This window comes from Tetrao urogallus (assembly GCF_951394365.1).
Source record: "Tetrao urogallus genome assembly, chromosome: 13".
Lineage (NCBI taxonomy): Eukaryota > Metazoa > Chordata > Aves > Galliformes > Phasianidae > Tetrao > Tetrao urogallus.
Window position 1 is genome coordinate 7,226,790 of NC_136826.1, and position 288,358 is coordinate 7,515,147.

The 288,358-nt window shown below is 44.4% G+C and overlaps 2 protein-coding genes across 4 annotated transcripts in view; both read right to left on the reverse strand.

Moving 5' to 3' along the window:
- Positions 1 to 42,126: 42,126 nt before the first annotated feature.
- On the reverse strand, positions 42,127 to 156,660 carry LOC306951489 (vascular endothelial growth factor receptor kdr-like; the record flags this gene model as incomplete). Its single annotated transcript, XM_079541992.1, has 30 exons — positions 42,127 to 42,337; positions 50,134 to 50,228; positions 52,443 to 52,521; positions 52,764 to 52,888; positions 54,562 to 54,667; positions 55,239 to 55,338; positions 60,074 to 60,185; positions 60,293 to 60,415; positions 61,262 to 61,359; positions 61,937 to 62,102; positions 62,999 to 63,087; positions 65,346 to 65,462; positions 67,828 to 67,932; positions 69,226 to 69,361; positions 70,628 to 70,734; positions 70,871 to 70,996; positions 72,557 to 72,703; positions 74,510 to 74,803; positions 80,963 to 81,071; positions 89,403 to 89,508; positions 91,573 to 91,723; positions 102,619 to 102,794; positions 104,532 to 104,649; positions 105,250 to 105,409; positions 106,835 to 106,971; positions 108,372 to 108,531; positions 111,600 to 111,727; positions 122,908 to 123,119; positions 127,141 to 127,237; positions 156,597 to 156,660. 30 exons carry the CDS (start codon positions 156,658 to 156,660, stop codon positions 42,127 to 42,129), a joined length of 3,954 nt encoding a protein of 1,317 aa, XP_079398118.1.
- A 55,199-nt stretch (positions 156,661 to 211,859) lies between these two features.
- Positions 211,860 to 288,358, reverse strand: part of ARHGEF9 (Cdc42 guanine nucleotide exchange factor 9) — a gene marked incomplete at both ends in the record, with an annotated part of 111,682 nt that continues 35,183 nt past the window's right edge. The window contains 9 exons of one of the 3 annotated variants that reach the window (XM_079542094.1): positions 211,860 to 212,041; positions 222,782 to 222,850; positions 223,568 to 223,811; positions 237,061 to 237,192; positions 244,822 to 244,951; positions 248,720 to 248,952; positions 250,715 to 250,894; positions 257,520 to 257,711; positions 268,630 to 268,809. In XM_079542094.1, the coding sequence (XP_079398220.1) occupies positions 211,860 to 212,041; positions 222,782 to 222,850; positions 223,568 to 223,811; positions 237,061 to 237,192; positions 244,822 to 244,951; positions 248,720 to 248,952; positions 250,715 to 250,894; positions 257,520 to 257,711; positions 268,630 to 268,809 (1,542 nt within the window). The remainder of the gene's footprint in view (positions 212,042 to 222,781; positions 222,851 to 223,567; positions 223,812 to 237,060; positions 237,193 to 244,821; positions 244,952 to 248,719; positions 248,953 to 250,714; positions 250,895 to 257,519; positions 257,712 to 268,629; positions 268,810 to 288,358) is intronic. The other 2 variants (XM_079542096.1, XM_079542095.1) reach the window with 2 other exon arrangements.

Here is a 288,358-nt window from a genome sequence, read left to right on the forward strand (position 1 = left end):
AAAACCCTGTAATCTTGAGGTGAACACCTTTATGAACTGAGTGGTCAGTTAAGCAAAGTAACATGCCTTATAGTATTCTGGTTTTTGCGTGTTTGAGTACTTGTGTTTAGCAAGAACTCTCTTGTTGGATGAGTGTTATTTTTTCCATGTATGACAAAATCCAGTTTGGTGAGGTTCTTTTATCTCAAATAATTATTTTGAGAACTCTATGGACAGAGTTTTGTAGGTGCTAATTCTGTTCTTTGTACTGTAGGTTAGCTGCTGGGCATGGACTCTGTACGTAGATTATTTTAGCCTAATTCTGAATTAGTATCAAGGATTATTTTTTGCGGTTGCAGGAAATAGTGCTCTTTTTTTCCCCGCTTTATTTCTTGAAAATATTTCTGAACGTGACAATGTCTCAGTGTGACTCAGTGATCTATGGCTACGTTTCATCCAGCTACATCATCATTCATGAAATGAAAATGGAAATAACCATATCTTTCACTAGGTGGCACTTGTAATACGTAGCACAGACAAAGGTCTACATGACTGATTAAGTATCCCTATTAGATGCTATTCAAATTTGTAGTTAGTAATAGAGCATGCTAAAAAAAGGATCAATGTAGTGCTGCCTGCAGCAGTTGTCATAGTTTCTTTTAATACTAACATTAATTAAATCCCCACCCCCCTCTCAGTGTAAAAGAGAATTAGCTCAGAAATGATCCCCTCTCCAAATCTTTGGATCTATTCTTCTTTACTGCCCAAATATTTTATCTATCTGAAAATTAACTACAGTAGTGGTACTTAAAGAGAAGGTTTTGTTTTATGTTGCCAGAAAGAACCAAAACAAAGTGCCAATACCTTCCCTACCATTGACAAACATGATTGAGCATCAAACATCTTTGCTTTGCTCCATGCTTCTTCCTAGCTGGCTCACCAAGCTCCCTTCCCAATGCTGTTGGAGGCTGTTAAGTGTGCGACAGGAAGCTGTGGTATGCACAAATAAAATTGGCCAAAATGCAAGGACAGGTGATACTAGGAGTAAAGAGCAAAGAAAGAAGCGACACAGAAAAAACATTGGAGCTGCAAAGGGGAGTCTGCATAGAGACCTGTCTAGTATTTCTGTAACTGAAGCTCAGTTGTTTTAATTTATCTAATGTTTAATTTCTGTTTTGGAGTATTTTACTAAAGAGATCTCCATAATGCCCTTTCTATTCATGACACAGATTACTCAAAATAGCACTGTGTAGAATAAAGTTACACCAAAACTGCTTCAGTTCCTGTACTTTCCAGTGCTTCTGGAGCTTCAAGACTAAAACTGAAGGCATGCAGAATTCTTGCTGTTTCTTTTGATATTAGTTATAGTCTGTTCAGGATAGAACACAGACAAAATCTATGAATGAAATGATCCTCGGTTCACTGATCAAACTTAAACCCACTGGGGAGTGGAAAGAGAAAGGATTTAATTGTACATGGCTGTAACAGAGTTGCATTGACTGATGTGGATGGACTCTGTTGCCATTGCACATCAGTGTAACACCAGTAAGTAATATTATGTCACTACTCATGCTGTTGAATATGTTTATTATTCTAAATTGTGAGCATACACCTGTATGTTAAGAACAAAAAGGATAAAGATCCTGAACCACAACTGAGGAAGTCTAGGTTCAAGTTTTAGCTCAGATCACCAAGTTTAATTTTGCTGTTAGCAAATTATTTTCTCTATTTATGGCATACAATGTATCTTGAATTGTTCAGGAATGCAATGATGAAATCCTGATCTTTACCATGAGTTGTAAAGAGATGAACTCTCTGGAAAGGCTGAGCAGAATGCAACTCTTCCAATGGCTTTTGTTATGGAAACAAGTACAATTTCAACAGCTGAGCGATTGAAGTGTTTTCTAGTATTAGACTTGCACATCATCTTCTGACTGAGCATTTCTTAGGGTTCATATTTATTCAGTAAAAACAAAAAGAGCTTTGAGCTATTTATGTTGACTGTGCCCTTTTGAGGGAAGCTACTCTAAGTAGTAGGCTTGCTGTTAGCATCATTAAACATTCATTATAAACCAGATGAGGTTATTAAAAATAAATATTTTGGTTCACTTGTTCTGATTTGCTGAGTGTATATCTGCCATTCTAAGTATGAGTGAGAAACATTTGAGTCTGGTGTTAAAAACAAAACTTGCAGTGTCACAGTAAAAGAAGCTCTGATGTGGGAGGTGTAAGGGTACAGCGTGTGTGCGTGCACAGCATCTGCAATGGTGAAGCAAAAATGGGGCTTAGAAAAAGAAGTGTGTGGGCACTAACTTTGCTGTTTGGGAAGGTGTCTCTCATTGCCCTTTTTGGTCGTAGCCTTGATGTGCTAAAGATCCTGTGGCTGGGAGGCTATTACTCAGTGACATTGATCCATTCTTCACAACTGGAGAGGAGGAGTTGCTCAAGAAAACAGATGTACTGGCAAACACTTTCCAAAAGGAAAAATGTGTGGAAGATCATCTCTGCTTTCCTTCCAGAGCTGCTATGTGGGAGTGGCTTTAAGTTTTAATTCATGGATGAATAGCATGTGCAATTTACTGCAAGACCTTATTCAGGATAAAGAGCTTAGAAGGGTTTGGATAAAGGTGCAATAATTATATTAATCATAGATCATGCAGTATTTGGAGAATCTCTGTCCTTATAACATGTACCTTGAAGAATAAGGGGCAGTTTTTTCAGTTGTCTGGTGGGTGATTGACTGAAGTTTTCTCTGAAGTATGTGTTCAAGTTCTGATTATTTGAAAGGCAGTATACTTAAATAAATGCATCATTGCATTTGTTTTGCATAATGATCCTTGCCTCCACTATTACAACTGCACAATAGTGTTTCACACATTTTATAGTGCCTTACAATTCAAGATCAAAGTATTTTGCAGATAATTTCTATCTTTATGCTTATAACAGCTAGATAAATATTTTTGCTCAAATCTAATCTGTCATGCTGCCATTTAAGTGACTGCTAAACTCAACATGGAAGCATCTTTGCAGATAATCATCTGCCCCTAAACTGTGAACTATCTGCAAAGTCACTTGGCATAATTATTTTGAGTAGGGGACATCTTGAACGATATTCATGCTTTACAGATTGAGAACTGAAACAGAGAGGGTTCACCTGGCAAGAAGTCAGCACTTGAAGCACAACCCTTATCTCCTGTGCCATTTTTTCTCCCCTGTACCTGTTTGAATTCTCATTGAGCACAGGACCTGATGATTATGATGTGTTGAACCAGTGAAACTCTGATTATAAAGAAGGCAGTGAGAGAGCTGAGGAGGCATGTCAGAATTCTTCCATTGTATTTTGATTTTGTTTTGCTTATAATCCTTTTGAAGAGAGAAAAGTCAGTCCTAGTGTGTGGATTCTGGGAAACCAACTAAAGAATACTCGTTTGATACAAAGCCTTTTTTTGTTGTTGTTTTATTTTCTCCCTGGTTTGTATGAGTAACGAGTCTCCAAAAGGTACAGTCAGTAAATTTACAAACAAATCTAAATTGGAATAAATCTCCTTCAGGTCCTTAAGGACATGATTGCAGAGATGTGGAGAAGGTGGCAATGTTCCATTTGGCTCACTGAACTGAACTTGGAAGTTGATAAGAAAGTCTGAGCTGGCATAATTTACATGTGGAAATGCTTAATGAGGGTGAACATCGCATCAGTTTTTTTCTTGTTTCAATTTCTGTAGCTCTTGACTGATACCTGTGTTTAGCTTTTGGAAGACGTCGCTTGAATATTAACAAGGCAGCCTAAATTAGCATTATAGTATTACAGCATATTTATTCTTTTCTGTGAGTCTAAAGTAATTCTTCCCTGTCTCAAAGGGCTTTAAAATGAAACACCGCAAGTCCAACCAGGCAGGGCCCTGTGCCAGGGGAGGCAGAGATACCTTGCAGGGCTGCAATAGAGCTCTTGCTCTATTTTGCAGTAGGAGATCAGGCAACACAGCCCTTAATGTCGCTGGGGTGCAGAGGCTTCTCAGTAGCCATCACACAGAAAATCCCAAAGATACAAACTAAACAGACTTGTCCCACCATCAGATCTATGGGGGCTTCAGTACTGAAAAGGTTGGTGCAAATGCCTGTCGGTCACAGTGCTCTAGTCGTCCTTAACTGAGTCTTCTGCACTGTGACCTGCATGTGGGGACCACAGAGTAGAGGAATGAAAAATCTCACAGGAGGAGAGAGTGGATGCAGCAAGGTTTAAAACAGGAGATGTTTTAGAGTTGGTTATCAGTACACTAGCAAAGTGTTTCCAAAAATAAGCTTGGAAGCCACAGTATCCTGCTGTCTTCTTCTTAGCGCTTAGGTGCTTTTTGTTCTTATCTTTTGGTGACAATGACAGAAAGAGGAAAATGCATGCGAATAATTGCTTAATGGATGGTACTTAAATAGTTCTCTAAGTCCCAGAATATAAAAACTCTTTATAAATACAGAGAAGATGATATTTGCAGTCTCCAAAGTGTTAAATATACAGTAGTCCTGGATGTCAGAGTGTCCAAGGAAAGAGCTTTTCAAGTAATATGCACCATATGTCGCATATGACATAAGTGTTAGCTTATTTTTCATATGGGAAAATGCGATGTGCAGATTTGCCTAGGGTCACACTTCTTCTGGAACAGAACCACGACATTTCCACGGGAGTTTTTACTCTGCTATGGATGGTATATGACTATCTTTTCACTTCTAACTTCTACTTTCTACAATTTTTCACATGTATGCAGCTGTCACATATTCACCCATCTTCCTCTGAGTCACATCCTACTTGTTCTTCTCTTCAAATTTCTCAGGATCCAGCTGTGAATATCACTCAGTGGCTTTATTATTTTGTATTTCTTAGAAGACTAGTGTATTGTAGCTGGAATGGTTTTAGTTGTATATGTCAAAATGTCATTCTCATTTTTGTAGCAGCACTCAGAATCTTCACAGATAGATTGGACTAGGAAGCTACTTAATGCATGTTTGTGGCTTAAATAGCCTGGACAGGTTGACCCAGTGGCGTGGGTTGTGCCTGTAGGACTCTTGTTCCTTTCACACTGCAAATAACCACAGGGTTTTTCTTTTTTTTTTTTTAATTTATATCTCAGGGTAGTTGATAATAAAGAATTACAGTATACTGTTCTTGTCCCTAATCCCTTGCTAGCAATCTGTGTTCTCAGTTTCAGTGAAGATTTCTGAGCTGAGGGCAGATCCCAGTTACTGGAAGGGGGGCTGGTGTTTTCTGTGGGGGTAAGAGTTTGTTCTAGTCACATTCACACGACCCTTGCACAAAGTGATTGTTAAAAGAATATGATCTTTAAAGGTTCCTTCCAACTCAGGCAATTCTACAATTATCCATCCTTGTTTTGAGCTAAAATTCAGTTGCCTTCAATAATCTGCTTTTTTTTTTAAACTTGAATGTCCTTTTTTGTTGTTTAAGTTGGAAAGTTAAAAAAGGCAACCCTCTTCCATTACCATCAAGGTTGCTATCTTAGTTTCATTTCCTTTATTCTAGTATACTGGACATTCTTGAAGCTACAAACCTAATATGACCCCACAACTTTTAAAACAGTGAGATATTATGGTGTATTCTTAGCAAGTGTAATGCTTTGATTTTTCAAATACAGTATTAAAAGCTCCAGTTCATAGAATTTTATAACAATGGAGTTGATTGTTTCAATTGCAATAACTATTTTCTTCTGTTTCTTTCTTTGCTTTCTGAATGTCCCTTGCCAGCTCTGTTTTCATGTCCTCTTTCTGACATTCAGCTTTGGGAGCAAACTGCCTCCTATTTTATATGTGTGTATTTACAGAACCCATACCCCATGTCACAAGAGACTCACTCAGCCCTCAGCATGTGTGCACTCCACACTTTAACCAGGAACTTGTCAAACTGCTGTCTTGTAATTCTTGTTCTGACAAATGGAGATAAGTGCTGGTAGTTCTGATGAGTCCAGCTGTGGCAGGTGAGAGGTGAGATACAGCTGCAGCTCCCTTCTGACTGCCTGCTGTATCTCACTGAGAGACATTTCCACTTTCCTGGCAGAGTTAGCTGAATGGAGCTGTGGGGATACTGAAAAGGATGGAAACAAAAACCCATCCCGCTAAAATGGCTGCAGGAGCAGTGAATTTATTTTCTTCTATTTTCTGTTCAAAGTGCATGAAACAATGTATGGAGTGTGTTGTGTCTGTGGCAGTAGGATGTTCCGGTATCTAAAGGTGCAACACGTGTCGGGGTGGCCGTGGCAGGGTGTGCAGTGGGGAGGCAGTTGGACCTGGCCTGGCCTTGGCCAGAAGAAAGAAGGCACCAGAGTACACTGTCTGTAAGAGATGCATTTTGTCAGACTGGTCGTTGTTTCATTCACTTTCTTACTGCATACACAGTAAGCTGAGCCACAAGTTGCATTGGCTGTTAAAAGCGTGCAAAAATACAAAATAAAAGTTAAGGATCCTGTGTAGAAGACTATACAGATGAGTACCTGGAACAAACCCACTTATATTGAATTATTTTTTTTCTAACTAATTTAAAGAACCCTCTGTTCTGCTTCTGAAGAGCAATAAAACAGATTTCAGCCTGTGAATGAAGCTTGTAAACATTAATTTCAAAGTGTTACACTCCAAACTTATTAACAATGTTAGTAAGGGATTTTATACGAACTGTATAGGAAGTGTCCTGAGAAAAGAACCGTTTATATAATTAGTTCCCTACTACTTTAAGTAGTAGTTCTGTAAGTATTGCTCTGACTGCAATTCCCAGGTATTTTTTCCTGCAGTATTTCCTTTTCTGACTACAACTATTTCTTAATTTCTTTTAGGGAACAGGAAGGAGTACTTGAGGTCTCCGGCTCAGTGTGTTCTTTATTTTTATTTTTTTCTCAAAGCCTTCCAGCAGGATATCCCATTTCCAAACTAAATACAGTATTTTGTTTGTGGAAAACAGGAAGGGCAGGCCATGGAATGGATGGCAATAAAGATTGTTGCTCGGATTTCCAACCTTGGATCTCAAATTTTAACAGAAAGTGTGCAGAACAGAAACGTGAACCTTCTGAGGACTTTAAGGAACAGAAATCCTAGCTGATAAAAGATTCCACTGCACATTTTCTGCCTTTTGTCTGGAGATTTCTCTTATCCACAAACTTGACCACTTTAAATATAGGCTGGGTTGTAAACATGTGGAGAATTCCTTTGTAGGCTAGCTTTAGATATTAAGTCTGCTGATAAATGCATGAATAAAAACTGAACAAAGGTTTTATTACACAATAAGCAGCCGATGCATCTTATTCCTTCATTTGTGTGTTGTTTTCTCTCCTACTGAAATTGTTCTGGAAAAACGTAGTAAGCCATCTGCTGAAATATAGTTTTGCTCTGTAAATCATCAGGAAAAAAATAGCAGCAGATTCCTCAGAAGAAAAGCTTTCCCTTAAACTTGTTCACAGTGCTATCTTCAAATCTCAGCAAGAAACCTTTTCTTTTGTGGTGCATTTTTAAAATTTTTAATTCCCATTAAATTCATAGAGTCGGAGAATCTGCACTGGAACAGTTTGCATTGTTTACAAATGAAGGGATTAAACATCTTTGTTACACAGACAAGTTTTGTCTTCAGTCATACCTGTGATAAACCCTGTTAGATATTTTGTATGGGAACCACCCAGATGAATGATCCTATTTCGTTCTGCAGGTTTACCAGGGGAATACTGTGTTAGTGGAGGTGCTCAAACATTGCTGTTGATTGTGTTGTTTTAATAGCATCGGTTTTCGTAATGAAGCCAGCATTTTAACATTCAGAGAAATTGAAAACATCAGCTGTAGGTTAAGCCTGTTGATCACATATGAGGTTGGAGTTTTTCTGTGAGAGAATACAAGGTTTTGTACGCAGAGGAACATATTTTCAAAGTCTTCTACGAGATTTTAGGAATTCCTTCATTGCCAAATGCTGCCATTTACATCAAATCAGAGGCAGTGATGGCACGCGCTTACTTTTTCCTTAGCATGGATAGATTATACCTATGCCACATGTGCTGACTAAGCCAGGAGCATCCTTTCTCCTGATCTGCACAGAAAGGCATGTCAGTGTCACTGCATAGATCCTGGCACAACATCAGTTGCACACATTTAGGTGTTTTCTAGTCATGCAGTAATGTTAGTCTTTTTTTATCAGCTCTCTTATTTATCAGGGATATGCGATATTGTAACTTACCAGAGTGTCTAAATTTGGTTATCATATGAACAAATCTTGCAGGTAAAAAATTCTATGTGTGCAAAGAGTTACTTCTGCGGCCTCTTATCTCATGCAGAACATCTCATTTTATAAAATTATGATGTTGCATCTCCTCATTGAGTTGCTTTGAGGTCAGGTCCTCATGTATAGCAACATTTTATAGGAGGGGGCATGCTTATTCATTATAGTTGCTTTGCAGTAACAACACTGGTAGTAAAAACTGTCCAACCAAGGAGATGTGGTGTCTTTTGAGGACAGAGGATGCTTGTATTCAGTCTGAATCATAGCATCTTCCAAACCAACTCTAAGGGCAAGACTGAAGTGGTTGGGAAGGCTCAGCTTTGAGGGGAGCAATCGGCACTACCTTAGAAGCGGGGCTGAAGGCTGGTGCCATCGGTAGCAAACACCTGCCAGTACTTGTCTCTCTGATTGTGTTACACATCATAGAATGGTCCTTTACAAAATATAATCATGCTGCTGTAAGCTCAATATGATTTTCACTTCAGCTGAGTTGCTTGCTCTTCTCAGTGAAGCCATCTCACACCCACCCTTCTTTTCACTGCAATTAGAGGGCAGGTAGTTGTTGCTGGAATTAGCCAGGCACTATACCATCTGCTGCAATTTTCTGTGTGTTCATTATCTTTGCAGCCATCTTTTGGTAAATGTTGGGGAGGGAGGGCTAGGGATGTTAGTTTCTACTGCTCTGTACTGCATCATATCTCAGAGGAGCAGAGTTCCCTCCCCTAGGCTCAGCAGGTCCCGGGCTTCACCCACTGATCAGTGCAGCAGGAAGCAGTTTTACTGTATGGCCCTGGATCTTTTGTAACACCATACTGGAACAGAATAGAACTGCACAGCAGCACCAGTTCAGGGGAAAATAAGGGGGCTCCAGATCACTGGGCACTGCTGTGGCTTGAGACCCCTTGAGTGCCCCCTCTGTGACCACTAAGGAGGGCTGATGGCTGCATGCAGTTCTGCGGGACTGTGCCTCCCCCGAGGTGGGAAAAGCTGCCTTGCACCTTGTCACTGGGTGTTGGAAGCAGCCAGCAGAGAGCTGCTGGTCACACAAAGCAGCATAGGGAAATTTTGTGCTTGATAATGCTAGGCCATTCTAATCCTCACCTTACTGTATCCTCCCCTGCAAGGAAATACAGATACTGAAAGTTATCCTGACGAGTAAATGAACGCAGCACTTGTTCCTGGTAGATTCAGGACTGGATCACTCTTGTTTTGTTCATGTTGTTCATGTTTATCAACCACAGCTCCATAACCAAGTGCAATAGGAATGTGGGTTTTTTTTTTAATGTTAGGACTTGTGGCTGTGGTGTGATCATTGGACTTGAAGGAACGTTCTTACTGAGCAGCTGTATTAAGCCTTCCCCATTTTGATGCACTAAGTAGTTGTTTGCCACTCTTTGCCCTCTTTGTAATGAGTCGTCATTTCTGACCTTCACATGCTTATCATCCAGTAGGTTTTATTCTTGTTTTTTGAGTAGTACAAATTTAGGCACAGAAGAGCTTAATTGTCTCTTTCAGCACCTAGGAAGTCTGCTTTAAGCCCACAAGCAGGCTTTGTCTCAGTCCACACGGCTTCATTGCTTGGCTGCATAGCTAGGCTGAAAAGTTATAGTTACAGCTGGAGTTTCTTTGTAAGGAAGACACTGATGTTGCAGTTTCTTTCTCATTTTGTCTACGTGCACAGTATACATCTCAGATGAAGAGGACTGCTACCTTAACCAAAATGTAGAGATTTATGTTTGATCAACTGCTGTTGTTTTACTGAAAATGTATTTGACTTTTCAGCTGCAGATTGTGAAGAAATAACATACAAACCATATGAACTGAGCTAAAAAAAAAAAGCAGTTGAACTATGTTATTATCATCTTCCGTTCCAGTGACTTTGTAATTGGTGATATGAAAATTGTGTCGCCTACTACAAAATTGAGAGTGATTGCCAACCATCTGAACCTCTGTGGCAATCTCTGCCTAGTAAAATGTCTTACTCTGTGTTTATTAATGCCTCTACACTGGCAGACTATGGAAGACACAACGTGTTACATTACAGCCTTGCATATTTTGTCCAGGGCTTTTTTGTGACTGCAACTTTTACATTTGTAATTTGCGGTTTTGGACTTTTTGAAATTATATGGCTGAAATGTGCTTGAAATTGCTAACAAGTGTTTGTAGCTTTTGTTGTATGGAGCAGAGGTCTGCTAAATGCTAACTGTGTAATTATTGAGGTGATTGGCTGCAATGATTCAAGTGGTATTTCTCAATTCTACTTTTCTGTTTGTCTCCTACAGCTCTGTCCACAGGGCAACGTTCTCTGAGAGTTCTTATCACTGATGGTGAACGAGTTTGCAGCTGCAGCTCAGTTAGCACTTTCAAGTGGAGTCTCCAGCAATTCAGCTGGTGGTTTATTTATTTATTTTTTATTTAATATTATTTGTCTAATAAAATTCAAAGCTGGAATGAGTTTGGGAATCCCTAATGTCAATGTTTTCTGCCTTACCAGTAGCCAGTCTTTCATCTTTGATGTAACTAGGATGAGCATTTCTTTTTTGTATCTCAGAGTGCTACTATTGCTTCTCGCTGTACAGGCAGATGGCAACTTTCATTCCTTGTGACAAAATGCCTATAGTCTAAAAGGTAATAACAATGAAAACGTGGCAGAAGAAAACAGGGAGTATTATTTACTGAGTATCACTGAATCAGGAGTGTTGCTTTGGAGCCAGGTAGAAAGGACATCACAGGTTGGGAGGATGCAGAGAATGTGCCAGCTCTGGGTAGGACTCTGTGCCTCTGACTTCCAGCACGTTACTTCAGGCTGTAAGTTCACTAGAAGCTGTTTTGCTGCCCATCTCCTTCTACATCAGGAATGTAGAGAATACAGTAGTGCTGGCTACCACCAGATCACAGCAGTGTTGGTTTATACTTGCATTGTTTTGGCAGAAATGATGCTGTGATATGCAACGTGGGAATCTCAGGTGTGCTGATTTACCACCATATCACAGCTGTTCCACTACTTTGGCTGGGGAGTAGGGTGGGGAAAAGTTTTCTCAAACCTTTCAACTTTTAAATCTCTTTCCTTCAAAGAATAACAATCATTTATTTAAAGTTGGATATTCAGCCGTAGTAATAGGAAAAAAAAAATCTAATCTGCCTCCCTTTGCGATGTGATGGACTGCTGAGTTTCTGACCTCTTACCGACAATTATGACACTGTGGTATCTATATGAGCAGACCTTGACCTCTTACTTACATCTGAAGTCCTGGCCTAAATTCAATGGTAACAAACTTAGGCTTTGATTTGCCTGTATTCAATCTCAAAATGGAAAAATATTACTAAATAGTTAAGTGTTGTGAGCTGTTTTGTATAGCTGTCTTCCTCTGCCCCCTACCTGTGCCAGAAGCCTTGTAAAATGCTCAGTACTAAAACGCTCTTGCCCCAAAGGAAGGTTAGATATGAGCATTAACATTTTATTTCCACCAGTAATAGAGATGCTAGTCATGCTGAGTCCTCTCAGTTTGCATGTAATAAGTTGGATGTTCATCTAAATGGGGAATATTATGTTTTATTTCCAGGTGGTACTGGAGCATAGTGATAGTCATCTTCATAACATAATAGAAGTGGTCAGGAAATATTTTCAGATTTTTCTGCAAATAATTCTGGCATTGCTATAAGAGTCTTCTGTTCTGCATGATCTACCATGATCTTCATGTGGCCTGAATGTGGTGGCCATGAATTAGTTAAGATGATCTGTAACATAAAAAGCGCTTTAGCAAAGTCCTCTACTTAATTTTGATAAATATCTTGTTTTTCTCGGGCCCAAGAGGCTCTCTTGTAGACTGAGACACCTTCCCACTTCACATCTGTTGCATACCCATTTGAAGCAGTACTGTTGGCATAAGCAGTAATGTAAAAATAATAAGATTCAAAAAGAAGCTTATAATATTCAGACTTAAGGTCGTTTGCAATTCACATTTTTAATCTTTAAATATGTATTTGATTGCACTGTTACAAACTGATGAAGAACATTCATGGAAAACAATTTTTCATGCAAAACTGTTCTGATCAATACTGAGTCCTCAGGGCAAAAAGAAACGGTGTGACGTAAATGCTTAATGTTTGTTACCTTGCTGTACCATTACCACCAAAGGCCTGATGTTCTTGCCCTGTATCATCTTTTCTTGTCATACTTATCTCTGCTTAGAAGGCCTGCAGGTCTCTGCCCAGAGAGCAGCAACAGATGGTGTGGTGCAGCCATGTGGCGTCTGCTCAGCATGCAGATCCACTCTCACTGCTCAGGGCAGAGATCTGCTCAGCAGGAGTGACAGGAAAGATGTATGGGGACAGAGATAAAGAAGATCAGGAAACAAGAGCTGCACTTTTTTCCATTCAGGCAAGTGTTTTCTTAGGAGACAACACAGCTTCCCTGCATTGCTCACGTTGCTTCCTACACAGAACAGCTGCAAGATTCTTCTGTTCACGGAGGAGAGCAATACAGAACCTTACGTTGAACTCAGGTGCAAGGTTCCAGAACACACATTCTGTAGCAGCAGCAGAAGAAAATAATGTACCTAGTTTTAAATTAAAACATAACTTCTTAACATAATTATATACAGGGGACTAAACTCAGTGAGCCAATTATAGAATGCAGTCATAGACTCACCAAGTTTGGAACAGTGATGTCCTTCTCAATCCTGTGTCCCCAAATCTAGAAGCATGTATGTCACTAGAAGTTGCCAAGTGCTTGCAGAGAGCACAAAGATGCTTGTGAAAATCAACCTGTGGTGGCATGCAGATTATATAATGACAATTTCTATGTCAGGGGTTGTAAGGACCCGTGTCACTCATGGCTCTGCTACTTCCCAGTCAGATGTCACAGCAGCTAACAGCATTTAGAGAGGCTCCGGGAGAGAGGAAGCAAGAAGCACCAAGAGCATTGTGCTTGAAAAATTCCTGTTTTGTGTCTCTGCACATTCTGACAAGGCCCAGACTCCTCCTGAGATTCCCCAGTAGGTTACCTTTTTTTTCCTTTGTGTAATATGGAGAGCTAGGACTTGACCTCTTACAGCCATCTGCCAATTCACATGGCATTTCACTACCAAGGAAGATGTTTTGAGAGGAGTGAATAGGGAAATTCTGCCTCTGTTGCAGGTACTGTCTGCAGTGGAGCTGACCTACTATGGCTGCAAAACTGCTGGAAGGCTCCGAAGAGAAATTCTGTGGCTTGAGGAACATCCTAGTGGGTGTGTGTTGGATTAATGTCCTCAGTCTCCAGGAGGAGAATTGTGTCAGTGAGTTGTCGTATGCAGAAGAAAACATTAGAAATTTTCATGCCTCATTTGTTCCTTAGTACCATAATGGTACATAAGCAAGCTAGGAGTCTTGGGAGCATCTCTGAGCACATCTGGGACTTTCAGTAGATGTCATCTGCCAGATGGGAGTGTACCTGCAGGATAGAGGCAGAAGCCACAAACACAGTGCTTGTCACAGAATTGTAGGGGTTGGAAGGAACCTCTGGAGATCACTGAGTCCAACCCCCTGCTAAAGCAGGTTCCTTAGCCAGGGTTGCAGAGAAAGGTATCCAGGCAGGTATTGCATATCTTCAGGGGAGACTCCACAACTTTGCTGAGCCTGTCCTAGTGTTTTGTCACCCTCAAAGTCGATACATTTTTCCTCATGTTTGTATCAAACTTCATACGCTCCAGTTTGTGCTCACTGCCTTTTGAGCTGTCGCACACCTCTGAAAAGAGCTTCACCACATCCACTTACCTCCTACCCATCAGATATTTATAAGCATTGACAGGATCCCCCCTTTCATTCTTTTTTTTCTCCAGGGTGAACAGCCCCAGGTCTCTCAGCCTTTCTTCATAAGGGAGATGCTCCAAGCCCCTCATCATCCTTGTGGCCCCTCCCCCCCCGGACCCTCTCTAGAAGTTCTGTCTGAAACTTAGGAGCCCAGAACTGGACACAGTGATCCAGATGTGGCCTCACCAGGGCAGAATAGAGGGGGAGACTCACTGCTGTTGACCTGCTGGCCACTCTCTTTTTAATGCGCTCCAGGACACCACTGGCCTTCTGGCCTCAAATCCACACTGCTGTCTAACCCAGTAGACTTTTTAAAGGAAAAGCTTGGCTCAGACAGTGAGATTTAGTTAATTTTAATACCAGTGAGAGGAAGTGAAGGTAAAGTCCTCCAGCAAGAGCTGACCCCTTGCCAAGTGCATGTACTTTATGGTGCTAAAGAAGTGGCAGAAGCTTTCTGAAGATGGCATACAGCACTGGTTCATACTTCTTCGAACAAAATGCAAATGCTAAAACTTTAAAAATCAAGGTCACCTTTCTTTCTTTACTTGACATTTTAATTTTAAGGTCAAGATTAGGAGAAGCAAATCAGAATGCCTGTATTTAAAATCATGTGATGCTCTACTGAAAAATGGCTGGGCAACGTTGGCTGAGTAGCGAAGTTTGACCAGCAGAGTCTATTTTCAAGAGTGGTACCTTCATTAAGCTTTTACTTATATTTGTGTTCACAAACACAAACCCATGGGAATCCATGTGACATTACTTTCGGTTACAAATGTTCGGTGTTATGAGGGGCCTGTTGCAAAGCACGGCCACTGTCTTTCCTCAATTTCATCAGCTGCTTCATGGTTGAGACTGATCAGGCAATGCAGAAGCCACAGGCTGCTCTGGTTGAGAGAGATGCCAGGAAAACCAGGAATCCAAGGCTGTGGGAAACAAGTGATTATCCAGAGCTGTCTCTGAAGGAAGGCACGAACCTCACAGGGCAGGTTAGAAGAAAAGGCTGTTTGTAATGAAGATAATTCGATTACCTTTTTCTCTTTAAAAATGAAGCTCTGATGTCAAAGAACTCATTTAAAGTCAGCCTTTCCTGGGAGAGAAGTTCCAGCAGCAGCATTGCTGTGGTGAAAAGTTCAACTTCCATACCACTATCTTATTTCACACTCCATCCTTACTGATGATTTGGTCACTGCTGAGCTGAGGCTGCAGTGCTCAAGTGAAAAAAGCTGCTGCCCAAACAGTAGCTCAAGTTTGGAGCTTTTGTACAGTGCAGGAAGATGGCAGGCTGCAGGCATTTCTAAAAGCCCAGTTTCGCTTTTCATCTTGGAATCCTCTAACATTCCTTTAAGGAGGAATGGATCAGAACGAAGAGAACTATTTACAAATATAAAATGAAGAGTATGGAGCCAAAGCTTATCTGACTTTCTCGAGCATGCCATATAGGTAAAAGGCATCCATGCAAGTAAGCAAATGTGAACTTGAAATAAATGCTGTGCTTCAAGATCTGACCTGCTGTGCTAGTGATGCTGAAGAATCAAAGGAAAGAACTTAGGTAGCGCTATCTGAACTGCTGTGTCTAGTTTCGGCCTCCCTTGGTTTCCGGAGGTTGCTGCTAACAGAAAGCAGCCACAGGGGCTGGGTGGAGCAGTTCCCTTCCTGGCAGGTCAACCAGAGAAGCGTGCAGATGTACATGTCATCTCCTACCTCTGGGGCTGCTGTCCAGGTGAGCAGGTGGGCCAGAGGGATGCTGGTCAAGAGGAAATTCCTGCAGCACTTGTTAGAGAAAACCTTTAAATAACTTTCTTTTTTCCTGTTATGCCTTCAGCGTTTAGATGATGCAGGGACAAGGTACACTAATCCTAAGGTGTCTTCTGGTAACGTTTTATTATTTTTAGCCCAAATTAACTTAACCTTGCATAGCATTGTGCAGCCCCTGAGAGTGGGAGCAGAGAAAGAAAGCCTCAGTTGTTCTAAATGCAGCCGTGCAAAGGGAATGCAGAACACAGATGAATTTCTTATGGCTTCCATAAGCAGCCTCAATGTCCTCCCATTTTTCTCTCTCCCAGTATTTGGAGTGGAGGGGAAACGGGTGTATATGGAGAACAGCAGATTCGATAGAGCTGAACAGAAAAGGGGGAAGTTCCTGAAGGGGACAGGTGTGTGCTAATGTTCTTTGAACTGGTTTGGCACTTCAAATGTTTCTTACTTCCATAAGTTTAATCATCTGGGGAAATCAATTCTCATCTGTTCTTGGTTCTCACCAGCTGTTTTTCCGCCTGTGGAGGGTGAATGCCAGCTCTAGCTGCTGATTGAATGTAACAGAATACACAGTCCTATGCATCGAGTTTAATTTGTCCGGTGGAATCTATCCCTGTTGCATTCAGATTGATTCCGAAATGTAGGTTGAGTTTGAGAATTCAGCAGTTAGTATATTGGAGTGAATGTGAGCTGAAAATACTGGGGCATTTGTATTTGCCTCTATAAAGTATGACCTTAAATCTTACTGTATTACAGATCTTTAAAAGTTTGTGTTAATGGCTATTCCAACTCCGTAGTGAAAACCATCTGACAATCCTATTTAGCTAGGTGAAGCTTATGCACTAAGCCATACACGTACATTTCTTAACCAATACATAGAAAACCATATATTGATTACTTGCTGAACAGTAGATGTCAAGCATACAATGAATGTTGGTATGCAGAAATAACATATTCTGTGCTGAAGTATTCATCTAGAATAGATGTAGAATTCCAGCTTGTCATTGCCAGTAGTCAAACAAATCTGACAGGATTACTTGTTCCAGCTTAGCAAGCAGAAGTGTACAGAAAAGTTTAAATAAAGAGGAGAAGGCCCTAGCTTCAAGGCGAGGAGTTTAATTTCAACACATGAGATATAAGCTGGTGTTTTCTCGGAGGATGCAGTACCAAGCCATGTTCTTTTCTCAAGCAGTCTCTGTGGTGGCTGCAGTAGCATTACTTCAAGTTAACACTTGCATTTGAAAGTATGGCTTGTTTCCTTGCCTTTGAGATTGAGCAGTGACAATAGTTTTGTGTTACAAGAAACATTTTTCTAGTTATGAAGAACATTATCATCTTGGACTGGAAAAGTCATCTTGCATTGAATCAGTTGGTCCCACCTCAGCTTACAGTTAGGAATAAAAAGCTCCTGAGTATCTCAGTCTATGGGGTAATAACATAGTATACATTAAAAATATATATTTTTTTTAATTAAAAAATGCAGCTTTTGCTGAAATAGATCCAATTCCTGGCTTGGCACTGGACTACCTAAAAATCAACTTCTGTGTCTGAGAGCATTCAAACATTTCTTGAGCTTGGTGCTGTGATCACTGCCCTGGGAAGCTTCTCTGTCCAGGGCCCTCCTCTGCTAGCTGCCTGCACTTGAGAAGATTGCTTTTGTCTTTCTATCTCTCTTTATGAGACCTGAATCCTAAACTCATAGAGTGCAATTCAGAGACTTGATAAACAGTCCTTGCTTATCAGCTTGGCTACATGAGACTCAAATAGAACACCCCAAAGATATTTTCATAGCCCAGCGTGACTCAGCGCATTGAAATCTCTACTGTGTCAGAATCTCAAAGCTAACTGATGGAAAATAAACTGTATCTCTGAAGGAGAGTCATTTCAGAAGCTGCTAGGGTCTGGGAACATTCCAGAATTGGTTTAGTTTGCCTCTGGGAAGGCTTTAGTACCAGTGGCTAGGGAACCCACCAGTGGCAGCAACAGCTTGTTTCTCTAGGATTTAACTCTGTCGTGCTTGGAAGGATAAATAAATAGCTCCTCCTGCTCACTTTGCATAAATGTTTCATGAACACAAATAGCTAATATGAAAGGAATTTAAATGTGTCACCCAGAAGCAATTCACTTTTACCAGTCTGAAATCGTAAGCAGAAAGGCAGCAGAGCCACCTTGTAGTACACTGCAAGCACAGAGGCTGCTGTGTGGCTGCACATATATATGGCAATATCCATACATTGCCTTTCCTGCCACACAAGAGCTCACAAGCTGGTACTGGCAAAACAAAGTCAAGTTACCTTTTAAAATTATACCTTTAGCATTACATTTCTCATTTATACTTATTCAGATTCTTCACCCTCAGATAAACAGTAAGTCTTTGAATTACAGAATCACAGAATCACAGAATCACAGAATTGTAGGGGTTGGAAGGGACCTCCAGAGATCATCGAGTCCAACCCCCCTGCCAAAGCAGGTTCCATTAGGTCACTATCTCTCCAAAATTCAAGTACCAGACCTGCTCAGCCCGGCAACACAGAGAGAACAAACCTCAAATAAATACACTGATATCTGCCAGCACGTGGAGGTTGGGATTTTTTGAGAACCACTTAGGATTTAACCTAGTAGTTGTGTAAGCCGGTGAAATACCATTGGTGCCCAGTCCAAGAAACAATCAAATCTGCTGTGTGGGACTGTCTTCTCATGGGGGCCTTAAGCACGTTTAGTGAAGAAGACTACTTTTTTTGATTCTAACTAAATTTTGCCTTATTAGGCAGCATTTCATTTTGAGCTATGTAGTAAGGTCAAGACACTTTTGATCTTACAGAAGAAAGTTACTGCTCTGGTGTGCTGATGAATAAAAGAAAACATGGACAGAGGGAGACAAAATTTACAGCTAAGTGATGCTAGTGAAGCCAATTAGTTTATGTACTCTGAGCAGAAATTGATATCCCAATTTTAAGTTTTTCTCTCTGGCACCAGACCACTCTTTCTCTTTGGTCAGCAACCAGAAGAGAACAGTGCCTCTGCATAGTATATAGTAACTACTTTTGCACCTTGCTGAATCTGATGGACCAAAGGATGGACCAAAGAAAGAAGTGGTAGGAGGTTAAGTCTGTGTTTGACCTGCAGAAGGGAAGCTGTAGAATTGAGAGTGTTGTAGCACTCACAAAGACCTCACTGAACTTGGAGCCTGGAAACGCCCAGGCACTGTGTGAGGGACCTCTTTTGGCTTCACCGGTGCATGGAGCAGCTGCCCAAACAGCACCATTTGCACAAGAGCTGTTCTGGTCAACAGACACCACAATGGGAGCAGCTGCTGAACTCACTGCACATAGCAAAACAACTTCTCTGTGGCAGCATTTGCATTTGCATTAGGAGTCAGACATGTTAAAATGCAGTAGAGTAGTTCCAAAGTACAGAGCATTAATCACTGTAAAGGGAAGACAACAGTGCCACTTGTACAGCCTCATCTGGAATATTTACCTTTAAGAGAGATGCCATGTGAGACTTAGTAATCCATGGATCCTCAATTCCTGCACCACAGGCCTTGCCTTGCTATTTAAGCCACAAAATTGTAAGCTACTTTCCTGTTCCTTGTTTATAGTCAAAATTTATTTTTAGTTAGTCAATGCATAAAGATACAGTGGATGTTCTTACTTTTTCATTTTTGCTAGCAAATAAATATATTTTAAATCATGGAGTTCTCACTGCCAAGTGTCTGATAAATCCAGAACACCAAGTTACAATTATTCATAGATTAGCAAATGCTTTGTGCACTGGTCTGTATGCATGTGTAAACACATTTCTACTCTTTACCAAAATAGATTGGAATTTGTGCTTTCAAATTTTATATAGCAAAATTAACCAAAATTCTTGTTTACCTGAACTATTTGGAATAAGATCGGATCATCTGCCGGATCAATGTAGCCTTGCACTTCTAGCAGCGTAAGTGCACAGTGCTTTGCCTAATGCTGTAGGCAGTACAACCAACACAGTGGAATTTTTACCTATAAGAACTTGGCTTAGGTTCAACTCCCCATTGCACTGATGTAAAAAGTACTGTGAGGTGATCATGGCATTTTTTCTATGTGGATTATGGACACACTTGACAAATGTTTTAAACTTTATCCTCAAGAAAGCTAGATAACAAAACCAGGGATGTTTCTGTTTGGATGAAGTGTTTTTGAACTGGTCAGCAGAGGGAAAAGGAAGAGAGGGACTGAGAGTGGCCCTGTCTGTTTCCCATCCTTTGAGAGACATGTTCTTCAACAGCTTTAAAGGCACGTTTTCTAATGGCTTGTGGTACTTTAAAGTACTTTGAACAAAACAGATTCGTGAAGAGCAGCAAATCTGGGACTTACAAAGGATGTGTAATATTAGTCTCTTAATACTAAAACTGCACCTGCCATCTGGATGCTGCAGGCGTGTGCAATGTAAGCTTTAGATGGACATCACAGCATTCAGTTCTATGCCAAAGTAAAAGCTGTGCTCACCTCACAGCCAGGTGTGTCTGAAGGAACACAAGCTAAACGTTTTAGCATGTAAATCTGAACCCAAAGAAACCAGATACCATCAGCTTTCACGCAGTTCCATCAGGCTTTATGTAATTGTTCCAGAAAGGAATGGAAAAATACAATTGTTTGTAGAAGTAGTTCAACACATCTTAGAGTGCATTGGTTTCTACCCAAGCTTAAGAGAAATGTCTGCATCTTCAGTAAAGAGTCACTCTAGCAAATAACTTTAACACTCTTAAGTTAGGGATGGGTGAGGCTACGAAACACATTGTGTTTTCTAGAGGAAGGAAATGAATTTCCAGCCCCTGGGGCCCATTAGAATTGAAAATTCCAGATGGCTCTTACTTATCGCAGGTGGCTTCTTTGTGTTACTCCAAGGCTATTTTAAGTCATTCCACCTTAAGGAAAAATTTCAGAGATTAGACCTAATGAATTATTGTTAGAATAATTCTACCTGTTGCACGGGTGGGTGGATTCTCCCGGACTGTAGAGTCTTGAAACTCATTACAAGAACATTAAATACAAGAAGATATCATATACACAGTGTGTGTCTTATCTAAGCTACATGGTGATGACTGGGCACAATGTTAGAATAGCTAAAAGGCCCTTTCAGTTTAATTACATTTAATCTTAGAATCATAGAATCATAGAATCACTAAGGTTGGAAAAGACCTAGAAGATCACCCAGTCCAACCGTTCACCTATTCCCAATAGCTCCTACTAAACCATGTCCCTCAACGCAACATCCAGTCTTTCCTTGAACACCCCCAGGGTCGGTGATTCCACCACCTCCCTGGGCAGTCCATTCCAGTGCCTGACCACCCTTTCTGAAAAGTAATACTTCCTCATGTCCAGCCTGAATTTCCCCTGCCGTAGCTTGAAACCATTCCCCCTGGTCCTATCACTAATGACACGAGAGAAGAGGCCGACCCCCAGCTCACTACAACCTCCCTTCAGGAAGTTATAGAGAGCAATAAGGTCTCCCCTGAGCCTCCTCTTCTCCAGGCTGAACATTCCCAGCTCCTTCAGCCTCTCCTCATATGGCCTGTGTTCCAGACCCCTCACCAGCTTCGTTGCCCTTCTTTGAACACGCTCCAGGGCCTCAATATCTTTCTTGCAGTGAGGGGCCCAAAACTGGACACAGTACTCGAGGTGCGGCCTGACGAGTGCTGAATATAGGGGAACAATCACCTCTCTGCTCCTGCTTGCAACACTGTTTCTGATGCAAGCCAGGATGCCATTGGCCTTCTTGGCCACCTGGGCACACTGTCGGCTCATGTTCAGCCGAGCATCAATCAATACCCCCAGGTCCATTTCCTCTACGCAGTCCTCCAGCCACACTGCCCCAAGCCTGTAGCGTCGCCTGGGGTTGTTGTGGCCGAAGTGCAGGACCCGGCATTTGGCCTTGTTGAAACTCATCCCATTGGCTCCAGCCCAGCTCTCCAGCCTGTCCAGATCCCTCTGTAGGGCGTCGCTACCCCCAGGCAGATCCACGCTTCCAGCCAATTTGGTGTCATCTGCAAATTTACTGAGGGTGCACTCGATGCCCTCATCGAGGTCATCTATAAAGATATTGAAGAGGACAGGCCCCAGCACCGACCCCTGCGGAACACCACTCACGACCGGTCACCAGCTGGATTTGACTCCATTCACCACCACTCTCTGCGCCCGGCCCTCCAGCCAGCTCCTTACCCAGCCAAGAGTGTACCCATCCAAGCCTCTGACTGCCAGCTTCTGCAGGAGAATGCTGTGGGAGACAGTGTCAAAGGCTTTGCTGAAGTCTAGGTAGACCACATCAACAGCCTTTCCTTCATCCACCAGATGGCTCACTAGATCATAGAAGGAGATCAGGTTGGTCAAACAGGACCTGCCCTTCATGAACCCATGCTGGCTAGGCCTGATCCCCCGGTCACCCTGCACATGCCGCATGATCTCCCTCAAGACGATCTGCTCCATAACCTTCCCTGGCACCGAGGTCAGGCTGACAGGCCTGTAGTTCCCCGGATCCTCCTTACGACCTTTCTTATAAATGGGAGTCACATTGGCAAGCCTCCAGTCATCTGGGACCTCACCAGTCAACAAGGAGCGCTGACAGATGATGGAAAGCGGCTCGGCTATCACCTCCGCCAGTTCCCTCAGCACTCTTGGGTGGATCTCATCTGGCCCCATCGACTTGTGACAGTCCAGCTGGAGCAGTAGGTCTCTGACTGTTTCTTTCAGAATCGCAGGGGGGTTAGTGTGCTCCCCGGCCGAGATTACCAGGTCAGAGAGAGGGGTATCCTGAGGATAACTGGTCTGACTTTTAAAGACAGACGTAAAGAAGGCATTCAGAACCTCCGCCTTTTCCTTATCCTCAGTGGTCACATTCCCAGCCTCATCCAGCAAAGACTGGATATTCTCCTTTGTCCTCCTCTTACTGTTAATGTATTTATAAAAGAGTTTCTTATTCCTTTTCACACCAGCAGCTAGGTTAAATTCAAGCTGGGCTTTTGCCTTTCTGATTTCACCTCTACACATCCTAACAACTTCCCTGTATTCATTTTGAGTGGCCTGTCCCTCTTTCCACAGGCGGTAGATTCTCTTTTTCTCCCGGAGCCTCAGGAATAGCTCCCTATTCATCCACGCCGGTCTTCTTCCCCGCCGGCTCATTTTGCAGCTCAGGGGGACTGCCTGCTCCTGCGCCCTTAAGACTTCCTTTTTGAAGAGCAACCAGCTCTCTTGGACCCCTTTGCTTGCTAGGACTGAATGCCAGGGGACTCCCCCTATTAGTCCCCTGAACAATTCAAAGTCCGCCCTCCTGAAGTCCAAGGTAGCAGTATTACTATTCCCCCTCCAGGCTCCACCGTGAATCACGAAGTCTATCATTTCATGATCACTCTGTCCAAGACAGCCTCCAACCTCCACATCTCCCACCAAACCTTCCCTGTTTGTGAACAGCAGGTCTAGTGGGGCAGTTCCTCTCGTGGGCTCTCCGACCAGCTGTATCAGGAAGTTGTCCTCTACGCATTCCAGAAACCTCCTAGACTGCTTCCTCTGTGCTGTGCTGTACTCCCAGCATACGTCAGGGAAGTTAAAGTCCCCCATGAGGACAAGGGCAGGCGACTGTGCAGCTCGTGCCAGCTGCTTATAGAATACCTCGTCTGTTTCTTCATCTTGATTTGGGGGTCTATAACAGACGCCCACCAGGGTGCCTGTCTTGTCAGCCCTTCCTCTGATCTTTACCCATAGGGATTCAACATTATCGTCCCCAGTCATAATCTTAGTAGCGTAAAAGCATTCCCTAACATAGAGAGCTACACCTCCACCCCGCCTTCCTTGCCTATCTTTCCTGAAGAGTTTATAGCCATCCATTGCAGCACTCCAATCGTGGGAGCAATCCCACCACGTTTCCGTTATGGCTACTAGGTCATAGTTTGCCTGCTGCACAATGGCTTCCAACTCTTCTTGTTTGTTGCCCATGCTGCGTGCATTAGTGTAGACGCACCTCAGCTGAGCCCCTCGCCTCTCACCTAATCCCACTACCACTTCCCCAGGCTGCTCTCTAGCAGGCCTGGCTTTATCCCCCTCCCCCTTCCTATCTAGTTTAAAGCCCTCTCTACAAGTCCCGCCAGCTCCTGGGCAAGTATCCGTCTCCCTTTTGGAGACAAGCAATTCCCATCAGTAGACCTCAGGCCAGATGCCGAGTAGACCACCCCATGATCAAAGAATCCAAAATTTTTACGCTTGCACCAGCCTCTCAGCCATGCATTTATAAGATGGCTTTTCCTGGTCATCTCAGCGTTCATCCCTGTCACCAAGGGAATGCTGGCAAACACTGCTTGTATGCCCGCTCCATCAACTAACTTCCCCAGTCTCCTAAAATCATTTTTTATAATCCTCAGGCTTCTAACAGGGATCTCATCACTGCCGGCCTGAACTATCAATAGAGGATAATAATCAGAGGGGCGGATAAGGCTGGGGAGTTTTCTAGAAATATCCCTGACCCGGGCTGCAGGAAGGCAGCACACCTCCCTACGGGTAGGGTCAGGACGACATATTGGACCCTCTGTTCCTCTCAGAAGAGAGTCACCTACAACTACCACTCTCCTTTCTTTCTTGGAGGAGGCAGTCTTTAAACGCGGAGCTGACCGCCTCACCTTAGGCAAGCTTGGCGGCAGTGCTCCCACATTATCATCAGTCACCTCTCCCTCTGGCTTCAGGGTTTCATACCTATTACAGAGAGGGATCAGGGGAACCGAGGTAGGTCGAGAACTTGGGGGTTGCCTGCGACGCCGGGATGAGACCAGCTGCCATTCCTCATCTTCTCTCAAGCTGTCTCTCCCTGTTTGACTACAATGAGAGAGAGGGTCCATTGTTCTCTCCGTCTGGGTAGTGCAATCTCTGCGCCTTTCTCGCAGAGAGTCACTCCACCAGTCAATCTCTCGCTCGCACTCTCTGATGGTCCGCAGTCTACCCACCTCCTCCCTAAGCTCCACCATCTTACAGGCTAACATTTGAATGAAGTAAATTTAGAAACTTCTGTTTTCGGAAACTCCATTAATAGATTTTGTCAAGTCTTGTCAAGTTAATTTTGAAAATAAATAAAAGCAACTTAAGTTCCCCATGAGTTCCAAGTCTCAAAAATAATTTGTGTGTCATTTCATGTAGGTTTTTGCATTTAGCCCATTCTAGGCCTCAAAGTTCATAATAGTGATGCAGCTCCAACAGCTGTCTCATTATCTTACAATTTCTCTTTGGAGCTGCGTATTTCTTTTACTTTAGTAAAATTTTCTCATTTGTTAGTTGTTGAGGTACGCACTGGTAGATCCCCACATCACAGGGAACTGGTTTTCAGAAGGGATAATTGCTATTTGGAGAGTTAGACTTTTGATACTTTATGACCAAACCCAGCCCTCCCCCTCCCCCCCCCCCCCCCCCCCCCCCCCCCAAAAAAAAAACAAAAACAAAAAAGCCAACAAAACACAAAACTCTCAAAACTCAAAAAACCTGACTTTCAAACATAATGATATTCTGAGTTAAAAGGACCTTTCTCCTCAAGCCCATATCTGACATTTCCACTGCTTGCTCACGGAAGAGGGGAGTTGCGTTTTCAAAGTGATTCAACAAAGGAGATATCTCTAAACCTGTGAGCTCATTTCTAATTCTTTTCCCAAAAGTTTTAGATGGAACAGCCAACAGAACACTTGTGAAAGCACACAGCTCCTTTATCAGTGAGATATGTGGTGCCTATTTGTCTGTCCTGTGTAAAGCTGTGGGAGGAGCAGGCTATAAATCTTCTGTATTAGGGGGTGGAATTTATTTGAATGAAGGCAAAGGAAGAGAAATGACAGGGCTTGAACTCGAGCTACTTAGTATCAGGCTAATATTCTTAGTTCTTCCTTTTTTTTTTTTTAATTTATTTTTATTCAGGAATAGCCAACTTCAACAGAACTGTAGTAGTAAGGGAAGCGGAATAAGTGATCTGTTCAGTATTCTTGTCTTTCTCTCATTTCTCAACTTTTTCTTCTTTTCTTAAAACATTTCTATGTATCAAGAATGGCCATCATCGATCAGATCTTCCTTTTGAGCTGCCAGATGTTAGACTCAGGTCTGGATCACACTGACTCATGAAGGAAGATAAAATTATCACACTGGAATCACTGGGCTGAGCAGTGACCTGGTGGGATGGGGACAGAATGTCAGAAGGATGCTGATGTGGCAGCTGTTGAGGAGACCTCGTGGAGTGACCCAGACAATGTAGGTTATGTTAAATGTGCAGATGTAGCCCCAGCACTCGGATGTAGAGGTTCTGGTGGGCTTGGCAGGGTGTGGGATGTTCCTGCATATTTTTCAGGTTAAGCAAAGCACCTGGAAGCCAATTCTCAGAAATGCTTCTGTGCTTTTTATTTTTCTTCTTTTTGCTCCATGCTCTCACAAACTGTTGATACCACTTCATAATACTCTATATGCTATCTCAAAATAGCGAAGAAAGTCCTCTATCTAAAGGTCTGTGCTCTGAAACCTTAATCCTGTTGATTTGAAAGCAGGAGCTCTCCCAGAGCTGCAGCACGCTACTTTTCCCTCACAGGTTGCACCCTGAGATATCTCCGAGCAAGCACTGTGCTGCAGCAGTTCCTGCCCTGCCCTCATGGTGTGTGCAGTGTTGCCCAGCAGCACGGTGGCAGCTCTGTAGGAATTCTAGGAGTTAAGTGAGGCTTTGTAGAGAAGACCGGTGTGCAGGGGTTTGCTGGTTTCTCTTTTGACTACGTGTGTGGGAAGCAATGGGGAGATCAGGAAGGCAACAAACTTGCTTGTCAGTCCCAAACATTGTCTAAGTATTGTCCTAGGTCACCTTTTGAGTGGGAGTTTGCATATGCCTGAAATTGAACTTGCAGCATGGAGTGACCGTGCTGTGCACAGGAAGAAGAAAAACTTGCACGTAAAAAAAAGAGTCATCAGAGGGTCCTTGATAACATTTTGCAAAAGGTTCTTTTGTTATCTAGGGGAGAAAGCTAAGGCAGGACTGCTTCTTTTGTGGCTGCATGTCCCTGGGGCACAGGCTGTTGTGTCCTATGGCAGAAGGCACCCAGTTGTGCTTGTATTTGCTGGAGGTGCACCAGCTGAGGCTGCTGGGTGCCTTTTCTTGGTGACTGCGCAGACAGGATGAGATGTTTCTGTAAAGCTTCAGTCACAGGAACATTCACCATTTGTTGCTGAGACTGGGGTGTGCTAAAACTGCTTAGGCCATGACAAAGCCCTACAAGGTAAATGCTGTTATCCACTGGCAGATCTTAGTATACGTATTCCTGAATTCATTATCTTCTCACTGAAACGTATCTGTTTTAACTGTTTAAATGTTTGTTATGGATCTGTATTTTTTTCTGCACTGCTCTGTTAGTTGTGTAGCCATATATATGTGTCAGTAACAAGGTCGCAGGTCAGCATTCACTTCAGCAACAGCATCAGTTAGGGCTAACAGAATGAGTGATGGTTTTGACCAATTGCTATGCATGAAGACAACAAATTCAACATTTTAAAAATGAAAGGAAATGGGAGGAAATATCTGTTAAAAAGGATTAATAGAAATGGACATTTTGAATAAATGCTGCCCTTTGAGTGATGTTGCTGTTTGCGTGTGTAATCAGGACTATTTTTATATTGCACTTTCTTTTTAAAATTGCTGTCTTTGCTTAAACAATGAATATGACTGCATGCACTGTAAAGTTGAATGAAGTGCTAGATTTACCTTTGCAGAAGGTAAAAGATTTGCTAGAATTCATCTATTAAAATAACTTTGTAAATAGTCGTAAAGAGGGCAAAATCGTTTTATTCTTCGTGCATTGTGCCATTCACCTTGGGCAAAATAAAATAAAATCTTTGGTGATTATAAAAGCAGCAGAGCAGTAGTATTGTTGTGGTAGAACTTAAAGCACTGTAATTTGAACCTCTTCTTTTCCTTTTTTGACTATTATTTCTGCCTTCCAGTCCAAGTGGATGTAAATACTTGGAGTTATTTGTCAGTGAGGTCATTACTAGAATGGCTGCTTTATGGACTAAGTTCCTAATGAGATTATTAGGCCTGTATTTATTTTATGGGCTCTGGAAAGCTGACATAAACTTAGATGTTATTTTGCTGCCAAGACTGTGTCTGAAGCTCATTTTCTTTTCCAAGATTTAAATCTAATATATCAGAGCTCCCAGAAGGTAGCAGGGATATTTGCACTGTAGAAATCCTTATTATGCACTGGGGAAAAATGATCTTGACCAAGTTCCAACCAAGTGGATGGATGCCTTATACTGATCAGACAAATAAAATATAACCCCAAAATCAAGACGAGAAGTCGCTTGGTAGGATTTTCTTCCTTATGCAGAATTTTCCTTGGACCTTGTTCTAAATGTGCTGCTTTTACTTAAAAGAACAATTGTTTTTACCAGTGGATTTGAAGCCTTCCATCCATGAGCAAGGTTATGCTGGAGCTGTGACAGAGATGATGCAGCGGAGCATGCTGGTGCTTGAAAAAATCTCACAGTGACACACTTCAGCAGTTTGGATGGGGAAGTGATGACAGATTCTATCTCCAGTTCCTGCGGGCTTTGTGCACCAGATTGTTACATATCATAAGCAGGGTAACAAATAGAATCCAGTTCAAATTCTGTGTAGGAACTAAAAAGTTGTATTCACATTGGTAATGTGCAGGTAAAGGTCAATTTTATTTTGTTTCCTAGCTACATAAGAATTCAGCAGTATTTGTCCCATTTAACGTCTATTCTTCTAGGCACATGTCCCGTGTGACATGGTTATTGGAACAAGTGTTACTACTAAAAAGGACAATTACAGTGACATGTAGTTCTTCATTGCAAGTAAAAAATAATCATAATCAAGGTACTTCAATGAAGGTGTGGAGTTTTGAAATATTCTCCTACAGCCTTGTTGACTCTTGGATTCATTTTTGCCACATCCTTTTTGCAATGAGGAACAGTTGGCAGTAAGTGTTTACAAGTGACCAAATATGTTTGAATACTATAAAGAAAGGTAATAGATCTGAGGAAAATCTGTTCCAAGGCAGAAATGTCCAGTGATGGCATGCTCTGGATCACTAATATTATTCACAGAGCTGAGTGGATCTGCCCCTGTCTGAATGACTTCTTCAGCTCCAATTGTAAATCTGGGGAGTAATTGTTAGCATCAGTAGCAGAAGCCATGGGGAATTTGACTAACACAAGATCACAGAGTTCTTTCGTGCCTTAAAATCTTTGCATAAATATTTGAGCCCAACAGAAAAGGGATTACTTCAGTATTTCTCATAATTTACTTCTCTATTAATGTAATTTCTCAGCTTTTAAAAATGATGTGCTCCAAACTATTACATGGCAATTTTGTTCAGTGAAACTGCCTTCTCAGAAGGCAGATAGTTCTACTGAAGCCTGTGCAAAAGGACTGTATTTCCCTTTGGATGTACACTGAAGTGATTGAGATGAACTTTACATATACTAAAAATAAGTAAAAGCAAGTAAGTTTACTTCACATTTTGGATTTTGAATCCTAAGTATTCAAGATTTTAATACCTTTTCCTCAAAAAACTCAGCAGGTACGTGTGTCGTTTGCCTTCTGCAAATCTGTTTTAAAGGGCTTTTTTTCTCTTATGTCACCAAAGACAACTAGAAGCAAACTGTCCCATCAACAGACTTGTACCTAGCAAATTACACGTCTTAGCAATTTAATAAACCGATAACCAAACATTCTGGTAAAGAGGTATGGCTATTTCTCTGGCTTTGAATATGAATGCCTTGTGTACAACTAGTTTACTCTAAATGGATCAAACATTTACTTATTTTTACTTATTTTCTCAGTTTTATAATACACATGAACCAGTAAGATCAGAATGGAATGAGTTTGCAAATGTTTACGCTTTTTTATCTGCATGGCAAGTAAAAATCTGAAATCTGAAGTGTCAATAATACATTTCCAGTTATTGTGTAAGCAGATTATGTTCCCCAGTAAATGTAAATATTGAAGCTGTGTTAAAATTTCATTGAATGTCTTTGCTATCCCTTTCATCTTTCATTTAAATAGAGTTCTAACAAGCATTCCATACAGGCATGTCTGATAAACTTCTTTTAGTTGTCTGGAAAATGTTTTTCTTTCAATTTCATACTGGGATTGTTTCATTGCTTCGTGTCACTTTTTGAAACTTAGTTTTTAAAATGAAAATGCAGCACTGAGAAGTTCTTCCTGTTACTGGAGTTTTCCTTTATCTGCAAGACGTTTTATACTCATTTCAGCATAAGTATGTGACCATATTGGAAAAACAACCTTTTTCCTCTATATCCTTATCATCCTATGCCAAAAATCGTAGTTTAGAGCTTTTACTCTCTACATATAAGAAATATTTTGGCCAACCAAATTCCAATAGTCTTCTCGCAACAGATTTTTCAGAATTTCACGTTGGTAATCTAGACTTCATGGTGACATCTTGATGAGGATCCCTGATACTAAACAAATCAGTATCAATGGTGAAAAGAATTAACCAGCTGCAGAAGTATCTGAGGCTCAGCTAGACCCTGCTGGCAGCCACTTACAGCAACAGAGGCAAATGGAGGAAGATGGGGTTCTGTGTGGGCTCTGCGGCGGCTCTTGGAACAGAGGTTTGTTTTGCTTTGGAACAGCAATACAGCTGACATGTGGGCTCACCTTCTGTGTCTTCAGCTGGGATCTCTTTTTAACTCAGAGGTCTTTTGGTGGTTCAATGCTTTTATTGGAACCCTCAGGCATGTTCTTCTATGTCCTTTCATATCAGAGGTGACACTATTTTGAAGGCTTGGTTTGTACCTCTGGCCTTTGCCTGTGTAGGTATGCCTGTACCTGTGCCATGGAGGGACTGCCCATGGTCTGTGTCTTTCCTGACCTCCTAAACTTGTCTGTGCCTGATGGTGGTGGCGGTTTGTTTGTTTTTAATGTGAATATAGGTTATGCATTATACATAAATTACTTGCTTGAAACATCAGCACAGATCAGAAGAAAATATTTTTTTTGTATTAGTAATAACCAGGAGTATGTCCCATCTCTCGAGAGCAACAGCCAAGACCCAGCTCAACCCAAAGGGAATGACAGGAAATGATGAGATAATAAACATCTGAAGTGTGGGAATATAAACAACAGCAAATACAGTTCCATGAAATGCAGCTTATACAGTGGTTCCTCCCAGATTTCAGGCACTTCAGAAACAAAGGGAGGATCTTGAATCTCTGTTGGGATTTGTTCTTTGCCAGACATTTTTCATGTATTTTGTCATAACTTGTATTGTATATGATTTCCAGCCTTTCTTTTCCTTTAAAGCAGATCAAGTATGTGCCCAGCATAGTCATTTCATCCGAATTTCCTAAACCCCAAAATACATGGCAGGGCACTAGAGTAATGGAATGGTCTTCCATTATTTGAATATATGCAAGGCAGGCACAGAGAGAGATGGAGTTAAGCTTCTCTTTTGTTAAGTATTGTCCTACATGGTAGGAATAACATTTTTGTTGGAATAGTAGGGTCCTTCTCTATCAGAGCCTTATAAATCTCGCTTCAAACTATGTTTATTGTCTTATTTTAATAATGACACACTGGGGTGGTATATTGCTGTTTGTAGGAGAACAATATTGTACAGAAAAATAACAATTCTTATTTATTTATTATCAAGATGAAACTAATCAGACAAACATATTTAGTTGATGTATGTTGGAAAATAGAACAAAGTTTTTACTTCTTAAAACACTGTGTAACCTTCCCCCATACATCTCTTGTTGCTCTCCATCTGAACTGCCGTGTGCCTGAATGCTCCGTGAGGTTTTTAAGTGCCCTGAGAAAAGGAATAACAAATTCCCTTGGAAACTTGATTCAGTCTGCAGCAACTTGCCACATGTCATGATGCAGCAGGAGGTGCCCGTGGTAGGGATTTCACTGACCAGTGCTGGGCCTGTAGAGATCACATTGCAGTGCCTGGATTGAGAAGGAAACGGGATCTCTGGAGAAAGTTACAAGGCCCCTTACAAGGCAATGGACTTCTTTTCACATTTACTGGTACATAACAGATAAACATCTCATTACTGTTATCTTGATACTGAATGCCCTGTACGTTCTGGTTTTGTATAATGTCCCATAAACCTCTCTTGCATTATACATTCACATGCATACAGATCTGCTATAGAATTTTCCACAGTGGTCCCCACAAGCTAAAAAGCATTAGACACCAGCTACTTACCAATGCATTTCATGATTTTTTGTTGGTTTTTGTTGTTTACCTACCAGTCTCCTACTTTCCCACAGCCCATCAGGGACATTGCTTTGGTTCTGTTTATGTGTATTTTCTTCTGAACAGTTCTTTGGGTACTTTTCACTACCCTTGGAAGGCACTCAGAAAATTCTGTCATCAGTAAAAGTTAAAGGTCTGACTATTGGAAAAGGAGGACCAAAAGAGAAGACAGTTATCAGCTGAGTAAATAGTTGTGAGATGTTTCTGGTTTTCGCTTTACTTGGTACCAGTTCTTCTGTAGGACTGCTGAGCACTTTGCATAGACACAGACATGGAGTGGATTTTCTGAAGGGCAAGTTTTTGATTGTATCTGATAGAATCAAGTGGTCCAACTGTCCAGTAATTCACATATTAGTGCTGCTCAGTTGCTAAGTGCCAAGAGGCCTTAAATAAATCCTTTACACAAGAAAAATTCATAACTGTCACAGTACCAAGATTCTTCTGTCCTGCATAGATTTCCAAACTATGTTGTGTACTTCCCACATTTTATTTGCTCGGCCTTAGTAAAAGGGGCACTTGAATACTTCAGAATAAAAGCTGTGAGTGCTCAGTCCGTTCTTCTAACCCGATAAAGCCCCCCCTCTTTAGGTCTTTTGCATTACATCAGCTTGGAATAGGGCAGTATGAAAAGAACTGCCAGGCTCTGTTGTATTATGGTCCATTCCTCTCTTTTTACTTATGAACTACTCTTTACTTAATATTTAAGACTATTAAAAACCATAACTCTTAACTCAGAGGAGGTAAAACAGAAAAAAGAAAGACATCAGTTTTGCTTAAAGAAGAAAAATCTTTGGTACCTAAAGGCAAACTGAAGTCTTGGAAAATAGTTTTGGGATAGTGTTAGGAGGGAACTATGTGGCGTGACTTAAGGCAGTATGATGTAGTGTTTTTGCTTAATGAGCAAAATGAATAGGGCTGAACTTCGAACAGGTAAAAATTGTTCTTGAGTACATCTGTAATCTGCCTTTCTGTCTTTATCAGTGAGGAATGTTCTTTCTTCCCCCGACTCAAATGCATGTTGGCTGTTGGAGCCACAGACTGGAGTCTGCTGCCAAACCAGTGCTTCTTGGTGTTTGAAAAGCTGGACCTAGCATCAGCAAGAAGCAGATACTTTATTCACAAAATAGAGGGAAACAATGTGATATGTCCAGTTCCTGAACTGTTCTCAGCATCACTGGGAGAGCAGCCCATATTTTCTCCTCAGATCCTAGCTTTCAAAATTCCTAATTTCTTTCTGGAAGGAAACTGTGGTACAAAGGCTCTTGATCAGGAGGAGAGAAGAGATTTTGGTTATTTAGGCAATCTCTTGGCACGTCCCACTTTCTACAAAGGAAGCCTGAAGATATATGGGATCTCACAACTTCAAAGATTAACATGGAAGCAAAACAGTATTGCATCAGCACTGACACAAACACCGTACAGCAGCAGGGGATGCTGAGTCAGTAGGTGTCAGTGCAATGCTCTGATCCTCCTGTGAGTCATCGTGACAATAGCAGGAATTATTGATGTAACCTCCAGTACCTTTTTACGTTCAGAAACAATCCATCAGACAGACAAGAAATCATTTGTGATGTTCAGATTTTGATCTACCTATTTTGAAGCTTGATGAGGTAATTCTTTGACTTCAGTCCACGGTTCTAACCTCACATAGGGTTATAAAATCATATGCTTCCATCCTAACGTCATATCACGAGGGCGGTTGGTTTGTTTCAAAAGCTTTGAGGAAGTGAAGGAAAGTTGTTCTGTACATCCCAGATGTCACAGCAGATGTGACTAAGGAAATCCATTACCTTGATCCACCACGTTGGAAATCCCCACCCCCTTCCACCTGCTCTCCTTGGCTTACCCTTGCTAGTCTGTGTAGGTCTGCTCTGTGCTAAGATAGCTTGTGACATTCTAGCTTGGAGCATAAACAATGGAATGCAGAATTTGAAAAATATACATGAATAAAAGGTCAGAACTCTCCCAGGAAAGAATAAAATTCTTTTTTTTTTTTTCTTTAATGCATAACTATGAAAAGCAAGTTAACCTTTGGGTTTTTGAGGAATTCACCATGACAGTGGTCCAGCTTAAAAATAAACAACTACTCCTCCAAGTAAAGCGTCTAGAGATGCCCACATTTATTCTTTTGGCCCTGAAGATTGCAAAGTATGCAGTCCCAGCTTTAAACAGCTATGCGGATGTTGCTCATCCTTGGCAGCCTGGAAGGGCAGAAGTTGCTGGGCTGAATTGTTTTAGTTCAGTGGGAAAAGAAGAACTATTGCATTCTGCTATTTATTTCTTTAATCTGGTCTGCTGTCAGATTTGAAATTTCCTTTAGCAATGTTACTCTGAAAAGAAGAAAGAAAAGGGAAAACTATAAATGACAAATTTTTCATAGCAGTAACAAAGATCTGGAAAAAACAGAGGCACGTCTGACTCTGACAAGGAATAGGGTGTTACTGATGGATGTTCAGTGCTCTGTCCCTGTGGTGACCTGAAAGAAATGATGTTTCCGTTTTATCTGCAAAGGAGAAAACTTAGTTTAAAAAAAGCCTTTAATAAAGGTTTTAGTTATTTGATGTTTTTTCAGAGACTTGCTTTTCCAGAGGATTATGGTAAGAATGTGATCTTGAAAGAAATTCAGGGAAATGGACGGTTCACAAAGAGTACAGTGGGCATGATTAGCTAATGACTAATGCCACTCTTTGTGAGTGGCTACAGTTTGCCACAGGAAGAACGCAAGTGATGGGTTTGACCCAGCGTCATTCCCACGCACTTAGAGGGAATGCCAGTGCCTGTTAGCCCCGCTCTCCCTAGGGCAGCAGAACCAGACCTCAACAACCCTCCTCTGCCAGACAGTGCTTCCAGTTGTGCTGATCTCTATGCTGCAAGGTCCTTCATGCTTCACTGCTGAATTTTATTCTTGCCTTTCTGGTGGAACTGGCTGAGTTCCTCTGCATGTTTCTTATTTCTCTCTTCAGTGCTTTGTATTTTGAAATAACCACGTGCTTTTTTGCTTTGACTTCCCCTAAATTAAATCTTGTTAAATCAATAATAGCATCAAATTAAAGAAAATTCAGTAAAACAATCTATGAATTTTTGAATTGGACACATAAGGAAAGACGAGGAGAAGTGTCAGAACTAAGATTTCCTGCATTCTGTATCTTGAGTGCCTGTACAAGGAAGTACTTTAAACAGAACAGTTTATCCTCTCAGTTTTAATGAGTGCTCATCAGGTCATAATAAAAATTGCAACTCAAATTGCAATTGTAACTGGCTTCAGCACTGTCAAAAATATGAGCTCTATTTGTTGCCCTTGTAGGGCCTTATGCAGAGCAAATTCATGACAGTGCGATCTGCAGCAGGCACTCAGCGTGCCATTGTACACGTGCAGTAGCTAGCAATAAAGTATACTGGGATCCTAGGAAAGACTTGGGCTACTTCGTAGGTTTGAGACAAAATTATTCTGTACTGCTTATGGGCCTGGCTTTGTACTGGTCATATAAAAATAACAGGATTTTCCACATCTGGCAGAGCCTGTGTGCATTACAAACTTTCCTAAGTCTCATAGTGTTAGGGAAAGAAAAAGGACATGGCTGGAAATTGGGGAAATCTGTATTCTCTTCTTAGCTTCCTTATGTGACCATGGGAAAAATCTGTTCATCCTCTCCTAGGTCTTCCTCTTCGTAGTCCCTGTTGTTTCCCAGGATTTCTGTCCCTTCATGCCACCAAGTTTTGTTACTTTGAGATTTTCTTGTCATGCATCTCTATATGCTGCTGCTGTAGAAACAAAGATCTCTTATGTCGTATGTGCCAAAAGGGGCAGAGAAGTTATGTACCTTGGACAAGATGTAAGAGAAAAGATAATTCCTGATTTCTAGTTTTTTCCCTTTTTTACCCCAAATTATTTTCTGAGGTGTGCCAAAACAGGGTACCTTGCACAAGAGTAACTCAATCTGTATGTGAGTGATAATTCAAATTTGTGCTAAAAGGAAGTCAGATTAAATTTTGTATGCTTTCCTACTACCATTTGACACATTAGTCTCCCCTTAAAGGAGGCCTAGCATTCAGTGACTCATGTGTTATGTAAGTAACTGAAACATTTCATAGTTTACAGAGAAGAATGTTCTTGCTCATTATGTGGATGAAAGGAGATTGCTGTATTTCAAATGACGTGTATAATTTAACACTTATTTCTAGGACTGTTTGCAACAGTGAGCAAAGAGAAACTTTAAAATGTTTGAAGAGACTTGAGTGCTTCATGGTATTTAATGTGACAGTGAAACACACAGACCAATAACTGGTGAGACTGTGCTAATGGAAGATTGGCTCTGAATGCTAACGCTTCCTTACTGATAATGGTATTTATTTTAAGACATAAGTAGATGCTAGTATTTGCCAGTCCGTAAAAAGCTGCTAAGATGTCCTATTTCTTCTGCAACTCGTTGTCTGCTGTGCCACCATAATGGAAGGAGGGATGGGATGTAGTGTTTCACGAAGATCAGCCACGGTAAGGCGGTAAGGTAGCCAGCGGTAAAGAAAGTGGCATGGCATGCTTGCTGCAGTCAACTGTTTTGGGGATAATATGAGCATGGGATATTCTGTATTTTAGCAGTGCAGAGTTCACTCAAGTGAGATTTCCCTGTGCATAGGGAAATACGTAATTGTGGTAAATTAAATGAAGCATTGCTTCTAAAATTTTGAAGCTTAGCAGAGTCCAAATGCCACCATCCTCTGCAAATTATCTTCATATATTTACATGCTTCCATGTTTTAGAGAAGCTGGATCTCATTCAGAAAGCATTAACTCCGATTCTGTCTCATTAGTCCCGTTGATTTTTTTAACAAGACAGCAATGTCTGTCTTTCATGGGCTGTTTTTGGCAGCAGCTAGATCTGTAGATTCTCCAACAAATTGGGCCAGCCATTTCCCAGATCCCTGACTTTTTTAAACAAACGTAGCAGCTAGATACCTCCAGGCAATGACAGCGTGGCAGGTTTATGTCCTAACTGTTGAACCTTCTGTAGAAATTAATGAGATCTATGCCTTGTAAAAATCCCTCAAACTGTTGCATTATTTATTTATATTCTGCTTCAAGGACAACACTTTTCAAGCCAAGAGATGACACAAAGGAGCCTTGGGCTGTATAAATATAGAATCTTTTTATTTTTTGGTTAATAGATACAGTACATTTTTTGACTACATATGAAAGCGTTGTTTTCAGTGCATACATTCTGCAGACAGACAGGAACAGGGCAGACATACATTCCTTGGTGTTTTGAGTATTACATGGCACTTAGTTTACTTTCTCTGAGTCCTCAGTTACTGGGCTTCCCCAGTTTTCACTAGCTGCTGTGACAGCTCAAGATCCAAGAAGGAATGACTGGAGCAGTATGTGCTGGCTCTTGTGGCACAGCATTGCCAAGCAGGACAACAGAACACTGCTCACTGTGCACCACACAGGTCTTCCTGCAACCAATGCCCTTAGGGCACTGCATTTGCTTGGGGTCCAAGTGAACCGGTCTGTGTTAACAAAGTATGAAACCAACACATGCATCACAGGACAAAGTCAGTGCTTATGCTGAAACTTTATGTCCTATACAGTGACCAACTCTTGATAGGATCAAATCCAGAAGTCCTCCCTGAATTTTACCACCTATGTTGGTACTTAACCAAAATTCTTTCTGCCTTTTTTCTTTTATGTGTCACAGCACAAAACCAGGAAAATGGATCACAGGTCTTGGCCATTAGTATCTATAGGACGGGACAAAAGAAACATTGCTACCTTCTGTATTTTCCATTCACTTTATCAAAAGAAAAAAATAGATCCAAGGTGTGATCCTGGCCAATTCCTGCTTTCAGGAACACATGATAATGCCTCACTTTATAGTACAGCTATTTCCTATTTGCTGCTGAGTCCTGGTGGTACCAATTTGGTGCTAGTGGCAGCTAGAGACCATTGGTCCCAAACACCCTTTCAACTAGAATTGAGCCAGATGGAATTTGTGAAGCAGGATGGTGCATGGCAAGGCAGAGCCAGTGCTCAACATGAAGGGTCATTGAGAAGCAAAGTCATAAGCTGCTTACTGGCCGGTAACAAGCTAACATTGATAAGCATTTTTACAGTATACAATGCATAAATGCAAGGAAAGAAGTGCCTGGCTACTCCAGGATGCACTAGGTAGATGGCAGGCTGGATGCCTGGAGAGTTGAGCATGTTAGTGAAATGTCTAAGCAGAGCAGCTATGCCTGCAGGCAGCTGTGAATGTCTGCATCATCAGCATTCAGGGGGTTTAAGTGTCAGTGTTTTTGTTTGAGCTTGTTATTCAGAAAGACTACGTTTTTATCTGGCCTTTCTTGATATCCTGTGCAGATGGTGTGGGCCCAGCACCCTGGCATCCCTTCTAATGAGGTTAATTTGTAAGAACCAAAGAGAAATCAAATTGAGAAAGCACTAAGAGGAAGGTGAGGCTCACGTAGATAGACACCAAACTTCATCTCACTACAGATACCAAAAATTGAAAAATTAAAAGAGTGAAAAAGCTTCTCTCATTCAGAGAAGGATACAGAGATGCTTCCAGGCACATCAGAGTAAACCAGTTTCCTGTGCCTATATTGGAAACATTTTTAACGTGGGAAAAAAGCTTACTTCAGTGTGTCTAGTTCAGCCTCTGCAAGAACGGAGGATGCACAAAATACCGCAGTGAGATGGGCTCTATATCTGACTTTACTCAAAAGAGGAAAGCATAAGCTGTGATGGGTAAATACCAGCACACAGACAACAAGGAGAGCAAGGAGGAAGTAGGGGCCCAGGCTGCCAAACCCACCTGGCTGCTGACAGTGCACAGGGGAAGGCACTTTTTGGCAGACTGTATGGCTGGAGGGTGCTGGGAGGAGACAACACATTTGTTGAGAGCTCTAAGCTCCTCTGCCCCAATTCTGCAGAGTTACAAAAAGAAAAACAGGACAGTGGGCTCCTTTAAGGAAAACAAAGGTACTTCTCAATACTCCATCCCACTGAGTTCAGTAAGATTAGAAAAGGCAGGTGGCGAACGAGAGCTGAATAAGAATCCCTGAGACATCTGAAAAACTATGAAACATCACCTCACTTAGACAACTTGGCTCCTTCTGATGCTCTAACTGATACACCAGCCTGCAGTTCAAACAGAAGCAGTGGAAATCCCTCCCCTTTGCCTTGAGCTGCAAAGCGACACTTTCAGGAATGAGATAAATCTGCTGGAGTCATGGAGGTCCCTGCTTCCTTACTGAAACTGACTGATGTGGAAAGCAAGCGAGAGCTGGGACATGAGGGCCAGCAGAGCGCCGCCGTGAGCTGGCACCAGTGGGTGCTGCAACCTGCAAGTGTCAGTGAAATGCTTTGTGGAGATCCTTAACTCTGCTATGTCTGCGCATCTTTTGACTAAAATACAAATATTACCATATAAATGAATCACTACATTTGTTCCTACTGGGTAAACTATATACATCATCGTAAGAAAAGAACAATAATTAAATTAAGGGAGGAGAGAAAAAGACAAAATATTAGTAAATAAAATAGAAAACACATATGTTCAGTAATACTTTTAGGTAATATTTTTGCTTCTTACAGTTACCATAGAGGGAAAAACCTTCAACTTAAAATAAACATTTCATCCCTGCTAAGGAGGAAAGGCAGTGTGCTCGGCTCTCTTGGAAGAAGGCACTTCAAACAGCAGCATTTCCCAATCTTTTTTAAAACTGAGAGCAGAGTTGCAGTTTTTTTGTTTTTCCTACGTGTGCTTATTTCAAAGTTTATAAGCAGAGCTTTTTAAACATTGTCATTTTCTTCTGCTACACAACAAGGCACAACAACAAACCACCTCACGCTGATTGATGCCAGTAACAGCAGAGCCAGACAAACCATAGGCACCTTTCTTTTTCTTTCTGCCACCTGAATAAATTATTTTCCAAGTAAGTGATCTGTTATTTGATCAGAGCTATAGATAATTTCCTATTCATGAAAAACTGATCCGGTGAGTTTTCTGTGACCCATCAGATGAATTATTTCCCAGTATTCTGTTACTTGACCAACTTTACCTCATACATAGACACTAACATACAAAGAAGTGCAAAAATGGCCATAAAGCAACTACAGACCACAGCTATTTGCCAGGCTCACTATGAGCAACGGCCCATGGGCTCCTGCAGGTGATTTCTTAAACAGCTCAAATCTGAGGCTGAGGAGAACAAGACATGGTTCCCAAGAGCCCTTCCACCAGATGCTTTAGCATTCACAGTTAGGATGGCATGGGCTTTGGGGATTTCTCCCCTTTGATCATACCTGAGGCTTTTTCTGTTTATTTCAATGCAACCAACTGTAACCAGTCTTCCAGAATATTGTCTTCATTGCTGCAAGGGCGGTTAGGCTGTCTTCGCCAAGGTAAAATAATTGTTTGCCAAGTGTTGGATGTTTTAGAAAGAATTAATTTGTAATCATTTTAGTTTGTAGTTAATTTCTTTCTCTAAAGAAGTCTAATTAGAGTATCAATTCTAAAAAAGAAAAGGCAAGGGTTATGCAGACCTTGGAATAAACTGCACAAAGTCATATCCAGGTCTGGGTTTATAACTTAGGAAGTTATAGGCGTGGCTGTCAACATACATCTTTTTTATCTTTGCTTTTTCTACCTGAAAACTCCCTTTACCCCTTCCTAGATTTCTAATGTCAGCACTGGATCTTTCCCAGCACATTAAATGACAAAGATTAGTTGCTTGGTTCTGAGGTTGCTGTGAGGATGGTTGGGGTGTGCATGGGAGCTGGTGTGCACACCTGTAGGCCAGCAGTCCCTGCTGCACACCGCTTTTGCAAAAGGACAACACACTTTGAATTGCTCAGATGTGAGAATTTGTGACCCATTCGGACCGGCACGAGTGGATTCCAAAAATCTTTGCAGCACTCGTGGATGGTTTAGATACAGAAGGCATGGCAGATCGTAGCAGTATTTACCTTGGCAAGCAGCTGGAGACAAGTGTGTTTTACATATGCTCACAGCTGAGAATGGGCTGGTATTCCCAAGATCAAACTGTTGGGCATCTGCCATAGAATTCAAAGGAAGAGCTTTTTTCCCCCAATTTTAAATAATCTGTGGCCAGAAAGGAAACAGAGAAATGCTGCTACACTGCTGATGCCTCAAGGTTATTTATGCATTCATGTGTCACTCTCATATTGTGGATGAGTATTTCATGCACATTCACACAGATGTGCGTGTGTGCTGGGAAACACCGCCTGCATGAGCTGAAGGTTCTTACTTAATGCAGTGCTGATGCCTTGCAATCACAACAGATGCATCCCCATCATGGCTCCCTATTGCATAATGTTAAAGAAGTTGCTGTTTGAACAAGGAGGGAAAACAGGGCATCACATTTAACAACACTGTATGTATATACATATGTATATATGTATATATACATATGTATATACATAAATGGATGCTGGCTGCTTCTCTGTTGTGTCGTTTGGGGAGTGGATCCTCTTGGCAGTGGAAATTGTTAGATCACAAATTGTAATAAACATATTTTGGATTTCAAAATATTCCAGAAACATTTACTGAAGGTGAGTTCCCAAGTTAAGAGAAACGTTTTAATTTTTGGATTCTCTTCAAACACAAAACATTACAGTTTATGGCTGTAATTATCAGCTGATACCTTCCAGCCTCACACCAAGCAACCCCTAAGATGGGTGCAGGACCAGCGGGATCAGTATTGTCACAGCTATCGTGAGGGGTGACTCTTGGTGACTTACGGAGTAAAATATGGTTAATAAACAATCCCTGCTAAGGGAGGAAGGATGGGAGCAGTTCTGGGTTACAGCTCCTATTAACAATTCTTATAGACAGTGTTCTAATTTGCCACATATTTTGCAATAGGCCTTTAAAGATAGAGAAGGGATGCTCTTAAAGATTTTCTGCTCACATTAGAGATGTGCCAGATGAAACATAAGAACCAGTGTGCTGCTGGGTTCCCCCTTGGTTGGCACACAGCCTTTTTATGGAATCCATCGTGGCCAAATGAAGCACCAAAGGCCCTGCACCAGGCTGGGCTGGTTACACTGGAGGTGCAGAGCAGTGCACAACAGAGTTGTAATCCGGAGGGGGGCTGTGGCACTCCAGGCTTGGATCCATAGGAAGGAGCACAGAGTCTTCCAGTGGGAAGTCCATGGTGTCCTCTTCAACCTGCAGTGCGGGCTGGTATTTGACAGCTTCACGTTCATGGTCAGATAAGATGGACTCTTTGCTCCTGCTAACAGCTCGCCGCCTGTTGAGAATAAGCAGTATGACATATGGATCCATGGGTTTTATCTGTGTTACTCATGGTCAAAATTATTTATAAACATTTACATATAAAAAGCATTTCAATTTAACACTGCAGCACTATGTAAGTTGGTTTTTTTTTTAAGAACTAGGTGTATTGTAAGCAGATTCAGGAGTAAAGCTGGGAGTCCCAGTGCTCTCTCTGGTTAGCCTCATGTGTTTCAGTGCACTCTATATGTCTTAGTTATAAATGCACCTGTCCTATACATGCAATAATACTCTCTTTATGATATTTGACTTTTCTGAAATCAGAACTGAAGAGTATGACTATGACTTTTCTTTAACTGTAATAAAGGATGAAATGATGAATAGTCATATCAGACTCCAATTTTAAATGATACTAAAAGCACTGTAGGGCAAGATCTCTTTGATGTTCTCTAGCCCAGTAAAATTCCTGAGCTGCACACTAGCAAGTGGTAGTGATGCTCAGTGTGACAGCTGCTGGCCTGTAACCAGTTCTATCAAAAGTCTCATTTTCTGCTATTTCCTCCTATTACAGGTGATCCAGATGCTGCAAGAGAAGCAGCTTACATCACCAGAGCAACCTCAGTGTCCAAAGTGGAAGAACTCAAGGGAGAATTTGTATCACAAGGTGTTCCCTGAGGAACAGCAAGCATTGTGGAAAAAAAGGTACTTGTGTTGTAGGCTGCCTTAAAAATTATTTTGGTAAACCTGGTTTCTTCCATTTGAGGAATTCTTGGAAGAGAGTTGGATAATTTAGGAATGGCTCTGGTAAGAATCCCAACCTGAGAATGGCTTTTGAACCTCTTCACTTTGCTTACACACCATTACCATGCACCTCTCTAGGGTAAGTCACTCACAGACTGGTTGTGACGTTGCACATCTTGGCTCAGATTGATTTGTGAGTTGCCTGGGAAGACTCAGAACTAGGCAGTGCTCAAGCACTTTCAGCGTGTATTACAGATTTGTTTAAAGGAGAGTAATGCTGCTTCATAATCACACTAAATCAAACCAAAATAGTCAACAGCCATCACATGATCGTGTTACTCATTACACTTATTTTATCTGTACTGCTTCAGTGACTGCAGTCCCCAACAGGTGATCAGAGATTTGGAGTGTTGAATGTTTCTCAAAGAAAGTGAAACCATTTCCTGCTCCACGAAACATAAAGCAATAGCAAAGAGACAGATACAGAAATTGAAGACCAGGGGCAGGTACAATGAGCAGTGGAAGCAGTAGATCAGGAGCTGTTGTATTGTGCAGGTGCAACACAGAGTGCTGCAATCCTAGGAGCAGCTGGTCCTGGGCAGGACAGAATTGCAGCATGCAGCTGTGCTCAGACCTGCCAGGTGATGCCACTGTGACTCCAGGACTTGTATTACCCTGCCTCTGAATCTGGAACTTAGCAAGTGCTTTGGTTTTCCTACCAGCTGCAAATATTCTCAGTCTGAGTGACAGAATTAGAGCCAATGCCTCCATTTAAAATGTTGCTAATTCTGGAAAGGTCATGGGCGCAGTGCATTGGTAGAGTAGAATACTACTTTATGAAATATATCCACAGTCACATGTAAGAGCCTGTCCATCTGTAAATTATCCATCCCTGTAGGTCTCTCTTAGAGAACTGTGCAGCAGGTGATGCTGTGTGCATCCCAGTGCACGAGGCTAGGAATAATAGGCTTGCAGCCAGACTCAGGCAGAGCAGATTGCTGCAGTCTCAGCCGGCTGCAATGGGAGACTGGCTGCTTTGTGGCTGGCCTGATGTTAGCGTGCAGGGCTGGCTTCACACAGAATGTTCGTGTCCCTAGCTGGGTCTTGAGGAGCTGAACACAGACATCAGAGTGGTAAGAGCCAGCCCACCACCTCCTGCACATCCAGAATAAATCTGCATCCTATGACTTCTTAAGTGCAAAGACACAGTTTATAGATTAAAGCCAATGTTATTGTGCACTTGACTTACACAGGGCTCTGAAATCAAATTCTAAAATAAATAGTAACCCTGAGAGCTTCAACAGAAACATGCCATGCTCTGATTTCACAGTCTACATTTCTGGCTTCTCATTTGCCAGGTATTAAAGCTGTTGTTGGAGACAAGGCAAAGCTTGGAAGTACCTGTGTAACTTGGCCCCAGTCTGTGTAGTTCAGGGTGTTGGAGAACAGAAACGTTAGGGGTTAGTTTGGCTACACAGTGGGAAACTTAGAACCACGTAGCCTTCCAACAAGTGTTCCTGTTGGGTTTCTGCCCCTGAGGCCAAGAGATATCTCAAGGAGTGCAGAAGGCTGATGGGCGAGGTTGGAAGCGAATTTTGTCATTAGCCATGTGATTGCAGAGCAAAATGCAATTAACTTTAGAAACTATCCTTTCTTTCTAAATGCATTTTCTAAATTGAAGCTATGCAAGAGTCTTGCATTTTTCCCTTTTCTGTTCTATGCCTACTGTCACTCCAATCTGCTCTGTTCGTGCTCAGACACAGAGAAATGTACACGTGCTTGGACTGTATATTGGCAAACCAGACTGCAGCTTCCCTTTTCTGTCTCTCCTTGAAATCTCATTTTTTGCATGTGAACTGCCACAGCACATCAGTCAGTGCAGCTATGCATTGCCCCTGGCAGCGCTCAGTGCTCTGCCTCAGGGAGCAAAAACCCTCTGTGCCCTGAGCCAGATGTACTGTCCTGGATAAGGTAGCACAATTCTCCCTGAGCCCACAAATAAATATTTTCTGATAGAAGTCATTAGATTAATCACACAATAGCTACAAAAGTTAGTAGTGGATATGCAATTAAATAATTTCATTAGAAACTAGCCATTATTTGACTCAGTCCTGCTGGGTTGGTATTACGCTGCCCCAAAGGTATCTCCTTAGGCTGATTTTGCCTAACTTTGGAAAACTGCAGCACAGGCAGTGACAAAGGAGAAGTTCAGTTTGGGTAAACCTGCTCAGCACTGTGGCTGTGCCATCCAGCTCCGTGCAGCTGTCAGTGTTCTCCCCCCAGCACAGTGTGAGGATGAGGAATGTGAACACTATGATGCTCAGTGAAACATGGTGAGGATGAGATGCACCAACACTGTGACAGTCGGTGAAAAACAGTGAGGATGAGGTATGACATCAGTGAAACACATCTGCCCACTGATCCAGGCTGATCACATTTTACATGAAGACCAACTTGAAAACTTTTCTGTCCTTCCCAGAACATGTACTGTTTGTGGCAGGGCACAGGGAAAGATGAAAATCTAAAAATCTAACCTGAACGCTGCCATTTCCTATCCTTAAACTGATTTTGTAACCAAAAGGACTCTCTTTCATAATAGGCACACTTGTATGCAGTACTGGTTGGGGAAACACATTGCAGATACAGTGAGCTGGCTTCAGCCTTATTTCATTGGCAGCACTGAGACTGCAGGGCACAGCACTTGACTCCTCTCTTTCAGAAAGACACCTGCAAATTAGGGAGGTTTATGGCAGAAGTACAAACACTATGAAAGCCCTGGAGGAACCAGTAGTGAAAGATGAGAAGAATGCAAATGGGTAGCAGCAAATGACATTCATAGCAACCAGAAAATCCTGCAACACTTTGGGATGTGTTTCTACACTGAGCCTGGAGCTAGTGCTCTGTTTGTCAGATTTAAAACCAAAACTAGGATAGACTTGGTGCTAATGTGGATTCATGCTCCCAGTGCCACTAACTGGAAGCCTGCTATGTCTGTGAGTGTGTTTGTACCACGAGCCTTGGTGCCAGTTGTGCACATGAAGGGGCTGTGTGAGGCTCCAGTGCTGTCAGCAAATCCCGTGGCTGAGACACAACCTGAACAAGTGCTTTTTAGTGTGGTGTGGTGGTGCGGGTAGTGAGATCTTTTCAGTACCCATTTTAACTGTGCTATGTCAGATTTTCTGCTATCGATGAAGTTTGGAAAGTCCAGGAATGAAACTGGGTGAAGAAAAACTTAGCCTGAGTATTAAGTAACCTTCCACAATATTTTTTTAAAGTTTTCTAGAGAGGTGTCAAAGTTGTTTGGAAAATACCACAGAGGGTAATGCTGTAATAATGAGAAGGTCAGAGAGAATGATGAAAATTTTTCACCTTTCTGTAAGAACCAGGCTTCTTGGTCAGAGTTAGAAACGTACTGCAGTTGCCAAGAAGCTGGCAAATCATCAGTGGGGCTGTTTGTGTCTGTATCAGAGGACAGCAGTTTCTAACAGCTCAAATCTCAGGGTCAGTGACTTGAAGAGGAGCATGGAGGGAGGTGCTGTGAGAAAATCATGTGTCCCTGAGGTCTACAGCACAAGGACAGCACTTATCCCCAGCTGCTCTTATTGCTTTGCAAGTGCCCAAGTATCTTGCCCTCCGTAGGAGAAACTAATAGACTCTTGCATCATGTGGAAATCCTGGGCTTGTTTGGACGCTGTGCTTTGGGAAAGCTGAGAGGTAGCGCTGAGCACTGCCAAGCAGAGCAATTTGTCTCCTGGCTGCATCTCATAATGAGATGTGGGAGCTTCATGGTCCTATAACAGCTTTCATAGGTGTCTGATGAGGCACAGGGTACTAGAGATTAATTTGCTTTATTTTTTCTGTGTGGAAAGAAATGAAAGGGTTATTTCTTCCTCTAATAGCTGTTTGCTGTCTGTTTGCTGTTCGCTTTAAGACACCCTCAACAGAATTTACTCCTGGGATTCCTCTGGCTGTATCACTGCAATCAGTAGCTGCTGGCAAGGAAAGCTCAAGGGATTAAAATCAAGAATTCATTGTTTTGAAGCATTTCTAACCACAAAGCACAGCTAGAATAAAGTTCTAACAGGAAAAATCACCCACTCTCTGAGTGTATGCCACCTCACAAGGCTGGTCACCTCTCTGAAATTCAAACCACCCAGCCTTTGACTTTAGCTCCAGCACTCAGAAGGTGGTGAGATGAAAAGCACTGCAGTTAGAACCAAACTGAAGTCCCTGCCACTACAAGCATATAGTGTGATACTACATCTGCTGTTTCAGCGTGCTCATCACAGGTGAAAAATCTGCTGAAACTAAGTTCTGCTGTGGAGTAGAAGTATTTCCATGCCTCATTTTTCTGTTACATCAGAAAATATCAGCTCGGCTGCATTGCTGTTGAACACCTTGCATCTGGACATAAATGCCTGATGCACTTGCACAGCAACATTTTGTTCCTATCTTGGTGACCTGCCTTAGGTCCACTTGTGCTCTGACAAAGGCAGAGCCCTCAGCAATGGGCCCTGAGTGCAACATCAGTGCTCAGTGTCAGCTGAGCCTCGTGGAGCCTGGCCAGTGCCAGACATGGCATTATGATTGTTTGAAAAGGATCCAGGGTAACTGTTTTTGAGAGGGAGACACACAATTAACAAGGATGACTTTATCTCCCTTGTTAAACCAGAATCCCTTTCTGACCTTTCTCAGATATTTGAAGACTTCCACATGTTTTTGAGGCTTTTTTTTCCAAGTTAGCAGTGGAGGGGGACAAGGAGTGTCATGTCTCAAATGAGAGGATGTTGAGATGCTCTGCAACTATGTAAAAAAGTTCTTTGTGCCAATGGCAGTCTGCAAGGTTAAAAAAAAAAAAAAAAAGCTGGCAAAATAGCTGGACCTCAAACACTCAGTGAAAGGACTGGCCAAGGAAAAACATCTTCCCATTCACCTGACAGCAGCTCAGAGGGATTTCCTGAAAATCTTGAGAAAACAGACTGCTAGGGGATTTCTGTGTTTCTGCATCTGGCTGGATGTTGAGCTCTCAGCAGAAAGCTTAGAAGGAGAAGAGAGAACCTTGCTTTTCCCCAGTTCCCTCATATCCAAGGGTGGAAAAGCAGTAGGGGAAGTGCAGTCAGAGGTGGCTGACATCTCCCAGTCAGATTTTACCGGGGAGGCTGTGTGTGTTGTGTGCGTCAGCATGACATCATACAGCAGAGAGGTGAATCACAGCAGGTAAAGTAGTGTGGCAATACAGTTCCTGACATTTGAGCAGCTTCTTTTTTAGAGCTGGTGCCCTTTGGTTTCCATAGCAATGCACTGCACTGTGCAGAAATCCCCTCAGCGTGTGCGTAGGACAGATACGTGAACCCTAATCCCAACCTCTGCTAGTCCTGTGCCAGCTGTGTGAGTGCTGCACAGTGCTGCTGAGCAGCAGGCTCCTAAGGGCACAGTCATGTTCTGCAGCATCTGAATGCTCCCTGCTAATGCTGCACGGCTCTTTACCTTTAGTTAGGCAACCTTCCCCCTTTTCTACTTTCTGCTTGTTTCTTGCCATCAAGCATTCATATAGGAATATATAGTTTTAAGGTCTGAAAAGACAAGGCAAGCTTCTTCAGAGTTATACCTCCTTTGAAATACTTTTATATTCTCATTGTGCACTTTCATGTCAACTCCCCCATACTATACAGGAATTGTGATAGCCTTTTTTACATCTGTTGTCTCTCTTTAATGTGACAAACTGTGACTCAATGCAAAACAAGAAATTGCTCTGATGGGAAAAATCTTTGAATTTAATGCAGAGGAAACCAACAAAAATCTAATCAACGGATTGCAGAGGAAACTCTGGGCCGTTCAATTAAACTGCAATTAGCTTAATTAACTGAGCAGTATGGAATACTTTGCTCTGGAATTGTTTTTTAACAATATTTTGAGTTACTTGTCTCTGAAATTCTACATGTTGGCATCTGAATCAGTACATGGGTTATTATTGCTATTATTCATTTTAACAGAGGTAAAAATGCAGACCAGTTTCACTGCTAGGTTTGCTTCCTGCCTCTGCATGACTCTTACAGAAACAGAAAGAACTGCTAGCTAAGAAATCATCTGCTTTTGTTCTTCTCTGATGGACTGTACCATGAATGGATAACATACAGCAAATACTGGCACAGCTTCTACTTGTAAACTAAACAACAAAAATGCAATTCATAGGATTATGTAGATGGTAGGATTAAAGTCTTCTCTGGAGGACTGTCATGACAGCTGTGAAACAGCAAATGAAGAACTCCCAGCACTGGTAAGTGCACCTTACAAAAATCTGTAGTGCTTAAACTATCCTTCACTAAACATTCCTTCTTCGTGTTTCCCACATCCCACCAATTGCAAAGGTGCCAGCCCCGTGCATCTAAAATTAGATAGAGCTTTGTTACCGGAATAATAATAAACATTATTCTCTGGATTAATCATTCACATTTTCCAAACTTCGTTCTACCAGTAAAGGGGAACACTACGAAGGAGTCAGGAAAAAAGCCAAAGTAGAGGTGTATGTCTTAAGCTATTTTGCTCTTATCATCTGTCATGAGCAGAATATTCTGTCCTAGCAGACTTAGAGCATGAACAAGAGAAACCAGCTTCACTAGAGAGTGCTCTTCTGTTTTTTGAATGTGACTCGGAATTGCAAAGCAACTTGGCTTACTTTGGCAAAAGGAGTTTGGTTGGTTGATGAGACATCATGTGTTCAAAGCTGATGAAATGGGTTTTAATTTTTATCACAAGAATCAACTTTTTTCACATTAATTAACCTTCCTGTAGTAACAATACAACAATGCTGCATCCCTTCCAGAGACCCAGAAGTGCCTTTTATGTTCAACTTCTTTCTGGAAACAGTTTATATCATAGTTTTCTTGATCTTGAAATACATTAACCATGACCTTTCTGTTACAGTACTGAAATCCAGAGTTGCTTCTCCTTCTAGCTTGTTTATGAAGTGTAAAAATTTTCCTTTTGAAACCAGAAACAAAACTGTAAATTTTGGAAGCATTTTTCTGAATGGAACACTGGCTTCAAAAGAAATGCATCAAAAGTACTCACGCGAGTGCCATGATCCCGTAAGGCCAGGAGCGGATTTCCAGCCTCTTTGGACTTTTTATCTCATCTGATGTCAACACCATCCCGCTGTCTGACTCCTGGAGAGCAAAAGGAGGAGAACATCAGCAGAGTGTCAACATGGAGGACTCTGAAATTAGAAGTGGTATACCCAGGGGAGAGTGTGGGGAAATCAAGCTAAACCAGCACTGAAGTCAGTGGAGAAGGAAAGACAAGGAGTAGAAACAGCAAATTCTAGCTCTTTCATTTTGTGACGATACAGCTTTTGGCCCAGAACTTCACCTCATAAAATTGTCTCCAGTTACAAAGCAGACAAAACAAGGGCAGGAGAATCCAATTTCTCCTTCATTGTGGCCTGCAGAGGTTGGAGCTTCCTGTCCACATGGTTATCAGGGAGGTACTAACAGGAAGGTGACCACCTGTAGATGTGATACTGCAGTGTTATATGTTGATTTTTGTGTGCTGGAACTATTGTAGGAGCTACCAGCTTCTCTGCATATTTGTAAGATCACAGGCATTGTCAGGGAGAGCTGGACAGCAGCCATCAACCTGCAAGGCACATGTTTGCATCAAAACTTTCAGTTGCGTGCTATCTAGTGGCATGCTTAACACAGAGATATGTCCAGTTGGTATAGGAAATTAAGTCCATTCTTCTGAATTTTCTCTTATCAGGGCCACTATTATCAGTTTTCAGCCAGCTGGTCCTGATTATGCAGCTATTTAGCCTGGATTTCTCTCTGTCTTTTATCTTTATTATTTCCCCTTAAAATAACATGCTCTAGAAATAATTTCTCTCAGTGTTCCTTTTCAATTTTCTTGCAGAGAAATTGTAAAAAAAAATAATCTTAACAAGATACTACATAAAATCAACAGAATGGCAGGAAGGTGTGGTAGAGTTTAGAGTTCCTGGGCAACTTTTTCAAATAATGACCTAATCAGCATTAATGCCTTGGTATTTAAGATAATTGTAGTAATCCAAGTGCATTTACTTAGTCCAAAAGTAGATCATACCATAATTTTCTTCAAAAGATTCGCAATGATATCTCACATTCACATCCAATCTGTTAGTGTATTACCCTCTTTTTTAAAAAAAAAAACTTTTCTCCCTCCATGTAAGGAGTTGCTTTAAAATGCCACGAAGAAAGAACATTTAGGAAAGTAACACTTGTGCTGGCAGCAAAAATCTCTTACTGACACCAGCTCTATCTACTAAATGTCTCCACATGATTCTGAGGAACAAATCTTTATCCGTCAGAAGGAGGTGCAGGAACCAGAGGAAATTCTAAGCCCCTAATCCCTGAAGAGGCACTGATAAAGGCACAGAAATTACATTCAGCAGAATGCTAGGGAATAATGAGCATCAATTCTGTGCTCCCAAGGGAGCACTAACTGGGGGTGCTGGGCTGTCCCCAGCAGCAGGTAGCTGCTCACATTCTTCTTTTCTCTTCCTGCTCCTGAAGGTGCATGCCTTCTTCCATTTCTACCCAATTTCTTTTTCTTTCTACCTGCTTCAAACATGCATTACAAACGTCTCTCTTTAGTGCGCAGGATCTGTCACTGAGGCAAGCGGGATGCGCTGCAGCTGATTATTACCTGAGTAAATTTATGAGTTTTGTTTTGTTTTCTTTGTTTAAATAAGAAAGTAAAAAAATAGAAAAAACCTCCATCCCAGAACCTTAATTTCAGGGGAAGCCAACAAGCCAAGCAACAAATTCTGCAACAAAACAAGCCTTTGTTTTCCACTGGAGTGAAAATGAAACCTTTCAACACCCTCCCACATGCAGAACCATTAAGCTATCAACAAAAATGCCCACCTAGATCGGGGAACTTGCAAGGTAAAGCCCTTTGAATCCAGGAAAGCCAGTATTTGAATCTTGGTCAGGTTCCTCCTGAACTGACCCCCTCACCATCCAGCTGTTGCCTGGTTCAGCCAGCCAGAATCCCCTGGGGACATTTTCTTCAAAGGCTCAGTTTCAGTAAGCTGCCATTTTCTTACAGGGAAAAAACCAAACCAATACTGAGATGTGCTCCTGTCTGGCTGTAACATAAAGCTCTGCAGCCTGACCAACATCATTCTACTCACACAGGAGCTTCTCTTCAAATTATTTGTCAAAGTAAGTGCAGGTTCCTCTGCTGTCACACAGCCCTGTGTGTGAGATGCTTGGGCAAAATATTCCCCTCAATTTAAAACCTTTTTTCTGACCACAGAGATTTCAAACACTCTGATGAGTGTTCAGTGTTGGTGCCAAGCAGTCAGTGTTGCTAGTGGAGAAGGACACAGTCACCCCACTCACCTCATGCATCACCTTCTCCTTTCCCACTGAAACTTCATCAAACGTCTTCACACTCAGAGGGCGCCTTTTGCTGCCGCTGCTGAAAGATAGGAAGTTGAAGGGCGACATGAGGCCCAGGCAGGTGCTGGTAGCTCAGCTAGTAGCCCTGACACAGCTCCATTCCCATCCCAGTCTTTCTTTGTCATCTCCTGTAACTAACAAACAACGCTCTGACAAATATTTTTGTCCAACTCACTTAGAACTGCCACACTGTGAGAACAACCCAGCTACATCAGATCTCCCTCTCCTTCACACCCGTGCTCAGACATGTATTTTTCTTACCCAGTTTCCACTGCACTCCAGCGATTAACACAGTTGTTCAAATTTTCCTCCACTGGGCAAGTTTTGGAGTTAGGCTCTCCATCAGGACACAAGGTAATGTTCAGTGGGATATAGTCTTTACCATCCTATAAAATAATTAGCATAAGAGAACACAAAGCTGGTAAATGCTGTTTTACACTCCATCTCAGATGTTAAAAGTTACCATATTATACAGGGCTTCACAATGGGAAAGGACTACTTTTTATTTTAGTTGTATATTTCTGTAGAGCAATCTTTAATGTTCTTCATAACACATAGAAGTTAGAATGTGCAGCTTTATACAACACTTACTGTGTGGAGGGCTTTGTATGAGGAAAATTATTCACTGCATAATCTATGACATAAAAAGATTGAAAACTCTCTAACTTCCCAGTGGTCATCTGCAGTTGGTCTGTTTTCTCTTCCAGGCACCTGTCCGAGCTATTGCCCCACCAGTTCTCACAGCACTCACAGCTCTTGTAGACATCCCTCACACATGGCATGGCAGAGCCAGGCGCACAGAGGGGTCAGTGGGTGTGCAGCCAGCAGCTGGCTGTGCTGCCTTTCACAGCAGTGCCCTTGGTGAGTTTGCTGCAATTTCCTTGTGATCACTGCTGCATTCCAGATGCTTGTCTGTTCTGCCCTGGTGAAAGGCAATGGAATTTCACTGATTTACCCTTCCTCAAAGCAATACCCTGCACTGTCATTGTGCTGGGAATTTCAAGGGGCCAGTATTAGGGACACCAAAATCCGAAGTTAAGAATTTTAGAGGAGGAAGGAAGCAGCAGGAAGTCACAAAGTCCTTATGGCTGATACAATTTTAACAGAATTTGGAATTGGTTAAATAATATGGTTAAGTAATATTGCCTACTTGGAGACTTTTTGCATATTATCAGCTTAAGGAGTTGCAGCTTAGGAAGAGGCAGTCCTTCGAAAAGCCTGGAAGGATTTTATTCCTCGTTCTTACAAGAAATTGGTGCCACAAGTTTAATGGAATTCAGTTCACATATTAATAAGGTCCGCATTGTCATTTACATCACTGCAGAAATCATCAGAAATTGCCAAGCCCTAAAACTATTTGTCCAAATTTTCCTTTGCTTCTGAACCATTTTAGTGCCCTATTCCCTTATCATGATTTTGTATCTCCTTAATTTACTTCACTTTCAGCACAAAGCTCACAAGCTCTTCATATTGCAAACTGGACCCTCTTCAACTTGGCTTCACTAAAGTTATTTACAAACAGGAAAGAGCTGGAGGAGAGTTGTAAATTGACAATTACGTAGTGGATCAGGTTGATTTCACTGAGGAAGGAAAGTGGTTAACTATTATGAAACTAATAATTATGTAATTGACTTTCTGAGATTCACACTGTATCCTTTTAAAGCTCCTAAGAGCGCTGATGAACATAAGCTCAGAATTTGAGAGAGACAGTTCAGCCCAACTAGCAGTTTACTATATTGAAATCTAATTAAAATTGTTTGTGAGGTAAAGCACCAGTGTTCCTCTAAGGGGCAAATGAGCCAATATTTAAATTAATGTACTGCAAGTTTCTCTTATTAGATATGGATAAACTCCTAGTTTTGAAATATAATCCCTTTTGAATCATAAACATTTTCTTTACCCATTTCAGCAGCCATTTTCCTTGTGAGCTTTGTTATGAAATCAAATCTAATATTGCTGCTTAGCACAGTCTTTACTTGTGTACAGGCACATCCACATCCACACACACACACATCTGTATAGGTCCATGTTCACTGCAGAAATATTTGTGTTGCTGTACCTGCTGTACATTGGCCTGAAGAAGGTCTCCTAAGCGCTCTACAAGCTCAGTGAAGGTGGGTCTCTCTGTGGGCACTCCATGCCAGCAGTCCAGCATTGTTTGGTAGCTAGATAAAAACCACAGGTATTGAAAAAATAGAATGACACAATCTTTGTATCCAAACTGGTTTTTTTTTCTGCTACTGAATGTTTTGGTCCTCACTCGGGTAGTTTGGGATTAAGATGTGTTCAAATCTCCATGTGCTGAAATTCTACTCTAGTTCCACATGGAACATTTTTTAATCTATCTGTTGTTTCAAACAAGCCTGTAGGCTTTTCATTCTCACCTAGCTTTAGACTGATTTGACTGACAGGCCTACTGATGTTGCTGAAATAAGTCATAGCTATGGATGCCAGCACACAACAGTTTTCTGAGTTTACATTCACGAACTACAACAAACTTAGGGAGATCTGTTCGTCTTCTTGTTGGCAGAGGTTGAGCTAACTTGGCCTTTCACTAGCATTCATCTGTTATCAGGAGATCCAACATATGCTCAACTACGATGTTTACTGAAAACAAAATGCAAAATACAGCCATCATCTGAGAAGGTCTCCTTCCTCCTCTAGACTTATTATAATCTCCTTTGTGATACTTAAATGACGTGCAGCATTTCTCAATACAGAGCCAGGAGCTCTTACACTTCTGGAGTAGAATATTCTGGTGACCTCATCCGGGTTCCTTCCTTGAGCCGTCGGCAGAAGTCCTCGTCTATCTGCACTCCAGGGTATGGAGAGGCACCTGGTGGGAAATGTAAGGGGGTGCTCAGTGAATGAAACACGAGTTGGTGACATCCACTGAGAAATGAGATCGTCTGGAGTCTTGTAGTGAAAGAGGCTGGAGCAAAGAAGGGGTTGTAACCACTGTCTAAACGTTTCAGTTGGTGACCCATTACAGACTCACTCTTTCTTTTTAGAGGTTTCAGTCACACAGTCTGCTCTGAATCTGTAATATAGGGTGGATCACTCCAAGGTAAAACATGGCAGAAGAGAAATAAACGTTTTTAGTTTGAGATTTCAGATGACCTCTTGGTAAGGGATTTCTAGTTCATGCAGTTATGTATGGTTTTCCAGGGAGACTGATTTCATTTATCTTCAGAGGAATATGCTTTAATTGAATGTACTGTTCTCTGCAACCAATTAGAGAAAAAGGGCTTATCAGAACTTGTGATCATTGTTTTATAGCACCTACACTTTACAATGCACCATAAAAAGGAGAAGCAGACATATAATTTGTGGAAGTACCCTGGCATCTGAGTAATCTGAACCTCATAGGTTAAGATTCAAGAGATGTCTGTACTGAAGTTTGAAAAATTACTTAACCTATGGGAGACAAACCTGAAAGATCTGTAATGTTTTCTTCCCTTTCTTCTCAGCAAAAGCTCTACCTGTAGTTCAGCCCTTGTCTTTCTCATTTTGGCATCTTACAGGCAGGATGGTGAATTTGGAAGAAACTTTAATCAACTCTTAGCAAAGAGGATTGAATACAATCTGGATCTGCATCCAGCCCTCAAGGAATCTGTATATCATTTACTGTCTACAGCATTCCTATGTATTTATTTCCTGTAATTTCTCCCCTAGTTTGGAAACATCACCAAGTGCTTTGCTCTTGGAGGTACCACAAGCAGAGCAGAAATCTTTTGGAGGAAAGCAGAGAAGAGCATGCCAGAATGTGACTATTCCTAGAATTATTCTATTCTGTGAACCCGATCACTCAATCTGCCACTATGCAGGGATCGAAGTCCAGTGCACTCCATAAGAGGGCAGCTCAACACAGCAAATAGGCTCTGATGGCATTCAAAGTTTGGAGGCACAGAACATTCCTTGATGTGCAAGTATCAGATCACAGTGTCAAGAGTGTTCCCTAAAGCTATTTCTGCTTTGCATCTTGATTTTCCTTCCTAATTTTGTCTTTGTTCTGTCATTATGATCATAATAACTTGCTAATGTAATGTTCAGCTTACATGGCATCACTCATTGGTCAAAGATCTCTAAACAAGCTTCCATCAGCTCTCATAATCTCTCCAATTAAGCAGACAGATAGGCACTATGGCACAGTTTATCCACAGTTAAACTAAGAAAATGGCATGGATAGGTATAGGGTCTGGAAGCACTGACGGTTGTCCAACCTACTAAACTGCCACTTGTACATCTCCTGACCTATCCATAGCTTGTCTTTGTATAAGTCGACTGGGACTGAGACCTTGAAGACAAGGCAGTGGAACTGAGTGAGGAAGGATGGAGAATTCCATCTGATCTGTCATAGAATCATAGAGTAGCTCACATTGGGAAAGATCTTAAAGATCATCAAGTTCAACTGCAACCAAACCATACTACCCTAACAACCCTCCGCTAAATGATGTCCCTGAGCACCACATCCAAATGGATTTTAGACACATTCAGGGATGGTGACTCAGCCACCTCCCTGGGCAGCCTATTCCAGTGCTTAACAACCCTTTCTGTAAAGAAGTGTTTCCTGATATCCAACCTAAACTTACCCTGGCGCAACTTGAGGCCATTTCTCCTCATCCTGTCACCAGTGAGAAGAGACCAACCTCACTCTCGCTACAATCACCTTTCAGTTATTGGAAGAGAGCAATAAGGTCTCCCCTCAGCCTCCTCTTCCCCAGCCTGAACAGCCCCAGTTCCTTCAGTAAATCAAGTAAGTCAGTCAATTTGAGTTACCTATTCATGATTACATCACTGATCAAAGCAACTGCAATATTTTGGTGAGACCAAGCACAGGGAATGCAATGGTAAACTGCCTTGAATTATGACTGCAAAATGTTTTGTTAGTTTATATTTTGACCACTGCTGGACTCCTACTAGCTGAAGGCAGTCCAGATCTCAAAAGTAGGGAAATCTCCCTTTCCACTACCATTATACTTCATCTAGACTACCACAGAACTTGGATGTGGGATGCTGAGACAGCTTAGGAGAAATGTAGGCTGAGGCATATGGTGTAAGGTCTAAACATTACGTTTTCCTTGGGGGAAATCTGTTTCAAAATGCTCAAAGAAGTGGCATGCATTTGATATAGTAGCATTCTTTTGATCTTGGTTTTATTTTAGTAGGATAATAAGATGCTGATGTTATACAACCAGGCACTACTTGTTTACATAATTACATTTGATTACCTTCTGAACAGCGCACATTTAAATTCCAAGGGACATTGCCATTCTGTAAATGCCTTCAGGATCTATTAGGAATCGCTGGCTCAACCTGACATGAGGTGTGCTGACTCCATTTACATAATGCAGAGCTCAATGCAAACCCAGCCCCAGATTAAAATACACGGTCTTTCCAGTTCTGATTTCCCTGCATGCCACCAAAACAGACCCAGTCTTCCAGCCTGTCAAGAGGAAGCCTATCATGCGTCATTCAGCTGCTGACCCTGGCAGGACCCATGTCCAAACCAACTCTGCATTCTGCTAGTCAGAAGCTGTATTTTTTTCAAGGGTGCTAACTCTGTGGGACCCTGTAAAAAGCAGCAGTTGTAAGTGGGAGCTAAAGCATGCCCTGTAGCAATGACAAATAACTTTCCTTTCCCTGGCTCTCAAATATCTGTAAAACTTTTATGTAAGAGAGTTCAATCAGTGACACAAATCCTTAATTAAATATTTATCGTGTGAGCTGCAGATGTGAGTGGTGCCAAACCACAGGCATGCTTGGATGATCTGAATGAAAACCCTCTTAAGAGAAAATGACTTGGTTTTGAGTCTGTGCCATGGACTGAGGAAAGCAGTTTGGATCCACGTCACAGGGAGGGCAGCAGCTCTACGAATGGCAGCCCTTGGAAGAAGCTGGTAGATTTCCCTACATTCAGAACAGGACACTCTGTTGTCCCAACTAAGCACCTTTATTAAGCAAACAGGCTACCTAAGATGAAAAGAAAGCAGATATATGTGCTTTTTTTTTTCTTTTTTTTTTTTTTCCCCCCAAGTAGTTAAATGAATTTCAGTGAAAAAACTGTGATTTCTATTAGTCTGATATTGAAGGCCAAATGACCCAAAGTTGACACCTGCAAAATGCTGTCTTTGCCATTCAGCAGTGTGCAGTCCACTTGGTTCCTTGGAGATGCACAATGGAGACACCACCCCCCTGTGCGTGCCTCTGTGTGCTGATGCTGATGCATCTCCTGCAACCCTCGGTTAAAACTGGGGCATTGCCAGCGCTTCTGGAGTTTCACCTTTCTGTGGTGTTTCACACACAGCATCATCCTGTTACAGAGCCCTGGGAGAGTTACACCAAAGTAACAAAGCTGTAAATAAAAAGAGCTAGGCTGGGGGAAAGCAACACCTGCCACTTGCTTTAACCACCTGAGTGTGAACTTCCTTTTGCAAGGTGATATAAAATAGAGAAAAGTCCAAATCAAAGATTTTGACTGAAATCAGGTTGTGTTCTTTGCAAACAACCCTGAATAAATTTTGAGTTACAAACACCGCCGGACTTTGCATCCAGATCTGGACTTGGCATCTTGAGCCTAATCACTAATTGCAACTGATCCGTGGACCAAAGATAGTAGAATATTACAGTTTGCTTTCAAATTCAGAAGCTTAAGTTGACAATTCTGCTGGTTTTCTTTTGTCTGCAAATGCTGATTAAGAAAGCACAGCTGACATTCCTAAATTCCCTCAGGAAAACAAGACTTGCTACTCTGTAAAGAGAATTTGAGAGCAGCAAAATCCAACTCCCTGTAAGACCGCTTGTCTACATTTCTGGGTTTTATCTGCTGGACAGTAACCAGGTCTCAGCGAAGCTGAGACTTCTAACAGCATCAGAAGATTAAATCTATATAAAGAACAGTATTGCCATCCCTTCAAAAATTTTGTGGCTTGCAAATGACATGGGCAGAAATGTATGCATTCTACCTGCTTGCTGCCAAAATGATTTAAGCAGAGCCTAGCACTGGTTCTCACGTCAACCTGATGACAGCTGTTGCCAATTCATTTTTCTTACTTAAAATCTTACTTAGTTTTTGTGGGAAAGATAATAGTCTGAGATAAAATGCAATGTGGGCAAACTCCTCCTGGTTTCCTGGTCTGCCACAAGCAACATCAGACCACTGTGTCAGCAGCAGTGCAATCCTCTGCAACCTCTGGGCTGCGTGGTTTCCTAACGCAGAGAGCTTAAGGGAAAATACAGTTTGATGGGGAAAGTTCTTCATTGCTCTCAAAGAAATATTTCATTCTTGAGTATTTGAGGCTTGTGTTATCTCTGTGCTCTGTTGGTTACAGTTATTACAGATGTCAAGTCCAGGATTTTAGATTTTGTTTGGTTCCTGCCCCTGCTCCCCTGTATGTGCTGCTTTCATGCACTTTGCCAGATGGAGTTCTTGTTGACTTTATTTTACACCAGATACACTGTGCAATTGTACTAACTGAAATAGAAACATGACATCACATTATTATCTTTTGTCAGAAGTTCCTCATAGTAACCACAGAGTCATCAGCTGGGAGGAAAAAAAACATTCTTACCTAGAGAAAATATTTCCCATAGCAGAACTCCAAAAGACCATACATCACTCTGTGTTGTGTAAATCTTATCAAAAATTGCTTCTGGAGCCATCCATTTGAGTGGAAGTCTTGCCTACAAAGGCAAAAGACACAACACATTGCCAGAACTGCTGTTAACAATCTGCTAAGTCCTAGGAGAATAAAGGTCTGAGATTAGCATTCTAGGTTTTTTCCACTTACATCTCCTTTCCGAACATAGTCAGGGTCTTTGTAAATGTCCCTGGCTAGCCCAAAGTCACAGATCTTCACCACATTGTTCTCAGAAAGAAGGATGTTCCTTGCTGCCAAGTCCCGATGGATGCACTGGGAGGGAATGAAGAGAGGCAACATCAGGGGGTCTGCCTGGACAGCGGGTCACGGCTAGGGCTGAAAGCACGAGACCTCCTTTGGAGATGGACAGATAAAGGTGTTTTTGTTGTGAGAAGGTTAAAGAGAGGGAGAAAATAACTTGAGGAACAAACTAAGTATTGCAGTTCATCTTCAGGTTTTTTTCTGTATGAAAAGATGTTCATAGTAATGATGAGACTAAGGGAGTGCAATTTTCCAGTTAATTATTGTTTGGCAAATTTGGGAGAGATCAAAAAGCAGCAGGAGCTGCACTTGCAAATGCAGTCCTATGAGCATGTGAGAGAACAGGGTCATTTCACATAGGCAATTGCTGCTCATGTAATTTCTGTGTCTGTACCCATGTAGCTTTGTGCTAAGTCCAAGCTCTCAATTTTGTTCATACTTTGGTATGTGTACTACATTTCATTTATAAAAAAGAAGTCTTTCCACAGTTACAAATGTACTTTCTTTTCCTATCAAAAGATGTGCTAGCTTTGCTGATAGTCTCCACCATAACAAACAGCTGTGTAGTCCCTCCCCCTTATTCAGCAGCACTTTTCTGGCCACACCAGAACCCTTCCACATAAACTTTCTGCATCTGCTTGAGTCAGTTCTGTGAATGGCCTTACAGTCTGTAGTCACACCTTCCTAGCCCGGGACAGGACAGATGTTCCTTCAGAGCTCCTTCAGTGCTACTGACTGCTTAACCACTAGAGCTAAGGTGATCTCCAACACTACTACAAAATCAAATAACAGATTACACAGGCTCAAGCTATTTGGGTTTCTTCATGTCAGATACCCATGATGTTTGAATGAACTCACTTTTCTGGAGGCAAGAAATTCCATCCCTTTTGCTACTTGGAAGCTGTAACAAATCAGGTCCTCCAAAGTCAGTGGCCGCTTGTACAGATCTTCAGCATCTAGGAGAGATCACAGACAGAGCAGAACACTAGAGCAGCAGTCCCAGAGCTTTTGGGCACTGGTGTTGCTGCCACACTGATGATCCCAGTCCTGCATCTGAGGATGTTAGGTTCACAAGCTGTCTAAAATGCTATTACTTCACCAAAGTCACAGTTCTAGCTTGAGAATCACTGACCTAGAGCTAGACCAGAGGGCTAAAAGAGTTCAATCCAACATTTATTCACATCATTTAGTTATGGGGAAAACAATATCTGGGGATAAAAGAGAGGGGAACTATTTATAGTGTGTGAAGAGACTGAGGACAGATTGGCCCTAACAAATCTTCTGGTAACGCTGCTGTTACTCCTACACAGCAGGAGCAGCTTTTGTATACATATGCTATTGCAGATCTCTTTTTGTGAGAAAGTTGGAGTGGGGCATAGGCAGGAGAAAGAATCTGCGGTCAATGAAGCACATCATGCAGTGTAAGGGCTTGTAAAGCGTGCAGCGGTGTGTGGGGCACTGACCAAGCAACACAAAAATAGCTAACAGAAATCTTCACAATGAAAGATGTGGGATTAGGTGGGTTTCTTTTACCTTCTTCATCCTCTTCAGAGTCACTGTAACTCTTATCTTCAATAAATCCTGAGCTGGCAGAGCTCCCAGTGCTGGCTACACTCTCAAGGCGTCTCTTGATCAGCTCTGTCAAATCGCTGCTGGACTCATCCAGGCTTTTCTCTGCTTGGCCAGAGTTCTCCTGGGACTAGAAATGGTATAAAACTGATTTTAGCATTTGAAGATGTCATAACTCGGTATTGACAGTTGTGCAAAGGAATGACATACAGAGAGGAGAAAAGGTCCCCTGGAGATACACTCAAACCATGTTTGAAAGGATGTTCCCTGCTTCCTATTTATTAATACACCTTACTCCCATTTATCAATATTGTACCATGAAAGTTAGGTAGAAGCAAGCTAGATGAGACTAAGGGATGAGCAGAGAGACTGTAACTCTGAAGAGGCTCCAGTTCTTGCAGGGCTTGGTGTAGGGAGCCCCGAGGCACTATGTTTTCATGACAGGAAAGTAGCCCCATCCTCTCCTCATTGCTGATTTCTGACTTTCTGTGTCTTCCCTTGTATCACAGCCCAATCTATGCTAGCACAAATGTTTGTGTGGATGGACACAACCCTTTGGAAACACAACCATCGTTTGCTTTACTGCAGACCGTGTTTGCATGCTGCACAGGCTCTCGGATTGGCACAGAAGGGAGAGTGCAGGAGATGGGAACGAGCACATGGCGGAGAAGGTGGCCTAGTTTTGATAACTGGGGGCTACCAAACACAAATCCCTAAATTAGGCTTATGTTGTTCACACCAGTTTTTGTGACCTCCTTGTGCTGGGAAGTGTATCACAAGAAGTTCCCTTTCTGTCTCAAATGCACTAGTATTTGGGTATTTCCAGCTATTTCTTTAGTAGTTATTCAGAGGAAGAGGATGGGAGTGAGGTCTAAGGAAGACCATGTCTTTTTGTTGCTCATATGAATTGAAGCGTGGTGTGAAAGCAGCCTACATAAATATCAAACCCCCTGTGTTAATGCAGAAAAAACTGAACTTGAGGTCAGTGGTTTTTAATTCTTTGGCTTATGACTGTAATTCCTTTACCTTGTATGCAATGAAATCTCCTCGTTTTCCTCGTAGATAATTGGACAGATTTCCATATTTACAATATTCTACTATGACCATTAAAGGACCTAAAGAGACAATGAAAGTCAAATGAGTTCTGAAGCACTGCATAGCAATTAATGTTACCTTATCCTCACAAATCCTCTTCAAAATAGGTAAATACTATCATTCCTGTTAAATAGGTGAGGAATTCAGGAAACAGAGAAGTGACACTCCAGAACACGTAATCAACAGTAGATACAGAAAGGAGGAAATACAGAACTGATTCTTCTCTCCATTTGATGATAAACATTGGTATTTATGAACACTGGCAAAGTGAAATTCAGAATTATAAAGAAGAATATGCACTCCTCTATGTTGTTATGATTGTTTATTCTATTCACAGAATCATAGCATCCTCTGTCTTTGCAATTGCTTGTTTTGGGTGGAGCTGATGCCTGTGGAGGCAATGAAAGTGTGTTGGATCCCTGTCAGATCCTATTGACCAGAGCTGTAACCTTCTCAGCACAGCGTCTTCACGAGCACAGCCAGCCTCAGCTCAGGGTGGTTCTGCTGCCGAGCACACAGCTTGCCCCAGTTGGAGTGCTGGGGGCTGGCAGAGCAAGGAGATCTTAGGGGGATGTTTCTCTGAAGAACCCAGGGTCAAATGCTCTCATGGATGCCCCAAGCAAATGCAGATTCAAGCACAGCTTTGTAGCTCCTGTTACTGATTTATGCACGGCTCTGATAGGTTTCCTAGCCGTGACTTCTCTGTATTTTATTTCTTCACTGTAAAGCATACACTGTGCATTAATTCTAAGCGCTCAGCATCAGACGCTCAGCCAAAGTGTTAAAATTTGTTAGCTGTTATATCGCTGAAATAATGTATGTGCATACTTAATATCAGTCTTCATTAGAAGTATCATTGTATGGTTATATAAAACCTAACAAGGAAGGAAAAAACACCATATTCTGCAATGGCATTTTAATAGTAACTCCTATCTCAGCGTCAGTCTTGAGAGCTCACAGCTATTTTTCTTCAGTCTGCAGTTGCACTGGGAAACTGAGGGGCTCCTAGGAGAAAAAGCTCTTCAGAGGATGGACAATCACAGTGCAGGACCAGTTACTGCAGTGTATTTTTCTAGGCAGCTGGAACTCTGTGGCTGAAGCAGTTAACAACTACTGACCTTCTAGCAAGGCTGCCATGTTGTAGGCACCTGTTTGTTAGGCCACAACTTCTCCACTCACAATCCCAGCTACCTAGCCAAGCTTCTTATGTGTCTGAATACAAACTTTTGGGGTTTGCATGCTCCAATAATCCCTGTGAGCTCCCCATTCCTGGCTCCCAGATTGCAGCAGGCTGCTACTTACTGATTGCTCCCTTCAAGCTGGGAGGATCTTGCTGGGTGGGAGATTTCTCTTATCCTAACAAATCCACCTGGCTGAAATCTTATTTTCCCCATTTAAATGGACAACTCCACGTTCTTTGAGAAAATGATAGTTTCAGAGTCCCAGATAACAACAGATGTGCACCCCATCTCTCACTCTTTCCCCTTCATTTGTTTTACTCTGGTTTCTTTGTCCTTAGCTGTCTTAAATATCCCCTGGGGACTGTTCTGAAGGTTCATTGTAAGCCATTAAAAGGCATCTTTTAGAGTTGGCACACTGAAGTTAAAGCACAGTGTAGTAAGAGATACAGATGCTTTGTAGGGCAGCATGGGAAGGGAAGGGATGCTTTAGTGACAAAGGTCTAAGATTTATGGAATCTTTTCTTTAAGTCTGCACTTCCCAGTAGATTTTTGCATGATGTACAGCAAGTCATGTCAGCTCAGCCCCTTGGAAGTCCATACTGCTGCTCCATTCAGCTTTGGACTGCCTAAGGCTTCCTGCATGCTATGCAAGGAATGAAACTCCTAGCAGGACTGAATCACTTGGGAAGAGGAAGCCTCCAGTACCTTTTAGCCTGGCACATTATCCCGAGAAGACAGGGAAGAAGAGGGAGAAGAAGGGGACAAGCACCTTTGAAATGATATATGGTGTTCATATGGAAGACTAAGGAACTGAACTGCAATGAAGGATCCCATCTCTCTGCAGTTCATATTCTCTTTTGTAAATGAGCTTACAAAGGAGAAAGAAAGAAAAGATAGAGAAGTGACACCTGTGGCTGGGGAAAAGTTTCAGAAGCCATTTATGTGATGTGGCCATATCTGCAGCAGTACAAGCACTCCTTGTGCTTCAATTAACAGTGTGTGCATGAGACTTGGGCACTGCACCACAGATACGTTGAAGTACCATCGTAACTGAGAATGGCTTCTTCTTTGCTTCGTATTTAATGAGCACTTCTTACCTCCAGCTTTGGTGCAAGCTCCCAGCAGGTTGACTACATTCAGATGGTGTCCTATGTGGATGAGGATCTTCAGTTCAGACATTAAAGCCTTGCATTCATTAGTAGTTGCACATTCTGCTTAAGATAAACAGGAAAAAATCATCTTTACACAGCAGGATATTTTCAACAGGACACAGCAAGATCCTGTTTATACTTGGAAACAAAAGCCACCCAGGTTACTTGCAGTATCTTTGCCTTTCAGACTCTCAAATAGATAATAATTCAGCTGCTTCATTGTTTCCTGATGACCTTTATGAAGTGGAATAACACTATCTTTTGAGTGACCCTTTCTTTCTCTAAAATGAGTTACAGAGGTTACTGTCCTGTAGGGGAACTTACCTAAATCAGATCCCAGAGAACCTTTGCAAGAACTGAATTTTGCAAGTTTAGTAAAGGAACAATCATTCTAAGCAGCAATAACAAGCAGAATAACGTACTTCTCTTTTGGTAGCAGTGATGTGCAGTTTAGCAGCACTTCTTTACAATACTTCTGAATATATTTCTCTGCAGTACTAAACATCACTCCAATGCATGTGTTGGAGAAACCCCCCACATCTGCAAGATGAGTCCCAAAAGCTATTGAGAATGTACAGCATTAATAAATCTCAGTCCTGTGGGATATCGTCGACCTTAGAAATACATATTTGAGCCAAGCTGAGGGTATGAACCATGACCTCCACACTTCACGAGCACTGGTTAGCCTGCTATACTGTACTTCATTCTCTTTCGCTGCCAAAGTTAAGACGGACATTCTCAATCCTGAATGCTCTTCAGATGCTGACCTGTTTCCTCTGCCTTCTTTCCAAAACTGTCATGGTCAAAATACACTGTAAGAAAAAGGGGCTGCATCCTGTTTCCTCTGTTTTTGCCTTAGCAAAATCACGTAAGATTTAAAAATGAAAAAATAGTTACATAACAGATCACTTGGTGTAACAAATAGAACTTCTTTATCTGTTGGTAGAATTCCCATAAACAAGTTTTCACCAAACTGTGCATCATAAAGAAGGAGTTATTCCAAGCCCCAGGTTTCTTCAGTCACTGGTGTCATGGATGTGTGGGGGGTGGCACCTCTCCTGATTTACACTAGCATGCCAGAACACACGCCTGGTGAAAGCTAAAGCAGCCTCTGAAATGCTTCAGATAATCTAGCACATGAACACGTAACCTTCAAACCAGAACAGACACTAGTCAGCTTCAAGGAAATGACAGATACACGAGAATTACAGTAATGCAAACTTCTCTAAAGCCTTTTTTTTTCTTTTTTTCTTTTTTTCTTTTTTTTTTTTTTCTTTTTTCCCTGAATGGATTGATTTCAGCTAGAGAATCTGGTTTATTCAGGAACATGATGAATTATGGGCATGTTAGTTTGGGAATACCAGGTTAGAGCTGGCTGACCCCCCTAGGGGAGAAAAAGGTAAAATTAGATAGGGAAACTGTCAGTTTTTGCTGAATATGTGTGGGCAGGGTGGAGTTGACATGAGGATCAGCTGGGAAGCACAGCATGGAAGTGAATGAAAGCCCAGAGCTATCTAGGGCAGTATGGATGGAGTGTGGCTAGATCAGTGGTTTCTAGGATACATAAGGAATGGGTGTGGAACAGAGGAAATGAGAACAAAAAATGATGATCTGAAGATCTAGAAAGTAATGCAGAGAAGAGAGAGCTGATGAGTCTGGCACTTGAGAGAGATGGGAAGTAGCACAGCATCAGAAGCAGCTAGAAACAGAAGCCAAATGCTGTGATGAAAGAGAACTTCCCAGTTCATGGCATTGCAGGAGTTAATACAGCAGTAATACAGCCGTGCAGCAGCAATGCTGAGCAATGTGGGCTGTGCAGATATCCAATGAGCGCTGACTGCACCTTTGAAAAAATCCTACATGAGCAGCCATAAAGCTGAAGCTCAAGAAGCCAATGTGCTGGCAGATGCTTTTATTCATAAGCTGTCTGCAGAGGCTTTATATGTAAATGTAATTTGAAAGAATAGTCTCCAAGTTCATCCATTCCTCATTGCTGAATGATAACAGCTTTCCTTAATTTCTATAATTGCAAGCAAGTTGTCTCTAATTTACTCTCTTGGCACTGCTTTTTCTCAGCCCCTTGAAATGTTGTGCATCTGAAAGGCCTGTGATCGAAGGCTTAGATCCAATTCTAGACTATCTAGTGTAATTACATTCTGTAATCTGTTTCCCTTCTAACCTCACAGACCTGTAAGCTGCTGTTTTCCTCCTCTAGGGATACCAGACTCTAACAGCAGCACAGCATGGAGCCCACTTGTCATTTCCCACACGTTAACATCCACTCTGTAAGGACTAATTGCTCCCATATGGCAAAACGACTCCCTTCTGAACACAATGAACTTGAGACTTGTTTGGAGCTGAGAACTGGAAACCTTACTGCCCACATGTTCCCTGAGGAGCCTCCTGAGTATCTCAGAGGGATATGTACCTTTGAGCATTTTTACGGCAACTGTTTTGCAGGTTGAAGATTTATCAATGCCAAAAGCAGACGCTTCCACCACCTTCCCAAAAGCACCGTGACCCAGTGTTTTACCTAGAGAAGCAAGAGTCAAGAATGAGCCAAAGGGGGCTTAAAACAGTCTGCATCGGGTAAGAGGGAATCATGCATTCTCAGCTGTGCAAGAAATACAAGGCTCCAGCACCCAGGCACAACGTAGACTGACAGCTGACAGAAGCCTGTATCACATATTTGCAGTATATGGATATAAACAGAATGATTTATATCCATATGACTTTAATGCAATACAGAATGTGATAGAACAGAGTAGAATAAATAAATCTGGATTCAGCTGAAGGCAAGTCTGAATATATATATATATGGCTTAAGGGTAAAAGCAATACATACAGTCATCCTCAAGCCCTGGAAAATCAGGTTAAATGTGGAATTGTGGAACCCTGATCTCTCATGAATCACAGTCATAACGATGGCCTGCTAAGGCACTCAGACAGCCAGAACCCTTTGAACCTTTAGTTATCGACTTTTATTTGAAGTAAAATTTATATTAAATGGAATTTCAGGTGATGATCTTTCATAATTTCACATCCATTTGAATTTTCAGGCCCATACCACCTAGTGCTCTGAGGGCTCTGACCCGTAGTGCAGTAGGGTACACTGGGCATCGTGGTATGGCTCTTCCATTCTGCCAGTTTGAGCCCATGTCCCACCACCTTCTCTTTTTTTTTTTTTTTGGTCTGTCTTCCTCTTTCTTCTCCATTCTCCAGCTTGATCACCATGAACACACACATACACACATATATTCCCTGCACTCACTGTTGCACACAGATGTTACTGTTTCTCTAAGCAAACACAGTCCACTTTTTACATTTCTTTGCTCTATCATCCATTGAGTTGAGTTCAGTTAAATTTGGTTTGTTTTTCTTGATAGTTCTTTACAGCTCAAAGCCAACTTTGAATAGTTGACAAAAAATTGATTATTCTTCAAAAGAAAAATTCACTGTTAGACCGTAACCTTCCAGATTCACCCCTCTTTCCCTAGTCCTCTGTAGGAGGGAAGCCATGTTTTTGACAGGCACAGTACCTGCAGGTACCTTCCCTTCCCTGTTAAGAGTTTGGTTTCACTTTTCCAAGGAACAGTAAGAGATGAAAACTGTTTTGAGAGACAACATCTTTGCTTTCCTTACCGAACTCCTTGTCCCACCTTGTTTAAGGGTGACAATGAATTCTGTGACTTGGTGCCAATTCTCAGCAAAGGATGGGAGTATGCCAGCCCTAAATAGTAGGCTGATTCTTGGATTGTACAATAGGTCCACTGAAATTGAGAAGCATTAGAAACCATCAATATAATAATGATCAAGAACCACTCACCCAACCGCAGCCTGTCTCTTGGGAACTCCCATTTACTGCTGTCATAGGGAAGACGGTCACACTGCTCATCAAGAGGCATTTCCTCTGGATCCATTATAATTGACAGGTATCCTGTTTTAATATCTGTGGCATCAGGCTAAAAAATTGGAAAAAATTATTCAAAGTGTTTACTTTGCAACTCTAATGGGGGAGAACTGTCATTTGTAAGATGGAAAACAAGCTGGGGAGTTCCCTGTATTGCAGTCTTAGCTCTGAAATTTATTCCGAACCATAAATGCATCCCTTCAGTTTTTTGCCTCTCCTTTCCCCTCATCTGGGAAATAAATGTTTATGCATGTCTGTCACTCATCAGTGTTGGGCAGACTCTTGGATTAATGTTGATAAACACTCTGAGGACACAAAATCTATTACTTTCTTCTGGCTGTATCTATTAAAATAAAGAAGCGCTTTTCTCTGTGATCTCCACGAGCTGCACTTGCTGGTGGCCTGCAGAGTGTTCTGCATGTTCTGCTCCATTTTCAGTTCAGCAACATTTTGTTTTGCAGACTTGATTCTGCACAGCTATCTGTTTCACAGCGATTGCTTTAGTCAGAATTTTAATTGCACATTTGATTAAATTAATTAATTTTTAATTTAAAGTTAGTTGAGATCTGGTGAACATAGTTACTCTTAATGCCGTTCGGTGAGAAATCGTGATTTGGTAGAACCTGTGAGCAGATTCACGTGGGTGTGAAATATAACAGCAAATTCCACAGCATTTGCGACAAGGAGCAAAAACATGAATTTAATCACTGTATTTGTGGTAGAGATTTTATTCAAGTATCAGGTATCAGCACTAGGACTGTATTTGGGTGAGCTTCAGAGCACAGATCTGTGGTTGCCCTTCTGTTTACGATTTGTTGTAGGAGAAAAGGAGTAACATTCCTCAGAACTTTACTGAAACTCTAGTTTTCTGAGTCACAAAGGGAGGTAAAAGAATACCAACGCATGGAGATAAAATAAGCTCTGCGGTTGGGGCTCATGCTAGAATTTTTCTTTGAACAGTGCTCCCTTCAGTATTTGTGTTTCAGAGAAATCTTACTGGACAGCTGTTGAAATCGAGTCCTCATTTTAGGGGATTTAATGTTTTCTCTTCAAGTCTTGCAAGGCAGTTTGGCACATAAAAGAAGAGTAGCCTGATTTTATGTGGAAGTGGGTAGAAATCTCACAAGTACAAGTGATCTTTCGGGAAGGTAGGGGACTGTCATCAGAAATCTTGGACTTAAATTTTATAGGAACATTTGTCACAGTTTTTCTAATATTTGTCCCAAACATTCACAGTGACTTGCAGCCCTAAACGCTGATGCTATGCATAAAAGGCGTCCAACCTCAGCACCTTCGTGCAGTATGGAAGCTCTCTTACTTTTCTCAGTTTCCGAATGAAAAGGGTCAGAAGGAGCCAGAAGAGGGTAGCAGCAAGACCAGTGCAGACCAAAATGATAACTTCGACGTTGGATTTCTCCTCAGAACCTGTAGGTTAAACATACATATTTTACAGATTACATACATTACATACAGATTTTAAATATAGCCAAAGCCCATGATTGATCAATAATTCACATCAGTCCAGCACAATGTATGGCTTTTACCTTAGCTTAGATCTCACCTTGTATTTTAATGAAGGCTGATGTACTGTCTTGGCCCATGTCATTGGTCGCCTTGCATTCATAGAGCCCTTCATCATCCTTCTTCACTCTCTCAATGACCAGGGTATTATTTTCCATGGAAATTCCTGCAGTGAGGGATCTAGGTGAATTTTATTACAATAATCTACCTTCCCCCAAATGCTTTCACGAGGCAGAGCACTGAAGATGAGCTCCCATTCATTCCTATGCTGCTGTCGGGAATCATTTTAAGGCCATGTTCCTTATTGTGGTTTGGCAACAACCTGACACCAGTTTAGACTGCTGGGCATCGCTTATCCTACAGTGAATGCAGCTGTTAACTTATTGCAAAGAGACAGAGCCTGACAGAACTTTCATGGAATTTAGTGAAGTGGTGAAAAGGTAAGTTTTCTGAGAGCAACATTGTACCTGAAAGAAAAGGGAACTCAAAGAAACTACTGGAGAAAGGCAGCATCTCAGAGGCTGTGGGAAGTGGTGGGAGTTCTACCGTGTGAATGTGGTCAGGTTGTATGCTTCCCTGGAAAAATCCTGGCTTCACAGAAGGCCAGGAGCAAATGGTGGGCTGCCAAGAGAGACATGACCTAGGGATGACCTATGAAAGGCTTCTCCACATTTAATTTACCTGCTTTTGTGGTACAAAACTGAGATCTTATCTGTTTCATTAGGGATGTGTTTGGGGCAAAAACAGGGAAGCATGTTGATCTCTGAATCCAATCGGGAAGGGCATTTTGCACTGCAAGGTGTTCTGCCCATGAATTCTGTCACTGTTAACAAGAGTACCACATAATTTACCACATGCCCTGCTGAAATATTTACCCTGAGGTGTTTTTTCCAAATATTTTATTTATGTTTCCATTGGTTGGATGTTACATGCTTGTCCCTCTAGAATTATTTATAAAATTTCAGTAGCTATAAAGAATTTCTGCTCAGAACACTCTGATCTGAATTATGTATGATCCTAGATTTCCTACCTAGATGCAAAATTAAAGTTACAGGACTAGCTACTGACATGGGTTCCTTTATGACTTGGAGGACATCTCAGGACAGAGAGACGAGGAGTTCCAGGTGCAGGTGAAGGAGCCCTGCCCCGTGCTCACAACAGCTGCTGCACCATTCTCCTTTCTGTGTTGTGAGAGATAAAGAACAGATGAGTGATACCACGGCAAGCCTTGGCCTGGCCGTTGGGTAGAATTGCTACAGTTCATGGCAGTGCACCGTGACCAGCACCAGGGATGTGTGGCAGTTCAGGCCTGTGCTCTCAGAGCCTCCCAGCAAGTAGGGAGTTAGAGTTTCATGCACAAACTGTTGCCTAGCACAAGCAGACTGAGCAGCAGCACACTGTACTCCTCAGTACTGTACTCTCACTAAAGCTATGCTAATGTCCTCAGATCGAGGACTGCAGACACTGCTGTGTGTAGGAGGAAAGCTGCATGACCAGGCGGGGAGCGGCAGCCAGTTGGCAGCTCAGACCTTGAAGTCCAAGTCTGAGACTGCTGCAGGGGTCCGACGTACTTGGATTTGAGCTCACGTTTCCCTTCGTGCCATGTCTGGTATCCCCACACAGCCACGCTGGCAGTAGCTGTGGGGCTGCATGTCCTTGCTTGTGGCAATCCCATAGTGCCATTTGTCACCATGAGTTAAAGCAATGCTGTAGCAAGCGTGCTCACCTGATGCTGCTGAGATGGGGTAGCCATCCTTGCTCCATGTAATCTGTGGCTCTGGTGTTCCACTGACTCTGCACTCCAGAATGATCTTGCCACTGATATTAACCTCCAGATCTGTCAGATTCTGTAGGACATACGGGGCTGCCTTTGCTGCAGTCACAGAGGAAAACAATACACAGTAAGATTCCAGGAGTCATCTACACCTTGTCTCCTTGGGCCAGCTGCAGAGATTGGGTAGCAAAATTGCACCAAACGATCATGGAAAGAGCTCATCTGGCTTATTTTCAAGCTGCTTATGCAAAGATTCATCTCAACCTGGAACCTCCTCAAGTTTCTCATCCTCTGAAGGAAGCAGAGCACAGAGAGTGGGCAGAGCAAGGGCAGAGTGGGTGCAAAACAAGAAGGGAGGAAGCAAAGAAGGATCAGTTCTAAGGATTTTGCCTCCATGATGACAGGAGTTATCTGCTTACTGCAAAGTATGTCAACCTCCACACAACAGAATACATTATGTTCACTTAAAAAAGATACGGGAAAGTAATTGAATAAAATCTCTAGCATAAAAAATGCATATTTTTTGTCAGTAAGGAGAGTAGCTGATGGGCATTGATACATTAAAAAAACACATCTGAAAGCTGGTTTCTGTAGGAGAAGGAGGGCTGGTTTGCAGAGGTGTTTCCATGTACATTTTTGAGAAAAACTGCATCTCTGACATGTGCCAGACAAACAACAGACCCCAGTAGTTCTCACAAGGCTGTGATTAAGATTGCAGTTCTCCCATGGCTGTATTCCCAGTTTAACTGTGTTTTTCTCATAGCCATCGTGTGTAGGTGTCTGCGTAGGTGGAAATTTGACTAAATGAATAAAATATCTGCCAGAGGAGAGAGCAGTGCATTGCCTGAATGCAAAGGGATCCTGGTGCACCGTGGCAGGTGATGCTGGCAGGTGGCTCTGGACAAGGCAGATGCCAGAGTGCTGCCATACGGCGTGGGATCTTTGCTCTGCTCTGTGCTGTGGGATGGAGCAGCACTCACGCCTCGTTGTAGGCAGGAGTGCAGCCAGTGCTGCACAGCCTGATTCGTGCCTGGTGACAAGGCCTCTTTGGTGCCTCATCACTCATTAATGTGAGTGGAGAAGCCAGTTTAGAAATCACTAACTTAGTTCTAAAGCACCCTGCTTGCTATGCCTTTGCTTGCTGCCATTTATTTCAGTTCTGCTCTATTTCAATGCTTTGGGCTTTTCTTCACCTTTCTTCACTAGAAGCATGAGGCACTTCCTCAGCAGCACTTCTGTAAGAAGGTTTGGAGTTGATCCCTCTCATTTTCTTTATTATGAAGCTGAAGAAACTTCACTCATTTTGGTGAGTTTGTATGTGGTGCTGGAGGAAGTGTTTGGTCCTTTACAGCCAGAGCAATGAAACACGGCTCTGGGATCTGCAGTACTACTATTTTCATGGAAATAAAAGAGACGGGGATTTGAGTGCATGTAAGAAAATGCTATAATGCTATAATGAAGTGCATCCCGTGTACCCACACCAAGTGGTACACATCCCTAGTTTGTACACCTGACCTGATACATCTGTGGTCACACCAGGTGTCTGTACCATCCCGGCAGCTCTCCCAAACCCCCCAGACCTGGAGTGGCAGTTCCAACAGATACGGCTGTGCTGCTGCTAACGTGGTGGGAGTGTCTTTATTCCTCAGTCAGCACTAAACCTGTATCCAGCAGGGAGACAGGGAGATAAAGGCTGCTGAAATCACCTTTCTGAGTAAGGAGAACATTTACTACAAAACCAGTAACGGCTAGATGAATCACATTCACGGCTAGGAGTCAAATCACACAAAAATGTGAAAAATCACAAAGTGCGTACGAGGGCTGTCCCTAGGAAATGCTGCCCGCCTTGTGCTTTGAGAGAGCCCAGTGTTTCTGCTTCCCCAGCTGCAGGACAGTGCCACCCACCTCTGATAAGGAGCCGTGTGTGCTGCTCCAGCGTGCCGCTGCCGTTGTGCTGGTGCTGGGCACGGCACTTGTAGAGGCCGCTGTGCTCTTCTGTGACGTTTGCAATGATCAGGGTCAGGGAAATGGAGTAGGCGTCAGCGCTCCGGGTTAGAGAGCTGCCGTGAGCTGCGGCCCGGGACGGGTAGGACCAGGCCAGGTTGCTGTAGATGTACCTGGAGGCCCTGCAGGTCAGCTGGGCAGTGCTCCCTGCAATGGCTGTGACCTGTGGGGCCGTCTGCAACCCCGATGGCACATCTGCAGGAAAAGAAAACGTCTGCCATCAAGTTGCAATTGAGAATGGCTTTGGGTGCCCATTTGCAACTTGATGATTGGATTTCAGTGAGCAGCCCCAATGGAACGAGCCACTCTAATGAGATCCGCATTTGCTCGTGCAAAGAGGCATTACATTTTCAAGTAATTAATTGAAAGTTTATATATAGAAGCAGTTAATGAACTAAGAGAGTTTAATCAAGAGACTGCTATGCAGGTAGATAAATGCGTTCATGACATCCTCTCTTTCTATCTGCTATCAGTGCTTGAAAGTGTAATTGCATTAGAGTAAAGAAACCTCTTCCCATTTCTCACAAGTAACGCTCCCTTTCTTCACCACTGAACAATCTTCCCAATTCTCTCCTCTTTCACATGGATATTTATTTGATCTGTGGATGGATGACAAACTGGTCTAATGATGTACAAGTCCTTGAAGCTTTAATAGTTAGCACAGTAATACTTTGATGCAGATTCCAACCTATACACAAATGAATAAGTAGTTTCTTGCTATATTTTTAGTTACTTTTCATTTCAGAAAAAAAATCAATTTTCCTGAATTGCCTAACTGAATCCATTTGAAGACAAGAAAAAATGTTTCTGAGTAGAATGCCAAAATCTGGCCTACAAATAATTCCTATTACTGTCTTAGCTGCCAGGGACCTGCAGTTAAATTGTGTCTGCAAAATATTCTTTGCTCATTTTATTCTGTTACTTCCACGATCTGCGCACCCCAAATACATGAATGAAATTGCATTGATAATCACAGGCCTGGGATTGTTCTTCTGTCTGTTAGGTCAGGATTCAGAAGCAGCTGACATGGAGAGTTGGGAAGAATCCTTTTAAAGTGTCACCTGCACAGTACTGGGGTGGGACACCTTGGGAACACTAGTTCTGGTTTACCTTCTGAACACTTGCTTGCAACAAATCTGATGATAGACTGTTGCTTTACTATTGAGCTGTTAATAAGATGCTTTCTCCAATGGATGGCACTCAGAGGGGACATCAGTTAAAGAGGAGCAACGATGCACCATGTTTGCAGTCTGACAAATTCCCCATGGGAGCTGGCATTTGGCCAGGGGCTCACACTGTAAGCCCTTGCAAAAAGCTCTGTTGAAGCTATAGTTGAGCATAAATAGCAAGGATGTTATAATAACCAATCTGCCTTATAAAACACTATATGTTCTATGAAATACAGAGCCCTGAAGGAGATTTTAGATAGAATTAAAAATCTTCTTCACAAGTCATCTGGAATATAACCAATAAGCTTAATGATTTTTAAAGGCTGTCTCCAGAAATATTTTACGAAAATTCCAAAAAAGAGAAGAGACCCCTCAGGCCACAGCTGTGGAAATTGTTTTCCCTTTCTTTTAATGAAATTTCAGCCTACTTTATGCAGTTTTTTGTTAGTGATAGCTGCACACTCAAGCTAACTTGTGTAACACATCCATCCTCCATCTGATGCCCTGTGGCTCCTACATATCAACATGACGCTTATCAACAAGGGGGAAGTCTGAGGTGAGCAGTAATTCTCAAAATAGGAAGAATTAAGGTTCAGTGAAAACAGTGGGGTGTGGCATGAGCTGCATCCCTCGCAGTCATCAAACCAAAATAGAGAAAAAGTGCCCCCTTTAGCTGACTTTTTCTTGCTTTCTTTTCTCAATGTTTTTTAGTATCTCCTGTGAGAGTTATAGAACTGAACCAGATGGGTCTTTGGTTAGACTTGGTCCCTAGGTAAGCTCAGTGGTCTGGGATCCTCTCCAGCCTGAATTATCTTTAGAGTTGGATCCCAGAGAAAGCATGCATGGATTCTAGGTAAAATGGTGAACTTGGAGCTTGGACATGCTTCCCAGAGCAAAACACTGTGAAGCCCTGCAAGCCTGCAAGGCAGACTAAATCCTGCCCCAAAGTGGTTTGGATTGCAGCCCTTTTTGCCTTTTCCTCAGGCAGGATCTTCTTCTAATTCTCTAATTAAAATTTCTCTAACTAATTCTCACAACTCGCAGCCCCATTTGTTTTGCAGGGCGTTACCACGAGTGGCTGTAGGAAAAGTCCACCAGGAGCACTGCATTTCTTGTGCAGGCACTGCCTGGGCACGGTGCTCAACAGTGTCACCTTCCTGCTGAACCTCACTAGTGCAGGATTTTTTTTCTGCCAACATTCTGGGAGCAGTAGAAGCACTTGTTTTTCTTGTCATTTCTCTTACGGACATTTTTTATTTAGCATTTTGACTATTTTGAGCTGGAAGTTGTGCTAGTCTCTTCCATCTTGTTAGCCTTTCAAGCTCTTTCAGCTCCAATAGAATATTCATTGATTTTCGTTACAGTGCAAGGAAGAAGGGAATAAAAGTTTCTCTTGCCCTCCTCTCTCTGTTCTTCCCTTACCTGCATTGTCTGGGAGTGGCTGCTGTGCTGGGAGCTGTAAGGCAGTTCCCCCTTGCACTGCTTGGCTTACACGATCTTGAACCTGAGAATGGTTGAATTCCTCTCCCTGAACAGACACAGTGTTTTGTAAGACTCCCAATAAAACAGCTAGAAGAATGCTCTGTGGGGTCTTTTCTCTTTTATCAGCAGTCACCACACATTTGTCTCTCATACTGTGTTACAGCGTAGCCGTGAATTTCACTCTCAACTGTGTGGGATTCCATGACAAAATAGGGAAATGAGCCATTGGGAGAAGGTAAAAAGTCAGCATAAATCAAAAGAAAGTCTGGCTCCAATTCTATTTACAAGGAATTAACTGGTTTTAATTTCCTGCGCTTTGCACAATAATCAGTGTAATTCAGAACTCTGCTCCTTTCCAGATTCCATCCCTGTGCCCCTCAGAGCAGAGGGGGCTCTGCCAGGCCCATTCATGTAGGGAGAGTGAGAAACAGGGAGAGCCCTGCCATCTGAAGCAGCACAGAGCTTTTCCTAAATCCTGTAAGCATGTTGGGAGTAAACAAAGTGAGAGTGGCAGCTGCAGAAAGGCCCAGTTCATTCATTAGTCCAATATCTGATAGCAGATTTTTATCTCGTGTTTGTAATACGCTATTTTCTTTCTGGTAGAAATTTCTCATTCAATTTTTCTGAGTTATTTCTGCAATCAGATATGGGTTGAAAAAGGACTTTCGTTATTATTTGTTATTCTTAGCATAATTCATTTATATTCTAAGAACATTTGGAGGTTTAGTATGGGTGGGATCCTGTTTTGTTGTATTTAGCACAATCGCTCAAGAGACAGAATCTGATTTACTGTGGAGCTATGGTAATACACAGCTGCTCTTCCCAAGGTGCAGAGCAGACAATTGGAAGCTGGTCACTGGGTGATACACTTCCACATCTCCTCGGCCCCCTACATGGCTCGGTTTCAGTGTCATCTCCAAACCCCGATGACCTTTCACTGGAACAAATTTTACTGGCAAAGGAAAGGTTTTAAAAATAGATTCCAGTGCTGTTTCTAATGCCTGTGAGTTTTTGAGGGGCCTTTGCAGTGGAAGGACAAAATGGCTGTTGAAGTTATTCCATTAGGATAGATACTTTTCTGCGGAACTAATGCTGAGGTGCATGCACCTGGCTGAAGACATTTCCCCACCAAGCAGATGCAGCCTGGGCAACATCTCATTGAGTTTCCCTGTAACTCTGAGCCGTGTCCTGACAAAGCACTTCAACCCTGACCTACGGAACAAGTTTATTGAGGAAAGAAGAGAGTCCAGCTGCTGTTATTTTCAGATTTCTTAGCAGGGAGAAGTTCATTAACCTGAATTCAGTTCAAAAGTTTGAAAGCAATTCAGAAGCCATCAGATTGCTCTTCAGAAGGAGATAAAGGGAAATCATGTATTTAAAACCAACAAAGTGCTGAACTATTTGTGGAGCCCCACAGTTTGCAGCTGCTTTGCAGAGAACAAGGCTCAGTGGCTGAGTGTAAGCTGCTGGGAACCTTTTTCTGGATGTTGTCCTGAAGGCTCACACACCACCTATGTGCTCTGAGAGTCTGGTTCAGCCTTCATCTCAGCTTTTAGGTCCAATCTGCATAAAATAAATCAGCCTAGCAGTTGCAAAATGCTTTTATTCGCACTTTATATTCATCAAGATGTTCCTAAACTGCCAGTTTTGTATCAGGAAATGTGAAAGTTCGAATTCTGAGGCAGGATCCATGATAACAGCATATTACAGGTTAAAAATAAAAAAATTATTCTACCACCTCTGCCAAACATACACCCCTTCTGTCACAGCAAAGCTTTCACTACCTTGGCAATGCTTACAAACACAGCTTGCTTGGTGCCTTCTGCTTCTGAACTTGCCCTGTTTAGTAGCTCCAAACTTCCCCTGCATGTCCCTCCAACAGCAGACCACATGGTGAGAGCAATCCAGCAGCAGGTCAGTCTGGGGCTGCTGTACCACTGCTGCATGACTGACTTTAGGGTCAGGATGGCCAAATTTAGAAAGGTTGTGTTTCTTTCTCATCTGTAAACAGCACTATTTTTAAACACACCATTTATACAAGTCAGTCATGCTCAGTTAGCATCTGCCTCCTCCACACAATGACACACACCCCGTCTTTTCTTAGTGGGCAAGGCTGTCTCCCCAAGCACTGTTAAATTGTGGTCTGTTTTGATGAAAGTGAAATGCTTCCACCAGAACCAGTGTCAGCAGTTTTGCCTAGGGATTCATTTCCCTCATGATTAAAAATGCGTGATTAAAACGTTTGTGTCTCAAGATGCTGCTAGATTGATTTTAAAATATAAAATATGAAATATTAGCTCATTGTGGGGGGAAAAACAAAAATGTGCCAATTCAGTATTCTTCTGTAAAAGAATCTTTTCTAAAAGGCAAAAAATGAAAATAAAACATAGTTGTGTAAGGTGCAAGCAGTGCCTTAGCCCTGTGAGTATGACTTTATGCAAGTTGCCTCTTTAGATGCTGCAGCATTGGCCTTAGTCACTAGATATTACGAAGTGCAGTGGATGGTTTGGGAACATACTGCTCTGAGTAACCCAGCCAAACATGATCGCTCACAGACTCCAGAGAAGAAACAAACCCATATGAAAACTCATTCTTGGAAGGGGTGAAGTGTAAAATTAATAGCTATTCTTCAACCCGCGTTGGTCAGGAATCCTGTGGATCTCTTATGTCTGTGCTTTAACTCTCACCAGAGAACCTTCAAGGGTTTTTTCCCAGATAAAAATAGTTAGGGCTTGGCAAGACATCTAGGTCTTAAAACTCCCTTCTGAATCCATACGGCATTGAGGTGGCACACAGAAGCTGTAACTAGAGGTGAAAGCTCTACCCCATTATTATTATTGTACATCCATGCAATAAGAATGGTGACAAGGCTTAGCGAGCACTTTGTTGACTCGTCTGATCTGTAATGTACTGAACTACTTTAGAGCAATGGAGTCAGTGGAGGACACACAAGAGGCAGAGTAGTGCAGAGCATTGCCACAAATGAGCTTAGTCCTCAATTGGCTTTAAGGGGAAGAAAAATGGTGAGGACAAGACATTTACCTTCCAGGGCACTTCTGCACTCTTTGTTCTAAAAAATGTTACTTTGACGCAAATTTTGCCATCCAGCATCCACTCATCCAGTAAGTGAACACAGAAATGATTCAGTGTAGCCTGGTAAGCTCTTGAACAAGGCTGTTCCCAGATTCTTTGCCTTTTTTAAACTCCCATTTCTCCTGAAAGCATGATGCAGGTCCTGATCTCACTACTAAAGAATTTCTGTGTTAAAAGGTTAAGCACATATTTGTTTAGATTTGTGTTCTTTGGAGAAATAGCATGTCCACCTCCTCCCTCCTTAAAGGGTTCTGCAAAGGCTAATTGCTCAGGCAGGGACCTAGTGTCACCACAGCCCCCAGTGATACTGGCCCTGAATTAGATCTGAACATTGGCCTTGCTCACCTTTGCTATGTTCACTGAATTAACTGGAGGCCAGCTGTTTTCCTGAATCAGGGAGAGATCTCAAGCCTTTGGAAGACTGCAAAAGACTTAGCTTAGCTTTTGCTTGGGGTTTCATAAGGACAGTGCTTTTGGAGTGCTTTAAAAACACAACATCTAAGGATTCTCAGAAACGTTAACCAGTGCTCCCCAGCCATATGCAACTTTAAGGTAAATCACGTGATGAGCATCTATGTTTTGTATAGTGTCAGTCACTTGTGGTGTTTACCTGAGACATAGAACTCAACGCTTCTTTCTTCTTCACCAACCTTATTTGAGGCCACGCAGTAATAGATTCCTGATGTGCTGCTGTTTTCCATTGTTAGTGTGCTCACAATCTGCCAGGCAAAAAGAGAAAAGGTAAAGGCTCAGCAGAGAAGTTTGAGAGCAGTGGACAAGGACGTGACTTATGGTAGAAAAACAGTTAATAAAGGAGCTTCCAGCAATGTGTGAAGCTCATAAGCAGACAAGTGCTTGCATTAGCGTTTTGGTCTCTCATCTAGCATCACCTCATCCCAGTTAATTTTCTTCCTTCCTCATTCCTTCCCCTTATCCTTCTTCCCATGACACCTCAGCCAAGGTCTGAGTGTGACAGCAACAGCAAAGGGAAGGACCTGGAAAATTCAACCAAGACACTGTAAATGAGCCACACTTTCACCTGTTTTCTACCTTTCAGTTATGGTGTCCATTGGTGTCCATGGGTCACTATGTGGGAAGCAGGTTGTTTGTATGGATGTGATGTAAAGAACATTACAGAGATTTGCTTTGTTTTGATATAACCCCAGAAAAAGGAGTGATACAGCCCCTTTGGAACCCAGCTTACTCTTACAGATTGTCCTTGGAAACACCTTGGTTCCATAACCCTTCCTCCAGGTTTCTTTGGACTTGTGCAGTGCAGAAAGAAACCTTGGGGAACGCTTGTGGTAAGGCACTGGCAAATGAATAGAGGAGGTTCATGAGTGAGAAGGAGGGAGCACTTGTCCTGAGCTTCACCACACAGAAAAAGGAAGCAGCTCAGTTTCTCCTGGGGGCTGAATTAATGTAATGTAACACCTCTTTAAGAACTTGTGTTCTTCAACATCCCAAGCCCCTGCTTCTGTGTAGGGCCTTGCTGATGAGGAGCTGGCCAAATGGCACTCCCTGTCATGATGCGACATCACAAGCTCATTGAAGACTGTTCACAGGTCATGGCTTCAATTATTCCTGGTACTTCCTTTGGACTGCTAGGAAGAAAGGAGGATCTAGCCCACCATGGCAGAGATGGTTTTGCAAGATTACTTTGCTTTCCCTGCAGCCATTCACTTGAGGAACTCTGAGCCTTCACATTTGGAACAAATATCACTTTATTTGTTGTCCTCTCTTAACGACTTTGAGGATCAAAACTTATAACACCCTCTGGCCATTTGTCCTTATCTCCAGAGAGCCCTTTGAAGTGCACAAAAGCATCTCTGGACTTTTTAATATCCTAAACTGAATGCATACAAGACATTCCTTTACTCCCTATAAAGCTGTACTGTGAATGTGTCTATAGCTGTGTGGGATGAATTATTCTAGTTATCTAAGATTTTCTGAGCTTTGGCACTTTAAATCCTGTAGGGAAATGAGTTTTAAAGGTTTTGATCCCCTGTGCATTTTAAATTCTAAAGGGGAACATTTTCCTTTTCACCTCACCAGAATAACGGGTAAGTGGAAGAGGAAAACTATCTACTTTTCATGGTTACCAAAACACAGAAATTAACCAAAAATGGGGACAAACAATCTTAGGGATGAAAATGGAAGACCAGTAAACCCAGCTCCCTCTGGTGTCCACCAAAGAAAGAACTGCACAGTTCTGATTTATTTATGATGTGAAAATTGCTCTGACTTGGATGTTAAATCTCCCAGGGAAGCAGCTCGTTCCTCCTCCTTTTTCTATTCCTGCAGCATTGGGCCCAATGCCACAGGTTATTAACAAGCACATGTTCAGAGCACTACTCCTGTCTTTAAGCACTGGACTCTGCCTTTTGAACTAATGCTGAATCAGAACAAAGATCTTTCAGTGATTACTGGATCTTAGAATTCTATATTTGGGAACAGAAAAAGTCAATGTGTTGAAACGGATTCACCAAGGACAGAAGGGATAAATTTGGACAGCTATTTAGCAGCTATTAGTCTTGCAAAGTGACAGCTCTAGATGGGAAGTCAAGAGCAATACTGTAGTACCCATTCAAATCATAAAGAGGAATGCAATTATCTATTCTGGAGTATGGCCAAAGTTTCAGAGGTGATACTGTGAGTGTTGTAAAAATGGATGCAATACCTCATACTGCAATTGGTGGCCCAGAGGTAAACGCACACATGTGCTCAAGCACATACAAATGCCAACATTTCTATGTAACTCAAGAAAAGTCTGACATGATAGTAGAAAAAAGAGGAAAATAGCTGTACCAAGAACTCATCCAAGATAATCTTACACATGTCTAGATGTGAAGTTGAAAAAGATGCTAAATTGATGGAGGGAAACAAGCCTGGCCTGGGGGGCAATTTATTTTGAAAAATCCACTGTGGAAAAGAGAAAGCCATTTTCTTGTTTGTATGTTCAACATCATGATTATAACCTTGGACACCAGTTTGATATACAGCTGAGCACAAGAGTGCTCAGTGTTCTCTATTAGAACCTAGCATCTCCCAGGATCCTCCAGAATGTGGCTTTCAAACTGGCAGCATCCACCAGAGCACTGTGTGTGGTTTCACAGTGGGAAACAAATGATCTGGAGTGATTTTCCTGTAATAAGATGAATCCTTTGAAATCATTACATGTCACCTTTTCACTCTAGCTATGTGCTCCTGGGTAAATCCCAGAGATTGGGAGTCCAATCATTTTTGCAGCATCTTGGCTTAAGGCCTCAACCGCCAAAATGCCCTAATCCTGGTTTAGTCTTCAACAGTCTGAGGCTTTGGAACACACATGCAATACCAAAGGGCATCCAGAGCCTTCTTTGGTTCATAAAGCCACATGGTTCTGGCTTCTGCAACGATGAACCCGAAAGAAACATTTAGGAAGCCAGCAGCAATACCTGCTTTTTGTAGTATCTGGACAAATCAGTAAAGGATAACCCATGGACAAGAAGATCCTATTAACCCAAATGTTAAAACGACCCACAGACTGATATTCACAAGGCAGATGTGCTGGCAGTTGCTCATCACCTGTTACTGCAAAGAGTCCGAGTTGAACAAACATCACCTCCATGACATTTGTCCGCGCTTGGTCACGGTGTGAAGTGGGAGTAAGAAGGGATCTTCCAAATGCCACCACTACACTTACAAAACACATTTGCAACAAATGTATGCAAAACCTGGTTGAATGAGAAAACAATTTGAACTCGAGCGACTGAGCACAGGAATCTTTTTCCATTACTGACGGGAAAATTGTAAGCAGAGTTTTCTCTCTCAGAGGAGTGACATAGCCCCAGCATTTGGGGACCTTCAGTATGCACTGGAAAAAATTCAGAGGGGATAATCTACTTTAAGTACTTAGTCCATGCACCTGCAAAGTATTTTCCATTCTGGATTCAGAGCCAAGATAGAAAAGTTAAGAATGCTGGCATTTGCTGCAGCAGACACAGCAAGAACTTAGTGGGATGGGGCTCTGGTGGTCCCCACCCTCACTCAAAGCAGGGCTTGTCTCAAAACTTTTGCAGCCATTCCTCTCAGAAAACTTGGCTTCCAGATAGCACAGTGCTTTGTGCTAACCTGAATCAATGAAACCGATGAGAAATCTGCAATTACATCAAAATGTTTTTACCTCTGAGTGAAATTACTGTCCATGAGCTCTTGAGAGCCTCAAGGTTAGCACTTTAGTTTACCTTCCCTGCAATCTCCTGACCAGGAGCAGTTCAAACTAACTGACACAGTAACCCTTGCACTGTTCTCCTGCCATGAGTGGCACACCAACTGTGACTGTTCAGTCATTTGCTCTGTGCAGGCTGCACTGAAACCAGTGGGATTAACAGCAGAGTATTGACATGTAGCGTCTAGACATTTTCCTGGTGGGAGCTGACCTGAGACCCAGTGAACTCACTGCATGCCAAACACTAAACGTCCCTCAGACAATAACCAGTTTTGATTGCCTGTGTTGAATTTGGATGTAAAGGGCTCCATTTCCTATTACTTAACCTAAAGGCCACCCAATACTGCGAGCCCACGGAAGGGCTTATTAGCTAATAAATAATTGCTACGAAGGAATAAACCAAATTCAAAACTCAATAAGAAATGAAATGACTGATCTCTGAAGAACAGCTATGGCAAGTAAATAGACATTGCTGCTGGGAAAGCCCATAATGGAACAGCTCAATAAAGTCCACATGTCTTGCACTGCAATGTTCCCAAACTGGTAAAAACAAGCCATTTTAGGAGCAGCCAAATAACATTCCACAGCGCTATACTGTGAGTGTTTTAAGACATCCTGTGGTAAGGACAGAGCAGCGAGACCTTTTTTTAAGCTGGAGCCAGTACAAATTAATATATCTTGAGATTCCTTGCTTTCTCTTTCCTCTGTCTAATCTCCCCCTCCAACGGCTTTAGTTAACAATTCTCTTTCACTTCGTTAGCTGTATGTGGGCGAGAATGAGGAGCAGAAAAAGCGGGTGGAAAACTTCTCAGCTGTCTGACTCTGGCAGAGCTGGGGTGGAGGTGGCTGGAGGGAGATGAAATTAATAGGGAACTTCACCAGAGATCCTGCAAAGAAAATATTCAGCTAGCTCCCATTCCATCTACTTGAATGGCACAGAATAATGCTTATTTTTATAGCCTGACAATTCCGAGCCATGCTCTTAGTTCATCCATTCTAAATATGCTAAAAGATGGACTGAGCGCAAGTGAGAAGATCAGGCTGCTAGCTGACTGGGAACTTGTAGGTTTTACTCTCTTCTCTGGCAGAGGGAGGTCTTCTCCCTGCAGGATGAGAGGGCTCTTTCTTATGTCCCCAGGCTCTCCCAGGAAGCCTTGCCCAGGACAGTGCAGCTCATGTGCTGCTGCTGGGCTGCTCTCTTGTATTGCGGATGCTGCGTTCAGAGACCCAGCTGTGTGACAGGTCACCTGCCAGAGATGATATGGCAGGGCTATCTGGCTCTCCCTTGGAACGTGCACATAGCCAGGTGGCATTCAGCAGCCATACTGAGTTGCTCACATTTTTCACCAAACCCGTTCCACTTCTTTAATGTCATCCTCCTGGAGGTTCAAGCCTGGTGTTTTTGGATCAACTTTCTTGAGTGGTTATGAATTTCAGCAGCAAAACTGATTCATGAGTTTTACTGCAAAAACATCCACATGGCCAGGCTATTCTCTCATACGTACATGAGAGAGAGCAAGAGAGAGAAGCCCCCAAGGAGGACAGAATTATGTGTAGATGTTGTTCTTTTCTACTTGTCTCCCAGGCTCAGACCAGTATGTTCAGCTTACTAACAGAAAAGAGAATAAGGTAACAAGCTAGTGCTTTACAACTTGAAATGGAAATTCAGGCAGTTCATGAGATCAAGAGTGTTTCACCTAGTATTAAAACAGAGTCTTCAGAGGTAGCTACGTTGCAGTTTAGTATTGACTTAAAACTACCAGGAAAAGTAAGGTGGTGTGATATGACTGCCTGAACCAATACTTAACCAAAATTTCTACAAACTACTTCCTAATGGTAGTGATAACCACATGCTTTTCTTTAGGAATGAAACTCAGCCTTCAGGATGACAGGAGGGGGTGAGATTCACTTCTCTATCTTGAACTAATAATGGAATAATCATGATGACAAAGATGACAAGAGACCTCAATTTTCCATGCCACTTGCATAAAGATGCCTGAAGATCTTGATGTGAGCCAGAATTGCTGGTCTGCTGCAAGAATCCTCACTGCCACCGCAAGCTTGTTTTTAAGTAAGATTTTGGATCTGGGAATTTCTGGGGGTTTCTTCCCATATTCCTGGCAGCTCTGAAAAGTTACTGCATTTTTTCAAATGTCACTGAACAAACAAACATGTATTGCTAAAGTTCTTTGAGAGTGAACAGCAGGATGCAGAGCAACAGATAATATCAAAGAGACTGGGTAAATTCCACCTTCTGCTCCGAGGGCTGTCATAGGACAGCCTCAAATCACACAGGAAAAATAACCAATCTCAGCTAATCCCAGCTTCATAGCACAGTCAATAAAAGCCATGCTCTGTCAGACTGCAATGTCTTTATTATTTCATGTGGCTAGTCAATGCAGATGAATTACTTGTGAGGACATGGTGGGAATGGATTGGGTTGTTTCCTGTCTATTTCATTTCTGGTTGAATTAATGACTGATAAAAAACAAGGAAAAGTCTGAAGGCTATAGGATTTCATCGCTTTCTTTTTTGAATTATAGTCTATTATCTACAGGCTCCACCTAACACAGATAGCCTTGGACTTCAGTAAGGGGGAAGGAGGGGAATTGTCTGTTAATGCAGGCAGGGAGGCAGAGTGCTGAAATTTGAGATTCATGAAGTCTAGTTTTATTACTTTGAATAAATCTTAATAAGGACATAAAAATTATTAGGAAACGCCTCAGAATGTGTTTTCAACCAGTGGATCAGCAGGAGATGAAAATAGTGAATATATTATGAGCTGTAAAATTATGTAACTTGTAGAAAAGTATTTTTAGGAAACTTTAATAATGATATATGTAAAAGCTTAAGCTGAAGAGTGTGGGCCGAGCTTTTGAAGATGTCTAACAAATGAATACTTCAGTCTGCCTGGAGCCTAAGGAAGGGGCAGGGATGGCTGAGCAGTGCTATGAGTTGCAGCCTGGGCTCTGTGTGGCACTCAGGTGGTAGGGGAGAGCTCAGATGTCCCTGACCAGCAACCAGCAAGGAGCAGGAATGCATTGAGCCCCACAGATCCAGGAGCTCTGTAGAACTACTGAAGCGCCTCATTCACAGCGACTGCAGCCAGATTAAGTCCGTGATCAAACAAAAATGTCACAAAATGCTTGCCTCAGCAAAGCAGGGAAGAGAAAAAATGGAAGGAGTGTACATATACATAAGCATAGCAAAGCAAAAGTTTTTACTTTTGTGTCATTGGGTGTCTCACTTATCCCAGCACGTGGGTCAATCCAGCAGCCAGCAGATAGTTTTTGAGTCACAGTAGTAGTGAAAGTCTTAACTTTCATATGGGAACTAACATAAATAAAGACTGATCATCAGATGTAAAGTGAGTTCTTGGACACCTGATCATGTACTTTGACAGGCTGTACATATGGACAGAAACAGTAGCCACAAAAGCCACGAAACTCTTGTCATGCCTTGCTGCTAACGGAAGATTTAGAAAAGGAGGGAAGTGTGGAGGTACATGTCATTGACTTCCCATTTTTGCAATGAGAGCTCTGTAAATAGTTGCTTTAACCTAAGATCTAAAATTCTTAGAGGGTAAAGACAGAACTTATGGGACACTATGCTATCTAAATAAATCCAGTATTTTCCAACAATGCAAAAACTCAAGAGCGAACTGTGAACACTGATTTTCTCCATCCCAGCCCAACTTCTATGCTTCAGAGCTCTGTTTTAGATTAGGTTTAGAACTGGAAAGTCTCCATGAGAAAGAGCAGATGACTGAGGCACGGATTCTGCCAGATGCTGATTTAGTCTGGACCCAATCCAGAAAAGCACTTTAGCTTCACACTTAACTTTAAGCATGCAAATAGCCCAAGAATTATCATATGCTTAAAGGTACCCCAGGATCTGAGCTGCAGCATTCAGCACATTGCAGTTTTGAGCACTAATTGATCTGAGTCAGCCACCTTGGAACACATGCAGCTGCAAAACTGCTCTTACAGCCACAGACTTGTGCAAGTGCAACAAGGGTAAAACAACAGAGCCTGAGCCCAGCATCTTCTCCAAGGGTAGCCAATTGTCTGTCTGTGAATCTAGAGCAGAACAGCTTTGGCAGCTTCTCAGGGATCAGCATGGCCATGTGTAACCAGTATCACTCGATAGCATTGCAGGTGCCTGGGAGGCATTTAGCAGATTAATTGCCGAGATCTTTGCATCTCATTTGAGAAGCGTGCCCCAGTACTGTCTGCTTGAAGGTGAAGTGGGCAGGGTTGTGCAGAAGGAAGGAGATGTTCCTGCCCTTCTCAGCTCAGCAGCATGGCTGGGGACCCCAGTGGGTGAGGAAGTGCCCATGCTTCAAGTTGAGGCAGGAAGGTGCTACAGGCACCCTGACACTCACCATCAGGGCAGCTACCCCTGGCCATGGCTGGCCTCTTGAATCATGCAGCTGCTTAGCTCCTGCTGCTGGAAGAGTGGGCAAGGCTGGCAGTACAAAGTACTCTCCAAGTGCTAAGCATTCTAATCAACCTGGCATCCTGTCAGCTGTGTGTGCTTCACAGGACCCCTCTTGCTCTGAACTGCTCTTAGACTTCCTCAGTACTGAAGGAGACAGAGGTTTTTGACCCAAAATTCTTTGGAGCGTTTTAAATGGGGTAAGTGACATCATTGTCAGAATCCCAGCATTTATAAACAGCAGAGAGCTAAAAATGATCCCAGGGCTGTGGAATTCTAAGCATGCAAACAACCAGCAGCAGCTTGGGAACCGTGGGCAGAATGCTCTGTGTGATTGCAGCATCCCTCCATAAAGCTCCCTGCTATTCCAAGGGATCGCACTCAGATTGCATCAGACACAAACCTTTCTTTTGTCCCCGTGCTTCATGGTTATGTTTTCAATGCTCTTGATCTTGTTGCCTATGAACATGTTCTCCTCAACCACAATTTTTTGTCCTGTAGGGTTGCATCTGGAAATAGAAAAGCAAAAGTGGCATTCAGAAACCTAAGTTACTGCCGATAATGCAAGGAGGTGCTATTAAAGTGGGAGAATGTCATTCTTCAGCAGTAGGGTTAGGTCTTAAAAAAACTTCTAAAAACTGTTGCTGATAAACATCATTACCTCCTCTGAAAGCTGCTGTATTCCTTCATCACAGCATTTCAAAATTACTACTTAGAACTCAACTTGACAAAGATGAACAAAGATCAGCACATGAGCAGCCAGGAACCCCCCCAGACTTTCTGAAGACTGAAACCAGCAAATACTGGCCAACTAATTAAATCATGTGAGTTTAATCTGGCTTATAAGAGTCCAGCTCCATGCAGCCATGGCTCTTTACATTCTGTTTTGAGCACTTGCAATGCATTTCAAAATTAAAAATGTGTAGGTAGCACATGTTGTGCTGGTGTACATCTGCACCATCCAAGGTAAAGAGCTTTTCTAATGTCTTTAACTACAGTCCTCTAATAAATGAGCAGATGCATGGGGCTTTTTGTGCTTAGCAGCACAAAGGTTTGGGAGCACTCAGACTTCTACAGATGATGACCAAGGGCCACTATGCCACTACTGCAGAAAGCTAACATGTGAATCAGCCATGCCTTTGCCAAACCAGTGCAAGACATATGATTAACACCCTGGGTCAAGGGAGGGTTTATAGCTTTCAAAACAGCCTCATTAGAAGCTGCCTTGGATGACTTCCTGCAAGGCACTTTTCTATCTTGAGGATGAAGGGAAAAAACTCAAAGGAAGCAAATCACATCACAGCTATAAGGAACAATGATAGAGTTCAGGGATTCAAAGTACACCAGTGAGGAGGGGGGAGAGAAAGAGGGAGAGAGAGGAAGTGAGACAACAGAAGGAAGTGGGGTCTGTGTCATTTCCCACAGGAATCCTCCTACAGCTTCTGCTGGAAGAAGATAAGGCTACCCCAGAGGCCAGGAGAGGTGGACGCCACTCTGCAATTGTGTTTGAATTGATAAGATCAGAGAGTCAGGGAGCTGGAACAAGGGTTATGCGAGGTCTTTTGCCACCAAGTCACTCATTCAGAACTGGCTTTATTCAGCATCCATGAACCAATTTTCTCTCCCTCAACAGAAAAGTCTAGAAAAGATTTCATGTAATCTCTGTGGCTTTCTTATGACTGCATAGTATTTCTTTATGGTATTTCCACCCTGCTCCAGCTTGAATACCCCCAAAGCAGCAGCCTGTGTGCCTTCTGCTTACCTGAGATGCCAGCAGCCCTGCCTAAGCCTATAGATCACTGCCTTGTGATTCCCTGGCCAAGCAAGGTGAGGGGCTGCTTTCCTCATGCAGGGATAGTGGGTCACTTCTCAGACTCAGCCTGGGGCAGAGCATCCAGCATTGCTGCCAGGCTGTGGTACATAACCTGGGACAGCAGTGGCTGTTTGTCACTTTTCCCTGTCAATTGCAGCATTTGGAAAAAGACCGAAACTGAGAAAATAAGGAGCCATCCAGCAGTTTTCTCTTTGGTATCCTAGAATTACTTTCTTCTTTTTATGGATGTAAAAGCTGCCTTCATCCTCATCGCCAGAGTATAGCTGAAGTGCAGCCAGAGTAGTTACAGGTGACTCCACCACATCCCCAAAACTGCCATTCAGATCTGAGCCCAGGCCCTGCCTCATGGATCACTCTGTTTGTACAGCGATAGGAACAAAGGAAGCATCTACTTGTAGAAGGTAAATCTCAAAAGGCATCTTGTGCCCTAACCATAGAGGCTGCATCCAAGAGGGATAAGAAAATACATTGGTAAGTCAGAGGAAAGTTGGTAGATGAGATAAAGAAATATCCAGTCTGACTGGTCGTCATTTTAAGCTTATTTGACACAACTCTGATAATCTAGAAGGTGCTTGTGATTCCAAAAAGATGATAAACAACAGGTTGGGGAAATCTGTGGGGAATCACTGCTTGTGATTGCTAATTAAAAGAAACAAGATGTACTGGGAAGAAGAAGCGATGTGGAGCCAGCAGCCCAGCAGTGCGTTCCCCACAGCGAGAGCTGCCCACGTGCACTTACAGTGTGTCTGTGAGGCTGCAGGGCTGCCACTTCCACTCAACCTTCGGGTCAGGATTCCCGCTTACAGTGCACTGGATTTTGTGCTTGCTTCTTAATTCCACCCGCTCGATCTTATCGAAATCTGTTTCCTTTTCATAGATTTTGGGTCTCTCTAAAGAAAAAACAACAACAACAAAATAAGTACAAAAGAGCAAGTTTACATCTGCAGCAGTGTTCTTGTTTCCATCAAAGGATTGGCAGCCCCTCACTAACAGTGATTGTTGCTGATTGTTGCAGTATTGATGCTGCTGAAGTTGTAGGGCAATTACCAGCAATACTGAAAGTATTAAACACACAGAGGAACACAGGCACTAGTTTTGATGTTTCAGATACACATCACACCATGTTCTCCTGAATTGCTTTCAAGTGCTGTTGTGGCTGTTATGCTTCTGGAACTGTTATGCCATGAAACATCTATTGCTTGGGGACTGCAGGATCAGGCTGCTGGTGCAGGTACTGCTGGTAGCACAGTGCTTGACTTCTGATGTCACCCCCCGAGAGGAACCTTATCAAGCAGCTGCTGCTCTGCAGAATCACGACCATTGTGCAAGGTTCTCTCCAGGGTCACTGCAAAAAACTTCTTTTGATCCGAAAACACTGCTTACCTTTTCTGTGTGCCATGCACTGGGTGAAGGGGTGAAGAAGGCAAGGAAGAAGTGGTGGATAGAAACCACTTGTAGAGTTACACCAAGAAATCCTTACCACAGAAATAGCAAAACCATTCAAAAGGTCACTGCGTTATTCTCATCTGGACAGACTGCAAGACAAGATCACCCCCTTGAATTGGAAATCTCACCAAAGCAAACTTGCATGTGTGACACTTTCAGGGCTGCTTGTTGCCAGCAGGAAAAAAAAACAAAACACTTTGTCCCATGTATTTCCAGCTCCCACAGGAACATGCAAAAATGAGAAATACTGTTAAAAAATCTCCAAAGTGAACTGAACTTTTCCTAACCTCGGAGAGGGTGGGTTTGAGACTGAAGTGAAAGCACAGGCTCTTCCCTGGTGCAGACAGCTCTGCCCATCCCCAGTCCTATCTCTGTCTGCTTCTCATAACAGGAAACCACGCAGATTTATTGGTTGGGGTCCGGCAGTGGAGCCCCTTTGTCCAGCTGAGTGCAGCCGCTTTACGTGAAGGCTTTTGACAAGTTGGGAAGTGAATGCAGATTATATTTCTATTTTTCGGTTTAACTTATTTTTCTGCTGTCAAGGAGGCCCCAGATGTATAAACAGGAGCCACTGCCCACCTCATCAATCTTGAGCCCTATTCCTTTTTCTTCATTTTTTTCCCTTTCAGCCCTCCTCTCTTACCCAAGGACCAATCACTCCAACCTCATGTCTCAGCAGGACCCTCACCTTCCATTCTTCTCGCTGTCAGGTCAGATTTAGACCTCAGCATTGCCAGAAATAATACATCAGGTTTCCTTCTCACCCAATGAAAGGAATTGACTTCACCTGCTTCAGCTGTATCCTAACTTCCACAGTAAAACCTTTGCTACTTTGAAGGACCCTCCTTAGATCCCGATTAGCGTTTCACTTAAAGAAAACCACAAATGACAGTCCTTGATTTGGTTTTGCTGTTGCATGCTGTTTTGCCTTTTGCTCCCCTTTGGTCTGCCTGCAGATGCAGCTCTGCCAGGCTCTGAAGCCCACTCCTTTCCTCAGGGACAGCGCTGGCTTTTTGGGACAGAGGAGGGGAAGCAGGGGGCAGATGGAGCAGCTCTTCAGCCTGTGCCTGAGGCCCTTCCTGCACATCTCATCGGGGAGCAGGAGCAGCTTTTGGGTTGTGCAGTGTTTTGCAGACCAAGTACATGGACATCCGTGGGTGTACGGACCACTCATGGCAGACTTTTGGCACAAAAGCTGAATTTCCTTGTAACTACTGTTTCATTTCCCACCACCAAATTATTTCAGATCATGACAATGATTTTGCAAAATTCCCTGCAGACAGAAGCGCATTCTTCATGGTCTCATACATTTTTCTTTTCAGTCTCAAATTCTTTGTTTTCCATGTTTGGACTGGACTCAGAAGCATAATTTTCACTCCGAAATAGAGACCTAAGTTCAATGTAAAAGGTTACTCAAGTGATGTGTTTTTGAGCTGAAAGAACAAAGCTTTGCACACCTGGGGAGAGGGACAGTACGTCTGGTGTTTGTTTTTGTCTGAAAGAGCATGGGGAACAAAGTAAGTTTGATTACAGTCTTTGAATGTTAGGAGATTATTCTTGGTGAAATGATGAGTAAGTTGAATGTCATTTAAATTATCCTTCTAAAAAAGAAAGATAGTTTTAACTTGATCTAATTAAAATAAGAACATACGTGAGTGACAAATGAATTCTAATTCCACAATTACTTCACTGCATGGCACTATTAAATATTACCTGAAACCCAGAATGAGTCAAAATGATTCATCAATTGAAATAATTAGTATTTATGAGGTTTGGGCAATTGTTTTCTTAAATCTGGAGGGGCTGGCTAGAAGTGCCTCCCCATCATTTCTCTTGCAGTGCATTACAACGTGGTTAGCGTGGGGTAGCAAAATCTGGGCATGTCTTTCAGAAACAGAAGTGGTTTTTTTTGTAAGTTTCTCTTTCTCCCTGCATAGGATGCAGTGGAGGTGGGTGTCACCCTCGGAGTGACCCTTGCTGTGGCGTTACCCCAGTTTTGGAAGCAGTTCTTTGTGCTGTTAGGGATGCCGGCATTGGCTCCCACGTTCCTCAGGTTTGTGGTGTGAAATATGCTGGGGGACACTGACTGGGCTGAAAACTCTGTGAAGCTCCTCACACTGTGCTGGCCATGTGCTGGCCATCCTACACTGTGCCCCTGAGGACAGCCGAAGCGTTTCTGTTCCTTTTGCTCACTGCTGGACTAGATCCTACCTGCAGAAAGTGCCCCCATCAGCGGTGGAAAGCCTTGGACCTGTAAGGCTCACTGTGTTCTCTGCTAGGTGCTGGCCTTTTAGATTTGCAAGGACTGTCACCAGATGGTCGGCTCAGTGGGCAGCTGCAGTAACCTTGCCTGCAGAACGGCTCTGCACTTGGAAGCTGAGGAATTTTTAACCTAATGCCAGTGATTATTTAATTTAATATTATTTAATGCATACCTGGTGGTATATTTCTCAGATAACTCTCTCCCTCTTCCACACGTGCTCTGCTTTCTCTTTCACATCTGCTTACAAAGCAGCATGGCGGGTTATCCACCAACTCTTGTGCATCTCTGCTCATGTACAGGTGTGCAGGGAGGCTTGGGGTCAGAATCCAATCATAAGCACTGCCAGAATCCAAGTCTATTTCTGGTTGCACCTTAAATTAAGCATCTAAAAAGTGCAGCCACATTTGCATGCACATAGCTATCCTTAAGCATGCAAAAAAAGCAACCCTGTTGGAACCTGAGCACCACAACAGCACAGTGACACAGCAGCTGCCCCTGTGCTGCGCCCTGCAGCCATCTCTGCCTGCTCCCCCGGGCACAGTGCAGCCCTCCTGGCTCCTCCTGGGCTCTCGGAACACTTCCCCATGTGCTCCTGCCCCAAGCAGTGCTGCAGCAGTGCTGAGCTGCAGGACATCACTGCACACTTCCTTGCTGACCTGAAGCACCCCTTGCTGTCCCACTTCTTGTTTCCAGCCCCTCCCCAGAGATCTGAGCACCTGTTTCCAACCTCTGCGTCCCATCCCTTGACCTCTGCCCTCCTCAGACTGAGTTTTCTCAAGCAGAAGCCAAACAAACCTTAAAAGCTTTCTCCTCTCTGGCTGCTTTTGCAATGTGCAATGTTCAGATGGCTTTAAATGTATCAAAAATAACTGGGTTTTCATCTCTCGGCTGAAAGTGTGATTGTATCCCAAGCCTTCTCTGCAGAGGTGCAATTGCTGGTGTGAGAGCTGACCCGAATAACTAACGACTTTGCTGCTGCTGCACTGTGAAATGCAATCAAAAAGCAATTCTGCTTACTGTAAATTTCAAATTGATCAGCACTATGCAAATCTCATCTTACTTTCTTGTGTAATGTTTAGTCTGTAACATTAGAAGACTGGGACACTGACCCCCTGGCATTGCTGCTTAGGCAAGAGATTCTTTTATCTCTCAGTGCATGGCAGATGTTATTAATGGAGTTGCATACTTGTCACCCAGAGGAGCATCCAAATATAGAGGCCAGCACGCAGAAACATTCACTGCACTTTGCTTTACTTCCAATGATCTGAACAGAAATGTTTACACACCTCCCCCACTACATCTAAACTGAGTTTCAAAAATGTTTTCATATTGAACAATCATTAAAACGTCACAAAGTGGTCCAATGAAGCATTTCACCTGAACCTGCTGTACTTCGCTGGACTACGGGGCTTCATTAAAACTATTCAGTGTCCATTTGATTTCAGTTTGCCCTTTCTGTTTCCCAAAAGCAAAAATAATTTGCACTTCAGAATATTCCATCTATTTTTCTGTGGTACTTAATGAAAATAGAAGCTCGGCAAGCTGAGCCAGGTGAATACTTGTAATGCAGATAGGAAGGTCATTAACACATGCTTAGATTGGTCAAACGATATGGGGAAAAGAGGATGAAATTTCCCCTGAGTAAAAACACTTCATCTGTGTTCAGCTTACAAGTGATCATTGTGTTTCTTTTTCTTTTTTGTTGAAAGAAAGAAAAATTATTCGAATCAAATTAGTTAAAACGATTTTTGTTCCAGGCTGAGCAGAACATTGTATTTCACCCCAGCCGTTTCCTTCTGGGTGCCTGTTTCATTCTGTCGGCTGTTTTGCTCTGCTCTGTGCAGCGCTACACACAACCAGCGCCAGGATGAGGTGTGCAGCCCAAGACCCTCCGTGGGTTCCACTGCAGCAACAGCCTCGGGCTTGGCAGTTATGGGCCCCAGCCCCCCTGCAGCACACTGCTGGCTGCACGCTGGCTGCTGCTCCACTGCTGCAGGCTGGGAGTGCCAGCAGGGTGGAAGCAAATGGCACAGAAGCCATCCAGTTGGATCCTGGATGAGCACATTTTAGGAAGACTCGCAAGGCTCCTGGACTACCTGTCATGAATGTTGTGGTTAAAATGATTGCAGTCTGGTTTGTATTTTTTCTAACCTTGTAATGTCACTTTAAGATGTGTCTTTCTGCACCTTGGAGGAAGAAGGCTGTCTCTTTTTCAGTCCTGTATCACCTTTCCCAGATCTATCACCCTCACCTTTCTCCTTCAATGCTTCAGGGAAAAAAAAAGAAAGTTTTTTCTTGTCTCTCAACCTTATTGACTAAACAGAGTTCAAAAGCAAATGCATAGCGCTGAGCTGCTTAATTTTTAACAGAGCTGGCAGCTCTCTAGTATTTTTCTCTGTGCCCCCTTTGCCTGCTTTTCAAAGGAGAAAAGCCCCACTTAATATACCTGCAGGCTTGGCTGAGAGCGTGGAAACAAGTGCTGCCACTTCCCAGCTTCCCCCAATTCTGGATTTCAAGGGCTGTCAGAAGAAAATTGTTGCTGCAAAGGAGTGAGCTGAATGTCTTCCTCTCCCTGAAATTGGATTGGCCACTCCCAACAAAAGGAAAAAGGTGCATCAGCCTTTTTTTACTGGGGCCTCTCATGGGAACACACAGAGGCTGAGGGCAGGCTGGGCTGCAGGGCTGCACGTGTGCAGGGATTGTGCGATGTCTGTGAGAAAGCTCTTCATCATTTGCTAATAATTGTGCAAGAACGGCCCAACGCAGTCAGTCTGTGTTCCACGCTTTTTCTTTTCTTTCATGTATCTCCCAGAAAAAGTCAGGTGTTTCTCTGTTGCCTGAAGAGACCTGAAGGACGGACTGGAGCATGGTGTGATAGCGGAGCACTTCATACTTGCTTTCTCCCAAAGCACTGCCTACAGCCAGACCTGGCAGCACACAGGAGGAAAGCAAAGGAATGGGCCTGAGGAGGAACACACTGAAATTACAGCTAGTTGGAGACAGGCTGTGTTTTATTCGCAGGTTTCTAAGCTTGCTTGGCTGGCCGAGGAGATGGAAAATCAAATTTTCTATTTTGGCTTTTCCTGAATGGGTTATCCTCCAAGGAGCTACACTGGAGCTAGATGTAACATGCAATGGAAAGCCAGTCCTAGCAGAATACCGAAGAATGCAAGCAAGGTGAAGGTTCTTTGCAGCCCTGCTTCTCCTATGTGGCTCAATCCTTTCACCTATTTGCAGTATTAATGCAAAGAAATTCCCATTTCTCACATCTGATGTCCAGCACAGATATTTCTGTGGCCCTTCCTTGCACTGAGGACCGTGTGTGACTCCCCTCTGCTGCCCTTAGATGAGCTCCGTCTCTCCAAGAGCTCCTTTGCTCTGACCTGGCACAGCCCAGCATGAATTAACCTCATCCTGAGGGCTGTCTCCCTCTTCAGACTAGTCTGGATCTGGTTAAAGTGACAGAGTATTGTTCCCATGGATCACCATGTATTTCTTAACTTCTGTGGAGATCACTGGGGACTCCTTTGATGTCAACTCATCCCTTGCAAGCCAAAGTAGGTCAAGCACAGAACTCCCTCTGCCTTTGATTTTAAACCAAATATGAAGAGCTGGCCTGATTACAGGGTAGGGCAACACATGCACCGTTAAGCGCTCTGGAGCTAATTCTCCCTAGTAACAGAAATTGAGGTACAGCCACCTCAGTGACATAATGGGGAGCACATGGCAACGCATACATGAATTCTGCATGCTCAGGGTCTCCTAGTTTGGTCCATGCCCAGGAGAGAGGGAATTTGAGGGAGCCTGTGAATAACTACTGCTTTTGCTACAGCTACTGCTAGCACTTTGCACTGCCCCTCTTAGAGATACAATGCAAGAGCTTTGGGGATCAAGACTCTTCAAGGGAATGTAATTTCAATTGACTAGAGCAGCAGGAACCCAAAGCAATATTAGCTGGAAGAGTCTTGACAGAGCACAGAAGAGAAACTTTGGGACAAAGGAGAAAGGAAAAGTGGTGAAGGAGGTTATTCATCCCGCTTTTTTCCGAATTAACTTATGCTCCTATACAACCTTCGCTCACAGCATGACGGTCAGAGCATGCTGACTGCCCCATAAAGGGCTCAGCAAGAACTCTGATACATGCAGATGACTTGAGCAAGGGTGAGAATGAAATGCAGCCTGCTTCCCCATAAATAGATTTGGGGATTTTTTGTTTATGTTTTGTTCTGAAACGGCTTTGTACTTCAGCCTGCAATAACTCTTTTCTCCCACGTTTCTCCTCCTTGGCTGGCTCAGATGTGCAGCCACCAGCTGTTTGCTACGATTGTTCCTTCTTCTTGCTCCCTTTCCTCCAAATTCTTTAGGACATTATTTTCTTGAACCTTTTCTCAATAAGAATTTAATCAAACAAAACAAAAACACAGCAACCTGCCGCTTCTTGGACAGTGTTTGATGTGTAAATATGTAAAGAAGGAGAGTTTTGAAAATGCAGTCAGCTGCCTCCCGGGGACTTGAGTCCTACAATGAGCCAACAGGACTCCACAGGGGAGATATGTGCTCCTGCAAGATGAAATTCCAGCTGCACTGGGAGCATGGGTGACCAGAGGCACAGCTAAGCCACTTCTTAAAGAGACATTTTTTGCATAGCAGTGCTATTCTGCTCTGGGCCAGACAGCAACTGCACAGTTTGGTGTGCCTGATTCCAGTACCAGCACTGCTACCAGCTCCCAGCCAGCAGCTCGGGGCTTTATTTGCCCTTTTGTTTCTGTAGAGCTGAGACAACGAATACCTCTGCTCCCTGCAGATACTCATCAGTTTTATGGCCGTATCAACCTTTGTGGGGAAATAGCTCCTACTTTTTGCACTCATTACTATGAAGCAAATACCTTACAAGTACAGTACTTTATGCCAGAAGTGCTGTGCTGGCTGCCAGTTAAGTGTATGGAAGATAATTCCAAAGAAAGCTTGCAGCAGTTCAGGTCTTCTAGCAGGTCAGGAGATACACTGCATATAAGCTGCTGTCCTGTAGGGCTCAGGCATATCACTAATTTTCTCCTACTTTTTAAGGGGTTCTTTTCTGCTGCTGTTATTACAGAATAAAATGCCCTGCAAAATTAATATAATGCAATTTGATGAGTAAGAGTTCTAGTGCTATTTATACTTTGTTTGTAGATAACATTTCACAACACTATTAACTTCCTCTACACCTAGTTCAAATTGGCAGTGATGGGTTTGTCACAGCACATAGCCACTTACCCTATCTGTGCTGCTCAGGAGAATTAACGATGTATTATTTTGAAGAGACTCACAGGAGAGGGGGCTGTATGCTTGCTTATAATTTCTTCTATTTGCAGGAAGAGACAAATGGCACTTATCTTCACATTCCAAAGCCTATTTAAATGATACCATTCAGAATGCACCTTCTTTCTCAGATGCAGTTCTGAAATTTAAAAGACATTCCCTGCCTTTTGGGGACTAATGCTGTTACTCAAAAAATAAATGCTACTCCTCAGTAATAGGAAGCTGCTTGATGTGCACGTAGTTGGCATGAGGCTGGGCAGGTGCTGGGCTGCTGCAGGCAGCGCCTTTTAGACATGATGCAAAACTGATGCTTCTACCAGCGTGTTGACCTGCAAACCAAGAGGATTGTTCCATGAAGTCTGTTAATACCAGCGTTCAAATTCTACCTTCAGTAATGCAGACTGCCTGGTTCTAAGCTGAGACATTGATCACCCCTCTCAGCTCAGAGGCGGTTCTGTTTCAGTGGTGGGCAAAGTAATGCCATGTAAAATATCTGCAGAGCATTTCGGCCTCCTGCTGAAGCTCCGAACAATTAGATCTGTTCAGGTGATGCCAGGACATCAGTCACACGAACTGGACATTAAGTGTCAGGTTATTTGTTTAGAAGTCAAGAGAAAAATTTAAATCTGCATTCAGGTTGTTTTTTGAATATAAAGCAAATTATGCCCAAATCTGAAAAAGAAGCAATCCATTTTCCCTAGCTGAAAGCATGAGGAAAAAAGCATTTTTCTGCAGTCGGATAAGCTTCAAGAACAAAATTTTCCTTTTTTGATCTCTTCCCACACTAAATCTGGGCTAAACGAGCCCATCCTTGGGTCGCATGCTCCAGATCCAGCTTGCTGGGTTAGTGCTGCAGAGGGAAGAGCCTGGCGAGGAAGAGAGCTTTCCTAGTTTTGAGTCATTCCTATCTACAGTCTGGGCAAGTACCTCCTTGTTTGCAGTGATTTGCTTAAAAACAGTGGCTTTCTTTGGCAGATATTTTCCATTTTGTGTCTCATTTCAGAGATGGCTTTTTTTCTTTTTTTTTAACCAGGAAAGAAGCACCTGCTGTTCATTTTTCCTGTGCTTCAGCAAGCATTACCTTTGCTGGTCAGTAACAGTCCTGCAGCTGCTGGCCTTTGCATACTCTTAAAAAGGGTGTTTTGCAATGAAATAATTAGTCCTGATTGAAGTCTTTATTGGGCTGATCTGAAATAAAGGCTGACAATGAGCACCATGCTAGGCAAGCACTGTGTGAGAGAGCCAGAACAACACACGCCTGTACATACAAGAGAGATGAAAGGCTTGTGCTGTACTTAATAGCATGGATGGTTTAATCCTGAAATAGCATCTTGCTCCTACAAACAAGATCTGTTTGTTTTTGATATGCCTATTTGTGGAATGGCTGCTCTTCGACTAAACATTCTCTTTCGCACGCAAACGCTAATATTTACCTTGACAAGATAATTTATTATCATTCTTAATTTTCTCTTCCTTTGGATGTTTCTGTTCTCTAACAAGACAGCAAAACCATTGTACGGATAAACAACCCTGAGGGAATAAATGGCCACAGTTTAACACATTCCTGCCCATCACTGAGCCACAGCAGCTGACCATGAGCAGGTTCCCAGCTCTCTACAGTCCTGTATCACACACTAGTTTAAGGGTTGTTTAAGTTGGTGTAAGCACTGAGCATTTTGAATAGGCCAAGTATGCCCAAGTAACAAGTTCTCCATTTGTTATGCATTATTCCTTTGTGAAAGGTGAAATGAGAAAAAAACAAATGCTGGAAGTTACATAGTGCAACAGCACATAAGTAATTCAAGAGAGGACAATTGAGAATATTTTTAGGTGTCAAGAAGAGAAAGAGAGAAAAATTCACCGTAGAAAAGAAAACAAACCTCCACCAACCACTTTACCTATCTCACTGCCTGAGCAAACCTCAGGAAATACAGAAGAAAGCAGAGCTAACATGCCGAACTCCCGCTGGGCCTCATGATTCTGTTTCTGTTCCCAAATTCACTGCATTAAAAGAGGCAGCAGATGTGCAAAGAGACAATGAGCTCTGTCTTCCGTCATCCCAGTGAGTGAGATCAGTGAATGTGATTCCAATGTCTATATTCCTTTTCTGACAAGTAAACCAGCCTCACTGCACTCCGTTTGCTTTGGATCCTCCTGAAAATGAGCCTATCCCTCAAATGCTCCCAGCAGATAAATGACAACACAAAAATACGAAATACAGACTTAGGCAGTATTTCTGTAGCAGGATGATGGAGAGACATGAAAGACAGAACAGCTCATCTGGTTCCTTCCGCCAGCACACTTGGGACTCTTCCTGTCCCAACAGGATGTTCCCCAGTGCTTTGCCCAAGCTACTTCTTAATCTCAAGGGATACAACTTCCACCACTTCTCTTGGGAAACTGTGCCCCCGGCTCCAGACCTTGCTCCTAGATATCCTCCCAAACTCCTATTGAAAGGCTCTTCACTTTCAAGCCGTTTCCGTGTCTGTCTGCAGACCATCCCAACAAAAAGATGCTGCGGTCTGAGGTGCAGCTGCTTGGTGGAAAGTTGTTTTAGATGACATGGTTTCAGCCTAACTCCTCATTGCATATCTCCATTCTATTGCCTCTATTCATATGGGTTGGTGCGAAACGGATCATCAGTGTTTCCTAAATGTGTTGTACGAGCTCATTGCAGGTAAACGTGGGACTTGTCCCTCCTTCCTACTGACTGAAAGAACAGCGTCACACGGAAAAAAAACCACAGCACTATCATTACAAACATCAAGTCCTTACCTGTCACTACCAGCTGCATGGTGAGGTTCTTGTACAGGCCATATTTTGCATTGCTCAGGACAATGGTGTAGTTCCCAGCATGCTTTGGTCTCACATCTCTTATGCCCAGCCTGTACTTCGCTGGGTCCGGCTCGTAGCAAGTTTGGTTATCCTTGATCAGTTTGCCATCTTTGTACCTGTTGTGAAAGGCCCAGCAAGGCTCATCATGTGCTCACGTGGCTGTTAGCCCTCAGAAAGCCTGACTGGTACCCAAATGAGAGTGGTTAAAGGGTCATCCTTCAGAAACAGCACTGGAGACAGAACAGGAACCCCTGCTTGAATTGGGCTTCTACTCCCATGCTCTTTCACACTAAGATTGAGTAGCATCTGCAGTGCTACAGGAAAAAGATATTTAAATGAATCTGAGTTATCAGTGCTTCTTGTACGCTCAACTATCATCAGAAATGCAAATGGAGCTGCCCTCAAATTGTTGTGGACTGCAGACATCAACTTGCACGTGCAATACTAAGTGCAATAAGTGATGGGTTAGCCCAAATTTGTATCATCAGTTTTAAAACAAGATATTAATTAATCATAACTGTTTTTCAGCATGTATGAATGATCCTTTACTATTTACGAAAAAGCCAGTCTGTGTTAGGGAGAGTTTAGAGTCAACAGACAGGTCAGTGAGGAATTTGCAGCCCTGAACCATCGCTAACACTGGGTTGAGCGAGGCTCCATGACCTTCTCCTGCTTGCTGCTAACCCACAGTTGGGTTATGAATATGAAATAGGGCAGACTTTGCCACACACAGAGCTTCAGACTTGGTGGAAGGAGAAGCTGGGGTACGTGTCCTGCTGTCTGAGCATGCTGAAAGCCTCCTCTGCAGTCATTCAAACTGTGCTGAAAGACCTCCAACGTCAACATCTGCTGCATGTGGGGAAGGAGGCTCTGCTGGTCCCAGCTGCCACAGAGCTGCCGCATGCTGGGCCCTGGGAACAAAGCCTGGCAGGAGAAAGGAGGTGCTCCCTCTCAACTCCCAGGATGGTTTCTGTCTCCTAAAAACCAGAGGCAATTAAAAATAGCTCTTGGCATGCAGAGGTCAGTGATTTGACTGACATCAGAGAATTTCTTGTGAGTTTGCTGCTAGGAAAAGCCAGCAAACCCATCCCTGAGCAACACCTTTTGCTGGCTGGCAGGCCATCCTGAGCAGCACTCAGCTGGCCAGGTATGGCACTGGGGAGTGTTGCCAAGCCTCCTGCTCAGCTGAGACAGGCAGAACTGCTCATGGTGAGTGAGGTGGGGCTGGGAAAGAGCCCTGTGAAATAGGGCATGGAGAAAGTGGCAGGGCTGAGGACAAGTGATTTAAGGGCAATGAGAGAAATGAATGTCTCCTGCACTCACTGATGTGTTGGCTGCTTTTCACCTAATCCATCACAGTCCAGGTGGAGCTTTTACAGTGCCTAGGAGGAGTTACTGGCATTGCTGGTGGGACCAATTGGAGTAAATTATTTAAAAGATAAGAAGAGAAATATTTTTTCATGTTAATAGTGTGTCCTGCAGCTTTCTGCTGTGCCCTGCATCCTTGCAGACTAGCCACCACTAAAGGCTAATAAGCTGGCAACCCTTCCCCCTTAGATTTTTACTGTTCCAAACAGTTCTGTGTCCAGTGTAAACAAAACCTCTATTTTTTCTGTAGGAACCTTTTTGTTTGCATGACTAAAGGGGAAAAATAGCATGGGAAAGAGATACAGCTTATCACCTCCACACAGCACACAGCAGCACAGAAAGGAGAAACAACTCCTTGGGTGAGCTATGAGGCCATGGCTGTGAGTGCTCCCAACTTGTACCTGCTGTCAGTGAAGCAACAGTGAAAATCTGCTCCAGACAGGAGCCTCAACAAGGCCATGTCTGCTTTTGCTCCAGGTACTCACCAGGCAACAGTTGGGCGAGGAAAGGCATCCACCTTTGCAGCCAGTTTCAGTGACTTGTGTCCTGATGTAATCTCATAGTAAAGCCCTTTCTTGTGTGACACCTCAAGGAAAGGTTTGTCTTGAAAGAGAAACAAAGAGAAAGACAAGGAATGGCAGATTTGCCACAGTGCAGTGCTCGTATCTTCACACAGTGCTCTGCCTATCCTTGATCTTTTGCAGCTGCAGATGTGCAGAAGATGGAAACAACCAAATGGAACGCCAGCCTGGTAGAGCAGTTTGACTGCACAGCTCTGGCACAGTCAGTGAATTATATCTCCACATGAAGGACTTTTTATTTAATGGAGAGAATTAGCAGCTGCTGTGCCCCTGCTGCAGCATGTCTAAGTGCTGGGGTATGCTGTTCTGTGAATGGCAGCCTGACAGATTTTCCAGGGCATCAGCAACCACTCTCAGAGCTGCCTTTTCTAAGTAGCTCAGTCCCAGTTCATCCATACCCTCAGATGTAGCAGTCTTGAGCTCTGTGATGTTTTTTTGAAAACATCGTTCTGGATGCTGACTCTCTCATAGAATTATTACAGATTATTAATGTTTTAAGTAGTTGTCATTCTTCCTAACAGCATTGAGGTATCAGCAGATTTGGTAATGTGGCATTATTCTTAGGTTACACTAAAAGTATAGTCTTGGTTCTTGGGACTGACGGTTTAGCTGCAGAACTTACCGTACACCGTAACGGTGACATTAGCTTCCAGCTTCGTTACATTGAATGTTTTGCATATGTATAGGCCTCCATCTTCCATGGTGACATTTTCAATTGTCAGGCTGCTGCCAACCTTGTACACGGGTTCACTCTGGTCCATTGTTCTCCTGGGGGAAGGGTGCTGGAAGTCAGCAGAAAAAGAGGTCAAAAAGGGGCATAATTGGGATCGCTCTGTTTACCCTTACAAAGTCTGCCAGTCAAGAAAAGCAGTGATTCATATCAAAATTATCGTAGCTCCCCATCACGGAAGTAAATATTATAAAATATTATAAGCAGGAAGAGCTCTTGTGTGAGCTCTCGTTATCAAGTTTAATGGGAAAGAGGCAGTGGAACTATGGCATGTCTCTGCTGAAACCTGGGCATGCAGGTAAGCCATGGGACACTGCAAAGATCATCCCTGCTCACAGCCCACATCCCAGGGATCTCACTGCAAAACTGCCATCATCTCCTGTAGGGTCACTGCTGTGCCTTTTTCGGGGTCACTGTCAGTTTTCTTGTCTTAGAAAGAAAGCCTACTTTCCAAAAGAATAACAGATATATTATGATAGCCAAATGCCAATGCAAATTCCTGAAGAATTTGAGAAAGCATTTTATTATTCTGATTGGATTTTTGATCCCATATATTTGGCCAAGAAATTTTGCATTTAAAATGTTAGAAATCTAAGGAGGTTTCATAAAGAAGTAACTCTCCTCCATCATGTGGGTTTCAAGAAACAGAATTCAGTAACACTGGAATTTAGAAGCTTGCACTTCCATAAACTCTATTTTTTCTGTAGTTTCTTCACAAAATCAAACATTCTTTTGCTAAGTAAACAAAATAAGTCCAAAATAATCAAATTTTAGGGGGCACATTTTACACTGTTCCGAGAGGCTTAGATGCTCCTTTGAAATGTATATTTTGCACAATTAAAATAGAAAGCAATCATTTTAATTCTGAACATCAAATAGAACCATGAGTACTGTATTGGATGAATGAACTGATCTGGAAATACCCCTTCTCTCTGGTTTTCCTTAGGAGAACTGGAAGGTTTCAGTACATCAAAGTGTCACGTGGCTCTACATCAAATTCAGCATTTCTGTATTGCATTCCACAGAAAGCTCAAGAACTGACTTTCAGAATTTAAATTTAATTATTCGGTGAGGTCTGAGCAGATACAAGTGGCTTTTGTTTCATTTCCCCTACTTAATAAGTGCCAAGATGGGTGAGCAGATTGATAGCTTGCACCCTTCATGACTGCCCTTGAGACTTAAGTTGTGAGCTGGGAAGAGGCCGCAAGTAATGCGACAGAAATTGTTCCAAGAGGAAAGATCTCCTGGCTTTTCTCGCAAGCACATATATAGCATGAGATTTGCAGTTTAATTTACAGGCTCAAGATAGTAGATACATTTTAGATTCATTCAAACTGAAAATACAATCAGTTGTAGGCATAGAAATGGTTGGCTGTATTTCAGAACAGCTAGTAGCCAGTGTGCTCAGCACCATGAACATCTTTCTTTTGGGTAGGAGACTGCATCAAAGCAGAATCCTGAATTCTCATCAACTCACTCTCCCCCTAGGACACGTCCATACGAATTCGATGCGCCCGTTGATGAAGGTTTCTGCTTTGCATTCCAAATAGAGAGTTTCTCCAACCAGCAGTTTTTTGGGAGTTGCTTTCAAAGCCAGGTTCTGTGCTCTGCCCTCTGAAAGGAAAAAAGCAAAAGTATAAGCACACAGCACTCCATGCATAAATGACACTTGAGGTAGTAACCACACTCTGAATGCCCCTCCAGCATCTGCTCCTTTCAGTTTATAAAGCACTTCATCTTCTTCTGCAGTTTCTATGGAAACTTTTGAAAACACGCACGTAAGGAGCAGCGAGGTCAGCTGAATAAACGCCTGAACATCAGCCGATCAAAGCGGTCAGATGTGGGGACACTCATTTATGAACGATTTTTCTTGCTTTCGCCATGTTTGGCTCCAGCCCTCAAAGCCCAAACATTCTGATACCATTCTTGTACTTCTTCTTTCCTAAGAAAAGAAGATTCAGAAGTGACTCAACATTTTCATTTCTCCTGCCCCTGATGGCCAGGTACCTCTCCTTTTTGAATGGGACCACCAGATCTCAGTCTTTTGTATTTACTGATGTCTCAAATGCATCAGCTCTGAAAAAGCCTTCTTCAAGGCCGTGCCTCTTAGTCTGTGGAGCAGCATAGTAAATACAATTCTGACCACTGCACAGCAATACATTACAGAGAAAGGTCTTGCAGGTGTGCTTGGGGGCTAGATAAGGATGTCCTCATGGCTTTTTTTTTTTAGCTTTGCATTCACAATTTTAGTAATAAATAATCACTGCTCCAGCAATGAAAGAAAAACAGAAAGAGAGATTTACAGGATCTTTATTTGGCTGCCACACAAATTCATTGTTATTTAAAGCTGAGTGCTAATTGCATAGAAGGATGCTATAATCTAATGGGAATGAAGTCACAATCTCTCCTTGTGAAAAATACAACGTACAAAGAAAGAAAGAGAATACATTGAAAAGAAAAATAAATTAGAAGTGAATTTTAATTAATCTCCAGCATTTCAAAATTTAATGATTGGTAGCTGCAAATTTGGATATAAATTCTGAGTTGAAGGTCAACCGTAAATACAAGGGAAAAGACAGAGTAAATCACCATGAGAAACAGGATAAAAAAGCAAATATATGAATATGTTAATGAGGTTTTTATACCATGATCTCATGTGTTTAATGACCAGAAACAAAAAGAAATCTAATGTTTTGTTTATTCTAAATTGGCATTTGCTTTAGTGTAAATACTGCTCTATCCAAGCAAACAAAGCTGTGGTGAGGTTTGAATAAAATGCTCCTGTTCTGTACCACCTCAACACCTGGCAGTTTGAGTGGATCAGGCAAGTTCTATTGAATAGGAAACAAGGGGAAGAATCAGTTTGCTGTAAGTGCTGCAGTTTGGATGTGCTACAGATACATAACAATTAGATATATCAAATATTCCTAGGGCTAGCCAATAAATAATAGCCGGGGGATTAGCAATGAAGCAGAAATACTGTGGTCATTCCTTGGCACACAGCAATCACTCACCCAGTTTGTGTACGAGGTAATAGGATGAGAACACACTTCCAGTGATGTTTGCAGTGCATGCGAGTACTCCAGAATAAGCAAAAGAATGAGAGGGGATGACAAATCCTCTTTTTGGGTCCCACACCATCTTCCTGAAGTCTAGCTTTTCAAGATGAGGATACTGAAAGAGAGCAGGCAATAGGAGGTGGCTGAGACATTCCCTTTCTCCTCAGGTCATCAGGCCAAGCAGCCAAAGCTGTTCTGCTTTATTACTAGGGAGATATTTGACCTTTCAGAGTGGTTGGTCTCATTCCACACACATCTCAGGCAACAACAACATGTACAAATAGGAGAGTCCTCCCTGAGGTACAACTGTCTGAAATCCAAAACTTGGACATCGTAACTGGGGCTCTTGATTCAGTAGCCCCAAACCTCTCAGACCTTATGCAAGATGTGCCGCCCACTGTAAATCCGGTTTCCCTCATCTCTTTACTGCAAGTAATTTTGCCTGTCTTATGGAAGCTTTGCAGGGTAACCTTTTTGGAAGTGTCTAGGAACAAAATCTTGCTTTATGCACTACGGGTATGCACCATGCATTTTTCTCAAAACACCATTCTCTGATTTTATGATTAACATAGTAGCACAGACATTAGTTGTCCTAGATTCCTAAATATTTGTATTGTTCTGTGATTCTTGAAAAGAAGAATCATAATGTTGCTCTTCATCTTTTGTGTGCAACACACAATTTATTCTTCTGCCTCCAAACAAACAGTATTCCTGTATTAGCAGTGTGGTTTAAATTGGATTCAGTTTAAATAACTCCTCTTCTGATGAAATTTCAGCTCCAGGCTTTGAGAGCTGATGCTCATACCTATCCTGGGAACCTGGGAACACACTGTTGGTTGGGATGGCATTGCTTATGTCCCTTATTACTAAGTACTCAATACAGAATAAAGACCATGGAAGTAAGAGTTTGGGGCAGATGCTGGTGGCATTGCTTTGGGATGGCAGGCATGGCTTTCTTCTGGAGCAGCAGTTCTTTTCTGACAGTCATAAGAAACATGGATTTTGGGAAGATGCTTTCAAAGTAATTGAGCTGTGCAGAGCCATTAGGAAAATTGAGGAAAAGCTGCAGAACGAGATCTGAGACCTGGGGCTTAATTGTGCTTTAACACCCATGAAGGTCAAAGCTGTAAGTGGCAAACGCACACTGAGCCAAATCAGTGACTAAACAGATCTGACAGGATTGAAAACGCTTTTTTGCCCAGAATTAAAATCATATTAAGCAAAACTAAAAGTTCGAGTCTTGTGTCTCAGCACTGTTTCTTAATAACAGAGAACGATGTGCAGAGTTAGCCGGGATCTGTTTGGTATTAGTGAGTGGTACCTTTCCCCATACATATTTAAAGGCCAGAGAGTGCAATGATTTTAAAGTATAATGGTAACATAAGGAACTTAATTTACGGTGGGAAAAATACATTTTCTAAAAGAATAATAATATGTGATAAAGATGAATTTCATGGTTTGGCAGCTCCGCTCCCTGATGGTGAGAGGAAGGGGAAGAAAAAATAACCCTACTCAGGAGGCCCTTTTCAACACTACACACATATTAAACATCTCCATAGAATATTCAAAAATATATATTTAAACAACCAAACAAAAAACGTCAGTGCTGCTTGAAGGAAATCACAGCGGCTTTCCTCCCTTTGAAGTTCGCTGTCTATAGGAGATTAAATTTGGAAGCAGAGGATGTTCTAAATCTGTCCGCTCGCCTCGCTCACCTCTCGTCCCACAGCCGCACCTCCGCCCCTCTCCACCCCGCTTCCCCTGCGCATGGGAAGCCGCCGCCTCGGCTCCACGCGGCCGTCGGATCCCCAGGATCCCCAGACGGGCTGTGCTAGAGGTGACTTTCTGGCTGCTGGAACTGGCACACGGCTCCTGAGAGCGTTCCTGTGGGAGCGGCGCTCAGCATCCCATCCCTCCCTGTGCCCTGCTGCTCCCCATTGCAGGGGAAGACTCTGTGGGGGACAGTTTTCTCTGCAATTCAACAGGGAGATTTCAGTGGAGATTTCATTTCTCTAGCAGCTTGCCTCAAGGTAAAGGACTGCGTTTGAAGAAATTACCAGGGGAGAGTTTAGCTGGTACACAGGAGAGCCGAGTTGCCTGTAAATAAGGGGATAAATCAGGGAGCTCCAAGGCCCTGTTCAGGCTCATGTGACTCTATTCCAGCAGTGAATTTGGTTGAAGTAGGCTCACGTAAGATGGGGATGTTTCATTTTTATAGCCAAGGAGAAGGTGATAACAGTTATCCAGGCCGAAGTGATAAGCTATAAATGGAGAGCAGCCTTATCCCCCCACTTTTAATCCCTACTGACAAAACTTAAAAATAGAGATCTGCTAAAGCAATAAGGCTTGTGCTGTCCCTGTGCACGTCTGCTGGAAATTCGCCATTGCTTTCTGCAGGAGCTGGAGCTCTGTATCAGGCCTCTGTGTTCCGTGTGCTGGCTCTCAGGAGGAGACGCCCAACACCCAGGAGAGGCAGAGCCCCTCAGACCAGAGCCAGGCGTCACGAATCTGCGTTCCCTGCTGGCACACCACCTTCAGCAACACAGCATCACATCTCACACCCTTCCAGAACAGATCGTGGAAAAGGGGCAGCGGCAGAGGCAGCAGGGCAATGGAGAGGCACATCACCTCCTGGGCAAAAGGCAGGATTGGAGCTAGGAGACCCATGTTCTTTTCCTTCTTCTGAGATAGACATATTTCTGAAGTGGTTCTGAAGCTCTTTAACTGAGCAATTACATCCCTATTGACTGAAGAAGCCCAGAACCCTAAATTTCTATTTTTATTCCACAGACCATTCTGCAACCTTGACATTCAGGTGTGGCTGCTGCTGAAGGAAGTAGCCACTTATTTCTAAGATCAAAACTTGGTTTTAAGTTCTGAAATCAAGCAGAAATGGGCAACAGTTCTGAGAGGTTCACGATATAAAATTGATAAGCTTTAATGGAGGAACATCAAACTATGACATGTGAAGAACATTTGATAAACTCAACCGAATCCCACCAACAGCCTTATGCACAGTTCACTACTAATACACTGTGATGGCAGTGCTTCCAGATGATTACTGCCTTTTCTATTTCCTTCTGAAACATACCTAGCTTCATCAATTTTATTTTTCACATTTACCCACTGTGATGGCACTGCAGACCTCTGAATTGTCTGAATTTCTCCAAACCAGCCACTTACCTTGGTAAGTATGGGTCTGATATCTGGAGAAGTGACTTGGCAGGGGATAACAACTGTTTTCTTAGTCTTTAGAATGTAGATGATTTTGGGATGCTCCGGGTGAAACTCCACAAATGGATTTCTGTCGTCTGCAGAGAGAAGAACACTGGTTTGCAGAACCATTCCTTTGCTGATCAGAGCCCACTGTTACACATGACAGGACATCCAGTGACATCTCGAATATCCTATTTTTAACCTCATTTTGCTAGTTTGTAGCACAATCATACTAAAAAGAAATAAAAATCCTTTTCCTATCCATTCCCCACCTGTAACAATGCAGTTAATAACTGGCTCCACAGGTCTCCATGGCACATGGGTTAGTTCTTTCCTCGATGCTCTGAATTTCTTTCACAGCTGCTATTACACTGCAGCACATCAGAATTCCACAGCAATTAAGTGTTACCATAAGGGTACAGATTAACACAGAAGTAACTTGGTCACACCTTTAGGGAGCTGTAGGATTTTCTACGCATTTGCCACGGTAAATCAGACAGGATATACATATATCATAGAAATAAATAATAATCAGAGGAGTTTAATTTAATAAAGCTTCTGAGCCTTACTGATTTTTCATTGTATGGATACAGTGATGGTCATCAGAAGATTAAAAGAATGTGAGACCATCAAGCAGTCAAGATTTTTGTAAAAAAATTCTTTAACTTGATATCCTACGGTATAAAGTTTCAAATGCCATTCAGCTAATCCAAAGCTGACTACAGCATGCAATGTAGGCAACCAGCCATTTTGCTTTGGAGTATGCTGTTGACAAGACAGTATATGGATGCCATACAGTAACCTCAACCTGCCTAGAACCTGCCTCTGAACGAGCCTTGCATCCTCCTGCTGTGTTTCCTTTCTAATTCCTGATGTAATATTGAGGGATTTTTATAGAGTAAAAAAATCCATTACTAATTGCCTGGAGGATCTAGCTACGCTCTTGTGGCTCCTTGTGTCCCCTCTTTGTAGGACGCTGGTCTGAGCTGCCTGCATGGAGTGCAGCATCTTCAGTAAATGCTGCTCACTGTCCAGATGCCTCGTGAACACAAAAAGCAAAGCCACAGGCTGTGTTTAGGAGTCTGATCAGTGCCATTGCCGTGCTCTGCCACCACTGTTCCAGTCCAGCTGACCACGACCCCTTTGCCTAAGTGCATTCTCTCACTTTGCATCTAGGGCTGTTGTGGCAGCTGTTCTGTGATTAAAGAAAGCCTCAGTTGAACTAAGTGTTAGGGTAAGGCTATCTGTGCGTCCCTTTAGCCCCTGTTTTATTGTATCAGAGCTCTCTCCTTCATCTGTCAGAAGAACTGAGAATGTTCTTAAATCTCCAGGAAAAGATGATAAAATATTTCTCTAACATTTTTAGCTAGTGAGGAAATAGCTCTGTAATTGAAATGTTCAAAATTCCAAGTACTCCATTCTGAGAGTTCCCTATTTTGGCTGTTATTGACAAGGGGTTCAAATAAATGGCGAAAGCCTCCCAAATTTCTCCTTTCCAGTAACCCATGTGTTGGCAAACAGTGCTTTGCTTCAAATCAAGGGGGATCCATTTTCTGTTTAAAACAAGTGTTCACCCTTTGGGCAGCAGGGAGCAGTTGTATTCTGTGCTGGTCTACCTGTCATTAAATAGGAGTGAAGTACTCAAGTATGTTGCAAGGGTCAAACGCACTGCAAAGAAGTGCTACAGTTATGTTATAGCTGCCAGTTTACACCATTTCACTTAAGTGCATTAAATTAAGCTTTGATGGTGAGAGACTTTTAGGCTTTGAAAAGAGAAAATTTGTCACTGGCTGGGCAGCACATCCCTCTTCACATCATCTCTCAGCTCTGGGAGTTTTGGTCTCCTGCTAGAAATCAGTGCTGCTTATTGGTGACCTGTAGAGTAGTTTGAATGCAGAGTGTGAGGTTTGGATTTGCTTGTCCATTCCAAAATACAACTCCACTGGCAAAGGAAAACAGAAGTGGTTTATCTCACTCACTTTGTCTTTGTTACCCCACGACTGTTAACTTGTCTGGGAATAGGTCATTCATATGGAGATATCAGCGTTCATTTCTTTGCTAATGACAACAGTCCCTGCTTAAGGAATGCCATGGAAATGTGTGGGTGCACTCACTTGGAATCAATCGCAAAGAACAAACTGGATGTGGAGTTGGAGTTCGTGCTCTCCACAGCCCAGAACAGTTTTCCTCACAAAAACATGAAGCGTGAGAAGTAAGGACTGAGGCAGGATAGTGGGACTGTCGACTTCTGTACTTTCGATAGCTTAATTTTAGCTGAGAATTGGAAATAGGGTTCTTAGCAGATGAAGTGTGCTTCAGTCATGATGGAATCAAATGGTGGCACGGCTTATCAGAAAGGTCAACACTGCCAGAGTTGTTTTACAAAAGGACCTGGATCGCTGTGCAGGTACAGGAGCTGCGTGCTCAGTGCTCAGCGTGGGGAGCTGTGATAAGGGGCCAGCAGGGGCCCTGCAGAGCTCTGGCTGCACGCTTTCTGATCTGAACGTGAGGCAGTGAAACTGAAGACAGAGACCAGAAATCGGGATGAAGTCTATCATTTCCAGCAGTGCCTTTTCATGTCAGCTTCTATTCCATGCTATTCATTTTTTCTGACTGCATCAATCTATTAAAAACACGTACTGTGGAGGAAAGGCACTGTAAGAAACGTTGTGAGAGATACTAATTAGAATGAAACACAGACCTCTTATCTCCCCACATTCAGGAAGTTTCGGAAACACATCTGAACTTTTCGGCTAGGCAGGCATTGGATCTAATCAAGCCTCCAGCTGAGAAACCTGATCTCGTGCCTACAGCTTTGTAGCTTGTTCCAACCCCTAAAACTAATATGAAATATTTACACTCAGAATGGTTTGTCTACTGCAGTTTCCAAACAGGTCAACTGCATTCTTCTATTGAGTTACATTGCAAACATGTGTTTAATGTTTGTGTGTGAACATTAGTGCTGCTTAGTGCCTCTGCGGTCTTGCTCTCCAGCTAACCCATACTTGGAATATATCAAATGTGATGATACATTCACAGGCAAATTTAAAGCTTATGCAAATAGCGGGAGGCCCTTTTACTTCCAAGAAGACCCTGTCCTTGGATTACTTGCCATAGGAAAAAATCTACTGAGAAACTAGATTTGCATTTCCAGTGAACAGTGAGAGTACAAAAAAGTGTTAGGGGAAGCACATTCGTATCTATTTCTCCTCTTATGGGCAAAAAGAGAACAACTGCTTTGCCCTGGGACAAAGGGATGAGACAAGAATATAGACCAAGAGGAGACTTGCTATGAAAAAGGAGCTTTTGGTGCTAAACTATTCACAAACCTGGATCAGTTTTTGACTAATTGCTTCAGCTGAATTTTAAAATATTTGTGCCACTGTTTTTAGAAGGAATTTCACTGTGTGTGTAGAAATTGAAAGTTAGAAAGTTTAAAAAACAGCTATTTAAAACAAACAGCAATGTTTGTTTAAAAAGCAAAAAAATCAAAAGAAGGTAGCTAAGCAAAAAAGTTAAATAATCCTAAAACACAGGAAAACACTGAATTATGCAATAATTGAAGCACTTCAGTCAAAACATAACACAATTTCTCTGAAGTATTTCCTCTCCACAGAAAACAAACCATTCCTTAACCCCATTCTCCTTCATCATTTCTCCTCACCTCCAAGACTGACATCTGCCAAATTTTTGGCATCACAACAGAACTAAAAATAATCCAGTTATTTAAATTGTAAATGGAACAGATACTCATAGTCGTGACACTGCTTAATGACTGAAGAACACCTCAGAGGGAAGCATGAATTCACAGCCTATACTGCATAAGCTATATTTCATTCCTAACTGACTCCTAATGGCTGAACTGACGTATGGCTGAATTGCCATATGTCTAGACAGTTGCTAGAATTACACTGTCCCAGAGCACAAGCTACTGTCTGAACCGAAAGGCAAAATATATACATTCAGCCTTTCACATTACCTAACATTACTTAAAATCTAGATAGGGCTTTAAAATCTCTTGGCAAATATCAGCAACAAAAAGCAGCTCTGGGTTATAGGGACTATTGAGCCCCAAAGAGGACCAGTGCGCAGAGCAGCAGAGCTGTGCATCCTGCAGTTTGCTGGTGCTTCATTCCAGCTGCTCTAACAGCCATGAAAGCGGGAGCGAGCCAGCTTCTCTTGCTTTGGACAGGAGAGGCTTTGGACAGGAGTGTTTCCCAGGCAGCTGGGCTGCTCATTTAACAGATAAGCAAATTAAAGTGGCTCAGCCTGGGATCTTAACAAAATGACAAAGAATAAATACGGAATAGGGAACGAATCAAGTGCTAGCTGATACTTTTACAGTTTGCTCAGAAAAAAATGGAATCCTTCATGAAACTCTTACATGGGTCAGACTGACTGGCACAGAAAAATGATCTGCTGGACACTGGGAGTGTCACTGCCAGCTTTACAAACACGTTCCCCACCGTCAGTTAATCAGCAGGCAGTTTACTCACTGTAAAAAAAGCCTCAGAGAGACAGAACTTCTTGAAACAAAAGGGACAGGGTCACTATCCTTTAAAAATGATAACCTGGGCCTCAAGGAAGATCTCAGACTCCAGATGGTGGAAATCAATTGCACTCAACTGTCAAACTGGGAAAGCTGTGTCATGGAAAATGCAGGTGCTGTCCTGCAATGCAAGGCTTGGAAGCCCTGCTCTTAGCAGCGCTGAACTCCAGGAAAAAAATTCTTAGCAAAGAAACACTTGATGAAAATAGCTTGGCACATCTGCTCCTCCTGAGATGGGAAGGTAATATGCCCTATGAATCTTACCCATAAGAAAACACCCATAAATTCCCATAGGACAACTAAGAAGAATAATTTACTGCAGGCTGCAAAGCTCATTATATGTGAAGAAAGACAAGAGCTGCAGCACGTGAGTGACTGATCGAGAGGCAGAGGCCCCTTCCTCCAGCCCCAGGCTGGCCGGCCCTGCAGGTCAGTGGAGGTTTGCAGGAAACTGCGGCCAGGTCGGGTGCTGCTGCTCACCCTGCACAGCTTGGGGGGAACAGCAGCAAACTGAGGGAAGGCAGGGCAGCGGGGGAGGGGGCGGGCAGAAAATCAAGCACACTGCGCACAAAGCAACTCAAAGGTCAAGTGCCTACAAGAACATGGCTTTCCTTCAGGCAGAGAAGCCCTTCATGTTAAAATTCTCTTTCTGCCCAGGACACGATTAATTACTGCTGGACATGAGTCCCTTCTAACTCAGCCACTTGGGCAGCGCACAGCTTGCTTCCCAGGCCCGGCAGGGATGCACTACACCCCTCCACTCAGCGTGCTGTGCGCTCAGGATCCTTCCTTCCCAGTATTACATCCCCTGCGTGTTCAGAGCATCCTCCTGAGACGTGTGCACAGGACTTCGTACAGGGCGTTGGGTGCTTTTCATTTCTGCTCCTCTTTCGTACATCGTGAAGACAAATTGTCTCATGGCATTTGTATCACATCTAAACCTGTGGAGATAACATCACCTCTCCCTTCAGTTACCATCCAAGAGCTCACAGATGACACACACTAAGTGGCCTTTGAGGGCAGTCATGTTTCATGCACCACTCAGTCCAGTCTTCAGACCACGCACTTTGCTTCTCACTTTGTTCCTGCTGAAAACACAGTGAAAGTATACACCCTCCCTATTTCTCTTCTTCCTTCAGTAGTATCTCACAAGAATAGAGTAACTGGAAAGTCTGAGGGATCAGTTTCTCAGGTCCTTTGGTTCGTTTTTTCACATGAAACCCCATGAGTTTTTTCTTCTTCAAAGCCAAGAACACTCAAAACACTCATAATTGTTATCAGTTAAGTGACACTTTGGTCACAGAATTTTGGAAGGCATTACAAGAAAATTGCCTGACTTGCTGTATTCATCCTGGTAGCCTATCGAAGCTTCCAGGTGCAGAGGTAACATCTAGAAAGTCATCTTGTTTTGAAATTGGATCTTTGAAAATAAAGGACTTTTCAGTTTGGCAGGCAAATGAAAAGAATCAGTGGTGGAATGTTTAGATTAAACAGAAAGCAGAATATTTTATCTTTAGGCAAAACAAAAGTGACTGCTAAGCCCCCAGAAGCCATTCTGAGTCAACATGAAGCATTTTGTTTTGGTCAAATGAAGTACATTCTTCCTTTGCAGATTGCCATTAGAAACACAGGAATATTTGTAGAGAAAAATATTATTTTATAAAATGTTACTTCAAAAATTGTGCGAGCAAAATTCCTTTCAATGCTGAGCAGAAAAAAAAAAAAAACAAGACAGAATGGATTTTAAAAAAAGTCTCCATGCATTAGCAAAAACTATGTTTCAAGTGTCAGATGAATGCATAAATTCTGATTACCCATTATACAAGACTTTCAGCAGACACAGAGTTTGTAGGACACATTCCCCTACTGAAGTCCCATTGCTAAGAACTGATCTCCTATATTAACTGCTGCCAGCTGCTCAGCTGGGGTAAGGCTTAGCAATCCGTGATTACTGGGTGGAAAACCAGTGAGAAAGAAGAAGTGGGGGAAATGTGTTTGTGATTTTGTCTGTCAGGCTTTTGTTTAGGAATTCTGTATGAGTTTAAAGGAGGAGGCAATTACATCTTGCTGCTGGAAGTCAAGTGCTGTCACTGACAGCATGCCAGAACACAATGCTGCTTGCTTAGCATCATATCTTGCAAGGCTCCTCCACTTGAAAGTGGAGGAGGGAAGTTTAGGATATGATTTGAAGATACTGATTGTCTTGATTGAGAATTGAATGCAGCTCTTTTTTTCCCTGTATCCAGCCCTATATTCCGACCTTTATATTTGAGGAACAGCACAGAAAGCTGTGCATGTTGACGCAGCCTATATTCCCACACCATGTGGCCCTGAATATGGAGCCAGACCCTTCCACCAGTCTGAGACAGCCAGCTTATCTGCTGGGATGCATGCTGAGCAGATGGACACCACGTGCCTGTCTCAGCTAGCTGAGTGTCTGGCAGCACGTGTGGCTGTCTTGATGCCCCCAGCGTGAAAGGAGGAAGAAATGTGACTCCAGCATTGGTAATATCTTCTGGAGAGCAAGCCAAAGCCCAAGTCAGGGCTGCTTCTCACAGTCAAATTATCTCTGTGAACTGTCAAGAGAATTAAGGAGGCAGAAATCAGCTTCAAAGAATGCTGAAACAAAAATATGGTCATGTGAAGGGTGCTTTCATGCATTTCCATCCTCTTTAGATTCTTCTCAACAAGGAATTATGAAGGAGATGGAGCTTCGTATCTCTGGGCTGTGGCATTTGATAAAGAAGGGACTGTGGCTGATGTGACACTCAGCCCTGATGCAGCAGTTGTCCCTCCTGCCTTCTCTGTTCTTCGCAGCAGCAGGGGGAGATCATATCCTTCCCTGTGATGCCGTGCTGCCGGAGCTGATGAGCAGTGAGATGCACGCTATGATAAGACAGGCTGCTTGGATACATCCACTGCCATGTGAACCACCAGCAGCTGGCTGGGCCTAAGCAGGAAGCCAGTGTTACAGTGTTCACCAATGGACATGTTGAAAGGGTGAACCACACCAGGCATGAGCAGCTTCTGCCCCATGATATCAGACCCTGCATGGCAGCCAGCATAGATGTACTGGGCATGTGTATACTGCTTGGTGCCAGTGGTCAGAGGAGGTGGGACTCGCTGATTTTGGAGTAGTCTGTTGAGCATCAACCCTATCGTGGCCCTATTTATTTAAAGAAGCAGAGTAGGATCTTTGCCTTGCACAAAAAGTAATAGGGAATGTCTGTTCCTGAACTCCTGTTTCCATGTCTTGATGTCCACTACTGTTCTAGCAAAGCAGGACCACTGGTGTGTGTGGACAGGAACCAAAGCACAGCACGGAAACTTGGATGAAGTTCTCTAGACAATATTTTGCAAGATGTGACTGGCTCCAATTACCACTGTAATCAGGACGCACAATTTGCTGACGAAGGAGAGCAAAACAGAACAGAACCCATTTTCCTTCCCGCTCCTCAAGCTGAGTAGTACAGAGAAGTACAGCAAACCCCATGCTGCTATATGGAGCTGAGGGCTGCGAGGAAATCATCGCCTAAGCCAAGGTAGCACTGGGCTGGTGCAGGGCACTTCCAGCTGACACCCTGGGGACTATCAGCTGTTTGCTGACAGTATTTCAAATACGAGAGCTGCAAGGGCTGATTTCTGTCTAGGCTGAGGTGTGGAGAAAATCTTTTTGTTTCTGTTTTCCTCCATCTCTGAGTCATGTTCAATTTTATACATGCCCTAGGAAGCCCAGCAGAGAGGGCTCTCCGCATTGGAACATGAGATAGGAGTCTGCCCCTTCCTTGGGCTCAGGAGTCCCAAAGCTTGAAATAAATGAGTATGCACCCCAGGAAGACCATTTGCTCGGGAAGGATAATTGCAGAAGGCAGAGCAGAGAGCTGGCTGCCTCGCTCCCCTATCACTGCAGAGCCTTTCCCTCAGAGCTGCACTGAAATTAGATGAGCAGTTAAAAACTTCCTGATTATTTCTACTCCATCCCCAAGCTACTTTGTATTTTCAATGAGGAGATGGGCGACAGGAGAAGGGGATTGTCTGCTTTTTAATTACAATCCTCGGGACTTGCAGCTGCAGCAGGAAGTGAAAAAAGGCCTTGAGAACAATGATTCAGGATTGAGGTCCTGAGTGCTCCCTCCCTGCAAACTGGCAGTGCAGCTGAGGCACAGCACTGACCGCTGCCTTCGGTCCCCATGGGCTGCCTGGTGTGTGGGGGTCACGGCCTGAGTGCACGGGGGAGTGCTGCTGCATGCCAGATTCTGGCAGAGCTTAGAAGCTCCACCAGGGAGGCTGTAAAAACAGAAGCAAGCACAGGAAATAATAGCCAGTAAGCTGGGCTTCCGATACAATCATGTACTCATTTTGGTGTCAAGCAGCAGGCCAGGAATGAAGGGAAAAAAATACCATTCCTTCCCTTTTTGGCAATGCTGGCTTGTAACCTCAGAAGAATCTCCAGCCTTCAGGGCCTGGCTGCACATTTTCTCACCCCACCTGGCTTGGTGCTGCAAACAGCCTGCCCAGCCATGCTCCTCCACAAAACATCCCGAGACGGCTCTGGGGCTTCTGCTTCTTCTGGTGCTCAGCAAGAGCTGCGAGTTTCTTCACTTGGAGACAACGGATGGGTTTCTTAGGGATGCCCAGAAACTGCATGTCGAAGTTCCTTAACAGGGCATGTTTAAAAACTGAAGGAAAGGATATGTTCTGAATGCCTCGCTCAGCCCCATGATACACTCTTGCTGACAAACAGCTTTCTCATCCCCAGAACAGCCTGCTGGTATTCAGCAAACACACAGGAATTACAGGGGAAGAGAAGCCCCTCCTGCATCCACGCTGAGGTACAACTTCACCTCCCCAGGGCCGAGCAGCTGCTGCAGGCTGGCAGGTCAGAGCCCAGAGGCAGTTGCAGGCTTATGGGCTGCAGTGCTGTGGTGGGGCTGCGTTGCGGGTGAGCAGCTGTCTTGGGGGGACACGGTGCAGAGCGTCTGCTCACTGGCTCACCTGTGCATGGTGCGGACTGACTCACTTTCTGTACGCTTCCTTCAGCAACTTCTAAAATACACTAACTCTCTTCTGAGAGGGGAGAATCTTTGAGGGTGATTTAGAGCAAACTGCCTTGCCATGCTGTTTTTAAGGGGAACATTGGCACAGAACTCTCAGACTAGCAAGAGGACATCCTGTGATTTTTTTTTAGACTGACACTGTTCCAAGTGCATCACCAGCAAACATTTCATAACTTGGGATATTTTCTTAAGATATATACTTAGGCAGTCCCAAAAGATCCATAAGATTTCCTGCTCGTGTTCTCACCATAGAGTCATGGAGTCCTGGGTAGCCAGCCATGGCCCTGAATCAGGATAGAGAATTGAGTTTTCAATGCACTGTTTCCTGACGTGTAGGCATTGAGTTGGATTAACAATCTTGGATGTAGGGCATCTGAGTGGTGCGTAATGAGAAAAGGAAACAGCTCAGCACAAGAACTAGGGTGGATAAAGAAATCAGGGCTTAGAGAAACAAGGGGAAAAAAAAGAGAAAGGAAATAGAAAGGGAGAAAAAAAGTGACTACAGGAACTAACAAGTAACACCAAAAAGCCACTTTCCGATAAGAGGAAGACTTGCTGGGAAAGCAGGATGAGGGCAGAAAGGGACTATTTACAACAGACATAAAGAGACTGGAAAATCTTATCCACACGCATCACACAGGTGTGTTCACCCAGTACTTCCGAAATTGAATTTAGTCGTGTGGGCAGACCACGTTAGCCAAACCCATTGCATCTCTAGTATTTGCTTCAGTAAGAGGATTCAAAGAATCACATTTTAGCAGTTACTGGAAAAATAGAATTCACTCATTTTCTTGAGTATTTGTAGAGAATTGCACAGTAACCCCATTCAGCACCAGTAGATCTCATGCGATCCCTTGCCATGACACAAAACGTCAGCTCCTTTGTCTGACTACTCACCATCTCAGCTTGGAAGACCCAAAATGATTTCACAGTTTAGTAAATCAATCGTCAAATGAACTGGAAAAATACATCAACAATTTCTGGGAATATTCTTTCAACAAAAGGTCCTATTATCAAAATGGTTGTTCAGTGTTACATTTACTTTCCATTTGTTATTAGATGTGAACCCAGTGATTCTGACGCAAATAGAAGAGGCAGCTTGAGAGAACAGAAATGAGCAATAGGCCATTTTTCACCAAAAAAAAAACCACCCAATGTGTATAATGCAGCCATTTGGCTTTGCTAAGTACGTCCCACAGATGTGAAGGACAAAGCAGTACACAACTGTGTAGGAGAGGCAGGAACCGCAGAGACTGTTGTCGGGGAGTTTGATGCCTGGGGAGGAAGAGGACTTGGGTACTGAGGGTGAATCTCAGGAAAAGCACTGTGGTAGCAAAAGCCTTAAAAGGTCTTAAAAGGTAAAGGAAGGAAGACATTTAAAGAAATCAGTGTTCACTAACTTGGAACAGAAAAATAGGCAGGACAACCTTGTCTTCAAGTGATAGAATTGAATGAGATAGCCAATTTCTGGCTCTTGTACTTCTGTCCCCATGAATTAATTCATCTGGCCTGAAAACCCAGGTGTATCCCAGCCTGTGCAGAGTGCCACAGCTGTGCGTGCTGGGTTGGCGAGGTAGGATTTGTGCAAGCATCGGAACCGGGCTGCTTCTTGTAGCACTGATTTTACATTACAAAAAGGCATAAAACCAAAACCAAGGGAAGTTCTTACCTTTAACAAACACATAAATCCTGGCCATGAGCTCCTCGCTGGATGGGGCGTCGTCGTGAACGCAGGTGAGGTACCCGGTGTCGCTGGCCGTGGCGTTCCTGAGGAGCAGCGTGCTGCAGCTCTGCCCGCTGCTGTTGCGGCAGCTGCCGATGTGCACGCGGGGGTCTGCCTGCTGTGCCTCCCGCAGCAGCCAGCTCACCGGCCGTGCTCCCCTGCCAACAGCACAGCACAGTTACAGCGGGTCATGGTTCAGGCAGAACGTGGGCTTCCTTCTGACCCACGGCTGCCAGTGTTCCTCCTGTTCCCCCTCTTATCATTTGGAAACGAATGATACAGGCTGCAGGGTGCTTGGATTAGCAGCCATAAGAAATTAAGGGCGCTCACACCACACTCATGCAGCAGAGCAGGGGAAATTCCAGAAATTGTAGCAACTGTGGCAAGCTAACTCCTGGAGGAAAGCTTAGTTTTCATTTTAACAGACATCCTGAACTCCAGTTTGTTTTTCTACCGCTATGTTTAAGCCACTTCAAACATTTGAAAGCACCAGATAAAATTATATGTTTCTTTCAAGTTGAGGAATTTGCATATTTATCTGCCAAATTAACTTATACTTTCCTTTAACTGTAAGGCTGCATGGAGAGAGAACATTTATGTAACTTCTCATCACCTTTCTTGTTTAATCAGCAGTGACTCGATCTCGGTTTTGTGAAGGGTCTGCAACTAATCCAATTACAGATCTTAGAATACCCACTCAATACGCATCTTTTTCTATTCACCCCATCACAGCACTCGGCACATAAAACCAGCAGGGCAGATAGACACACCGTGTCACCCATTCGTGTCTTAGTTATGATCACAGCTAGTGTCAAATGCAATTTTGTGTAGTTTACTGACAAAAAGCAGGGGCACTTTATCACCCTTTAAACGACTCAGAGAGATCTGGTGTTCCAGGTCAGCAATAGGCCCTGGTTCTGCTGGTTGTGTTGTGGTAAATGCAACAGGCATACCATAGCAGCTCCTGCAGCTCTGTCCTGCTTAGGATTAACTCTGGGGGCTCTGAGGAAGCCTAGCACAGGCTCCACATGCTCATGCAAAGAAGAATGTGATCTTGTAGCAGACTGTTTTCTGCAGGTCAGTGCAGAAACTGGTGGGGGGCAAAAGTGGTGGTCTGTGGATCCCAGTGGAAGAAGGGGTTTGGGTTCACAACAGAGGAGGCCATTCTTTGCTTCCATGCCTACAGAAAGGCCATGCTATTCCAGAGGACAGGAGCTCACTCGCCCTTTCTACCGTGGTGAACTCCCATTGGTCCAATGGCATTTGCAGAGCAGAGGAAGGAGCAAGAACCCCTGGATTTTCCCAGCTGAGTGTCGCCAGGAAGAAATCCGGTCTAGACATGTCTGCTCCATAAAGATGCCTGTCCTCAGAGTATCCAACAAGCGTGCTGTGTGAAATTTCCAGTAGCTAAGAACTTTGAACCCCTTCTGTGCCAGTGGCTTTGCAGTGGCGCAGTCGGTGCACTACGGGAATGCTCTTGCCAGCAAGTCCAGTGACAAACAAACATCCTCGTGGCTCTGATTCTGACCGTCCTTCTGTCGCCTTCCTGAATACAGTGAGGAACGGGGCCTAGGTCTGGAGGTTATTCCCAGCACGTAGAAGAGTGAGAGCCCCGGGCAGAGTGTGGATGTTCTTCCTGGTGAGCAGCTCACCCTGCTTCTTGGATCCACAGTGGGCTTGGCAACCCCGCCTCACCCGTCACACTTCCTGTCTTTCTGAGGGCGGAAATACCTTCTTATGGAGACATCCCTTATCCAGTACTCTTTCCCAATCTACAAACGTCACCAGTGATGTAACAGCCACTTCTGTCAAGAAATGGGACTCCTGGTCCCAAACAGGAACAATGGCACTTCATGTTCATAGAACCATTAAGGTCAGAACAGACCACTAAGATCATCTAGTCCAACCATTGACTCATCTGTCTGCTAACCACGTCCCTCAGTGCCACATCTACCCTTATTGAACACCTCCAGGGACAGTGATTCCACCACCTTCCTGAGCAGCTCATTCCAGTGTCTAAAGACTCCTTCTGAGAAGGCTGTATTTCCTAGTACACAATCTGAATCTTCCCTGGCACAACTTGAGGCCTTTACTTTCATCCTATCACAGTCATCTGGAGAAGAGACAACCCCCACCCCAACCTCCTTTCAGGTATTCATAGAGAGCATTAAGGTCTCCCCTGTGCCTCCTCTTTCCCAGACTAAACAATCCCAGTTCCCTCAGCTGCTCCTCATGAGCCTTGTGCTCCAGACCCTTCATCCTTCCAGACCCAAGTTTTGTTGCTCTTCTTTGGACACAGGCATCACCAAGCCTGGTGTCTATAGCAGCGGCTCTGCAGAGCAAATCAGGGGGTTCACAACTCTGTGCTTCCTCACATGGACCTACTTTTTCCACCTGCTCATTTTATACAGGTGGAAGATGAAGACTTTGACCACTGCCTTGGTATTTTCACATATTTGGCAGACAGGAGTCACAGCGATAGCTGCAGCTTTGGTCAGGCTGCCAAAAATCAGGAAATCCTGGCCAAGAATCTCAAATTAATGGAGTCTGCAGCAGCCACCTGCCTGTACTAATTCCTTGCACTGAGACCTGAACTCTGGAAGCAGGCAGAACTCCTTCAGGGCCAGCATTTCCCCATTTCTTAGGTGGGTTTATTGCTTCACATCCGTAAAGCAATTTCAGATCACAACCAGGGCTACTGAAGTGCTGATAATTTCTTCATCTCTTCGTTCATCTGGTGATATGAGGAAATCAGTTCCTACTGATCAAAATGGCAGCGGATGGAGAACTGCTGAGAAGCATTGATTCAGTTGGCCTGGAGCAGCACACAACTCATGTCCACACATCATGTTTTATGAAGCACTGCACTGAGATTTTAAAGGACTTTAAACTTTATTGCCATGATGCTTGCTGCTTGCTAAGCTAAAAATACCACTGTAAGGTTGTTTTGACCTCATAAGCCACATGGCTAACTGGAGGTATTTGGAGGAAAAAAAATGCCTTACACTCCAGAAAACATCAAAAATGTACACAGACTGAGTCCATCTACCCTTCACTATAAACACTGGATTAGTTAGACCAGGAAAAAATCAGAAGGGTTGTATTTATCAGCATAATCTACAGCTGAGATTCACCTTCCCACTGTTCTTTCTCACTGCCTTCAGTGGTTACAAGAAACCAACAGTATACTAGCTACACTCAAGGAGACTCTGCAAGAAGATGTAAAAAAGTGTAGCATGTGTAAAAGAAATTGTGATTGTCTGGATTACCTTCAGCCTTCTCTATTACAATGTGTGCTGAAGGAAACGAAAGGCAACTTCTCACAGCAATTTGCCATTTAAATCACATTCAGAACAAGTGGAACACCTACGTGCACCCCGGTCAGAGACCCTCTGTATGGCCAAGCAAGTTAATTTGTGTCCCGACAGAGCAGAAGGAGCTCAGACTCTTCACACTGATTGCTCAGTTGTGTCTCTCCCAGCTGTGACAAAGCTGCATTCCCCATTTCCACATAAGTCACTGCTGATGTCTTGCTCGTTTCTTGCATGGCTACTTTTTATATATTATGTCAAGAATTGAATTGCTGCCAGAATTCATGATCTGTGGTCTGGTTTTTAAGATCCTTGCTTATCTCTGACTTAAAGAATATGTATTCAAACAGGTCAGGTCTTTGAATATACACATACAGATTGGTGTTTATTTAATTGTCATCTTCTGGGCTAGGCAGTATTTGAGGTTAGGAAGTTTAAGCTTATATACACATTTTTGTCTTTATACATATGTATAACTATATATATATATAGCCATTTACTGATGGACAGGGGGTAAAGAGTGATTTTAGCTGCAGAGGAATCAAAGCTGCATCTCTTCAGGCAAAGGTTTCCAGCCATGTCCTTAAGCATGCACTCCCCTTCCATAAGCTTTGCTGTGTGCTGACTCAGGACTTTGCTTTGGTTCATTTATGATAAAAGGAATGAAGTGGGCCGAATGCTGACCAAAGACTTTTCTCTCTGCTTTGTTTCAGCCCAACAAGTTCTCCTGAAATGCACCCGAGGGAAAGCATCGCCGGTTGCAGATCGTGGCTGTCCAGCAATCTTTGCTCCCCCCTGCCCAGAAGCCGTGCTGCGCAAGGTAATCAGTACAACCGAGGGCATCCAGCACTGCTGGAGCAATCCTTACCTGCATTTTATTGTTAGAACTTCTCCTGGTAAGATGACAATGTGGTCTTTTGCAATGCTCAGCACTGGTTTCTCAAAAAATTTGTCCTCAGCAAGACCTGACCCAAATAAAGAAGAAATAATTGTTAGGCAGGCTATTCACCATGGTTAGAACATGCACAATACAGCCGAGGAAAGCTTTTTGTTTTGTAAATAGTTCCTAATTTGGGGGCCCACACAGGGCTTTAATTTATACTGATGCAATTCACTTGAGCACAGAGTTGCATGGTGCCCACTGAGATCCCCTCTGTTTGTTTTTCTTCCCCTTATTCACCCCTTTCTTTTTAACACCGAACACCTGCATTTCTGCTCATAGTCTTCCTGCTTTTCTTTAGAGCTGGCTGTGTTACTGGGTTACTACAGTTTCAGGACAACAGATTAATTTCAAAAGAATTTTACATACAGAACTGGAAAGAATCAGTCTGGGAAACAATCTGATGTACGAGGTCGTATATTACTTTTCAGTTAATAAAACAGTAATTCTGGGAAGCAACTCTTTGATTCTCAACTGTGAAGCATCTGCTGCATTAAATGCAAATTAAAAGCCCACTGTTTTCCAAAGCAATGTTCACAAATAGTGCCTTTGAACTAAGTGGCAAGCTGCTTCCTTTGAGGCCGTTGGGCTGTATACTCTGTAAGGCAAATCTGCAGAAGTGTCTGAGCCACCGTCCCCAGTGTCAGTGTCATGAGGTCCGTCAGCTCAAGAGTGACAGTGGTCTTTACTGACAGCAGTGTCAAGGCTGCTCTCATCATAATCGTCATCATCTCTTGGCACAAGGAAGGCCTTCAGGACAGCCACCCTTCCAAAGGCAGATACAAGCACTGAATGTGATGAGATATGCCCAGCCCCTTGCAGACAGCTGTTTGAAGGGGGGCAGCTTGTGAGCCTGGACCCATGGCACTGTCAGCAGCTGAGCCACACAGGGGAACTGTGCAGGGGAGCCGTGATGCTGCTCTGGGGCTGAATCCACAGCCACCACGCTCTGAGCACTCCTGACAGCTGGCTGCAGAGTGCTGAAACTGCCCTAAATGAGACCCCTATCTGAGTGTACATCTAGGGCGATATTGTTTTCAGAAAGTGAAACTGAGAAGAAGCAGAAGTGAGGCAGGCCAGGCTGGTTTCCTTGTCCAAATTCAAAGTAACATAATCAAGGAGAGGAGAAAACAGGCTTAGATAAGTATCTCAATTTACAAAGGTCTGACATTAAAGCTTTATATTTTCTTTTCCCTCCTGCTCTTCAAATCTACATCTTCTCCTTTGCCTTGAACTTGATAAGCCAGAAATCTATAGCTGGGCTTATAAGAGAGGCATTATACTCAGCAGAATAGTGAAGATAACATATCTAACAAAAAAGAAACATAAGGGTTTAACTTTTCAACTGGATGAAACAGTGATTTTCTTCCCTTCCACCTTCCACCTCCCATCTCCTCTGATCTCTTCTTTGCTGGATTCAAGTAAAATTCTCTTAGCTTGGTATATTCTCTCAGCATGGACAGTGAATCACTCCCGCTTCAGAGAGCCTGGTTTCTTCCAGGAGCCACTCAGACTCCCATCAGAGGCTCAGTGGAGGTCAGCTCATCACATGGTTCCAGAGCCTCCCCAAAGGCATCCTGCCCAGCCCACATGTTGCTCAGCTCCCTCCAAGAGCACACTGAGCCTCCCTACAGACCTTCAGCTGAGGCTTCACATCAGCCCTGGCCTCTGCAGAGACTTCTCCACCCCCAGTTTTACATAACTGTTGACACTGTAGCTCTCTCTAATGTGTTTTGCAGAGTAAGGAATAAATTGATGAATAAGAATATAGAAAGAGTAAGAACATAAGAAATAATAAGAATAAAAAAAACTTGTGGAGTCTGGCCAGGAAAACTCCCCCCAGTGCAGCTGTGTGTAGCATGGTCCTACCTACAAACTGCTGTTACATGCACGTGATGCAGTGGATGCTCGACAGGGTTATAGGGTCCCAGCCCTGCTGTTCCCTGGTGCTTTAAGAAGTGCAGCTGTTCCTAAACACCTTTAGGATGACCTGTACAAGGTGTAGCATCATGATTAGCAAAGAAGCAACTGGAATTAAAAAATAAGGCAAACTACACAGGAGGAGACTACTCTGGCAAGTACATCTTTGCTCTTGAATCTGAGTCCTCTTTGTATTCTGGAAGCACCCTGTTTGCATGAAGCATGGGATGAGGTTCAGTATGTATTATACACAGACAATCCCAAAAATGGCCAACACAGATTTGAAAATGTTTGGCAAGTGTCATTGAATTAGCTAGCTGAGGGTTCTTCCAGTCCTGTGTAGCTTTTACAGGACACAGCTGCAATCCCAATCCGCTCTGGGCTGTTCACACTCTGATGACTGTGGGGCCAGGCCTGCTCCGACTTAGAAAATCCTGGGGTTCTGACTAATCCTTTCTTTGGTTCCTCTGGTGCTGTCAATTGTTCCTAGGACTTATGGGGGCTAAGCTGGCATCTCAAGCTGTCCTTTGAACAGGCCTGGCTTCTGCCAGGTCTGCAAGTGCTGGAGGGGTCTGGGGCAGTGGGCACTGCTGTGATGGGAGCTTAACGCAGTCCTTGGGCTCTTACAGCTCTTGAGACTGTTTTTGATAAAAGAAGGAAAAGTATTTTTCAGTTATTCTGTTTATACATCTGAGGTACTTCTTTCCTGAAGTTTATTTTGGCTTCTGGAGCTGAAGAAAAGAATAAGCAAAGTGTAATTTCAGTGCATTTCTACCCCACGGAGGACAGAAGGACAAAATTCCTCTGCCACACACACACTGGGTCGCTGCTGCCAGGTGACAGAGGGCTTTTATAAACACAGTGTGTGCCCATTACTGGCATGCCTGAGCCAAAGCTGAGTGGATTGAAAGAAAAACATTGCAGGGCTAAACCAAGCAAGCAGTGCTGGCAGAGGTTGTGCTGTGCTGGGTGAGCAGAGCTGGAACTGGCAAGGCGAGGCTTCACAAAATGTTCAGCCTCCGCTGCTCCCTTCAGAGCTGGATTTCAATTTTGGAGGCAAATTTGGGGCTTGGATAGAGTGCTTTTCCCTCTCAGAATGTTCCATGAATATTCACCATTTTACTGCATTTCACTTATGTTTTATGGCTTCAATCATTAACTGTCTTCTCAGAAACCAAAAATTTTCACAGCTAGCTACAAAGCACCAGTGCCATGGCTGACCCTGCCATTCTCTTCATGAAGCTGACAGTGTGCAGCATCCTTCCTTAGACTTCCAATGTCGTTTGCCATGCAATGCTAGAGCAATAATGCTGTGAAATCAGGAAAGAGACTATTCCATATTGCAAAGGTGTACATAGGTCTTTGCCCAGCATTCCCTCTTTAAGTCAAGGGTCAGGTATGTTCTTTATGGGGACTGATGCGTAGCTATGATATTAGATTCCTGCTCTTGATTCCTGGTTGCCAAAGCAAGCTGGTTAAAGCAAGGCAAGCATAGTGCATCATCTAGGAAGATGAAGAGCCCTGAGCCTGGGCAGACCCTCCGCCCTGGGTCCCACTCACAGCTTCTGTTTCCAAGATCTTGTTCCTACTGCCAGTTTAACATTCTGCTGTTGTTAAGAGCAGAAAACCTCAAACACAGCAGAACTGCACAGGTCCCTGGGAGGGAAATGTGAAAGGTTGACTGATACATTGTCCAGGGAAGAAAAGTATATTGAAAACTGCTTTTCCTGGGACAATCTGATTTTGTAGCCCAGCCAACATGAAGCCTGGGAGGATCCCCAGGCACAGGACAACGTGTGACCTCCTTCACCTCTGTCAGATGTCTCTCTCGGTCCCACTTGGCTGAGGGACATCCCTCCCACACTAAGCAAATGCCTGATTGTTCATGCTAGGGACATGGGTGAGCACGGATAAAAACTATTTTTAGTCTCTGCATCTTATTGTAACAGTCTACCTTAGAGCATCCTTTAGGCACTGTAACTACCCACTAGCTATGCCAAAAAGAGCACTCACAAATGCTTGTGAGATTGAGTGTACCTAGGTATCACACGCAGTGACAGCTAACGTCGATATGATATCTGATTAACAAATCCACATGCCTCTTTTGGGCACTGTGGCACACAGACGATGGGAAAACTGACAGAGCAGGAACAACGAGCACCGAACCTCTGCATCAGATGACAAAAAAAATGATTGCCAGGCGAAGCGCAGCCTGCTGTGCTGACAGCTAAGTGAAGCAGGTTAGACCAGGGCCCATGAGCACTGGGCACACAAATAGTTTTTTGCACATGACTGAACTCCGGGGACCATTCATGTGTGTAAAGTCACTCTTATGCACAGATCTGGGCCCTAGGACACATCAAGTCTCATTAGGAAGGACTGGAAGTCACAGCTTTAGAGCTGATTTTGGTAGGCAAAGGAGAGATACATACACAGTATTTAAAAAGCTTTTTTTGTTGCCGGCAACAGGTTGGGAACACTTCTGTAAGCCATGCTTACCTTGGAGTGTTTCTGAAAGTTAAGATCAGGAGCACCCTCTGTGCTCTGAAAGTGTTCTGTGGGGTCACTGGGGGCTCTAAGAACAGCACGCATGGCCCTGCTCACAATAATAAGGCACTCATCAGTCATGTAGATGATGAGCTGCCTCCCAGGGAAGCACTGATGATAGCTCAGTCTCCCCAGGCAGCCTTGTGTTTGCAGCACTGAATGACACCAAGCGACAGTGTGCTTTCCTCAGGTGCCAGGGTGCTTCATCGCAGCACGAGCACATCTGGAAAGCGGACAGGTGCCAGTTTTGCATTTTCATGAGGATTTCCCCAAGGAAATCCTACTCTCACTAGAATTAGAAGGTTCAAGGATTCAGTGAGGCGCTGCGTGTTTTTAAACCAATGGCCTGTAATCATTTTCAGATTTATCTGAAGGTCGTTCTCTATGAAAAGAGAGGAAAGGATGGTACTGATAGCAGTATGGTATCACTTGCAATATTTGGTGTGTTTATTAGGTCTTTATTCAGAATCCACATTCATTTCAGGGGCTGTAAGTGTCCTAGTGACAACAACAGAAAATCTGATCATTAGTCTTGAGTGGAGGAGACATCTAGCCCAGCACAGTGAGAACAACCACAAAGTAGAGTAAGTGTTTAAAGATAAGATAAGGCATTGGCCCTTCTCTTGGGATTTGTTCCCACAACTTTTCCTCACAACTGGATGTATAAGCATTTCCTGATCAAGTGGCACAGGGTCACTCTGGTTTCCTTCTGTAATCAGCAGAAATGCTTCAGCAAGGCCACCTGATTGCTTTGTGTGCTGATGGTTAGAAACCACGGTGTTAATTAACAGGAACTTGACTCTGTTGGAAATCAAAACACAGCCTTTTCAGTTCTGCTACACCTGCTCAAAGGCAACTCCCTGAGCTTGCAATGCCACGTGCTTGGCTTTCCATGATACGGATCGCCATATCAGTTGCAGATTTATGGAAAAAGGCCACAGAAAGCAACTCCAGGTCAAGACTGTTTGGTCTTTGGTGGCAGCAGCTCATTAATCAGGGCTATTGTTCTCCCTCTGATTTCACAGAGTATGGAGTCCCAAAGACTGACAGAGATATCACTGCCTTGGGCTTATGCTGAGTTATGGAGGGGCATGTCCTTTCTTTGTAACTGCATGACAAGCCCAGAACTTAGATCTACAGCCCTAAAATAAACATGAGATCTGGGAAAGGAGGTGGCAACATCTGCAATCATCTGCCATGCACTCAGGCACAATTTAAAGTATTTAGGAAATGCAGTAATCTCGTGTTGATGGAGAAAAGGCTGGGAATGTTGTTATTTCATGATCTGAATTATGGCAATTCCTCTGGGAAAGAGAAGACCTGGCACGTCTCCATGGTTAGCAAGTATGCAGACATGGTGGGAGAGAGGCACACTCACACAAATGAGACCATGCTATGTGCTAAAGACTTCAGGAAAAAAATAACAAAATATGTGAGGTATGAAACTGTCCTTGCCTTTCCTGATAAATGCTTTAGGGCTGCAGATGCAAGTGTTCCCAATGATTCCCAGACTGGATTGCCTCATTGGAGCTACAGAAATAGCTTTCATTCTTCCCTAACTTGCCCATCCTGAGGAGGCAGCACATCCTGCAGGCTGTGAGCAGGAGGAGCCAGCACAGACAGCAGCCCACCACGCTCACCTCCTGCCTGCCCTTCGCCTTCTCCCAGAGGACTCAAAGCTGCTACTCTCTCTTCAGATACGAGTTTGCATTTCTCTGGAAGTGATTCTGGCCCAGATTTCTCTCCTTTCTCCAGACCACTGGGTAGGAAAATGAGAAAGTAGAAGACTGTCCTGATCTGTCTTCACATTCCCTGTGTCACTGTGTCAGCTCAGAACTTTTACTGCAGGTGAGCTCCTGGGAGCGTATCTGTGTATGGATGGACAAATCATTTTTATCGCATATCAACTCAACACTTCTTCATAGCTACATACAGTAAAGTGTGGATCAAGTTATGACTCCAGCTTGTCAAAACTCTACACTCAATTCTCTTCAGTCTAGTGAGAATTGCTCTAAAGAGGGTAATTTGTATGCAGTGAGCACTTACTTAAAAAGTTCACGTTATAGAAGGAAAATTTAAAAACACTTTTAATTAAATTACTTTATTATTTTGAGTAGCTATCAGCAGATTAGCTCATTTATCAAAGGTGACATGTAAGGCTGAAAAGTCAACAGCAGTAATTCACAGACTTCACGTGTGTCTATAGCGCAGCACTAAACGTCGCGTTCCCTCACACATCAATGGGATCGAATCTGGCACCTCTATATTTCTTTCAGACTTACTTGTTTTGCACAGCTGCAAATAATGAAAGCAGTTGTTGTGCTGACTCCATTCCAAGAACTATTCCCCAACCTGCTCATGTGTGCAGAAAGAATCAGTCACTATTTAAATCTATCTTGATTTGAGCCAGGACCTCTAATGAAAAACCAAGCAGTAAATCTCTACTGATGCAAGCAATGATTTCTCTCTTGTTCCTATCCAGTTTTTACACTAGCCTTCTAACCCACCATAAAGGTGCTGCCTATATCCAAGATAAGAGCTAAGTCCTTGAAACTAGATATTCTATTAAAGAGAATGGACTTCTTTAAAATTTAGAGCACTGGTAGAAAGTCTTCTCTACTGCACTATTTTGTAACTTTCTAATATTTTTCTACGGCATTGCCAATAACCATCAGATCAAAAAAAAGGCCAGTAATTTAGGTGTGGGTATGATATGGTCATGCATATTTTTTTCACTTGTTAATCCCACCATTACTGCACATCTCTCAGCAGACCGGAGGATGCATACAGCGCTTCCTGTACTGTGGTAGCACTTCCTGCAAGTGGACATGGTGTACCACAGCAATACTACAGCTGCATGCAGCTCAGTCTGTTTGCAAGGCATCAGGCAGGGAGAATGTGGTGTGGTTGATTTCTCTGCCTTCTCTAAAGGCAGTACATTGCCTTTAGTTCCATGTTTAGAAGGGATTTAATAACCCACACGTGCACCAGCTCATGATTCATCCCAACTGCCAGTAGAGGTCAGGCTCCAGGCCAGCAACACAGAATACTAAGGAGGAATTTCCCTTAGGTTGCCTTAAAAGTTGCTAATATCAGAGACCAGCAGTGATGAATATTTTTGCAAGAAGTCAATGAAGTTATGCTGGTTTCAAACATGTTAAAGTCCTGTTCTGTTATCTGGTAGTACAGACACCAAAGCATACTGCTAGAGCTATACATCAATTAACATGCAACAGTATTTCAAACTACTGAGTAAATTAAAATTTTGTACTATAAGTCAGCCTACTCCTTTGACAATAAAACCCTAAGTGAAAGAGTCTGGAAGAGTGTACATAAATACCCTAGAGAGACATTAAAACGGCCAGAGGGAAAGACAAGTTACGTTAAATTTCAGTTTAGCAAAAGGTTTGTTTCTTTGAATGCATTGTAAGGTCTCTGCCATCAGCTTCTACATCTGCCTTCAGCCAGTACATAAGGAAACTCATCTCTACATCTATGCTTGTGGCTCATCTCCAACTAAGACAAAATATTTCAGTGCTGCAGAGATGTTTGTTTTCAAGAAAGCCTGGGCTTACTTACTGGTTGCAAGTTAATGTTTTAGAATATCATTTTCCCTTAATGCTCAGTCAAGGATCAATAGTCTGAAAGTACAGATGGGAACAGTAAGGATACTAAATATTTGAATTTAAATCTCAGCTTTGTATCGTAAAACAACCTCAGGTGTCAGGGATGATTACTGAGCTAACTTTGTCTCAACACTGTTGAGAACAGTTTGCATATCTCAAGCAAAATTTCCGTGTGGTTTAAATCACTATTAGTTACTTTTCGAATGCTGTTATTTGCCACGTTGTCTAAACCTGAAGACCAGAAGCCCCTCCATAGATTTGATACTGCCTTCTTGCACACTGCAAATGGGACCTTCAGATGCTACAGTAATTAAACTTTGGTAATTCAGAGGGCTTAACAGGAAGGATTGGAACCACAGGAGATCTGATACCAAGGGCAGTTGTTTATCTGCTTTCACTGCTGAAAGCAGTAAGAGTCTGGGAGAGAAAAGAAAATCTTCCAAAGGTTGAGTTATATCAGCCTGTGCAGTTCATCTCCCAGAGGAAGCAATGATGCCAGCCCTATCTTTAGGAATATTTAAAATTAGAGAAGATGAAGTGCTAGGAGATGTCCTTCAGAAAACATTTGCTAGTGACCTACATGAAGCAATCTCTGAGCGCTTCAGCTGTCACATTTAGGGTAGTATTAGGGCCACTCTCTCCTGCTGAGAACAGAGCAGGTTTCTTTCCTTCACAAATTGCTTTGGTACTACCTCATCACTGCTGGGACTGAAAGGCAGAGCAGGCGTTTTTGGCTCTGGTCTCAACTGTTGATAAACCAAACCTCAGAAGGAGACAACGGCTGTTTTCTAAGAAATGCAAGAGAGAGGAGCGTGGATGAGGATCTGCTGAATAAGAGGACGGTTTCCTAAACAACCTCTGTCCATGATCCATGGTTAAATCCTAGTGTTGACACGAAGCAAGCTGTCTGCCTACTGCCACCCAATGTTCCTACATTGGTTGTTCAGAAAGACCGTGTCTCATCTCGGGCCACTTGCCCCAAGGCTTCCAGCTTGAAGCCGCAGTGTGAATGTGGCAGTGAGCCCTGCTCCCTGCGTGTCAGTGGGTCATGCATGCAGCATCCCACAAACCCCAGTGGGAACAGGGTAATAAGTATTCTCAAGCATTTGCGGGGTGGTAAATTCCTCCTCTCCATCAGCCAGCCCTCTTTTCTAGGAAAAATATCAATTTGTGTGGAAACACTTCCTGGTATAGAACATCTGTGTCCTCCTGTGTGATGAATCACTGACCTGCAGAAGGAGCAGGGCAAAGGAGGTCAAAAGATAGGAGCTTCAATTGGAATGGGGAAGGTGGATGGCCATAGTGAAGCAGAACAGAAGCACACACCCAGCTAGTGTTGCCTTATCAGTTTTCCTTGAGCTATAAATCAAGAATTAAATGAGCCAGAGCCTCCCAAGATCAACCCAACTGTCGCACTGCACTGAACCGCAACACATTCCATCAAATTGCCAGGCTCACATGTGTCAGAGAAGTGCAAATGCTAAGTGACAGTAAAATCTGCTTGGCAGGTAATCGCTCTGTTTTCTCAGTTTCTTAAGAAGAAATGGGCTGAGACCAACTTTGGACTTGACACTGGAGTCTGTTTTCTATCAGCTCTGCGTTCCACTTCTGTCGGCTTTGTGTGCCTGTCTCAAGACATTTTCTTTCTTTGTTTGTTTGTTTTGAAGGGTGGGAGGTTGCTATTTTGGGAGATGAGATAAAAGCTGTTTGCTTGAGATGGGGAGAGAGAACCTATCGATGTGCTTACAAAGCCTCGCAGTCCCAGTTACAGTTCTGCAGCCCCGGGCAATGTTACGTTATCTCTCACCTGCAACCTCCCTGTGCAGTTTGGCCTAACTAGGTCTAGAAGCTTGTTTCGTCACTGGTTTGCAGTAAGCTGGAAAGATTCAATCAGACCCAAGGAATTGGCTGCAAAGCATTTCTGAAGTCCTTCTTAATGACAAACTCCACCAGGCTGTGGATCGGGGCTTCGCTTCCCTGCAGCCGCCACCGCACCGCTACCCTGATGTGACCCCAACTTCTCCCCTGTTTGCTGGGCTTCTCCACAGCTGTGACATAATGTTTTTGATGGCAGCCTTTGGAGGAATTCTGCTTGTGGCAATGCAGAGATCTGCTTCGAATTAGCACTGCGCATATTTACCGAGTCTGCATAGCATGGCTGCCTGTTGACAAAGATCCCTTCTTCTGTCCACCGCTGCTTTCTGAATCAGCTCACACACCCTGTGAAGGCCAGAGGAACTGCAGCCTGGGGAGAGGCAGCTGGTGGGGATCTACAAGGCGGGATGCCCAGGAATAAACCTGTTTTTCTAATGCCAAATCCTGATTTCTGCTTTACTTCATGGGCTTTGTAGGGGTCACACACCTCAAGCACACCACCTTGCTGCCCTGGTGCTGACTACATCCCTGCTGCTCAGCCCCTCCACTCAGCAGTCCCCTTTCGGACAGGCTGGCTGGGTGCAGCAGCTCAGAAGGAGGTATGGCACAGGGGAGATGACTACACAGCAATCTTATGTTTGCTTTTCGGGATCCTGCTTTCAAAGGTGCTTCACCACAGACACTTTGAGGAAAAGAAAACATGCTGGGTGCCCAGGAGCAGACCCCGTTTGCATTAAAGCCACCTACGCCATTCAGCAAAAGCTGGGCAGGAAATTCTTCTCTCTTCGTGTCTAAATATTTAAGATCTATTTATTTATTTTAATTCCTGTTGTTCATAGGGATAAAACAAAAATCCTTCAGAGGTTGTTTTTTTTTCTTTTTTTTTCTTTTTTCTTCCTTTTTTTAATTATGAAAAGCAGCAGCAGAGAAAGACTCATCTAAAAATAGCCAGATATTTAAGGCAGCCCCTGGTAGTGGAAGATACAGATTCAAAGGCTTGATTCCACCAAGCAACATGGTGCCTCCAGCATCCTACACATGCATTTCAGGGATGGCACGGCTGGCTGGCTGTGACCAGAAGCACCAACCTGGCTGGAGAACCCCTCCTGCATTTAGCACCAGATTTTGTCACCAAATTTTGCTTTTCTACTGTAAATCTATTTTGTTATTAAACTCCAAACTCCAAATGTTTTCACTATTGATCTCAAATAGAGCAGAAATAAACTCTGAAGTTTTCTTTTCCTAAGATTTTCATCTTTCAGCCCAAGAGTTCACTGTACTTCCTATAGACAAAATGTGCAGTTGGCCTTTGGAGAATAAAATTAGTTCTTGTGCTGGACAGCTAACAAAATTGACAAATATGACTTTAGGTGCCACTACATGAAGAAAGCAGCTCCTCTTTCTTGGACTTCTCTCCTGCCTACTCTTGTGATTAGACGTACAGAACTGTATGAAAATGACTGAGAGAAAAGGGAATCATGAAAACTGAGCACTGAATGAAAGTGAAACCTCACCACCTGGATTCAGGTAGGGTGGCGTCCTAAGGCTGGAGATGAAGGAATAATGGAAACACACAGACAGTAAGGTTCCTTCCATTCTGAATCCACACACACAGCACGTATTGCACAGTCAAGTAATGGTGTTTTTTATTTGTACCTTTTTCTGAACATGTAATAAATTCATGCAGATGCCTGGATCTGTATGACCAGGCCAGGATGAGACCAGACACTAGTCTAGCCAACAACATGCAGTGCTTTCATTCAGAGAAACATGCTTGTTTTCCAGCTGGAAAGGGAAGCTGACTATTTTGTTGCACTCTTAAGATGCTGAAATGTTTGTATCAGTTTAAAACAGACTCTTAGGGAAAGTACAAAAACAAAGAATTTTCAGTCTGAATCCTCAGATGCCAAGTTGTAAACCCTTGGCTAAGAGGTCTTAGGGTAGAAACAACTGCAGAGCATTAACTGCATAGCAGTGGTTCACACAGGAGCCATAAGAGTAAAGACAGTATTTTGGAAGATTGTGAGGCATTTCATTTGAACTTCAGTGCAAGGTCACAGGATGTAAGCAGCTTTGGGAATATATAAAAAAAAAAGCAAAATTTTAAGTTACTTGGGAGTAAAGATAACCATTATGCCAAGCACCAGTCCTGCAAACCTTATTCACAGGAGCTGCTGTGTTGATAAGAAATCTGTCCAGCAGGACAGGTACTGGTTGACACACACTGGTTGCCCATGTTGGCACCATCTTGCAGTCCAAAATAAAGAGATCATGTCAGTGGCAATGGCGTGGTAATGAAGGGACAGTTTCCATTGCTAGGAGACAGAAACTCTTATGTGCTCTCAACACCACTGGGGAGGACAGCAAATAGTTTTTGGCATTCTTTATTTAATTGAGCTATTTTAAAATTACAAATCCCTAAAACAAGTACTGGATCTGTTTAGCTTTTTAAATATCTTTATAAAAGGTTTCTGTTTGTTTGTTTTTCAAAAAGTTATGTTTCCTGGGATTTTGGCCATGGAAATAAAGTTCATCTTAAGACATTTGACATGATTGCACAAGGACATCAAATAAGCATGATTCAGTAATCTGTTACATGGCTCAGAAAACACGATCCAGCTCATGCAAGTATAATGGTACTCTCCTGATGAGCGCCTGCCATACAACACCATGGCCACATGAGAGGAATGCTAATGTTTGGGTGCAATCCTCAGCCAGGTTCAGATTGCTTTTTCTGCTGCATATGAACTGATTTTCTTCTGATCTCAAACACACATCAGCAGCAACGCAGACTGTACAGCCTGGCTTGCTGGCAAGTTAACAATGCTAAGCATAACCTGTTTACCATTTCAAAATGTGTACATATGAGTAATTCCCTGTATGATTCATTTAGCTGTCTTTGTTGTTCCTTAGCCAATCATACAGTTATTTTAGAGGATCAATAACTTTATTACCGCAATGAACAAAGGGACTTTCTCTTTTCCCTACTTTTCAGAGAACATGGGATGTTACGGAGGGGTCACAGAGAAAGAAGGAAAACTTGTTAATTTTTCACTGAAGTCCAGTTTTGTATCTTCCACGTGTCCCATACAGACAGGAGGTTCTGCAGTCTTTGCTGACCCTACAGGAGGTCAAAGAAAAATCATTTTGTATTCAGATCCAAACATAAAATCATCTTGATGTTCTTTTCTTCCTCATCAAGTGACTCATTCCTTCCCTATACTGCAAAGTCAACGCACTTTGGTGAGTCCTCAGTACAAAGCCCAACAGAAAAAGTGAACCAAGTACAAAGTTGAATATTTTTCTAACCAAAACGCTAGCAGGATAGAATATGCAGCTTTACCTCTTCCGTTTTCTTAAGAGAAAAGACTGCATACCCCAGTCCTGTGAAGGATATGGCTAAAGAGAGAAAGGTGATTTCAGTTACCCAAGGCCTTGACCAACCGATTTTCATTTCAGCACACTGAGGCTTCTACTCCCCACACTCTGTTCCCATAGCAGGCCAAGACCAGCAGTCAGCATCCATAGCTCACAGCCAGAAGCTGGCTTTGAGAAAAGGCAGGGAGCACAGGAGCTGGTCTGCGAGGAACCCACAAGGCGCTGAGACAGCCCTGACACTTTGGCTCCCTCTTAGGAGCTAAACCTCAAGCACTATGACAGGACCTATTCTTCCCAAAGCCCAGTTCAGCTGTTAGCACTTCCAAACCATGGGAACCTCAAGAGGGCAAAGTTCTGAGATGCAGCCTTGGAGGAATTTGCACCTCTCAACCCCGTTCACAGGGGTTCTGTGCCCATGCATTGCATTCAGCTCGGCTCTCAGAGTGTGCTTTCATCTCTCCCCATTTTAAAGAAAGTACTGACCACCCCACCCTGTCCTACAACAACTGCTGAGCTATTTACCACTTTGAAAGGAAATCCCATGTCACAACCCCTAGGAGCACAAGGAATAATGTCCGGAATTCCTTTATCTGTGACTAGGCTTGGCACACAGTCTCTTTCCCGTCTCTTAAGTATACACAAATATATTCTTTTCTTTGTTCAAGGCACTGGGCCCAGATTTTAATGATGGTTTATTAATTTTTTTTTTCTAACGAGGCTTTGGCATTACTAAAGAACAAATGTTCTGTGTTTAGGCCCTTTTGTTCTTCAAGGTGAAAAATGACTATAAAGAATAGGGAAAATGAATCACTGGTCTTTGCCCTCCATAGTAAATTTGACCCCCAGAACCTAAAATCAGTGTTGTGGGCTAGTCAGAAAAATGATGTAGTGAGTTTCACTCCAAGGCTGCTCTGCACGATGATTTTGCATGAAGTGATTAGAATGGATTTTCCTTTGGACACGGAGATTTTCAAACCCTCAGCCTGCTGCTGTCCCACTGGGTGCTGCACAGAGGTGGCTGCTTCATGCCGCCGTTCGCCTCCTCCAAGGCCAGCAGGACACTGCAGCCTGGAGCATCTGCGCCAGGAGAGAAGAGGGAAGTCTATGGTGGGAAGCGGCTGGGAGCAAGGAAGTTAGAACAGAAATGTTGGCACCAGCAGTCTGAGGGAGGCGGGGGAAGCAGGCAGGAGAAGAAATCTTTCCAGGAAAAGAACATTCATAGCAGATACTTCCAAAAATACAGTATCATCACACTGTAGAAATGTTTCAAGTATTGGCAACGCTGCCGCCTTGGCCTGCCGCTCTTTTCGGTGGCTACAGCGCTCTTGCAAATCCGTTTGACAAAAGTGCTTCTGCTTCTTTCCTGTCGAGTCCTCCCATGCCAAGAGAAAGACACGCCAACGGGGGACCGCAGCTGCCCCAAGGGACGTGCGGCACCCGCTGCTCGCTGGGTGGTGATGTTAGAAAGCTGACAGCCCTGTTGTAGTACAAATATCTCAGCAGCTGAAGTTTACTGGCTCTTTTATTTATATTCCTCCAGCACACATGCAACACCAGATGTGCTGTGGCTGATTCCTGTGTATTATGTTTGATGTCTCTCATCAGAATCAACTCTGGGCTAAATTCAGAAACTAAACTGTTTTCAGCAGAGATAAATATTTAGTCAAGCTGGTGATTGGCAAGGCTGTCCCTCCTTTTGCCACCCCTTTCAGACCAAAATAACGGCAGCAGCTCAGAGCACAAGCACATCAAAGCCCTTGTCTGCACACTGAAAGAGAGGATTCAGTAAGAGAGAGCTGAAAGCAGAGCACTTACACAACACCACATCTGTGAGCTGGACCACAGCACCAAATTAGCACCTGCTCTTATCTGTGTGCTGCCAGGCTCTCCCCTGTCTCTGGGGCATGACAGACTGTGTTGCTCATAGATGTTATCACAGCCTCAGACAACAGGGGGAGAATAAATTACACAGCTTGCCTCGCCGTTTGTCAGGTATGGACGCGTGCGTGCAGCTGCCTTTGGGTGTTGGATAGTGGTAAGTCTTGATCTTCTGTTGCCCTCTTTGTTCTGGTCCTTAAAGTGTCTGTAGAACACAAAGGTTTCAGTTGTAGGACAGTGACTGGAGAGGCTGTACACATAGGTTTCTCCTCGCTTGCTGACAGAATCTCTCATTTCTCCACTCATGGAGTGACTTACACTAGGTGAATATCTCCAGCATGCCCCCCCGAGCTTTGCTCCAAGGTCTGCTCCAAAGGGGCCTCTTTCCTGCACCGAGATCATCCACAATAAGATATTTCTCAGCTCCGGCCTGCCCACAGAACAGGGGCTGCTGTGGCAAGAAGCCCTGTCAGAGCAGGAAGGATGGTCTGGCTGCACGAGGCTCAAATGAAGGAGCTGAAGAAGTTCGGTTGGCTTTTCTCTTATCAATCATTTCACTGAGCCATTATAGAGGTTCAGCATCATCTGCATCATCTTGATAGTTTCAAAGAGATGTGACTGTTGTATAACAAAACTGGAGGGCAGTTGTCAGTTTCAGCAGCCCAGCATTTCAAATTGCATGCATGTCTGTTTTGAGCAATGCTGATTTGGGATGCATGTGCTATTTGCAGTAAACAATCTGACAGTGCTGATATCATATATAAAGGCGAGCAAACATCAGAAACTTACCAGGGAGTACCCAAAGTCCTGAAGAGGGGGTTCAGAAATACCTCCCTTTTTTGTATCCTACCCAATATCTGCTTTTGAACGAGCTCAGAAGAGATTGTTATTCCCATCAGAGTGTTGCTGTGTTGAAATGAGGAATTTTTCAGGAATTTTTCATTAATGTTGGCTCTGGCAGATAAAATATTGGCCATGCCAAAGACAACAAGCTTGGGAATATGTTGCTCTTGAGCACAAAGACACCATACTCTTAGCACTGCAGTTCACAACAAATGGATTGCCCCAGCTGACAGGTAGATTAATAGCCATGAAAACTGATAATGCCCACATAATTTTGTTTTAGATATATACTTTCCTCTTAATTAAAATGACAGAATAGCATATTCCAATAAAAACTCATTTATGTTGTCCCATTTTAAGTAAGATAAAACACTCAGTAAGAAATTAAGCAATTCTAATTTAGCTTGGTGCAAAGACAAACTTTCTACCTTTTCAATAATATGGTCCTTTTCAGACAGTGTAACTACACCCGAGAAGTGCCACATTCTTGGCCATTTGTATGTCTGAAGAAGTGGCTGAATGAGTGTCCCCACTCACACTGGGGCGCAGTGCCATCCCTCTCTCCAGATCCTAGCCATGACTCTAACCCTACCCCTAGACTGTGCCCAGGTCCAACACCCACCACCATCTGCTTTCTCCACGGCTGTGCTCACCCTCCAAGAGTCTCCTGGGGTGAAGGTCCGATATCCTGTGCTCAAAAATGCAAAAGGCTTCTATGGAAACTGATACTTAAGACCCAGAATTAAGTCTGGGTAAATAAGGACTTCTTAGGAAAACACTCCTGCTTGAGCAAAGTACTTGCCAAAATGACAGTAACAATAACAACCACAGCAGCCTGTGTTTCCAAGATTAGTTTTGTGATCACTTATAAAGGGATTTAACCTTGTTACATGTTTGTGAAGTTGGTAATTAATTACTACTATATACTGCTGGAAACTGAAGACAGATAAGTATCTTAAATAAGATCATACAGGAAGCCTGCAGGATGGCAGGAATTAGAACTCAAGTTAATTGACTCCCAGTTCTCTGCTGAGCTGCACAGGAACTGGAAAGAGCTGACACCAGTAAGTATCTGGGGCGCACTGCAGTGCCCTCCCTGTGGAGGTAACTGGTGGGACAAGTACATGGGGCAGCGAGAAAAGAGTGTACAGAGTATGCTGAGCTTTGCTGCATGCTGCTCGTTCTTCCTCCCCCCAGAAAACATGCAAATTCTAGAACAAGTAAACTCCTGGAAAGAAGGATCTCTCCTTTTGCTTCCTCAACTTTGATTAATCTTGTATTTGCTCATAACATCTTGCACAGTCTCATATCTGAAAGCACCCTGTTTCTGCTGGGGTGAATGAACTCATTATAAACAGGCTGCAGGGGTGTAAGGCTACCTTCCTCCTTTGAGGAGGGGAAACTCCTTCTGAATGTCAGCACAAGCACTCAGCCACACTCCAGGCTCATTAACCAGCTCTCCAAAAAGCACCTCCAACATAGTTATGCACAGGGGAGATGAGAACAAACTCTCAATCTGGAATCCTTTAACTGTAACAGACACTCAGCAGGGGAATCCATTAGACAGGAGCTGAAAATTAGCTTTGCAAATTTCTCTGTGCCAGAAGACACATTCTAAAGAAAACCAAGAGGCTTTTTGAAGAATGGTTCTACTTGAAGCGACACCGCATCCATTTGCATCTACACTTGCTTCATTATTCCTCTGAGGAATCCTACAATGTACGTGCAGGATGAGAGGCTAAGGGGAGCACCATGTTAAAAAAACTGTTAGGAAAACTGTAGCCTTCAAGCTTGGGGCATCGGCGCTGTGCACCTGATGGCAGCAGGTAAGCAGACTGCAGGGAAGCACAAACAAGGAGAGGAGTGCCTAGAAGCATCTTTTGGCTGGGACAGGCAGCATTTCAGAAGCAGGCATCAGGCTCCAGACTGTGCAAAGGTGTTTACAGAAACTAGGAAACAAAGACTGACCTAATCTCTAATTTGTTTCATCCTCTTGGCTCAGTTCCCATGCAAAGTACATGAGAATAAAACATGTTCGTGCAATAGAGCAACAGCCAAACCCAAGTTCTGTAGAAGTCTGTCTGGAAGACAGGGAGAGATTCATCTCTGACTGTTCAGGCGACGCCTAGCGCAGTATTTCAGTCACAGTCATTACAACCTTAAATGCCTTGGTATCCTCGTAGTTTTAAATGACTTTTTCTCTGATGATGGAAGTGGAAAATGAAGCAAAATCCCATCACTGTGGTACCTGAGCTGCTTTTTCTCCTCTAAATGCTAATTGCCCCCACTCTCCAGAGGAAGTGCTGATATCCCTGAATTACAGAAGAGCAGACACATCAAGCAGCTAGCATCTCTGTATGGCAGAGAATGCCCTGCTGCAGCTGCTGTTCTGGAGTTAATGCTGCAAAGCCACTGCAGCTGTGCCTCCACATGAGCTCCCCCATGGTATTTCTCAAAGGGCAGGGAACCAAAGCTGAGCTGCTCTCACAGCATGGCTTACATCCATCCCACCTGGCCACCCCAGGTGGCTTAGAGCACAGCACTTGGCCAACAGCCACCCCTGCATCTCCCGCTCAGTCTCAATCTGGCTAAAACCCCACAGACCCTGCCTAGTCCCCTCTGCTCCCAGCCCTCCAAACCCCAAAAACGTCCAGGCACTGCCACGTCCACCCAAAGCACCTCTACTCAACCTCTGCTGCAGAAAGGCTGCTGGACGTGTGCAATGTCTAATAAGGCAGCTGTTCAAAGCAGAGGAAGACATCAAACCAGATTATGCCCAAGTCCATGTTCCTAAGAATGTAAAGGAAATGCAGCCAAAAATGAACTATACGGCTACAGAAAGTTAATGTATGCTCATTTGTATATCAGAGCATTGTCCAGGGGAACTCTCAGTTTCCTCTCAGGATCTATAATGAATAGGCCTGTAAGAGAATGTTATGGTTGCAGAAATTTCTCTTTTCCTACTATTTTACTCAGAACAATATAGAATCAAAACAGAACAGCAGCCTTTCAAAGACTAGTAGCACAATTCCCACTAAAGAACATCACTTCAAACTTAAATGAAGGAGCGCAAGAGACCTTTGCCCTGTGTATGCTGAGAATCCCTCCCTCTTTACCATATACACTGCACAAAGATTGCTGTAAGAGATACCCTGCTCATATCCCCCACGCCCACTGCCACCGCTTTGCTCTCACAACCAGCAGATGACAAGACCAGAACCAAGATAAGCAGGAAGAATTTAAAACAAGGAAGATGAATAAAGGAACAAGGTTGTTCTGAGCTCTTCTGATGATACTCTTTAACCCCTTTCGCTGTATGTTCATACATGTGATAAGCATGGCTTTAAATTTAGGGAGCCTGTGTATGGTGACACTAGACATGGCCAAATATATCGGTCAGCTTGAAAACATGGAAGCAGCAGCCCAAAGCAGTGGCTCTGCAAGGTGTTAGCTGCCTCATTCAGCAAGGTGAAGTACTTATCTAGAACTGTACTGACGGCGTTAATTATGGCCTTACTAATTACTAGCTATCACTGCTGTTCAAAGGATACGGAATAAATGCACAGAAAGAGTTTAACCACTACATCAGAAATGTCAAGAACCTATAATCGAAATTCCAGGGTCTTAGGGTAAGACATTCATTTCTTCCCTTATGCAAATTGTCAAGCACTAGACTATGGATTAAAGATCACATTTGTCTTTTCATTGAGGAAAAGGGCTTGCTCTCAGCATTAGTGGTTTCCACTCTATCAGTTGCATAGTGTGGTTGCACAAGGCGTGACCCAGGAAAGGAGCTGCCACATGAGATGGGGGAGTAATGACTGCATCACTGCGATTTGAATGCACATCCCTCTATCACTGCACAAGGAGAAAAGCTTTAGTGGCTTTTCTGTGCAGCAGACCAGCCCCTAAAGGACATTCTGCAGTACTGCACAGGAACACGAGCACAGAGCGCCGTTCTGCTCTGTGCACTCGCAGACACTGCAGCAAGTAACCGTCCTTACACAAGCATCTGATTTATGCTGATAAGAAGTTCACGCTATCAGCTTTGTGTCTCATATTTCTGGCCTAACTGATTCTATTCAGTCATTTGTGTTACAGTGAGTATTCCTCTTTTTCCAAGCAATAGCTGCCTGTTGCTGAGGGACGCATTTGTCTTTTTAATGTAAGCTGTTTTGAAAATAACATTTTTATATGAAATTTCTGTTGCATCAGGAAGGTGTAGATGGAAATTCTTAACTCTAGTGGTCCGTCTGACAGACATCTCAGTCATAGGTGGACAGAAAGGCAGAATGTGAAAGTCGTGTTGGCCAACCATGTATCCATGTATTTAAAAGTCTGTAAGAACCTTTGGTAATACTGTGATACCACAATACGCTATAGAGAGAGCAAATGGCCTTGAACTGCAGCTATGCAAACTCTTCTCCATGGGAATCAAGTGCAGCTTTTCCATTAATCCCACTTTGAGCACAGCTTCTCTGCCCTGATTTTCTCAAAAGTGCAGGACAACTTTGGCAAATAAAACTGAGATTTATACACAGACAAAACTGTCTCCACTTCTTTTGTCTTTCTGCCAGCAACTCTCCAGAAAGCTGAAGATACTGTCAAGAAGAATATTAAAACAAATTGTGGCACGTATTCTCAGGATGGGAAAAGGAGATCCTTTCTCTTGGGAGCATTAATCTGTGCTCGCATACTCGTAGGATGTCATAGTGCCTGGTAGTGGTTGCCTGTCATAGATGATATTGTATATCAGCTCTGACATGTTGGATAGTACATTAGGGAAGAAAGGTTAAAAATATAATGTTAATGACAACCACAGCTATGCACAAACTTCAATAGGGATCAACTTCAGTGACCAGGAGAAGACAAACTACTTCACGGTTTATCAAATTAAATTAATAATGGTATTTCACCATGTAGATTTCAACATTACATTTCAAATGCAAAGCAGACAACCATAAAGAAGGTAAAGTACACTGCTAATTTATACCCAATGTTTTTATCCTTGGTAAAAAGATCACAGTTAGATTAATACACTGTGAAAACACATACTTCAAAACTCCCTAAGGGGACTTCGTAGCCTCTTTTTCTAGTCTAGCACTGCTGACCTGTTATAAGCCTTAGGATATGAGTAACCACGTCTATTGGTCTTTCTAGCTGAAAAGTGGATAGATTGGACAGTGCCTCCAAATAATCCCACATCTGCATAATGCTAAGAAGTCAAAGTCAACCTTGTATATGTCCTTCTTCAAATATAATTACACAGTTTCCTGATGGCGACTTGCATCTGGAGCCAGATGGGGAGAACCTCTGACATCCGCTTCAGCCTCCTGCCGCTGTCTGAACTCACCTTGCCCAGGCACTTCCTTCATTCCCCCGGCTGTATCATTCTGGCCCTTTCGCTTTGACCTGCACTGCTCCTTCACTAGGGCAGCATGATACTGCCCAAGTAAGGCTGCATTTTACAAGTGGTGAAATGCACCAAACCACAGTGACCCAGGGAAGGGAGCCACCCGTGGTTATTTTACTTGGGGAGACAGCTATGAGAAAACAGACCAACTGAGAGCACAGCCTAGAAACCCCGGAGGAATTCCAAACCTATAAACACATCACATGTAAGACTTGCTTTATCTCCCTTCTGGACGAAGCCAGAAGCCAATGCATCAGTGGCCTAAGTAATAAAACTGTTAATGGATTCATTAGCAGCTTCATGCTCACAACTGGGCCTTGCTTTCCCAGAGACCCACAGTATCATTATATTTGGAAAAGTCATTGCTGAGTGGGATTACGAGCTGTGAGAAACACAGGCCCTCTTTCAAAGAGAGATGGGCCAACTGCACTGAGATCACATCCAAAAGAGGTTCTGCCCCAGGCAATCGCTCCCCATTGCATGCTGTGCTCGGTTCATGCTGACATAAGATTTTGCACATTAATTACTCTCTCTGGTAATTCCTATTGGGCCAGCCCCTTGTCTCTTTCAGAAAAATTGCCAAGGTTGAAGAAAAGTTGTTTTAAGCCCAAGAATGTCCAGGCCTATCAGGACCAGATCTTCAGGGCCAAAATAAATGTAAAGTGAAAGCATACCCTGCTCCGTGAACAGCATTAGGGGCTGGCAGCCCTGAGGGACCAGCTGGTGCTGCAGCCTAGGTATGGGGCCACACACCAGCCTTCCTTCATCACCGAAGAGTAAGCAGGGTGCTGAGCTTTCTCATAGTGAATTTTCATTTCCAGAACAAATTAGGATTTTCCAACAAGATGAGTAAAATCTCTATCTTGGAAAGCATGCAGTGAAACAGCAGCTTTTGGTGCATTCTTTTCTCACTCAGATTCTGCTAAAAAAAGAGTGAAAGCAACCACAATAAAATAAATGTTCTTGGTCACACAAAGGCAAATTCAAAGACAGGCTGCTGTCTGAAGCTAAGCTACTGCTTTAACCCTGTGTAACTGAGAGCAAAGATGGTCCCAAGTGCATGAACATGAAATGCAAATAATCCAGACGTCATCCACTTGTAGGAAAAAAATGTGGCTAGCCAAGAAGTTAGCAATCCTCTGTTTTACACCATGTCATAGCTCAAATTGTGTTTAAAAGGTTCTCAGGGTGACATCATTGTTTGCATGTATTTGAATCACCCTTTAATTGTAACAGTACAAAACCCTTTTAAGTAGCTCAACTTGCTGTTTAGCTCCCTCCTGCTGTGTCATGCAGCAAGAGCTGATATAACTTCCTCGCCTCGTACACATCTACAGAGAGATCTGGGAAAAGCATTTCTCCCCACATCTGGGCGCTGCATTACTAGTTCTTTTGCTATTCCATGTAGGTTAAGGAGAAAAGCAGCGGTGGGCTTTAAGCAGTGGCTATTCACAAACTCCTTTTCATTATCTTTGCAAATTAGCACCGACAGCGTTAACTCAGGAGAGACGCAGCACTGTGTTCCGTGGGCACCCTTGCTATGCGGAGAGGCAGGATGTACCTGGTGACCCAGAGCCACTCAGCACTGCACCTGTGGGATTTTTGTTTTCTGCAAATGACAGGGGCCTTGAGGCTTGCAACTGGTAATCCTCAGTGCCTTGCTTCCCTCCTTTCAAACGCAGCCCCATACATCTTCCTGTTAATTTTCTGGGCAGTCTCTTCCAACAGCCATTTCCTGTATGAAGGCGTACTGTAATTAGGATTGCCCACAAGAAGGTGCTGCTGTGCTACTGTGTGGGCATGAATTATGGCCCCTTGGGGAGGCGGCTTCAGGCAGCTGGAAGAACAAGCGAAGAAGCAGAGGGGAAAAACACTTTTCATAACTCCTGAAGGACGCTGCAATAGACATCTGAAACTGAAAGGTCTGGAACAGCAACCCCTGTGCAACCAGGCCCAAAAGCTAGGGAAGTCTAGGCTCAATATCAGCTTCCACGGATGATCCCTGTGGATGCAAAGGGACAAACCGAGCCCTTCTCAGTAGCTGTATGGGAATCTGGAATCAGGAGTGGGGTACTGGGAGGCTCCACTCTCACATTACCAGCTGCAGGCTTCTGGAGACAAGGAGGAAATTGCTTTAATCCCCAAATTATTGTATTCAGCGCTAATTTCAGTTAACGAGACATGAATTAATGCCAAACAGGATGAAGCCCAAAAGCCACTTTTGTGTGTGTATTTGTGGGGCGCATCCCTGCGAGTGATACGGCTCATCCCATTTTACTTATAGCGGTAGAGGAACACGCAAAGTAGCCCCAAGGAGGCTGGTGTTTTTCCTGCAAATTGACCTCAGCAGATCTACAAGAAAGAATTTAAGGTGTGCAATCTCTGAGCTGCGGGCTCTAAGGAAGCAAACATTTTGGCTGAAATGTTTTAAATTCATAGGGATTTAAAAAAAAAATGGAACAGGTAATGACTAGGTCAGGTTTCCTTGACCCTCAAATCAAGAACAATCCCAGCAGGGCTGAAAACTCCCCACTCTACTTCCTTGGCAATCATGTTCCCACAGTTCAGAAAAACACAGGAAGATCTAAGGAAATCTATGTGGAAATGCAAAAGACAAAGGCAAGTGGTCTGAAAATAGAAGGCCGGTCCATATATTTCCTTTACATTCAGGGCCTGATTCTAGTTTTTGGCTGAATTCTGAAATCTCAGGGACCATATGCTTTTGCCATTCTCTGCAGGGCACAAAGGAAAACTGGCTTGTTTGTCCTTGAGTGGCTGTAAGGGTTAGAGGAGGTTCTTTCTTGTTCGAGGACTCTTTCCAGTGCTAAAAGCTTTGCAGCTTAGAGCAACAACAAAAACCCTGAACACTGGTTATGCACACCAGAAACTAGCTGTGACTCCTTTTGCACTTCCCGATATTGGGGGGAAAGCTTCCAAAAATTGCTCTTGTAAAGGTTTGTACAGCATGAAAACTTAATGTATCTGCTTGCAGAAAATGAGGCACTCAGCTGCAGATCTCAGACCCTGGCTTGCCAAATCCCTGCACCAGACACAATGTAAGAGGCAAAAATCATTTTAGTACAGGGAAGAGAAACTGTGCAGACCCCAACATGGAAGGGCTGAGAAATTCCTTCTGGCTTTTTCTAATGTAAAAATTCAAGGAATTCTGAGCCCTGAGGGGAATTGAGGAGACATCCAGGAGGGGGGGGGGGGGGGGGGGGTGAGAGAAGGAGGAGGTAGGATGTAGAGAGGACAAAAAGTATGTGCTATAAAGACAGACTAATCCAATGACTTGGAATGAGGGTACTGTGCTGCCTTATAAAACAGTTCACAGATTCACTGTCCATCAGAGTGCATAACTGTATTAAACTGTTAACAACAACTCAATGCAAAGTTAACATCTGCACCAGGCAGCAGCTCAGCTTCCCTCAGTATGTGAATTCATTGCACAGCCTTTGTAAGTATGGAGCTGAGATCCGTCCCTCTGACACATGCAAAGCACTGTCAGCGCTGGCCCCGTGCACTGCAGCCCTCCCTGCCTCAGCTTCAGCAAAGAAAAGCACCATTACCCAAAGCTTCTGCTCTGTAGGGGGTTGGACTTGGGATTCTTTCCAGTTTTGTAATTCCATTACTGGCGAATGCAGAAGATATGATCAGGTCATAAAAGCAGCCACAAGATTTACCTTGCTAAGTTCTGTATTTATGTTCATACCTGGTTTCAGGTGGGCTGGGGCTCCCCACACAAGTTCAACACCCCAGCAGTGTGGAATTTATATGACATGGGCAGCAGTCAGTTTTGCACATCACAGCCTCATGAGATCAGACTCCCTGCCTTGTCTGAACCTTCCTCCTTCCCCACTTGAAATGAGTGGCTCGTGGGCAGGTCTCTAAGATCACAAGTCTTAGATAGGAAGCTTTGCTTCACATGATTTGTTCTAATCTTGCCTTGCTGCTGGTGATTGCAAACTCTCCGCTGCTAAAGTTCTGCTCCCTGGGGCAAGCTTCAAGCATGTGCTTTTATTAAATGCCATTTCCAGATAATAAGCTTGGCTGGCTGATTTTGGCAGGTTCTTCTATTTTCTCTGTGGCCTTAAAAAGAAAGACTAAAGAAGTGCCAAACTTAGGAGATCAGTTCTTTATTACACACACTTAATGCCCACTTGTTTATGTAGACCACCTCTTTTTGCTTGCGTGGCTGAGTACAACTGGATTCTCTGCCCACAAGTGAAAACTAGAATGTCCTGATGGACACACAGAAGCCTTCATGTCTTGTCAGTCATCTGAGCTGCTTTCTAAAGGAAAACACTTGGGACAGGTCTGTTTTGCTCCTAGCTGTTGTTTAGATATTCTGGACCTCTTTTAATTACTTCTACTTGTAATTCCCATTCTAGTGACATCAGGTTGGTCTAGAGAAAAAAGGAAAGGCAGAGCACAAGAGATAAGAGGAAACCTCAAAATAATGGCGAACTTCAGTAGAGCTTACTTCAGTGTCCTTCTCACTCTGTGAAAGTCAAATGCTGCCTCCTGGAAATTTCCTGTGTAGTTTAAAAAAATGCAGATTACTGCTGCTGCCCCCAAAACTGCTTTGCAACGTGAGCTGAAGCAGTTCCTCGTTCATCCTGTCCTTTTCTGCCCAAGTGACCCTTGCTGCATATATTTGCAAACATCTTTGGAAGCAAAAGATGTGTTTCATCTCTGAGTGAACACAGCGTATGGCAGATTTTCACCTTCCTTCAAACTGCACTGGCAATTTGGAAGACAAGCTTACGAAAAAGGCAGCCCACCTACCACTGACTGAACCTAATAAACCCCTGTGCTTGCTGGAAACCTTTTGCCCTTGTGTATCAGCCTACTAGCAACACAAGTATTATATCCACAACCAAACTCGATATATTGCTTCAGATTGAAGTAGATTGTGCAAACAATTCATCATACAGTCAGCAATTTAGAGAACATGTGAAAGGAACATGTACCCTGCTGCTCTTATTTAGATTCATATGTATTGGCAGACCAAGGAGGATGTGTGTGCAGATAAATATTTTTGAAATTTTTAAAGAAAATATGTGAAGTTCTTGTAACAGAGACCTTCAACAGGTTTGTATTCCTAGTATTCTTTTCGGTATGATGCTCATTTTTAGGAGCTCAGGGAGCACTGAGAAATACTTTGCATTTTTTTCCTTCCTTAAACAGATGAATTAGTGTAAAGAGATTTCCAGTTGGTTTTAAAAGTGGCAGCTTTGGGCAGAGCTGCTCATATATCACAATCTTAAAAAAAGTCTCCTCTGCTTTTTATAACATTTTCCCACAGTAAAGCAAATATTTAGGGATAACACCAATTAAGAGACATATTTTCAGTTTACTGGGACCCATCAGCAGCCCATAGTGTGGGCTCTCCAGTCCTCAGCTTCTCAGAACTGACTGCCTCGGAGAAAGGCAGAAGCACAGCCTTACTGCCTCTGTCTTTGCAGTGGTGCATCCTGCAGCAGAGCCTGCAGTAATCTATGCAGGGAGCATCCTAGCCGGAAAACTTGGGAGGATTCTGAGCTCCCAAAGCCTTTGATTTAGCTACTTATATGTGGCATATTCAAAATGTGTCCACTAGTAAGCTAACTCTGGGCAGCCTGGTCTGGTGGTTGGCGACCCTGCCCATGGCAGGGAGGTTGAAACTGGATGATCTTTGAGGTCCTTCTCAACCCAAGCCATTCTATGATTCTATGATTTGTGCATCTATTAGTAGAAAAGTTGCAAAATGCAACAAAGAAAAATGATTAATTTCAAATTTATTTTAGTTTCAAAGGGAACAAGCAGGATCTAATTGTTATTTTGGAATCTGGAAATGTTAGTTTTCCAGGATTATAACATTGAAATTACCGTTTTTATTCCAATACCTGAAAACATATTTGGATTGCTCATATATCAAAAACTTTTGGACAGTAATATCAAGGAGTACAAGACATTTTTCATGCAAGATACAAGGTGTTGTCAGCATCAGTCATTCTTTGCAGGCTTTTTTTTAAAGGGCTACCTAAAACTTACATCAGCTGTTGGCATCTCCATTACTATCACTGTGTAAAAACTATTTGGTGGAATGGCCCTAACTGGTACAATAAGGAGTTCAAAAGAAGCTACAAAATGAACAAAAATAAAATGGGTATTTCATGGTACTTGTAGAACCATCTTAAGAAATGCAGAGATACATGAAGTATTTTGAAGGTATGTTTTATGATGAGGCAGGAAATTGTTAGGATGAAGTTTGCATGGTCTCTCCTTGTGCTAAACATTGACAAGGACTGAATGAAACAAACTGGATTTATCAGGAGACCATCCTCTGATCTGGATGCACTTTATGGCTAGGCAACTTCTGTCCTCTGGCAGCCATGGCACACACCGCGGTGATCTGCTGAGCAGACAGGCAGGAGGCAGTGACACAGCAGCTGCTGTCAGGCACAGGTACAGAAGCAAAGGACACCCCAACTCCTTTGCTAAGGTTTGGTAAGAGCCACCAGAGCCTCCTTTTTCTCTTGGGTGCCTGGAAGTCCTGACCTGGAAGGCACCCCTAGGGCTGGGCAGCTGCACTGCTTTCACGCAGCACCTTGGGTCAATGTCTTTTCCAGCTGCAAAGTCTTCTATCTGCATTGCAGATAAAATTGTTTGGATTTGAATCAGATTCAACTTCTTCAGCATAACTTTGCCTAATTTTCACAAAGATCCCAGAAAAGGTTTAACCTACAGCCTGCAGGATAGATCTCTGCCTCTTTGGCCTTGGGAGGTCAAACAGTGATTAAACTCCTTGCAGGAGATGAACTTTGAGGGAAAGGTGACTGAGGAGTTAACACCTCACTAACATCAGTGCTATCCAGAACCTTCCCACTTCCTGGCCCTCATTCAGTTTGGCTTCCAGCCTAATTAGGGCACTCAGACACTGTGCTAACAGATCATCTTTTCCTAATGATGGGCAAAGGTCTGACAGCAATAATGCTGCTTCCAAATCCATCACCAGCCTTTGCCTACAGGGACAGCTAGTGATGTGCCCATCTTCCTTTCCTCATCACAGCATGCAGGCATTGCCTTCCCTCAGCCTTCTCTGTGCCCAGCACCGATGAGACAGTGAGCCCAGACCAAGTTCCAATGCTATTAGCCCCAGAACTATCAGGCAAGTAGCACTGGTGAATGAGGAGCCAAGGCAGCACCGAAGTGCAGGCAGCAGGCCTTTCACCTGGCTGCCCCTGCGACGTCTGCAGCGCTTTGCTTTTCCCTGCTACTCAGGACACCTGTGGCAGGACAAGCTTTCTCTCTTCCACCAAATACTTGCCGCTCTGGTCCACAAAGTCCGTGGTGACTTACAACTTAGTGACATTCAGGCTGGATCTTGGCGACATGCCCTCTGCAGGCAGCCCCTCCAGCCTGCAGCCCCCAAAGGCAGACAAGCCCCGCGGGGCACACACTCGGGTTCAGCTCTTCGAGTGCAGGGAGCTGAGGGAAGAGCCGGACAGACACCTGAAGTGCGCTGCACCGGCTGGGATGCACACATCACATCTCTGAACGGATGCAAAGAAACCAAAGAGACTCCCCCCGCAGTACGTCCAGAAGCTATCCTATTAAAACCCAACGACAGACAGACGGCAACGCGCTGGAGAAGGAACCCTTGCGCCGTGAGACGCGTTCCCTCGTGCCGCCGGGAGGAGCTCCTGTAACTCGCAGCACGACGCGCGGTGCCACGAACGAAGGGCACGGCGCCCCGTCGCGGAACGCTCCCGCCCGGCTCCCGCCCGGCTCCCGCCCGCCCCGCAGCCCGCGCTCTCCTCAGCGGCCACGCGCCGCCCCCGCGCCGCCGCCCCTCGCGCCCCCCAGCGGCCGCCGCCTCGCGCTCGCCCGGGCGGCCCTCCGATCCGAGCGGCTCTTACCGAGCGTCAGCAGCAGCGCCTGCAGGGCGCAAGCGGCCAGCGCGGGGCTCGGCCCGCCGAGCATGGCTGGGGCGGCGCGGGGCGAAGCGTTCTTCGGTCTGTCAGAGCGGGCCGTGGGACGGGACGAGCGGAACGCGCGCACCGCTCCCACTTGTTGGCTCCGGTTAAACTGTTCTCTCCATTCACCGCTCCGTCCTCGCCGCCCGTCCTTTCTTCTCCAGGCGTTGCGCCTTTTCCCTTGTCAGAGCAACTTTATCCCTCGCTCTCCCCGTGCTTCCTCCGCGCGTCCCTGCGGGGCGCCGCGCTCCGCGAGGGGTTACAAAGCGGCTCCGGCACCGCCGAACTCGGGGAGAACTTCCTCGGGCTGTGCGGGGCAGCGCAGCGGAGCGGCGGCGCGCGGTTCCCGTCCGGGCGGTGCAGGTGCGCCGGGGCAGCGCCGCTACCTGCCGGGGGGCGGCCGGCGGCAGGGGGGCATGGCCGGGTGCCGCCCCGTGCTTGGCGCTCCCCCACCCTCCGGGTCCGGATGGCTTTGCTGGGAAGTTTGATGCGAGCCCGGGATTCTTTATAGGGACAGGAAAAAAAAAAAAAAAGAGGAGGAAGGAGAGACGTCACCAGCCCAAGCCAAGGGACTTCACTCGCTCTCTCCCTCTCCCTGTCATTTCACAGAACTCCTGGATTTCCTGTTGCTGCTACTGCCGCTTAAGAAGGGGCAAAGAAGCGAGCGGAGCTGTTCCCGCCGCCTCCCGGCGTCGCCCGTCCCCGCACGGCCGGAGCTGCGCGAGCATCAGGTGGCAGCGCCTCGCATCCCCGTCCTGCCGCGCTCCCCCGACGGCAGGGAATGCGCGGCCCGCGACAGAATCACTGAATAACACCCCCCGCCCTGGGCACGGGGTGGGGAGCGCGGGGCGATGCTGCTCGAGCAGCAGGCTCCCTGCCGCAGCACCCCGCTGCCCCTGGCCATTCGGCAGGTCGGGCTCTACCTGTGCTGCTCCCTGTTCAGCCCTGTCCTGCTCTGCTGCCACTGCCACTCAGCTCTTCTTGGGGGACAGTGAAAGTTTCTTGTCCAAACAGAATATTCTGGGCAGCCCTAATGTCATCATTTACATTACTCAGCTGCTTCCCTACTCTCTTACGGACTTTTCGTAACAGCTGCTTCTGTGTCACCCAAGCATTATGTGCAGGCGTTTGGGTGGATAGATCGGATAGATCCACCCACCATCGAGGCCTCCTGCCTGCCCCCGCGTCTCTGCTCTTAGTATGCCAGGCAGGAGTGGAGCAGGGCGAGCACTCCCGTGTGGTTTTGGTGGAAGACACCTTTGCCTCGGGACAGCTCAGCCTTTTCCTGGTTCAGCACTGCTGCTTTAACCACAGGTGCCTGCTGCCAGGGTCAGAAAGGTACCCTGGGGATGTTCCTGTGCGGAGAAGGGACACTTGTGGAAATGCAGCCGGCATTCGGGTGACAGGAAGGAGCTCCTCTGTGCTGTCCTTCTGGCAGTGCACACACCACTTATATGGCTTTTTAAACATGCAAACCACTGCACTGTGCTGATAATGAGAGTGTGGTGGAAGACTCACAGACTGTCAGTCCTCATAATGCCACAAATGAGACACTGGGATTAAATGACCAATTACAGTGAAGCACTGTCAATCCCCGTGGCTGAATGCAGGGTTTGTTTGCATTTTTTGTTACTCTAGCTCAGTTCATCCAAAGAGAAGAGATAAATAGCAGGTGCATTAGGGCCTTATGCTGAATGTATATCAAAGGTTTCAATGAATCTGAACTGTGACGAGGATATTAGGAAGTTTCCAATGTCTCTTTCTATTATGCTTCTAAATTCTTAATGCATGTACTGGTATATGTGCTACATCAAAATACACTGGAGCAAAGTGAGACATAGATATGGTTCTATGACTTACAAACTCATTAGTTATCCTGCAAGGGAAGTGGGTGCATCGGAGGATCAGAACCGATTCCTGGTGTAGAAATGTTCCAAATTCAAACAACAAATTGAACACAGAGTAGCCCCTAATGATTCTGGTCCTATGTACTAGAAGCATCACTTCTTATTTACAATATTAAATCAGGAATGCTATTCTCAATATCACGTGATGTCACAGTTAATGCCAATTTTCCTACCAGTGCTCAGATCATTCTTAAGATGACTAAGTGTATTTTCTATGCCTAGAGTTTGTTTTTAGGACATAAAACTTTCCCTGGATCTGTGTTACAGGAATGGACTTTTAAATAACCGTGGATAATAGCAAAGACAAATTGTACACTAAGCTTAACTGAAGAATGAAAATTCTAGCTCAATTATGGAACTGAATGGTGTTTTTGGCTTGCAGGGAAGCATTCAAGAATTCATTGGAAGTTACAGAACAGCTGCTAGCAAATTGTGTCGTGTTTATGTCATGCTCCAAAAAATCTTTTATTTGTTGATAAATTTAATTGATCATTTAATTGAGACCAAATGCCCATGGTGTGTAGCTTCACAAGGAATTCGATCTGAGAACCTGGCCAAATGATTCTGGGAATTATTTTGAATTCTTTATTTTCTCCCTTAAAATATGCCAAGCCAAAAAGAAGGTTGTAAGAATGTCATGTTTTGCTCCTGAGCATCCTCACATGCCTACAGCAACCAGTTAGAGCTTTCCCAAAGCACAGAAGACTTCCCTAAATGACAGCATGTTCCATTTGCACAGGTGGAAAAAGCAATTTGCTAAGCCAACTTGAACCTCTTCAGAGTAGTACAGGTCGTTTTGCTGTGACAGTTATTCCACCTGAGGGCCGCAGAGCTCCTTGCTGATACTAATGAACGTATTCACAATACCTGTGGGATCTGAAGTTGGGCTAGAAAAAGTCATTTCACTTCATTAATGAAATGCTCTTACCTTTTCAGAGGCACTTGGCAACTGTGGCAGTATGGCCATAAATATATAAAATAATAGTATAAAGAAAGCGGAGGGAAGTCTGGTGGAAATACCAGACAGCAGGGATGGTGGGCAATAACCTGCAAAAATCTGGCCAGAATATCAGGGCTGTGGCCTGGTGTACCATGAAGTACTGGATGTTTCACAGGGCCAAGGCAGCGTAGTCTCAGACCTGTGCTAACTGCAGACTCTGAACATGCAATTTGCTTGGCTGTTCCTCGGATGACCTTCAGGCTGCTGATGGCATTGGCCCAGTATGGAAGACCACGTGCAGTGATCCCTTTTGTTAGCTTGGAAGAGGATGGTACCTGAGCTGGGCAATTCTTCACTTAATCTTGCCCATCCTATGTAGGTCTGTATCTAGGAAGCACAGCAGAAAGGATGGCTGCTTATCAGAGCAGGACCTGGATTTGGCCAGCATCTGTGACTGCATGCTGTATTTAGCCTTAGCCAAAGGTAAAACCCATCTGAACTACACATAGCCATTTAAATGTTAGTTGTCTCATCTGGGCTGGTTATCTGGGCTGGCCTGCTTTAGTGACTGCAGAGATCCTCTTTAAAAGCATGGCTTATCCAGTGTGTGTGCATCTGTTTTACAGACCTTCTTTGGCAAGTGCCTGCTTCCTTTCCTCAACAATAGTGTAGGATTGAGGCAAGTTTACCCCATAAACCTAAATTTTAGCTGGTTAGTTCTGCCCTACGTCTTAGATAGAGACTCTTAATTGATAAGATAGCCTTTCTTGTCAGCTTGTCACATTTTCCTGTGTTTGTAGTCTATAATAGGTGAGGAGAAGTGTAGTGACTACCTTTAAAGGACTGTGAGTTGGCAGGGTCAGGGATTTGCATTTCAGTGTGCCATATGAAGCAGTTCTATATCAATTTTTCCAAGAAGACCTAAAATCCTTTTTGAATACATAGCTTTCCATGTCCTGTAAATCCAAGCATCCTAAAGAGGTGGTGGAAACAGGCAGGGCATTGCAGGAGGGCCTTGCACTTTACTGCGTTGTTCTGGGATGAAAAAAGTGCATGAGTTCAGCTACATATTTGACAGGAACATGAGGTACCTTGGAGGCATACACAGACTTCCAGAACAGGCGTGAAGCTGGCTGTGTATGGGTCCTTCAGTTAGTAAACAGGGTACGCAGCCCATCCCCAGTCCCACCTTGTCTCTCACACAACGAAGAAGCTTTGCCAACTGTAGCTGCCTTAATCCTAAGGAGAACTGCAGGACCGTCGCTGGGTGTGCCTCTCTCCGCGATCTGGTCAGGCTGTCTTTGATTCACGCACATCCTGTAGTCCCTTGGTGATGTAAAGACAAGTTAACATTGGCAGTCTGTGTGCAAACAGGGTGGGGAACTTTTTGATGAAAATATTTTTCATTGGAAAACGGCATGCTATCAAAACATCAACTTTCTGAGGGAAGTCTCAGCAAATCCATTGACTGTCCTTCAGCTGCTGCTTTCAGCTTCTTGCAGACATGTTTGCTTACTTATTCTTTTGTTTTGAGAAATATAGAAGGAAAGGCTTCATGAAAACCCCATTCAGCTTTTCTAGCTGGGAAAAACATTTCCTGCTCAGCTTTTGTTCAAATTCACAGTAGTACCATAGGTGAAAGCTAGCAGCAAGAGATGTGTGGCCACAGAGCCACGGGTGTGTTTCTCATGACTTGCTGCTTCTCTGTGGGATGGCAGCTTCAGAGGGGCTGAGCAGGAAGCACACGCAGTTGTTTGTTACAGAGTCTGTATGCACATTCCTCCTCTACACACTAAGGGAAAACAAGCCAGAGAAAGGTTCAGTGAATCACCCCAAATGCAAAAGCTGGAAGAGATCTCAGTCACCTCACCAGCAACAACAAAGCAAAACGTAAATAATATACTGCAACCAACTCTATTTTTGTTCATAAATTGTTAAGTATGAGGTGGTTTTGTTTTGTTTTCTTCCCGTGTTATCCATCCCTGACTATCCATGATCTGTTACGCATCCCTGCCTAGCATCCTAGCAGGTTCTTCCTGACTTTCCAACTGAGACTGCCTGCTTCTGCCACTCCTGTCCCAGTCACAGCCTGCAAGCTGCTCTCCTGCCAGGCAGTCCTATGGCACTTGCAGTGATGGAGAAATGTGTGGACCTGCCTGAAAACACCTCTCAAACATATGTGTTCAGCTAACGGAGGAGAGCAGAACATCTCATCCTTCTGTTGGAAACGGGAGATTAAAGGATAAAGATTACGCACCTCCCATTATTTGTCGCTTTGAACTGCAGTCTGCTCTGTAAAACTTTAACGTGGGGAAAAGGTGTGATGTTCCATCTCTTTGTGTTCCCTCTGTGAGGTTGTTTTTGAGCATCTCCTCGTAGCTGTTTGACTCAAATCCTTTATAACTGAGGCTGCCTGGGGAGATGCTTACAGCTTATAAATATAATCTAGGCCTTGGGCCCGTACGGCTCTTAGGAAGAATTAACTGGTTTGGAGCACAAGGCAGACTTCTGAGCCAAGAGTACAAAACAAGAGAAATGTTAAGGAAAATAAATAGCCATCAACAAAAGCAGACAGATGCTGGGTTTGATCACTATTTTGTTCTGCTAGATTCTGTGGCAGAAAGTCAAAGCTACCCACCTAATGAGGAAGAAATTAATGAGCCTGGCTTCATCCATACATAGCATTTGAGGTCAGAAAAAATTCTATCCCTCTGAGTTACGTTGATCCATACCTTTTCCTTGCAGTGACCTTCCTCAATCGGAGCCCAGATTTCATGTGAAAGGTTTTGCCTCGCCAGAATGTGAACTTCAAAGTGTGAGAAAAATGGGTTTCACCCAGCTGTAGGCCTCACAGTGAGCAACCAAGAATGCTTGTTTTATTTATTTTTCTTTGGATTTTAATTCCCTCTTACACTTTCTCTCTCTTCGGGGATAAAGCTGGATTTTCTTACCAGTAAGGCTGAGAATGAGAAACATGATTCACATCTGAGGTATTCTTCAGACGTTCCCTTAAAACTGAAGATTTCTGCTCACATCCCCAAAGTATGCTCAGCAATTAGAACTGTCTGGTTGAAATCACTGGAGTAGAGGCAGAAAAGCCTGAGAGGAAGAAAAAGCACAGATAGGCCTTGGCAGTGGCAAGACAGAAAAACTGGCAATTCCAGAGTGCTCACATTAATCAAGACGCTAGACACATCCATCATGAAAGTGTGAGGGTTAATTCAACCCATAGCACAAGGCTGGAATCCCATACCGTGAGCTTTTGCTTTTTAACTTGGCACCAGAGGGGCACTGTGCCCAGTTCATCACCAAACATTTACCAGTCCTTAGTCTGAAGATTTTTAAAAGCTGCGTTATGAGCGCTGCTCCTCACTCCAGCCTTCCCCTGCAGTGAAGTTTGTAATCAGCCTATCCCAGCCTGCTTCCTCACCCGTTTGTTACCTGTCAGTGATTGCAGTAACTGTAGAGCAGCGTCTGGAGCAATGAGGTTTTCCCTTCAGCGCTGACATGGAAGCCGGTGGGCAGAGGCCAGGACAGCCCTAGATTTCCCCCTGAACAGGCAGACTGTACAGCAGTGCTGCACAATCCTGTTCTGATGGCCACCAGCTGTAGAGCATGTGATAAGCTTACAGTGGTGTGAGAGCCACTTAATCATAACACAATTTTTTCTTCTTGCTGTATATGCTAAAAGAGTCTGCTCAGCAGTCCTTTCATTGAGCTGCCATCTTCCTGTTAGATTTCGCAAGTAAGTGCTTCTTGTCTCTGTAGGACAAGCACTGAGATTATCACTGGTTACACTAACTCCAGTGTGAACCAAAGCTACATGACTCAGTGCAGCCAAGCCTGTGAGGCAAAAATAGCGAACTGGTGTACTGAGATGGTGGAGAGAATCAAAGAGACACTGTGTACCAAAATTAATATGTCTGCAAATGAGGTTTCAACCAATGCAGAGCCAAAAGAAATGTTTCTTCCATAGACTTACTTATTTTTGAAATCTGAAAGGAAGCAGTTGCTAAAGACAAGTGGACATTGTGCTGAAAGTTTTAGAAATGAGAGACGGTGGCACAAAGACACTGATAGTGAAAATGCCATCACTGATCTTCATTGTCCAAGCTGAGAGGCACTGAATAAAAGCTTGAGCTAGAGCCAATGGAAGTGAATAGAAGTGAATGGGAAGATTCTTGCTGCCTTTAATGAGTTTTGGCTCTCACCCTAGATGGAGAAACATAACTAGCAATGGATAAACGGGACTCTAAATATCCTTTCACCTTTACGAGAACACAGTGTTACTAGGAAGAATGACAAAGGAAATCTGTTTATGATGCAGGTTTTTTTTTAGAAAGGTGGCTGTGTCCAGCCTTGAATAAAACAATCCAAGCATCATGTGTTGCCCTTGCATTAAGTTAGCAGCAGCAGCCAGCCTGGAATCTCAAAACAGAAAACCAAGGCTGTCCTAGATCCACTAGCAGAAAGCCTGCCTCCCACCAGCCAGCATGAGTGCAGCCTTTGTTTCTTTTTGCCAAGCCAAACCTCCTGTGAAAGGACAAGGTGCCACTCTGAAAAGGACGGGGTATAACAGTGAGCAGCTGTGAACAGAAAGTGTTTCAAGAAAATAAGCACCTGCCTCAAGGCTGCAGTACTTTGGGCAGTACTTAGGGCAGAAGAATCTGGTGCAGCCCTGGGGCACTGCAAAAACAGGACTCATTGGCATAGTTAATTGTCCAAATAAGGAAGGAGGAGAAGGAGAGATCATGGGAAGACAGTAGGACAGCTCCTGCTTGCCACAGAGGATGGGTGTTGAAGGAAAGCAGGAGAAATATGTCTTATTTTTCACCATCTGCAGTTTGAGTAGAACCTGACCTTACGAGACGACGATGGCTTTTGCAGCAGACAGACTTTCTCAGCAAGGTCAGCGAGTGAATCAGCGTAAGGCTGGGAATAGAGCTCAGGACCAGCACGGCTGTGTGGAGCTGAGACAACAGGCTCTTCTTTGTCTCCAGGGAATTCCCACCCCAGACAGGGAGATGTGCTCAGACCATTGGCTCAGCACAGACTATGCCATGAGTTCCAGGGATAAAATACATATTTCTTAGATGCTGCTTCCTGTAAAAAAAAAGGCTAGTGAGACTGAGCCATTCTCAGCAACCGCATTCTCCAGTTTGTAAATGAAGTGAAGTGTTCTCTCCCTACTGGCTGCTCTTCGTTCTCAAATCTTCTCCATCGGCAATCTCTTAAACTCACTGGGATGTCAAACATTGATGGGAGGAATGATTCAGTCACCAGGGCATTAAGTCTTTGGTTAAACAACATGATTCAAGCTACTCCTCTGCCAAAGCCCACCTGTATCTCCCTAGAAAAGTCACTTGATCTCTTTCCTTCCCCTCCTTGCCTGAAAAACTTGTTTAAGTACCTAACCTGAAGACACAGGGGTCTCAAAAAAGTTGTGCTCCAGGCTCTGCACTAACACTGGCTGTTGAATACCCTGGCTATTGTGAACAGGGACTCTCAGCCTGGCAGAATCGGAAAGACTTACTGGGAAGGTGCCAATGTGCTAAAGGGTTAAATGGGAGGAGGTTTTCACTACTGTTTCCTGTGGTTCCCTGGTATAGGAAAGAGTCTGACTTGTCCTAGGATAGTGAACTGAAACTGTGTTACAGTGAAGCCTGAATGCCATGGCAGGGGAATTCTGCCTGTGTCTGTGTATGATGTTCTTGCAGATGACACTCAAAAAACCATCCACTTCTGAAAGAAAATGCTGCTCCTCCTAGATTATGTTCTCTAGCAGCCATGCACCTGCCTTTTCATGGACTCTGCTAGAATTTAAAGAACAACTGAAAGCATTACCATTCCTATCAGTACCACAGGGCTCTTTTGTATACAGGTTCTTTGTCTTCTAGATATCAGGAGGAATGAAAAGCACTGCAGAGATTTCACATGCTAAAAGTCAAAGGTAGGAATGGCAAGGATTCTCAACAGGAAGAACAAGGGTTTGAAAATCAGAAGGGCAGACTCTGAAGACTGACTTGTGCATTTCTCATTTCTAATCTCTCTTATCATGTCTCTGTATGAATGCTCGTCTTAGTCTCTTGGCTGGCGTGTTTGGCAACTGGGGTCAATGTTTCTGATCACAGCATCCCTTTTAGCTGTGCTTAAGGTAGTGCTTTCTTCAGATGAAGGTTGAGCTCACAGACTGTTTTAAAAATGCAACCAGTCTTTCTTCTCTATGTCTCTGATCTCCTTGAGGCAGATTTCATAGAATCATAGAATACCCCAAGTTGGAAGGGACCCACTAGGATTTGCTCCATTTCTTCATGCAGCACAGAGTCCACACGGACGTTTGGAAAAATTGCCATCTCCAGCTCACCACAGAATTGCTCTGAAGCTGTGGCTCTTGTTACTTACAGCTTTTTGGCAACAGTTAGTAGATCACAAAGCTTCCTCTTCTCCAGACTCCAGGGACATCCTCAAATTTATTGCCCATTGCTACTGGCTTACTCCAAGTTGGGAGCACATGGTGTGAAGGCCGGTCATGCTGCTGCAGCCCAGAGGAGCCTTTGGGAGGCTTTGGCTGTTCCCTGGAAAGAGTCCATGGTAGAATTTCACTGGGACTGCTCAGGGATTGCCTCAGTCAAGACTCAGATTTCAGAAAAAGGATTAAATCCCTCAAAAAAAGTTGGGAAAAAAGGGAAGGAATTGCACTTCTCTTTGTCCACACAGTGTGTCACCCTTACTCCATGCCATTGTACTCTCATATAACATTCCTACAGGATCATAAATGACTTTTAAAGGAGCAAACTTAACTGACTTATTCCCAGTCCATAAACTGACACTGCTCAGGTGAAATGAGGATTTTACTGGTGACAGCCTTGATAAGCAACTTATTTTAAAGGAAGAGGCAGCTTGTGAGGAGTCCTTCCAGTACCATGAGTTGATGGGTGTGTTGCAAGGCCAAGAACTGCCTGTTCCTTCCCTGCATTATCCCAGAGCACTGGGGAAGGCATTTGTTCTTTTAGTCTTTTCTGCAGGATCACAACCAAGCTGCCTATTTCCACCTGCCAAATGCTGCATGCTGGAGCCAATGGGCATCAACATCAGCACCGACAGCTAAGCCTCTTTAGAAACATTTGACTGCTGCTTTCACATCAGCCAGAGGCAAAAACATACTTTCTAACTTTTATTTCTCCCCAAGATCCCTATGGCCCCATCATGTGTTTTTAAAATCTTCCCCTCAGCACTCCCAAATCCCATTTCACCCTTACCACCTTGCCTTCTTTCATCTGCTGTTGCATGATGAAACCCTTGATGTTGTCCCAGCTCTTTTTGAGTGATGCCGGCCTCCTACAGCGACTCTTCCTCTTCAGCCCCCCACCAGCTGCCCTGCTGCTTTCCTGCTTCCCATAGCTCTGCACATCCAGTCACACTCCATCAGCCCTTCCTGAGGTGTTGCCAGTGTGGCTGTGCTTTCACTCTCTTTAATTGGTTGGACACTTGTGCTGCACATCCACGCCTAGCTACTGTGCTGTCCTGGCTACATATCATGCCATGGCAGCTCAGAGCTTCTTGGGTCTCAGAGCTTCATCAGAAGCAAACTCAAGCCATTGCATTACTCCATGCTTGACTTCTGCAACACCTCGCTCCAGGGAGCAACAGGGTTGAGCCAGGGGCAAAACTAGAGAGAATGAATTTCTTTTGTCCGTAATAGTACTCCCATTTTCCTTGATGAAGTAGTGATGATAGTGCAGAAAGAAGCAAGGTGCAGCACTTGAAAATTGCAATCTGTCTGCTTTTCAAGGAGATGTGGAACCTATGGGGATAAGATTCAGCACATATTTCTGTTTTCTAACTACTTTGGCTCATTTATTGTGGTTCAGTGGCTTTTTGTCACTCTTTTACAAATACATTTCAGTGGTCTCAGAAAACCTGACTGTTTCAGTGAAAAGGAACGATTCAAATGCATAAAGGAATCAGAATCTGGCAGAGGGAAGCTGATCCAGAGATGTAGCAAAGAGTGTTTCAGAGGGTATTTTCTGCCAATTTTATGCACTCTATTAAAATTTAATAGGCAGGAAACCACCAAGGTTCTGTAGGGAATCTAACGCTGACTTACAGAAATTGTTTAAAAATATATAAGCTGCGTCTGCTGTTAGTATATATTGGCAAAATCAGTAGAGCTATGCTGATACACACCAGCTGTCCTTCTGAGCTGTATAACTGAATAACAAGTGAGTTGTCTGCATAAACTGTTGGAGTATGGCCAAGAATTGTATACTGAAATTATTAACCTGTGTTAAAGATTCTTCTAGAAGACTTTTTCTTTTAGTCCCATGAGCATCAAAATAGTGCTACATTCAGCTTGATGGGTGAGCAGTAGTGTCTTTCAAACCCCTTCTAGCCCCAGAAATCAAAGCTGAAGTTTGGATGTCCCTTTGACAAGTAATGTCATGACATTCATACAGCTCTGATATTAGCTCAGTTCTGTGTGATTTGACTGTTCTTTGTCCTTTTCTTGAGTCAAGAAAGCTGTACCCCTGAATGACAAGGAAAATGTTCCAAGGTCAGCTGCTAATACTTGTTTTTTTTTGCCGTCCTCTCTAGCAGTAGCTTATTACAAGTGGTGGCCTGGACAACAATAGAGATTTTGCAGGTAGTTTGCAGTGTTATGGCAATAAAGAATTATTTACTGCTTCAATCTTCTAGCAATGTCAGCCCTCCAGACTCTCCAAACAAAACAAAACAAAACAAAACAAAGCATGTTAGGGAAAACAGCCTAGATCTCATTTTAATGGTGAATGTCCACTTTGCTTCCCTTTCATAAATATATTGGCTTCCCCTTTTGCATGGGCTGCATCCTTTTGGCATCTATGGTATCTGCTTACACTGAAAAGTCATGTTATTTAGTTACAGTCGTAGCTTCTTGTAATGCAGTGTAGCAGCTGGAAATCAGGAGGAGGGCCAGCAAGCATGGGAGCAGCCAGGTCCCTGTGTACTTCCCACAGCCAACCGTAGCGCCATAGCATGGAGCTGGGCAGACCATGAAGCTCTGAGCAGAAAGGCCACAAAGCTTTTCTTTGGCTGCCTGGATTTCTTTTGCTTTTGCACAGGAGGAGGAACAGAAGCAGGTTTAGGACTCATGGGATACTTGCCTGCAGATACTTGCAGAGAGGTACGTAAGGGTACTCATAAGAAGTTAATCTCAGTTGGAATCAGCAAAGGAACAGATGGCAGAGAAGCAGCTTCCTACAGTATTCGCCATCTAGCACAAAGCATTTCAGAACATAAGACCACCAATAGCAGATAGAATCACAGAACCATAGAATGGCCTGGGTTGAAAAGGACCTCAAAGATCATCTAGCTTCAACTTACCTGCCATGGTTACCAACCATGAGACCAGACTGCCCAGAGCCATATCAAGGATTCATTTACTCCACCAGCCCATCTCTGACAGTGGCTAAAATTGGAGCTGCTTAGAAGGCAGCAAGGAAAGGGTCTTTTGCAGGAGTAGCTTCCCAGCTTCCAACTGTCTGGGCATAACTTCTCAGCTTCCAACCAACTGTGAGATAGTGTCTTTTTGCTTAGTATCTCTTGGTGGCTGGCTTATCCTTTGGTCCCCATAAACCCATTAAGATGTTGCAGGAAAACTGCGGTGTTCCATCTGCCAAGAAAGAAGAGATGCAAAGCAGGAAGCCTTCTTCAAACTATTTGGGAAATGTAGGGAGCCTTTCATACACGAATTCCTCTAGTGCCTGAGTTTGTTTATTTCTGTGCTTAGTTCATTTTCACCCCCACCCACACTTTGTGCAGGGTTCTCGCCAGATTGCTGTAAGAAGCCACTTACACTTGGCACCCCCAAATGAAGACCATAAAACAGCATCTCCTTTAGCCACAGCCCTGCAACATTTCATTTCCTTTCCCTTTCCCATCTTAAAAGTGACCTGTGTAACTTTCCCCTGTATGGCACTGATCTTGGGCTCCTCCATGCTTAGAGCATGTGAGATGCCTAAAAGGGGAATTAATCATTTTTTTTTTTTCTCTCTTTCTCATTCCTTTAAAAAGTCTCAAGATGGGCTTGTAGGCTCACACAGGAAAGTCCCAGTCATGGAGTGGGATGAGCTCACAATCTTGATAAGGAAATCATGTTGGACATCACACAGCACACTGTGCATTCACTCTGATTTGTCCTGAGCAGACCACTGTTGGCAAGGCTGCCTTGTCCTATATTCTTGGATGCTATGACAGTTAAGAGAAATGCTACAGGTGATCTGATCTTTTCTCCTCTCAGGCAAAAGCTACCTGTAGTTGCCATGTGTTCTCTTGGACAGAGGCCCTGAGATCCATTATATGGAAACTCCAGGAAAAATAAGAAAGTTGCTTATTTTTACTGGCATATGAATGATTGTTCTGGCCTAACTGAGTTCACTTTTGTGTGTGTTTATGTCACACTTTATGATTTGCATGGGTAGTTCTGGTGTGGCTGTCAATGCCTGGTGGTTCTGTAATTTGTACAGCCCTCAGTCTGTCCGCCTTTGCTGTATTCCACTGTTGTGGCAGTTTCTTTTTTCATTGCCACTTCTTCCTGTGGGAGCAGTAATTTATGGCCAGAGGTTAACCCCATTTGCTGAAGCATCCAACTGTTGCACCAATAGATCTATAAAAACAGAGAACGGGGACCAAGATATGGGAAATAAATAAAGCAGATATTCTTCAAATGACATACAGAGCCATTCTTGTTGAGACACAGAAACAAAGGAATTTCTGTAATGGCTAAGATCGATATCAAATCCGGTTCTGCCTCTGCCGATGTATCATAGCAATACCTTGGAAGAACAGGACAGCTCCATTAAGTAAAAATTGTGGAGCCGTCTGCCTGTAACGGGCTTTGCTCTCAGCCAATTTGCTTCCTGAGCCAAATGCTAATCGGCAAACACCTTACAGCAGGTCTCCTTATCACTACACGTTGTTACACAGCTCTGTGCAACCGCGGGTCCTCCCTTTGTGCATACAGCACTGCTCGTCTCTTGACTTCAATGACATTTTGTGGTAATGAGCTCTGCAGATGAGCTGTGCATAAAGATGTCTCTTTCCACGACACTGTGATGGCAAGTGGCTGCAGCTTGACCTTTCACATTGGCCTTGCTACCTGCGGCTTTAGAAGGAGCTGGAAAAAAATGCACTGCCTGGCAGAAGCTGCCATGAGTCCACACCAGCAGGAAGGAAAGGAAGCATTTAAATTACAAGGCCTTAGCAACTTGGACTTCTATGGGCAGCTCACACCAGTGTGTGAGAGCTGAAGTTCAGGGGCTGCTGACTGTGGTGACTGTAGTGCATTTCCACTGAAGTCCAAGTTGATATGCCAGGTGGTGGCTTTTGTTGCTTTCAGGGTAAGTTTTGGCCTTGGTGTGCAGGTGTGTGTGTCTGTGTGAGCATGGGGAACATCGGAGTGCAAAACTAGAAGGTGAACAATCAGATTTGGAGAATGTGATTCTTTTTCCTTCAAAAATATAACTACAAATTCATCACTGATGTGAGAGAGGGAGAAAGAATAGATGTTTAATTTTTCAGGCTGTCATAGCAGCCATAGACTTTCTGTCCTTCCTTACAATGAGATTTTGGTCTATCTGTTCTACATGATACTCTGCCTCCTTCAAAGATGGTTCAAAGTGTGCACCCATAGCAATAAAAACACAACACAAAGGGCACACTTTGATGCATCTTTGAAAGAAAGACATTTTAATGCTGTATCAGACATAGGATTGGTCCTGCAAGACTATGGCACGTTTCTTCAAACTGTATACTGGCACTGTATCTATTTAGCATTTCTTTACATCTCTATATTTCTGTAATATTTCTATGGCATCTCATTTTTCTGTTTGCATTAGGCAATGAACATTTCTGTAATACTGATTCTCTGTACACACAACTTCCAAGGATTGTGAAAATAAAAAAAAAAAAGGCAGGATTCATTTTCAGGTATTTGTTTCACTCTTCCCTTCATAACCCACAGTTTTCTTCACAACGTTGCACTTTAATCAGAAACACAGTGCTGATGATAAAGCAATTACACAGGTAACCATCAAGCTCATTGTTGGTTCTAGGGCAGGATCTGAAGTTTGACTGACAGCTGTCAGGACTGATCTGTTCTTAAACATCACTCACTTCCTGCCCACTAACTCACTCCGCTGTTCAGCCACACACTGAGAGCTGATTTCTATTCTCCTGCTGCATTCTCCTCTCAACTAATGTCTTCTGCTCTTTTCCTCAGTAGCCAGTGAAAACAACTGATCTCCATCTCTTTCCTTGGCTGTTGCTTACTGATGAGTTGATCTGTTCCTGGAATTAATGGTGACTCAGATGTGCTAAGCTATTAGAAAGCTGTTCAGGCAGCGTGAGCAGACCAGTAATAACCCAGCTCCTTGGCAGCACCATGGGATGTGTGCTTCTCACCGAGCCTCCTTCCATTTTCCCATGGATAAGGTAACAGGACAAGCTCTCTGGTTCATGCCGTGGGTGGGCATCCTGTGTGTTTCAGCCAGCCTCAGGCTTCAGCTCCCCTTGGTGTAATGAAGCTATTTCTGTTTCCTTGGTATGGTGCTGTCCTAATTTTGGCTTCAGCATAGATGATTCTGTTAGCACTTGTGGGATGGAGCAGCTTATCAACCTTGGCTGATAGCTGGCTAGCTCCAAGATACATAAATCAGTTTGTATGTTCCTTATTCAGTTCCCCAGAAAAGGGCTGAATGTGACAAGGGAGTAATTTTAGACTGCAGGAGCCATGTTTGGCTGAGTAGGCAGCTTCCCTGAGACTGAAGGAAAGCATTTTAAATACAAGAAAGAGCACCATAAAGCCTAGTTTTAAATAAATAGTAGGCTTTGACATGCCAACTGGAAGAAGCCAAATTTCCAGCTGCTGAAAGGATGCCCACCTCCCAGGAATGTAATCTGACACTCTTGGCTCACTTTGTTTCAATAATTTAGTAGTCATTTGGGCTTAAAAAGCCCCAGAGTGTTGTCCATGAAAATAATCTTGAGCACAAATTAAAATGTTTCAGGGAACTCCTTTGATAAGCTGCAGCCCTGGCATGGGGTCTGTTACTTTCTGCACAGCTTGCACATACCCCCATCCTTACTATTCTTCATCCCACCCCAACAATAGCCCTGTCCTGCCCCAAATAGGTCAGCGAAGCCTTGGAGAGATAACACCAGGCCTACTAACCCCAGTGCTGTGTCCTTTACCTTGGTGGGAAAATTCCCATGAAATGAATATTTTAAGGTTATTTATCTGCGTGGTTATTTTTTCGGTAAGCCCTGTTAGGCAAACCAGCCCATTTTCCATCTTTACTGATGGGAACAGGGTGGGGATCACTGTTGCACTCAGTAGTTATAAATACATGCCACATCCTTTCAGCAGCGGATAAAGCAACTCCTCTGGTTTGAACCAAGTGACTCCAGTTCAACTTTCAGAGCACCCACACTGAGTGATCCACAGCCTGTGAGATTCCCTGGTGGCAGACAGAACATCCTGGAAAAAAAACAAAAGATAAACAAAGCAGCCTCCTGTAAGCTAAATAAATACAGGAATACACAGGAAAAGCTTTTCATCTTGGATAGACAGACATAACTGTCTTGTCTTCCTTTCCCCTAAAGATAAAGGGGAATGCATTCAAGTATGTTTTACTGCTCAGGACACTGTCTGATAAAGTAGAATGGGAGAGGGGAGGTGAGAGAGGAGGGAGCAGTTGTGAAAGAATAATGTCCTCAGCTGGGGTTGAGGGCACTCGTGCAAAACACACATCAGATGCTCACATCATGAATGGGCTCAGTTTCTTCTGGAAGAATGTAGATGAGTGGCATCAGTGCTGCATTTCAGGTTCCTTTCTCTGTTCTGGGAAGTTTTTTACCTGGGGACCACTGAACACTTTACTCCTAGAAATCTCACTTCTGGCAGGAGAACAGCATATTTAAAATGTACATCTCACACAACTAAGTGCACCTAGAAGTGCTGGTTCAGCTCCATGTAGATCTTAAGGTGGAGACTTCAGAAAGCCTCTTTTCAAGTGGAAGCTCAGGCTCCAGGTTGTCTTTGGACACAAGAGAGGAGGTTTGGGTTCAAATGTGTCCATAAGCAGCGTGAAACGGTTCATCCCACCACCACATCCCCACCTGCCCTCAGAGGTCCTCTGACCTCAGGACCCCTAGTTTGCGACACCCCAGTTCCTCCCATGCGCTGCTGAGCATACAGAATCTCCAGCCTTTGCCCTGAGACTTTCTCTGACCACTTGGCTCAAGTCAGCTTATGAAAATTAGTAAAAATGTCTTTCCTCTGACTGCAACCCTTTAGTTGCACAGCAAATGCTTAAGAAACAACCAGGAGACTTAGTGAGGAGCTTGAAGATATCATAGAATCATTGTGCAGAGAGAGGAGCAGTGGGAAGATAGACCCCAAATACAGGAGTGGATTGGAGTCACTGTGCTCTCTGTTACAAAAGAGCATGAGCATGCTAAGGACAGAAGCCTCCCCACCACGTACTGGGAAGACCACTATGAAGTCAGGGCTGTTTTTGGGACATGGGCAGGGATGCATCCTGATGTGCATGCATCCCTTGGGATGGACACAGCCTTCTTGGTAGCTGGCCCAGCCCATTGCTTGTCAGGAACTGCATCAGCTAGTCAGTGGCTAAGTTTGCCAAGCAGGCTGGTTCAAGCTAGGTGCAAGGTGTAGGTCTGGGGCTGGCAAGTTTGCATGTTAGGTGTATTTAAAGGGTCAACAAAAACTTCCTGTAAACTTCCCTGTGGTTGGCATTCCTCTCCATGCTGATGGTAAGTGTTGGACTCTGAGCTGCAGGTCTGACGCATGGGCCAGAACTGTAGTTCCCCTGTGCACTATCAACTAAATCCCCACTGGAACAAGATCCATATCTGGGGACCTTTTTTTTCCTCTGTTAAGTGCTTCCAGAGCAGCTTCAAGTTTCTTCATTTTTAATCTTTTTCCAGGGTCTAAAGTAAACGTGTGGCTTCTGGAGATGTTCAAGAAATATTTAGGTGTTGTACTGAGGGACATGGTTTAGTGAGAAATATTGGTGGTAGGTAGACAGTTGGACTGGATGATCTTAGAGGTCTTTTCCAACCTTGGTGATTCTATGATTCTGATCCTGAATCTGATCCTGAGTCTTCATTTGAAATCTGGCATTGGGGTGACTTCTCTCAGCGTTCTCCATTTACAAATTCCTACCAGCTGATCCGAGAATGTGTCATGCACACAGGGCACTGGTCTGGTGTCACACCTACAACGTGACCTTAGTAGCACTTACATTCCTAAATTATTTTCTAGCAGCATCCATAAAGCCTTGTTCTATTGTATCTGGAGGCAGATGTGCCTTAACCTGCAGGAGAGCTTTAGGTGCTCCTTTTCTCAGCATGGCAGTGGCGCCCCATAAAGGAAATGCACAAACTCTACTCTGGTGTCCAAAAGCTGAATTACATCCTCTCTTCCTCAAGACTGCTGTCTTGCCACCACCCTTCCCTCTCAAAGTATTACTAGCTTTAAGGTGAAAGTTGTTTCAGTACTTTCAGTTGTAACAGGAGGAGGAAAAAGAACAAGTAGAAGGATAGGAGCCAGATCCTCACCCAACCTAATGGGAACCAAACCTACAATCGTCCCAGTGTGTGTGCAGGTGTTTCTCACCAAGGCAAAAGCTATCATCAGATTGTTAATACTTCTTCAAGCAAAGAGACGGACAACTTCCTTTTTGTCAACTCTATTGTTTCTTCATCCTAAATCCATATAGCACGTTCAAGATAGTTCTTCTGTCTGAACCTGAGGGCAGAGCATTAACCTTTATCAGCTTCAGGAGGGATTTAAGCTTCCCCTTGATTTCATGCTTTGCCTCTTGTTACGTGTTACATAGCAGTGTGGCAGGAACAACGCATTGTCACTGTCCTTTTGTAATGCCTTTTATTTAATGACTTCAAAATGCTTGCAAACTGTTTGACATCTGAAATAAGAACTGGGTCAGTTCTGCCTTCCTCATTTGTGAGATGAGGGCAGACAGGTAGAGAGGTTAAATGAATTGCCCTGCAAAAAAAGTCTGTATAATGCAATCTGGAAGAGTACCTAAAACTTTTGGCTCTGCTACTTCTTACTTATCACAGGAATGAATTTCCTCCTCCAGTGAAAATTACTTCCTCTTTGATCACTGACAGTGAGGCTGCCAGCAAGAAAGTGATAATTAAAGACAGCCTAACAAGTTTATCAGCCCAAATGTGAGGATTCTGTCTCTACCTCACACTGAGAGGTTGATTTACAGGGAGCACGTGGAATAGAATGGGACTATCTTGTGTGTGCTCAGCTGATGGGTGAAGTGAACAGAAAAAGCTGGAAGGTCTCACAGGCCAATGGCTCAGCTATAGCGTGCAAACGTGGGGCAGAAGTAGAGCAAAAAGGCAAACTTCAGGGTATTCAACAATCCTACGCAGAGCACCAATGAACAAACCTGACTGGCCAACATATGGAATAAAGATTTTTTCTCTCCATTTCTGTATGCTTTCATTGTTAATGAAAGCCTGGACGTGAAATTCCCAGGGAAGTTCATTGCTCTTGATGCTCTCACATAGAACCTTGTGATAGCTTGTGTTTTTCTGGTACTGACAGTTTCTGTAAGGATGAGGTTGTTTGTGATTCTTAGTTTTTACTTAACAGTGAAATGAAGTTTCCAGCCATCACAGTTGCACAGAAGAGCTGAGATGACAGTTCAAAGAATATACAAGCTCAAAATGTTGTGTGCCAGGCCAGCTACATCTAATCACCTTTGAGGAAACTCATCACGGACTTCAGTTCAAATGTGTTGCTATATCACCTTGCAGAGGAATTGCAGGCTCAGAAAGGAGAAGCTGCTCTGAAGCATTTTAAGTATGTCAGATTTATTCCCAATTCATGTGACAAAGCAGTGACAGCAGGTCAAATGGAACTGAATAGCATTTCAATGAAAGCTCAACAAAGTGTCTCAAGAAGCTTGAAAATGCTACAGCATCTCGGAATTACTAAGAATAAAAGAATGATATGCACTTATGCCCACCTCCTGTGTCCAAGGCTGATGCAGTCCCATGCACACAGTAATGCTGCTGCCCTTTACAACTCCGTTTTCAGTTGCATTGAGTACCTGAGGACTTCCTGAGTGGAAAAGCTGCCTGCTAAAAACAACTCAACAACCATTCCTCCAAAGACCTTTACCTTCAGCTTTAAATGTGCCTGTATTTACTTCCAGTTGTGTCTGTACCACATACATTTTTAATAATCAGGTTTTAAGATATGAAGGAAAAGGCCTCAATCTGGTGATTCCTATGGGACCATCTCAGTGCTAACATAATCAGCATGAAGAGATGCTTGTGTGCAGTGTGAAATGTACCTCACAGGCCTTTGCGGAGAGTCCTCTGATGGATACAGCACTATTAGAATGAGCCCCCCAAATAGACTGATTCTGTTCCTGAAGTTTTCTTCCTTGTATGTAGGAGTAAACACTTCCAACGTACCTAGTGTGGTCTTGTCAAGCAGGTTCTGTGAAATGAGGCATACAAAAGCAGTCACAGTTTTGGTAAGCGCTGCTGGTCCTGGGGACCCAAAGTTTCTACATCTTGTTCCTGGAGGTGTCTTACAACAAGGGAACAACAAGAGAATGTCCCATGCTCTGATTGCATTGTAATGCACTCCAGCTGGGTGGCTATGTGCACCTGGTGCTCCACAAGTGTGCTGCTATTGGTTTTGTTAGCAAATACATGTGTAATAACACACATATTTGCTCTGAAGCATGGCATAAAAACTCCAGGAGGTAGAACTCCAGGCTGGTGGCTGCATTTTAAAGTATAACTCCTACAATGAAACCTGATTTAATTATCCTATCAACTACTGAAGAAGGAAGAAAATGTCTTCTCCATGGTATCACATCACGGAAAGCACTAAAGCTGATGAAATCATTCTAGTTTTTTCTTCCTCCTTGGTGGATCCTTGGAGAGGAAGGGAAAAGACAAGGTCTCTGAAGACACGGCAGGATTTCCAGCAGGAAGTGCAGCATGTTCTTAGATCAGACACTTACTGGAAGGGGAAGGATGAGAAATGTTGATTCATAAGCAACTGTTGAGGAACAAATATTTTTTAAATGGCTACATTTGTGTGTTGTTTATAAATAACTGTACTTTTAAATACCATGTGAAGGCTGGGATGATGCTGGGAATAATTGCTGTGATGCAGGCAAATTGTCTGCAAATCAGCACCTTTTCTTAGTTGTCTGCAGCAATAAGGATGGTGGGGGAATCTGTGGAGCCAAACTGATGGGGACATGGGAGTTATTTACAGAAACACACTGGAGCATTCATATCTGAATAGGACCATGAGGGGTACAGAGGCCAGAAGAGCCAACAACACGAGTGGAAGGCAAGGTGAATACCATCTCATTCTCTTGCAATGTGGCATAAAATTATGGCACATTTTTTAGATTGAAATTGATTTTCACAATATTGCCTGTGGCAAAAAAAGAGTGCACGGGCATTCTCAGAGCACATACAAAACCCAGAGTTCATTCTCACCATCCAGATGGGCAAAACATCAAGAATTTTCATGGCAAAGACCCTGACCTCTGAGAAATAACTTCCAGTAGACTTGCAGGTTCTCTGCCAGCAAGCCGAAGGACAAAAATAAATGTTCCTTCACATGTGATAACTTACCTACCATTTTGGCCTGTTAGCACAACATGTCTGAGCTGACACCAAAGACAGCATCAAAAAATAGATTGTACCTTTACCAGAATGGGCCATAACATTGTTGAGTTAGCTCAATGCGTCATTGGGAACATGTCCTTCTTTTCCCATTATCAGTCACACCGGTGGTGGCAGAGGACACTGCCTTTGCTTCTTGAGGCGTAGCATTGCTTTTAACCTGTTGCTGATTTTCATGTTGAAAGCCACCAGACTTCAGGAGTCAAGCAGGGCACCTCAGATGCTTCGGAATTCTGGGTATCGAGAGACTAAATATTTCCTGGTGCAAAAGTGTGACGCCGTGGATGGAGGTAGGAAGAGAGATGCCCAGAGAATAGGAAATATTCCTATTCCATCTGTTGAGAGAAGAGAGAGCAGGTGGGGATGCCGCCAACATTCAGGTTATTAGCAGGGCTGAGGATGTGTTATTTTTCTTGCAATAACTGGTGAAGCCAGCTAATAAAGGAAAATCATAATTTTAACACTGATGGTAGGTAGTCAAGGAAACCCAATATCTTCCTTTCTATTCTCTCTAGCCTCAGGAAAAACACAATCTGTGATACTGATATCATCAAGATAAAATGGTATTTTTAAATTATATCAATACCTGTGCTGCCAGTAGTGTTAGATATTAAAAGTTGAGAACTGTTCCCTTTTACCTGTCAAGTTCCATCACAGTAGCACCATTAACTCATGCCTTTCTATCATCCACTAGCAGAAAACCTGCAGGGACAGCCTCATCCCTTCACTCGGATCCTTAACAGATTAACACATGAGGAAAAAATTGCCATCGGAGATGGGAATAAATGGTAATGTCTGGACTTTGTGAGGAGGAAGGAGGGGGTGAAAGCAGGACCTTGGTTTGAATGCCCTCCGGCTTTGGTGTCCCTTTGCAGCATCCATATATGAGCACCTTTTTGCTTTGCTCAGTTTTTACTTTCTAAGGGAGGTTCCCCATTTGGGTGTCTGACCCAAAACTGCCTTAGAGAAAGAAGGAGAGCAAAGCAGTGAGGTCTTGAGCAGCATGGGCTGGGAGCTGACATCAGGTCACGTTTCCTGACAAACCGTTTGTGTGTCTGTGTTTGATAAAGTTTCATTGTGAAGCTGCCCATTTCCTTCCCAGGTCTGTGAGGATGGCTCCGTCGTGGCTCTGAAGGAAACGGGGACAGGGTGAAGACTCGCCCTAAAAGCCCAATAAGTATTTTACAGATGACCTAAAGAGAAACAGGAGGGAAGCGAGGGCAGGGTGGGAAGGGCAGGCAGCCTGCTGGATACAGACAGCGGGCTGCAGACGTGGCTGAGCTATGGGGCATTTGGCACTCCTGAGAAGGGCAAATATGGAGATAACTGGGCAGGGATGTGGGTGTATACTGCTTAGCTCTGAAAGGGCAAGATTAAATAGGTACAGGAAGATCATCGCAGCCTTCCTCTGACTTGGCGCTGCTCTGTGACACTTTGATGCCCACTCTGTCCTAGTTCACCCTGTGCCCTGTTTGGCATTGTCATAGAATCACAGAATCTTAGCACTACAGAATGGTTGGGTTGGAAGAGACCTTAAAGCCCACCCAGTTCCAACCCCTGCCATGAGCTGGCTGCCCCCAGCAGCTCAGGCTGCCCAGAGCCCTATCCCACTTGGCCTTGGGCACCTCCAGGGATGGAGCACCCATCTCTGGGCAGTTGTGCCAGGGCCTCACTGCCCTCTGTGTAAAGAATGTCCTCCTTACGTCCAATATAAATCTCCCCTCTTTTAGTTCAGAAGCATTCCATGTAAGAATTTGGTCTCCCTCCTGGTTATAAGCCCCTTTTGAGTAGTAGAAGGCTGATCTTCCAAAGTAGATCAGATCTGAAGTAGATCTTCCAAAACAGCCTCTTCCCATGGCCAGAGCAGTCCAAAGGAGCTAAAGAGCACTTTTCTTGTCCCATGGAAATCCTAAGGGTTGCAGAATTTGTGATGCTGTGTTTGGTAGGTAGGTCTGGAGGCAGAACCATAGGCTTCAATGCAGTTTCAGGCTTTTGTACCACAATTGAATAATGATTTTCTTCTGATCAAAACATTGTGCCAATTTCCACTCACAATGATAATGTGGAAACTCAGAGTAAGATAGCAATAATAAGTAATTATAAGTAATAATTAGTCATGGTGAATGCTCTAGGCAGAATGCTTTCATTCTGAGTATTCTCATGCACTTACACGTGCTGGCCGAGATTGCCCCGTTAATTTGCTGCAAGCTGTAGCACTGCCAGGCAGAAGCAGAATTCATCACTTTACTGTACTTGCATATTGGTTTTACATGGATATTCTGTGCTGTGGAGGACACAGATCATTAGGAAACTGTTTTAGCTCATCTTTTACTCCTCAGCATCTGCCCTGCGTTCTCCTGCTGGTGCTGGTAATTGATAGTCCGTCAAATTGCCTCAGAAGAGATGCAGACAGTAGGACATGACACCTGGAAAGCAAAGCCTGAGCCGATGCAAGGCCCTGCCCAATTTATTCCTTCTGTTCCACAGTTTTCCCCTCTCTAGGAGTAGAAACCTATGAAGAACCTGGCAGAGGAAATGCTGTAGGGAGGCAAGGTTTGCTGATCACTGACTACAGATGTGTGTGCCCACCAGCAAGACACAGCACTCTGGAGTGGCCTTCAGCAGCTGATGAATAACTCCCAGCACCTTCCTCTGCTGTGTGGTTCCTTAAACAAACTGATCCCTCTTCCAAACCAAGCTCTGCTTGAGAAGAACACGTGGGATGCAAATCAGGCTAGAAATATTTGCTCTGGAGTGAGCACTGTGGGAGCCTCTGCCTGTGCATGTTGTGCAAATGGGGGAGAGGAGAGGGAGAAGAAAAATCACAGCGCAGAAATGAATTGCTGGTGATAGGTCCCTGGCATCCTTCTTTGGTTAATTTTCCAACTTAAATAAACAAGTTAAAAATGAGAAAAATAGGGAAAATAATAAATCTTTTCTGTATTTTTTTTTAAGGTAATTTGAGCATTAATCAAATCAGGCTTTATCATAAGCCACATGGCACTGAAAGAGTGGCACAGAAATTAAATTCCCAGAAATTCCAGGTGAGCATGTTTTTGGTGAGCATTTCAGTTTTAACAGGGATTTTACTAGGGAATGCATGCACACATGGAAAGAAAGGTCAGCCATAAGACCACCAGTACCACCACTGGTCCCGAGGGACAGACGGACCCTGCATTTCTCCAGGGCTCATGCAAACACCAAGCTGGTCTGGGGGCTGTGAAACCAGGCTGATAGCAACTGATGTAGGAGCAAGAGATTCCCATCCTTCGGTAAATCGGGGTGTTGCTTATAAACAATACAGAAACCATTTCCCTGATTTGAGTACTGGTTCTATGGTGCCTGCACCCCAAGGATTAAATACCTCTCTATGGTGTGTATCTAAGGAAACGCTAAAAATGATATATAGCTTTTTATTTCTTTATACTAAGTGATGTTTCCAGAGGATAAATGTTTCAGATGCTGTCATTTGATTGAAGCAAAATCAAGTGAGCCAGAAGCTGAGAAACTTCAGGACTGATTTCTGACAACGGTTACAAGAGGCTTAGCAGGATGAACTTTCAGTGTTCCAGTAAGATAAAGTGGAATAGAAAATTGATGTGATAAAAGAAGAGATTGGCGAAATAGGCATTTTTGATGTGCCACCCAGAAATATACAGTATTTCATTAAATTATTCTTTCAGTTGAAGGAATAACATTTAAGCGCAATAAGATTAGGAATTTGAAAGACTTCAAGAGAGCTTCATTTCTCACGGAGCACACTCAGGGACAGTCTGACATTTAATTTCTTAGCAAAAAATGAAGTGAGGCTGGAAAATGGGGCGCAATTAGCATTTGCTTAAAACTTGGACACAGTTTTACATTGGTTCAAACAATGCAATCAGGATTGAGTGAATAATTTTCTCTGACTTTGTCTCTTTGTTTCTGCTTACACTCATGTGAACAGCTTGCAATTTCCCTCAAATGCACCCATTCTGTTCTGAGAGTTATTCATCAGATAAATTTCATGAGTAATTCTCAGTCTTTCCTCACTGGGTTCTATATTTAGGTTTTCTGCTGCGGTGGCTAATATTGAGAGGAGGCTTAGGTCACCTATTAACATTTCTGTTCTCTGAGTGAAAATACATATGGTTCTGAGCACCAGACAACTTGCAGTGTCCTCTAATTTCTGCTAATATATTCATCCTGTTCAGCACTGGTCAGAAAAGAATTTAAGAGGACAATCAATGTACAAGTATGACTTGACCTCAGCTCCATTCTGCACTGTTGTGGCAGATACCTGATCTACTGTTTTCCCATTTCTCATTTTAAAAGCACTGAAATCAACTGTCTGATGTGGTATTTAAGGGAGGTGAGGGGAAACGGCCTTGCAACTTTAGACTTCTTTTTGCTGTCACCCTCTGCAGACAGTAAGCTTAGATGACCAGCCTCAACCAAATATCTCATTTTTAGAAATCCAAACTTACATTAAATAAATCCTATCAGAAGTAAACAAATAACCAAAATTTCAGCATTTTATTGAAAAAATTGTCAGAAAATTCACTTTAGCAGATGCATTTCAATCACTGGCATCTATTTTGGGATACCTGGAAATACATGCAGACCCTCTTTATTACATCTCGGCTCAAGTCTCCAGCTCTCTTCTGTAGATCTGCTGTCATTTCTTCTCTGTTCAGGGTCAAACCGATAGGCACAAATCTCCGTTTCCATTCTAACGCACCCAACTTAAACCCTCAGTGCACCATTTCCCTTCTGCGGGCTCCTGAAGAGCAGCACTGCTGTACCTCCATGCTGCTGTCCCTACCATTTATCGCTGTTACAGGATGAATGCTGCATCCTTTGAAACGGAGACATTACTGCTCAGGAGGTCTCCAGCTGCTATTCAGAGCGCCATGTGGAATTCCTGCTCATTCACATCACGGAATGCTGTGCTGGAAACATCAGGTGCTGCACGCATTCACTATGTGTCTCTGTAGGTTTTTTTTTTATAATATACACTTGCTGTTACCCAATTTAGATGCTGAACATTGAAGTCTTGAGCGTTTGATTCAAAACCCAACAAATAACAAGCACCAAGAGTACAGTTCTGCATTGCCTTGAAAAATAAAATCTCCTTTGAGCTGTGAAAAACAAGGCATTGGACAATTTTACTTTGAATCCTGTATCTGAAGGAAGTTTCTGGATGTGGAGCCAGTGAGTAATCTCTTTTAACTGCCACCACCTGAGCTTTCTGGCAGGTGGTCCTGACCGTTTGCAATCAGCTGTGCTCAGCATGGTTGGCTTTGGGGGAGGAACGTTCTGGCACCTGGCTGAGTAACAAAAAGACCTGGTCAGTTTTTGAAGGGTCTGGTGAGAGGTCCAGAATGCAGGCGTTGGAGGCGCAGGGAAGGAGGTACGTGGCTTGGTGGGTGCTGGCCTGGGGGTTGGAGGTTTATGAGGGCAGTTGTGGTTGTTATGGGGGGCCTCAGGGTTTTCCTTCAGGGCTTTTTCTTCATTTCTGAAGTACTACTGGCCATCCCTCTGGCTGTGCCCTGAAGTATAGTGGAAGGAGAGCAGTAGGTGCTGTGTAGCTTGACTTCATCACAGCATTTGACCCTGACTCCTGTGATGAAGCTTAGGATGTGTGGGATTTATGGGCAGAAACTGGAATGCAGGAAGTTCCATACGAACACAAAGAAGAACATCTTTACTGTGAGAGTGACAGAACATGGGGGCAGGCTGCCCAGAGAGGTGGTGGAATCTCTTGGGAGATATTCAGGATCGCCTGGACCCCCTCCTGTGTGACCTGCTGTAGAGAACCTGCTCCAGCAGGGGGTTGGACTTGATGTGTGGAGGTCCCTCTGACCCCTGCAGTTCTGTGATTCTGTGGAGATGGATGTGGGCAAGTAACTGTGCTGGGCTGAATTCAGCTAGCTCTGCGGTTAGCAGCTGTCTGTCTGCTGCAGCAGGCCGAGCTGTGTAATAATGATGTAATTTCTGCAGAAATGACTTGCATGACCTTTGGCCATTTGTTCTGCAAGGTGGTTGAGAGCAGATATCTATTTTTAACTGTTCTTGGCAGCTGGTGGATTCACAAAGGTCTGGCTTCCTCCTGCTGAACTTCAGCTATTGAAGTGAGCAGTGGGGAGATGCTCCCTGGCAAGGGGAGTCAGCCTGAGCATGTAGGGTCCCCATACTCCTGACTTAGGTGGCTGTTCTGGGGGCTTGGGGTGTGCTGTTTTCCCTGTGGCTTTCACCAGCCATTTCTAGGCGCATGTGAGGGCTGAGACTCCCCTGTGCTAAGGCACAGTGCTCAAATCCCAAGTGGCGGCTGTTTGCAGCTCACTGGAGAGTTATTTGTCCATGCTGTGTTCTTACTGGCGTGCTGTTAAGCTCCTTGTGTAGCTTTTTCATGCTTTTGCTTAGCTTTCTCTAGTAAGTCAAACTGGAGATTTATGCAGGTGCTGTTTAAAGATGTCTGTCTGGCTGCGTCAGAAAACCTGTATGGCTGTTCCTGCCAAAGTGTTTTTGGTGTCGTGGGATGCCTGGCTGCTGCCATTGTCACTGGTTTGTTCTTTATTGTCAAAGGCATTGTTTGACTCCCTGCTGCAAAGAGAGATGGAAATTGGAGCAAATATCGGGGTGTGTAACAAAATCTTTACCAAAGGGTAGATTGAACTGGTCTGGACCATCTCTTCATACCATGCTTGTCTTCCAGAACAGACCGGGGTCACATGCGTAGGCCTCTGATCTCCTTTAGCAAAAGCAAGGGGAAATAAGTTTAGGAAAAAAGCTGACTCTGAGATTAACAGATGGGTTTAAAGAAATAATAGTAGTTGTGACTCATTGGCCAACCCTGCTGTGAGCACTTGTAAATCCAAGTTATGCAAGATCAGGAAAACAAACAAACAAACAAACAAAAAAAAAACCACACACACACAAAAACCAGAGTTGATTTCTGAGCCAAGTTGCTGTATGTGGAAACACAGAATCCCCATAAGGATCTTGCAGATACTCCTGATCTTTGCAGGGGAACCAAAAAGCACTGCTGCTTTCAGGAGCTTCAGCTCAATTCATGTTCAGATCCAGAGCTTGGTCCATTTCCATTTTCCAAAATTAGAAAAGAACAGTAGCTAATGAGAAAGATTCAGTGGCACAGAGCACAATGCTGTTGACCAGTAGTGGATCACAGGAGAAGCTAAAGGCAAGGAGGAAATTCTGTTTGTGTTTCAGCTTAGAGGAGCAGATGAAATGAGAAGAGTGATGATTTGGAGGAAGGGCAATTGCAGTTAACTGTTGTAACCTGAAATGACTATATGCCATGTATTAATAACCCCAGCTAGCTCTGTTTGAAAAGTGCAAGGAGATCTGTAAAACTATCTTGATTCATGACATACTGAAGGACTGTCCTATCCACACAAAGCAAGACAAGCCATCTGTTAGCATGGTTTTCTGTGAAGCTTTGTTCTTAGTGGGTTTTGCTGAGAAGATGGGAGAGAAAAGGAGAGGGCACAGTAAAAATGGAAAGACCTGACGTGATTCTAAGGTACAATGTGGGTTAACCCACAAAATAGAAACATATTTCAGGAAAACAATTCAGCCAATAGTAAAAGAAAATGAAACATTTTCTATGTCGTAAACTACAGGATGAGCTGTATATAAAAACATATAGGCAGACTGTGGCAAGAATTTAATAGATTGCTTGACAGGTCACCTGGGTGTTCTTCAAAGTGGTAGCACTGCATTCTTCTAAACCAAACAGTTCCTGCTAACCATTAAAGCACTGTGACAGAACCTTTCGTGGTGGTTGCTCTTCATGTCGGCAGCTCAGGACAGCTTCTTGAAGGAATCAGTGAGAACACAACTTGTTCCTGCAGTGACCAGTCTCTAAGAAGAGTTTCTTCCATCTACCTACAGCTTTGGGGTTAGAATTAAGTTCTTCCAGCTCTAGTCAGAAGGCAGCAGCATCCCTCTTCCAGTCTTTTCCTTTGCTACGTGGACTTCTCAGTAATGACGCAAGCCATCACAGGTTTCTCATCTATTGCTCTGGGCTGTTTTCTTGTCACTTTTTTCTTGTAATCCCCATTGTTCTACAACAGCACAAACTGTATAGTGCTGCTGCTGCTCTCCTTTCAAGATCTGAAACTTTTCTGGAAACTTAGGAAGGATTGGGGGTTCCCTACCTTTCCAGGTTGGATATTAGGAACATGTTCTTCAGAGGATGGTGGACATGGAACAGGCTGCCCAGGGCAGTGGTCACAGCCCTGAGCTGCTGGAATTCAAACACTCTCAGACATAGGGTTTGGATTGTAGGTGGTAACAGATTCTATTTGAAATGCAACCCTCTCCCTGCTTCATGTCCTCCTCTCCTTCCTTGAGGGGGGGCACAGGGGTTGGTAGAGGTTTTTTTCCTCTGTGATGGAGGAGAGGTTGCTAACACTCCTCACAGCCCCCAGAGCTGAGTGAGGGGTGTTCTGTGCAATCCCAGCCTCCTGGGAGGCTTCACCTGCAGCTTGGCAGCTCTGCACATTGTGGGGCCTGGTCAGGACTGATCTGGTGTTCAGCTTCCAGCTGTGCTGTAGAACTGCTTACTAGAAGCAGCTTGGCTTCTCTATGGTTCCAACCCCATTTCTAATAATTTTCTGGGCTGAAAGAGAAGTAAATGCTTAATAATGTATTAACTTCTGCCCTATTAATATGTATCACATTAGCTTTTACTGAATCTATCTAAACAATGCTATTAGGCTATAGATTTAAGTGAGTGTTTTTTGTTTTTACATTGAGTTTTTTTCCTCGTGTTATGTTCCACTTGCTTTCTCTAACAGAAAATTAACACTTTTTGTGGTCTTCTCAGTAGTTGGCCATGAAGAAAAAAAGGTCATCCTTCAGAGAAACTATGCTAGGAATACTCTGTGATCTGCCTGCTGTCCTGTATGTGTCATCTGCTATGTGTAATTGTGGAAATTCTTCTTCACAAGTGACAGTAAATATTGGTGTCCATTTTCTTCCAAAGAAAAGATTTTGGCACTTATTCCAGAAACTGAAATGACTCTGGTAAATTTGGAAAGAATTATTTTAAATTGTTGATGTATTTCTACTACTGTTGTTGTCAGGATCCCATTCAAGGACAGGGCATGGCTATTACTTTTTTGGAAATTCAGAAACGTGGAATTGCTATGCAGCACACTTGATGACAACAAATAAGATGGCTTGGGGGAAACTAAACAGTCTTAGCAAACCCGGTTCACCTGCAGCCTCTCATTAATCCTTCTCCCAAAGATTTCTGGTTCACTGCCTCCAGTGTGTGGTTGCACCACACTGTTGCTCCTGTAATATGGATTGGAGGGGGCCAGACTGCTTCCTCTGCTCCACTTTAGCCTGGCTGTGGCAGCTGTGTCACTTGCTGGCTCTGGGACACCCAGTGAGAACATCTCATGGATGGGGATGCATCACTTTGTCTCTGATGGTGGAGATACCTCCCACAGGTGGGATAGGCATGTAGAATGTTTGGAAAGAAAGTGCTAGCCTTCGTGGTGTTACTACTAAGAGAGAAAAGGAATGGGAGACAGGGTCAGCAGAACATCTTTGCGGCAGCAAAACACCCAGTCTCCAGTAGCCTCACCAGATCTCTCTTGGTCTTGCTAGGTTGGAAGGGACCACTGAAGGTTGTCTTGCCTATCTCCTGTTCAAAGCAGGGCCACTGTCAGCCATCACTGGAGTTGTATCCTGGGACATGAAGGCTCTGTGTGGTTTTGTCTCCCTCTGACCACTAATCCAGGTACATGCAAGCTGGTGGGGGATTCTGACTGTAGAAGGACATATTAGAATGGACTTGCATTTATTTATTTCACAAATGCTGCTGAGTTGGATACTTTGAAGAGGTGCTTTTTATGAGCAGGTATCTTAAAGTGACAAATGCTGTTCTGAGTGGTGTTAATCTGGGCTTTGTGCTATGCCTTTATATTTTCCCTTTCATGTGCTGTAGTAAAAAATATAGGACTGTTATGTCTTGGAGAAATGAAATACAAACCAGAAGTTGGACCACTTTCCTCCACACCAAATCTAAGAACCATAAGCTTTTCCTGCCTGCTTACGTGTGCTTGGTTGGTTTTAGTGTATCCGCCAAAACTATGCAGAGTTAGTGACACCTGGTGTGTTGCTATGATCCTTCAATGGAAAGATGACTGTCAGTCTTTGACCAAATCTAAATAACCATTCATGCAGAATACCTTCTGCATGGCACCTCTCTGTTCTAAGGATTATAGGGAGAGGACTGAAGATTCCCATTAGGGATATGTTTGGTGGATAAGAGAACTCTATGGCAAGGAGGTGCCTGTGCCAGCCATATACAACCCACCTCTGCTGAGTACAAGGCATAGAAAGAAATGGTTTTTCTGAGACAACGTGAGCTTCAGCTTATCCCTGGTGCATCTACAGGGATGCATGGGAGCTCTGCACTCAAGGAGAAGATGGAAAACCAAGTTTCTAAGGAGAGAGCCAAAAGCAAAGGGAGTGAGACTTGGTCTCTGGTGTGGGGAGTTGGGTGGGGGCCTGGAAACACTGGGTCTCACTGCTGCACTGCATGGCTTGATCCTGTGCTGAGCTACTGGGTGCTCCACAGCAGGGCAGATTCTCAAGAGAAGTACGTGCCAACTAAAACAGCCTCAACTGTGCGTTGCTTGCTCTGCCCTCTAGATTTCAGCTATCTTGTAAATGTTAAGGGGCATGTTGCAGGAGATGCTCAGCAGATGCAAAAGGTTACCAGTGTCCAGGCTTTCAATAAAACAAAGGCCAGCTATTTTTAACTTAATTTCCAGTAGGAAGCCTAAAGCCATAAGCTGGCCTGATTGCAGGAGGCCTAGACTTAGCTGATAATCATAGCTGTATGCATAATGTGAGTCTGTAACTGTGTACGTGTTCAGAAGCTGCATCTGAAATCTCTTCTGACCTCTGCTAATGCAGTGGTGGTTGTGGTCATAGACAGGGCCTGACCCTCTGAAGTCCTGCAATAACAAGCAGTTCTGCCTCAGAATTACTAGAAGAGATTCTGTTAATTCCCACCTTTGGTTTGTGAACTCAAAGTTTGCACTGATAACCAGGCAGTCAGGAAGGTGCCAAAAGATGCATAGCAAAAAGATCTTGTTTTCTGTTTGGGTGATCCAGGATTCCTTAGATGTGTCCTGTACAGAACACCAAGCTTCAGTGACAAGGCTATTAAAATATGTTCTGTTTTTAAGACAGATCTTCAGAGGACTTGTTAATATACCTGCTGTCTGGGCTGTATTGACAGGAGGAAGTCTGCATTTGCTTTGTATGGCTTTCTTCACAATGATATCAGAGCCAAGGAAAGCCATATTCTGGACCCAGATAGTCTCCCAACACTTCTCAATTCTGCTATAGAAAGCTCTCACACGTGTATAGAAGAAAAACTGTGACTTGGGGCACTTTCAGAATCCTGCAGAGCTGAACATAGTCTTTGATTAGTAAATAGCACCAGATTTGTGCCATGCTTCCTGAAGGTTTGCTGTGCTGTCATCCTGGTGTGAGAAAGCTGTGACAAGGAGATTGGGGTTGAGAGGAGAGCTTGGGCCAGCCTCACTTCTCCTGAAATAGGATTTGCAGCAGGGCTTTTCTCAAATTTGTGGAGGGCATGTGGAATCTGTTCTGCTTTCCCAACAGTCTGCCAATGTAGGCATACTGCTCACTGAGATGCTTTTCCATAGCAGTGATAGTCGTGAGCTCTCAGTTGTGTTCCTGTGCAGTTAAGAAACTGGATCGCTTCTGATTACAGCACTCTAGGGGATGTGTGGAATGGGAAGATGTTTGAGTAGAGGAGCTACGTCTTGTTGACAGTCATTGAGGGCTCAGTGCAGAGGGATGCACATAATTTCATCTGGACTAAGTTTGCAAATGAAGCTGATCTGTGCCATTGAGTGGCAGCCAAGTATGCTGTGATATCACTGCCTGCAGTAGTGATGTCAGTGATGCTGAAGACATTTGTATCCATGTTAATAAATTCAGTGCAGCCTGGGCCTGTTCTTGGTTACCTTTTGACGAGCTCTGGTGGGAAGCATGTCTGACAGCCCTGTCGGCAGCTTGCAGGGTGCTGTAGGTGCTGTGGGTAGTGTGAATGGTACCAGCTATGCAAATTGATGGCCCTGCAGTTAGTGTCACTGTTTGATCCTGTGGTTCCCCTTTCTTGGCTCCTAATGAGACCCCTATCTGCCTTCAGGCTAGCAGAAGGGATGCAGCTCAACTCCTGAGTTAAGCACTGTGATTTTGGTCAAAACTCTGCTGTTGCTATGGTAGCTATTTTCAATGACCAGGTTTATCCCCTGAGTGCATGTAGAGGGCATGCATGGCTACTACTGCTTCTAGAGGTCATGGCATTGCCAGCCTGCTCACTTTGTTCAAGCTGCACTAAATGGATTTCTGTAGAACTGTGGGAGCCTTGGAGCAACAACAAACACTGGTAACACAAATACACATTGTCATCTTATTTGTTGGACTCTTGTCCTCCCAGCTATCCCATGTGCTGCAGAGATCAGAGTTTTCATGCTTGCCCAGAAATTCCAATTTAAAAATGTTTATACTTTGGGAATCTTGGTGCAGAAACAGCTATTTGGGGATCCCAAAGCTCACTGAATCACTGAGTTATTGTCCCCGTTTTTCTTTCTAGGCTCAGAGTTTTAAGCTTTGGTAGGTGGTACAGGGCATTTCTCCTAGAGCTGCTTGGTCTTATTCTTTCAGAGAGAGGCTTAAATCCACAGCAGTATACTTAAAAGGCTCTCACTTAAATTGCTGAGAGCAAGAACTTGATGCTTTCCAAGGATGAGATATTTTTTTCCCTTCCCTTAAATCATCACCTTCTAAGAAAGCACTTGTTTTATGTGTGCACGAACAGGCCCTGATGCAACTGGAGCTGTACTTGAGGTTGCCTCGTAGAGAAGACCAAACTTTTCCCATATTCAATGTAGAAGTTCTTCCTTTTTTCTTTAATATTTCTAAGCTCAGCTGTTAAAGTGATCAACCACATCTTCTCATTGAGCTGTGTCTCAGTGCAGATCAGCCTCATCCCAATAGCAGTGGAGATGCTTTTCTCACCAAGAAGTGACAGACCAAAGACTTTCCACCAGATCTGCTAGGACTGAAAGCTGTATGTCTATACCCTTGAGTCACAAACTCTGTTGTTTTTTCCCCTGTCCACCTTAATGCACTATGTTGGTGTTTTACCTACCAGCCTCCCTGGTTCTTTAGCAGAATGGTCTAACAAACCAAAACCAAGTTGCATTTCCGTGGTGTCCTGCAAAGCATCCTCACTGTGTGCTTTCCAGGGTTAGCCACTGCTGTTAGTATTTAAAAGCTGTGTGAAACAGTAAGGGGATGCGTGCCTATCTCAGTTTCAAAGCTGTTGCTGATTGCATGCTCCAAATCTCAGAAGGGGACTGATGCCACAGGTGAGGAGCAATGGTTGTTAAGGAGGAGGAGAAAGGAAGAAAAAAAAAAAACAAAACAAAAAAAAACACCAACCCTGGCTGCTTCCCAGAGAGCTGAAGTACTAATTAGGGCTGTCAATGGTCAGCTAATTCAGGCCTTAATGAGCCTCAAGAGACTGTGAGATAATAAAAGCTCAGATGGGTACCACTGCGCAGCCTTGAAGCAGTGTTGTTTTATTAAGAACCTTGACAATAAAAGTAGCATCGTCCATGTAGCTGGGAGGAAACTATGGAAAAAGAGCTTATGAAACTGGATGGTGAAGGCAGATCCAGCCTTTTCTAGGGGCAGGTTTCACCCCTAAAAAGCCAAATTCACCACTAAGATTGGCAGTATCTGTAGTGAAAGCCCAGAGAATGGGGAAGTTGGGCTGTTGGTCCATGGGTTGCAAGGAGGAATTGAACCTGTACAAAGGCAAGACCAAAACTCATTGTTTTATTTTGAGATGTTAGGATGGCTTTTGAATTTGTTCTTTTGGTGGTTTTGGTGGTTTCTTGGTTTTACTTTCAGAAGAAGCCATGCTGCCTTTCCTCTGCTTTTTTTTTTTTTTTTTTTTTTTTTTTTGAGAAGCATCTTTTGTACAGGTGAGCAGGGATCTTTGTATGCACACAAGTGGCTTGGTGGTCTGCCCTCACCCCCTTACCACCTCTGTGGAAGCACAGCTAGCATCTAGCACAGTGTACTTCCATACCTGTAGGATACAAATCATATGTGATGCAGAGAATAAAAGCAAAAATCCTCATAAGTGTCCTTGCAACCTGTTCCCAGGAAACCCCATGTACCACCCTTGGTTGTTTCCATCTACTGCACTGTGGATGCTTTGTGTTCATGTCTGGTTCTTTCCAGCACAACCTTCCTATCTTGGATTTTGGCTCTTTTGAAGCACAACTAAATCATTGTGAATGTAAACAATGAGAGATTTCCTTTCCAAGAGGACCCAGAAGAATGTGGGGCTGCTGGTGCACTCCTGCCTTTGAGCTCTGCCAAAGCAGCTACTGCCACATCGTGTCTGCAAAGGCCTTTCCATCCTGGTGTTCCTCTGGGCAGTGATGGGCTGATGAGCACAATGTTAAGCTAGATCTGAAAGGGAGTGATGGAGGGATTTCCTGTATGTGCATTGGGCCCTCCCTGCCAAAGGAGCATGAGGTCTCACCCAAGCTCCTTCTCTTCTCCTTAATCCTGGTTTTATATATTTATACTCCCACGTATGTATGTGGCAATCATTTTGGAGTTGTTAAAATTCTTTGTATAAATAGCAACAGCTGCAACCCCAGCCTTGCTGGGAGCCCCTTTCCTGCTGCCTGGCTGCTGCTGGCCGATGTGGTGCTGGATCCACTGTGTCTAATCCAGCAAAGGACTGTCCACAATTTTGTTTTTATTTTCTGTAATATTTAGCAAGTAGGCCGGTGCTAAACCTCTGAGTACCAAGCTCTTGTAAGACACTGTGAGCAGTCAGGTGTGAGCTTGCCTGGAAAGGTCAGTCTGGTGAGTGGTAAGAAAGGTCAATTCTATTTCTCTGCTAAAATAAAGGAACATGGCTTGCTCCTTCCCCTTGTTTACCCAGCTCAGGGGCGGCTCCGTGCTTTGTAAGGCAGGCTCCCACCCTTCCTCTCAGTGCTGAGCTGCACTTCCTTAGAAAGTACGACCTGTCCCCTTCATTTGCACCATGATCAAAATAGCTGGGGGAGCTCCCCCCCCCCAGTCAGGGACTGTCACACAAGGAGCCCCTCGGGCAGAGGCACCTCCAGCCCATGTCTCCCCTCGGCTGCTGGCTGCGTGGTTGCTTTGGCACTCTGCTTTTGGCAAAACTGCAAGTGGCAGTGGCTGTAGTGCAGATGGGGTTCCTGCTGGTTCCCAGTGATCTTTTGTATCACAAAATAAGGAGATATTGAAAACTGGGACCTTTTCATTCTTTATTTTTGACATGAAATACTGGAGTATTTTTTTGGTAATATTCTTGGTATGTGAACTTTAGAAATTCCACTTTGCACCTGAGATCCCAAGAATAACATAGGATTGTACATGGCTAGTAGTAGTTGAGAACCTGCAGGTCAAATCCTAGCTCTTTTTCCTTTCATTTCCTGGGCTCTTTCTTTATGAAATATTTTCAGACCAGGCATGTGCGTGCTGCAATAATGTAAGGCATTTGCTACTTTTTTTTTCTCCTTGTTATTTAGACTGAAATCTGGTATGTCATGCAGTAACAGTTCTTCTGAATCAATTTTCTAGGAAGTAGCAATTTGAAGTAGCTTTCTCCCCAGCTTCCAAGCATCTTAAAAGAACCATAACAGAAATTAGAATTATCTTAATCAGAGATGAAGAAATGAAATGGCACTGCTCAGTTCCATTCTCAACGCCCTCTTCCCCGTCACAGCTCTTTCTCTTTCCCACAGCAGCTCCTGGCTCTGAGCATAGAGCTGAGATGATAAGGGAGTAAGGGGAAGCGTGGATGGAGAAGGGAGTTGCTGTGCCTCCATGCTTGGGTGTACCCCAACTCTGGGTCCCCAACTCTGTGATGGGCAAAGGTGTCCTGTTACTGCTGTGAGTGTTGTGTGCTTGTTGTGGAGGTCAGCAACAGTGCTGCCCTCCAGCATCAAAATGTTATGTAATGATTTTATGTCTGAAATATCAAGAGTCAAAAGAACCAAAAGCTCTTGAACCCCAAATGTCTAAGAATCATGAAGCAGCATCCTTCTGTCGCCGTTGCTTTCCTGGCAGGGCTGGTCACCTCCAGCAGTGAAACGCATGGGGGAAGCTGTAGAGTCAAGTGGGAAGTGAAGGGAATTACGAATACTTGGCAGCCTTGTCATTAGAAAACCGAGTAGGCGAACAAGCTGGATTTGGAGCGGGAACTCCTTGTTCCTCGCTGTGCTTTGCTCGCTCCCTTCTCACCTCTGACTTAGTGTAGAATTCAACAATTTGATGCTGATACATCAGGACGGTGCTGAGCAGCTGTCCTGCTGCTTCTCCTAAGCCATTGCTTCCTTCCCCTGTTGTTCCTCAGCTCCTCCTTTTCCCAGAAAGGCTTTGGCATATTGGTTCCCATCTGGAATCCCCTCTCCCTGGCTTTTTCCAAGTGTCTCCTACACCAGGTGAACGTGCCCTTTGTCCTCCTCACCTCTGCTTTATGGTCGTTTCTTGGGATAACAGCATAAAAACCATCAGCAAACCTTACATCGATAACAACACAAATCTCCTTATTCTCCAGCTCAACTATTTGTCATTAGCAAGAAGAGCTGCGAAATGGGAAGCCTGTGATTCACTGGCATATTAATTGATTTCACAAACTTGTGTGCAGCCACTTAGGGCTGTCTCTCTTTGCTCACTATGAAATACAAGTACAAAACATAAATATGGAAGATAAGGCTGCACAAATAAATGAAAATATTGATATAGCATAAGTTGCCTGAAAGCAGGAATCAAATATTTTCCTGTTCTACTGAAGATGGTATGCATCAAAAATACAATCTTTGTGCACTTTCACAGCTCTGTGAAGAAGAAAAAGGCAATCTTTCTTCCTATTAATGACAAACACCTAAGGAGCAATCAGAACAGAATAACAGAGCAGACAAACTTGGAGAATTTATTGTTGTTGTCAAAATAACCTATCTGTTGTTGTAGATGAATGCCAGGGAGAGAACTGGGGCTTAGAAATCAAATGGAGTTGTTGTCATACAAACCGTCTCCTTTCAAAAATCCTTCCAACAGTATTTATTTTCTGTATTGATTTCAAGGAGCTCTGGCTACAATACGGGTGCACTTCTGGCATGAATGTGTCTCTTGAGAAAGGTGTTGTTTATTTATTTTTTTTTTTTAACACAGGGTGTATAGTTGGGAAGCAGTGAAGCAAACAGGCATGGTTAACCCACTGTAATGGTTTGGCACTGTTTTCTTGGCATTGTTGCCTGGACATTGTAAACCAAAGATGCTGTCACTCTAGGGAGAGAAGAACCCTTCTTCTCTCTCCCCCCTCCCTTTCTCTCTAAAATTGAAAACCAAACATGAGAAAGTAGAATGATGCTTGGGGGTGGGGGGGACATTATTCAATATAAAAGAAACCACTTTTTCATCTCCTTTTATTTTAAGTGGAGGCTTAAATTAAGACTTGAAATAAAAAAAAAAAAAAAAAAAAAAAAAAAAAAAAAAAAAAATTAAAAAAGTTACCATGTGGGAAGTGATATCCCTTCTGATGGAAATAAGGCTGGATGAGTAGGCACAGCATTGACAGCCAATGAGTGCTTCCACTATCTAAATGAAATCTATAGAGGAGAGTTGGCTTAGAGTTTTGTTATCAGAAATATTAATTTGTGTCCTAAATTTACCTTAATATTTACACAAACATACAAACATGAGAACTTCTTTACTGTGAGGGTGATGGAGTGCTGGAACAGGCTGCCCAGGGAGGTGGTGGAGTCTCCTTCTGTGGAGATACTCGTGACCCTTGCTGTGTGATAGGCTGTAGGGAACCTGCTCCATCAGTGGGCTTGGCCTCTGTGATCTTCAGTAGTCCCTTCTGACTCCGAATGGTGCTGGAGAACAACCTGCATTGAGGTAGGCAGGTAGGGCTGTGCACTACTGGCTGGTCATTACTATTGCTGCAAAGCCTCCAAATATTTGGCATTTAGGAAGAGTTCAGACATCTGAAAATGTGTTACCTTTGGCAAGACAAGGGTCTGGAGGAGAGACTACTAAAAACTTGCTTTTCATTAACGCGAGCTAATTAAATCACTTAGCTAACACTTGCTGTACTGAGGGATGCAGCCTCATACTATTTTGGGGTTTTACTTGTTCTTCTGCCAAGTTCTAGTCTTCAGAACAGCTTTATTTTTGAGTGGGAGCTGAAGAATTTTGGACAGTGTTAAGCATCATCCATTGGATCCTTGAATTTGTGGCTAGATTGTACAACCTTACCCAGCCAGTGTGACTAACTCTAGACATGCCTTGCAGGCTGGTGCAAGATGGCTTTGCTGCAGCGCAGGCTGGAGGAACAGCCCCATGCGTTGGGACTCATGGTGTAAGAATTTAGTACAGTCATAAAAAAGGCTTGTATGATGCAGCCACTTCTTTTAATTGGGTTGTTAATGTGAACTGTGCTGTACTCTAGGGTTTCCTAAGAATGTTATTTATAGTGTTCTCAGTTTCTGAAAACCCAGTGTTTCTCAGCAGCAGAGTTTCATCCCTTCTGTGTTTCCAGCATACAGTCTGGGAAGATGGGCTCTCTTCTGCTGTCGGTTCATTACTTTGCCATTATCTTCTTCATATCCGTATTGGATGTAGGCTTTGTTTCCCTTTAATAAACTTATTTTTAGCTCAATAAAGCACATTTGAGATACCAGCCTTCCCAGGCAGCTGTGCTGCTGCCTAAGCAACCATATTCTTTCTGGAGCACTTCATGCATGTACTTTTCCACAAGTAGTAAAGCTGTCCAAGAATACATGTGGTGCCTGGACTAGAGTTTTGTTTTCCAAAAAAAGGCTGAAATCCTGAAAACCAATAGGAAAGTCCCAACTGACCCCAGTGAAACAAGGATGGCAGCAGCAGGTACACAATCCTGATAAAAGTGCTGAGATGTGGGCGCATGGCACGCAGAGCACAGCCCTGCCCCAGCTATTCACCTGCACAAGCCTGTGTGATTATTCCCTGCTCACTCCTCACTCTTTTAGGCTCAGTGATGAGGTGATGTTGTATCTGTTCCTTTATATCTCAGCATGGCTGACACAGGCTGGTGGAGGCTTGCACTTGGGAGGGGTTTGCTAAGAAAAGAGAGAAATCTGCAACAAGACCAGAGAGGAGACTTAGTACTGAGGCAGTTTGTGCAGGAGAGTCAAACAACTGAAAACAGGATATAATGTGTATAAAACTGCAGAGATCGTGCCTTGCTGTATGCTTGACTAATTCAGGGGAGAATCAGGATGTGTGGGATTAGGCCTTTCCTTTATTGCCGCTGCCAGGTTTAGTTCAGTTCAACTTCAGCAGAGCTCTGCCTGGGGAGAATACACCTCCAGGACCTTTCCCAAGGGCAGTGCAGTCATGCAGGTACCGGTGAGGCACATGGTGTTGTTATACACAGTGCTTTCCTCCAGCATGGCTCCCCGGGGCTGGCTGTGCACTACTGCTGGCAGTTAACTTTCCCCAATGGGGATTTTTCCCCATTTATTGCATAGGAGAAATGTGGGGAAAAAGGATGCTGAACCTGTTGCTGCAGCCTGGGGAATGAAGGGAGACGGGCTGGGGCCTGGGGCTTGTTCCTGGCTGGCCCTCAGGAGCTCATGCAAGGTTTGTTTGCTCAGGCTCTTTCCTTCCATTAAACGGTTGCCCTGAGGGACATCCCACTCGCTATCTCTTTTTTGTAATAATTTTCTCTTTGTTATTTTGTTGGTTTTCTTATCCCCACTGCTGTCATCTCTATTATCCAAGCTCCTAAATGATTGCCCAGTGCTGGTCACACACAGCATCAGAGCTCAGCTTTTATTCTTATGCTCAGGAGCTTACACGTGTCTCTTGCAAAATGCCACGTGTGTCAGTGCCTCCGTACTGATGGGACTGCTGCACTCATTGCTCCTGGAAATGGTGCCTCGTGCCATGATTGGCAATAGAAGATCTCACCTCTAATTTACAGCACTCATAGCACATCTGTGCCTGCCTGGAACCTCTTGATGGAAATGGCTACAGTCAGAGATGGGCAGAAAATGTGCAGGAGGACAAGCACAGAGGAGTGCTAGCAGCCTCTACACAACAGCAAGAGAGAATTTTAAGGAGAGAGCTTTGCAGATGTGTATGACAGTTTGCCTCAGGTTTGGAAAGGAGGTGCACAACTTAAGAACTGAATGCAGAGGGGCACTGTGGTCCAGCTGAAAATGAAGGGTGGGAAGGAAGAGGAAAGTCCAGGAGGGTGCACCCCTGAAGTGATACAGGCAGATTAGTAACAACATACATGACATACTCGACAACTTTTTTTGTTTCAGTCTTCACAAGTAACTGCTCTACACGCAGCTCTCCAGGAGACCTGAGTGTGGCCTGTCAGTACTTGAAGGGGGGCTGTAAGAAAGGAGGGGACTGACTCATAGCAGGATCTGCTGTGATGGGACAAGGGGAAATGGTTTCAAATTAAAAGAGGGGAGATTTAGATTGGATGTAAGGAAGAAGTTTTTTTACAATCGGGGTGGTGAGGCACTGGCACAGGTTGCCCAGAGAAATGTGGTGCCCCATCCCTGCTGACACTCAAGGTCAGGCTGGATGGGCTCTGAGCACTTGATGGAGCTGTAGGTGTCCCTGTTCAGTGCAGAGGGGTTGGACTGATGGCCTTTAGGGATCCCTTCCAACTCGCATGATTCTGTGAGTAGTACTGGATGAGACATGAGAGCTAGCAGGGATGGGACTGGCAAGAGTGAAAGCTCAGAGCCCTTCTTGCCCTGCTTTCTCCATCATGAGGATGTGACACAGGGAGGCTGTGGAGCTGTACTCCTGTGCTGCCTGCTGCGTGGGAACCAGAAAATGAGAGCACAAAGGAAGAGCTGACACAATGCAAAGATAAATTGTTAAAACCAGCAGAAATTAAGTGAGGGCTGCTGTGCTCCTGCTTTGGCCATTGCTCGCTGTACGTATTGGGGGTGTCCTATCTATCATCTGAGCTCCCTCAGACTCATTCTGAATTTAACAGAACTCTAGTTATACCATTTACTGCATTCTCAATTGCATCTGAATCAATCCATAGGATCCAAACCATCCACGTCTGCGTAATCCATGTTTCAGGTCCAATCTTGACAGCTTGGATATCAGTGATAGGATGACAGGGAATGGCCTCAAGTTGTGCTGGGGAGATTCAGGCTGGATATTAGGAAAAGTGTCTCTGTAGGAATGGTGAGGCAGTGGCACGGGGGTGGTGGAGTCATCGTTCCTGGAGGAGTTCAGGAACTGTGGAGATGTGGCACTTAGGGACATGGTTAGTAGGCAGTGTTAGTGGTAGGGTGGATGATTGGACTTGATGATCTTAGAGATCCTTTCCAACCTTAATGATTTTATGATGTAGGGAGGGGTCTGGGGAGGAGTCTGAGGGATGGGATGTGGGCCATATAGGGAAATAAGAGATGGAGTAATAAGACCAATGCCCCTCCTGTGCTGGGGGGCATCAGGACACCCTGCATGCCATAGTCTGCAGATGTTTCTCATTATTGAAATGAATGGTGTGCAGGTGGGGATCTGCACAGTGCCCAGGCACAACACATTCCTGGTGGTGGGCTTCTAGGCACTGCTACTTGAATAACAAGAATTAATGTCACTGGAGAGAATGCTGCTGTCCAGATGACTCACTTGTGGCTTTGTCTTAACCATTACAACATTGCAGAACTAATGGGCAGTCACTCATGTTACAGTAGTGTCCTTATCACAAGTGAATGCACACGCTGAGCTTTATTTTTTGTAATGTTGGTGGGCTGGCGGGTAATGAGAAAGACAAAAATTCTTCTGCAAATTGCAACATAGAAAAAAACCAAAATGAGCGGGAATTGGAGGAGCTTGTGAATCACCTGGCTGATCAAGGGTTCGCAGCTCTCGGTGCTGGTCAGAGCCAGTGAAGCATGAGTCAGGCTTCAGTCATCTCCCCTTGTGAAAAAGCTATACTAACAGTGTGTGGTTTGGAAATGAGAAGGCAGTGAATTAAACACAAAAAGAGGAAAGGAAAGCAAGAGGGAGGAAGGGGAGGAAGAAAGGGAAAAAAATTGACATGCAAATCTGAAGCTGCTTGGATGGATGGGAGCAAGAGGGGCTGACTGGCCAGTGTTGGTGCTATGCCCACTGCCCAGGGCAGCCTTTTCCATGCCCTCCACCCTCTGGTGGAAAATCTTTTTCTAATGCCCCCGACTCTGCTCCATGCTGTTCCCTTGGGCGCTGTTGTTGAGGTGTGTGGCAGTGCTGGGTGCCTTGGGTGCTGGTGGGGCCAGCTTTGTGCCAGGCTCTCTGGGCCCACTGGGCTGGCAGTGCTGACGGCTCTTTCAGAGAGGGATGGTGATGTCGCAAACATTCAGCAGGGCTATTCAGTGTGGTCCTAAGGAGCATCCAGCAAGGTAGTAGACAGCAAGAGTAAAATAGGCATAAGGAAAGAGTTCTGCCTGTGCGGGTTGCTGGGCGTCTGCAATTGCTATTGGAAGACACTGCTCTCTACACAGGATTCCCTTTAATTAGTATCAGCTTTGTTTGTTTTGTAAGCCCTCTACCTTTCCTTTAAAATTGGGCTGAAACTGCTCCCGCTGACATGTGCAAGTGTGTCCTCTGATACCCATCACAGTCTTCTGGTCATTCATTCACCGGTGTCAGTGCTGAACTCTGTTTCCAAGAGCTAAATAAAAACACTAAAAGAGCAGCTTTGAGTTGATAGGAGCTGTAAGTCACAGAGAACAATTTAAAAAAATATATATATTTTTACTTAGTTAAGCGTGTCATTAATGCCACCTTCATTTGCTGAAGTCTTTTTACGGTCTGCTCAGCCTGCAATCTGCCTGCTCTGCTTTCAGTGTTCTGCTGGGCCAAACCGGGGCAGCACCTGAGATCAGCTCTGCTGGCTGCTTTTCATGCTTAGTTTCACTTGGAGGGTCTCTGCCATGATGTTTGGGTAGAAACAGTGCAGAGACGTGGTTATTTATTTAAACCATCTGTTTCCATTGGCATGAAGATAGCCCATTGCAGTATTTCTCTTGGTCTTCAGACTCTTTGCACACCTGGCAGTGACTGCACTAGTTAGCAGATCCAAGTAACAGATCCTGCTGTTACCAACAGCTCATGCTTGTTTTGTGCAGGTATAAATAATGACTGTTGTCGAAGGCAATGCCCTTTTTCTGTTCTCCACTCTGAATTTTTCTGCTCCCAGCCTGGGAATAGCAGAGGAATTATTACCCAGTGGAGTGGACTTCAAACTGGCATTTCTACAGCAGTTTGTATCGGCCTCTGTCTTCCAGCAAAAGCTTTTTGTATTCGGTGCAAGATAAATAAATATGGGTTCTAACTGTCTATGTGCCTGTGTGTTACTGACTGCTCCAAAAAAGCCAAAAGAATTACAGAGCCAGGGCAAAAACCAGCACTGAGCAGCTGCCATGTTGTTCCCTGCTGGGGCTGCCTGGCTTTTCAGGACATATTATTCCATAACTAAAACATCTCCATTAGTCCTGCTTCCCATCTGGCTGAAATTGGGTTTGTTTGGGGCTCACTTGAATGGTGACCATGGGCTTTGGTGAGTGCTGCCTCTTGAATATGTGTTCTGCTTTCTTTTCCACCCTACAGGAGATGACATGAACGCAGTCCCTGCTACCAAAGCTCATGCAGTCCGGTTCCCCACGTAGTGGTAAATCAGAGGTGTGGTGTGTTTGAGGTGCAAGAAGTGGATGGAAAAAAGGCAACAAGCTCTAACAACGCTGTGATGTGTTTCCCTTGCCAGCCAGGTGAGTGTTGCTGCCACTCACTCAGCCGTTTGCACACAACAAACAGCTCGCTTCTCCTGTCACGAGTGGAGCCCCTGGTTAGCACTAAATTATGTGTTGAGGCTGAAACCATTCATCTGCAATCAGGCAACAAAATCAAACTTGTTTAATGGTACATCCAGACAGTAAGAATAAAGCCAGTGTTAGTGCGCTAGCAACATGGATAACAACAGCATGACACATCCTTGAGCGATTTGGCTGCGCACTCGCCTCCCCAGCCGGCTGGCAGCATGCACAGCCAGCACTGCCTGCAGCCACATGCTGTTACTCAGCCCCTTCTCTGCATGTATAAAAAACCCTTGTTTTCCTCCATCCATTTCCTCTGGCCCTCCCCCACGGCAATCCTGCCCACGCCTGATGTGCAGGCTGTGAGCACCACAGCCTGGATGCAGGCTGGGGTGGGTGCTGCAGGTGGGATACATACCTGGTGTGCTACAGTCCCTTCAGTGTCACCTTTACCACCACTGGTGAACAGCGAAGCCTCCAAGCAGCAATTCAGCGAGACTGGGTGGCTTTGCAGGGAGCCTGTGCCTGTGCCCTTGCAGTCCTTAGAGAACAGGCACAAACTATCCTGGGAACCCAGCTGGAAGGGACTGCATCTTGGCTCTCACCATCAGCTAGGAGTAATGATTGTATTTGCTCCTATTTTCTTTTCCTGGTCCCAACATTCTGGACTTCTTTTGTATAGCATGAAACCACCTCAGCAGCAGGGCTGGCCAGGGGCTCCTCTCTTGCCGCCCTGTATCTGTGGGGGAGTGAAACTTTGAGGAAATCAGTGCATTGGTCACATCTTCCCTCAAAAAAACAGCCCTGTTAAGGTAGGGGCTGCTCCCCTCCATTGAATAGGAGAGTGACACCCCCCCCCAACCCACCACCTGGTCAGCACCCACCCACCAGAGCTTCTGCCCTTGGAGTAGCACCCTCAGTGATTGCCAGAGGTTTTTGTGTCTCTCGGGCATCCCCAGGGAGCTCAGGGGCTCTCTGCTGCTGACCATGGGCACTGCCACAACAGCCCTTGGCTCTAGCCAAACTGAAACATAAACTGCAAAATACAAATGATGTGTGTTAGGTGGGGAAAGGCAGCAAGTGGCAGCAACGTTTGCAATTGCACTGTTAAGGCAATTAGCCTATCTGGTCCTTGGCAGTAAGGCTGTGTAAAAGTACATGCCTTCATCTTAACTGAGAACTTGATGGGGACTAAGGTGTGCCATGAGGCTGCTCATCTTTTTGACACAGCAAAAGCACTGGTCTGGGTGCTGGGGATTAATATTGAGCACTCTCTTGCATTTGTCCAGCTTGCAAACAGAAAACAAGAGTTAGCATGATAGCACAAATACTTGGAAAGCAATTCTACTTTAAGATGTGTTAAAATATCCTTAACTCAAAAAACCCGAAACTGTACAGGAGTGACTGATGGTGGGAAAGCTACCAAATGCCCAGGCCTGCCAGCATTGAGCTGATAGTAAATGAGCAGGGCACTGCAGCTCAGCAAGGGTCTGCTCAGCCCGTTCATCCCAAAAGGACAGCTTTCTCCCGGGATAAAGAAATAGCCAGTGACAAAGGATTTCCTGAGATGACAGCAGTGCCTTGCACTTTGGTAAATTTGTTGAAACCTGAAGCTCTCTGCAGAATTCTGCAGTGTTTTGCAGCAAATATGTTACCACATCAACCCAGCATCTATAAAACCTGCGTTTAAAAACTGATGCCTTTTGGGTGGAAGAGGTAGTCTTAAGTGGCTGAGCTAGGCAATTTCTATGCATTTCCAGTCTGGACCAATCCAGCTGCTGAGCTCTTGGAAACACTGCCTGCTGTTAACATCTGTGAGACATCTGTGGTAGGTCACCATCACTGTTCCAGTTTGTATCAAGTGAGAAAACAGTCATGAATGAGGGTTTTTTTTGTTGCTGTTTAACTCAGTTAGCTATAAGTTGAAGGGAAGGCTGCACTGGTTTGGAAGCTTCTATGGATGATATGTGTGTGAGGAGCGCAGGCCCTGTTGGCGTAGGTCAGTGCTGTTAATTGTTTGGCATCACCATCCAGCACAAACTGTGCTGTGGATACAAGCTCACCTGCTTTGTTTGTTTCCCATGGACCTGCGAAGGCCCACATTAGCATACGTGCATACAGAGAGTATTCACTGGGGAAAATCCACAGTGAGATTAAAACCAGAAGCAAATATGCCGATATGTTGTCTTACTGCTTTTCTAGATGATAAGAAGAGAACAGCAGTCCTCTCCTTTAGTTCACAGCTGGTATGTCCCTCTGCTGCTTCCCTGGCTGGAAGCAGGATCAGACAGGACATGGCGGAGCCTCTTGGAGCCTTAATTAATCTCATTTATAAAAAAAAAATCTCGTCCACTGGTTTATTCTTTAAAAAAAAAAAAAAAAAAAAAAAAAAAAAAAAAAAAGATAAGCCGTACAACAACAAAAAAAACACTAGTAAAAATGTACATCTTGTCCCTTCCATCTATGCAATGGGTATAAAAGCCAGACGGTTGCTATCTGCTGTTATAGCAACAGGGCAAGAAAGGGCACTAGTATGAAGACCTGTATGTATGCAGCCCACATCTCTGAATTAAATGTTACCAGCTGGTGGGCAGGAGCGGCTGAGGTAGCTGCTGGTGATAGCTACAGTCCAGAGAGTTTCTTCAGGCTGTAATGTTTTCTTTATGAGGCAATCATTTCTGCAAGCTTTTATATGTATCACCATAATGAAAATTTAAAAAAACACACAGTGTTCTTGCATGTATTTTTCCCGTTGCTGTTGTGCCCAGCCCTGGAAGAAGGGGAAAGTGCTCAGTGATGTCCTTCAAACACCATGGCTGCACCTAGATGGGCTTTGGCTGCTGCACTGACAGCACAAGCACAGCAGGAAGCAAGTGGAAATGGGCCCTCAGGGCTCTTGGACCAGGAGAACATTTCTGAGCTAATGCTGCTGCATGGCCCAGCCTATGGGAAGTATTGACCACAGAGACCCTGTCAGATCCACCAGAGGCAACAAACTGCTGTGTATCTGAAACAAGAAACTGCGCACCTTCACCAGGATGCCTTTTGCCTTGAGAGCTGGAAAGAAAGGTTGTGAACGTTAAGAGCATCTAAGAAATACTGTGTGTCGCTTTTCCATAGCAAAGGTAAGAGATCTAGGCAAATATTGCTGGTACCTGCAGTTTGGGGGAGACTATATTAGTGGTTAGCAGCTAAGTCTTTCCTCACTGGTGAGGTGTTGCACAGCCCTCAGCAGACAGTGATTAGAAACACACTCAAAAGCGCCAGTTGTTCCTCCTGCACCCAGAGCAACGTGAGAGTCCACTGTGTTCCTTAATAACCCGGCACAGATGGTGCATTGCATGCTTTGGAGGGCTCTGACCTGCTTCTCTGCTTAGTGCAAAACCTGCTGCTGCTTCTCAGTGATAGAAAAACAAGAAAATGTCCTGTTTGGGCTAGATTGGAGTCTGTAATCCTGGTGCCATCAGTCAGATTGAAAGGCCAGTTCCTTAAAAAGGAAAAAGCTCAGTTGTTATACCATGAATATATACACATGGATAAAGCAGAGAAGGCTTTGACGTTCACAGCCCTTTGTGCAAAATTCCTGTCGTATCACAAACACATCAGCCTAAATGCTTTGCTAATTGTGTTACGCTCCAAAGCAGTCAGGGCCTGATGCTGCCCATGAAGATCTACAGCGCACAGCTGCCACGTGCTTTGCAAAACTTGACCTCAGCTGTGCAGCTTGATGCGGGTACATGATTTAACGTTGTATACCTTCAGAACAGGGAAAATCCACGCAGACTTTCATTTTAAGGTAATTTCCCTACTGAGCACCATTCTGAGGATCAAATCTGTATTTTGACATATCTGTAATAAAAACTTTGGTGCAAAGTTGTAATTGTAGGCATGTGCATGAATCTCTGAATCAAGGAGCCCATGTGCCCCTGATCAGTTTGGGATGTTATCCAGAAATAATGCCCAACAGCAGCCCTTAAGACAAACAAACTGTAAACTGTATTTCTTTGTTTATATCATTAGATATGATGCAGCCAAAGTTCATAGTCGCAAGGTTGAACATCACCTAGCTGGAAAAAGCTAAAACAAATGAATGGTGTCACTAAATTAAAGGTATGTTCGCTAACAGCTATGGGCTGCAGCGGCACTCAGAGCCATGGAGTGTGCGATTCTCTGGCTGCCACCAGGACAGGGGCATGTAGGTACATGCTTTGTAGGTACATGGTTTGTGGCTGCTGAGATAGCTCTGGTAGTGCTCTTGCTCCCGACATGTATGATGGGCTATTGGGTTTCTTCTCCACTGCTCCCTTTTTTGGGACATTGCACATATTGGGCAATGCGTATGGGCTCCCTGACCCTTCCACCTCTTTTTCTTCCCTCAGCTTACATTCAAAAACTGAGAGAGGGGTGCAGAGTTCTGGTAAACAACATTTTGCCATCGGTATAGAAAAATGGTATTTTGCAAAGATGGTGGTGTGGGTAGAAGGGATGTTCTTCAAAGACAGGTTTTACATATGAAATTGCATGTTGGGTCTGCTCTCTCCAGCAGCATGCATAAAGACTGGATGTTGTGTTGAGGGACACGGTTTAGTGGGAGCTATTGGTAATAGGTGAATGGTGGGACTGGATGATCTTTTAGGTCTTTTCCAACCTCGGTGATTCTATGATTCTATGCTTTGGGAACAGCACTGTGCCACACCGCCTGTGTGACTTAGGTGATATGCTACAAGAGAAACGGCTTCATTTGGACAAGGAAACGCCAGCATGGCACCCGTGGCATCTTCACTGCAAGCAGAAATGTAAGCAAGAGCAAAAAGCATGGTTTGGGGTATTGCTGAAGCAGTGGGCAAATATGCAGCTGTGATGTTGAGATCAGGGTGCCCCTGCTCCTGAACCCACTCACAGTCTGGACTGGCAGAAACCTTTGTGCTTGCAGCTTTGCGTCATACCCTCTCTCTCTCTCCCTCTCTCTCCCAGACCAATGCCGTGTGGCTTTTGCATTATTTTATTCCCTTGTCTGCCTGTTTTTCTCGTATGTGCGGGCTGAAGATTTGGTCACGCTGTGTGCCTGCAGACTCACCCGCAGGACAGATAGGAAAGAGCAGGAAGGCAGTGTTGTTCCTGGAAATGTAGCTCTTGGGCTGCAGTTACGCATAGGAACTTGATGTGTGTGCTGGCGTTTCTGCATATGACAGCAGGCATCGCTACCAGGTCTGGATGCCACAGTGTCATGGCCCGTTCTCTTGGTTATCACCACACTTGTGTGCTACCTAGAAATACATTGCTCAGCTGCCTTACCTGTGAACTGCCAGCGGGCTGCTGGAGAGTGCTCTGCTTTGCAGGGGGAGAGCACTGGGCTCCTTCTCCCTGGGCATGCTTTCTCCTTACACACCGAGTGAAAGCCAGGGCAGGAACCTGCTCATCTCCTCGTTCTGCCTTCTGCAGTGGGCAGCACGTGGCTGGGGCTCCCTCCCCTTGGGCCCACCCTGTGTGCTACCTCCATGTGCTCTGAAACGCTTCTTACGGCGCTGGCAGCGTGTCTGTGAGGTCTGCTGGCACAATCAGGCTGGATTTAAGTTGGGCTTGGAGCTGAGCAAAGCTCAGGAACAGAAAGCATTTTAAAACCATGTTTCACAGAAGACTTGATCTGAGCTCCATTTGCAGCACTTGCAAGGCAGCATTTTGTCAGTATTGAACCTCCAGCTGCTCAGTAATCATTTCACTCAGCTCAGATGGAGGACACAGAGCAAGGGGGAGGTGGGATATTTCCCAAACATTCCTCTTTTTGGTTACACACCAATGTCGTGGTGTTTTGCTGACATGCTGGAGCCCCAGCCCAGCGATTCAGGCTCAGCCTTTGGGAGAAGAGTGAGACCGCTCTGAGGAAAATGATTTAAAATGCCTTCAGATGCCTTTTCACTTCTTTTTATTTAATTCCATAAATATTTTCATAAGGCTCAGTGTCTTTACAACACTTTTTTAAACACTTTGTTTTTTTTGTTTTATACACACAACTTTGACACTTGTTTGACAGGGTCAAACAGTCCAATATAAACGAAATAATAAAACTGGCAAGTGCGGATCAGCTGGGTTACCAAAATCCTTTTTTTTTTCTTTTTTTTTCTTTTTTTTTTTTTTTTCTCTTACTGTTAAAACCCCAAAAGCACTAAAATATCAGTATTTGGCTTCAAACTAGAATTTTAAAAACTTTTTTTTTTTTTTTTAAATTCTCTGCTACAAGTCCCTGTCATCATAGTGCCTTTAGACTCCTACAGACTCTTCTTTTCTTCTCAAGGAAAAATAAGCTCAGTGATGCCATGCAGAACTTACAATAGCTACTAAATATACATGTTCCCTGAAATGTAGCTGCGATGAAAAGATGACAGAGCATAAAGAGAACAAAACCAGAAACCCAAAGCACCACAGTGTACTATCAATAACATTGCAATGGATGGCCAGTGACCATCCAGAAACTGAAACAGATTTCAAATATATTTCTCTATGTATTATTTTCTATTTACAACTGTTAGATGCACCTAGGTTGATCCTTGTTTGATTGTTTTGAGAGGGTAGGGAGGCGAAAGTCTTGAATTTAGATCCTCTGTTCTAGTGACTAGGTCAAGTGGTAATGCATGTCATTTACCTAGGGAAGAGGGTATTTTTGTTGTTGGTTTTTTTAATGTATATATATATATATATAGTTTCAGCCAGAGAAATACCGTAAACATGTAAGTTTGTTACAACTTCCTCATTTCTGCATATGGAATGGTAAGTGGGTTCCTCCTGTCTGGCATTGAAATGAGAGTCTCTATCAGATGCTCAGTCAAAATCACCCCGATCTGACAGCATCTGTGCTGCTTCCAGCACTTTCAGACACAACGAGTCAGCCCAGCCCTGCTCCCTATAGGGAAAGCCACGGTAGGTAGTAAAAGTGGGACCCAGTGCTGGTTCTTCTTTGCGATAATGCTCCATCTCTTGCAGCACCTTGGCCATTTGTGGAAGGGAAGGGAAGGGCTTTCTTGAGTGCCATGTGAGAGCCAAGCCCCTCTTCCCTCTGGAACAAGCGGCTGCGGCTGCTCCGCCTGCCACCCGGCTTCGGCAAGCGCTAGCGGCGCTCGTTAGTTTTGGCTTTCCACTTAAGAAGGAAGCTGCGAGTCCAACAAGTGGCCTTGTCAGATCGAGCGAGTCTTGAGTTATGATGCAAATAATGGTGTGGCGGTGGAGTTTCTTTTTTCCTAGCGCTGAATATTTAGGAAGCATCTTCTCATAAAAATTATGGATGTCTCATTCTCACTCTCTGAGGCACAAAACAGTAAATGAATAGGCTTAACTAATGTGCTTGTTACTTTTTTTTTTTTCCCCTAAGCAATTAAAAAGGAAAAGGAATAAGTGAAGTTTCCATCACGCTGACAACAGATTGTGATCTCTCTCTCTTTCTCTCTCTCTCTGCATCTCTCTCCAGCCATTCAGAAACAGTGAAACATTTCAGTTAACTTCTGCAAACCGATTTCATTCACTTCTCTAAATAACCCACTCTGTTAAGCAAACATAATAACTGCTACGTGTTCAGTATGAAAATCGAAGTGTAAAAATGCAAAGATACAAAAGAGGATAGAAATTAGCTGTGTTACAAAGTTTGGTTGCCTCCTATGCGGGTTTCTCAGTGTTTCACTGCTGCCTGTCACAGAGGGGCCACTCCTCCTCTCCAAAATGCCAACCTGGCATTGTTGCATTGATAGGTTTGTAGGTGACCCTAAGGTGCTGAGATTATTTTTGTACTTAAAGAAAAAATACAGCTGCTGCCTTCTAACGTGCCCTGAAATAACCCAAGCTCCATGGAAAAACTAAAATCGCACTCTCTGCTTTTGCCATTTTCTGAAGTGATAAAAAAACGTTTGTCCATGCTACTGGCCTGAGGTGCTTACATGGGGTATCAAATTTGAAAGAAAAATATAAATATCATGATCTATTATTTCGACTCACATTTTTAAAGGAGGTTGCAGAATAGCTCCGCAAAGTTTAAATTCATCTTCTAAACCTGGTTAAACAATCCCAATTGTCCTAGTGCACAATGGTTTGTTTTATGAGCTTAAACATAAGCTTTTGTGCTTGGAAACGAATGTACTTAAGGCTAAAATTGTAGGAAGTGTCTTTGAAAATACAGCTATCAATCTCCAGAGGGAGAAAAAGAGAGAGAAAGAGATCTGGAGAATTCAGCTGATCGCTCCAGAGCCCACTGACACTGATGCCACTGCAGTTCAGATTTAACTGGTTGGTGATTTGGATTAGGTCATGGGCATACGGCTGACCTGCTCAGGTCACATCCGTACCTTTCCTGAAAGGCAGTCCTCAACTCTTCTGCAGCTTTGGGTGCATGAAACACCAGGTGGATACTCCCAATTATCCTTCTGCTAATGGGTGCCTGCCGCGTTTTGCTTGGGAGCTCTGTGCCGACGTGAAGCCGGCTGTCTGAAGTGCTACAGAGCCGAGCAGGCAGTGAGCGCGGGCACGGCCCTCGCTTCTGGGATCACTGCTCCTGCACACAGCCATCGGTGGTTCCTTAATGCAGTACAGTGTGGGCCTGACTGCGGCCAACAGGATGGGACCTTAGTTCCTGAAGAAAGAAAAGTGGCCATTTGTTGAAGCCTAATAGCCAATTTTCTCTAGCTGCAATGGGGGGCATGAAGCCGTCGGTTTTTAAGCTTTTATCTTTGCATGGAAAACAAAGATAGTGGGCTTTTCAGAGAGTTGAGTCTCAGCTTAAAAAGAGAATGAATCCAAATCAAAGATAACCCCACAGAAACAAAATTAAATGCAAAAAAAATAAAAAGCCCCCGATATTCTTTTCTCAGTCTTACTCTGAGCGTGATCACATCACACTGAATTGAGAAAAAGACAGAGCTTAAAAAATGCAGTAAGTTAACTGAGGAAAACCCATCTCTCGCTTCCTAAATAGCTGCTACCCCTTCTGCTTGTTTTCAACTGCCCACAACAAAACAGTTAAAGCCAGAGAAATACTGCGCAGCAGAGCATGGTGCACAAGGGAGCACATCCAGACAGGCACGAGTCAGACCAGAGAATGCAGGACAGGGACGGGAAAGGATCGATGCTCTTCACTGAAATGGTAACTCTGGGACAGCCAAGGAAGGGATGGAGAGGGAGGGAGATGGAGCAGAGATCTCCCAGCACCCCAAAAAACAAACAACCCCCCCCCATAAATAAAATAAAACAAAATATACACCAACACAGTCCATGAGGAACTTCGATGAAGAATTCAAACAAGCAAGAAAGCATTCTGGGATGCCAATGACAACTTCAATGAAAATGAAGACACACACAAAAAAGAAAAAAATAATGTCCGACCAATAGAATAAAATAAAAAAGGTCACATGATTAGAAATCATTGGTGCTTCCTACTATCTAGTAGCAGACTGCTTCCCAAAAACAACAAAAAAAGTTTTTGGTCCTTCTATATATATACATATATGTATATATATATGTATTATTTTTTTAAATGTGTATACATATATATATGTATATATATTTAGTTGCAACAGTGCTTCTCCGAAAAAAGGTCCATCTATAAATATAATTTTATTTATTTTTATTTTTTTAAGTTCTTTTAAGTTAAAATTCTCCATCTCTCTAAGTATTATTTTTTGAATGGTGTTAACCTGCTGAAGTTTTGCCAGAATGGTGCCTGGCTGCGTCTGGGTTCGGTGAACTCGAAGACCTGGGACTGGGATATGCCATCTGTCACCATGTATTGTCCCTGATTTAATGGATCCTGGGGTGGTGGGTAGGCTGGAGGAACCGACTTGGAGTAGCTCACACCTGCATCGATGATTGGGGGGAAAAAGAAACAGATCAGTCAAAGTGCAATTGGGTCAATAGTCTTTCTCCGTCATGCTATCGCTTCTTAACACTTAATAACCAGGGTCCCAAACAACAGGGAGACATGCTAGAGACAGCAAATCTATGGAGAAATGCAGCAGCTGCCTGAACTCCCAGCTCAGAGGCTACCTACGCTAGACTGCAAGCTGAAGATTTGGTAAAGATCCATTACTTTATTGTATTGGCAGTTTTGCCTGCCCTCATGGAAAAGTCCTGCATGACCTAGCAAGAAACAAACACGTGGCCAAGCCATACACAGTCACTCAGACAAAGGCAGAGACCACAGCAGTTGATTCCACTCTCAAATCTAGCACCTGCAGTTTCCAAGCTGGGTTTCGCCCTCCCTCCCATCCAAACTCAGCAGGCAGCTGTGCCCCAAATGCATCCCTGTGACCGGCCCTGAGCAGCACGACCCTAGGGACCACTTGGTGCCAGCTCTTGTGCTGGAATGGAACAGAGCATGGCAGTTTGGGAGGAATGTCCTGCAGGGACCTGTGTCGCTTCAGTGCTATTCAGCTGATACAAAGGGCAGCTCTTTATGTCAGAAGGTTTGTAGGACTTTTCCACAGGGTGTTTGTGTTGTTTTTTTTTAATTTACTGGTCTTGTTTCAGCCAAAAATGGCTATAGGCGATGCAGAAAAGGCTGCTTCTGCTCAATCCAAATGGGTAGCAATGGAAAGACTGGCAAGGATACATTGCCAGGGTCTGTCCTGGCTTGGGGAACAATTCCCATTTATATGAGTCACAAGTTGTGTGCAGGAAAGGGGTAAGGGGACATTGCTCTGACAGCTTTCTCACTAGAAAGGTGAGCTTCAGCAAGCTGGGACCTACACAGCCCGTTGTAAAGGATGATGCACAAATTGCAGTTCTGGGTGAATGGGAGTGTAACAGGAAGGAGGCACGGAGCCCCCGAAGCACAGACTATAGGGAAAAGTCACAGAGCTACTTCTGCATTTCCTCTCCACAATGCCACTGAGCCATTGACTAGGGATAATCCCTCCTTCAGCCTCAGGGTGCTGTGATCAGCTGGAAGCCACAACTCCAGAAAAGGGCAGAAGCCGGGAGGAGCAGGGCTCTGAAGCAGGTTGCTGTAAGCTCTGGCCATCTCTGGATCCCCTCTGCTGCATGCAGAACTGCTCTTCCTTCTGTGGGGAGGGCAGTCCCGGCCGCATGACGGGTGGTAAGCTTCACAAGGGCCATCTCGACCACTGCCTCCCTGTTTTTAACCGCAGGAACGAGGTGACTCTACCAAGTAGACCAGTGTCCTCATCTGGAAAGCGGGATGGCATGACCCACCTACCTCACACGAGGGTTGTGAAGCTAAATTAATTAATGTTTGTAAAACACTTTGAGATCCTCGGCTGGGAAGGTGCTAGAGAAGGCAAAATACGGTGATTAGCACCCAGGTACCACAGCAGTGTGTGTCAAAGAAATGCGACTGCGTTCAGTTAGCGGTTCCTAATCACATACAAACACATGCTTTGTGGGACCAGCACCGGCCGGCCCAGGAACAGGAGGGCTGCACACAGTTGGGTACTTACAGACAAAGGAAAAAGCCTCACAGAGTGCACTCATGGAGCTCACCTGACAATTTCTGTATGTTGCCATATTGCAATCCAGGGCTTCTTTTAGATATGAAGCTACAGCTTTAGGATGGCTTTAGGAGAGAGAATTAATTTGCTTCCCCTTGCTATAGAATTTACCAATCCTGAATTGCTAAAAACCTTAAAAAGGTTCGGACCAAATAGAGATACCATCTTGACTATAGCTAACTGATTTCTCCTCCTTTGCAGCAAATACTATCAAACCATGCCTCTCTCTGTTGCCTACAGGGAGTAACCGAGGCCTTTCCTTATGGTGGATAAAAACTGCTCTATGGTTCATAACTCATTAACCTTTAACAAATTCAACACAGTTAATATTTCAAACTCAGTTGAAAAGAGCAGTCTGGAATTGTTCTGCAGCTGTATTTGTCCTGTCTCTGTCTTTCCCAAGCACCTCTCCAGCATATCTGCAGAGTAGAGTGGGGTCAGTGGTGGGACACCTAAGTCAATTTCTGTACCATCCTTCCTGGTGGGACCCAACGCTCAGTTTGCACTTGCCACACAGTGACTTAAGCCAGTGATGTCACACAAGAGCAAAGCATGGACTTAAGCTCATATCTACCCCATCTCTTCCCTCCCTTCTACCACTGTCCTGCTCCAAGTTGCCTTGTTGGAAGGCAATTCAACATGTGAACAGAGCCTGGAGAGTAAACTTCTGAAGCCACACACATGTGAAGACATTCCCATGGAGACCCCCAGCCATTGGTGCTTGGCTCACCAAGTGAGGAGAGGCTGGTAAGGACTCTCAGGATCTGTGGCAAGATGAGGATATGGTTGTCCCTTACATGTCTGGTGTTGGGAAATAAATCTTTTTCTATTGCTATGTGGTCTGGATCTTCAACCCAAAGTCAAAGCCACCAGCATAATTAAATAATGCTTCACAACACAAAAGAGCTGTGAATCTAAAGCTGCTACCAAAGGACACACAGCAGTTGTTTCTAGCTTTGAAAGACCTCAACACCACAGTGCTTAGTGACACAGCCCTACGCCTTTTGCACTCTGTGGCTGCAGAATCGCAGCTAGCCTCATGATGCATCTGGTCTGCCGTGTGAGCAAGGCTGAGCTCTTTATTGTTTTAAAACCCATTTGTAGAGGGTGAACTGCTATTCTTTAGTCTCAACAAAGAATTGCTATGAAATCTCCTGGATCAGCAAAGTGTTACACACTTGGAAGGCTGGAGAAGTAGAGAAAAGACAGTCTGGCTAAAGTCCACTGACACTGATGGAATTACACTGCAAAGAACGTAATCCATAGTCGGTCTTCTCCAAAAGAGAAAAAGGCAGACTCCCCTGGCCAGATCACTAGCAAACCCCCTTCAGTTCTTCCCCAGGAGAGCCCTTTGGGTCCAAACTCCTGGAAAACCTCTACTCCCATCTGGAACATACCCATGCAAACACACATTGCCACATTCCTCGGTAAGGAAGCTCAGACTAATATTCTTCAAAGTTTTTTGTCTATCACTTCTCAAGGATGTAGGGGTTGATATCATTAGCATCTAAGTTGGATGAGCTTCAAAAGCTGGTTGGTTCTATTTGAATAAGCAGCCAAAGGTTTGAATATTTATCATATTTATCAAATGACGTCCATGGCCTAAATGATCAAAACTGTGCATCTCAATGGCATGCATAATCACTATGTGTTTGTGGGCATGCAAATAAAAACAATTGTGCTCTGGCAAGTCAGGCTGATAATTCCCTGAGAATACATTTTCTTGTGAAGCAGTGATACAGCACTTTGCAAAAGCTAGAGGTGCCCCAAGAATGGCTTTGTTTTTGACATACCCATGTTCCTGACAATGTGGAACACAGGAATTATGAGTGGGGGAGGCAGAGAAATTCACATAATCTGAACATCTTCAAAAGCCAAAAAAGAGCAATTCTGGAAAAAGTATGACAGGTTGCTGTTTTTCTGTTCCACTCTGAAGTGGTTTGTTCTCTCATCAGAACTCAGGGCTGTTGTGCAAAATTGTCTCTTGAGGGATTTTATATATGCAAAGCCATCACTTCACTGCAATTCAACAGAAAGAAATGAGCACAGCTCGTTTCCAATGCAATTTTGGGCTGCTTGGTGAACAGAATTCAAAGCACAAAGGGAAAGAATCGATAGATAAGTAATGATTTCTACACACAGCTGCTACACTGCCTTTCCGAGGCATAAGAAAGCAGCTATACACCAATGACCAGACTTGGAGCTCCTTCTGCTGGTTCATGCATAATTCTACACTGTAGCAGAATAGAAAGCTGCAGCTGCATAGCAAGATTGTCTAGCAGGGTGGGGGTATGGAAATCTCTTCGGAATGAGCACAAAGAAAACTCCAGGGTTTATGCTTTGGCTAGACAAAACTGGTAAAGAGAGATGCTGCACTGTCAGTTGAAGTCATGTCTTTTTTTAGAGCTGGGATACGTCACTTGGAATCTTTTGAATATCTCGACTCAGAAGAAAACAAAAAGATCTATCATGGTCTCTTTTTTTCCTTCTAATTCTTTTTTTCCCCTCTATCTGAGGTTACAACAGGACTTGACTAGCACTTGAAGATTTAGGAGCATGCTGTTAACTCACAGGCAATCCACACGGACACGTGCAGAGAGATCCAGTTACAACATAGTGGGATGGCTCTATTAGCACTGTGCCTCACCAGTGCAAATACGAAACATACACAGAATACACTCAGATTTGCCTATATAATAACCACAGAACTTGCCTTACGAGATGGTTATTCCACCCTCACTCCTTAAGTTTTTAATCTCAGACTTTAATCAGGAGCTATTTCATAGGCTTTTCTTCTACCTATCCATCTAGATTTTGCGCTGCTCGTTAGCCGGAGCTGCGTGGGAGACAATGAAATGTCACCACCTCATTTCCCTGCTGGCCGAGGGACGGCTGCTGGCTGGGAGGGAAGCGGTGCTGTGCTGCAGAGCCTTCATTCCCTGTGATCTCAGCTGCTCCTGCATCTCAGAAATTCAGTCTCCTCATTAATACTGTAACCTATATGCAACACAGGTAGCAGGGAACATACCTCAAGAACACTAATTGCTGTATGGTTAATTATTCCTGCAATAGTGACAAGTTCAGTTTAAAGAAACAAGAAGCCATGGCTCAATGGGTACAGCCCCTTGCCCTTCTTCAGCACGTTTCAACAGAGGATCTCAAAGCACCTCTCCACTGTTCATTCGGTCACTGTCGTATTTAGAGTTAGCAAACTGTTCTGTATCTGACACCAGTTCTGCTGATTGCAGGCTGTTGTTACAGCCAGAGGTGAGGATGGGGGCTGCGAGAAGGAAATGTCTGCCTCCAGCAGCAGTCCTGAGCAGCCATGGACTGCACTGCTTTTCACCTCCATGCTAAACTGCCTGACTCAAGTTTTGTCATACTCACCCAATTCAAGGGCATTATGTGGTGCATTAGCCATGGCTCTTTACACTGCAGGGGACTGTACTCAGTGGTTTGGTAGAGGTAGATATTACCAGAAATGGTGCTGGTGCGGAGAACCTGCCTTAGCTCCCATTTCTAGGCACTTGTCTAACTTCTCTGTCTTGGAGGAAAAGTGCTCACTGCTGCTTGGGGGGACTCTGCAGCCTTGAGAAATGCAACAGAGGAAAACACGGGGATTGTGCCTGGGTTGTTCCACAGCCAGCAACTACTGAGGTAACTTTACCTCCCTGAATCTATCAAGTCTGTTACTGCTACCTGGTGTCATTAGACTAGACATTAAGATAATGATTCCTCGTGTGACAGGCAAAAACTAAATGAGGCAAGATGGAATAAATGATACTAGGGTTTTATCCATCAAAGCCAGCTGAAAACTCATTTATCCTGTCTCATATGCATATAGCCCTTCTCCTCTAGCATTCTCTGCAGTGATAGCAAAGAATACTCAGTCTGTTTCACTGATAGGAAGAGATCTCTTCATCTATCACTGCCCTGAAATGCAGTCTCTTCTGGGTTGAAGAAATGCACCCAGAAACACTACCTCTCACCCAAAATACCTCACTGAACTGAAAGTACAGCAGTGTCTGGGCTGACAGCCTTACTGCAGTTGGAATCTCAATGTGATGTTGATGGCCACATGTTGGCTCTTCAAATGAGGGCTTGGTATTACAGGAAAACCAAGAGGTCTGTTTCACAGCTCACCAAAAACTCCCCTGGGGAATTTGCTCAGAAGCATGTGCCCACTGCTGAGTAACCAAAAACATAAATCAGAGGTCTCCTAGCCAAAATATTGATGGTTTTGTTCAGTATCACATCAGTTCTCAGATGAAACTCCTTACTCCAGTTGGGTTCATAATATATTGAATGAGAAGGCACCTGTCCCAGTGATCATCACAGAGACTACTGTATGTGGACCAAAGCACTACAAAGTGCTGGGGCAAACTGCAGAGGTTTGGGTGGAGCATCTATATTACAGGCAATGGGATAAGCCCAGTGATTTATCTGAATCTGTGGGGAAATGCCACTGAGAACACATTTAGCTCCTTTATTTCTCCCTTGCAGTGAGAAGCTCTGTGAAAAAGGGAAATGACCCTGATTATCTACAATGCCCCTCTTTGTTTCTAAGCTTAGTCTGTGTTGCTCAGTGTTTTTCATTTCTCCTAAGGCTGCATATCCCCAGGCACGAATAGGATGGGGAAACACACCAGGGTCAATCTAGATAGAAACAAAGATGCAGTAAAATAGGTCCAGACACTCAGGAATACTACAGGAGGTTCCTACAGACCCCGTTGCCTGATAAGACCTGTCATTGCTGGCAAGATGAAGCCAGCATAAGTATGCTCATGTGCAGTCATCTTGTTTTGCTATGCACGCTTGCTGGGAGAGAGTTTAAAGTGCAGAAGCTTGAGATGTCAAAGAAAAGCTGTTGAGAGTGTGGGTCAGGGTTTTATGAGACAGTTAGCTGTGAGCTCAAGTAATCAGAAGAGAAGAAGTTAGCAGAATTTGGTGACTCAGAGGGAGTTTTACTGCAGGCCAAAGCAGCTCATGCTGGCTGATGATTTAACCCCTGCTGGAGTTTGCATAGCTGAGTTTTTATGGGCAGATTTAATGACAACATCCTTCTACACTCAAAGCTAGGGATAATGGTGATTGAATATATGTTTTCCTCCTTCCACACGTCCCAGATCATCAGGCTAAAGACTTGTCTTTGGTGAAGCTATTGCACAGTGCAGAGGAAAATGCACAAGACAGAGAGAATGACAAGAAAGAGCTGGTCCATAGCATGGCCCTGTGGAGCTCCTGGCACGGGGAAACCCTCTCACCAGCGCGAAGGTCACTTCTTTACATTTGTACAGACATTTCATTTTCCAAAATGGAAATATTATTGGGAAGCAGAGCTTTGAGAATGGAATCTCTTTACTAGGCAGTGGAACCTCTAATCACCCTGAAAGCCCTGGCTGACAGCTTCTAGGAACACAGGCAAAATCCCTCATGTGCCTGAGGAAAGGAGGTAGCCCATGTGCTGTCCTGCATGGGAACAGATGCGGACAGAGCCAAGGATCCGATAAGTAATGGAATGTTTCTAAATGCTGCAAACACTAATGTTGGGAGGGGAGATTAAAAGTGGCCATCAGAACAAAGCCCGTGATGGATAGAGGCAGTAAAGGAACCTTCTGTTTTCAGACACTCAGAAATCGAAAAAGTAAGCTGGATAATCCTGTGTCTGCGTTAAGAATGGACTGGAGATGCACAAGGGATCCATTTTCATTGGAGCTTTAGCCTGGTTTCCACGGCTATCGTCAATCACAAAAGCAATTCTGGAAGTGCAGCTCGATGCTATCTTAATGTCATGCTTGCCAGTGCAGGTAGCAAAGGTCTTTAGTGGCACCTGGACTGATCTGCAGAGAAACTGCACGCTTGCTTGACTGCAGCATAAAAAAATGTTGTTTTTGTAAGTCAAGCCAAATAAATTTCTCTGTTGTTTTACTATTTCTAGGAAACACTACACGGAATTCTATTCCCAGTTACAAGGCTGACATTAAGAGAGGCTAAAGGGCTGTAACCGAGAGGCAAAACCTCGAACGATCAATGCGAAAAGACAAAGCAACAAACAGCCCCTTTCCCTACCTGTTGGTAAGCTGCACAACCAACACTACCCATTTACTATATGTCTAATGGACTTAAAGAAGGCTGAAAATTGGTTTAATGCTGTCTTAAGGCACCTGGTTTAATATCATTATGCTTTGCCCGATCCAATAAGTAGTGCAAATCCCAGTATATTGCTGAAATCTGACCTTATGCATCATTAAATTGATTTGGAAGGAAGCCCAGCACTGTATGCATGCACACATTTCTGTGTGGGTACGAGCATCAGGAGATGGCTGCTTCCAAATGGGCTGGCTTGTGCTCCACAGAGGATCCTTGTTGTGGGATTGAAAATCTCTCGCAACACAGAGCTGTGCTGTCAGTCAGTCCCCCAAAAGAAGCTTCCATCCGTTTAGAAAGCTGAGTTTTAGGATTTTGCTTCCCACTATTGGGTGACCCCCTAGTGTCTCCCAGAGTGCTGCAGCAAGCTGTGGTTTAAATGCTTCCTTTCAGAACAGCACCAGCTGGCTCCCAAGGAATACCTCTGGGAGGTGTGGTACAACAGCACATGAAGTAAGCTGCTGTTTATACTATTTGAAAAATGTTTTTCTGCTTCACCTCTAACAAAGTTGATTGCATTTTCCATTTCACCTCCTTCACAGCTTTTCTCTCTTCCTTAAGTATTCTGTGACAGGGAAATTACCATGGTTTCCCATTTAAGAGATGGAGGGAATGACTGAGATGATCTAGAAACGATCCTGTAATAGGCATTCACTGACATGGCAGCAGAGCTGTTGCCACGTCAGCTCAGATGCTGAGCCATGAGCCAAGCAGGAGCCACGGGGACCTGTCCAGCAAAGTCCTTGACTGGAAACAAATAAATAGTCCTCATGAAAATGCAGTGAAAGTATTCCTATCCCCAAGGGGCCTCACCACATTCCAGGTACAACTGTTGTTCCTGAAACACCCTAAACTTCTTCCAATGCTCCTGGCTTGCTGCGGGAAGCTGCATGGGGAGGACACAGGCAGCCCCAAGCAGCACTTTGCCAAATTCATGGGCAGTCGTGTAAAAGGCATGTGGAAAGGTTCAACCGTCAGTCACAGAAAGCCAACTCCCAGGAATGCCCTCCTACCTCTCTCTTACTGAGCAACTTTGCCAGCTCCCTGTTGCAGCAGCCCTGTGCCTTTGGGTCTTGGGCAAAACAGAGTAAGAAAACCAAGAGTTTTCAGCCAAGCATTCAGTGCAGGTAAATAACTTATGTAATTTGAGGCTGGACTACAATTATCACAATGTAGGACAAAAGAAACAGAACTACTAATTTCATGGTTCTACTGGCTGTTATTTTCAGTAAAAGAGCCAGACTTTGCCTAACTGGGCACCTGAGGTCTGACTGTTTCTGTTCATCTCAAGGACTTCATCTCATGAAAAGAACTCCCAGTGTTATAGCATAAGCTTGTCCTGCGTAAAAGAAATGCTGACTAGTGTTTTACAAGCTAATTAATTTTTATCAGAGAAGCCTAGGTTAATATCCCCCCACTTTTCATCTGAGAGAAAGAGAGAGAAAGAGAAAGAGAGGAAATGAGAGCAAATACTGAATGAGAAATTGGTACTGTACAGTTAGGCTTATTATGCTTGTCAAAGTGCAAGTACAGGGATTTAATTGGGTATACTGTAGGCATGCTCAGGCACCTTTGAACCGTGTCATGTACTTAATGACTAAACAGTAAAATTATTAATTAATAATTAATTAATAATTTAATTGAACAGTGAATAATTAAAACTGTTTTTTGCCATGGCCATCATGCAAGTCAGATTCTCCACTTTTTCCAGTTGCCTTAATTTCTATGGCTGCTTCCTGGTGGGGGGTGGATGTGCCAACCTGTGCTCGTGCTGGTGTCCGCTGCTGCTAGAACCACATGGACACTGACATATGCATGTCCCTGCCTGTGCGTGTGTGCGTATTTGGAGCTTAGGAAATCTGGCCAGGAGAGCTTTTAGAGAACAACTCAGCACACAACATAGGAAGTTAATAGAGAGGAGAAGACTAATGACAATGGAGAGACACAGCAAACCATGGCAGTTACACTTGGCCTAGCGAACCACTACCGGACCAGCAAAGCCAGTAGACAACAAACAGGTGAGGCAGAAAACAAAGAGCTCCTTCAACTTCTGCAAAACAAAACAAAACAAAACAAAACAAAACAAAAAAACAACCCAAAACCTGTTGAGAATCTGCCTGGGACTCACTATAGCCAAGAAACTATGAATTCTCTGAAAACCTTTTTATAGTCCTGGTTGCGTTGAGGTACTTCAGTAACTAATTAACATGCCTGTGACTTTGTGAAGCCTTGGAAAACCTGAAAAATTACATCTCTTCCTTTCCCTCTGTATTTACTACTTCAAAACCTGGAGCTGCAAGAGTTATTGCAAGAGATAATTAACAACAGCTGTTTCACCAGTTGAGACTCCGTTTAGTGTATAGCATGGCATTTATTAGTTGGCTGTAGTCTGCCTGGGTTGGAAAATGAACCTGACATTAGAGATATATAACATCTTTACCAAGATACATTCCTTCCTAGAACTGATGCTACTGTGCTGTCCTTTAAAAGTTACAGGCAGCCCCAAGAATCATAAGCATCCCCTTCCCAAAATCAGGGAAGGGGAAGGTCTCTTATCATGTCCAATATTTTAGCCATCTTTTTCTAATGGGACACACTTTGGGAATTAGCAAAACAACCTACATGTCTTCGCACTCATCTCAGCCTGAGATAAACAATCAAGAAAGTTTTCTGCCCCCAGGGACAGCTTCTGGACACCAGACTAGAGATAACAAGATCAAATTCATCTCTGGTGAAATTCCACTGGCTTCTGCCACACGAGACCAGAGATTAATTTGGCCCACAGATACATTAAGAAAGGATACAAAGCACAAACGGTATTTTATAAAAAAGAGAAAGGGGAGAGAGAAATTCAAGGGAGACACTGGATCCTAGCCCAGCAGGATTCAGCCCAGCCCGCTCCACCCTCACATCACCAGGCACAGTGCGTGTTGCCGGTTACCTTTTTGCTTACTGACTTTCTTTACTGTCATTGCCGCTTGCCGCTTTTGATTTTCAGAAATTTCAAAGCCTGAAAAAGGGAACACGGCAAATACAATTCAGAAGTTGCTTACAAAGCCTCTCTTTCTTTTGGGGAGGGGGGGATTTTCTGCACTGTTTGGCAAACACAGAGCTCCCTAGGTGGCAAAGCATCACCCAGCAGGCTGTGTGTACAGGAAGGTGTTTCAACGGAAGGCAAATCTGCCTTGAAAGGACAGGCCTGCTTATACTTTCCATACAGACCCTGCACAAGGGAGATTAAGATTAGATCCATTATTATTATTATTATTATTATCATAAACAGGATTGTAAATTCGCCCAGTACTTTACAGCTGAGCAACACAAACTGAGCCTGAACTGACGCTCGTTGCAGTCAGTTTCTGGGCCGATGCTGAGGGAAGGGCATGGCTGATTGATCGCCAACTCGGCCCCTCCCTACCCTGCACAGGACGTGCACAGCCAGGGCAGAAAGAAGGCAGCCAGGAGACTGGGTCAGGAGACCCAAGAGTTCTGTTTCACACAAACCCCTGGAGGTCCAGGCTTGAAGCTCTGGGCAGAATTTGCTCACTGAGGGCCAAAAACTGAAACTGGAAAGAGATCTACTTCATGGCGACAAGAGCAGTCTAGGACATCTGAACAAGGTTTAACTGTAATGCCACAATTAAAAACAATGTGGGCTTCTCCAACATTTGGGGCTAAATGAAGCATTACCAACAACCTCCTTTCAGATCCATTTCATATTCCTCACCTATCTTTTCATCTTCTTTTACCATCTTCCTTTCTTCTCTGAAAGCTCTGAGCCATCGCAACTTCTCCTCCAGTTTCTTGGCAAAGAATAAGTGCATTTCCTCAGTCTCCTTGTTATGAAGTTTGAAGGCATTCTTCATGCTGACATTGAAGTCATCATCTCTCCCATCTTCTATATCTACCACTTCATATTTATCCATGTCTATGCGACCTTTGTAATACAGAATATCTCTTCGTATCAGGTCCTGTGGAGACAAAAGGAGAGATGGGCTGATCGTAAGGTACTTACAGAGCCTGAGCTCAGCAGGGAATTCACAGGAGGGCTGAGGAAAAGAAAGAAGCAATGGTGAAACAGTCAGAGTCTTCCAACCTCATCTGCTGTGAATATATTTGTTGCTGACTGAATGAATAGGGGAAACATAGGAAAAAACCAGAACACAATACAAATCCTCATGCTGCGAAATTTTGCTTGCAGGAATGAAAAACCACCTTTGAGCAGACAGAGCCCTTCCATCATCTCCCACGGGTTTAGTACCTTCTTACTGAGCATAAGGTATTTCTCCTGCTCCACATGACAGGAGCCTGATGGGATTCCTGCGCTGCAAAAAAAAAAAGGCTGTACAGAGAGAGAAAACTTGTGAAATCAGCTTGTGCCCACTTGGCACTGCAGAGCTGGGTCTCACTTTTCCAGACCTGCTCTTGGTATCAGGGCAAACGGGTCTGTGCCTCTTATCCCTGGCACCCATTTCCCACTGTTACACAACTCATTGGTGAGAAAAATCCCCTCGGTTTTCCATTCAAAGAACTCTTAAACTCTATCCCACTATAATCTGGGTTTAACCTCTTGAGCCAGCTTAAATCTTTGCTTTTCCCTTTCTTGATATTTATAATAATCTTTATGACCAAACCTCCTCATCTTCACTTGCTTTCTACACTGATCATTCCCACCCCCTTGTTTTTCAGCAACAGCTCACTTCTCTCCATCAGGAAGGGAGAAAACAGCAATAGCCTTCTGCTATTGCACCGGCATGGCTGCGTGGTCACAGCAGCAAGGAAACAACAGATGCAGCAGACATAGCACTAAAAGCAATGTTTTGAGAGTACTGTGTCAACTTCTCCATCACTGATGTGAAATTGTGATGATTAACCACAGTGAAAGTCAGACACCTGCCTGTTTTCCCCCCTTCCCTCTTTGTACTTCTTTTGGTCCTGCCCTTCACATTTGGTGCTGCCTTTCATGTAACTATTCCTGATTTACACTGGTGTTACAGGAGCATTGGCCTCTTTCATGGAACAGATAACAAAATATGACTACCAGAAAGCAGAGTATTAATTACAAAAAGTCATGACCAGAGAGAGTGTTTCAATTTACAAGACATACATGTATCTAAAAACACAAATTCAGAAACATACCATCAAGATTGTCTTCCTCTACCCACTGTAAATACCCAGTGTTTGGGTATATTAAGTTAATCTATTTAAATATTTTTTGGCTTTTGAAAGTGCCTAAAGATAAATGTTATGTCAAAGGGCTCATTGGAGAGGAAGAAAATCAATATACAGCACTTATTTACTCAAGTAAGCTTTAGGAGCGAGGGGTTTTTTTTATGAAGGTAAGCAATAGGTGTTGTTTTAAACGAATCATTCATCTCAAAAAATAAGCTGTGTGTCAGTTTTTCAACATATTCATGGATGTGCCAGATAGGGTTGGCTACCATGAGACAGGGCACTACCCAGGAGGTTGGAGTCTTTAAAATCTGGCCCCCTCCTCTGGAATGCTCTGTAGGGGAAAAAAATACCTGTTAACTAACATACTGCACAAATGCCTCCTTCCTGGATGAAAGCTTTGAGCAACGATGCTGTCCTAAACATAAGGAGATTTCAGGCTGAACATACAAACTGTAAAACTTTTCTACATTGCCCTGATTTGGCAAATTGCTTCTTTCTTCTTAGCCCCCACCTAAATGCTGAGAAGCATCACTAAATTTGTTCAATTAAATCAATACTGTGCACTGGTTTATATTTTAGCTTCGAACTAATTCTTAGAAATAGCATTCATCTTCACATTCTCAAGGAACTTGATAACAAACCTCACTGGAAAAAAAAAAAAAAAAAGATATGCTCCTTAAATTAGTGCTACCCACAGGTATTCTTCTTGACAGAAAATCGGCCGACCCACTGCTGCAGAAAACTTCCAGAAGAAAGCAGGCTGTCCTTGTGAGGCAGGTGAAGTAGGATCAAACATACTTTCTGTGCAATATTCATGACTAAGCAGAGAGCTGCTCATGAAAATATTATGAAAATAAATAATCACAAGCGTCCTGTTCGCCTGGTGCTGAAAATACCACTCTGTGCATTACCTTTTTGCGGGCACATACATACTGAACGCGGTGTGTTTTTTCCCTCATTTGTTTTGTTTAGCAAACACGATGAGCTCCCTTTAATAGCTAACTGAGTGCTCTAACAGCATTATGGAGGTGCTATGCTTCCAGAGGGCGTCTGGCTGAGCGGCTCCATGCCTTCCCCTCCCCAGGCTGCAGCCGAACAGTCGCTGCTGCGGTGCTCTGGGGGCTGCAGGTGCTGCTGAGCATTGGGCGCGAAGGTAACGGTGTTGCCTAGGAGTTATTGGAGGAGCAATAAGGAGATAATGGAATCGCACAAGTGCTTTCAGAAGATTATTGCTGGGGAAAATGCAATAGCAGGAAATAACAAGCTCAGCTATCAAGAGCGTTTGAGGGAAACACACAAAGAAGGAACGTTGCAGCTTTGTCCTTGAGCATTAAATAAGCGCATTGGGAATCAGGAAAAGACAACAAGCACAGAGCTCCTGCCTGCCGCTTTTACTTTCATTTCAAGAAGAAGCTTTTTGATAACAAGAAGAAATGAATCATCTTCCATCAGCCTCCCCAGAGCTCAGCCTGGCACCAATCTGCTGCTGGAGAAACGGCCCTGGGGGGAGGCCCTGAGGAGAGGATGCACAGAGAGGACGAAGCCATGCAGAAGTCCAGGAGGGAGCTCAGAGCCAGCCCTGAGAGGCAATCACCGTTCTGTGCTGATGGAGCACTCCTTTCCTGCTTCCATAAAGGAAGCACCATTCCCCACCCGCTGGCTACAGACTCCAGCACCCATAGCACTGTGTGCATATGGCTCGTTACATCTGGCTTTGGGAAAGCTCAGTCCATAGAGCAGATTGATACCTGTACCTGGGTACCATCATCTGGGATGGCTTAGCTATCTGCTACTACTCCTCTTCCGCTCTTTGTGCCTACACTCAATAAACTGATATTATTTACTAATTGACTAAATTTTAACATCTGTAGTATCAGAACAATAATAATTTCTTGAGCCACGGGTATTCTATCACATATGTTCTTACAGCTCTTAAAGAAAAAACAGGTATTAACTCCTTGCCAAGCACTGGTGTCTTCAAATGCACTTGGATGACAACGCAAATGGTTCCAACAAAATTTAGGAGTTCATCTGAGCTATGTAACTGGCAAATGAGGCCAAAGCCCTGTTTTAAGGAACTTCTGCATGTGGACAAGAAAATCAAAATCTGGGACAAAAACAGGATATGAGAGCAGCACTGCTTTGTGTGGTTTGTGGCAGAAGCAGACAGGAAGCAGGATAGAGAAATGAGCCCTGTTGCTCTGCACACTGTATCTTTCCTTTCTTCAAGCACATAAGCTGAACCAAACAAGCACACACAAGATAAAGGAAAACAGATGTGTGGTGGAAGATGAAAACAGATTGCTTAAATGGGCTGCTAAGTACTACATGTCAGAGGGACAAAGCAAATAGGTGCACACAGATGGAGATTTATCAGCGATGGAGGTAGCTGCACTGGTGAAAGGAGCTCAGGCGTAGGAGATGGCAGAAACTGCAGCTGGGACAGTGCTACTCCTGATCACTCCGTGGAAACCACATGAGACAGTCAAGAGGAAATTACTGAACTACAGACATTGGTTCTGTTTACATGCTGCTATATCAGTGTAGTATTATCTTGCATCCTGACTACAGGTGAGCCAGCATGAAGACCAGTTGCTTTACACTGCCCAATTTTTAATGTCACACTGAAAAAAGACCCGAAGAGTTAAATAAGTGCATGAAAATGTAAAAAGACAAAAAAAAAAAAATCTGAAATCTTGATCATTGGTAAAAGCCAAAGAAATAGAGCTGTTAATCCAGAAAGAACATAAATGAAAAGTAATGTGCTATGACTGTTCCAAAAACATGAAAAATTCTTTGAAGAGATCAATTATTCTCCATTTTGATTGTGGTTTGACTTAATTTACTATAAAGGGGAATAAGATCAGATACGTGGAAAAAGATCTTTCCAGCTGTAAGAGTAGCTAAGCACTAAAACAGACAAAATACAGAAGTCTTGAGACAGCATTCCTTGGAGATTTTCAAAAATAGGGTTAGATAAACATCTGTCAGAGAAGATCTGAGTGCTCTTAATCCTACAAGGGAATAGCTAATCTCCTGGGGTCCTGATAGCTCTGCGTTTTGATGTGCCTAAGAGAAAGGCAACAGATGGAGAAGAAAAGGGATGAGAGCAGGTAGGATCATTACAGACTTGAGGGGCAGCGTGAGGGAAGCCCCAAGGCACCGACCGGGAGAGTGAACACAAGGAGCAGTGACACAGACCCGCAGTCTCTGCAGACTGCATCCAGACTGCATTGTGTGGCTCTTAAGAAAATCGATGCATTTAGGTCATTTGCACTTATTTTTCTAAATATGATCTTTTTTTACCCTACAGCTTCTGTACATTCTTTTTCTTTTCGCTAGCTGAGGTTAATTAAACTCTTCTGAATAAAATGCTCTGCAGTCTGTTCACATAATACGTACTAAGAATCTACAAGGAAAAGATGAAGCAAAAAAATATGTATTTGATGGGAGCACAAAACAAAGTTGTGACATGTTACGTAAACCTTCCACGGCTCTGCTCTCTGTGTTTGTGTTCTCAGAGCTTTGCAGTGCTCCAGGGGAGGACCTGCTTGGGCCCCGTTCTCCTGCTCCCACCTGGACTGGAGCCTACCCTGCTTGCTGTTCTCTCCCCAAGGTGGGGAGGCACCTAGCTGGGCATGAAGGAAAAAAACCTGACTAGTGCCTGTCATCAGGAAACCAAGGCTGGTCTTCAACGGGAAAATTGGAAGCTATAATGTGCCATCCACAAAGAATTACACACCTACCCCGAAGTTATTACTCCAGATACAGCCATGTGGATAAAGAACTGCACCTGTAAATCTGACTGTTCGATATCTCTTACTGCAGTGCTGCTTCCTCCTCCTGCTAGCTAGCTCTAATCCATCACGTTTTCCTGCTGTTAGGACCAACAGCCACGCAGGCAGGCGCTGCCTCTGCGTGCAGGAGTTGTGCAGTGCCCTGCAGGAGCCCCCTGCTGCTGCAGAGCAAAGAGAATATTAATCACAGGGAGGGCAATCTGCCTGCAAAATGGCTTCAGAATTAGAAGCTATTTAAGAAATAAAGCAGGAAGAAATTTCCTCCTCCATCACGGGGCACAACTGAGCACTGTTCACATCGGATGCCTGCATTCCCTTGCTTAGGGCTGTTGTCTCTGGCAGAAAAGGGCACACTGTATCTTTCACACACGTGGAGGGCAAGGTCTGGGGTGAGTTCTGCCTCGAAAGAACTCAGAAAGGGATCAGGAATAAGTGAGCTCCTTTCTGGTACAAAGATCCTGTGCTGCCTCCCCTAACGGTCCCAGCTTGGTGCTTGAGACTAGGTAAGGTCTAATGGAAGCTGGAGGGACACAGAGGAGTTGTGCTTTTGGGATTTACTGCAGTAGGCAACTCTCAGCAACCAATGCTTCCTGCAACGAAGGACAGCACAGACTGACTTGTAGGTGCTGGGGAACAGGACAGATCCCCAGCTGCTCCCCAGGCAGCCTCTGGAGAGGACCTGGCCCAGTATGTGTCCGGGCAACGGGTTCCTGCACCTCAGCATGTAGCCACTTTTGTGCCTTCCAGAAACTCCTCTATATGAGCATACAGGAAATACACAGAGATAGATGGATAATGGTGGGTGGCATGCCAGGAGGGACTGCAAGGTCCTAAGACACATTATGATTTAAGGATGGTCCATTTTTTCAAGTTCACTCTATGCTAGGTCACACTCTACTTCTCATGCGTAAAACAAATCATCTGTAGAGCAAGAGCCATTTCCAGCCATGAGTCATTAGACCCCTTTATCAACTGACAACATAGAAGATGCCAACCCCAGAATAATCTGCTACAAGTTTCTCATTGCATTTGCAGGTCGTTGTTCCCTGGTTACAAACCCCTGCATGTTCTGATGGCACTTTGGGTGCCTGGGGCTCACTGCAGATTTTATCCCTAGCACTCTAATGGGATAATGCTATCTCCATATTTTACAGGACAACTGGGAGCTGCAAATAAGTAATCTTTGAAAGACACACACTGGCAACCCTCGATGGCATTTCTTTACCAACCCAAAGCCCCTGATGACCATTATCTACCAACCCAAAGTCTGATAAGAATGAACAGCAGCACTTGCACCTGCTCCCAGGGCTGGAATGCTGTGCACACTGTGCTGTGTACATGTAAGAGAGGGCACAGCCAGGGCTTACCCCAAACAGCCAGCAGTGGAATCCAACAAGGATGAGGCAGTGAGGCAGCAGCGTAACAAGCAGCAATCACACAGACTGTCCTTGCCCAGAAGCTGACGGGATCTTCAGGAATCACAAGGGAATGGGGATGCAGGGATGAGGCTGAAGGAAGAGGCCCTGCTGAGCACGAAACTTTGCAGCTTGGTGAAGTGCTGGGGTTGAAAAAGTCGATAAATAGTGAAGAGTTGACACTGAAATTTACGACAGACTAAAACGGGGTCCATTATGATGACACCCAGACACCAGTCTGGAAAAGGCTGAGCTGCGTTTTCAACTTGGCTGTGGGTCTGAGCCTCCTGTGCAGTGAGCTCTCATTGGCCTGGGCAGGGGGTGCAGAGCAGAACAGGGATGTGCATCTGCAAGAGGGAGGGAGCAGGGTTTTTCCATTTCCTCCTGAAATTTGCCCTGGTTTTCCTGCCTGCCTGCTCTCCATCTCCGTTCTGCCCAGCCTGCCGTGAGCAATGAGCGCATGGCATGCTGCCACTTCGCCATGTCTTTGGGTATCTTTAGTCATAAGGGCTTTCAACGTTCTTTGGCTTTTCAAAAAAAGACTCAGTGCCTACATTTTTAAAATCTAATTTACCTTAAAGCGACCCTTTGAAGAAAGCAGCACGGCCCGCTTGTCAGGAACACTAAGGACACAGCTTTCAGTTACATTCATTCCTTTAACCCAGCCCCACTGCAGGCTGTTTTTTAGGCTGGGACAGTCACGCACCATTCTCACCGCACTGCACAGTCTGCTGCAGAACTGGGCCTCTGCTCTGCCCAAACTCAATGAGACCTTTTTAAGGTTTTTGCCCTAAACATTCTCGATATCAGAAAATAAAGTCCTGCTGAGCGGTTGGATGCCAGCAGCTGTAATCACTGCTACCATCCCATCAGGCACCGTGCTTTGTGCTGAACCAGCAGGGGCTCGAAAGGACAGAGGGTGATGTTACAGCCCTGTATGCTGCCTAGAATGGGACCAGTTATAGTTGCCCCAGGGGCTGCCATGTGAAGATGGGAGCCTGCAACCTCTTGAGCTTGGGTTTATGTAACTCTTCCTGCACAAAGACAGCTGTGCTGAGGAGGTCGGCAGATTCCTGCCAAATTATTCAGCAATGTCTGTCTCTTGAGTTTGGTTATAGATGCTTGATTCATCCTTGCCAGCTCCATGAAGCTGCAGTGTGGGCTCTGAGTGGGGGAGGACTGGAGCCGAAAGCATTTATGTGGAGATGCTATTTTTGCTCAGTGTATTTAGTGGAACATCAGTGGCATTTTCATGCCTTGCTCCAGCTCAAGCCCAGTCATGCTGGTTGCGAAGCAGCGAGGCGAGTGCCTTTCCAAGGCACTCATAGCAGGAAGGGATGGGAAACCCTTCTGCAGACACATCCCTGTGTCGTCCGCTTTGTTCCCAGGGCTGTAGAGCCGTGCTGCTGACAGGACACCGCTGCAGCAGGGTTGCATTATCAGCGGTTGAGCCAGATTTACACCCACCGCAATTCCAAGAATGATAAATGGGCACAGAGAATGCTGTACAGCATCTTGCATTTCTATACAGTTACATCAGTAGACTAAACCATTCCCTGTTGAGAACGGAAATCACAGACTGTGAAAGAGCCTCTAAATTCAGCCCTTTCTGGATTTCACCATTACACTGGCACAACAGCCTGGAGCCTTCTCCTGCCCCTGGCGGAGATGTCTGCTCCTGGCTGACCTGCTGCTCTTTGCCCATCCCCTGCATCCCAGTGGTCCCCCAAGCCTGCACTGCAGTGCCAGAGCAGCAGCACTGTCCTTTGTGCTCATCCTGTGCAATGCCATTACCTCAGACTGCAGAACGCCTCTGAGTGCAACACGCTGCCACGTTGCTCCCCACTGCTCAGCAGAGGGCAACACAGCTGACCCTGCCGCAGGCAGACCCGGGCCCAGTGTGTGTCATTCTGTGGGATCTTTATTGCTGGGATGGACAGAGCAAGGCTGGGAGGTGCTACAAGACTCGAACTGTGCCTTGTGAGTGAAAAGCCACTTGAAGTCACAAGAATCATCCCCACGTGGCGCTGTGTTTGCAAACAAGGTTTTCAGATACCCCTGTGAGCACTACTGGGCTGCAATAATAGCCAGGCCATGGTCGTGGTGTGAAGATTACCTCTGTGTCTTAGCAGCAGCGATACAGAACTAGGCCTCCTTCCACCAACAGTGCTCAGAAATGTCTCTTTTATCTTCCTATTTGGGAACTTGAACTGCAATGGAGTTTGACAGGATTATTTTATTTACCCCATTTCCTACAGCAGAGCTATTTCTGGCTGGCTATTGCTGCTGCTATTAAGCCGCTCTCATTTTGCTTCCCATCCAACCTGCTTTGCTGCGGGAGCTCAAGGGAAGACAGCAATAGCAATAACCCACAAGCTGGAGTTTACATTGCATCTTGATTGCAAGAGACACATAAAATGTGCAAGTGAAAGCTCAATGTGTTTCATGCAGTCAGTGATCTTTTAGTGCTGCCAGAAAAGGCGCAACGTGGAGCCCCATCATGGGGGACAGAAAGCACTGGTGCAGGAGCACTGTGAACCCTTCCCACTTCCCACTGTCCTTCCAGCCTAATGCCACAGCACTCGGGAGCCTGGAGGATATCCAAACTGTCACCCCAAACAGAAAAAAGGAGATGCTCATCTACTACCTAGAGCATTCCCTCACATAGCAAGATATGATTGTAATTAATAGTGTGCAGCCCAGGCCTGGATGACTGAAATCTCACTTTCTAGGAATGATTTCCTGGTGACATTGGGAAGTGACCAGTGCTGCCTCTGATGGTGCAATCTGAGACAGATAAATTAATCTGTGAAGCTCAGAAACTAATTTTATTTGTGAACGTTTCCCCACAAAAGTTGCCTTGCAAGATGGTTGCCATATCTGGGAGCTGGCTGTCACCAGCGTCTCCATGCTGCTCTAACTCATGCAACCATTGTAAGGCAGACTTAAATATACTTAGAATGGCAGAGATAACATCTGTTGGACACACCTGAATGCAACTTTTCACAATTACTTATTCTGACAAATCAGGTCTCTGTCTAAGATCCCCTCAAGGTGTTTGGAACCTGTTGCCCTGGGGGCAGCAGAGCTCATGCTGGTATCTAGGGATGGGTCCAAGCTCTACCCATAGATGTGACCCATGCCATCACTGTAGTTGCATAAATCCAGTCTTATAGTTCAGTATGGTCCTGGTAATGACTGCATCAATGGCTATTCCTTTACATGCAAAGCATTGGCTAAGTAATCCCTCAGTAGCCACATGCACATTTGTCCCAGCTTCCCCTGCAGAAGCCCTGGGACAAATCTCGGGGATGGGGAAGTGAGGAAGGAGGAGCCTGCCTGAGGGCAGCTCCCAACCCTTCTCACCCCTGCTGTATGGCAACAACAGGTAGTGAGGGGAACCCCAACTTGCAGAGAGCTGTGGGTGCCCACAGATCAGAAAGTCCAGACAGATGCTGAAACTTTGGAATGTTTGGAACAGATTGTTGAGCACAGTGAGTGCCAATCAGTGAGCTCCTGTCTGTTGGATGGCTGCTGGTAGTACTGCTGATCCTCTGCAGGTGCATCAAACAGGGCAGGGATTGCCAGGAGCTTGGGAAGAACCACCCTAAAAGTTAGCCTCCCTCCTAGGAACATCCCAGACAGATGCTCAAAACAACGCCACAACTTCACATTTTCAGCCAATAATAGAAAGGGGGGGGATTGCAAAGCCTCCAGAAAGCAAGTCAAGTTCAAAGCAGAGGGGAGTTTGTATGGAAGTATGTTAGTGTATAATCAATGAATATTAAGATGTTATAGTTACAAAATAAAACAAGAGAGTTAGGCAAAGCAGATTATAATAACAAAAAGAAAATAGACAGAAAGCTCACCTGTATCCTAGGCTCGCTTATGAAACTCCCGTGGAGTGGATCTCCCGAAGAGATCCTTCCTCAGTAGCCAGCTCTTAAAAGGGTCTGGGAGAGATGGAGCCAGGCTCCACCCCTTCCAGCAGCACAGGTGAATTGCCTTCACCTGTCTCCTGTGGCTGACTCATTGCTTGCCTCAGGTGATCAGAGGTTCAGGCTGTGATTCAGCAGTTCCCATACAGTTAACTGCTGCTGAAAGTGGATAGCTGGATACTGGAGATCCTGCCATAGCCAATAGCGGATTGCTCAGGCACAGGCTACACCAGATTGGAGCAGCAGAAACACAGCAATTCTTGGTAGCATAGGACAGAGTCCTGCTGAAACCCTCCCAGGCCATCTGCCTGCATGGCTGGTGGAACAATCCCAATCCAGCATGAGCAGTGGAAACAAGGATGGCGTTTGAAAGTGTGCCTTGTCCTTAGGAAACACACACAGCAGCCAAAATGAAGCAGAGCTCCTAGCACTGACACCAACAGTGCCACCAACCCCTTGGCTTAGAGAGTAAGTGGATGCCAAGCACTTTCCGCCACACAGAAACAATCTCATCATCTGCCAACATGCAGAAGATTTTCTGAGGAGGGAGATTCCTTGGGATTCTCCACAAAGTTTTGATCAGACTCAGTGATGACACAAATGTCAGCAAACACGGGTCAGGTTGGCTCTGAATTTTCTCACCACTCGTATCTGGAAGACCAGGAGCACTGTTCCATCAGCTGCTTTGGAAGCCTGTAAGGACTCCATTGCCCTGCATACAAGGCAGAGGAGCTAGCAGCTCTGGGCTAGTCTGGACTCTGAGATCTTCCAGAAACCTGCAACTTGAGCTTTTTACTGTGCCCTTCTGAACTCAAGCAAATTCAGTTCCCTGAGGGCTTGTGCAAGTGGAACACAAAAGCACATCATGAGCTATGTACCACTCACATGCTCTTGCTGTGCCTGGTGCCAGACTGTGCTGCAGATGGCCCAGAACTGTGGGGCTCTGCCCACTCCAGATGAAGCACCAGCACCACACAGCCCCCGGGCTGCCTGCACCTTGCTGTAAGTGCTGCTTCACTAATGAGGCTCCAGGATCTCACCCATGGGCACTGGCATGGAGGGCATATTGCCAGATGGCTGTGATCCATAACAGCAGAGCTCCACACAGGATCAGGACAACATGGACTAAAAATCAAACATGAGCTAACACTCCCCCGAATTCTGTCCTTGAGCACTGCTTCTTAACAACGTTCAGGATAGGGAAGTCCAGCTGTCAGCCCCTCTCCCCTCACCCCATCACTCTGGAAAACAGAACCTGCAGCTTGGAGTAGGAAGAGCAGATACAGGGGGACACAGCACAGCCTGGAGTGGTCCTTGTGACCCTGAGGTCGGGCTTGTGGATAAGTTTGCAGCCCCTGCCCTTCTGCCTGAACTTGCCGTGGAACTAAGAACCCCCAGACCTGCCTCTGCTGGCTCCAACCTGCTGGCTGCTTTCCTGCATATGCATCACTTGTATGATGCTGCCACATGCACAACACAAAGCAACTCTGGCATATGTAAGGGAAGAGGACAGTGACACAGGAATGCTGTTTGCATACTGATCCCAACCCTGAGCTCCCCCAGCCTGCTGAGAAATGTGGAGCACTCTCTGCTCATTCTGATGGCTGCAGACATCCCAGATCTGGTGTTCCTGGGAGTAGAGGAAGACCTGACACTCCTCCAGAGCACAGCCTGGATGCTGCCTTATGAATGGGAAATTCAGGGTCACAGTCAAAGTTTAGGAGGTCAAGATTAAAAAATTAAGCCCCGCTGCATATTTGCAGACTCACGTTGACGGTTCTCTGAGTTTGTTATTGTTGCTGTTCTGCTTTTTGCTTTTTTTTTTGTAACAGAGACGGGAGAGATGTACAAGGCACAACAACAGTGGGTGGAGGGAAGTGCAGAATCTCAGTCAACCATGACTCAGGAGAAGAAACTGCCACCCACCGAAGGCGCAGGGCAGAGCTGCATGGCACTGGGCAGCGGTGCATTGACTCAGGAGTCACCCACACCATCCCCGGCTTCCTGCAGCCACAGACACTCCCCAGGGTCTGCATGCCATGCAGGTGTGTCAGCTCACTGAGCACACCCCAGGTGCCAGGAATGCAGCCCCGGGTGTATCTGCAGCCAGCTCAGGGAACTCCCTCTGCACAGTGCTCTGTGGAGCTGCAATGTAAATGGCCACGATGTGAGGGCTGCCATCAGGGCAGAGACCAGAGCTGTGAGCACTGTCATTTCTCTCCAAACAGGTGTGATGGTAACGAGCTGAGATCACTTGGGTGGGTCTGTGGCCATTGAGTGGGGATGCTGGTGCCTGATACTCCAAAATACAGCTCATCTGTTGCTATCAGTGCTACAACACATTAGTTCTTCACTCCCTTTCTCTCACCTTCATGGTGGGTTTCATGGCAGAGATGTCCTCTATAAACCAGTACAGTAGCTACATGAAGATGAGGCTTGAAATGTATTTCTCCGAGTGACACATGCACACCCTGTTACACACTGAGCTGCTGCTTGACAGTTCTTCAACAGGCAGCAAGCATCATTTTAATGCAGTAATTGAGCTGCCTGCCCAAGTGCCAGGCTTCAGAGTTTGTAAAGAAATTCTAGGGCTATCTAATCCCAGATCGTATGCTGCAGCCAAAACCCAAAAGCAGAAGTGAGGCAATGAGCCAAAGCGAGGGGCATATGAGAAAAAGGCATGAAATGAACAAGGGGAGGCTGAATTTGCTACCAGCATAAAAATCCCTCCGTCACGTTATACTCACCACCCTGTAATTCAGTAGCACGAAGCACTACCCATATCCTCTTCTGCACAGACAGCAAATGGCCACCTTGTCCTAAAAACCACTTTGGATTGGAAACCCATTCCCAGCATGTCCTTAGCAGCACTGCTCACTGCCTGGATGTCCTTACCTTCTTGCAGAGAACCATCTGGTGATCAAAGAGGAAGAAAACACGCTGCTGGTTCCGTCCGTAGGGCTGGTAAATCCAGGACATCTCTCCCGTGTAGATCAGCTCTGAGCTGCGGTCCAAGATATCGTCTCCCTGGAGGGCACAGAGAATGAGGCCATGTGAACCACTGCTCCCAGCAGGACATGCTTCTCTTTGTAGGATGCAGAGAAACAATAATTAAATAAGATTTTGGTCTTTCTGCAGCTCTCAAGGCTGCCATGCCTGACTTCAGGCCAAGAACTGGAGGTGGGGGATCATCCTGGAGGAAAGGAAATTCTACAATTCTGTGATTCTGTGAAATCAAATAAGTGTGGACAATCAACGCATGGTCATTGTGGCTCAGAGTGCAGTGAGCAAAGTAGCAGCAGAATGGGAACTCCAGGCAGCCCCATTTCCACACTGCACCCCCAGACCCAACTCTCACCACAGTGCCCATCCCATGGGCACCCCCAGTAAAACCCCAAGCTGGGGTCTACCAGCTGGACTCCAACCTCCCCTGGGCTCCACAGCCATCTTCACAAGGATCTCTCATTGGAAAAGCATCCCAGCACAATTGAGATGTCCCTTCAAGTCCGTTCAAGATGCCAGCCCAGCTCCTTGCATCATCTACCCCAGAGCTACCAACACTCCCCCCCATGCTACCACCCCCATCCCCACGCTTGAAGGTGATGACCACCCCCTCCTACAGCATTCTCGTTAAGAGTTCCCCAGCCCCAAAACCCCATCAGGCCGGCCAGCTGCCAGCATTCCCTCACCCTGTCTCAGCCTGTGGCTAACACTTGTTTTCCTCTCCCATTTTTTTTTAAGGATTCATGAGCAGATGGTCTTGAAAACACAGCGCATTCTCTCCCACTCTCTGAGAGAACAAATGCAGTCACCCTCCACTAATTAGGATGAGCTGGACTTTTTAAAAAGTTAATTAAAATCTATTTATTAAAAATGGGTGAATTCACCACCACCTGCCCCGTGGGCATCTCAGTGCCTCGCTCCAAACACCACAGAAGGGAGCAGGATGACTTCAACGCAAAGGTAAGGAGCGGGATGGGGGAGAAAGTGGGAGAGGATCGTTCCTTTTTTTTTTTTTTTTGGCTCTGAAACCGGTGCAGTTCTGGCTCTGATGCCAAACTAGAGCCAATACTATGACAAGAGCATCCCAAAATCTCAGCAAACAGATTGTAAGGGCTCTGGGGGCACCCAGGCACACGCACTTTTCTGGTCCCACTTACAGTGAGGGTGCCAGAGCAACCAGGAGCCCTCCCCAGCCCTCACATTTCAGTGAGGATTTTGGGCTGCAGGTAAACGTGTAATGAACCTCCCAGCATTGACTGGAAGCGACTGAGTCCCTGGGACCTGTGACAACAGCTTCAGTAAGTCGCTGAGGCATCGTGCAGCAGCAGGGACTTTCGGGTGGTCCCAGTGAGGTGCTCATCCCCCTCTCCATCTTGCTCTGTGGCTGGCTGGTTGAAGGCCCCATAGGGGCAGCGTGCCCAGCATATGGGGTCCTTCAGGGTGACCCTAGCAGTGGGACCTCCTGGGTAAGCAGCAAGACCCAGGGATGTGCCAATTCTTCCTCTGAAGGAAATGCACGGGCTTCAGAAAGTGTGGGCTTCTCTGGTTAAATGGGAGCTTATCTGAAAGATTCAAAAAGGATAGGAGCTTTTCTGAGAGGGGGCAAGCCTAAGAGAGGCTCTCTGCTAAAAATAGAAGAGCAGCTTTGTCTTTTACTCCTGTGGTAGCATCTCGAGCCTGAGGACACACAGAGGGCTCTGTAAACACTTCTACTTGATTAGCTAGATCCAAACTGTGTAGTCCCTGCAAGCAATATTAAACAAAAAAAATCAGATCAGAAATGATAGGATTTGTATTGCATTTTCTATGCTGTGAAAATAATTTTCACATACAGTCTACAGGCTGGAAGGGGATGATTTCCAGTGCTGGGTTAGCACATTTGGAAATGTCATAGTTCAGACAGTTTGGGACCAGCCCTACAGCCCTGAGCAGCAGCCCCAGCCAGTAATAAAAAGCCTCAGGCCAGCCTGGTTGGAACTGAGCATTCAGCTGCAAACAGAGGGCAGGAAAGGAAGAGGGGTCCTGTTCTGCATGCAGTCATCAGCACTCCTGCACGTGCGGGGAGCAGATGCGGGCTGGATGCACGCCCCATGCTCTGTTGAGCGCTGCAGAGCGATGCCTATGTCCTGGGGCTCATCCTGCCTCCGAGCAGAGGTCAGTGCTTCTGCTGCTATGGGAAGGCAGCAATCCCCAGCTCCCCAGCTGTGCTATAGAGACCACTCTGCGACAGGTAACCACTGTGCTATAGGCAATCACCCTGCAACAAGGAGCTAGGAGGAACCAAAGGGTTTTACTGACGTCACACAAGCAGTGCTGCTGGATGAATGCTCCTCACTGTTACTGCCGGGCACTAAATCCCCTCTCCTAGTTAACATTCAGTGAGCAGTGCTCTCTTCTGCCTGACACTGCTGTTCTTTAATTAGAGATTGACAGGCTGATTAGCACTCTGGGCTACAGAAAGATCAAAAAAAAGGAAAGCGAGAGAAATGTTGTCTTTTTCATCAGGCTCCTTTTTTGATACCTTCTGTTGCTGGGAAAAAAAAAAATAAAGGAGGAAAAGAAAAAAGCAGAAGGATCTGTTTCAGTCCCTGTTGTGATTTTTTCCCTGGGAGGATTTCTCATCAGGCTGTCCTCACTTTGAAAATAGCATGTTGGTTGCACGCATCTTTTTTTTTTCCGTGTCATTCTTGGATTCAATAACATAATATTAGGCCGGAGCCAACTATTATGTATTACGTAATTAAGGGCACTGAGTCTTGATTTAAAGCACCAGTAAATATTGAGAATGAGAAGAGATTTAAAAGGACAGTTTTCATTATATTTCGCAATTACACATCCTTTACCCTTCATGTAAATTTAATACTCTAGCAATCTGCCAAAGTGGCAACCCACGGGAATCTCGGGTAGCAATATCTAGAAATCTGCATAAACCAAAGTAATCTGCTTAAATAGCAGGCTCAGGCTAATCGAGGCTGGGAGCAAGGCTCTGCTCTGCACCAAACACCCCACTGCTGCCTTGGGACAGCTGATCCCTCCCAGGGATGGCAGCCATGGGAAGCTGACTGGCCACAGCTTCCTGCTCCAAGCAGAGCTGGGCTGATGGGAGCAGCACCACAGTTTGCCAAAGCACACATCTGCTTCCCATCAGCACGGCAGCTGCGGCGGGCACTCAGTGAGCAAGGGTGCACTCACGGCTGCAGCGGGCGCTGCAGACGCAGCCCAAGCAAATGGCAAGGTCGTAAATCACTGAATGGTTGGGTTGGAAGGAACCTCAAAGTGCATCCAGTCCCAACCCCTGCTGTGGGCTGGCTGCCCCCACCAGCTCAGGCTGCCAGGTCCCATCCAATGTGGCCTTGGGCACCTCCAAGCCTGGGACACCCAGCCTTGGACAGCACTGCCACGACTTCACTGCCTCCTGAGTAAAGAATTTCCTCCTCACATCTAGCTTGCATCTCCCCTCTTAGTTTTAAACCATTCCCCTTTGTCTTGCCATGGTCTGACAATGTAAAACATAACTATCCACCTTTTGTTTAAGCTCCCTCTGGAGCAGCCCCGCACCATGCCATCGCCACAGCAGCTCTGCAGCACGTGGTGGGCTGGCACAGGCTGGAGGAGGGCAGCGTGCTCTCTGCAGGCTGTGCAGTCCCAAGCAGAGCAGACAGAGGAAGGCAGTGCCACGCCACTCCTGCCACCTCCATCCTGCTTCTTAGGCACCTGTATAAGCAGCACTGCCCAAACTGGGGCTGCAAGGATGTAGAAAAAATGATGGGCTTTGAGGAACTCTTCTCTTTGGAGTGCCATTGTATACACATTGCTGGCTAACCTTTGAGAGCTGTAGCCCAGGACAGGCTCAGTCCGGCACATTTCCCACCGACTCAGAGCAGACCTGGCACGCTGCTCCGAGCCCAATGCAGCTAACTGCATGCCAGCACTGCCTGCTGCCTTCACACATCCCTGCTCTGACCTGAGGGCACTGCACCACCAGTGAGGGGATGGCACCAAGCGAAGGGAAACAGAGGCATCAGGAAGCACTTCACAACCACAAGAGCTCTCGGGCACTGAAAGGTCTCAGCAGGAGGTGGTAGAAGCGCCATATTCCACACCATTAACAACCAAAAGAACAAAAGGCCCTAGAGTATTCCATGTAGGTAGGGCAGCACCTCTCTAAGTTGGTCAATGCTTTGGAAATCCAAAACAAAAAAGTGAGTCACACAAGGCAACAGTCCAATGCAGATTTGCTGGTCAAGATCACGCTCCTACAAATTACACAGGAACACATTTCAAAGTGACTGGGGATTGCTTCTAATTTACAACAGTCAGTGAGATCAGAATCTTCCCTCCTGATTTTGCTCAGTCACTCCATGTACGAAGCCAACAGTGATTCCTCAGGCTTGGCGCCCTGGTGCTGCAGCACCCACCGGCTGCCCTGCAGTGGGGCTGCCCTTCTCAGTGCCATTTGCAATGCACATCAGGAGCCCCCACTTAAGTCGCAGTCTGAAAACAAGCCCTGCCTTTGGCAGCTGAAGAAATTCCACAGTTTTCTATTGCTGACCCTGAAATTCACCTTCATAGGGCCATGCAGAAAATCTTAAGCGATTAAAAATGACTCCTGAAACACACAGGCACAACTCCAGGGGATGCAATAAAACCCCTCCTGCTCAGATGAGCCAGGACATACCCCCTGCTTTTTCTATTTGCTTTAGGATCAACAATACGTATGCAATCCCAACAACAGTCTCTCCTTGTGAGAACATGAGTACAAACACTTTGTAAACAAAAACGGTTTAAGTATCCGCTCACTAAATATTTGCTTGGTTCAGATTTTTTCTTCTCTTTTAAAACTCTTTTTCCAACATCTTATCACAAAACACGGGAAGATTCAGAAATTAAAAAGCTATTTTGAATCAGAGCATCAACACTGTTAGAACAGAGACGCTAAGGAAAAACAGAGACAGTTTTTCCAAAGGAGGGAATTCAGCATTCAAACCACTTCACTCTTGGTTGCTGCTGGAATAATTCACTGAGTGCAAAATAAAGTAGTGATTAGGGATTATCTCTGTCTTGTGCACTGGATACATTTCTGGTGGGGGAGAGGAAATAAATGCCCGTTATTCTCCTTGCTCCTACTTTGTACCTGCGGTTGTTCCTACTTCTTTGTACTCGGGGTTTGGTTTCTTTTCTTTTGTCCCAAGCAAGACCGAGCTGTCCCCAGATCTATGCTCCACTGCTCGCTTGCACTGCCGCGCCAGCTGGAGAGATCAGGAAGCCACTGGGACACACAAGGGGATGGGAAGGGAGTGCTTCTGAGTACTGAGGGTAATTAGAGGAGGATTAGGGTCACGGGAAGATGGAAGGGTAACCGCTGCGGGTTCCAGCCTCTGTTTCAGTGAGAGTTTAACTGGGTAAGCACTTCCAGAAGCTCAAAGTTGACATCGGGTCACCCTCTCTCAGCTGGCTGTTCTCCTCCAAAGAACTGGGAGTCACATTCTGCTCTCCAATCCAGATAAGCAGTGCACACTCCCCATGGACTGGAAGAGATTGGGGAGATATACCAGGAAAGCCCTCTCCCAATCCCTGACAGCCCACCTGTATGGGAAGAGGGCTGGAAGCCCTGCAAGCTGGCAAGGAAATCCAGCTCTGATGGCCTGGGAGAGGCTGAGATCAGTGCATGGGGTTTTGGAGGTCAGCAGCCCAGGAATGCTGTGCATACAGAGCAACTGTACAGATCAAGGACACATCTAAGCACTTGGCACTGCTTTTGATTTCTCCTGCTCTCTTCCTGAGTTATGCTATAGTTCACTTCTGTGTAATTTTGGGTCTGTTTGTGTGCATCCTCTTGGCCATTATGTGGGCATTTGTGCAGTGGGGTCTGATGGTTCAGAGGTTACTTCAGAGGAAAGAATCAAGCAAAGTCCTCTGCAGCATTTAGATCTCATCCTCTAGTGTTCCCATCCAAAACACAGTATAAGAATGGCAAGAATGGTGTTTCTCTTTGAACGAAGGCAGTAGCTTTATTCCTGCTGGATCTCTGAGTGGGCAACAGCAGTTCTGTTGTATTAGGAGAAGCTGAAGGATGGTGCTGCAACATTGTGCTTAAAATCTGGAAAAGCAGTCAAAAAGCCCTTGGAAAAATGATTTGGCAAGATCCTGAGAATAGGACAGAGATAAAGAATAGGTATGGCTAAGTAGGAGTGAATTATCAAGGATATAGCTAAATAAAAATGAATTATCAACTGAGCCAATGGAAGAGAAGAAACTGCTGTTTCACAGATCCTATGTGGAGGTCACCTTGGCTTTCCACTTGCATATGAATATTCACTGACTTGGAATTGATTCATCCTTAATCTAGATTTATTTACAGTGAGGGTCGTGGCATTTCTTACAAACGACGCACTTCAGCTCATCGCACTGAATATACTGCAGGCTGAAGATACATCTGATGGTCCTGTGCCTCCCCGAGAGCAATTTCCTAATGCTGAAAATGAGCCTGGGTGTCAGTATCAGGGAACTTTCTGCACAGCAAACAACAATAAAACAATCAAGCAAATCATCTGTATTCTCTGCTCTCACTGCCTGTCAAAATGTAAGAACCAGCTATGATTGCTGCACTTACATGCTTTATCAAGAGATCCAGGGCTGAATCTAGCCTTTATTATACCAACAAAACTAATTCAGACAAGGAAGATACACAATCAGAAGGAGAAATGCATCTGCATTTCTCTTTCTCTATTCCCTGCCTTCCTAGATCATTTCCCAACAAACAAACAATGTGACTTCCCCATATACTGTAATTGACAGTGTGATCCCAATGATTTGAATGTAAAGTTATTCCAAACCTTTGTGACTGTAGGAAAGAAAGAAGACCATTCTATCACTTGCTGAATACACGGATCAATGATTTAAAACAGAGGTGATTTACAAACAAGCTCATCTTTGCTCTGCTTAGAAATCCAACTCACAGGTTACATTTATACAAGGATTCAAAAAATCCAAGGATGAGGAAAAAAAAGAACAAATGCTTTGTTTGGATTTGCCTTTTCAAGCACATGGCAGAATGTAGCAGAGCTAGTGAGGAATCCCTCTGCTGACTGCCTTGCTCGTACTTTGCAGCTTGTTCATTATACTGCAACTACTCATTGACTTGGCTCAGAAATATCTTTAAGAGGATACTCATTTTAAACGTGCAGACAGCATCTATAACTTCAGCTTAATGTCTTGGCTTCTAATCATAAGACCAGCTTTTGCCATTTTTTTTAACTGTCACAGCTTCTAGGCCTTTTTGATACTGCTTTCCCTACTTCTTCCCCAGCCACAAAGCACAGAGTCAGAACGCACTGAGTTTGATCCTAATCTCTCTTACTGCCAGGACAACAGCACTTCAGTCACAGAAGTTACTCCGGATTTGTGTCTATGAAATAGGAACTGGACCCGAGATTTTCTTCAAAATACCATTAATGTTTTAAATCTTAAGTCCCACCTCCAAAGCATGCATATACATTTCCTCCGCCCCCAGGTTAATCCCAGTTCTGAAGTCCTCTCCAACGCACACCCAGATCAGGCTGTGTGAAATGAGCTGCGTGGCATAGGATAATTCCAGCAGCTGCACGGAACGGCCCCCATCCGGGTTTATAGCCCCTAACGCAGGTTCCGTACCTCCCAGTCCAGAACGGACGCCTGCCACTGAGCTATCTTGTCAATGTTCTCCAGTCTCCGCTTCCGCTCATTGATCTGCAGAGTCACGTTCCTCATGACGGCGAGAGCAGCAGCCACATACCTGTAGTCACTGTGGAACACAGAAGAGAAGCCCGTGAAATGGAGCTCGATGTGCGGGGGAAGCATCTAGCAGTCTTACTGTCGGCTGCATAACTCACCACCATCCTTCTAGCAAGAAATGGAGGTAGGATTTGTCACTTGTTACTACAGTGCTGTGTTTTTGCATTGGCAACATCTTTCTGGATCATTGAAAAAGGGCAGCTAGGTTGCAAACAAAGCAGTGTGAGAGGAGACATGAAGGCAGAAGCTTCTCAATGGCTTGCATCTGGAAGCCCACTGAGAGAAACCTGGCCTCTCCCAACTCAATCTGCAGCAGCTGTGGATGTCATTCTTTAAAGTCTTAAGGTGCTCACTAAAGAGCATCCTAAGAGAAAGTCTGACCATTTTGATCAGCTCTGTCCTTGGGCTTGGATTTTTATGTTTTTAGGATGAACATTTGAAAATATGTTTTGCTTAGACAAATTGGAGCCCCTTCTAGGCCAGAAGGTAACTCCAAGAGAGCCACAGAGCACTATCCAGTGGCATTCGCTCACACTGCTGGCTTCAGGTGAGCAAATCAAAACCATTCTCTCTTTTTCCTGGACGTGCCTGTGAGCGTAATAACACAGAGTGCAAATAGCTTCCCACCAGGGCCAGCAAAGATGATGATCAGTCTTTTCAAAAAGTGATGCTGAAATCAATGCTATTGATTTCCTCCCTGTGCCTTCTTTTCCACTCCAGGGAACCTTAATGTTCATTTCAATCGGAAAGACAGACAAGGCCAGCTGCCGTAACGCCACCATCATTTATTATTAACTTAAGGGCTGATATTGACTGCTGACTAATGAGAAAAACTGTGATCTTAGGCAGCTGTGAGGGGAATGGCTTTATTGATTATTGCTAAAGAATTGCAGTGGTGACAGCTAAAATAGGGGTGAGTGCTGTGAATTAGAGAAAAGCTTTATATTCATTTCCTTATTTGATCCAAACAGGATAAATACTAAGAAACAAGCACAGTACACCATACAGTGGAATATTATCTGCTATTCTGCCACCCTTTTCTGGATGAAATCTTGAGAACCATTTTTATTCAATTCTTATGTTGAAATTCCAGCTGAGGTTAAAAAAATCCTACAAAATCCCAAGCATCAGGGCTGGTCCTTCAGCAAAGTGAAGGAGGATAGAGGATGGGCTGCCTGACATACACATCCCAATGCACAACAAAGGATCTGTTGCACCTTCCCTTCTGTGGCCGTCTCTAAGAAGCAAAAGCCTGTCTGCACAAGGGAGAAACCAAGCTATGCCATTGAGACACACTACTCCTGTCTTCAAAACATCCGTGAGCTCTTGCAGGAAAAAAGGTCAGTCACTATGGACAGAAAGGCACTGTAGCGATAGGGAAAGGTGCAGGGTGTGGAGCAAGTCATTAATGACCTCTGTACAGAAAAGAGAGGTTGGTTTTAGTGCACCTATTTAGCAGAGTGTCCGTCACATACTGTGCTCACACACTCCTAATCCCAGCTCCAATCTGCAGCCAGAGCGCTCAGGACACCAGCAAGCTGCACTTAGGATGCACTTCATACATTTACTTCATATTAAGCTGGTGCAAACCTTTAGGAGGTGAACAGATGTGGCTTTGTGAAAAATTCAAATGAACCAGGCTCGAAACAATGAGCAATTGAAGGGAGCCAGGCTTTGAAAACACCCCCATGCCTGCCTCTGTGCCCAGTGGCCGTTGCCAATCAAGCTGGGTTTTATCTTGGTTATGCTAATTCACTAATTCTAATGTTCTATTTGAGGAGAAAACTCCGTGCATGTTTTTTCACTCAGTAGTGAAGAAAGAATCATGCCTGAACTTTTTGGGCTCCTAGCCCACATCTGTGGCAGAGCTGGCAAAACTTAGAAGAAAAAATAACAGAAGCAAAGCATTTGGACAGTGAATTAATAATAGGGCAGCACTGACTATAACATTAAGGAAAATAAATAGTTTGTTGATTACTTTGGGAATGCAGTGACCTCTTTCCAGGGGTCAACCAGGGTGCAATTCCAGACTCATGCTATTTGAGGGAGAGTGTTCAGGCTGCTGATCTCTGCACTGCTGCCCTGAGCTGGCACAGGGTGCTCTACAAGCACTGTATTAGTGAATAAGAGGCAGCAGAGAACAAGAATGAAATCTCCCATTCTCATATGAACCTAAGATTTGTTTTCATAGGGACTCCCAGTCCTTTCTCAGTTTTGCCTTACTGTGTAAATTGCTCAACGGCATAAGGGAGGTCTGGGACATGAGCTGGGCTGCCAGGAGAACTGGTTGCTCCCAGGCTGTTTGAATGCTTGAATCAGAGGAGTGAGACCACAAGGGAGTGTGGGGTAACCCACCGTATTTCTGTGTCTTAAAGCCATCCACTGTGAGTGGAGCATGCCCACACTAACCAGAGCACAGCACGGGGCTGATACAGGGCCCTCGGTCTGAAGGAACCAACAGTTGCTTAACCACAGGGAAGGTCTGAGTCTCACAGAAAGTGACTGTAGCTGATAGCTTAGCAACATGCTGATTCTAAAACATCCCAAAGGAACGTACTCAAAGTAGTTCACCCTTGTGTAACCTCCCTGTCCACATCCTCTTTGGTATCAACACCAAACAACTCAGAGAGGGTCATTTTAAACACAGAGCTCTCCTCTCTGGGGCTGCTTATGTGAAGCCACACAGTGGGGCTGCTCTGCACTGTGAAGCCACACAACTAAGTTCACGCTGTAAGTACTGTGGGTACATCACATGGCTGCTGAGCAAAACAAGCCACAACATCTGGGATCCTCAAGCTAGTTTCTGATACCCTAACATTCCCATGAGTCCACTCCAAGTTTGACTTGGTCTGGTAAAGAGAGGAAAAAGAGAGATTGGATCTGGAGCCAAATGCATGTCCAAATAGGTGATTATCAGCCAAGAGTTCAGCAGGTAGGAAGCAATGGAACTAGTGAACCTGGCCAGAGCAAATCAATGCATCCCTTTCCTTGTGTCACCTGTCTGTGCACTTCCAAGGCCGATTGTGGGGAAAAACAAAAAAAAATTGAACTCTTGCAGAAGTTTCTGAAATCTCTGTAGTCTATTTTTTCTCTCAAACTACTTCATTTTAAATAGGTTTTAGAAAGAAGGAATACTGGCAAGGTGGGGGAATATCTGTTCCCAGAGGGCTTTATTCTTCTTTCACCTATCACAACTGACATCATAGGTACTACTCTTGATTTATGCTAGGGCAGGTATTCAGATTGATTGCCCTCATCGCAAACAAAAGAGATCCTTAAAATTTGGAGGAAGGAATCAGACTGCCAGATGCTTGTTTGATCCTAAAAAGCCAATGACAAAACCAGAGACGGAAGCAGGCTGAAAAGCAGAACAGTTCTGAATTCTCCCAAAATCTAAGCGTACTCAGGTTGGAGTTGTGGATCCCAGCCCTACACCTACTGTGTGCTGGGGTCCTCTCTAGGACAAATAAATGAGCCTTTCTGACCACTGAGTGCTAATTAAATAATTTTTCTAGTGTAACTGGTAGCATCATAAAGTACATCCAAGGGTAATTAGTTCACATGTCTGATTACAAGAGAGATGAGCTTGGTTCCACTGAGAATCAATGCTTTGAGAAGCTTTTTAACTATCTGCTGAACCTTCGGCCTGCTTCAATTTATACAAGATGTCATGAAGAGAAAAGATGGACAGAAAAAAACCCAACCCCTGTGTGTGTGCAGAGTCCATGTAAAGAAGCACTGAGAAAAACCCCTCTGTGTAAGAAGAGCACTCCCATACCTGTGATCCTGTGCAGTGTACTTGAGAAGCTCTGCGAGCTGCAGGGGGTATTTGCAGATCTTCTGCACTGGTGTCAGTAGGAAACCATCTATGGCAATATCAATCATCTGCTGCAACAGACGACATGCTTCGAAGAAATGCTGGTACCTGCTATCTTTCATCAGCTTGGAAAGCTCCATGCACGCATCCAAATGATTATTACAGTACTCTGAATAGATCCAGAAGCCATCTTGCTGTGAAAGGCAGGAGGCAAGGGACCACACGTCAGTCAATCACCAACATTATGACTAAACAAAAAGTGATACTCCTGTAGGAGAAGGAAGGGCTGATCCTGAATTCTTTCCCTGCTCAGAGGTTGCTCTGGGGTGAGGGGAGGAGAGAGGGTCCTTTGTGTGACACACTGCCAAAGTCTCTGCAAGCAGCAGGTGTATTAAATCAAACCCCTGTGCAGTGCTGGGGGTGTTCTCAATTTCGAATTGAGTGGAGTAATTTTCTCTGTAGAAGGTAAAGGTAGAACCAAGCCACAGCTCTGGCCTTCAGTGGTAAAAGACAATCTTGCTTTTTGTAGAGCTCTTTACCTGAAGGATCATGAAGCATCTGACAAGTGCTTGGGATCTGGGTAGTTCTGAACACCTCTGTACCAACAGCGATCCCCATGAACCAACCACTGTGTGGAGTTCCCTATGCTCAGAGGTTCAGAAAGCACCAAAGATTGGAAAAACAAACAAACAAACAAGAAGCCCACTTGCACACTCACATGCATGCCCAGCCACCCCTTGCTGGCTTTCAGCCTCCTTGGAAATGAAGACAAGAAGTGTCAGATATCGCTCTGAATAGCGGCAGTAGCTTTTACTACTGTTAGTATAAATGAATTGACAGCACAGCCTTAGGACATGAAGTTTTAGCTACTGATTCTCACCAAGATTTCTCCCATCTTTTTTGCACAAGGGTGCAACGTGCTGCTGCTGTGGAAGCGAACAGCAGAGATTGCAGGCTCTGATAAAAGTGAGCAACGTTACTGTTGTAATGCAATTTCTCAAAAATAAACTTGCCTTTTAATTGGAAGTGCAGTGATGCTTAAGAGATACCAGAAGTCTTTTTAGGGACGCCCTGCTGAAGTTTCATGAATTCCTATTGGAAATGTCCCTAATACGTGAACAGTCACTACTCCAGACCTGATGTAAATAACACAGTACAGCCCTGGGTCGCAGCACCTCATGTGTACGCTCTGATACAGCTTTTCAGTCTCTCTAAAAAAAAGCCTAAAGCTGCAGCACTGTAATTTCCTTGACATTTCCTGACATTATACAGCACTGGCCAACCTAACAGCTCCTGCAGCACGTGGCTTATATAACAGCATGACGGGCAGGGCCAAATCTCCGGGACTGCAACGTCAGCTAAAATATCCTCTGGTGCACACTTAGCGTGAGCTGCCACCTCGCCCCTGGCCCAGCCATCCTGCTGAGGAACACACTGAAGCTTCACAGGTTTTTTCAGCCCTTGTAAATGCATCTCAGTGCCATGAATGAGCATCCTGGCCATTTGTACTCCTCTACTTTTCAATGTAATGCACAACTAAGGCTTCCTGTTACTCCTCTGGTCTTTCTTACCTATTCCAACCGCCTGGTCATCCCTGATCCGATTGGGATGGCTTGTGAAGGGTTTAAGTCATATTGTGAACAGAAAAAAAGGATGAAGATGATGTGAGGGACACTGCGCCTACTTAATATGAGAGTGGATATGGAAGTATGCTGATTCAAATGCAGTGGGGGGGTTGTCCAACTATGTGCTTCTCTTGGAGCCCTCCCTGCATCTGTACCTCACAAAGTGGATACAGTAGCTATGGAGTAGCCTGTGGTGTATCACTACTATAACTAGAGCAGAAGAAAACTGATGGATGGCAGTTAGATGCTGTGTGGTTCCTGCCTTCTGACTTTTTCTACACCCCCGAAAAATAACCCCAGCTCCTCAAATAAAATTATCAAATGAACTTACGTGTTCAAGGAAACATGGTCCGATCTCACTGAGATGGGGATCCTCGTTGTTGTACTGTTTCTCCAAGTCCCGGACAAAACCCATCTGAAATCTGTAGATATCTTCAATGTTCCCAAAGATGATCTTCAGCTGTTCATCACTGAACATATCCCTTCTCTTCCGGCACTGCTTCAAGTAACCCTGTAAGAAGTAGGACAGAGCAATCCATAAAATAATCCAACCACAGAGGCTGTTTCCAGATTTTTCTTGATTCTCTATCAATTCCTCTCTACATTTAAACACACAATAGGCAAAACACGCCTGGAAATGCCGTAAGCCATTTTCTGACATACAACATCTCATTTGCAACATTTGGCACTTGCAGCCATGGTTCTCACCGCAACCCAGAGCAGACCTCAGCACCGTCCTTGCTCAGGACATGCCAGTGTGTACCAGGCTTCCCAGCCTGCGTCAGAGGATGCTGGCATGGTGTGGAAAGCACAGAGGAGAAGCAGTGCTGGCTTCTGCCTCAACATCCTTCAGCATTTAGTATAAATCACTTTTCCAAACGGAAAGTTCCCCGGAGATCTCAGCCAGCACAGCCTAAAACTGCTCTGTCCCCACTGTGTTGCAGAGAATGGTAAATGGAGCTGATGGCTCCAAAGAGGTGTGTTACCCATCCCTTCAAAACCCACTGCCTTGCAATATCCACTATCACAGGCAGCTCCTACAAACATTGCCGTTCTCACATCCTCTTCAGCAGCACGTGGCAGTACGCAGAAAGCCATGAGGGGCTCTCAGCCCCCTGTCTACTCTGATTTATCTTTCTGGCCACAGTAATCAGGACAAGGAAGCTGTCAGTCGTGCTGAGAAATACTCTGTCAACGTGTGGTAGCATGCCCTTGCTCTGGGAGGAGGCTATGGACAGTGTATCCACCCAGAGGAACTTCAGGACCAAGCAAAATGCTGAAGACAAATGACCTTCCCTCACTTGGCAAGCAACACATCCCCACGTTGTTCCCCTCTCTGAGACAAAAGTAGGAGGGCTGCAGTGCTGTGAGCACCACACAGCACCGAGGCAATGCAGGAGCTGGGGTGGGCGTTCCTGCTGGCCCCAGCCCGAGCAGCACGAGGCACTGCTCAATGCCATCTAGAGGAAAGCAGCGTCATTTTAATTTTTGTTTCTTTTATCCTTCAAGAGATTATCCCAAATATGTTATTCCATACAGCACAAAACAGGCAGAAATTCTGCCCTGTTTTCTCAGCTGTCACTTTTTATTGCTTTTCTTGCTTTGTGTCCTGGACTGTACAAACATCAGACTCTCCCACTGAGTCTACAACTGTGCAAGATAAATGGAGAAGGAGAAAGGAACAACAGGGATGCAGAGTTTAAGGAAATTCTCCAAAATAACAGGGAATCTGCAGCAGAGCTGGCAGCAGTTCAGATCTCCTGCATCCTGGTCCAGTGCCAGAACAAAATGCTCCTTATTACTTAGTCTTCATTTGTCCATGGTGCTCAGTGGTGCTGAGCCCAACTTTAGCTGGGCATCATACATTGCTCTGAAGACTTCCCAATCTAAAAAGATAGAGTGGATCAATATTCTATCAAAAAGTGTAACACACTGAGCTCTGCCTGCCTCCCTGCTTTGCTGAGCCTGCCTTGCCTACGAACTTGCCATCCTGGTTTCAGCTGAATCATGATGACTTCAAACATGCTTGCCTGAAGCATATGTGGTCCAGGGGATGCAGTGACACACAGAGGCTTGGGATGCCTGGGCTGAATTTCTGACCCTGAACTGATCCATGTGACATTGAGCAAATCACTTCACCCCCCTGCACTTTGCCTGTCTGCATGATTTAGACTAGAAACCTTGCTAGGCCAAATAGCAAATGCTATGCTGGCCTTTTTGAGATTGTGGCCTCTTGGTTGAAAAGAAAATAATACAGGGGTCATTGTGTGATGACTTTCCCTATGTTTATTATACAGGGAGAGAAAAAAAATGAAGGGGAAAAAAATGCCAACAGCTCCAGTTGGTTGGCTATATTTGGGAGCTCTAGATGCTTAGTCACACAGACGAAGTGCCAGCTGGTGACACGCAGCTGCTGGTCCATAATGCAAGCTACTGGAACGCTATAATAAAGTGTCCTTCAGCCTCACCATGTGGTTCTGGGAGGGAGAACTTCAAACTGCAGAATGATAAATGCAACTTCGGCCGAGCTGGCGAAGAACCAGCCTCTGCAATGTCCAGCTCAGCTAGAAAGATGCCGTTACCCTGAACATGCCTGCTTTTACAGCCAGGAAGTTTGGGTTATGGAATACCTTCCCCATTTACTAAATCTAGGTCTCTCTTCTTCTAGCAGCTCCTTGATGACTCATTTCCCTGGGTTTCCCTGTCTCATTTTTCAAGGCCAGGAGGAATGAGAGCATGCTGGTTCCCATGCTGCAGGACAGCTGAACGGCAAATGACATTTCAAACTATCAAAGAATAATGCAGAATATTTTCCGTGCTCCTTTTCGTGTTTACCTGCTTATCTCAGAACAGCTACAAAAAACAACAATAATGCATGCACCTGCCTACAAAGCTAGAGTCTTCCTTTTGGCCCTGGCTGCAGTGCTAGCAGTGCTGAACAGCTGCTGCAAGGCATTTGTGTCAGCACCTTTGCCCTGCTGCACGCCGTGGGCTGCCTGCAAGCCAGGCTCCCCTCATGCACACGCTGCTCTGTGAAATTAGTCCACAGATTATTTATATGAACATCTTTCAGCCCTGGGGTTGCTATTGGCTGCAGCTTCTGTCTTGAAAATCCCCTCTCCTCTTGCTGCTGGTCCATCTCTTTGCCCAAGTCATGCGCTCCAGAGAAGCTGAAGCAGCACATTTCTGCACAGGCACCTATAAAACCGTGGGGAGAGCAGCTGCATGCATGCAGCTCCCAACCTTATCCTCTACCCAGCCTGTGCATGTGATGTTTGGTTTCCAGCAAAGGGAAGGCTGAAGACCTTCAGATATAACATGCAGCATGCACCACGAAGGATGCTGCGTATTTTTTCCAGTAAATTTACTTTTGTTACATAGAACAATGTCATCTTCCTTCTGGAAATCCTTCCTTCATTCCATCAGGTTTGCTCAGAAAAGGGATAGCTGACTGATGAGCAGATGTTGGAGTGTGTTTTGCTCAATGAATACCTAAAAATAGCTGTCAAACTGTCTCCCTTTAAAGTACATTTCCATGTAGTCCCTGAGGTATGGGCCAAAGTTAGAAAGTATTTGCAGGAGGTTAAGTGCTAAGTTTTCTTCACCCCGAAGTGAGTTTAGAGACAGTCAAGAGAGGTGGACAATCCATCTGTCCTTCCTATCCTGCTGAGGGCGAGGGGAGCACTTGCAGCAAGAATGAGGAGGAGATGACAGCTGCTGCAGGCTGTGAGTTCAAAGGCAGCTATGGTAATATTCTGCTTTTCCTCCAGCTCTGAGCCAATGGGGAGACAATGTCCTGCAGACTGCCCTCACTTTGGACAAGCACTATCTGAACTATCAGAATACTACTCACTAGCGCAGTGCTCACACATCCAGGTGAGCATCACGCCCGTACATGCAAACCCAAGAGTAACCCAAGAAGAAAGCAGAGGCTGTTTGAATGAAAAAGGCACACTAGAGCTGTGCCTGCTCCCAGGCCGTCAGGACTCTGAAGCAGTAGGCAACAGAAGTACTGCACATCAGGCACAGACCGTGCACCACTCTGGCTGCACTCCTTCCCATTGGCACCATGGATTGCCCAGGAACCACCGACAATGTACAACAAAATCCATCAGGAACACAAGCTGGTTCCTCAGAAGGACACAGAAGGAGCCAGATACAAAGGAGAAAAACAAGGTGTGCACAAGCAAGCAGCAAAACGCAGCTGCAAGTCACATACTGGGGAATACATGTATGTATGTATGTATGTCCTAATTAATCTATACAACTTTCTACAGAACCACCCTCCACTCTGCTAGCCACAGATGAGAAACTGGCCAGCCATACAGAAGTGCCAGCAGTCCCCCAGATGTGGTCCTCTAGAGGTGCACTACAGCACAGCCAGGAGGGTTTTAAGCTGCTCATGTCCGAGGCAGCACAGAAAAGCAGTCGTTCTACTTCTCTGAGAATGAATCAGCCTAATGCCACCTGGACCATGCAAAAGCTTCTCCCATCAGCTCTGCACAACAGACTCGACTCCACGTGCTGAGATGCACTGCCATTCAGCACTCAGAGCTGTCCTGGCACCAAAGCAAATCTTAGATGGGATCCAGACAGCATTATTAAAAAATGAATTCAGAGTGATATGACTTGGGAGAGAGCAAAAATGCAGCAGTGGAAGTTGGCTGGTGTTTTCCCCCCTCCTGTCCCTTGGTGCTCACTGTTCCCCTCGAGCTGCCTGCTGTCCCAATACCTCGGCTGCTCTGTTGGTGTCACCCCCAGCAGGGATGTACCCCGTGCCTTCCCAGGCTCAGAGCCCCAGTGCAGCAGCTAGCTGCTGCTACCCATTATAAAAGCTTAGTTTTCAGTAGCTGATTATTTTTCTAAGCTTTAACTGCCAAGCCTCAAATTCCTATTGCTGGATATTTCCCGAAGGCTGGATTCTTTTTTCTTCTTTTCCCCTTGGTGATATTAAAGAATAACAATCCATCTGCACCAGACAATGCAGCCCAGAGAAAGCTCAGCATTTTGCCCCTCATAAAAATCTTCAAAAATTGTTTCAGCAGCAACCAGACCTTCACACTGAGCAAGGGCACAGCAGCAGCAATTCTCAGTGCTTCGTGGTTTGCTGAGAGGGGGATTCCCCTCCAAGCCAGCTGCTTTCTGAAGCACAGGTAATTTTCATTCTGGTGCTGGCTAGCTTGTGAGCTCCTGATTTAGCAGGGCTGGTGCCATGGGTATTATGAATAATAACATGGTCTATAATAACAGAGTAGCAGGTTCTGGAACACATCCTACAGCAGAAAAGAGCAATTGGAGGGTTGCTAATCACCTCACAGGGGCTACAATCCTCTGACAGCAACCTCATATCTTAAGGTGTCTCAATGGCCTTAGGACTTCTTATTGTAATTCAGCAATGGGAGTATGACTACATGGCTGAGCTCAATCAGGCTCAACCCTTGCCACCCAGCCAGCACTGTTCTGCATTCCACCAGTATGTCATATTGCTCCCATTTGTCCTGGCACCTTCAAATAGAAGAGCAGAGGAGAAAGGGAGCTTGCCACTGCTACCAGCACTTCTGCATCTCATCAGCAGGTGTCTGGTATCTCCTGGAAAAACACCCGGTATTCTCTGGTAAAACATCACCTCTGTACAAACCCATTTGGAGGAGCTCACAGCATCTCCAACCCACTCCAAACAGGAACACTCGTGTCATGCTGTGCCAAAATGCCTGCCATGGCTGTGCTGGTTCCAAGCCTTCTCCAGGCAAACTGATGGCTCTGATTGCATTGAGCAAAGGACAGCCCATCACTCTGCAGACAAGAATGCCCACTTCAGTCCTCATTTTCTAAGCGAGACAGCTGAGTCACTTCCTGGTGCTCTACCTGGCAGTCAGATTTATCCCTCAACACCATTTTGTATCACATATCTTTTTCACACATTGTGCATGTTGTTACGTGCTGCAAATCAGTGTTACTCCACAGCTGTCACAAAAACTGCATCTATCTGCCCCTCCTGAAAATCTTATTTGGCAAAAGCATGGTGACATGGCCAGGAAACACAAGTTCAGATTTATTCAGTTTTTCAATAGAAAAGTGCAAATGTAGGAAAAGAAGCACGATGCAAAAAAGTTCCTGCAGCTTTTCCCTTCTTTAATGCAAAGCCTTCTGACTGAAATAGCACACTGAAATTAAGCTCATTTGTTTCCAAATTGAAATCCCAAGACTCTTCCATATTCGAAAAGCATCACAGTTGCTTTTTTGGTTGGCCGCTCTGCCGTTGCCTTTGTCAAAAGAAAAGTGGCAAGTATGAAGGGAGGAGGAAGACATCTAAGTAGAATTTGCAAAGGGCTTCATCACACTGACTCTGGAAGAATTGGACACAGGCTCATGGAATCTTAAACCTTGAGAGGGATGAGCAGAAAGCCCCAGACTGTGATTTTTGTGCAAACACAGTTCTCCCTCTCTCTGAGACAGTTCTCAGGCTGTCCTGCAGCACACTGAGGCATGCCTGTGCATTCTCCTTCCCAAACATCCAGCACCACATGCATTACACTTCGCATGCAGGTCACTAAGGAGTTGTGGGAGTTAACTGTGCATAATGAAGAACCACGCTGAGGATGTGAGGGTGCAGTCATCAGTGTTCACTTGCTTGCAGTTTCCCTTACGCTATGTAAATGTCACATACTTCATTTCCCATACTGAAAACGTTTTGCTCTCAATACCGCTGTAAGAGAAGCCATTCTGAGCAAGGGGAAGTTGTGAACCCAATGTGAAAAACAGATGAAATGGTTAACTGATAGATTTAATTACAAACTAATTTCCTTGGTCAACAGTTCAAAAGTATATGGTAATGGGCTTTAATAAAGAGAAATGTTTGAACGATCTCAACCTCTTCATTTTTTAGTCAGAAAGGTACAGAAAGAAGATCAGAAAATTGTTGTTTTGGTTAATACAAACCAAAGCTAATTAGCGGATCCAGCAGAAAACACTCAGAAGTATCAATACCTATTGACAGATGCTGCTCCTCTATTACACACACTACTCATAAGCACACTGCAACATCTTCCTGCATTTCTCAAGGCCAAACTCGGCCCTCAGCTCTCCACAGCCCACCATGTGTGCTGCTGCATCCCCCATGGCACAGCCCCACGTACCTCGCAAATGTCCTTGAGGTGCTTGATGTAGTGACGCTCCGTGCTCATGATCTCATTGATGACATTGGCTCTCATCTGATCTCGGTTCTGGACGGTTCTGCCAAGACAGAGGCAGTCGGCGCTTGGATCCAAGTGGCCATTCTGCACTTCGCTGGTTCCCTCCTCCACTCCATCTTCTTGGTTCACCCATAGCTGCGAGAAGAGGGGAGAACGGCAAGGTCATTTGCAAGCGCATCAGGAGGCCAGTGAATGAAGCATGGGCTGTGGTCTGCACTGCACTGGGTGATACTGGAGCGAGTCGCTCTTTACAGCAATGGTGATGCCAGCACTGCATCCACGGCAGCCCAGAGAGCCCACTTCTACAACAGCATAACCGCACCCCCACGTGGTTCCCTGCACTCCACTTGGTTCCTCTTGTAAGCAAAGGGGCTGTAGGTTTTGATAGTTTTGATTCCAAGAATAGAATCATATATGAAGGCAACCAGACTGCCGGATGCTGCCAAGCGCTCTGAACTACAGCGTGTTCATTTGTACAACAGAGCAACCTGCAGAATTTAGCAGCATAAAGCACTGCTTTCCCCAGCCCTCATCAGCTGGGGGCTGCTGTGACAGGAGGAAACCTCTGTCAGGAGGGAGGAAACCCTCACAGATGTCTGCTGTCAAAGGTCGAGATACCTTCAGGAATCTGAGCGGATCTGACCATCCGCTCAAGCTAATCGGGGTTACAGCTCTCAGGTTTCCTCAGCCTTCCCAGGCCAGCATTTGTGCATGAGCATTGATTTTCATTTCACAGCAGCTTTCCCCCATCATTTCACATGAGCCATTCTCATTCAGGCAAAAGCCCTTTCTCAGCATCCTGAGGTTACAATCCCTAAACTGTGCTGGGATGAGACGGGGCCATTCCTTGACAACAAATTTCCTGCCATGTGGCACTGGACATTTCAGACTGCAAGGAATTGCTGATAGCAATGATAAAGGATCTCTGCACCTTTAGCATACTCCATTTCCATCATCAAATAAAAGCATGCATTGAACTTGCACACGTAAAGCTACGGCTGACTCCACACCTGTCTTTGAGCACAACGTATGGACCAAGTACCTCCTTTTGTTACCTGTTACCCAAAACAAAATCTGCTTAAAAAAAACCCTTAACAATTCAAATTGGACTCGATGTGGTTCGTAAATGAACATTACATGAAGGTTAAAACACAGAAGCAGTGCTGTCTTACAAATATCATCTCAGATGTTACATAAATTAAGCAACTTCTCAGCATTTTAAGCTGAACATACTGGAGACCTTGAAATGAAAGAATACCATGAAACTGTCCACACAGAGACATAAGGGAAACAAGCTGTGTAGCTAGCCTCATCTTTTATTCTTCTTTTTTCTGTTAGTAGTTTTCAGTAATTTCCCATTATTCAGCCTAACTTCTATTTTAAATGTCTTGATTGTAAGAGGCCGAGTTCCTGCAGATTAGCACAGTGAAAACACCAAAAGCTTCCCACACTCCTTCCCTGTTTTCCTATCCAATTATTATGTTTTGCTAAACCACATCTCTTATTACAGCTCCCACATTCTGCCTTCCTACGATGAGTCGCACAGGCCAAGAAGCCCAAGTGTTGGAAGAAAGAACATCTCTTCTCTGGCAGAATGTTCACGATGCTGCAAACTTGGGTCTAAAAAAAAAAAAAGAGCGCCATAAAAAGCCTGACTTTTCACCCTGTTCACATCCGTGCCATGGCTGGGAGCTCTCGGGGACTTTACACAAAGGTGCATGGAGCTGTGATGCCATGTAAGCGATGGGATGCTCTCTCTGCAGGATCCATTGGGCACAACACCTCTGCTGAGCATCTGGGAGCACTTTCTGGGAGGGAAAGCCAGGTGACACAACCTTCCTGCCAGTCACACCTCAGCACTGCTCCCCGCTGCTGTTCCCAAAGCACGAAGGCTTTGTACCTTTCCCCAGGACAGCACAGCCAAGAGTCAATTTGATGCCCTGTGTGACAGAGCAGAAGTGAAGTGCGGTGAGTGTGGCTGTCAGCTCTCGTTTCCTCGCCCCGAGGCCCAGGGGAGGGCCGTGTCAGGACACCGGGTGCAGCAGCACCCAGCAACATGGCCATGGCTGCAGCAGGGCAGATCTGAGAGCAAGCAGCTCCTCTGCTGCCGGAAGGCTCAGCAGCGAGTGCACTGCTGGGGGGCAATGCCCGCCTTCCCCAGGACCTTCCCAAGCAATGGGGCTCTCCACCATGGCACCTTCTACAAAGATGGACTGGAACATGCTTCTGAGTCACCACAGCCAACGTCAACTTCCAAAGCTACCAAAAGCAACTGATTTATACTGTACACCCATTTTGGGAGGTGTGAGTTTGATGTAAAGGACAATCATCAGCAGGTATCCTCAGGGCAGATTTATTGGTATTCTAGACCATATGTATATTAAAGTGTATCCAAGGGATGGAACCACGAGGACAGGCTGTCTGAGCTGGAGCTGTGCAGCCTGGACAAGGGAAGGCTCTGGGAAACCTGAGCGTGGCCTGTCAGAATGTAAAGTAGAACTGCAAGAAAGGAGGGGACATACTCTTTAGCAAGGTCTCTTGTGACAGGATAAGGAGAAGTGGTTTCAGACTAAAAGAGGGGAGATTTAGATTGGACATAGCAAAGAAGTTTTTTACAATGAGGCTGGTGAGGCACAGGCACAGGTTGCCCAGAGAGGTGGTGGTGCCCCATCCCTGGTGACACTGAAGGTCAGACTGCATGGGGCTCTGAACTGTAGGTGTCCCTGCTCATTGCAGGGGGGTTGCAATGATGGCCTTTAAGGCTCCCTTCCAACTCAAATGATTCTATGACTCTATGATTCTAAGAAAATCAAGAACTAACGTAGAAATTAAACCCTCGACTACTTTCAGCTGAAGATGAATATTTCTTCCTGCTGCTATGAAAAGGTATCTGCAGCTCTCCCAAGCCCAACCAGAACAGCTTGTTGCCAAGCCTCAAGACATTCCTGCTTGTTTGGCAACCAAGCATAGTTTTACAGCTCTACTTCCTGGAGCCAGGCAACCATGAAAAAAACTTCATTTTCATTAAAAAAAAAAATTGTCATAATAGTAAGCAGAAAAAAGCTTGAAAGCGTGAATCCTAAAGGCTTTGATTCTCTAATGCAAACAGCAAGCTTGTAAATGTTTATGATTTCTGAAAGCCTCAGAATTTGGCACACCTCTTGTGTACTGTAGCAGCATTCCCAGCTTCTACATCACAAAACTCAGGAGTCCCGCTTTCTTCCTTAATGAATTTTTTTTCCCTTTCCAGCTAATTTATGTTTCCAAATGGAAAAAAATTACAGTTGTAATCTAGCAGACTCCTGCTTTAGATTAAAACAAATGCAACAACTTTACTGGCAAGAGAGAAAGACTTCCCCCTGTGCTCTCAAACATTCCAGCTTTGTATCTCTCACATCTCTGCATTCTCTGCATTCAAACACTTACCACTTTTTCAGGGTAAAGTTTTAGTTTTCATCTAAAGTTCAGAGCATCACTCAGGGATGAAGAGAAACATTCCCAGCTCTGCTGCTGAACTTGGGCCAACCCCTTCAACTGGTCTAGGCTTCTCCCGTCTATACTAGGGGATAAGCTCCTATACCAATGATACATTTCATGAGTATTTTTGAGGTTTGCAGGCTTTATGTTGAAGGAGGAACATAGAAAAGCTTTGAATTATGGCCTTAAATGCATCACTGCAGGCTTGCCATGCTTTTTGTTCTCATCCACAAGCAACAAGTGGCTAGCTGGGTGCTTGGTCTTACATAGCATTGCTTCAGCTCTGGGGCTTGTACAGCTCTCAAATCCTCTAGCGCTTGTGCTAAGCAATAGCTGGGCTATGCTTGGGCAAGGGGAAGTCACACTCTGAGTGTTGTGTTCACCATCTCCAGAGGGCAGATCCTCTCTGCTTCTCTGTCCTCGCTTGAACCTTGATGCTGCTGCACTGCAGGCAACAGCCAGGTACGAGAGGCAAACTGGGGGTGACACTATTCCCTCCCAGCACCTTACTGAATGTCATCTTTAGCTGATCTAGACAATGCTGCTAAGGTTCCTATTTTAGTGCAGTTCCATAGTCACCTGTGGGCAAGGGAGCCCTGTTCAGTGTGTTCTAGCCACGTGCAACTCTCCCAACAACGCTTTCCTGCCCAAAAAGCTCAGCACCCCACTGTTGGAGTAATGGCTGAGATACCATTAGTGAAAGAACGTCCCACCCCTTCCTTAGATATTTTCCAGTGTGCACTGATCAGCAGTGCACAGATTTACCTCCCTCCCTTAAAATTATGTCTGTTTTACAAAAGAAACTTCAGACCTCTGTTTTCCTCCCTCACCTCACCTGCCCAGTCCTCCCACTCCAGCTGGGTGGCTGCCACCCCTGCTGAGCTCCTGGAGGGCTTTCCACAGGAGGAGATGGGAATTCAACCTGGCACCTCTCACGTGGATTTCAAGAAGTCTCTCTGGGCTCCTGCCCTGTCCTCAGCAATTAGGGGCTGTGGCTTGGAGCAGAAGTATTATCAGCTTTAATCACTGCACCCAACACTATCTATCTTTTAGGAGAAAAAAAAGCAAAAAGTAACTGCTGTTCTTCAAATCACCAACAACCCTACAATAACAAATTAGCCTTCAGCGCCTTTTTAACACCTCTGCAATGCAAAAAAGCACAGGCTCTGAAATAATGCAGTGAACAACAGCCTCCCTCGTGCCACTGAAAAGGTCCAACATAGCAAAAGAAAAAGAAAGAAAGGAATGCTGCCATTAGAACCATTTCAAACTTCTGAATTAGGAATTAATTAAAAGGAACCAACAAAAAGTGCATAAAAAAAAGCAAGTTGCGTAACACTAATTCTAAGTGATATTTCACTTGGAAAGGCCACTCCACACATGTAGAAGAACAGGCTTATCACAAGGCTCACAGTTGTCCCATTTGGAAACTCAACCCTGATTAGGAAGCCATGACCAGTAGTAATTGGCAGAAGCGGATAAAATAGTCAAGAAAAGTCCTTTTGCCTAAGGATGCAGTTCCAGGAGCCAGGGAGAGTTAATAACTTCATTGCACTAGTTAATATTATATGTGATTTATAAAAAACCTGTAGAAATGTGATTTATCAATTTGCAGCTGTACCTAAATGGTGCATAAAATCACCAAACAGCACCATTCCAACATAATATGACCTGTAATTATTATATATTTAGACAGCTGAAAGCACACACTGTACACAGGGACACGTTACTTGAATGGGCACTATGGGCTGATAGTCTCATCATAATCAGAAAGCATGATAAAACAAACATTTTACCAGCCATCAAGATTATTCATCTCCTTCCACTGGAGAGTCACAAGGACAAAACTAGCAGATAATGTCCCATCCAAAATCCTAGCTCACAATTAGGGAGTGTGGCAGATTAATGCAGGCAGATCCTTCCGGAGAGCTGCTGCCATTCTGCTCACCAGTGGCTTTTATAACAAGTACCAGTGCAGAGCTTTGCATAGGTACAAGAGTCAACATTGGTCTCACAATGTCACTGCAGCACCTGGGCACCACGGCCAGGGAATGAGCAGGTTACTCTGGGCTCTCTGAGCCCCATGGCTGATGTCTGTCCCTCCCCTGCCTGCCAAAGAGGTGAGGGCCTGGCAGATGCAGGTGCTGGGATGTTCCCGCCCTCCTGGCAGCCCCAGCAAATCCTCTTCCAGCTCTTCCTCCCCAAACTCTTAATTGCTAGCCTCAGCAGCTCCCTTTACCCAAGGTAAGAAATACCTTTCACTCATTGCTGGAAAAGGAGAAAACAAGGGCTCCATAGGAACACCTTCAGACTCTGTGAAAAAAAACCTCCAAGGAAGATGCCTTGTGTTTCCACCCTGTTTTCTGAGCCAGTTCCCATGTGCTAAAGCTCCACCAGGCAGCAAATGTTACTTGGACACACAATGCACCAGGTGTGCTATACTTTACCCTCACATACTGCATTTCAGCTCTCCTCACTTCCTAAAATCCTAAAGTGCATGGAGGAGCTCTGGCAGTTCCTTGCAACAGCCCAGCTTGCAAGAAAGCCACCACTGCACCCAGCAGAGGTCTTCCTTCACACTAGCTTGGCAGAGAACAGGGAAGGGGCTGTGAAGATCTGCGTCCAATTGAAAGAACGGCCTCAAAACAGTGCATTTGCACCCAGAAACCAGCTTGTAGGAGGAAGGGCCCAAACGCCTGCATTTGAACCTCTGGGGATCTGACAGATGCTGAGCTGAGTGGCATTCCCTGTCACGTTAATGACAGTTGCAATTAGCACAGGCAGTGTTTGGATGCTAAAATGCTGCTTGACTTTAAAAAGCCCCACAATTTGTCTGCAGTGCATCCTGTCACTGTGGAGTACTGCTCACGCTGTGTGCGGTACCTCCACCAGAAGCTATTTTTGTGCTGGATTTGTCACAGGAGAATAAAATCTCCTTTAAAAGGCACTGATGCTGCAGCAGACACTGCAGCACACAACGTTTTATTTGTCCAACAGGTAAAGGCCATTCAGTGCCATCCTCTTCTCCCTCGTCCCATCTCTCCCATCTCTCCTTGATGCCACGGCAGGTGGTGCTAAGTACTACGAGAAGACTTGGGTGCAGTCTCCTAAAAAGTGCCTTAAAAGTTTCCACCAATTGATCTAGCACTTCTCATCTATCAGCCAAAAGTAAAGTTTTCCAGCTTTTCAGCAGGAAAACCAACCTAAAATTAGAACACCTGGAGTTCTAAGCAAAGATGAATGATAGGAAGGAGCACTGCTTCACTGATCCATCCCTGTGTGTTCTGCCCTGGAAGGGGCACTGACCAGGGGGAATGTGAACACCACAGCAGGATCATTACCCTTCAGTTCCCAGAACATCGAGCAGTCACTGTTTGCTACAAGACATTGCAGCAGAACCTCCCCAACCCTATGTGCTCTTGAGGTTAGCTTGGCAAATAGGGGGAAGAGTTGCTGAAGTGCAAGCAAGCACATTCCAGCAACTCAGCCTGCCTCTAGGTATCCAACAAAGGCAATCCCTTTCTCTGTCCAGGCTGTATGTATTTTGCTGTGCCTATCTCTAGGGAAAGACTTCACAGCAATAAGCATCAGCAATGGTTTGATTTTACATTTTATTTCCAGTGGAAATGCATAAGAGCCCAAGAAGGATGCCATCTAGCTGGTTGTGCCCCAGCCATTTTGGAGTACAGTGCTGGGTTCTGTAATCAAAGCCTTGTTTTGAGATTCTGTTTTATGAAGGAGACCCTGAGGTATGGCAGCTCATAGATCCATGTGCAGTACTCAAGTATTATTGTGCTGTAAATCCCTGCCTACAAATACTAAGCTTATTTTTTTTAAGCTCACATTTGGATGCTGGATGTGCTGGCATGCAAAAATTCATTTGCACCACATTATGAAAAGCCAGACCAAGACAATACCGTTCATAAGGGAGAGAAGAGAAACAAATGAAATGGCCACTACAGAATCCTGTTTAAAAATCCTCTATTTTTCTTGGTGTACCTCCCCCGTTCTCAGATCCTTACAGAGGACAGGACATTGAGAAATACTACCAGCAAATCACTGGACTAACTTGTGCCCCGTGCCATCCAGAGTGCCCACCTGGTAATGTACACTAAAATACAAGGCAGTTCTGCCCAAAACCCAGCTCCTTCTTTGGTCTTGAAGCTAGTTCTGGAGAGCTCATGCGCCTCTCTCATCATGTAAGGTTTTCTTAACTTTCTCCCTGAATGTAAGAAACCATCCACTATCGCTTACTAAATTCCATACCTTCTCCTAAGCTTTGATTTTTCTCTTCCCTGAAAAGCTTTATCATCCAGTTTACCCTTTAAAATTCCTGCGCTCCCAAAGCTTTTTGGCTTTATGCTATCCTCCTTCCTTCTAGCCAACTCTCTAACTATTAAGAGGATAACTCTGCAGGCCTTCTGCACAGAAGCAATTCCCCTGCATTCCTCAAATGCAGTACTTGTTTACAACCCCCTGCCTCCAAAGCAGGCATGTACAAGAGGCCAAGGTAATCGGCAGGTTGCTGTTTTTCTCTGCACTTACGAATGGGAATTTTTCCTGCTATGAGGTTCTGTGAGTGCCAAATCCTCTGCCAAAGCTTTTCATGTGATCTGGCTGCAAAGCAAGAAGCGTCAGACGTTTCACTGTAAACCATGTTTTCCAGCCCAGGTTTGCATGCAGAAAAGATCCAAACAACTTCAAGAGAAATCTGACTTTGCAGTGATGCTAACAGAGGTGCACCCTCAGTTAGCATCTAAGGGAGACCTGCAGTCCAAAACATACTGAAATTAACCCTGTTTGGTTTTACACCCATTTGGTCTGTCCTGTCACCCCTTACTCTAACTGCTTTAGATCCTCTGCTATGCCACATGTTGTTCCCTTTTCCTCCCCTAATTCAATAAATGGAATATAGAAAAAATATATATTTTTTTTCTTATGCGTGTAAAACTAGAGCCATCCAGCCTAAATCAGGCAGCTTTCTGGTACCACGTCAAAAAAGCAAAACTCAAAGTATAACAAAAAAAAGGTCCAGCTTCCTCATCATGAAAGTGTGACCAGTTCAGTAAGAAATACACAAGAAGAAAAAAGGTGATGAAAGCAAAATGTAAATGTTTTGGGTTAAGTGGTCCTTAACAGGACCCTAAAGGAGCACAAACTGCAATGATCCTGCAAAGAGAAGAGAGGTTCTAGTTGCCTATCCAAAGCCCCAATGGCTTTCCAGGCATCTGGTCCAAGCTACTCTCTCTCTGCAAGTAAAGTGGGAGGGGAGAAAAAGGAATCTGCAAGAATAGAAATGAAGAAGCAAGAAAGCGACCTCTGCCAGCAGGAGAGCAGAACATGGCAGCCCAAATGGCATCTGCTTGCTCAGTGCAGGACAGCCAGCAAGAGGGCTGCCTTGTGGCTGCAACCTAACAAGCACTGCAGGGAGAAGACAGCTCAGGTTTGGAAAGCCATGTGGTGAATTTCCCCCTCCAGCCTTCCTTCACAGAGCTGTGGACAAACTGTGACAGAACTCTATCTGTGTATTTTTTTTGAAATGTTAATTATCATTCATGCCAGCAAACCAACACAGCTCCCAACTTTGAGGGCACGGGGTTTGGTTGCAGGGCAGGTGTCTGATCTCAGGCTGTGCTGAGCGAGCGGCTCACAACTGGGAAGCTGATCCACTTCTTGCAGAGTCGAAGGGTTGATTTCATTGGAGTGAGAAAATGGGCAAGAAATTTGCCTGGAAAGGCCATCATGATCCTAGCTAAGTCCCAGGGTTCATCCCAGGCTGTTTTTCAGGCGTTCTGTTCTGTGTTTCACAGTCTCAGATTGATGTACTCCTCTCCTTTGTTTTTACCAACTTCTAAAAACAGTCTCCCAGTGTCTGAAAAGCGTGGGGAGAGATGTAAAGTTCAGCCAGGCCAGATGATCCACAGGCTTGGGACTCAGAGTAAATGGGTTTGTTTTGTTAAGTTGTTCCTCCAGTTGTTTTTTTTGAAAAGAGTGCAGTGCAAAACAAGGCTGTTATTAAATCTAGCATGAGCACTACGCTTACAACATTACACAAAAATGGGTATTAAATCTTTTCCCCTGACTCACAAACAAAACATCACTGGTAAATGCACTGAGAAATTAAACTGGCCCAGAATACTTCAGCCTCTGAATCAAGCAAAAATAATGAGACAGATTTGTCTAAGGCAGCCTTCCCAGCTAGCAACACAGATGAGATGTGCTTGTGACACCGGTGAGAATATTTCCCCCAATGAGATTATTGTCTTGATCGCACCTCATACAAATCTATTTACCAAGCTCGTTATTTCCACTGGGTTCAGGGTCAGCCTTGCAGTGCCCTATTAAACAAAACACTGAACACTATTTTTTATTCTGGGATTTGTGCTAACATTTTCCACTAAGGGAGCTTAGTTCCTCTTGCTCTCAGCACTGGCCAAACTCAGGAGAGACATCAGAGCAGCATAACAAGCACCAGAGGGGAAAACAAAATTGTGCACTGGGGATCAGAAGGACGCAGTAGCACACAATCAGTCACTGTATGTCACTAGGAAGCACAAGGTCATTATTTTTAAATCCCATTTTCCTAATCCTAGTGGCTGCTTTCTGTATGGTGTGGTATAATTAAATAGGGATCTTGATGATGCAGCATTGCCCAAAAGAGGAAGGATTCAGAAGAGGGGTAAGGCAGGCAGAGAACCAAAGGTAACGTGGTGTCTTTTTAAGATGCAGCATTGTCTTCACTGTGTGTTTCAGAAAGAAGTCTTCCCCTTGACCGCTGCAGAGCTGTCAAATTGCCCAGGAGGCTCAAAGCAGAGGGTCATCTTTCAGACAATTTCACATGGCAAAAGAAATCTTCATTTCTGAGCCAGATACCCTAAGCTTCTAAAGGAATTAAATCTCTGATTCTGCCTTTCAAACCCTCGGCAGAATGAGAGGAGAAGGAAGCACACGAGGTCAACGCCGATGTCTTGACTCCCCGAGGAAGGCTCCAGAGAGCCCTAATAACATAGCAGAAGCAATGATAGCAAGAAGGACATCTCCTTGTGCCTTCACTTTTTTTAGACGTACAGATAAAAAAAAAAAATAAAATAAATTAAATGCTTGAATCCTTTTCATTTCAGAAAGGCTGGGTTGCCGCTGGAGACAGCTAGGTACAACAAAACCTGCTTCAGCAAAAAAGCAACGACAAGCCAAATTGTTCCTGGTCTCCTTAAAAGAATAAACAGAGCTGGTTGCTCTCCTGAGTGCTGGCTGCCTGTAGACCCCAATCCTTTACTTACAGTTAGCATGACACAACTGGTTTTCCAAAAAAGAAATGCTTCAGGAGAGAGGCAACAGCGGGTTAAGAGATACAGCAAAGGCATTCCACATCCCAAGAGCACAAAGCCTGAATCCTCTACCCCACTCCCATTGTCTTTCAAAATCATTTTTCTTTCCCGTTTTTTCACAGAGAAAACATGCACAGTGGAAATAAGCACCAATGACAACAAATGCAATAAGTAGAACAGTTCATCAACCAACCCGAGCAGCAACAGCAGCAATTTGCTGAAGCAGAAAAAAAAAGAAGGTCACTCACCCTCACAAAGCTGGCGGGAAACCATCCTTCTTCGTCATCAATCTGACCCCACCACCAGTCCTTGTTGGAAGCATCCAGCACCTTGATAACGTCTCCTGCTTTAAACGCCAACTCCCGGTTGGCCATGGTGACGTGATCCCATACTGCCTCAGCACTTACAATAGAACCACCACTGATCAGCTTTGGGAACAGAAAACCAAGAGTCAGTTAAGAGCTTGTTTCCCTGACACAAGCACATGCACAGCAGCAGCAGCACAGAAAGAAAGCGCTCAGCCAAAAGAAAACACTTTTCCCCCATTCCAATCCATAACAATTTTGCCTTCATATGAAGTATTAACAAGATACAGATCAGTCTGCAGCCATTTCTCAGACCACTGTTCTGCCCCTAACCATGCCCCACATGCAAGTGGGTATGTGGACGTTCAGCATGTGGGGTCCTATTTGCATGGAAAAAGCAACACCCCCCTCACCGCCACGCTCGCTGCAGGCATGGGCATGCACACCTGTTTGGGCCCAAGCCAGCCAGCGCAAGGCATAGCTGGGAGGTCCCAACAGAGGCAGAAAATGGCATCCTGCAAAGGAATTTTAGTTTCAGTACAAGTTTGTTTGGTTAAAGACAGTCACAGCTCAAGGTTCAGAAGGCAATCCATGCAAAGTCAAGCAAAGCTTTCAAACATATGTAGAAGAACACTTTTTGTATAACTGCAAGCTTAGTATTCCTCTAATGTTGATGACACACTGACTGTTTTGAAATGTTCCCAGCAGACAAACAGCATACAAGAACACCTGCCGACCTGTTGCAGGTCCATCCCTCAGAACGGCACCAAGGCCAGCCCAGTGCCCCGGGTCCTACTTACTGAGTATGGTCACTTCAGAGCCGGCCAGCAGCATGGCAATGACCTCTGTGAGTCTCACATTTCAAGCCACCCAGGTTTATACAAATTCCTACCTAACACCTGCAAGAAGGACTCATGCAAACGCTGGCACTCACGCAACATCACACAAACCATCCAGCTGTGCTCAGGACACTTGCTGCTCCTCGCAACGAGTCATTTAGGTTTTAGCAGAGTAGTAAGTGTAAGTTGTGCCCCACCACTGCAAGGATTCAGCACAGAACAGTCAGAGCAACCGAGCACATCTGAACGTTGCCCATGTGCTGACTGGTTTGTCAGAGCCATCCCAAGCCATGTTTGTTAATTCTGGTGCCTGCGATGCACTCAGTGAGCACTAGGGCTCACCTCCAGAGAGAAATTTCAACCTACAAAGAGTAAACTCAGCTTTGTAACCATTACAACCCTTGCAAGACATTAGCAGCCACAGATATCTCAATTTAGGCAAGCAATACGAAGCGTAAAGGCAATAACCCATCACTACAGTGAGGTAAGGGGAGAAGCACGGGGAATGGTTAGAGAGCACTTAAGAGCTCTGCTAGAAGTTTGGCTTACAAAAATGCCCGTTAATGACTACCTGCAAAGTAAGGACTTGCCGTAAATCTTCTGGCACTGCTGCAGCATTCTCAGCATAAATGTGAAAGAGCATTTAAGACCCCATGGGCAATTCCATCAACAGATTAAAGGACCTAATGTACAGTTTCTCTTGAACTGACTTTCCTTTAAGAAATCGAGTTTCTCAGATTTGTGACAATTGCAGTTACAGCTTCAGCTCTTCAGTTATTAGGGCCGGTTTACATAACAAAAGCAGTATCTAAGAAAAGAAACAAGGCTTCTCTGTATATTATATTAAGGCCTTCCTAAGTACAAACCTTACAAGATCTCTGGATAAGAGAACAGAAAATAAAAGCAGCATGGGTTAACAATAGGCTCCCACTCAGAGTCAAGCAGTGGGCACGATGTGTTGAACTTACTGCAGACGGCACCTAACAGATTGGTGTGGCTTTCTCTTACAGTCAGGCATTTGATACAGGGATGGCTGCAGTCAGGTGGCATAGGACCCTCAGCTCGTCCCAGCCCTGGGCAGCTCCCTTCCCCGGTGTTTCAGCAGCCCTCCAGGCACCCGGGCATTTTGGCTACAAGGTTCTTGAATACAGATGATCAGAACTGTAAATACCATTCCCTAAGAGACCTTACCAGGGATGTGTGAAGCAGCATGAAATATTTCCCTTACAGCATCTCAGTGAGACACTGCACCTCCACTCCCTCCCATGGCTGCCGCCCACCAGCAGTTCACTGCGATCTGGCACTCATCTAACGAGACGAGGCAGAGGGCCTCTCTTTATCTAGAAAATCAGGTATCTTATAAAAAAATAAATCGGGTTGGCCTGACACTCATTCCCTTTGTTAACGCCATTGGGTATTTCAGTCAGCTTTTTACTGATGATGAACCAGGAGCAGAGCTATTATGCAGAAGCTGCATTTGTGCTTTTTCTGCTTTGACTGACATACACTTCATACACAGGCAGATCTGAGTACGAGCTGCCACAAAAATGTCACCAAAACCAAGCTTCAGAGGGACTGTGCTTCAGAGTCTCCTAGCCCACTTTGTAGAAGCAAATTTCCAAGCCTGAGGCTCCAAAGCCCAGCTTTGAGGAGCACAGAAGGGCTGATGGAGAGCGCAGAAAAGCAGGGCTGTGTGCTCAGTGTTGCCAGAGGGACATTCAGCTGGTCCTTTCCTCAGCCCCGGAAAGGGATCCACTCACTAGGAAGCTGGCAGCAAGCCTCACCCTTCCAAAGTACAAAAACAGCTCAGCCTGCAGTAACAGGACAGTGATGGGACAGCAGAATTTGGGTGCTGGGTCCACTGAGAAAATGTCAGCACCTGACATTGAAAGGTCCAGCTTTTATTTTGGAAGGCATCTTGCTGCATCTGTGCAGCCGTCCAACTCATTCAGGGCAGAGTTACAAAGACAGAACCTGACATCTGCAGCAGCAAAGGATGAGAACAAGAGAAAGGTCAGGATAAAACACTGTAAATTTCCTGAGAAAATGCAACAAGAGCTGTTCAATCCAGAAAGTTCACACCCTTGGTTTCAAGTCTGAGCCTAAACACTGTGGTCAGACATCCTCAGCCAAAGACTTTGAATGGAACTTATCTCCCGTGCTTTTAGATGTCTACCATACAGCATCTGAACCAGTCATCATGACTCTATAATCAGCGAAGAGAAAGAGACACATCTGGAGTGTGATTCATCTCCGCTATTTCAGTTACGTACCTCCAAGTGAGGCGCATCGTGCCCTAGAAATGGCTATTTCTTTCTGTTTAATTGGGTGATGCAGAAGTTTACGTTTCTGACATCTTAACATTCATGCTATAATCTGGCTGTGGCCAAAAAGGGGTAAGAAAGATTGGATTAAGTAATGATAATCACCATAGTAATGGCCAAATAGTTAAATCACACTATCAGAGACACCAATTTCCTGATGTGCAAGGGCTTTGTAAATAACATTGTGTTCTCTGGGCCCACTGGAAGAATCTCAGCCTTGTGAATTTATAATAATGAGGATCTGAGTATCTGGAGAAAATATACTGCTTATACTGAAGGACACAGAGGCAGCCAGAAGAAACACATTAGCTGATAACGTGCTTACGGGTTTGACAGACGTGCAGACATACAGCACGGCCAGGTGGAAGCCCTAGATCCTATGACAATGGCATTGCAGCAATCCCTCAGTTCAATTTTCACTACAGCTTTCCAGAGTGCTCTGCAAACCTCCAGTAAAGAATTCAGGCACAAATCCTTGCTCTGAAGGTGCCTATTTTAAATAAAATGCCCCTAATACTCATGTACAACAGGTGATTGCTTCACAACAGCAAACAAAGCAATTCAATAACTCCTACGTAAGGTCCATGTGGATTTTGCTTTCTCTCCTAGTATGGTTTTATTTCAGGAACTCTGATATGCAGCATGGCAGGGATGCTGTAGACTGTACCATAGCAAATGTGGCGTGGTTCAGCATTGGAGAACCTCTGCTGAGCTCACCTGCTGTGTCTTCCATCACCTTTCTTGCTTCCAGAGCCAAGACATGCATTTTTGGCCAATGTCTGCCTGCAGTGAGGCAACTGACTCTGAAACAGGTTTTAGAGAAATCACCTAATCCTAACAATTCTCATCTAGACAGCACTTACTGGTTTCTCAATGGCCAACTTGGAAAAAGAAATCAGGGATTTACTGGTCTCTGTAGACTGAAATGGGCTCAAAATAGCAGAAATTCTTTTGGTGGATGATTCAGTTTGAGGCTGGGGAAAACAAACCTCTATTCCTAACTCTTTCAGGGATAAATAACAGCCTTCAGCTCCCAAGATTCTGCACTGGCTTTTAAGCACAGAGTTTCTAAAGATCCAGAATTCACCTAAGGAACAGCCACCCCCAAAAACATCCAGAGAAGTCGACCAGCAGTCACCACCTCCTCAGAAAATTTTAAATAAGTGCAAAGTTTCCAAGACTGTAATGAATAATCCTAGGGCAGGTATTTTGCCATCGGATCATTTTCTAATGTTTAATTGAGTGATAAAAGTTAAAGAACAAAAATAAAAATCAACCAAAACCCACTGCTATGGGTAGTTCCCATTCAAAACAGAGTCACGTGGAATCTGCAGAATGAGGATGGCAGACTGTGGAGGGGAGACGGAGAAAAGCAGAGACTGCCACTTGTTTAAATTGTCCTTTTACAGATACTTCCTGTATACAAACACCATAAAGGCACTCTGAAATAATGACAGCATTTCCCATTGTATTCAACAGGCTCCTTTCCATAATGGCAGCAGCCAAAATTCCTTCGAGCAAAAATACACAGAGAGCCAGAGCTCAGGGTGAAGAAATGGATCCTTGGGTAAGCCCAGCAGAATAGGAGACATTTCGCTTCCAGCAGAAAGGCACCTTACACTGCCTTACCACTCATGTTTTAATTGCATTGCTCCCTCACGTGCAGTAATGCTTACAGCACAGAATGTAGGGCTGTTTCTCGTGGGGCTACTTACTGTAATAGCAATGCCATCATCTTAAAGATGTCCCAAGAAACATGTGCATGGCTGCTGTGCAATCCCCTCATCCATCTCCATGTTTAAACAACAAGCACTGTGTGTCCACGTGTCACTGGTTTCTGGGCTGGTTTGGCCCAGTGGGGTGGAGGAACTCACCAACCTACACCCCAGGAGAGGAGGAATAGGGGAAGGAAATAGCAGGGAGATGGGCCTACAAACACAACAACAGCACTGAGCTAAGGGAGAAAATTAACATAGTAAATATGATAGAAAAATGTGAGATAACACAATTTAATATGATATCATTGGAATTGAAGCTAATAAATTAAATGCAATGGGAGAGAGAGCGTCCAAAACTGAAAGCCTTACTCTAACGCTGAAGGTGAGATGGCTAGGGAGCACAAACCACAGAGACGAGCAGCAAAAGAAGGGGCAACCTCATGACTCCCAAACAGTTTGATCTTTCCTTCTGAATGGAAAATGGAAACAGAACAGTGAAAGTCTACTGGGATAAGTAGTTCTTCTCTACCCAGAAACACTGACAGTTCACAGAACTGGAGCATTAACGCAGTAACTCCCAGTGCTCAACATGATGTTACGGCGCGGAATATCGATAACAAAAACCAGAAAATCATGACACTGTGGAAGTGTTTTGGTGGGCGCTCGCCTGAGCCAAACAGACCACAGAAACCACAGAAGGTGACTCGGTCCCAAATCTCTGCTTTTCACAACTATGGCAGCTTTGCTGTCACAGAGCAGACAGAAGGGAAGCACTCAGAAAATGTCACCCCAGCCCACCAGGTTATGCTTTTATGCTGTTGTTTTTTTTATAATCTCCCAAAAGTCCCTTTGATCACGTGCTTATTTTTAAACCCCTCATCAGAAGTTACACAGACTGAATAACGCTCAATCACTATGGATTAGCCGCATGGCTCCCCCACCAAACAAACAGGAGAGAATCTCCACTTGATTTACATATTCTCTAAAGAGGTGCAATGTCATGAAAGTTAAGTGTGAGGCAATGAACTTTCTCTTTCAAGCCCTTTGATGAATTTGACAAATGCCTGGACTGCAGCTGAGAAGTGCTGATTGGAGTGAGAGAGCCTGTGCTACCCCCCTGTTGGTTGGAAGCTTTATGTGTATATAAAGGTGGAGGATCAGCGCAGACCGAAAGGCTCATTAGGGCTGGGTTATTACATTCTTCATTGATTTAAATTTTCTTGCAGAGTGCCTGGTGCAAATGAAATCACCTGGTCTCATCTGAGGCACAGTAGCAGACTCCAGGGTATGCTATTCTCCATGTCATTCCTATTAATTGTAACAGCCATAACGTAGAGCCGCTTACCACATCTAGAGAGCTGAGATTGCCTATAAGATCAAGGCAGGAATGAAGAAAAGGGCTATGAAGGAGCTGGAGTTACCCCAGTAAAACTCGGCCCTTGTGGTTTTTAATTGGCTCTGGAGCAGCAGCAAGCCTGTGCTCTGGTGGTGCCCGTTGCCATAATTACTTTCCAATCCTTTCTGCGTATGGGGCACATTAAGCTTCCTCTTGCCTGATGACATATCTTCTGTGTAGAGTAATTACAAATAGCCACTGACCATGATCTTTTAAATCACATGAATTATGGGATTGGTTCTGGTGCTCAAAGTTTACATTACCCAGGCAAGCAAAACCTCTTTTCCAACGAACGAGCTCCCAGCACCAGCACGGGCTGTCAGCACGAATCCCGCACTATGGCATGTGGAAAACAAAGGTCTAAAGGCATATGGAGGTTTAAAGCTGTGTAAATCCCAGTCCTGTGACCAAAAAAGAGGACTTCTCACATTCCTAAATGACGGCAGAAATGACCTTAAAGACCTACAGACATATTGAAAATCCTTCCTGCGAGCAGAGGACCACAGCCGTGCTTTGATTTATGCCCCATTTCATCTTACCCAGCTGACCCTGCACAGCACAACGTGGTGAGGGAAGCAGGCAGGGTCTGTTATCAATGTTTGCAGTGTTAATAAACCCAGCCTGGCCCAGCTGCTCACTGCTGCAGCAAACGTGGTGCCGGCTAATGTTGCGTACAGGCTGCTGCAGGACTCGGGGAAAACTGATACAGTTCTTTCTCGTTTATCCAGCATATAAAATAATAAGCAAAACCACAGATATTACAAAATATGTATAAATTAAGCTCTGGGAACGTACAGTGAAGAGCAATGGTGATGCAATTGAGGACGCACAGCACTGAGAGCTCAGCTGTATGCAGATTGTTCTGAGCATCCCTGTGCTGTGGCGCAGCTGATCCACTGCCTCAAAAGCCATTTGGGGATAACCAAGACTTGCCTGGAAGTGCCAGGAATGTCACACCTAGATTCCTGCCCCAAAACCCATGCCTTCCTCAAAAAGGAAAGTAGAAAGACTTCCTCCCATGGAGCAGACCGGCTGGCTGCAGGGAAACAGTGTTGATCTGAGCAGCTGGATGGTTTTGTGCAGGGGGGGGGAAAGTGAAATCGTAACTGCTCTGAGGAAGGCAAAAGCACTTGATGATTTAGAGATTATTTCAAAATGTTCAACACCTGTTACTCCAGAGCATGGAAGTTTCCAAAGCGAAAAGAAATTAAAGAGCAAATTACACAAATTACTCCCAGTGGATTTCATTATTCCACACAACACAGCTCTGCACAATGGCACTTGGGGCTGCTTGTCCCAGATGCAGGGTCTGCACCCTCAGAGCAACTGCAGAACTGCAGCAGGCACCCGCATCACAGAGCAGGTGACAACACCCAAATCATCCCATACCTGCCCGACAGAACACAGCCACCAGCACACGGGCACATACACCATGAGCACCAAGTGCAGCCATTTCACTTATCTGGAATCAAACATCCATGGTAGAATGAAGTGACAGGACCAGAACTGATGAAAACATAAGCAGATACATTGTTCTTTAAAAGCTGACACAGTCAGGGTCTAAAGATCAGGAAAGGAAATTAACTCAAATTTAAGTCTGCTAATGCAAAGCAGAAATGTCACTCCTAGATGGCCAAGCACAGGGAGCAGGCAGCAAGAGTCCCTCTGTGACATCAGTCACTGCAATGTGTTTTAAATTATGTCATGTTATCCATACATCACATGACATATGCATTCTGCCATGTTATACCACAATGAATTAAAACACATTATCAGTTAACAGTCTTAATGCACAATTCCCATATATTGTTATTGTAGTACAAGGTTAAAATAATAGCATTAAAAAGAAGAAAATTAAAAAAAAAAAAAAAGATATTTAGCAAAGTGATAAAAGTGATGAGAACCTAGTACTTAAGAAACAGAGGTTGCCAGTATTGCAAATCAGTGCTTGACAGACTTAAGTCCAGCTGCTTGTATTACCCTGGTAACAGTGCTGCTCAGGCTCCTCATGTGCTGCTCTGATCTCCTGATTTCCTGGTGTAGGGCGCTGCAGTTTACATCTCGTAAAACCAAGGACCAGCTCATTTGCAGATACAATACAAAGAGGAGAATGCCATCTTCAGAATGTTTTGCAGACCCTGGCTTATGGCAAATCTTAATGAAAAGAAAGCACAAAGCGAGACGTGGATGGGGAAGCAACACGCGACCCCAAAAAGCACCCTGGCTTCAGGTGCCCTTGCAGAGGCAGCAGCCCCGGCTGCATGACGTTCTGCCCCACTCCTGGGTTCCAAAAGCATTCAGCTTGCTCCAGTGTAAGCCCCACAATAAGCATCGCTTTTGGAGAACTGACAGAAGAGGTGAGGAAGAGAAGGAGGCAGCCTTGCAGGTGTACATCACAGCACACACTTTTTCTCCCTTAGTTTCAACAGGTGGATGTCATGCACTGGGCCTGACATTATTTCCATCTAATTCACTCTGTATCATCGTCTGTTTTCTTAGTAAAAAGCTCAATGGTCAAACCCGGATGTAAGAGGTTATCTCACCAGTAAGGTAATAAAATAAATGTATGCAACTCCCCTGCAGATTGTCATCAAGCCCTGTAAGCCTATTACAAGGATTGGCCAGATCAGCAATGGGATATGCAGCTTCCTCCCCTAAGCTGCTTTTCTCAATTCAGCTCAGGTTAGCAATGATCAGAAGTTACTGTCTGGTGGCTCCTGTGCAAGCCGGCCCTTCCCATCCCTGCAGTCCTGCTGTGCAGGATGTGTGCCAGCCTGGCCCTCTGCATCCCACCCCTGCAACCCGTAGGGGCCACACTTGCTGCCTGGGATGACAAAGCTGTACCTGGATGGCACTAAAGAAAGCAACTACGTAGTGAGAGAATTCTATTCAAAGTCTAGAGGGCAAACTTGTCACAGATGAAATATCATTGTCTATTATCTGTTGGCAAACGCAGCACATAATGGCAGCCACTCAACTTTATGGCTCACATTCCAGTTCCTTCAAACGAGCCCATCACCGCCGTATGCAATCACAGTATATATTTAAAAGTATAATTTCCATCCAAAAGGACCATAGCTGGAGCATAATGACTCACACAGCTCCCAGTACATCGGAAAGCATGTGGACCAGGAACGGACCAGGAACTTGTGAGCCAACTCGTGTGCCCAAGCGGGCCACACACACGATCCCTGGCAGCAGTGCATGGCAACCCCACACCAACACTGCTGGAAGCCCCTGGCTGCTGAGAGCCCCTCACTGTGTGCCCGGGAAACAGACACAGCTCCTGAAGTGCATGTTGGTAAGGGATAAAGACTTCAGACAGAAGTGCAATGGAATTAAAAGGCTTCTCTCCCACATATCTATTCCAGAGCTTAGCGTCTGAAAGCTAGAGTTGCAAACTTGGTTTTATTTCTGCCGTAATAAAATCAGCTCCACAGCATAACTAGTGTGTTCGTGTTAAAATGGGGCCAAATGCATGGGGAAGAAGCATACAAATACAATTTGTTTTATTCCAGGCAACATGATGTTTTCCCTAGTGAATAGATTCAATTCATTAAGGAACAAGAAGAGCCAAGCGAACTACTTGCAGCAAACATTTGCTGATTTTAGCAGCATTTCCTCCTTGGTGAATTATCCACGAACAGATTGGCTTTCACATAATTATTTTTACCTGCTATGATTTGACAACCTTTTTCAGTCTGACTTCATTATGTACAAACTACATGTTCTGTAACTACTGCTTAAAATAGTGATAATTCCTCATTTCCTTAATGAATCAATTAAGTCTCCCGGCACTACTCTTGCTCCTGGACTCGATGACTACCACATTCACATACAATTTTCAAGATGGTCAGGCTGAACATTCATATGAGCAGATATTTGCACTAGGATTTGCAACACTATCTTAAGGCAAACATCTGAGTTATCCGAAGGGATTTGGAATGAATAAATTTTTGCATTATTCACCTACCTCTAGAAATAATGCTCCATCTGTTCATAGAACAGCTCCTTTTTTTAACTTAGATAAATGAAGGTCATGCAAGTGAAAGAGGAATTTGCACATCCCCAACCACATACACTGAGAAAGCACGCCTGTACCTGGTCAAGGTCATTAACCAGTCAGGGAAAGAAATACAGCTGTCAGGTTAAGAGGAGTGAGTAATCACCTAGTGTATCATTGCTGCGACAAGCACCCCGGGACACAGGCTGGAGTTGGAACACGTCCTTTGCAATTAATCATTAATCAGGACACATTACGACAAAAAAGTCAAATGGCAACTCTAAGGGTGAACCAAAACGTTACTTTCAAAAGACCTATGCTTAAAAAACGTCAACTCCCAGATCAGAGGGGAAAGGCAAATGGAGCTTGATAAAACCCAACCCAGCCCCTGGGCGGAAAACATTCAGCTCATCCTGGGCCGTGATTCAGCCCAGCAGGACAGGCAGCACAGCTCGTGTGAAGCCGAGCTCTGGCTGCATGGGCTCTGCATCAGAGATCTTTCCTTTCCATGGCCTGTCCCAGGGCACTGCACTACTGAGGTCCTGAACAAATCCTGGTTGGTTGTAGGAAAACAATGCGACAGGGCCACATGCAGCTCAGAAATGGCATTCAGAAGACGAGAAGATGGGCATCCATGCTCACTCTGCAGAAAGGCAAACATCTCAATGCAAAGCTCCAAAGCTTTTCTTATTTCCCCATAACACTATTCTTTCTCGCTATGTGCAGAGCACAGAAAGAGGTTTGTGCTGTAGGCTCTGTCCTTACTCATGTGAATAGTGGAACCAAAGTCAGTTGGAACATCTGTAAGCCTATGCTCATCGAACGCATCAGATTCTTGCTTCGAGGAATATCTAACCCTAGTGTCTGATGTCTCAGCCAATAGATTTCAATGCTGCCTGCAGTTATTAGCACAGTTTTTTTAGAGCATAACTAGCATGAACTACAAATGAGAGTCTGCGGAGTCTGCTACTCACAGGTAGAGCTGAGGGTGCGTGAGGTCAGCCGAAGTTGAATTTGGACTGAAACTTGCCCAAGCTGTCATGGTTGAGCTCATTTGAGTATGTCATCCCAATTAAAGAATCTGCTTAGGACCAGCTTCATCTATCATGTATTATTTGCATGGTAAGCAATCTGCATGCAGTTACAGTGTACACACTGTGTGCTGGGCAGCTCATGGCAATCATACCCATGGGTCAGGCAGGCACGGAAGAGTGAAAACAGTGATGGACGGCCATGACTACCTACAGGAAAGATGGCTAAACTGTGCCAACTGCAATTACACTGCTACTAGAGAGATGGTGAGCAATCAGAGGTAACACATCTGTAAATGCACATTAACTGATAGCAAAATAAGCCCAGCACTCAGAAATAAAAACTGCTGCTACAGCTATTTTGACTAGTTGCTGAAAACAAGAGCATGTACACCTGCCTGCAATGCAGCCTGTTCCATCCCAGATATTCCCAGGGCTTTATAAATGCTGTGGCAAACTCTGGCAGCACTAGTTATTTCTAGGTATCATTAAAAATTGATACTGTTTGTCAAAAGCTTTCAAGATGCTCTCTTTGGGCAAGTGCTTGGCAAGTACCCTCTTGTAGACATCTCCTAATGAATTTTTACTACTGGCCTAGATATGTACTCCACCTGGAAGAACTAAGTGGCTCTAGTAAGCTTTCAGTCTAAGTTAAGTCTAAGCAAATCTTCATTCAAACAAGCCCTGTGAAAATGTGGTAGGAGCTCAGACTGCCTCTTATTTTTGTTTCATGGTTCACCCAAACAGAAAGAGACAGGCAGGATCAAACCTGATCTCTCACACAGGTTTCCATTGTGGCTGCATACCTCTCACTGCTCTCCCTTCCTGCAGCTCTGGCAGAGAATGAATACATTATCCTACCCTCACAAATTTTCCCATTACTTTTTATGGCCAGCATTTCTCACGATGACGGCTGCCTTCTTTCCAAACTGCACAGCTGGACCAGCCAAGAAATTTATCCAAAGGCAAGGAGGGCAGAGAAGAGGAGCGGAATGTCAGCAGCAGTCAAGTATGTTGTTACAAAACCCTCCTTTCCTGCTATTGCCTCCATAACAGCTGGAGAAAACCTGGACATCTCAAAATCACAAAGAAACATTTTTGGACAAGGAGAGATTTTGGGACCCTGCTCAGATCCAGCCATGAGGAGCATGGCTTTGAAGATGTGGCTCAGCTGGGGTTCACACAGGAGCACTGGATGGTCTGACAGAGCAGGCCTTGCTTTTTCAGATCAAATAGTTGACAAAAGAGGTTGTCCAAAGTGTGCTATTGTTTCATAGGAGAGTGCACGATTTCTACAGCAACATGATGGAGAAAAAGAAAAGATAATTTCCCCTCCAGTTCAGTCACAGCCATTGATAACCTGGCCCACAGCTCGAGTTTGCTGTCACATAGGCTAAGAGATCCTGAGATGCAGCACAAAGCAAGAAAGAACAGCGCAAGAAACTAGAAACAGGACCCAACATCAACTGTTTGTTGCAGTCCTCATTACCTTTACATCTTTATCGCAACACAGAAGAGATAATATTCAATTACCTTCCCCAATGGTATCAAATAGAGAAACTTTCCAAATATCTCTGCATACCTAGAAATAAAGCTAGTGAATGGGAGGCCAGCTCATTCCAGACCCATATTCAATGGGGGAGAGGCTCACAGGGCAAGGAAGCAGGACATAACAGTGGCAGGAAATTGGGAGAGGAGTCCTAAAAGCACAGCTATGAGAGCAAGAGCTGTAAGAAGCTGTAACAATTCCTCCTCCTCTGGCTTGTTCTGCACAAGGCAACTCATTTCAGATATTGATAGCGTGGGAGGGATTCAGAGAAAAGCAACAAATTTTATCAGAGATTTTGGGGGGATTAATAGCCAAAAAGAGATTAAACCTGTTAAAAGCTTAGCTAAACCCCCATTACAGAGACTGCACTAACATAGCTTAAATAGCTCCAAGAAAGATATTATTTATGTACAAGGGCTTCTCCAAAAGTAAAGTCCTCCTGGAGTGAACTGTATTGAAAAATAGTGTTTTGTAGCTGAGAATTTGCCCTACCAAATAGCATTACTGTGTTTTTGTTGTCATTTCCATGGAAATAAATAGGAGGTATTACTTTTGGAGCAAGCCAGGTATAATGGGGAGAGCTATGAGTGTATCATCTGAAATAGAGAGACGTTCCACTTTAACTGCCTGAAATCAAAACACCAACAATATATTTCTTACCTACAAGGTGAAGAAATCTTTGAATGAAAAATAAATGAAAGAACTTGGGTTGTTGACAATGGTCTGAAAGAAGCTTCTCAAAAGCAAGATTAGCAGAGGCAGGCTGTGGTTGTACCATAATAGTGCCAGCAGCTATGCCCAAGTGAGAGCTACTGCACAAGAAGCTGGTCAGGCAATTGGGCTCCACTAGAAAGGCTCTGCAGTCCCAGGCAAGACCTCAAAGTCTCTTTGGTGATGCAAGGTGAGCACCAAACTCCCCCGTTTCTATACAGTGAGTTCCACGACAGCCTAAATAATACTCTGATACACACAGTCCATCTTCACTGCTGTACACTGGGCTATGACAGTAAAAGGGTCGCGTTATTACAGCCCAACAACAGCACTCTAAGAGCAGCAATGTTTGTTCCCATATTGCAATTACAGACACACTCTCTGAGCACCTACTTCTTCCCAAATATGTCTAATTTTAATGAAGCCCAATGTTCTCTCCCAAACTGCAGCACCCGGAGCAAGGCAGGGGCTGTTTCTCCTCCGGTCCCCAAGAGAGACGTGGCCATGGAGGCATCATCTTGCTGAGAGCCACAGCTCTCCCGGCAGCCCCATCTCTGTGCTAGAAGCAGTACAGTGCTGCTGAATGCTGTAGGCAAGGGGCCGCAGTGACACCCTCCAGTTCTTCCACCTTGCTGTGCTGAGAGGCCTGGGGCTTTTATGGGTGTGCAGCCTCATCTCTCCCACTCTCCCGCGAATCCACGTGTCCTGAAGATGTACATATCTGGACAAATGGCCTTTTTCTTCTTAAAAAGGCAAAAGTCATCTTGCTCCCAGCATTACTGACACTCTTTGCAAACACATCCTCAAACAACTCCTAACAACTCAAATCAGCAGCCAATTAAGACCAGAGGAGATTTGTGATTGCTGTAAAGCAGGTTATTTCAGTGCCCCAAACAGCCTTAAATAAACAAAAATATACAGACATGCAGAACTTCTCCATGAAGGTGCCTGCACTACCGCTGATGGCAACTTCCAGCATTGTTTACACGGCTATAAGGCCTGCAGCCACTCCATCTTTGGGTCACTCAGAGCCAGAAGGGAGCCGTGAGTATTTTTTGCACTTAGATTGATTTAGGGGAATTAAAACACAGATGATGTGCTGGTAACAGGTATTGGCACGTTTATCTCCAGACAGCACTAGCTACCAAGGGAGAAAGGAAAGCGTTCCTTGGTGCAAGGCGCCAGTTTCCCAGGGGCAATAATGTAAAGAGAAAACAACCACGCTTCCTTTGCTATGAGCTCTGGGCAATGAGAACACCTTTTCTGCAAGTTCATGCATCTGTGCAAAGCCATCAGAATAGCACCCATGGGTGCCAAACAGAGCCCTGTGCACATCATCCTCTGCGCAAATGAGCAGGAGGTTGTTTTTCCCAGGGTAGTACAGATGTGTCACCAAGAAAGCACAACCCCACAGCGCTCAGACACTGACAGAGATCAGTAGAGGCTGAAATCTCATGAGAAATTCTCTGCGTCTCCTGCGGAATGAGGGGGAAAGCAGATGCCTCCACCCTGCTTGATGCATCATATGAGCAACCTATGTTGCTCAGTCTGCTGGCGCTGATCCATCAAACAGGGCATGCTCCACAGCAGCCCAACCTGCAACTTCTCCACAAATGCTCCCATTGATAACCCCAGCAGCCAAGTGGCAGCCCTTGTGCTCCATCAGACAGCTGCTCTGCCCTGAAGCCATGCACTCCAGGAAACCTTGGCTGCTTACTTGGTGCTTTAAAAGCTGCAGGAGGCAGTGGGCAGAGACCCCAAACCCTTTCCAGGAGGAAGGTATGGATGCTAACAACATGCCAAGTTACCTCCCGGCTCCCCTTTATCTGGTGGTCCACGTAATGCAGAAGTTTGTGATGCACACCTCTGTCTAACTAAAGGTGTGCATCACCTTTAGTTGGGAGGGGAGGATTCAAGAGGGCAGAGTACAATGAATTTAGCCACAACACTGAGACTTAACTCAATGCCTTTTGCACAAAGTGCTGCCGGGTCTAAGACGTGCCCACTGATGGCACTTATGCTTACAACTCAGCCCTAACGTGTGGGGAAGTTGCTGTTTTTCTTGCTCCTGATTTACTGCTGATGTGCTCCAAAGGCCACAGCATCAGCAGTCAGGGCCACGCTGTGAAGTGGCAGTGGGTTCTCTTCCAAACTTCCGAACAATGAGATCAATCTGTGGGCTCATTTGGGCCCATCTCCTGGGAGCCACTGGGGATGCCCCATGGCTGCTACAAGAAAGAATAGAGCAGACTGAAATACAGGAGCAGTCTGTGAGGAATTGTGGTTTTTTGGATACAAAATAGTGCAAATTTTCCAATTCCTTCATGCAATTTCCTAAATTCACTTAATTTTTAATTAATCTTTTAAACACCAAAATGTGACTCAAAACACCTTACCAAAAAAGGACCAAACAAGAAAATCAATTAGAGTTATGTTCTGAGGTACCTTCCTCTATACAGCTCTTGTATACTTTTCAGGATAATTAGTTCCCTTTCCAAATGCTAACCCTTTCCCAGTTGCTAGGAGGGTTGCTGTTTGGAGGCTGCAAGGACAGAACCACATTGACATGTCTTTCTTCCTCCCCATTACTCTTTTTAGAAGCAACAAACATGCTCATATTCCTGCTCTACACCTTCAGAGTGCCTATTCAGAACTCTTCTTACCATAACGGTCTTGTCAAATTAATTCATCATTAAGGACAGATTTTTTTTCCCTTGCCACTGTGCGTTAATTAGCAAAAGGGTTGCCATGGGAACCCAGCAACACTAGTTAACACCACATAATTTACCATCTTGGCAAAATGTGGACTAGAGCTCTGCAACAGGTGAAATAGCAGGCACTGCGCCTGGCACACACACACTAAAGCCAGGTTTGCTCCGTGGGTGAAGGCTTTGGCTTCTCTTTAGACAAAAAAAGGGCTGCAAAAACTTTAAGATTTGGCCATTAGGACTAAATAGTTATTCTGCACATAAGCCTGCCGGCAGGTTCCCATTCTGCAGACATTTTTGGACCCAGCTAGGAGCCCAATGGAGGCTGTTCTAAACCTGTCTGATGCTCAGAAAGCATCTCCTGGCCTGCAGCCCACATTTCCAGTGAGCACCCAATACCTAGTCATCCTTCCATCTTCTGGCTGAAGAAGTTCTCCTCCCTGCGGGTGTCTGTCCTGAGAGCTCTTGTCAGCCTCCCGTCACAGACAGCTCCTCCATTCCCCTGATTGCCCTTGTCCCTCTTCCAGTTTGAATTCATTTTGCTGAATATTTGCAATCAAACGGGCTACTCTATTCCAAGTGAGGTTGCACCACTGTCTGGCACAGCAGCATTAATCTCTACTAGAAATTCATCTCCTAATACACCCTTGGATCGTACCTTGAGTTTTTATGGCCATCTCACCCTGTTAGCTCATTGTCAGTCTTTGATCGCCCTGATACAGCTCAGGCTTCCTCCCGCCAGCACAACACAAGGCTGCTGCAGGAACTGCTCTCCCTGTGAGCCACACACCACTGTCTGCTGGTGCGTGCAGCTGCAACCCTCACATCTCTTCTCTGGTTATTTGGTTACCCTGGTAATGCTCGGTATTGTCCTCTGCTAATGCAAGAACAGAAAAACTCAAAAGCTTAAATCACTCTAAGTAGTCAGAATTCATTATCTGGGTAAAAGATTAGCACCAAACTAACAAATCATTTTTTCGAAAGAGGAAAAAAATCACAGCATCCCCCAGCAAACAAAACATGAAATAAAAGCAAAAGGGATTTGTCTGCACATCACTAAGCCAGCTCCTAAGGAATGCAAGACCAGGCACCTAGCAGCAGGTCACCTCAGCATGCCAGACCAAGGCCATTTTCCCCTCGTGTGCTCATTGGGAGAGAAGTCATTTTGGCTATTACAACCTCTAAAACACCAGAGGCCAAATGCTCTGAGTTGCCGCACTGAATGCACCGTGCAGAGCGCAGCCGCACACACACAAGTGTTTTGCAGGGAAGGAGGTAGCCAGATATTTGTTGCTTGGTTTTGATCTGGTTGTTTTTCCTTTTTGCCATCTTTCACTGTGAAGACGCACGTCAATCTCACCTCCACATACCTCCTCCTGCTCCAGGCCAGGACTTGCTCCCAAAGTAATCCATCCACAGATCATTCTTTCCGTCTTGAATAAGAAGTTATTACTGTGCTTAGGGAAAGATGGAAACATTTTCCATACTTCAAAACATTTTCTGCCATTCTCACCAAGCCCAAATCACTCCTGAATATACTCTCCAAATAAACATTTGTGGCTCACATTGCAGGCATCAGAAATATTCTTTTTCAGGCTGATGTTTCTGCACTGATATATGCTTTCCTGTTAAATAGCTCAGTAGCTCTGAAAGGCATAAACATGGCAAGGAGCAGAAATGCTGAAACAAGGTTGGTTTCCAAAGCCCCTGACAGCCTGAAGTGAGAAAGACTTAGGATCTGGAAAGACAACCTTTTGTCAGAAGAGACAGTCCATGGGATATCCCAAGACCCAGCACTGGCACACAACAGTCTGTCTCAGGTCACAAGAACACTGTGTGGTTAAAGCAGAGATCTTTCCCCCAGCAGAGGACACTGAGCTGATTTTATATTAATGAAGGATCAAGGTCAGTACACCTCCATCAAGCTCAAACCAAAGCAGGTCAAAAGCTGCTTCCTGAATTAATGGTTACTGGTCCAGTTTCAAGCAGACAGGAATCCAGAAGTCACCAGAAGAGTTAGGAAATCAATGCCAAAATGTCAGATTTCCCAATTTCCAACAGGTTTCTTTTTGGCTTATCCAAGTGTGAATGAGACCAGGACTGAGTCCTCTAATCCCAGGGTAGGACTGGGTTACCTATTCCTGCAGGATTTTTGCTAAGGGGAATGATATCAAGGGGAGACCAAGAATTAAGGGAAAAGAAGGCAGTAGTCAACCCATCCAAATTTGAGAAATGGTATGTTTACACCTACCTAATTCCCAGACATTTCTGAGGCATCCAAGCCAAATTTGATTCCTCTTTTACCCATAATAAAATAGAAGACATGTGCAATATTCCACAATGAAAAAGATACTAGCAATAAATTATATACATGCACACACTTCAGTGTACAGAGTTGCACTACAAACCTTACACGCTGCCGTGCAAACAGACGAAGGTTAAAGCAGAAGAACAGAACTTGAAAAGGAAAGCAGAAGATAGAGGGTCCTTCAATTGCAATTCAACAGTCATTTGGATCGAGTGCTGTGACACAGACACAGCTTTTTAGCTTCTTGACCAGGATTTGAGGATCTGCATCCAAAGAGAAATCCTCTCTCCTTGCATAACCCACCAAAGAGCTGTTTTGTATGAGCATTTCTGCTTTCAGATCAGTCTGGGCAATTGCAGACTTGGAATACAGTTAAATGGGGAAAAGCGCTGCTTGCATTCTCTTCCAGAGGAATGGTTTTGCTCGTGTGGCTAACCTGAAAACACTCAGCACCACCAATCCAACCAGCACAGAGGTGAGGAACATACCAGAGGAGAGTGCACCAACACAGGTGAAGGTAACAGCACAGCAAAAGCAGCCACAAGCCCCACATAATGTTACTTCAGCTCTTCCCAGCATCATCTTAAGGACTTCTGCCTTTTGTAGATTTATGCCTATCAACCCTCAGATGCACGCACTGCACATCTCCTGGATAAGAGACACAGCACCCCCTGATCCTTCTGCCAGGATTTCAACCCTCTTTTCTCTGGCCAGACTGTGTGCTGTGCCTCTCTGTTCTGCCCCCAGAGAGGCAGAAGGAAAGCACAGACGTGATGCCCCCCAAACTCAGAGCTGCACATCAGCCGCGTGCTGGCAGCTCTGCAGCTCAGACACCTCCTGATGTCCTCTCTCTGCTCAGTGCTCTTCCTACAAGCCTTTTATCTAGCAGCTTTAATTTAAGCACTGCCTTGCATGCAGAGGATGTGGTACTCTTATTGACAGAGCTTTATTGGGAAGCATAGATTTATACTTGCATGCAAATCATTCAAGCATACAGAAACTTTGTTCAGAGGCAGCTGAGAGCTTGCCATGTAACGCTGCTCTGGAAATGTCTTTGCAAAGGATCTAAATCAACTAGCGCCAAC